General features: G+C 43.5%; 3 protein-coding genes across 5 annotated transcripts in view; 1 reads left to right on the top strand and 2 right to left on the bottom strand.

The window, feature by feature from the left end:
• Positions 1-755: 755 nt before the first annotated feature.
• LOC137378345 (E3 ubiquitin-protein ligase Itchy-like) lies at positions 756-124,248 on the bottom strand. Its single transcript, XM_068048607.1, has 24 exons — positions 124,092-124,248; positions 68,734-68,824; positions 67,241-67,382; positions 62,999-63,123; positions 60,194-60,331; positions 57,048-57,108; positions 53,932-54,107; positions 50,709-50,904; positions 47,774-47,869; positions 46,097-46,271; positions 43,126-43,186; positions 42,856-42,940; positions 38,265-38,393; positions 36,727-36,799; positions 36,430-36,501; positions 35,760-35,848; positions 32,515-32,674; positions 29,095-29,228; positions 23,091-23,231; positions 22,714-22,834; positions 20,801-20,905; positions 19,741-19,837; positions 10,218-10,290; positions 756-8,496 (listed from the first exon to the last, which is right to left on the bottom strand). The coding sequence occupies exons 2-24, from the start codon at positions 68,801-68,803 to the stop codon at positions 8,397-8,399; spliced, it is 2,619 nt and encodes an 872-aa protein (XP_067904708.1). The 5' UTR covers positions 68,804-68,824; positions 124,092-124,248; the 3' UTR covers positions 756-8,396.
• A 21,381-nt stretch (positions 124,249-145,629) lies between these two features.
• gss (glutathione synthetase) lies at positions 145,630-217,211 on the bottom strand. 3 transcript variants are annotated; one of them, XM_068048611.1, is made up of 13 exons: positions 217,107-217,211; positions 204,356-204,493; positions 192,760-192,905; positions 187,227-187,291; positions 181,765-181,891; positions 179,021-179,137; positions 175,708-175,788; positions 166,705-166,782; positions 166,004-166,073; positions 162,731-162,925; positions 159,671-159,752; positions 155,150-155,345; positions 145,630-150,766 (listed from the first exon to the last, which is right to left on the bottom strand). In XM_068048611.1, the coding sequence occupies exons 1-13, from the start codon at positions 217,149-217,151 to the stop codon at positions 150,643-150,645; spliced, it is 1,464 nt and encodes a 487-aa protein (XP_067904712.1). In that variant the 5' UTR covers positions 217,152-217,211; the 3' UTR covers positions 145,630-150,642. The 3 variants fall into 3 exon arrangements, with proteins under 3 accessions (XP_067904712.1, XP_067904711.1, XP_067904710.1); XM_068048610.1 differs by having other exon boundaries at positions 181,765-181,904; positions 187,216-187,291; XM_068048609.1 differs by having other exon boundaries at positions 187,161-187,291.
• Positions 217,212-262,907: 45,696 nt separating this feature from the next.
• Positions 262,908-288,358, top strand: part of samhd1 (SAM domain and HD domain 1) — a 44,134-nt gene continuing 18,683 nt past the window's right edge. The window contains exons 1-9 of the mRNA XM_068048612.1: positions 262,908-263,254; positions 265,589-265,655; positions 267,612-267,681; positions 268,062-268,222; positions 270,940-271,055; positions 277,489-277,559; positions 278,665-278,844; positions 284,138-284,238; positions 288,254-288,358. The exon at positions 288,254-288,358 is cut by the window's right edge and continues 4 nt beyond it. Coding sequence (XP_067904713.1) covers positions 263,065-263,254; positions 265,589-265,655; positions 267,612-267,681; positions 268,062-268,222; positions 270,940-271,055; positions 277,489-277,559; positions 278,665-278,844; positions 284,138-284,238; positions 288,254-288,358 — 1,061 coding nt within the window. The 5' untranslated portion in view covers positions 262,908-263,064. The remainder of the gene's footprint in view (positions 263,255-265,588; positions 265,656-267,611; positions 267,682-268,061; positions 268,223-270,939; positions 271,056-277,488; positions 277,560-278,664; positions 278,845-284,137; positions 284,239-288,253) is intronic.

A 288,358-nucleotide genomic window follows, 5' to 3' on the forward strand; every position in this document is an offset into this window, starting at 1 on the left:
TTAAATCCCTTGTAGGCCTCGCCACTTCCTATTTCTAACCATTTTCAGTCCTACAACCCTTCCCTCAGAACTCTGCTCCTCCATCTCTGCCCGTTTGTGCATCTTCCCTCCCTTGCCCCTCAATTGATGGATGTGCCTTTAGCTAACTAGACACTATGGTATGGAGGTCCCTAAACCTCTCCACCTCCTTTAAGGCCCACCTTAAAATCCATTTATGGCCACGCTTTTGATTGCCTTTCCTAATATCTCCTCCGTCAGCTTGGTGTTCAGTTTTTGTCCAATTGAGCCTCTGTTAAGGGCCTCGGGACATTATTCCATGTTAAAGGCACTATATAAATTCAAGTCATTGTTATTTATCAGTAAAAACAGTTGAGCTCAACTTTTCTGTTCTGATCTGCGCTTAGTATGCATGGAAATGGGACTAAAGAATTCATACTATTCAAAAGCATTGTAAAAGCTTTGACAAGAAAATTCCTACCTGGTTCCATTGAAGAACCAGCCAGCTCTCAACAAGCAACTTTGTGAGCAAGGATTGATTGTTGAATTGGACAAATCTCCGTTAAAGTCTCACTTGTAAATGCAACCACCTCCCTAGTGAAAACGGGGAGGAAATAGTACATTCAATGAAGTTAAATTTTACTGAGTTATGGAACTGGAAAGAAGATCTGTGCCTCACCAAAATAGCGCCAACACATTTGTCTTATAGAACCAGGGAAAGAATACTTAGACCCAAAAACAATCACACTCGGCAGCTGTTGTCTGTACAGTTTTAAAGAGCAGCTTTTTATTTTTTTTTTTACAATGTTAACTATTTTTTACATAGGTAAACAGGATAAGAAATTTGTGCCAAGGGGCCAGAATTACCTTAGTAGCCTTAACCCATTTCTGGAACAATCAAATTCAGCTTTACAAAAGGATTAAACACAGAAATATTAACATGATTTACAATCCTTAAGATATCATACAGTGGAAATTAGACGCAATATAGAAAGCCAAAAGTTCTGATGAGAAATTACCTGGATTCCTTTAAGTATGTTGCATCTTCAAGAAATGACATCCAAACCTCCTAGAGAATTTACTTGGTAACATTTCTAATGCCACTTATTTAAAATACTACATACATTTTATTTTAAATCAAATTAATATCAGTGCCTTTTATATAACATTGGGTAACTTACTTGGAAGGCACGAGTGAAAGAATGCTACGCAGCTATTATCCAATGGATTTCTGGGCGTTTGAAATGACATGACAATAGACCATATAGGCATAATGTCGCAATAGAATATATTTCCCCACAACAAAGTTGGACACGAAGGAAAATTTCAACAACATGCTGGGGACAAGCAGCACGGCACTCAACCAAGAGAGCTGGGCTGCCAATTTGTTTGGTTTCTGCATGCGAACTGTTTCCCAGTCTTAAGCTGCCTCCCTGAAGATGGGGGGCAGCAGGTAAAGTACTTGCTAGGGATGGTTGGCAAAGAGAAACAAGATTATCCTCTGCACCGACAAGAAGTGAGTTAAAGACTGCATTGGGGGAAGTTGCATACGTGCTCCAGACCATTAAAAATCAAGGTAAATTAAAGACGGGTAAGGAATAATTAGTTTTTTTTTAAAAGCACTGGCGTCTAAGAAAAAGTTGTCCTGTTCCTTTATACAGATACAAAATGTTTGGTTACAACACGCTATGAGTTAATACCATAAACTTCAATATCAACGCATTCACTGATAAGGTGACGGATGTTGGATTTTTACTTAGCACACCAACAAAAAGAATGGAGGAAGTATAAACAGCACAAAGCACAGTACAAATGTGGATGTACTGTGGATGGCCCATTGAGACAAGATCAGAAGTTTTCACCAATGTTCGGTAACTGGAATAGGACTGCACAAATTGGTGCAAGACGTCTGCTATAGATAAACAAATTTCCAAATTCTTTTTGATGCCATTTTGCCTAAATTTTCTGATTTTAGTACAGTGGGAATTATAGCGAGGGAGAAGGAAACAGGAAACACATCAGTTGCCTCCTTCCCATTCACCCACCTTCTGGGAAAGAAGAGAAAGATTAGCAAGCTTCAAAAAGTGAAAATCAGAAGTTTTAAAAAATGAAAGCCATTACCATTGGATAATTAGCTACGTCTCATCTTTATCTTGCCCAAAAATCACTTCAAATCATCATCAGATGTCAAAGCATCAAGCAGATAGGATGAGCATCTGGTTTCCTCTTAATATCACAGTGGATAAATTAATTGTACATAACTCTAAACAAAGTGCAGCGCCCATGGCTTCAGATTCCAGTTAGTTCCTGAACAAAGTAGTGTTTCTCTTCTTTTCTCCCCTCATGAATTGACACAAAGACTTACTGTAAACTCCAGATCCAGTACATTGCTGCTGTTGCCGTAAATTTTCACCCTTTCTCCTCTTGAAGATGTTGACTCCCAACAAAGTACAGTTCCACGCCCCTCCAGCACATTGCCCAACAGGGACCCAGTCCCCATCGATTTTCACACAAATGCACTTTCAGCAGCGCTTACTGGATAGCAATCACGTTTTAGCATCTTGGGGTGATTTTCCTTTTCCCTAGGGCCAGGGTACACAGGCCAGTTATAGCAGCACATGCGGTCACCCAGCTAAGGTCAGCAAACCCGGCACATACCAGGAGTCAAAAAGGCAGCATTCAGGTCTCTATGATTTAGTTACGTGCCGCCTTCACCAACTGAGTCATTGAGAGCTGTATCATCTATCTCTTTACAAATTGCCATTTGAGTTTATGGGAGTAAAAACTGCAATCACATGCATTTACAAGTCATTACCCTATTAGTTAGTAGGGGCAAAAGCATAAACATACTCCTTAAACGCAATATCATATGCCCATGTAGACAAACTCATTAAAATGGGAAAAAATATGCTTCAGGTGTGCCAGTTGAAAATGGATTACAATTTAATTAATTCTGATGGAATGTACAAAGTTTTTGCTGTGCTCGATTAAGGTATGAGTCAATAAAGCTGACGGAAACCTGCTTCCCCCGACTAACAAAACTGAAGAAGCCCAGCTCCACTCATAATCCCCAATATTCTAAGCTTTACGTGCATTGGGTACAGATTAAACAAGGAGTGGTAATATCGTCAGAAAGCAATTTTGCAGGAGGCATCTGGGAAATGAATCCTTTGTGGTCATAATTCAATTAGTTTCCTGCATTATCTCAGTCTTGGCTCTATTTAGAAAACAACATTTGTAAGGACTGGTTAGAGGAATTAAAATGGTGCAAATGGGTCTGAACCCCTAGTGACAATCAAGATCAATTAAAGTACTGCCTCTTACTGGCATAAAGTTTAAACCAAAACACAGCCTATTTCATGAACAGCATTTCAATAGCAACATCAGAACACCCTGCTCCACAATTCAAAAATATACAGATAAGCTGCAATGTCTTATAGTAAATTGATTATTGAGCCCTACAGGGTGAACACATATCAATAAATTATCCTATGGAAATGAATGGAATTTTATGCAGTCACCTGGTTAGGCTAAAAGAGGAAACACCTAGTTTTGATAACTGAAACTGCTTAGTTAACACAAGCAATAAATCGTCTACTCTTGAATTAAAGGTTTGGGGTTCAAGTCCCCACGGCATGAACTATTTGATTGTGCCTACCTGTGTGTTACATTATTGAGATTTAACATTCAGTTTGTGGCTGGTCAACAGAAAAAAATCATAAACAAGTATGGATGTTGCACTTTTCTTTCCAAAGGAAGCAGGGAGGAGAAGTGAGGAGGGAGACAGGCAAACAGGACTGGAACAAAGCCCTTTACCCTCTTGCTTCCGCTTGTTGATCAGATGGGCTCCAGAGGAATCTGCAGCCAAGACTGCTGTCCTCTGCTAAGTGGAGGAAACTGTATTTGTAACAAGTAGCTGGCAAGGGATAGAGGAAAAATAAAGTGGGAAGTGTTGGGTAACACAGCAAAAGTATTCAAAAAACTTCCTGCAATTGTTTAATTCACATTTAATGGGAGGTTAATATATATATTTTTTGTGTTGCAAGTATCCCAACCATTGTGACGCAGATTACACACGATTAAAGGGATTATTAAATGTTAATTAGAACTAAACTGGAACAAAACTGGCCTTAAAAGGGCTGTGCCATATTTAGTTACCCCAAAGAATTCCATCTCCTAACCCTAAAAATATTCTCTTTGCTAAAGGTCTCACATAAAAGCAAGCTGACTCGCACCTCATTAAAACAGATGCAAAGATGGAGTGCAAAACAAAACTTAAGAAACACTGCCACTAGACAGTCAGGTAGCAGTCGTGCACTGAAATCTATGCTCACCAAACCAAATAACTGAGAAATCTGTATGAGGGGAGACCCTGTTTGCTTGATACCAAGAGACTAAGAGCGAGACACCCCAAAACTAAGACAACTTTGATGCAGGTTAGGAAGGACAAAAACTTGAGGACCCTTACTGCAAGCCAGTCTTATCTATTCTTCCCACTTCCAGAACAGTAATAAGCTCTTTAATTTTCAATTTGTTTAAACAGGCCTCACAGTTTGTTTAAGCAGGCCTCACAGTTTGCCTAGCTTTAAAGATAAAAATGCTAACTCCAGGTGCTAACTCATGCTGGGGTATGGTTCCACAGGCCTCCAGTATCTTGACAAAGTGGCCATAATTTCTATACAAGTGAGATGGAGGAGATTCTGATCTTGTTTTCATCCAAAGTCCATGTGTGCATTTTATGGGATTTTAATGGATTAACGATCAGAAACTTGGACTGAATTTTCCATCCTTAGTATGGGGCCAGAGGCCAACTACTACATGTCAACATGGATCAACCATCCTGGAATTTCGCACTCTTCATACTTCATTAAACAGGAACGTGCATTTATCAAGAGAGCCACTGGGATGCTCAAACACCATGGTTAAAGCTGGAAACTCGATGATTACTTACAATTGCAAACTGAAGTCAAAACTTACTAAAATGTCAGGTTTTAACAAAAACCTTTGATGCGCTAGATACATAATTTATAACTATTGATAAATTGTGAAAATATATTACAGCTTAAGAATTGGTTTTGTTAAAAGTAAGACAACTGAACTTCCCCACTGCCTGCATCCCAATGTTTTCACATTGTCCTGGAAGTGCTGATTCTTGCTGCAGTAGCTCCACTAGCTTCAGTCCACACCCAAGCAGTTGCTTTACCTATCAGCTTAGACAGCAGGCGCCCAGGGACAATTCAAGTATGGAGTACATCAAAACAAAACGAGTCCCGTTCTCAATAAATCTCCACACACTTTCCAGCATGACTCTCAGGATACTATTCAAGAGCAGGAACCCAGGAGAATTTCCCCTTCTACCCCAGAGTTCTTAGGCAATTGCTAAATATAACTACTACCCCTCATTGAGATTAACAGCCAACACAAACCAGATATTACAGCCAGCAACATCTGGTTTGTGTGGTTCAGTGCTATACCACAATACCTTTGTATACAACCATTTGGAAGGTTTGGGTGGGGGGGGGGGGGGGGGGGGGGAGAAGAGAGCTGGCTGGTGGTGGAGAATGGAGGTAAGAGGGGGTTGAGCCCACTAAACTGTAGAAAGGGTATACACTATTTTAGAGTAGATGCTGATGGAGCAATTTAAATGCTGAATTCAAAGCAGGTGTTCATCCAAAAACTCAGGCCAGAGAGATTATAAATAGGTGGGAAGTAAACTGCACTCAGAATTTTCTTACTACTTTTAAATTGCAAAAGGCCAGATCTTCTCAAACTACAACAGTAGGCAAACTTAAAGAATCATTGGGAGTTGCATTCAACTTCTCAAACTAATGTGTACAAAAGCTCTCCCAACAATCAGGGAGGTCCATTCAGCTAACACTGGAGAAACTGATCGTCGCCTGGTGTATTCCTTCACACCACTGCCACGACATTATTTTCTCTTCCTTCTTTCCTCAATCCATCAAATGTATCCTGGGGTATAGTCCCATGGGCATCAAATGTCCTAAGCAGCAATGGATATGTGGGCCTAGATAGTGTGCATTTGCAGAAATTTCACCTGTGGGGGCATCACAGCCAAGCTTAATTTTATCCTCACTCAAACGCACATGCATAGACTTTTCAACAGGATTACACTATCAGAATGGCAATCAGAAACAGTAACCTTGGCTGAGGTCTTACCTTATATCCTTACTGGTCCCAGCTGAAATTATATAACCCAAGTTAGATTATAAATAGAATTTGGGAATACACATATAATCTGTATCCCAAAGAGCTGGAGATGATTCTGGGAATGTGTTATCCCAGCTAAGTTATAATTTTGTCCTCTTACACAGAAACTTAAAAACCATCTAAATGAAATTCACTTAAATCTTTTGTTAGGATTGTAATTGATGAACACTAGATGTTAGATGTTCTAAATTAGAATAGGGATGAGACACTAAAAATTGTGGGAGTGATAGGGGAACGTCAGTCGAATCAAAGTGTCTCCATACAAATTGTTCAGGGCCATCTTAAAGCTCATCCTCCAGGGATTGGGGTAGGCGGGTTTTAGAAAGTAGAAACTTTTTCACAAATGGATATATAATGCAAACATTTATGGGTAAAAGAGAATTATATACAAATGCTGTAGAGCTAGTCCTGGTCGTACAGATAACCTTGTGAGTACTTAGGCACTGAAAAGTTACCTGTGAACGTTACTATTGTTTGAGCATGATCTTTATTTATTTATTTTTTATTTAGAGATACAGCACTGAAACAGGCCCTTCGGCCCACCGAGTCTGTGCCGACCATCAACCACCCATTTATACTAATCCTACACTAATTCCATATTCCTACCACATCCCCACCTGTCCCTATATTTCCCTACCACCTACCTATACTAGGGGCAATTTATAATGGCCAATTTACCTATCAACCTCCAAGTCTTTGGCATGTGGGAGGAAACCGGGGCACCCGGAGGAAACCCACGCAGACACAGGGAGAACTTGCAAACTCCACACAGACAGTACCCAGAATTGAACCCGGGTCGCTGGAGCTGTGAGGCTGCGGTGCTAACCACTGCGCCCCCCCCCCCCTTTCAGAAACTTATACCTATCTCACTTACAAAGCGCTGTACACTGTTGATAGTTTAAAAACCCATAAACTAATGAGATACAAAATAAAAAAAGGTCAAGCCAATGCGGCCTGGAGTGCTACTTGCCCAAACTGAATGTGGGGATGTGTCACTTTAAAATGCCCTCATAGTTATCTGCAAAGTTGCACTAGCAAAAAAAGACAGCAAATGATAAAAGTTCAACCTCTAACCGAAGATGACATTATTATACAGCAGCCCTTCCTGAATCAGAGGTGTTAGCACACACACCACAAAAATATTTCCCAATCAAGCTCTATAAAACTAGAGCTATGATTGATCTATTTTTCTCATTCCTTTAAAAATATAGGGCAAAAGCCTCTGTTTTCTAGCTACCTTTTATACAGAGGAGGAAGATTCTATCTGGGATTATAAGCACTACTGGTACAAGGTGTTCTACAGAGACAGTTTTTAAAAAAATCAATAAAAGATGCAATGGTAGACATCTGTTCACCAAACAGTAGCCCGCACCTCGCTTTCAAGTATCAACAGTGCTGGAAAAAATGTTTCAATAGGAATTTGTCATATGGTAAGGGCTCCCTCAATCTTGCTGCGCTTGCTTAAAGTTTAAAACAAAAGAAACCTAAATTAATTTTAAAATGAAATATGAATACATCTTTTGGAAAAGATGGGGATTGAATGGCGGGGGGGTGGGGGTGGGAGAAGGACAGCACTGTAATGAGCCACAAGAACACTAAGAATGTGGTACAAGCAGAAAGTAAAAGGGAAAAAAAAAGGATTGGGGTGGGGGGGTGGTGGATATACACAATCTTGGTTTGTTTCTTAGCTCATCAATGGAACATGCGCCTGGTTAATTGACAAGTCAAGTTTTCCAGCTCTGTTTCAGCATCAATTGTAAGATGTTATTAATTCCAGGAAGCCATCTCCTGCCATCTTTTTAAACTATCGACAACCGACAATTGTATTCCGACAGGTAAGTGGGGATCAGCGTGGCTGCTCCTTCACATACAACACAAATGAACACACTACAGTTTTAAACTGTTTATCACAGCACATTAATTCTATTTAAACATGTACAATTTCTTCATTATATTAGGATCTTCAGCTTGTAAATACAGAGTGACAAAGCCAAGACAAAAGCTTTTCAGCTATTTCCCACAGGGTTTCCAACACAAATAGACTGTCCTGACATGTCTGGATAAACAGATGTCTACTGGAAAGTAAAGCACAAGAAATGAAATGCATTCCTCCTTTACATAACCCCTTAAATAACAGCACAATACTCTTTTCTGACAAGATCATACAGGAGTTACTCTTGCCCAAAACCTTCAGTTTCTTCGATTGCAAATAACAGCTTTTCCTTCAGTTGCTCAAAGCTCTTGTATGGTGGCAGGTCCAGACGATTAAAACTATAGGGAAAGATATATATTAAAAAAAAATCAGAACCATGACAGTATTACTAGAGATTCAGTTCAATTACTCATTAAGATACTCACCTGCCAGTGACTCCAGCTATAATTTACAGGTCAGGATTACAAAAGAGCTGGCTTTATTTTCTACAGAAGAATCCTCTTCCTTTCTTCCCCAAAGCTATTTTATTTCTGTTTCCTTGGGTTCAACTGCTCTCTGACACAAGCACCACTCCCTGACTTGCATTCAGATTTTTCTCCGAGACAGAGAGAAGCACCTTTCTGCTGTCCCACTCAGTCTGACTTACAGAAGAGAGTACACGAGAGATCATGAGTTTGTGTGCAAGAGGAAGCTTCTCAAGCTCACGATAGGTGTTCTCACACAACATTGCATCATTGATTATGTTTTGGGAAAGCAATTGTCAGACATTGCTCTTCCCTCTTTAATATTTGGAGTCAGTAGTTGCTATTCATGGGCATGTTGAACTCTGCTCTACAATAGAGACCCTCATTCTAAATGACTTACTTAAGTTACTTAACCAGGCAGCATGTTCATAGACTGACATTTCCCAGAATGTTTACAATATGGACTGCAGCAAATGCAGGAAGTACTGTGTGTCTACCATCAACTGCTCTCCTATAGTGTAAAAGCACCTGATCATTCAAGGACATTTGACATTCCTGGTGCTTGCTTCACAGGAATGAAGGCAAAATGGAGGAAAAGCACTAAGTAGGTATTATAATAAATTATTTCGCCCAAGACTTAAACTATACATACTCAAGGAATAGCGATAATCCAAGTAGCAAGTTTGACATAAATTAAATGGAAGGTTAAAAGGGCTCAAAACAAAAATTCCTATGGCGGCCTGGAATTTATCCCCAGTGACCATGACTGACCCAATAAAAATTGGAGTTAGATTGGAAACTGACTAATGTTGTTCTCAAGATTATAAAAGAGTTGGTTGTGTTTTCTACAAAAAATCTTTTCTTTTCTCCCTTTTATAAAATAGGAGACAAAACACTCATTAATCTTAAATAGACAAAATATTATGAGAAGCTTTGTATGTGAATTCGGGATAAATCCTTTACATCCAGGTGTTGAAGAAAATCTCTCCCTTGGGTTTTCCCACTTTGAAAGGAGGTGACTGAGAAGGACCACATTGAGCTGCACAAGATAACAAACAGTATAGAAGTAGTAAATCTAGACCGGTACTTCAAAATAAGCTACGACAGTACGACAACTGAATGCATGTTCAGACTAGTATATGGCAAATTTAGGACAGATGGCAACAAGTTCTTCTCATACAGAGTGGTGAGCACATGGAATGGCATTCCAGGAAGAGTAGTGGAGGCAAAAAAAAACCTGGAATCATTTAAGAAACAGTTGGGTGCAGTGATCAAGTAACGTCTTTCTGAAAGGATGAGGTCTGTATTCAGTTTGGGAAGCTGCTTTGGGCTGAAATGATTTCGTATCAGAAATGTTATAAAGATACAGCTGTAGGAAGTGGCAACAACAGTGGTTATGAGTAGGTCAGAGCAAAAAGAATTATATACTGCACTCATGAATGTTCTCCAAATCTGGAAAACAAATAAAAAGTGTTTCATTTGCCAATACTGAGCACAAATGCTTAAAGGTAAGAGGTTGGGCAATGCGAAGAACAGCATGTTGTATTTGTACCATCAAAAAAATGAAAGGTATTTTCTTAAAATGCTCAACTCACCAGGTATGGCTTCTTGGCAACCAGTTTTCCTTCCCTACTTTTTCAACGCAGAACTTCTGGGGACCATTGCTCCCTATATCAAAACACAAAGATTGCCAGTTGATACTTTACATTTCAGCGATTAACAAAAATAACTTGTATTTATATAGTGTCTTTAACATAACAAAACATCCCAAAGCACTTTACAAATGCTAACAAAAATTTGACACTGAACCACATAAGGAGATATTAGGCCAGATGTCCAAAGCCTTGAAGGAGTTTCTTAAAAGAGGAGAGAGTCAGAGAGGTTTAAGAATTCCAAAGCTTAGGGTCTTGTCAGCTGAAGGCACAGCTGCCAATGATGGAGCAATTAAAATTGGGAATGCTCAAGAGGCCAGAATTGGTGGAGCGCAGAGATCTTACGGGGTTGTAAGGCTGGGAGGAGATTATACAGATAGGGAGGGATGAGGCCATACGTGGATACGATAACAAGTATGAGAATTTTAAAATTGAGGCCTTGCTTAACCAGGAGCCAATGTAGGTCAGTTAGCACAGGGGAGATGGGTGAGCTGGACAGTACCATTAAGGATACAGATAGCAGAGTTGTGAATGACCTCAAGTTTGTGCAGGGTAGAATTAGGGAAGTCAGCTAGTGTGCGTTAGAACAGTCAAATCTAGAGGTAACAAAGGCATGGATTAAAGCAGTGACTGTTTACAGAATGTTTATAGAAAACAGAAAGCCAGATTTTAGAGAGTAAGAAAGCACAAAAACATTTTGTGCTTCCAAACTGTCCTCACTCAAGTGAGTCTCCCCAATTGACCAAGCTGGTTAAGATAGTACCAAAGCCAATTCTCAGGTTTGATCTCAATCTGTGTAAAGGTAACCAATTTAAGCTGGAGCAGCAACTGGACGCTACAACTGCTTTCAGCCTACATATAGTGTCAGCATGTGTTAAAAAAAAAAGTGTTTATTATCCAACAACTCATACTTGAAATGGGTATCAGGTAAGGATGATCCTGCTGAGACTCACCATCAAGGCCTAAAGATGAGAAACAACCACATAGGTTGACTGACTGGAGGACACTTGGCACCCAAGGAACTGCAGAATGGCAACTGAAATCAATGCCTTGAGGGGACAGCATGGGTAAGGTGATAAAATGGGTAGGAAAAAGAAAAAAAAAAATCTGTCGGTGGCCCCACTTTTCCACCACCTAAAATTCACATGCTCCATTTATCTGAAACCATTAAAGCAAGCAAAGCTGTCAAAGATTCTCTCCCTCCATGTTCCCTTGTGAAAGAAATTGATAGACAAGCTTGTGGAAATTAATCCAGAGGCAGTTACAATGTAATGAACAAAGACATGCAAATGAGGAAAGGCATGAAGCCAAAAGTTTAATGTCTGTGTCTGCTTTGGCACAACTTAAGAATAATTTGTGCTATTTAAGAACTAGCACACTGTGAATGCACATTTTACTGCTAGGGCACTCGACTGCTTTTCTCATTTGACAAATTTAATACTTGTTTTTTGAATAAAAGATGCAACATTGATAGTAACTCCTGAAGAAAACGCTCATTTTACAAACAAAATCTGTTCATGCAGCAAAAGTCACTTATATTGGTTACGATCTAAACAAGTCCTGTAAATTAGTTTTACAAGTCAGTATTTCAGTGCACAAACACTTAAAAAAAAAAAAAATTTGTACATGGGATGTGGGCATTGCTGGCAAGTCCAGCATTACTACCCATGCCTAATTCCCCTCAAGAAGGCAGTGGTGAGCCGCTTTCTTGACCTACTGCTGTTCATGTGGCCAAGGTAGCCCCACAGTGCTGTTAGGGAGATCCAGGATTTTAACTTAGCAATGATAAAGGAATGGCAAAATATTTCCAAGTCAGGATGGTGTGTGACTTGGAAGGGAATGTGGAACTGGTGGTATTCCCATGCGTTTGCTGCCCTTGACTTTCTATGGGGCAGAGACTGCAGGTTTGGGAGGTGCATTCAAAGAAACCTTGGCGAGTTGCCACAGTGCACCTTGTAGCTGATACATACTGAAGGTGCGGTGTGCCAGTGGTGGAGGAGTGAACGTTTAAGATGACAGATGAAGTCCCGAACAGGCTGCTTTGTCATGGATGGTGTTGAGCTTCAAGTATTGTTGGAGCTGCACTCATCAAGGAGAGTAACGTCATCACACAATTTGCTTCCCACAAAGATATCCTTAATGGAATTCATAATGGTTCTAAAGTTCAGAAGCAACATATTCATTGCAGAATTACTGACTGCTTATAAACACAATCTGATATATGCTTTTCCCTTAGTAAATATATTTTTAAAAAGGTTGATCAAAGATCACATTTTCTGCAAAATCTCAAAATGAGTTGATTAAAAGTAATTTATGACATATCAAAAAAGACATGCAATTCTTTCTTATATGATCATGACAGAGGACAAGAGCATTAGCCCCATCTATCTGTCTCATCACAGCATCAAACTGCTTAATTAAAAGCCTCCTGTCTGAATTTAAAATTGGTTAATTACAATTTTCGTTAAAACACTAAATTCCCAATTTGCTGTATTTACATTGTTTAATTTGAATTATTGGATAAACATTAACTGTGAGTTAAGGAAGCAAGGGGGATGACAAAGAACAGTACAGCACAGGAACAGGCCATTCGGCCCTCCAAACCTACACCGATCTTGATGCCTGCCTAAACTAAAACCTTCTGCACTTCCGGGGTCCGTATCCCTCTATTCCCATCCTATTCATGTATTTGTCAAGATGCCTCTTAAACGTCTCTATGGTACCTGCTTCCACCACCTCCCCCAGCAACAAGTTCCAGGCACTCACCATCCTCTGTGTAAAGAACTTGCCTCGCACATCCCCTCTAAATTTTGCCTCTCTCACCTTAAACCTATGTCCCCTAGTAACTGACTCTTCCACCCTGGGAAAAAGCTTCTGACTATCCACTCTGTCCATGCCGCTTATAACTTTGTAAGTCTCTATCATGTCGCCCCTCCACCTCCGTCGTTCCAGTGAAAACAATCCGAGTTTATCCAACCTCTCCTCATAGCTAATGCCCTCCAGACCAGGCAACATCCTGGTAAACCTCTTCTGTACCCTCTCCAAAGCCTCCACGTCCTTCTGGTAGTGTGGCGACCAGAATTGCATGCAATATTCTAAGTGTGGCCTAACTAAAGTTCTGTACAGCTGCAGCATGACTTGCCTATTTTTATACTCTATGCCCTGACCGATGAAGGCAAGCATGCCGTATGCTTTCTTGACTACCTTATCCACTGCGTTGCCACTTTCAGTGACCTGTGGACCTGTACGCCCAGATCTCTCTGCCTGTCAATAATCCTAAGGGTTCTGCCATTTACTGTATACTTCCCACCTGCATTAGACCTTCCAAAATGTATTACCTCACATTTGTCCGAATTAAACTCCATCTGCCATTTCTCCGCCCAAGTCTCCAACCGATCTATATCCTGCTGTATCCTCTGACAATCCTCATCACTGTCCGCAACTCTACCAACCTTTGTGTCGTCCGCAAACTTACTAATCAGACCAGCTACATTTTCCTCCAAATCATTTACATATACTACAAAGAGCAAAGGTCCCAGCACTGATCCCTGCGGAACACCTCTAGTCACATCCCTCCATTCAGAAAAACACCCTTCCACTGCTACCCTCTCTCTTCTATGACCGAGCCAGTTCTGTATCTACCTTGCCAGCTCCCCTCTGATCCCATGTGACTTCACCTTTTGTATCAGTCTGTCATGAGGGACCTTGTCAAAGGCTTTACTGAAGTCCATATAGATAACATCCACTGCCCTTCCTTCATCAATCATCTTTGTCACTTCCTCAAAAAACTCAATCAAATTAATGAGACACGACCTCCCCTTCACAAAACCATGCTGCCTCTCGCTAATAAGTCCATTTGTTTCCAAATGGGAGTAAATCCTGTCCCGAAGAATCCTCTCTAACAATTTCCGTACCACTGACGTAAGGCTCACCGGCCTATAATTTCCTGGATTATCCTTACTACCCTTCTTAAACAAAGGCACAACATTGGCTATTCTCCAGTCCTCTGGGACCTCACCTGTAGCCAATGAGGATGCAAAGATTTCTGTCAAGGCCCCAGCAAATTCTTCCCTTGCCTCCCTCAGTATTCTGGGGTAGATCCCATCAGGCCCTGGGGACTTATCTACCTTAATGCTTTGCAAGACACCCAACACCACCTCCTTTTTGATAATGAGATGACTGAGACTATCTACACTCCCTTCCCTAGGCTCATCATCCACCAAGTCCTTCTCCTTAGTGAATACTGATGCAAAGTACTCATTTAGTACCTCGCCCATTTCCTCTGGCTCCACACATAGATTCCCTTCTCTGTCCTTGAGTGGGCCAACCCTTTCCCTGGTTACCCTCTTGATCTTTATATATGTATAAAAAGCCTTGGGATTTTCCTTAATCCTGTTTGCCAATGATATCTCACAACCCCTTTTAGCCCTCCTGACTCCTTGCTTAAGTTCCTTCCTACTGTCTTTATATTCATCAAGGGATTAGTCTGTTCTAAGCCTTCCGGCCCTTACGAATGCTTCCTTTTTCTTTTTGACGAGGCTCACAATATCCCTCGTTATCCAAGGTTCCCGAAACTTGCCAAACTTATTCTTCTTCCTCACAGGAACATGCTGGTCCTGGATTCTAATCAACTGACGTTTGAAAGACTCCCACATGTCAGATGTTGATTTACCCTCAAACAGCTGCCCCCAATCTAAATTCTTCAGTTCCTGCCTAATATTGTTATAATTAGCCTTCCCCCAATTTAGCACCTTCACCCGAGGACTACTCTTCTCCTTATCCACAAGTACCTTAAAACTTATGGAATTATGGTCACTGTTCCCGAAATGCTCCCCTACTGAAACTTCGACCACCTGGCCGGGCTCATTCCCTAATACCAGATCCAGTACGGTCCCATCCCTAGTTGGACTATCTACGTATTGTTTCAAGAAGCCCTCCTGGATGCTCCTTACAAATTCTGCCCCATCCAAGCCCCTAGCACTGAGTGAGTCCCAGTCAATATAGGGGAAGTTAAAATCACCCACCACTACAACCCTGTCATCTTTACATCTTTCCAAAATCTGTCTACATATCTGCTCATCTACCTCCCGCAGGCTGTTGGGAGGCCTGTAGTAAACCCCCAACATCGTGACTGCACCCTTCCTATTCCTGAGCTCCACCCATATTGCCTTGCTGCATGACCCCTCCGAGGTGTCCTCCCGCAGTACAGATGTGATATTCTCCTTCACCAGTAATGCAACTCCCCCACCCCTTTTACATCCCCCTCTATCCCGCCTGAAGCTTCTAAATCCTGGAACATTTAGCTGCCAATCCTGTCCTTCCCTCAACGAAGTCTCTGTAATAGCAACATCATAGTTCCAAGTACTAATCCAAGCTCTAGGTTCATCTGCATTACCTGTTATACTTCTTGCATTGAAACAAATGCACTTCAGACCACCAGTCACGCTGTTCTCCGCAACATCTCCTTGCCTGTTCTTCCTCTTAGTCTTACTGGCCTTATTTACTAGTTCCCCTTCATTTATTTCACTTGCTGACCTACTGCTCTGGTTTGGTTCCCACCCCCCGCCACACTAGTTTAAACCCTCCTGAGTGACACGAACAAACCTTGCAGTTAGGATATTTGTGCCCCTCCAGTTTAGATGCAACCCGTCCTTTTTGTACAGGTCCCATCTGTCCCTGAAGAGATCCCAATGGCCCAGATAACAGAAATGTGGCCTAAAAATGTTGAGGAAGGGTGGCACAGTGGCGCAGTGGTTAGCACCGCAGCCTCACAGCTCCAGCGATCCGGGTTCAATTCTGGGTACTGCCTGTGTGGAGTTTGCAAGTTCTCCCTGTGTCTGCGTGGGTTTCCTCCCACATGCCAAAGACTTGCAGGTTGATAGGTAAATTGGCCATTAGCAATTGCCCCTAGTATAGGTAGGTGGTAGGGAAATATAGGGACAGGTGGGGAAGTGGTAGGAATATGGAATTAGTGTAGGATTAGTATAAATGGGTGGTTGATGGTCGGCACAGACTCGGTGGGCCGAAGGGCCTGTTTCAGTGCTGTATCTCTAAACTAAACTAAACTAAACATATCTGAAACCCTCCCTTCTACACCAGCTGTTCAGCCACGTGTTTAGCTGCACTATCTTTCTATTTCTAGCCTCACAGGCACGTGGCACAGGGAGTAATCCAGAGATTACAACCCTAGAGGTCCTGTTTTTTAACTTTCTACCTAACTCCCTAAACTCCCCCTGCAGGACCTCATAACTCTTCCTGCCTATGTCGTTGGTACCGATGTGTACCACAACCTCTGGCTGTTCACCCTCCCCCTTCAGAATGCCCCCTGTCCGTTCAGAGGCATCCTTGACCCTGGCACCAGGGAGGCAACATACCATGCTGGAGTCTCTTTCACATCCACAGAAGCGCCTATCTGTGCCCCTGACTATAGAGTCCCCTATAACTATTGCTCTTCTGCGCTTTGTCCCTCCCTGCTGAACAACAGTGCCAGCCGTGGTGCCACTGCTCTGGCTGCTGCTGTTTTCCCCTGATAGGCCATCCCCCCTCAACAGTATCCAAAACGGTATACTTGTTAGAGAGGGGGATAGCCACAGGGGATTCCTGCACTGACTGCCTGCCCCTTCTAGCGGTCACCCATCTATCTGCCTGCACCTTGGGTGTAACCACTTCTCTAAAACTCCTGTCTATGACACTTTCTGCCACTTGCATGCTCCTAAGTGCATCCAGTTGCCGCTCCAACTGATCCATGCGGTCTGTGAGGAGCTGCAACTGGGTACACTTCCTGCAGATGTAGTCGTCTGGAACGCTGGAAGCGTCACGGACCTCCCAGATCTCACAGGTGAAGCACTTTACCCCTCTAACTGACATTTCTAGCACTAGTTAGTTAATATAAAATAAATAAATACTTATTAAATCCTTACTAAATTGTTATAATTAACTATATGGAGTTTATTATGAACAAATTATGGAGTTTCGATTACTGCATCTTTAAAATTGTTCAACAGCCATTACACCAAGGTTCACCAAAGATTCCTTCGACTCACGTGAAATGTCCTTGCATTTATAGCTGTCAGTTTGTCCTCTAAGACGTATTGCGCACAAAACAACGAAAACTCCCAACTCAACAGTCTAGTCTTAGTAAAAACAACTTTATTTACAAAAGATAAATGTCAAAGCTCACAAATGAAGAACGTCTGGATAGCCACAGGCAGCCGTAAAATTGCACTCTACATTAGACTATACCTTTAGGAGAGTCCAAAAGAAAGACCCCCCCCCCATATGGAGCATAGTCAGAGATGGGAACACCTAACCTTACTGGAACAAAATCAGATTTTAAACCCACCTTAGTTCACAATTCACTCACGGACGATAAATATACCTAAAACATTCCAAAAAGTCAATAATGAAAATTTAGCAATGTAAGTAACAGCAAATTGGGGTCCAGGCCTGGGAAGCAGCCAGGATTTCTGAACAGATAATTATGGACCTTTTTAGATCTGTCCCCTCGCGCAGAGCCTGAGGGGAACACTGGTGGGTAAAAAGGGGTGGATGGGGTGAAGTTTCTGGCTGCTAGGGGCTGGTGGGCAGCAGGGATGTGCCCACAGTGGCACTATTGCCTATCTGACCCTAATGAGGTATCCTTCCTCAAAGTTTTCCACCATCAATGACTTGGGGGTCGTCATTGACCAGAAATTTAACTGGGCAATCCACATAAATTACTGGAGATACAAGAGCAGGTCAGAGGCTGGGTATTCTGCAGCAAGTGACTCATCTTCTGACTCCCTAAAGCCTTTCCACCAACTACAGGCATAAGTCGGGAGTGTAGTGGAATACTCCCCACTTGCCTGGAACAGTGCAGCTCCAACGACACTCTGGAACCATGCAGGACAAAGCAGCCCACTTGACCAGCACGCAATCCACCACCTTAAACATTCACTCCCTCCACCACTGGTGCAATATGGCTGCAGTGTGTACCATCTTCCACTGCAGCAACTCGACAATACGTTGGCACATCCTCCCAAACCCACAACTTCTGCTACCTAAAAGGACAAGCGAACAGGTGCACAGAAACACCACTAATGTTCCCATTAAGTTGAGCGCATGTACGGTGGCGCAGTAATTTGGAAGGTACCATGCAGGTCATTCACAATTTGTTTCCTGTAAGAAAACCACATGTAGGTGCATTGGAATAAACAGGTTGTGTACAAAGAAAAAGAGGAGACATTGAACACCACCATCTCCAATTCGCACATCATGCCAACTTGCAAGTATACCGCCATTCCTTCATCATTACCGAGTCAAAACCTTGGAACTTCCTACTGAACAGCACTGTGGGAGTACCTTCATCACACAGACTGCAGTGGTTGAAGAAGTTGGCTCACCTAACACTCAATAGAGCCAAAAGGGATTAGAATTAATTCTTGCAAATCACAAACTTGCCTAGCTGCTATGTTCCATCTGAACAGACCTAAGTTCACAAAGAACAGTGCAGCACAGGAACAAGCCATTCGGCCCTCCAAGCCTGCGCCGATCTTGATGCCTGCCTAAACTAACACCTTCTGCACTTCCGGGGCCCATATCCCTCTATTCCCTTCCTATTCATGTATTTGTCAAGATGTCTCTTAAACGTCGCTATCGTATCTGCTTCCACCACCTCCCCTGGCAGCAAGTTCCAGGCACTCACCACCCTCTGTGTAAAAAACTTGCCTCGCACATCCCCTCTAAACTTTGCCCCTCGCACCTTAAACCTATGTCCTCTAGTAACTGACTCTTCCACCACAGTTCCATAAAAAGTGCATTAACAGTAAAAAAAAAAGCATACTGCAATATGACTGAGTTTCACCTCTACATTGTGGGTTGCATATTAAGTTTAGATTTTATTCTCTCTAGTTAAGCAAATGGTACTTCCGAATTTGAGGCTGCCAAATGTTTCACAGTTAAAGAATATTAAAAAAATGAGTGATCAAAAAAAAAATAGGTCTGGTGTCACATATAGGCTAGTCTGGGTAAGGACGGCAGGTTTCTTCACTAAAGGACATTAATGAACCAGTCTGACTACTTCACGGTTACTTTTTTTTTTGCTATTCCATCACAGCCTAGCTGATATCATCCTCACTTGACAACCACTCAGATGCACTTTGATATACAGTGACCCTTGCTGAAATCAGAAGCTGGAAATCTGGCAGATTTTCCTACCCTCGGAAGCTGGGCCATTGAAGTTAATTGTAGGGCCCAGCTGCCGCTCCATATGAAGTCAGCTAACTTATCACAAGGGACCAAACATAGGCACATCAATGTTTACTCACAATCATTGGAGGAGCTCTCCACAATAACATTTTAAAACTAGATACCATGAACATCCCCTAAAATGGAAAATAAAAGATGGTGGCTGCAGGCCAAACAAGCAACCTGAATGAACAAATTCCTCTTTATTACATCCGCTCATTTGGTTTTGAACACTGCTTACCCATGAGATCAGCAAAACCACCAACTGGTAAACGGCATGTTCCTGTGACAAACTGCAGCAGACGCATTCGCTTCTCATTGTCCATTTCCTTCACAACCTAAGGAAGCGGTGTCATTGAGATGAGACAGATAATCACAATTCATTTGTGCAGTACACATGCTTCTTTACCAGAACTTGAAATTCACTCAAACCTCGCAGTTTGCTTTCTGTTGTTACAAAATATAAGGCTATTGGAAATTTATAAAACTTGCATTGACCAGTCTAATTATATATATATCAAAATATCAAGGTGTTGGAGAGAGTACTTAGTTTTACCAGGGACAAGGAAATTCAATTAGTTGGAGAAATTACAGAATCTGGGATTGCTCTCCTGAGAACAGGGAGGGCAGATTTCGTAAAGGTATTCAAAATTATGACGGGTTTGGATAGAGCTAACAGGGACAAATTACTTCCTTTGGCAACTGGGTTAAATCCAGTGTTCCTGGATTTACAATAATTGGCAAAAGAACTAGACGGGAAATTAGGAACAATTATTTCACACATGGTTACGATGATCTGGAATGCACTAGCTGAAAGGGTGGTAGAATCAAATTCCATATGAACCTTCAAAAGGCAACTGGACATGTACTTCAAGAGGGCTAGTTTGCAGGATTATGGGGAGAAAGCTAGGGTGTGGGACTACATTGGACAGCTCCTTCAAGAGCCAGCACAGGCACACAGGCTGACTGGCCTCCTTGTGTTCTGTAAGATTGTGTAAACACTGACAAGGCTGTGTTTATTTCCCATGCTTGGTTGGCCAGAGGATATTAACTCATGTAATATGGGGCTGGAGTTACATATAGGCTGCACCAAGTACCAGGTGGCAGTTCCCTTTTCTGAAGCACATGAGTGAACCAGTGAAGGCATCTCAAGGGAGACCATGCTGATACACTGCCTGACACTATGGCAGTGAGAGCATTTAGTTATTTTAAATAGAACTGTCCAGTTATAAGTTGTGAGACCTTCCTGTAGTAAGAACTCTTGAGCACAACATGTGAAGAATGCAGAGCCCTTTACATACCTGCCAAAACCAGACCACTTGTTTGCTGTTTCTGGTATAGTTACGATAAATTGCATTTCTCTGCCAATCATTCAAGTCTATCTCTTGCATTCCACAAAGTAGTACCTGTAAAAATTTGATCAGAATTAAGAAAGTCTTAACCCAAGGCCAAACAGTGGCAGAATACTGGCACCACCAGAAAAATGTCATTTTAGCAGCTACTGGCAATGCAGTTGATGCCCAGATGCTCATGGAACTGACCGTTGCTTTTAAAAGTGGATAAATATTTGAAAAATATCTGCAAAAAAGGTACGGAAGGAGGGCTGGGAAATTAAACCAATTGAGCAGCTCTTTCAGAGACTGGCACAATCTTGATGAGTTGAATGGCCTTCTACTGTGCTGTAAAATTCTTTGATTCTCAACAAAGAAATCCAGTACGACCCCATGGTTATGTTTAGTTTAGTTTAGAGATACAGCACTGAAACAGGCCCTTCGGCCCACCGAGTCTGTGCCGACCATCAACCACCCATTTATACTAATCCTACACTAATTCCATATTCCTACCACATCCCCACCTGTCCCTATATTCCCCTACCACCTACCTATACTAGGGGCAATGTATAATGGCCAATTTACCTATCAACCTGCAAGTCTTTGGCATGTGGGAGGAAACCGGAGCACCCGGAGGAAACCCACGCAGACACAGGGAGAACTTGCAAACTCCACACAGGCAGTACCCAGAATTGAACCCGGGTCGCTGGAGCTGTGAGGCTGCGGTGCTAACCACTGCGCCGCCCCAATGTCAAAAGGCCATCTCATTTGAGCAATCTTCAGAGCTGCTTCACATCACTTTCCACATGGGGGCAAAGGAATTCCTCCCCAAACACACAGACACAAATCACCCCCAATCACTTATCCCAGGAATCATCTTGTGGCACTGGCAGAAATGATATAAGGGGCACCTTGAAAGACAAATTCTAATATCAACATGAAGTCTTAAAAACAAGACTGTGTCTAAAACTGATTACATAGTTAAGAAATCTAAATGCTGGTATCCAGGTCCAGAATTGAAGTTCAGATCAAGCTGGCTCAGATGAAGTAAAAAGAGGGACTGTATTTATCAGAAATGGATTTGAAGAAAGAGATGATCAACATATTAAAATTCTGAAAAGCAACACAAATAACGTGGCACTTCTAAAATGCACTAAATATTCAAGAAATAAATGCAAATACAGATGAACACTGATCAGGATAAACATATTTCATTCCGCAAAATGAGTGTCCTGGAACATTTGTGAAATTGCCTTGAGGGTCAACATTAAACCAAAGATGGAAAATGACCACACACATTATTATATGGTGGACGCTGGCGATACACAGCCCTTTTTAAAAAATATACATTTGTGGGATGTGGACGTCGCAGGCTAGGTCAGCATTTGTTGCCCATCCTTAATTGACTTTGAACTGAGCGGCTTGCTAGGCCATTTCAGAGAGCATTTTAAGAGTCAACCACATTGCTGTGGCTCTGGAATCACCTGTAGGCCAGACCAGGTAAGGATGGCAGATTTCCTTCCCTAAAGAACATTAATGAACCGGATGGGTTTTTACAACAATCGACAATGGTTTCATGATCATTAGACTAGCTTTTAATTCCAGATTTATTAACTGAATTCAGATTCCACCACCTGCCATGGTGGGATTTGAATCCATGTCCCCAGAGCATTAGCCTGACTTTGGATTACTATTCCAGTGGCATTACCACTATGCCACTGCCTCCCTATTTGTAGTCCAATAGCCTTTACTTCTTCCACGCTTAATGGAATGCTCCTCTCCAATCCAGGAGAAGGATAGAAAACAATAAAGTGAATAACCACAGGTCACTGTATCACCATCTAGTTAAACACACAAATGAAACTAAAAGCACTCAACAATACCTCCAATTCTTTGGCATCGAATGACTGAAGATAGTGTAAAGGAAGCACTTCATTAAATCCTTCCAAGAATGCCTGCGTCTGTTCTTCAACACCTCTTGATAGTCTCCACTCAGCTACAAGCCTGTGCGGTTCAAACCATTTATATTAATGACTTCTTGAACCATTATCTGCTTCCAGCAAATTTACAATACAGAAAATACAAGGAATGAGTATTTTCTTTTTACAATCTACATTTAATCTGTAGCGTTAGCAAATCTCATTTAGATGGTTAGCAACTATAGTGTTGCATACTTGAGTTACTTGGAACATGATAAAATGAATTTCAATATGAAATGTTCAACTATAGCTAGCACTGGAAGATATTCAGTTCACCTTACCTAATATACTCCTCTTTGTTTTCCTCAGTCACCAGCTCATTGTTGCCGTCAGGTTTCAGTTCATGGGTTTGTATTTCACCTAAAATTTCCTTGTCAACTGAGAAATACATTTCGAGACCACATTCTTCTAGGTTGTTCTCCCTGGAAACAAGACATTTTTTTTCTATAAATAACGATTACAAAAACAAAACAAAGCCAAATGTAAGTCTAGTCCATTTTCAATGCAAACTGCTCAAAGTGAACTAATCAAACCCAACAAGTTAACTCAAATTAACTTTAGGGGAAGCAGTGGTGTAATGGTATTGTCACTGGACTAGTACCCCAGGGACCCAGAGTATTGCTCTGAGGACAAAAACAAAAAGTGCTGGAAATACTCAGCAGGTCTGGCAGCACATGTGGAGGAGAAGCAAAGTTAACGTTTCAGATCTGTGACCTTTCATCAGAACTCTTCGTTTTAGAACTGGCAAAGGTTAGAAAAGAATTAGGTTTTAAGCAAGTGAAGGTGATGGGGGTGGGGGAGAGAACAAAGAAGATGGTGTTTGATAAGGCAAGAGATTAAATAACCAAGCTGTCCTGGAACAAAGGCAAGGCGTGTCGTAATACTTGTGGTGAAAGACAAAGCATTAGTCCAAACAGACTGTTAACGGCGGAATAATGAGCAGCTCTGACTACATGAAAAGCAGGCACATGGTTCTGATGAAAGGGCACAGACCTGAAACATGAAATTTGCTTCTCTCTCGACAGATGCTGTCAGACCTGCTGAGTATTTACAGCACTTTTTGTTTTTGTTTCCGATTTCCAGCATCTGCAGTATTTTGCTTTTATATTATTGCTCTGAGGACATGGGTTCGAATCTGACCATGGCAGAAGGTGGAATTTGAATTCAATTAATAAATTTGGAATTAAAAGCTAGTCTAATGATGGCCATGAAGCCATTGTTGGTTGTTATAAAATCCCAACTGGTTCACGAATGTCCATTAGGGAAGGAAATTTGCTGTCCTTAAATGGTCTGGCCTACGTGTGACTCCAGACCCACAGCAATGTGATCTTAAATGCCCTACCTAGCAAGCCACTCAATAGTATCAAACTTTTATAAAGTCAATAAGGAATGAAACCAGATGGACCACCCGGCATCGACATAGGCACTGGAAATGACACTGGCAAACTCAGCCCTGTCGACCCTGCACCGTCCTCCTTACTAACATCTAGGGGCTTGTGCCAAAGTTGGGAGAGCTATCCCACAGATTGGTCAAGCAACAGCCATACTCACGGAACAATACCTTACAGACAATGTCCCAGCCACCGCCATCACCATCCCTGGGTATGTCCTGTCCCACCGGCAGGACAGACACAGCAGAGGTGACGGCATTGTGGTATACAGTTGACAGGGAGTTACCATGATGTCTCAAGGCATCAGGTCAAACATGGGAAAGGAAATCTCCTGCTGATTACCACCTACTGCCCCAGCTCAGCTGATGAATCAGTACTCCTCCATGTTGAACACCACTTGGAGGAAGCACAGAGTAGCAAGGGCACAGAATGTACTCTGGGCCGGAGACTTCAACGTCCATCGGTAGCACCACTACCGATCGAGCTGGCCGAGTCCTAATGGACATAGCTGCTAGACTGGGTCTGCGGCAGGTGATGAGGGAACCAACAAGAGGAAAAAAACATACCTGACCGCGTCCTCGCCAATCTGCCTGCCGCAAATGCATCTGTCCATGACAGTCCTTGTGGAGACGAAGTCCCGTCTTCACATTGAGAATACCTATCATGTTGTGTGGCACCACCACCGTGCTAAATGGGATAGATTTAGAACAAATCTAGTAATGCAAAACTGGGCATCCATGAGGTGTTGTGGGCCATCAGCAGCAGCACAATTGCAATCGACCACAATCTGTAACCTCACGGCCCGGCATATTCCCCACTCTAGCATTACCATCAAGCCGGGGATCAACCCTGGTTCAATGAAGAGTGCAGGAGGGCATGCCAGGAGCAGCACCAGGCATACCTCAAAATGAGGTGTCAACCTTGTGAAACTACAACCCAGGACTAATTGCATGCCAAACAGCGGAAGCAGCATGCAATAGACATGGCTAAGAAATCCCACACCCAACGGATCAGATCCAATCTCTGCAGTCCTGCTACATCCAGTCGTGTCTGGTGGTGGACAATTAAACAACTGACAGGAGGAGGTGGCTCCACAAATATCCCCATCCTCAATGATGGTGAAGCCCAGCACATTAGTACAAAAGATAAGGCTGAAGCATCTGCAACCAGCTTCAGTCAGAAGTGCCATGGATGATCCATCTCGGCCTCCTCCTGATGTCCCCAGCATCACAGATGCCAAACTTCAGCCAATTCAATTCGCTCTGCGTGATATCAAGAAACGACTGAAGGCACTGGATACTGCAAAGGCTATGCACCCTGACAACACTCCGGCAACAGTACTGAAGACCTGTGCTCCAGAACTAGCCGCGTCCCTAGCCAAGCTGTTCCAGTCAGCTACAACACTGGCATCTATCCGGCAATGTGGAAAACTGACCAGTTATGTCCTGTCCACAAAAGGCAGGATAAATCCAATCTGGCCAATTACCATCCCATCAGTCCACCCTCAATCATCAGTAAAGTGATGAAAGGTGTCGTCGACAGTGTTATCATGCGGCACTTGCTTAGCAATAACCTGCTCAGTGACGCTCAGTTTGGGTTCCGCCAGCGCCACTCAGCTCCTGACCTCATTACAGCCTTGGTTCAAACATGAACAAAAGAGCTGAACTCTAGAGGTGTCGTGAGAGTGACTGCCCTTGACATCAATGTAGCATTTGACTGAGCATGGCATCAAGGAGCGCTAGCAAAATTGGAGTCAATGGGAAACAGGAGGAAAACTCTCTGCTGGTTGGAGGCATACCTAGTGTAAAGGAAGATGGTTGTGGTTGTTGGAGGTCAATCATCTCAGCTCCAGGATATCACTGCAGGAGCTCCTCAGGGTAGTGTCCTCGGCCCAACCATCTTCAGCTGCTTCATCAATAACTTTCCTTCAATCATAAGGTCAGAAGTGGGGATGTTCGCTGATGATTGCACAATATTCAGCACCATTTGCGACTCCTCAGATATTAAAGCAGTCCGTGCAGAAATGCAGCAAGACCTGGACAACTTCCAGGCTTGGGCTGATAAGTGGCAAGTAACTTTCGCGTCACACAAGTGCCAGGCAAGGACCATCTCCAACAAGAGAATCTAACCATCGCCCCATGACATTCAATGGCATTATGATCACTGAATCCCCCACTATCAACACCCTGGGGATTACCATTGACTGGAAACTGAACTGGAGTAGCCATATCAATACTGTGGCTGCAAGAGCAGGTCAAAGGCTAGGAATCTGCAGTGAGTAACTCACTCCCTGACTCCACAAAGCTTGTCCACCACCTACAAGGCACAAGTCAGGAGTGTGATGGAATACTCTCCACTTGCCTGGATGGGTGCAGCTCCAACAACACTCAAGAAGCTCAACACCATCCAGGACAAAGTAGCCCGCTTGATTGGCACCCCATCCACAAACATTCACTCCCTTCACTACGGACGCACAGTAGCACCAGTGTGTACCATCTACAAAATGCACTGCAGCAATGCACAAAGGCTCCTTAGACAGCACCTTCCAAACCTGCGACCTCTACCACCTAGAAGGACATAGGCAGCGGTTGCATGGGAACACCACCACCTGCAAGTTCCCCGCCAAGCCACACACCATCCTGACTTGGAACTATATCGCTGTTCCTTCACTGCTGCTGGGACAAAATCCTGGAACTCCCTTCCTAAAAACACTGAGGGTGTACCTACCCCACAAGGACTGCAGCAGTTCGAGAAGAGAGCTCACCACCACCTTCTCAAGGGCAATTAGGGATGGGTAATAAATGTTGGCCTTGTCAGTGATGCCCATATCAACCGACGAACAAATAAAAAAAATATTCAGAACACTCAGCATGAAGGTGGCGGATAATATTGGTTGCAAGTTTCTGATCTTTACTAGAAGAGGTGAACATTACCATAGGATGGCGGGTGAAGAAAATATTGTGGTAAAAATTCTAGTTAAAATTAGAAGATAGATTTATAAAATAAACTTCCATTGTTTGGCAATACCCCTGCAGCCACATCAGTAATCAATGCAGTGTCTGCAGGGTAGGGGCAGAAGAACAGGGAAAACAAGGCTGGTATTCAGATTCTCCTTCTTTCCTATCACAAATACTGAGCATTCAACAACCCTGCTCAGACTTTACCAACTGGCTGAACACATCACCCAGTGAGGGGCAGTCAAAATCAAACAACAGTCCAAACTAATATCCTAAGCTCTAAGGGCAGCATATGAATGCATGTATTTTCAAAAAGAGAAATGCCAGGGCTGGAAAGAATATTCTTGCACTGCTAGCACTAGTGGCAGCATCTGGTAGAACCACGTTACTGCACAGTTAAGATGCAAAGTTCCTCCTGGTCTGCTGGTTCATGAACTTAACCTCAAACTCAGAAAAGCAGCACCTTGTGAACTACTATAGCTTTGTTTTGCCTGTCAATTGTGTAATGGGTAAGGTACAGTACTGAACCAAGAATTGTACCTCAACATTTCCCTATTCCAGTACCATAAAATGGGCCAGCTCTATCTGTGGCCTACTCCTCCTCTGCGGAACCAGGATTCTGGGGGAACAGAACTGCATTTTTCAAAAAGGGTAATCCTGGTCTGTTTCATCCTTTTCATCATCCATTTGAATGCATAAGACATCTTATTAAAAGTAAGCATTTGTGCCAAATAAATGCCCCCACTGACATGATGCTCCTTATCTGGCATTCTACATATTGCAACATTTTAAGAACTCCCAATATTTTTCTATAAAGCTGTGATCCAACAGGCCACCTAGAAAACCAACAAAAGGCAACTAACAGCTTCAATAGTCGGTCACCTTAAGAGTGGCCCTGATTTTTATCACAGATGGTCTGTGTAAGTTAAGCTGCAGGTAACTCAACATTCATTCACTTGTGTGGGAGGAAAAAAAATGCAAGTACATGAAAGACTGAAGAGGAAAGTCCAAGTGTTGTAGACAAGACTGGTGGTGCAGCTCCAGGGGGTTCGAGGCAATATTCCCTGTAAACTGTGCATGGTCACACAGCAACCCGGAAAGTACAACTCAGGCCACTTGCAACTTGCTCCCTTTAAGATACCATTTGTGCATGGCACACAAGATTTTAAAAGGTACCACACATTCACATCAACAGGCTGTGCATAACAAAAAGAATTGAGGGGACACTGGTTACAGGACCCTAGAAAACTTTGCATTTTTGCATTAAAATGATGTACTCTGGATTATTTTAAGCATGTTCTTCCTCACAATTGCAAAGTTTTAACCTAAATAGAAGTGACATCTGGATTTTCAACGGACCAATGAAACCATCACTTCCCCAAAAGTTACCTGAACAATTACTCTCCCGCCCCAGTTTAGAGGCACTCTACCTGTTCGCTGTCTACCCCTCATCACCAAATAGAGTTAAAAAAACCCAATAACCCAATGAATGGCCACAATCATCGTCAACAGCATCAGGAACACATTAAAGGGAGGTGAGCAGAGATCCATTCCATGAGCAGCTAGATTTGCTTAGGAACAAGACTGAGGATTGGGGTCCAGTATGCATTGATCATCAGCCCCCCCAAAAGAGCTGATAGTTGACATGATTTACAATATAAAACAAGGTGCCAGTGCAGGTAGCTGGACAGGAAACTTTTATGGTAAGTGATTTCAAAAAGGAAATATACAGCTTCCTCACATCTGCAGGGATTAAGCTTTATAAAGGATAAGGTATTATCTGAAAGGGATAATTTATTGGGCAGGATAAATGGGCCAACTGCTGTCTCCTGCCTGAAGCATGTTACTATTTTACATTACTGCTTTATTTTAATTTAGTTGCACAGTCAGTAATGGTAAAAGCTTGCAATCAACACCAAAAATATTAAAATACAAACCTTATCCAAATGAGGGAGTTGTAAAATTCTGGATCAATAGATTCCAAGTCTTTGGTTACTATTGGTTTGTTCAGCATACGTTTGTAAAATGGGAGAGAAAATCCAGTGTCAATGAATTTCCCATGAAACAGAGCCTGGTGTGAAAAAGAAAAGCAAAGCAAAATCTATTAATGATTTCTAGAAATTATCTCTCTTTCACACACACACAGTGTTCACTGCTCATAGGAGCAGAACTGATGGCTCTTGAACAGTTGACATTACACTGAAAGGCACAGCCACCATTAAAACACTGAGATTTGCAATAAATTTCTGCAATCAGTGCTCACTAGAGTGAGATGACAATAAGACAAACATAAAACAAGAGCTTGCAAATGCAAGCTGGTCTGTACCTGCAGTGTTGAGTATTTTAGTTATTATCAGGAAAGTCCTGATGCTTATGTCAAGTGTCAGAACTTAGCTGTGCACTGAAAATGTAAAAGAAAGTCCGCAATATTGTACACAATTCAATTTTTGTAGGTAAGTTATCCAATCTCATACTTTTATACATTTATACAAGTGTAGGGTTGTAGTCAAGATGCTAGAAGGCACCTGAACACCGATGACGTTTGGGGTAGTAGAAAAGACCAGAGAAGTTAGACTTGCTGCTGCTGTGCAATTCAAATGCAAGATAGAACACATACATAATTACTTTCAAAATGTCAGTCGACATCACTTGGTGAATGCCAATGCTCGAAATATGGAAATATAATCAACGCAATTTACAAGCCTGATAAACTTGAGAGAAACAGCAGGTAACTGGTTAAAGCGGATACTTAACCACATATAGCTCAGAAATAAGCCATTCGGCCTAACCAGCTCATGCACTTAAGCTTCCCTCAAGCTCCTCTCATCTTTCCTTATCCAACTTTATTAGCATAATCCTCTATTCCTTCTACCTCATATGCATCTATATTATTCACCTCCACCATCCCTGCAGTAGCTAGTTCCACAATTTCTCAATTCTCTGGGTAAAGAAATTTCTTCTGAATTTCATACTGGATTTCTTGGCGACCATCTTGTATTTATGGCCTCTAGTTTTACTCTTCCCCACAAGTGGAAACATTCTCTCTGCATCTACTCCACCAAAACCTTTCATAATCTCTATCAGATTCCACACCACCCCCAGCCTTCCCTTTTCAAGAGAAAAGAGACCCAGCCTGTTCACCTTTTTCCGCATTTCTGGTACAATTCTAGTAAATCATCTGCGCCTCTGTATCCTTTTTATAATATGGCAACCAGAATTGTGTACAGTTTTCTAAGTGTGGTCTATCAAAGTTCGATATAGGTTTAGAATAACTTCTCTATTTTTCAATTATATCCATCTAGAAATAAGCCCTCGTGCTTGGTTTTGTTTTAAAATGGCATTGTTAACCTACGTCACAACTTTGCTATTTGTGCATTTGTACTTAGCTTTGTTTCTCTACCCCATTTATATCCTCAATGTGACCAAGTCACTTTCCAAGTAATGTGACCTCCGTAATCTTAGCAAAATGTAACACCTCACACTTAATTGTTGAAATTATTGGCCAATTATATGCTCATTCTGCAAGTTTATTAAGCCTTCTTGTACTTTGTTACGGTCCTCCTCAGTGTTGACTATGCCTAATTTGGTGTCATCCACAAATTTAGAAATTGTGTTGATTCCAGATTCTAAATTGTTAATATACATTGTGAACAGTGATCCCAGTATTGATCCTTGTAGGATCCCACATTCCACCATGTGCCACTCTGAATAGCTACCCTTTACCCCTACGCTCTATCTTGAAACCAGCTAGCTATCCATTCTGCTATTTGTCACCCGACTCCATACACCGTGACCGTATTCATTTATCTATTATGCAGCACCTCATCGAAGACCTTTTGGAAATCTAGATAAATAGTCATTTGGTAGCACAGAACTTGAGTATTGCTGAAAACAGACATTTTGTCGAAGCTTTTCATCTTGCACTCAGGACAATTCGCAAGAATACCAATGTAAAGGAGAGCGCCAGATTTCTACTGCATGAGAACAAGGTGCTGATTGGTTGGCAAGTGGACTCTGATTGGTAGAGGCGTTGCCATGGCGAATGCACCAGTTTGTGATTGACAGTTAACTGCCAAGCTTTGTTTGAAATTTAAACCAGGAGCTTGACTCTGATTGGTCAAGGCATTGCCCTGAGGAATGAATGAACCAGTGAATGGTTGCCACTAATTTTGATTAGCTGAAACAGGTGCAATGTGTGTACATGTTCTTTCTGTCTACAAAGGTGCAATGTATGTATGTGCGTTTGCAGGTACAGGAAGCTACAGATATTAATACACAGGTCCCTGCTCTTTGCAGACGGAAAGAACATGTACACACATTGCGCTTGTTTCAGCTAATCAAAATAAGTGACAGCCATTCACTGGTTCATTCCTCAGGGCAATGCCTTGACAGAGTCAAGCTGCCTGGTTTAAATTTCAAACAAAGCTCGGCAGTTAACGGTCAGACACCATAAACTGGTGCATTCTCCACTGCAATGCCTCTACCAATCGGCACTCTCTTCTCATACAGTATAAATTTGTTGCTTTCTCTTACATTGGTATTCTTGTGATTTGTCCTGAGTGCAAGACGAAAAGCTTTGACAAAATGTCTCTGTTTTCAGCAATAAATCTAGATAAGTTATACCTACTGCATTAATCTTGTCTACTCTCTCTGTTACCTCTTCAAAGATTTCAATGAGATTGGTCAAATAAGACATTCACTTGTGAAATCCATGTGGACTATTATAATATTTTTGGTTTCACCTTTAGCAGCGATTCCATTATTTCTCCTACTGCAAATGTTAAGTTGACTGGTCTACAAATCCCTGGACATTCTAGCTCCCTTCTTAAAGACAGCTATTACATTACCTACCTACCAGTCCTCTGGCATTACACCTTTTTTAACCGAATTATTAAGTATGCGTAATCGTGCCTCTGCTATCTCTTCCCTTAATTCTTTTAAAATACCCAGATGTAAATCCATCTGGACCAGGGGTTTAATCCTCTGAATTTGATTAATTTAATATTTCAAATGTGGTTGTATCATTTCTAATCTCATCATGTCTGATGTCATCCCCACCTGATCTGTCTCCCTGGTAAATGCTGCAGCTAAGTAATTATTTACTATTCCTGCCATTTCACCATCGCTGCCTACAACGATCTACAGACTTGCAACTACTGTAAAACCTGCTTCCAAGGCTAAGTTTCTGGTTACCATCTCAGTATAGTTCTTAAGTGTCACACACTGTAACACATAAAACTAAATCAAAATCTAGTTAAATGTAAGGTTTATTTATCACCTAACCAGCTTTTTAAAAAACTGTATACAGAACTAAAAAGAGCAGTAATGTTAAGGCTCAAGTAACTCCTGTAACGTACCATGGCTATGAATCGACCTATGAACCGGAAGTACTTCAGATGGTCTGGGTTGATGTAAGATGCTGGGTTTATTTGCAAGCAATAATTTTCCTTCCCAGCATACTCAAAGAGGCAATACATGGGGTTCAAAACTTCATGGGAAAGTAGAAAGAACCATTCTCTATTAAAAAAATATGATTATTAGATAAACTGGTAGCAAGACTTCAGTCATTCTTAACATGCAATCTGACTCATTTTTAAAGCTACTCCACTTCCACATCGTCTGTGCTAGACCAAATAAAATTGATGTTTGATCAAGAAAGGTAGCAGTCCAGCTTCATTAAATGTTCCACAACAGCTGCCATGCATTCACTGCAAGGTTTCCAAACAATATTCTGTGCATGAGACCACACTTTCGTTCTCTTGACTTTAAGTTAACAGTATGACAGAATGCTTTAACTTGAACTGGGATCAGTTATTTGTACAGTCAGAACATTTGCTAATCAGTTCATTATTTTCAAAGAACCTGCATCTTGTCTAGAGTTCTCTTGCGCCCCTCATCAATTTTCTTCCTATTCCCTTTCACCTGAAAGTGTTGACTCCTTACTGAGGTAGAGTTCCATGGGCACATTATGATAACATGACCAAGTGGCTATTATTACTATGCAATACTGGACAGTGAAAGCTGACAGGCCATTTGGTGACAGAAGATATTACAGTAGTATCCATTTCTGTGCTACACAATGCTCAAACATGCATGCTCATCAAGGGTCATCGAACAGCAACAGTGTGGGAATCTTGGCTGATTTTCACTTTCTGAACTTCGGGATCAGCTAACCCAGCACAGACCAGGGATTGAACCGTGGATCTTTCTGGTCCAAATGGCTCAATTACTGATTATATAGCTTGATGAGCAGGAAGAATTTATTAATTTTATTTTCATGTTTGTGTGTCACAGCAATTGCCTCTCCCACCATTATGCCAACTACTAGGTAATCTTTTGTTGCAAGCAACACCTCACCTGTGACAACGTAGCTGAGATTGGGAACATGACTCTATAGGGTTGGGGCGATGAGGGACCAAAAAGGAATTCTAGTGCAGGCAGAGGGCATGGCTGAGGTACTACAATGAGTACTTTGCATCAGTCTTCATTAAAGAGGATGCTGCTAATTTAACAGTAAAGGAGGCAGATGCGAAAAAGAAAAAAAGGATAAAAGTTGGCAGCATACAAAATGGGATGCATCCTAGGTTGCTGAGGGAAGGGTGGGTGAAAATTGTGGAACTTCTGGCCACAATCTTCCTCTTAGATATGGGAGTGATGCCAGAGAATTGTAGAGTTGCCCATGTTACATCCCTGTAAAAAAAAAAGAGATAAACCTGGCAGCGATAGGCTAGTCAACCTAATGGCAGTAGTGGGGAAACAGAAACAAAAATCCAGGACAAAATCAATTGGCATTTGCAAAAATATAGGCTAAGAAATGAAAGACAGCACAGATTTGTTGAAGGCAAACCACATTTGACTAACTTGATCGAGTTCTTTGAAGAAGTAATGGACAGGGTTGATGAAAGCACAGCTGATGACGTGTTTATTGATGGCAAAGAACCACATGATAGACTTAACAAAATTAAAGCCAACGGGATTAAAGGGACAGTGATATGAAATTGGCTAAGGGACAGAAAGCAGAGAATTGTGGTGGAAGGTCACAGACCTAAAACATTAACTGTTTCTCTCTCCTCAGATGCTGCCAGACCTGCTGAGTATTCCAGCATTTGTTATTATTTCAGATGTTCAGCACCTGCAGTATTTTGCTTTTGTTTTGTTGAGCTGTAGTGAGCGGCTGTTTTTCAAACTGGAGGGTAGTATACACTGGTATCCTCCAGCGGTCGGTGTTGGGACCACTGCTCTTTCTGAAATATATTAATGACCTGAATTTGGGTATACAGGACATATTTTCAAAGTCTGCATATGATTCAAAACTCAAAAATTTAGCAAATAATGCAGAGGATAGTAACAGACTTCAGGAGGACATAGACTGGTAAAATGGGAAGACACTTCAGGGCGGCACAGTGGCGCAGTGGTTAGCAGCGCAGCCTCACAGCTCCAGCGACCCGGGTTCAATTCTGGGTACTGCCTGTGTGGAGTTTGCAAGTTCTCCGTGTGTCTGCGTGGGTTTTCTCCGGGTGCTCTGGTTTCCTCCCACAAGCCAAAAGACTTGCAGGTTGGTAGGTAAATTGGCCATTATAAATTGCCACTAGTATAGGTAGGTGGTAGGGAAATGTAGGGACAGGTGGGGATGTGGGAGGAATATGGGATTAGTGTAGGATTAGTATAAATGGGTGGTTGATGGTCGGCACAGTCTCGGTGGGCCAAAGGGCCTGTTTCAGTGCTGTATCTCTAAACTAAACTAAACTTGGCAGATAAAATTTAACACAGACAAGGGCAAAGTGATACATTTGGATAAGAACAAGGAGTGTGACTATGAACTAAATTACAATTTTAAAGAGAATGCAAGAACAGAGATAATTGGGGGTGTAACGTGCACAAATCTTTGACGATGGTAGGACCAGTTGATAATGCTGTTAAATAAGCATCTAGGATTCTTGGCTTTAATAATAAAAGAATTGAATTCAAAAGCAAGTTATTTTGCAACAAGCCAAATTAAGTTATGGTAAATCTTTTTAAAACACTGGTTAGGCCTTAGCTAGAGTATTATGTTTAATTCTGGGCACCACACTTTAGAAAGGATGTCAAGGCTTTAGAGAGGGTGCAGAAGAGATTTACTAGAATGGATGAAAGACTTCAGTTTATGTAGAGACTAGAGAACTGGGGCTGTTCTCCTTACAGGTTAAGGGGAGATTAGATAGAGGTGCTCAAAATCATGAAAGGTTTTGATTGTGTAAATAAAGAGAAACTATTTCAAGTGGCAGAAGGATCGATAACCACAGGATACAAATTTAAGGTGAGTGGCAAATTTACTCAGCGAGTTACAATGATTTGCATGAAAGGGTGGCAGAAGCACAAGCAATAACAACTTTCAAAAGGGAACTGGATAAATACTTTGGGGGGGTGGGGGACGTTGATGGGAACATTGGGGAAGAGGTGACTGCCACTAATTGTACAGCTCTTTCAAAGATTCTGCACAAGCACCATAGGCCAAACGGCCTCCTTCTATGCTACTTCATTCTATAGCTAGTAAATACTTTCTGCCACTAAGCACCATGATTGTTACTTTAAATCAGCTTGTTCACACAATGGAGATACTTGCCTTGCCACACCTCCATAATCTAAGCCTTCCTCTCCTGGAAAAATGATCCACAATCGTCTTCGCAAATCTTGAGGGTTGAAACTCATAATCTGAAACACAAGGTGGAAGTCAAGCTGAAAATACTTTTAGTTAGCCTGAGTAGGAATCATTATGGTAAAGGAGTTCAATAACATTCCTACAATGCTCTCTTAACTGCACTGAGTAACAACCAGGATAGGGTAGGATTTCCAGGTCAAGAAATCATAAAAGCAACTTTTGCAAACTCTTGGCAGTAAGTTTTTTGCAAGCTCAAGTTTTCTGAATTTAAATTCCAGCAAAGTATATTTATAAATGGGGGTTTCTCTTAATGAGCTTCATCTCCATTCCCAATGCTTCATTCATTTCTCCTCTCACTTCTATATATAAATAAAGATCTTCCATCTTTAGGTATCTCCCACACCACTGCCCTGTTAAAAGGGGAGATTCCCAAGAATTTGGGTCAACAATTTTAACGTTCAGCTGTCTGGCAGAGAGAGATTAAAAACTAAACGAAGATGAGTGAACTTGTAGCACTCATACCTAGATGAAGGGAGGGGGCATTGGCAGGGGCCGAGGATTAGATCATGTGCTTTCTACCTATTTGGATTAAGTTAGTCAGTTACATTTCTCCCTCCATCCCCAACAAAGTTACCTGCTGAAATGAGTCCTCAAATAAGGTTTTCCTTGTCACAGTTATCTTTATGTGCTGAGGCGCAGCCAGTTGCTAGAAAACAAAACAATCCATTATATAAATCAGTCAAATACCCATTCTTCCCAAAATACTCTCCTGGAACAGCCACAGGGGTTCTCTAGATCTAACCCTCAGAACCTTGGACAAATGATATTAAAAACCGTTTATACTTTTTGCCCAAATATCCTGCCAGCGTTTTGATGAACATATTGCAATAGATTGGGAGAACCCCACTGTACTGAATGAAATGTTGCTTACCTGACACCAGAACCTGAAATAAGAAACTTTGGATCTGAAATCACGCACATATGCTATGTTTGGACCATTTGATCTGAAAAACAAGGTTGAGAAGTGGGGGAAGAGCAGGAAGGAGAGAAGTAAATCATAGGTTGTACGGTTCAAAGTACAAGAAAGGTTTATTTGGATTACAGAGGAGACACTTCAAAACTTATCGATGCTTAACCTCCACCTACCAGTCACCTCTATTAAACAGCAGATTAACAAGCCACAGAACAGCCCTCCTCCATTACTGCCCTCAGAAGCCCTAACGCGAGGGCTGAAATTAAACAAGTAAAAACCAAGCTCCTAAATACAATTTTTGGAGAAAAACAATACTTAAAATTGTCTCTGCATAAAACAAAGTCATTGTTTCTGGTCAGTATCTAGGTGAGCACAAACATTTCAACTCAGAAGCAAGAGGCTGTGTGTGGACCAAAAGCGTGATGTCCCTTTAAAAGTAATTAGACAAATTACAATACATAAAGATTGCAACTATTTCCAAATTAGTACCATTGCAATGCAGCACAAAAACACAGCCTACAACTCCAAATCCTAGTAGGCAAATCAGAAGTTGCAAGCATTGTGCCTGAAAAAGGCATGCATGGCATTCAACATTCAAATATTATCACTCTAATGTATGAGGTTCGGAGGAGGAAGGAGGGGGGTTAGGTAACTTTTTGAATAGGTACAAAAGCAGGGTGCTGAAACATAGCCACAACTGAATCCCTACCACCTTTCCTATTAGCTCAGTCATGCATCTGATAAGCCTTGAGCAGTACATGTCTGCAAATGACAACCAAGGCAAGATTCACACTGAAATCTCAACCTGTAGCATATAGCTGCAGGGTACATAAAGGGTTCAGTTAACCCAAGTAAGCAACTCTTTAAAATTATACAAACATGTTCTTGACACTTTCTGTTCATTACATAAAGGACAATAATAATCTGTCAGTACTGACTACTCCCCAATGAGGAGTAGAATGGGCTTAATGCAAGATAAAATTCCCTCATCCCTAGCCCTTGCACATGCAGCATCAACGTCATAATTTCATTTGTCACTTTATATTTCCTTTTAGCCCCAAAGCGCCCAATTATGAGCACTTTTGCATTGTAGCCTTACACAAACTAAGAATTCTTGCATTTATACACCCCTTATCACATCAAATTATCTTGCTTATAACAAACTCTTTTATTTTGGAGTGCAGTGACTTACGGAGGCTAATGTGGCTGCCTTTTTACACTAACAGTGAAGTGTTGACCAGAACACCAGGAGAATTATTCATACTCATTTTCAAATACTGGCACAAGGTCCAATTGAGTTGGCAGATGAGACAGCAGCTTAAGGTCTCATCTGGAGGAGACTTTCATCCAGTAACAATCAGTGCTGGATTCGACAGAATTTTTATTCTATCCAGTCACCATCCACCATCACTTATTGCTGACAGTGTTCAACAGTCAACATTTCTTTCCCATTAGAAAAGTTATGCGTGATCAAATTCAAAACTTTAAAGACTTACAGTGCAGACTTTCCAGTGCGTGGGTCAATGTAGGTTGTTGTTCTTCTGTTATGATCCACAAAGTACGGAACACCATCAACTGTAAAGCGCATCTCCCATCCATCTGGCAAGGGCTTCTCATTGAGAGTGCTGCAGAAATGAGCAAACACACATGATCTGTGGAAGACTGCACGTTGAACATTGACAGTAGGCAACATCACAGACGTGCTGGTGCCGACCACCTTGAAACAAGGCTCGGCTTGCCGACATCAACATTTCCATTTTCATCACAATACAGCACAAATAGTAACAGACACTAAAACCGCAGTAGAGGATTTCATAGATGAAGACAAATCAAAATGTTTTCACTTGAAACCACAAATGCTGGAATCAAAATATAATTTTTGAAAAGTCACACAGATTACATAAAACAGACTGGCGTTAATACCCTCTTAGCTTTCATTTTATTATTTATAACATCTGTATGCCATCATCACAGGTTCCAGCTAGCTCTTCAACTCTTACCCTCACTCCTCTGGGTACTGGAATAACTGCAGTCTATTTAGCTAAATTTCAATCTGAAAGGTACAAGTCCAATTTCATTTTTAATAATTAAACGTTAAACACTAATTCAGCATTGGTTTAACTGACTTGTGTATGCATTATTTCATTATCCTCCACAACTCAAGTTACTGCCTCATGTTTATGATACTTCAAATGGTTTCAGTCCACAAATATGATCAACGCTGTTCCTTTCTTCACATACCAGAAAGTGAACAGTGTATTAAGAGTTCCTTTCATAACCCTTTCCCCAGTATGAATGCAATGAAGCCAAAGATTCAACCACAGGTTTGTCATTGTAGCAGAATTTATGAAGTACCTAAACAGAAACTGTTACAATTATAGATTACATACACAAGACATCCCCAAATTAAAGACAACTCATGATCTAAGTTCTGAGAGCATTTTATTTATGAACTATTTCTCACGCAGCACAGATAACAATGGACATACAAGACTGCAACTTAACATGGGAAATCTGAATGATGATTATAAACAGATGTAAATCTGAACATCTCAAATACTGCAGGTTTCATCTCACTTCTTCCCAATACTATTTCTCTTCCATTACCTACCAGTTTCCCCCCTTCTCTCCCAAATACATCAACTTCTTGCTAAGATATGGCACCATGGGCTAGCCAATTCCCAATATCTTTCAACATAATGACTGTTTATTTATATGCTTTGTATTTGGTTTCAGTGCTGTAATCAGTGTAATAGTGTAAAGAAAAACCATAAAAATATTAACGTCCTTATGTTAACACCACAGCTGTCCGTTCCACTGTCAATATATTGAGGATGTGGAACAGTTCGCTAGCATTGCACCTCGAGCCATCGACAGCCCATAAACACATACGGGAGGAGGAAATTAAACATTAAAATAGGCAAAGATATATCGGCCATCTCACTAATTGTCGTTTTGACTTTTGCCCTTAGCAAGATGCCCAATGACAAGAGTTCATTACCACCTTCAACCATAGCTGCCCCACCCATCGCCAAGCAGGGGGCTGGATGGAGGAATTCATTTGCAGGGGAAAACCTTTCAGATATGGCACCAGTTACCTTTCCTTTTCAAGAAGGACTGGATGTTATTTGCCAGTTCCAAACTGGTCCCTTTCAATTTAACCTTGGGGCCTTCTGGCAGCTTTGGAGGAGCTCTCCTGTTTTAGCTTTTTGTTATGAAAGTGCTTCTTTCTTTTAATTTTGTTTTGAGGATTCGTATTGTAGAATCATGGACATTGGTTTATTTGGAAAAACTGAAAAGACTCCATGGATGTTTTTTTTTAAACAAGAGTCACAGAGATCTTGTTTGAAAACAAACCTTTACGAGATATCACATGCCTTAATCTTACTAAACCACAGAAAGCTTGGTGACTTGGGGGAGATGTTTACAGAGAAGTGATGTGTCACAATTTACGAGGATCAGGAGTTAGTTTCGCTTCTGAGATGTTGTTTTGGTTCAGGGGTGTGGACTGTTGTTGAAAGCAGTTGGAGATCAACCTGCCAAGAGGGAAGCACCCAGCTTGCCTCCTTCCTCCTGTCTCTGTGAAATGCTGTATATCAAGTGTGTGGGAGCTAAAACCCCCGATGCAGAGTTTCTCCAGAGGAGCTCCTGGAAAGCTTGCTAGATTAATTCTCAATGACACCACCTGAAAAGAACTGCTTCATAAAAGATCCCAGTGACCCATCTAGGTGTACTCGGATGCCAGACTGTATACCATTTGGGGGCACAACGTATCTCATTCTTTTTCTTCAAGATTTAACAAGTATTTGGCCAAAGTATTTTTTTTTTTGTTTACTTCCGTAAAAGAGCTCTGCAGAGAAAAAGTGAGTGAATGAGTGAGAGTGAGAGCGCTAAGGTAAAAAGGGAACTTTCATATTTCAATCTGTGTTAATGCTTTGCTTCTTTAATGGATAAGTCTTGTTTTATAATAATCTGATAGTTTTGTTGTTTATTAAAGAGATCTGGTTGATGTATTTTATTCTGGGATAGAGTAGAGTATATACGATTGACCCCATCGGTGACTGGGCAAACATTTAAATATATGTTGTGACCTGTGGAGAAGTGGAACTAGAAAAGACAGTGCACTCCTCTCACCTCAGTCGTAACATTTTTCATTACTGTGCACATTTCCTGAAAGCTCAAGGGTCTGCTCAAAATGTCAAGGCACACATATCCATAATTTCTGGAAGCTTGTGTATAGAGTTCCATAGCATTTCTCAGGCTCAAGAAATAACTATTGCTTAATAGAGTGACTGGGCGTCTTGTTTCCTCACTCCCTCCCCTTTTGCTTCAAAGCACATTAAACTCCACTCAACACTGCTCTCCTTAAAGGTTAAGCAAGTCATTGTTTCTCTGGAGGTTGGCTTGACTTCTGGTCCTGATCAGTATATCAATGATTTCTTTCAAATAAGAATTTGTCTTCCAGAATGGCAAAAAGATTCAACCACTGAAATCAAAACAGAAAAAGTTGGAAATACACAGCATCTGTGGTTGAGCCCTGCTTCAGAAATGTAGGGGCTAGCCTGCAATGTTGCCCTTTGTTTTTTTGTTAATAGATGCTGACTGACCTGCTGCATTTCCCACATGTTTCTGCTGCCAGAACTGGTCTCCTTATTGAAGTATTTGACTAAAACATTCAAGGAATTCTTGGATTATCCCAGATACTTGAGCCAACGACAGTGCATCACTTCTGATCAAGAGGAGGACCTGCTTCACTGTGGTTCATACAGAGTAGCCAAGTCATCAAGCTAACTATTGTTTTGTAAAACATCTCAACTCCTTGCCTCAATGCTACCTAAACCTCTGTGTGTATGCTTCCCAACAGAGATTAAAAATTTTTCCACGCCCTACCTACCTTGGGGAGCTATGGTGAATTACAGTAACTACTACAGCCTCAGCTGGAAATCAGTAACTCAGTAGGGTCCAGGGGCTGAACTTGAAACCTTCTTGGTTTGTATGGCCAAGTAGCACATAAAGCAGTACATTTACTCAGCAAGTTACTGGGGCAGTTATAAACGATTCCTTTCTATTCAGTGGGTGGCAGTTTTGAAGCCCTCTAACTTTTTCTTTCAGGTTGACCGGAGATTTTAACACAGTTCACCTAGCCTATCCTATATAGCTGCAATGTTCTATCCATCATGATCAATCTTCCCTACCCATTCACAGCCATGTAATAATCCAGGAGGGGCAAAAAGAAGAGTTAAACCTCAGACCATTTAGGGGAAAAAATCTGGAAAATTCCTTTCTGATCTCTTTAAGCAATCAAAACTAATCCAAGAGATCACATCGACCCTGATTTATTATAGGGTACCTACCTCCTTTGAGGTGAACTTTGCGCTAGTCAGAAACAGGTCCAGCTGTCTACTGAAGGATTACAGCGAATCAACATTCACCACCACAAGCAGACAACCTCTTCCACAGGTCCACCATTCTCTGAATAAAGATCTGCCTAACCCGATTCAACTGGATGGGTTGCAGGGTAGATTGGGGAGGGGAGGGTGTTTTGGGGGGGGGGGGGGGGTGGGGGGAGATGGTGGGCGGGTGAATAACTGGGTCACATGAACACAATCCTCCCATTATTTTATAAACCTTGATGAAATTGTCTGAGTCTATACAGATCCAACTCTTTTTTGAGGTAATCAAGGTGTTTTAGACTGCGAGTTAAACTTGTGTTGTTGTTCCCTCATGCCCACATCCTTCCCTATACCTCAATACCCCCCGCTATGTGAGGAGACCAAGTATACCATATATTTAGTCCAATTTTTGGTATGGTTTACTGTTAGAGTACTTGGGTATTAAGCATTCACTGTTGACTGGTATTGAAATGCCAAAGTACTATATCATGCTGTTTTGTATTTGTTATGCTTCCACCCTAAATTTTGAACAAAGATTTTTTTTTTTTAAATATTCACCAGACCGCAAATCGCCTGTAAATTGTGAACCCAATGATTAGACTTTTTTGTACTCACGCTTTGGTATCCATCATACTGTATTTATTTAACTGTATACAATAGCCAGTATATTATAGTATTATTCAAATGCACTCACCCTTCGGTCCTAGGATCCTCCCACTGAGTGGTACGTGTTAAGTGGTTTACAAAATACATTCTACCATTGCTGTCTGTTCTCTTTTCTACAAGAATGACATGAAGATTTTTTTTTAATTAGTAAAATTGGTAGCATTCTGTGCTTTTTATGAATAGAAATAATCTCCAAAAAGCTTTAAACCTAACTGGGTCACATGCTGTGTTACTAATCAATGATTTGAAAAGCAATGCGCATAATTTTTCCATTTATGTATGCTTCAGCCTTACTTACCCCATCCAGTTGGCAATGGGCCAAGCGGGTCAAATTCTGCTGGCACCAGCTGCTCAGGATACTGAAAGTGAAAACATCAGCAATCAGGAATGTTTTTTAAAAATGTGGTTTATGCCAAGAAAGTAGCCACACACACCATTGAGTAAAAATGGCAAATGGAAGCTATTACAAGTGTGTCTTAACAGGTCACCTAGAACTGAACAACACTGTGCCTTAGATGCCAAACTGAGGGAATGGAGAAGGGGCAGATGGGTAAAAGTCCTGCAGGAGGACAACTCTAAGCAAGTCTCTTTTCCTTTGCAAAATGGTAAACTGGTCTGGCTACATGTAAATGAGTTGCTGATAAACCACATGCCTCCTCTACCTACCTCTGAAACATTAAAGTATTTTATTTGATTGTAATTCAAATGATTCAAACCAATTTCCTCTCACATGAAGTTAGTAATTTCAGTTGTGTTTTCTGAGGCGGCCCCGAGTCCTGAGTGGAATGACAGGTTTCCTCATAAGGAGGAAACAACATTTTAAATGCATAAAATGAGGTCACCCTGGTTTATTCCACCACGCCAACTACAGTGTTGCACCAGCACTTTGGGGGGTGGGGGGGGGGGGGGAGAGGAGGGTAAGAGAACAGACTGCCTACTAACCCCATTAGCTGAGGAAGACTATGTGTGGCATATTAAGACCCAAAGGGAAGGTGAGATAAAGACAAAATAAACTTAAAGTGGAATGGCCAATGCCCACGTTCATCTTCTTTGGCCTCCTTATTTCGAGAGACAATGGGTAAGCACCTGGAGGTGGTCAGTGGTGCGTGGAGCAGCGCCTGGAGTGGCTATAAAGGCCAATTCTAGAGTGACAGGCTCTTCCACAGGTGCTGCAGAAAAATTTGTTTGTCGGGGCTGTTACACAGTTGGCTCTCCCCTTGCGCCTCTGTCTTTTTTCCTGCCAACTGCTAAGTCTCTTCGACTTGCCACACTTTAGCCCCGCCTTTGCCTTTATGGCTGCCCGCCAGCTCTGGCGAACGCTGGCAACTGACTCCCACAACTTGTGATCAATGACACAGGATTTCATGTTGCGTTTGCAGACGTCTTTAAAGCGGAGACATGGACAGCCGGTGGGTCTGATACCAGTGGCGAGCTCGCTGTACAATGTGTCTTTGGCGATCCTGCCATCTTCCATGCGGCTCACATGGCCAAGCCATCTCAAGCGCCGCTGACTCAGTAGTGTGTATAAGCTGGGGATGTTGGCCGCATTGAGGACTTCTGTGTTGGAGATATGGTCCTGCCACCTGATGCCAAGTATTCTCCGGAGGCAGCGAAGATGGAATGAATTGAGACGTCGCTCTTGGCTGACATATGTTGGCCAGGCCTCGCTGCCATAGAGCAAGGTACTGAGGACACAGGCTTGATACACTCGGACTTTTGTGTTCCGTGTCAGTGCGCCATTTTCTCACACTCTCTTGGCCAGTCTGGACATAGCAGTGGAAGCCTTTCCCATGCGCTTGTTGATTTCTGCATCTACAGACAGGTTACTGGTGATAGTTGAGCCTAGGTAGGTGAACTCTTGAACCACTTCCAGAACGTAGTCGCCAATATTGATGGATGGAGCATTTCTGACGTCCTGCCCCCATGATGTTCGTTTTCTTGAGGCTGATGGTTAGGCCAAATTCATTGCAGGCAGCCGCAAACTTGTCGATGAGACTCTGCAGGCACTCTTCAGTGTGAGATGTTAAAACAGCATCGTCAGCAAAGAGGAGTTCCCTGATGAGGACTTTCCGTACTTTGGACTTCGCTATTAGACGGGTAAGGTTGAACAACCAGCCCCCTGATCTTGTGTGGAGGAAAATTCCTTCTTCAGAGAACTTGAATACATGTGAAAGCAGCAGGGAGAAGAAAATCCCAAAAAGTGTGGGTGCGAGAACACAGCCCTGTTTCACGCCACTCAGGACCGGAAAGGGGTCTGATGAGCCACCATGTTGAATTGTGCCTTTCATATTGTCATGGAATGAGCTTTGGTGGACATCCAATCTTTTCTAGTAGTCTGAAGAGGCCACTCTGCTGACGAGGTCAAAGGCCAATGCCCACGTTCATACTAACAGATTATAGGAACTGACTGATTTTATAATCTAAGTAGATCATAAGATCAAAGTTTCCATAAATGCAGATTAAGATCTTTGTTTTTCCATGTAAAAACAACTCATAGAAAAATAACGATGATAGTTTAGTTGTTGCTATCTTCAAGCACCAAAGTTAAATATCAGCTGCTTGAATAGTAAATTCTACAAGAATTGGACATCCAGATAAATTACTTATCCAGTTTGATCAAGGAACCAGAGTTTGTGGAGAAATGAATTAACACAATTGAATTTTAGTTGAGTTATGGAAAATGGAGCCTGACTTCCTCAAAACGCTTGCAGTTAATTGAGGTTCCACTAATTCAAACGCACAGTGGCGCAGTAGTTAGCACCGCAGCCTCACAGCTCCAGCGACCCGGGTTCAATTCTGGGTACTGCCTGTGTGGAGTTTGCAAGTTCTCCGTGTTTGCGTAGGTTTCCTCCGGGTGCTCCGGTTTCCTCCCACATGCCAAAGACTTGCAGGTTGATAGGTAAATTGGCCATTAAATATAAATTGCCCCTAGTATAGGTAGGTGGTATGGAAATATAGGGACAGGTGGGGATGTGGTAGGGAATATAGGATTAGTATAAATGGGTGGTTGATGGTCGGCACAGACTCGGTGGGCCGAAGGGCCTGTTTCAATGCTGTATCTCTAAACTAAATAAACACACATATACACAAGTAAAACAACAAAGTGAAAAAGTGTATTAGATATGCTAGGAAAATTAAAACAAGTGATTTGATTGAGGTGGGCACCTTCCTTCAACAGGTGCTAAAATCACAAAGCTGGTTTTCTATACACCGGATTTTCAGTTGTCCTCTTTAAAAAGGTACAAAAAGTAGCTCAGTAAGTTAATTACCGAATAAATAAATCTCTGGTTGAACTGCTGCATGGCTCCCTGAAGCTGATTTCTCTGCGACTGCCACTGCTCAAAATTCCTGACCGACTCTACCGTGGGCCGCTGCCATGTGGTCGTCCTGGTAATGTGGTCAACGTAGTAAATCCTGTGCCTCTCGTCAACCCTCCGCTCCCAGCTATCAGGAAAGAAGTGAAGAGGAAGTGATTAATGACAGTAACTCATTCCAGCAGCACTAAAGAATTGCTGAACAGCAAGCCCCATATTTCCAATTGTGAAGTACGTTTTAGTGGCAATAGTATTTCAATGGCTATTGTGTTGCTTGACATAGGCACTATGTATTGTGTGAAGTGAAATTAGCTCAAGCTAGCATATCCTGACAGTGACACATCATAGCAGTTAGCTGTTGGCCCTGCAGAGATAAGAGACATGCCTTCAAGTAAGTCAGCTGGTGGAGGAGAAATAGGATGAACAGCTCTCATCCAGGCAACCATGCTAATTTATAGTTAGGGATTAAAGCCACACACTGAAGCGCCGCCCTGGAAGGGCAGGCTTTACCTGTGGTCTAATGGAAGGATAATAAGCAGAGAAACCTCAGAAAGGTAGGGAATGATGCTTAATGTCTATATTGCTTTTGCTTGGAGTTTAAACGGAGCAATCTTCACAGAAGAGCTTAGTGGTTCGCGTTGAATGGTTTGGACTTTTAAGAATAGGACTGGAAAATATGGTTGACAGTGCTGCCATGCTTACTTCAATTCTCCTCAGTGTTTCAAAAATGTCACTTTAAAACACATTCCATAATGCATATCACAAGCAATTAGTGTATGATATAAACTAGTGTGGACACAGGCATGGTGGGCTGAATGGCCTCCTTCTGTGATGTATCATTCTATGAAGCAGGAGGTGTATAAAGAAATCAAAATCTATTTAAAAAAGCAATATTTGAGACTGCTGTATCTTGAACAACAATTATGAAAAATAACTGGTTACATGGCCTAGAATTAGCGAGCGGCATGGGGACTTTTATACTAGTTACAGACGAATATGCTCTAATAATTCAGAAATAAACATCACTAACAGAAATGATAAACCAGGCTGGTCCAATGGCTCAGAAGTAAAGTACTTTGCCTCTGAACCATACAGCTGAGGAAGGCCCCAGATTCAATCCCGGGACTATGTTGAGTTACCCATTATCAGCTAGGATGAGGAAAAGATACTGGTTTAGGCCACAACGCTGAGGGTTTAAAGGAAGGGAGAATCAGTATACTCATTAATCACTATACAGTGATCTCCCTTGGGGGAAAAGATTGAGTTGTACCTGACAAATTTTTTTCACCAGATTACTCATTTGAACACTCGTAGGTGTTACTGATGGGCTGATCAAACTGTATGCCTTACAGCCGAGGGACAGAAAAGTTATGAAAAATAAATGTATTATTTTATCTTAAGTTTGCACTTTCCATTGAAAGTTCTGCAAAGAAAACACTACCTAAAGGCTGAACAATTGTGCTTGAAGCATCTATATTGTAGAAGTCATCAGCAATTAATTCTTTTAGTCATTGCCATCACATTTTCTGCATCATTACCAGCTAGTAAAGAAAACTGATAGATCTGAAAAGTACTTAGTCAAGAACAGCACTTACTGATGAACATCCCAAGTCAACATATTATCTGACTTACCCTGGAGGCAACGGCTGTGGTCTTTCCCATGTTGTTCGTTTTTCAATATGATCTACAAAATACAATCTGCCGTGCTGATCCATCCGCTGCTCCCAGCTATTGAAAGGAAATAAAATATTGTTAAACTAACAGCGAGAAGCAGCACATGAACAAACATGTTAAATTTCTCTTCCCCCCACCCTCCGAACACCCCCAGTATCATTACAGGGGACTGCTGCCTGCATTTAAAGCACTGAAATGCCCTGTTGGATAGCCTTGTATGCGAGTTAAAGGTCTGCAAAGAAAACCCGACCGAGCCCGAATGCCGGACCCAGAAGTGCGACCTGACTTGAACCCGACACGTCGTCGGGTCCCACTGGGGGCCTTTACCCGTGTACTGATGTGGAGCCGTGGTACTAATGGCCATGGAGGGAAATTTTACACAAAATGTATTCCCTGCACCCAGTTAAAGGCAATTCTGAAGTATGAAGTCCAGGAATAAGACCAGTATTAAAAACTAGCTTTCTTCTTTGACCACATTTATAGTTGAGCGGCAATTCAGAACACAAAAGGTTTTCGCCTTGAATAAAGTTCATTTCTAAAGGAAAACCGAATGCTTCAGACCTACAAAATTGGAACGAATTACTGACCTGCATCAACATTTCCGGAGCAAAAAGAGATATTTCAATGTGCTGATTCATCTTAAAAAGAACTAATCATGACCTCTGTTGTGAAATTTCATAGTGATCAATAGTTTCTTTGACTTTTCAATGCTACTTATCCTTTAATGCAGGTATTGAGAGAAGTGTGAAGTGATACATTTTGGTAGGATGGATGAGGAGAGAGAATATGAACTAAATGGTACAATTTTAAAAAGAGATTGCAAGATCAGAGATCTGGGGGTGCATGTACACAAATCTTTGAAGGTGGCAGGACAAGTTGAGAAGGCTGTTAGTAAAGCATAGAATCGTTATAGCACAAAAGGCCATTCAACCCATTGTGTCCATGCTGGCCCTCCTAAGGAGCGATTCACGGACTGCCACTTCCCTCCCTGTCCCTACATCCCTATACATTTCTCCTCTTCAGATATTTAGAATATTTAGAAAATGTAGAAACATTTTAGCATATGGGATCCTTGGATTTATTAATAGAGGCATGGAGTATGAAAGCAAGAGGTTGCGCTAAATATTTATAAAACATTGGTTAGGGCCCAACTGGAGTACTGTGTCCAAGTCTAGACACCACACGTTAGAAAAGAATGTCAAGGCTTTGGAGAGGGTGCAGAGGAGATTTACTAGAATGCTACCAGAGATGAGGGTCTTTAGTTATGTGGGAAGACTGAAGAAGCAGGAGTTATTCTCCCTAGAGCAGAGAAGGTTAAGGGGAAATGAGATAGATGTGTTCAAAATTATGAATGGTTTTGATAAAAAAGGAGAAACTACTTCCAGTGGCAGAAGGGTCAGTAACCAGAAGACACAAATTTTAAAGTAGTTGGCAAAAGGAAATGTGACGAAAACTTTTTTTAAAAATAGTGAATTGTTATGACCTGGGATGCACTGCATGCAAGGGTTGTAGAAACAGTAGATTCAATAGTAACATTAAAGAATTGGATAAAAACTTGAAGGGAAAAAATGTGCTGGGCTACGGGGTATAACAGGGGAATGGGACTAATTGGACAGCTCTACCAAATAGCACAGGCATGATGGGCTGAATGGCCTCATTATGCACTGTATCATTCTATGCCGCTGCCCATACAACACTTATTGCACTTCAAAATGATGTGTTATGCATGAAATGTTTTAAAATTAGTAATGTGATAAGATACATTATAAATACAAGTCTTCTCACGTCACAAATATTTAAGAACTGCTGAGGGTAGGTGGGGCATGGGGGTGAATAGCCCACGCACAAGTAGATTTGGGATGCTGGAATTTAAGCTCTGAAAATTTGACTTAAGTTTACAAAAATCATAATTAAATACACTATGTGCTGTATGATTCATCTTAGTGAATACAATAAACAAACATGGATAAGACCAACACAAACATGAAATGCTGGAAATACTCAGCAGGTCTGGCAGCATCTGTGAAGAGAGAAGCAGAGTTAATGTTTCAGGTCAGTGACCCTTCATCAGAATGGATAAGACCAAAATGCTCCTGAGTGTATTCCCAATTATGTTCAGTAATTGCACCTAGCCAGAGTACCCATTTTGTTCCATCCTACAAAACTGCTTTCCTGCCACTAGTTATCACATTTAAAAACAGACCAACCTCACCCATGCAATGTGGACTGATACAAATGTCCACAAGTCCCTGTTTCTATACAGAGCCTTCAACATGAAATTCAACAACGCCATTTGCACACAACTCTTACGGCATGCAAGTGATTTCTGCTTAGATTTTCAACCATCAATATTTCCATTCGCTGGAGTTGTACATAAATAGAAACTACCTTTCAGAATCAATAAACGCTTCCAGATTAAATTTATCTAGGGGCAGTAAGAAGCAGAGGGATGGATCTCTCAAGGAGTAAATAAAAATAATCAGTACAGGTACCAATGGGGGCGAGCCTGGAAGAATGGAACTACCCCTATTAAATATTTATACACAGGTTAGAATTCTGATTTTTATTTTGCTCATCAAATTTAGTTTGTATTAAATATATTTGTACAAAATTGTATCGTAAATCAAAAGATCAAGAACCCGTTCAAATTGTCATCTTGGTTTGTCACATGAAGTACATGTTCAGTACACCTTGCTGCATGGAGATCATAAGAAACAAAAGCAACAATAAATCTACTTGGAGCTCAGATAATGGAAATACATCACCTTGGCAACTATAAATCTGACCTGGGCTGCTCTGTCAAACTATAAATCTTTCTCACAGTTGTACTGAGGTATTGTCTATTCTTTAAATATAATATTAAATGCATCATTTTTTTAAAAAGCAGCATTACCCAGGTGGCAGTGGACCCTTGTTCACTGTATTTAACCCGCGGTCACCAGGAGAAATGGATGCAGCTGGTGGTGCTGCGCCATTACTGGGTTTTGAATCTGGTTCACTTGTTACTACAGCTGCAGGCACAGTGTTGGTCGTAGATGGGATAGAAGAAGGGCCATTCTCCAAGGGAGCTGAATGTCCATTTTCACAGCCTGTTGGCAACAGGAGAGTCGAGAATTAGTAAGATTTGTGCAAGTGACAAATATTATACATCACCCAGTGGTGTATTTCATTGCTAGTCATTTCCTGATGAGTAAATCTTTGTTACAATTCTTAACAGCTTTTCATGGTTGGAAGTGCAAACAGACTCAACACTTCTGCAATCTCTTCCAGCTCTACATCGCAGCTCACACCCTTCGGTCCTCCAATTCTTAACTTCTCTGAATCCCCACTCTTCTGCTGCTCCAAAAAATGAAGCAGCTTCAAGTTGTCTCTAACCCTGTGGAGTTTGCTTCCTAATCGCCTCTGCCTTGTTACTACTCTCTCCACTTTCAAAAGTCTCAAAACCTAAATTTTCAACCTATATTGTATCTCTCACTATAGCGCTGTATTTATTTCTCCTTGGGGAGGCACACGACTTGATATAAAAGCATACTGTTTTCAAACTTAATATGATGACAAATGTTTTAAAAGCTGCCTGAATTCTAATCTGAAAAAGGAAAGAAACTGCAAATGCTGGAATTCAGAGATAAAAATATAAATTGGAAATACACTGAATGTTCTATCTACATATGAGGTGGTTGTAAAGGACAAGAAAAAAATCACTAAGATTAATTTATTAGGAAATTCTAAAGAATTTTACAGTTTGTTTTGCTCAAGAGTTCTGTCTTCTGGTTACTGAAAACTGTATATCTGCATTCTGGTAGCAGATCCACCAACAGGATGATAAACTACTAATTGGTAACTTCCATCCCAGTCTCCTTTACAGCAGTTTTCATGTAACCTAACTTCACATCATTTCTCTTAGCATGGTTCAATAAAGGAGGGCGCTTAATTGCTCATTTGAATGATGCACAAGCATTAGGTTTTGATCATAACGAAGGGCTTGAAGAATAGCTGGCACAGAGGGATGATAGCAGCCAAGTTAATTCAGCATTAAAAATCAGAGTTGCTGGTATGAAACACTATACAGGAAATCTGAAGTACATAACTACTTCAAAGATTAATTATTTCGTGTGTTCTAATGACAAAGAGGAACTGAACCACTAATCCTCAGCAATATAAATAATGCATAAGTTAGCAATGATGAATACTTTATAGAAATGGACCCCTCTGTCTTGATAGTTCCCTCTTCTCTTTTAAAACCCTTCTTAAAATTCACTTCTTAGATAAAGCTTTTGATCGCCCTTCCTAATATTTCCCCTACCTCACCCTGCCCACCCCCATCCCCAATGCCAGTGAAGTGCCATGGGATATTTTTCAGTGTTAAAAGCACTATATAAATGCATGTTGCTATAGTAGATAGTTTTCAGTGTGCCCATTTTACAAAACAATCCCATGCTTGAGGATAAGCCAGTTTTTAAAAAAGCCTTGGGTGAAAATTAAAATGGAGTGCAGGAATATTTATAATTTTTAAAAGCAGTTTTGTAAGTAATGATAAATGCACAACGGAGTAGACTGTTTAGAATCCTGAATATAAGTTAGGATTAGAAGCAATACTAGGAAGATGTCAAGTTTTAAACAAGCTGTAAAGTACTTTTCCCCTCCTGTGGCAACCAATATAAAAGGAGTATTCAAAAAATGATTGAAAATTAAAATTGAGATTTAAAAAAAAAGTAATTAGAAAATGTCAAAATGTAACTGTTTTAAGCAATTAAAAGTAACATTTCAGAATTTTAAGGAATATCAAATAGAGAAACATAAGCGGGTAACCTCTTGCATGCAAAAATGGGCCAGGAGTAAAAGTCACCCATCAGCTCTGCCTTCTGTTTCAGAATATGTCAACATTTCTTTAGCTGACAGGAACACAAAAGCTGCTCCTCAGTACAGCGCTATTAACTTTAGAAACAGACCGATTGATCAGCTGGGACACCTCAAATTGAACTCTGATGTTTATTTACTGTTATGTAGGATGGTATAATGCAAATAGTTCACCCCAACACTATTGTAGTAACACATAAAACATAATCAAACACTGATGAGGGAAAAACAACGACAGGAACATAAATTGGAAAGATTTAAATATTGATGGATTGATGGAAACTAACATTATAACCCCTTCCCGAAACAAACATAGAAACAGAATTAAATCATAAGTATTGCCTCGGGTTTAAAAGAAACATGCATTTAGATGCTGCAAAAAATTACTGAATGCACTTTGACAAGTTCTACACCATTATGTTCCCGAGATGGATGACGTGATTTTCTGTTCACATTTTGTCTACTGAAACTCCCTCTGGCTCGCCAAAGCAATGACACCAGAATAGCCATTCCCAAGCTTACTTCTAACTTGCGTTAAACATTTATTTCCGGTTCAAATAAATGGCAATTTTTTTTTCTAAACTGGAAACTATAGTAAAGGATATAGTATTAAACAGCTTGGGTTTAGGATGGTTTCCAGTTGCTCCTCCACTTTACATGAAGGTGGTGGGAGAATGGCTTGATGGCCAAAGCCAGAATTTTAAAAGTACAAATATTTTAAAAGTACAAATATTTTAAAGGCTTCCTACAGAGGCCAGAGGGTCAAAAATTGAAAGTATATATTTGTATATATTGCAATACAGTAGTACAAGCCCAAGCTCAACGGAGCTGAGGCCTGTAGGAAGGACTGTGAGGATGTCGGAGTATGACAACTAAGAGTCAGAAATAAAATTTAAACAAACATATTTTTAAAATATACCCAAGGCCAGAGGGTCTAAAACTAGAACAACTTGCATTTGTATAGCACCTTTAATGTATAAAATGTCTGAGACTTTTCATGGGAGCATAAGCAGACAAAAATTGAAAGAGCCAAAGGAGGAGACAGGAGACCAAAAACTTGGTTAAAGAGGTAGATTTTAAACAGCATCTTAAAAACGGAGCGGTGGACAGATGAAGAGGTTTGAGTGACCTCAATTCAAAATTACTTCAAGTGCTTAGGAACACCCCAAACTCATGAAAGGCACTACATCTTACAAATTCTGTTTTATGGCAGGAATGACCCTCTGTCCCCAAAGGGTCAATTCACTTCTGTGATGTACCTGCTATACTGGCAGGTCTGGATGGGATCGCAGGTGGAGGTCGTGAGGGTCTTGGAGGTCTCACTGGCTTTGACAATTTTGGAGAAGATGATGGAGTATTTCTGCCATTCATATTACATTCGTCAGCAGACCTTGTTTCCACTGAGCCGTCTTGAGAGATGGCATCTCCATTTGTACTAGAAGAGATCATACAGCTCTGATCAGAATTCGTGGCACATCAGTGGAATGAAATGGAACCCAACTGACATTTCCAATGCCAAACCTTCAAGAGCAATTAGATGTTGCAACTGAAGTGAAATAAAGGGAACTTTCTAAATCATCTGCATAATTAACATACCATCCGAGAGGGCCTTGTGAGAAGTTCTTCAAGAATGAGCAGAGGATGAGACAAGAATGCTCATCTTCTCTTTTTTTAATATACAATATTAGCTCTTACACCTTTTGTAATTCTTACAAGATCTGATTCCAATAGGGGATCACTTACATTCACAACAACTGTTACACTGATGGCTCTCAGTAATTAAAGTGATAGATACTTTTTCCAAGTTTGGGAAACAACTTTCAAATTAAGGTAAAAATTTGGAGGAAATACAGCTTTAAAAAAATATTGACAATACAATGCTTAACATGATGAGAAATTATTCTAATGACAGATCCATTATGAGATTAGTTTTAAAATCTAATGTTTATGACTCCTTATTTATGTAAATGCATTGGAAGTAGTTCAGAGAAAGTTTACAAGACTAACACCTGGAATGGGTGAGTTGTCTTATGAGGAAAGGTTGGACAGGCTAGGCTTATATCTGCTGGAGTTTAGAACAGTAAAAGGCGACTTGATTGAAACATAAAAGATTCTGAGGGGTCTTGACAGGGTGGATGCAGAAAGGATGTTTCCTCTTGTGGAAGATTCTAGAACTAGGGGTCACTGTTTAAAATTAAGGGGTCATCCATTTAAGACAAAGTTGAGGAGAATTATTTTCCCTGAGGGTTGAGTGTCTTTGGAACTCTTCCTCAAAAGGCAGTGGAAGCAGAATCTTTGAATATTTAAAGGCAGAGGTAGATAGATTCTTAATAAGCAAGGGTGTCATGCAGGCCCTCATCTGCCAAGAATGAAGCACATTAATTTCACCACATGGACATTAAACTTCAAATTGTTGCTGGGAAGAAAAGGCGGCCTATTACAAGGAATTGCTAGGCCTCTAGCCAGAAAGATGTTTTTGCATACCAACAGACAGCGTTGGAACAAAGGGACCAGTCCCTGCTCCCAATACAGAACGGAAGTGGTCAGACCAGTTTAGTCACATGACTAACTGGCTGTTGCAGAGTTTTGAACTGAGAGTTTTAAATTGGAGAAACAGTGTGTTTGAAGACAGAAAGCTCCTGGATTAAGAACATCTCTCGCCTGTCTGCTCCCATCTCTTTCTCACCAGCTTTGGAAACTGCTGAAGACACATGAACCCCAAGAGAGAAAAGTCTCCTACAGTGAACAAGGATTAAGAATAATACTGGGCCCCAACAAAAAGCAAGAATTACCTACAAGCAAGAACTACCTACAAGAGGACTCTACAGTGAGCTCGAAGCACAGTAACAAGAAGCTCTTCAGATATTTCCTCAAACCTCTCCACTTTATTTTTCTTCTGCTCTTTTCTGTCCCTATCTGCATGTATGTACCGTATATGCATGCTAGTGTGGGTGCGTCGTGCATCCGTAGGCGTTAACCGAATTAGAGTTTAAGGTTTAATAAATTTCACTTTTCTTCTTTAAACCTAAGAAAGCCTGCTTGTGCTCATTTCTTTGCCTTATAATTGAAAAGCCATGAACAAGGATTCACCAAGGGGGAGCTCAAAACACAGTATGTTTAAAATTAAACCCTGTTACAGTAAGACCAGGTGAAGGCTGAAAGGGACCCCTAGACACCTTTCTCACCTAGTCGTAACAAAGGGGTGGGGGGTGAAAGGTTACGGGATAGGCGGGAATGTGGAGTTGAGCTTACAATCAGGTCAGCCATGATTTTGTCGAGGGTCCGAGTGGCCTTCTCCTAATTCGTATGACCAATCCCCACATGCTTTTAATCTATTAGCTTCCTCTAGTTTCTCATCACAATAATTTTGGTGAAATCAAAATATGCCGCAAAAATTAATTTGTGCAAAACCACACTTTAACAGAACCAAAGAATGGAAAATAGGGCTGGTTGTATACAGTACTATAACCTCCAACTGGTAATGCAATGGCTACTCTAAGTGTCTGAAGACTTTATTTCTAATTTGTAATTCACAGTTTAACCCACCCCATTTATACCATTGGGTGGTTTCATCAGTAATGGCCATGACAGCATAAATATGGACAACATTAGTGACATCCTACCGCACCTGTCACTACCAGTTCAAGCAGGTATTAAGGCACATGAAAAATTTCTACATGCACCAAGCATACTTTTTTGTGCTTGGACTATTTTATACGAAAAACAGAGAAGTCAGGGTACTTAACACATTTTGATTGCCAGGATGAGAGCCAGTGGGAAGAAAGGGGATTTTTTTTTTTCTTTTGAATTGTGAAACCCCCATGAAGAATCAAGCTCCATAGTGCAGGTCATTAAGATTAAAATAGTAGAGAAGAAAATATAAGTCAAAAAGTTAGGTGACACCTAGCTTGGGTCTCAATAATCTGTACAGTGTCGGAGGGACAGAAGACAAGGAATGGGGATAGGTACTACAGGCAGACGACAGTCATGGTTTTTGACCACCAGAGATTGGCTTCCACCTTTAATTTTTAGTGTTGGGAAACTCAAAGCTGCTGCTTACTTTTGGAAACTCAGAGTAATTTAAGGTGGACTTTGTGAAATTGTACTATTTACTGAAGCAAACTAGAGCCAATTCTAACATAGATTTGCCAATTTTACTATAAAACTGGGTATAATTGAATGTCAGCAGCAGGTTTTACCGCTTCATTGGGATAGATACTAAACTATGATGAGGTTCCCTATTAAGGAATGGTTCACATACATAGGTTACTGTAATTTAACTTTAGGGCTCAGAGTCATCATTATGGCCTTTAAAACTGAATGTGATCTGTATGCTGTTGAAGAGAACAAAAGAACTCAGATAGCCAGGTCTTACCTTGATGGGTTTAATACACATGCCTCACTGCCACATCTGGAACTCTCATTTAGTGAGCTGCCTGAAAGAAATCAAAGAATACAATGAAGTTACGAGAACTGAGTTTGGCAGTGAAGTAATAGAAGGATGGATTCCAACCTCACTGTCCATGCCAGCTATCACACAGACACAAGTTACCTTTCCATCAGGAGATCACCACAAAGCTACTCCTTATACACCTCACACATCACTAGTTTCAAGAGGTTTTCAAATCACCTGGCTTCCCAATAGTTTGTGCATGTTCTGAGGCGACCAGGAAAAGGGCAGGCTGACAGAAAAATTAACTTCAAAAAAAATACACGGGTACATAAAAAGGGAAAACGTTTTCAGGTAGGCAGGAGTTTTATTTTCTTCATTTGGGAACAAAGTGATGAATGGGACAAATGTGGTGCATCTAGTGGTCTAAAAAAGTGTCCAGAAAATAGCTCTCATACACTCATTTAGCAGGTATTCAGCTCTCCGCAATTTGACCCCCTTGGCAGTCCATTCCACATTCACCACACCACATGAAGTGGTTAAATTTAAAACGTCTTTTCATCCTACCATCTACCTATTTTTGTCAGAAATAAATCTAGGCAGAAGCACATATGTAGTTATCCACGATATCATACTGAACTCTCTGACATTGAAAATGTTAAAGGAAACCTGTATTTTATTTTCAAACTAAAAACTTGAGTATTTTAAAGGGGACAGACATCATCTGGGCAATATTCCCTCCAAGATGAATGTGTGTGAGTGGTCACACAACAATCTGGAATGCACCAAGCTTTCAAATAAAAAGGCTACGCACAACTTCATCAGTTTTTTGGGAGAAATTTCTGGCATAATGTAAGTCATGACATATTAAATTGTAAAGTGTTCATGGACAAGAAAGTAGGGGTCAGGTGTTTGTAGATGCTCAGTACCAAGAAAACTTAAGAGGAAACATTGATTCTGGCTCTGCCTCATTGACACCCGAGTTATTGATTTTACAAAACACTTCAAAGTTTTTTAAAATTCATTCATGGGATGTGGGCATCACAGGAAAGGCCCAGCAATTATTGCCCATTATAATTGAGCTTGAGAAGGTGGTGGTGAATCACTTTCTTGAACACAATGGAGGGGCTTGCTAGGCCATTTCAGGGGACAGTTAAGAGTCAACCATATTGCTATGGGTCTGGAGTGAGATATAAGCCAGATTGGGTAGGTCGAAAAGACATTAGAACCAGCCGGATTTTTACGATAAAAAAATCCGGTAGTTACATGGCCACCATTACTTATACTAGCATTTTATTCCAGATTTAGTTTAACTGAATTTAAATTCCTCAGCAGCCGTGGTGGAATTTGAACGAGTCTTTGGTTCATTAGTCTGGGCCTTTGGATTACTGGTTCAGTAACATAACCACTATGCTACAGTTTCCTTTTACTGGAGTAACTGCCACAGATATTTGCATTTAAGGATATTTTAAATTATACATATTTGAAACACAGGGCTATGCTGCATTCACTTCCCAAATAAAGGACTGCATCTTTCCCTAGGATGCAGGCACACACACTGCTTTTTCTGATATCTGCAAAATAACTTGGATATTGGAATACAGAGTAAAATTTAAACATCTGCTAATCATACCAAATGGAGGTGTGGCAGACAATGAGGACGATACACAGAGGGTGGCGAGTGCCTGGAACTTGCTGCCAGGGGAGGTGGTGGAAGCAGATACGATAGCGACGTTTAAGAGACATCTTGACAAATACATGAATAGGAAGGGAATAGAGGGATATGGGCCCCGGAAGTGCAGAAGGCAGGCATCAAGATCGGCGCAGGCTTGGAGGGCCAAATGGCCTGTTCCTGTGCTGTACTGTTCTTTGTTCTTTGATACCAATCGACTGCAACAGGACATAGATAGGCTAGCAGAATGGGAAGACTAGTGGCAGTGGAATTTAATATAGAGAAGCATGAGGTGATGCATTTTGGTAGAAGGGATATGGAGAGGCAATAAAGAGTGTACATGGACAGATGGATCTGGGGATTCACGTGCATAGATCTTTGAAGGCGGTAAGACATTGTGAGAAGGTAGATGGCAAAACATATAAGGTCTTCGGCTTCATAAATAAAGGTATGAGTACAAAAGCAGGCAAGTTATGCTAAACCTGTATAAAGCCCTATTTAGGCCACAACCAGAGTATTGCATTCAGTTCTGGTCATCACACGCCAGGAAGGATGTGAGGGTCCTTGAGAGGGTGCAGAGGAGATTTACCAGATTGGTTCCAGGGATGAGGAACTTCAGTGACAAGGTTAGGTTGGAGAAGCTGGGGTTGTTCTCCTTGGACCAAAGGACAATGAGGGGAAAGGGGGGCATTTGATAGAAATGTACAAAGAAAAGTTGGTCCCATTAGCTGATGGTTCAAGGTCTAGGGGACACAGATATAAAGTTCTGGGCAAGAGATGCAGAGGGGATGTAAGGAAGAGATTTTTTATGCAGCGAGTGATAATCACCTGGAACGCGTTGCCTGCGTAGACAATGAATGATTTGAAAAAGAAATTGGATGGGCACTTGAGCGAAATAAACTTGCAGGGATACGGGGATAAAGCGGGGACTGTGACCGATTGGATTGCTCTACCAAGAGCCGGCATGAACCCAATGGGCCGAACAGCCTCTTTGTCCTGTAATGACTCCATAACTTTATCGCTTTGAACTTTGACAGCGGTCAATGATACAGAACGCTTTGTATTTGAATTACTTCTTTAAGTTCAGGAACACTCATTCTTCTGTCAGTGCATCACATAATTGCTAGCAACCTTCACAGTAACAGTTAGTCTGACCCCAGAGACAAATATTGCATCCACGTAAATACAGCTGGTCTTTTCAGACAGGCTATTTGAAAACAGTCTTTTTAACATTCCACTATAGCAATCCTACAATAGGACCAACTGCAATCAAGCGAGAAAGACTAACACTTGCCTTTATATTGTACCTTATCAAAGCTGTCAAAAGTCTCACATACAATGGTATAGACAAAGTAGTTTGAAAGGTTCAACCTTTGACCCATAATCAATTACATCATTGGAACATATTATCCACAGAACATGTATGTTGGTGAAATGGGATTCCAATTTTCTTACATACTTTTTGCAGCTGTAGTGTCACCATTAGTTAACACTTCTGGATCTACAGTTAACCCATCCAAGGACACAATAAGTTCACTGGCTCCGTCCAACATATCGCGTTCATTGGTGAGTGGTAACTTTATGACCACATCATCAACTGAAAAAAAGAATTTAGAAGCAAAATTTGAGTGAGGGACACCACACTGTGAACAATTCATTATTTGTTCTCTGCACGAGACCAACTGCACTAATGCATGTTATATAGGTCTGCCGTACCAGAGATGCAAAATGCTTCATACAATTAATCATTCAATTGGAATGTTATCATGCACAAACACACCATTGTTCACCATCAGATTCACTGCTGATTAAAAAAAGGGACCATAAAGACAGAAAAACAAATACAATAAAATGAATTCAAGGCTGTAACTAGATACTATACTTCAGGTAGCTGCTAAAAATGCTCAAATTTTACTCAGTTAGAAACACAAGAACAAGAAACAGGAGCTGGAGTAGGCCACATTGTCCTTCAAGCCTGCTCCAACATTCAACATGATCTTTTAACTCAACTCCACCTTCCTGCACTATCGCTAGATCCCTTAATTCCTTTAGTACCCAAAAATCTATCGACCTCTGTCTTGACTGAGTGTCCACAGCTCTCTAGGGTAGAGAATTATCAGGATTCACAAACATTTGAATGAAGAAATTTCATCTCATCTCTGTCCTAAATGGCTCCTTATTCTGAGACTGTGACCCCTGTGTTCTAGATGCCCCAGTAAGGGGAAACATTTTGACTGCTTTGTAATTATTCCCAGCCAGCCATTATTACGTGACTACAGGGATGCTATTGCAACTTTGGAAGGAAAGGCTAGGAGGAGCCTCTTAGTGATCCAAGTCTCTCCCCATTGTATAAAGAAAATTTAGTAGAATTTGGACTGAGGTGGGACCACAGCACATCACTTGCTTGGCTAGGAATGCACATTGCCAAGCTGGTAGCATGATTCCTGGAGCAGCAATTAAGAGAGTGTGAAGCTGCAGTCTGTTTAATATAGAGCTGCTCTGAGAACACAGGAAAAATCGCAGTGACTTTGTGGGTCTTGTGCTGGTAACAATCTTTTAAAAAGTCAGTAAAAATTCTGTTGAAGTTAATAATTTCTTCTATAAAAAGAGCACTTTGAACAAAGTGTACTCCTTGTATACAATCCTTCCCTTTTAACACTTTAGGGTGAATATTATGCAACAGATTCAGTAAATCTGGACTGACAGCAGCTGTCAACATAGAACAACCAAAACAGGAGACAAACACAAAGTTAGCAACATATAAAAGTAAAAAAATCAAAGCAATAATCTAATCTTAGGGTTCAGAGGATACCTGCCAAAAAGAATAGATCCAAGGGTAAATACACTGTGCAGTTTGACATTGAGCCAAACACAGCAGGGACGACGTAAAGTTCAATCGTTGAGCTGTGGTGAGACTGCTGGCACGAGTTGAATATAATATATAACATTTATAAAGCACCTTTAACATAGCAAAATATCCCAGGGCTCTGCACTGGACCATTATCAAACAAAATTTGACACCGAACCACATAAGGAGATATTGGAGCATGTAATCAAAGGCTTGGTCAAAAAGGTACGCTTTAAGGAGGGTTTAAAGGGGGAAGAGAATGAGAGAAGCAAAAAGGCATAGGGAGGGAATTCCTGGGATTCGGGCCCAGGCAGCTGAAGGCACTGCCACCAACAGTGGCTAGAGATGCTACAGTTGGCTTCAGCATCTCTGGGATGGGTGAGCCAACCAATAATCTTAACTCCTGATTCCTATTCGGCAATGTGTGTGTATGCATGGGTGTCTGGCAAAAACAGGCTTAGCTGCCTGAAACCATACAGGGGAAAATAGCTTGCTGACACATTCTAGACACTCATAGCTGAAGACTGGTCAATTGGGCAAGGTACTGGTAGGCTGTCAGCAACTATGGAATTGTCATTACCTACAGGGAGAAAGGAAAAAAATTAAATTAAGTTAGGGCATCTGAACCACAAGTAGATTGTAGTCATCCAATCAGTCCTACATATTTTTATTTTCTATTTAAGCCTATTTTGGAATGATTTTTTTAAAACTCCTAAATACATGTGGTAACTCAGCAACTGCCGAAGTAGGCTGGATGATAGCATGGTATCGTGGAGAAGGAGAAATTATGTATTAACATAAATAACATTTCAGAACACACAACAAAAAGTTTGAGCTTAAAAAAGAAACTTTTAAAGTAAGGATATGACACTACATGCATGAAGTGTGCCCAGTTACAAACAATGGGAATGTTGCATAGTAGGTAAAATGCAACCAACCACTGACGAAATAAGTCAAGTCCATTCTCATTTACAATGAATTTTCATTGTGAGGAATGGCAAAATATCCCATTCTTACTATTCATTATGGGGCCATATTACAAAAAAAAAATGCTCCAATTCTCATTTATGTAATATGAGGCTCAGAAATCCATCTTATTTACATTATGCAATTGATTCCAGAACACAATACGAATAGGCGCACCTGTGCAATCTTGTCCTCACGCAGTTTAAACTTGTGACATATTTCTTGGTTGTGCTCCATTCTCCAGCATCCCAGATAATGCCCAGTTGGTGTATTCCAGCTAGGCTCATCCTTCAGCCAGCAAAGGGCTGGGTAACAGAAGCAGCCTGTGTCATTTACATTACTGCTTGCAGCTTGGGGGGGGGAAAAAACTGCAAGGAAGTACTCTGTGCATCGGGTGGTGGCAGAGCTCTCCCATTTATGTAACAGTGCTGAAGAGCACAACAAACTCACATTTCATATTATTTGACTTCAATGTCTCACAGACATCCAGAGTGGCACATCCGAGGAGGACGTCCGATTTTAGCGTCTGATGGCTCCACACTCTGAAAGTGATCATGCTGAATGGTGTTACAATCCTGCGTGAATAAAAAGTGAAAAAAACAAGTTATTTGAAAAAAAACCAATAAACCTTCCGCTTTTATCAATTCTTTTGGGTACCTCAACTGAACGTGGGAATATGACTCATTTGTAGGCCTCTACCAATAGCAGTGCTCAAGGAATAAAGGAGGAGCCACATAGTTAAACTTTCCCCTAGGTTCCACTGGGAAATGCCACAGCCTCTGCTTAGTCCTTCCACAATTGGAGACAAACCAAGAACTGAGCAAAGCTGGACTTAAATTTATGGCACTCAGCCATTTTACACTGTTTTTAATCTGCCAGTTGTGCACCTAGGTTTACACAAAGCTGTACAGTGACAGCCAGTGATGGCTTAATATCAGTGCCACACAATAAGAATGGTCATAAGGACAATGTAACAAAGGTAGCCTATGAAACTATAGTCCAGCAAGAAACCAATATCTTCAGAAGAGATGGGAAGGGAGGAGAGGAGAGAAAATTGAGGGAATAAAAACTTAATTTGGGATTTGACAAAAAAAAAAATCTTTCCTTGCACCTCTTCAGCAGCTCATGTGTGGCATTAAACCCTACTAGAATGTTGCCAGGGCTCGAAAGTTGCAGCTATGAGGAAAGATTGGATAGGCTAGGGTTGTTTTCCTTAGAACAGAGGAGGCTGAGGGGTGACTTAATTTGGGTATACAAAATTATGAGGGGCGTAGACAGAGTAGACAGGAAGAATCTACAAGATCTACAAGAGAAGGGATGATACTGGACCTAATCCTAGGGAATGAAGCCGGACAAGTGGTAGAAGTGTCAGTGGTGCAGCATTTAGGGGATAGTGACCATAACTCCAAGATTTAAGGCAGTTTTGGAAAAGGACAAAGATGGACCGGAAATAAAAGTACTGAATTAGAGGAAGGCCGATTTCAGTATGATAAAACAGGATCTGGCCAAAGTGGACTGGGAGCAGCTACTTGTAGGAAAGTCTACATCAGACCAGTGGGAGTCATTCAAAAAGGAAAGAGTGAGAGTTCAGGGCCAATATGTTCCCGTAAAGGTGAAGGGTAGGACCAACAAGTCCAGGGAACCCTGGATATCAAGGGATATAGAGGATTAGATAAGGAAAAAGAGGTTTATGGCAGATTCAGAGCACTGAAAACAGCGGAGGCACTAGAGGAGTATAGAAAGTGTAGGGGGGGGTACTTAAAAAAAGCAATTAGTAGAGCAAAGAGGGGACATGAAAAAACACTGGCGGGTGAGATAAAGGAAAATACCAAGGCATTTTATAAGTATTTGAAGAGCAAGAGGATAACCAGGGAAAGAGTAGGGTCCATTAGGGACCAAAGTGACATCTGTGCATGGAGCCGGAGGATATAGGTGAGGTTTTAAATGATTACTTTTCATCTGTGTTCACTATGGGAAGGATGATGTAGGTGCAGAGATCAGGGAGGGGGACTGTGATAAACTTGAACAAATTAGCATTGAGAGGGAGGATATATTAGCAGATTTAACAGGCTTAAAAGTGGATAAACCCCCAAGCCCAGATGAGATGTATCCCAGGCTGTTATATGAGGCAAGGGAGGAGATAGCAGGTGCTCTGACACAAATTTTCAGATCCTTTCTGGCCACAGGAGAGGTACCAGAGGACTGGAGGACAGCGAATGTGGTACCATTATTCAAGAAGGGTAGCAGGGATAAACCAGGTAATTACAAGCCAGTGAGTCTAACATCAGTGGTAGGGAAATTATTGGAACAAATTCTGAGGAACAGGATTAATCGTCACTTAGAGAGGCAAGGATAGTCAGCATGGCTTTGCCAGGGGGAGATCGCATCCAAAAAATTTGATTGAATTGTTCGAGGAGGTGGCTAGGTGTGTAGATGAGGGTAAAGCAGTTGACGCAGTCTGCATGGAATTCAGTAAGGCTTTTGATAAGGTCCCGCATGGGAGATTGGTTAAGAACCCATGGGATCCTGGGCAATTTGGCATATTGGATTCAAAATTGGCTTAGTGGCAGGAGGCAGAGGGTGATGGTCGAGGGTTGTTTTCACGATTGGAAGCCTGTGACCAGTGGTGTACCGCTGGGATCGGTGCTGGGACCCTTGCTGTTTGTAGTGTACATTAATGATTTAGGTGTGAATAAAGGATGTATGATCAGTAAGTTCGCAGATGACATGAAAATTGGTGGTGACGTAAATAGTGAGGAGGAAAGCCTTAGATTACAGGACAACATAGATGGGTTGGTAAGACGGACGGAGCAGTGGCAAGTGGAATTTAATCCTGAGAAGTGTGAGGTGTTGCACTTTGGGAGGACTAACAAGGCGAGGGAATATACAATGGATGGTAGGACTCTAGGAAATAGAGGGTCAGAGGGACCTTGGTGTGCTTGTCCACAGATCACTGTAGGCAGCAGCTCAGGTAGATAAGGTGGTTAGGAAGTCCTATGGGATACTTGCCTTTATTAGCAGAGGTATAGAAGAGACGGTTGCCCACTTCCTTCTGGAATGTGACTTTGCAAAGCAGGTGTGGAAAGAGATGCAGTGGTTTTTGTCGAGGTTCATCCCAAGCAGCTCTGTAACACAGGAGTCTGTGCTCTACGGGCTGTTCCCAGGGACGCACACCGAGATAAACATCAACTGCTGCTGGAGGACTATCAATTTGGTGAAAGACGCCCTTTGGTCTGCCCGAAACTTGCTCGTCTTCCAGCGCAAAGAGTTGTCCACGATTAAATGTTGCAGACTGGCACATTCCAAGGTCCAGGACTACATGCTGAGGGACACACTAAAGCTTGGGGCAGCCGCAGCAAAGGCTCAATGGGGAAAGACCACTGTGTAAGGTCCCCCCACCAAGCTGAACTGAGGGGCTGGATCCATGGAAAACCCCTCGAACTGTATCCAGAAAATCTTTGTGTGCTGTAAAATGTATATGGGTAGGAAAAATGAAATGGAAGGGTGGTGAGGCAACTCATCGAACCTGTATTGAAGGAAATTGATCTCCTTTGCACTGTTTGTATTTTTTGACTTGGTGACGTTTGGAACTGTTTTGTAATTTTTTTTTTTTTTTTTTTTTACAGATTTTTATGAATAAAGTATATTTTGGAAATAAAAAAAAAGCGGAGGCATAGAATACAAGAGCAGGGAGGTTATGATGGAGCTGTGTAAAATGCTAGTTAGGCCACAGCTGGTGTACTGTGTATAGTTCTGGTCACCACACTATAGGAAGGATGTGACTGCATTGGAGAGGGTGCAGAGGGGATTCACCAGAATGTTGCCTGGGCTGGAGCATTTCAGCTATGAAGAGAGACTGAGGGTTGTTTTCCTTAGAGCAGAGAAGGCTGAGGGGGGCCTGACTGAAGTATACAAAATTATGAGGGGGAAATGATAGGTTAGATAGGAAGAAGCTTTTTCCCTTAGCGGAGGGGTCAATAACCCAGGGCGCATAGATTTAAGGTAAGGAGCAGGAGGTTTAGAGGGGATTTGAGGAATTTTTTTTCACCCAGATAGTGGTCGGAATCTGGAACGCACTGCCTGAAGGGGTGGTAGAGGCAGGAACCCTCACAACATTTAAGAAGTATTTACGAGCACTTGAAACGCCATGGCATACAAGGCCATGTGCTGGAAAATGGGATTATAACAGATAGGTGCTTGATGGCTGGCACAGACATGATGGGCCAAAGGGCCTCTGACTCTATGATCTGTTTCCCCTAGCAGAGAGGTCAATTACCAGGGAGAGGCAATAAATACCAGCATTGCCCATATCCCAAGAAAAGTATTTAAAAGATTTCAGTAGCCTTGCTAAAAATTTATGTCATCCATGATTGGGGAGGGGGAAGAGTTGGCAGCTCAGGTGCGACATTCCCTATGGTCAAACAGCCCACTTAAATGCTCACAAGATAGATAAAGTTTCAGGTGAATAGAAGTCACAGTATCTCACTTTGTGATCACCAAATTAATGAGGTCAATGACTTTTTTTTTGTATTCAAAAATCATAAATTACTGTGATTGAAAGTGACCATGTTTTTATTTTTGCTCTGAAGTTCTCAACACTAAAAAAACTGAGAGGCATCATCTGCATTCAACAGATTTCTTCCAGTTAGATACACAATGACAGCGTAAAAAGTGCCTGACTTCCCAACATACACTGTGACATGTTGTTTCCACTTGGGGTTGTGTGTGTTGATAACCTTCTCAGTTTTCTTCGATTGGCCATCGACTGCCACTTCCACATAGGGACTGGGCCCAAACCAGTTCTTCTTATTTTCTTTCAGCTTTGCACAAATAACTGACAAATAATGAAAGACAAACTTAGAGACAACAAATCTTTAAAAAGGAGTGCTATTACAGAACTGAAATACAATAATAATTTTACAATTGCATTTTTTTAAAAACATAACTAGCCAATTGCGATTATCACTAAACAACCCTACATGAAATCATCCAAATAGAAATTAATTGTAAAGTAATCAAGGACCAATTGGATTAAGTGTCCTGGCCAGCGTCTGTCACAACAGCTAGTACCAGCAAAATCGCATCCCAAGAAAACAACCACATTTGACAACAAGCACATGGAAGTGATTACAGGGTAGCAATGTCAGGGTGCAAGAATTTGTAAATGAGTCCTTCATGTAGATGGTTGAGATGGCACCTTTGATGACAGTACTGTCCTGTAGCTGATGTAGGCAGGAGTTTTATTTTCCACGTGGGCAGAACAAATAAAGAAACTAGGCATTCCTGCCTCTGAAGCCCCAATCCAGTTTCAAAAGTTACATATGAGATAGCAACAACTATAAAATCCTCTTTACTGAGATTATTCCTACTGACCTGGAAGGATACATTTTAAGAAATATGCTAATATACACCGAACATATTTATTTAAAAAATGTTATGACCTGATACAATAGGTGACAGCAAACTGGACAATAGCAGCTTTTGAAAGAAATAAAGTAAGCGAGCCCCACGCTCTTCATTTAACAGCTCTCTGAGTTCAGGAGAGACTGGAGAAGAGCCTGTGTGATGCCAATACTTAAAAAGAGCAATAAGCCAGAACCAGGAAATTACAGGCTCTGTAGGTTGACGACAGTCAAGGACAAATTGTCTCAAATTGGCTTTTGGAATATAAGACTGCATAGCAAGCTAAAGGCATAGTTAATGAAGTGAATACTTTAGAATCTGTGTAAATACAACACCTTATCTGCTTGCTATTAGTGACTATTCTGAATAATAGTCATTCAAACAGGAAAGTAGGGTATAGGCTGCTATTAACAAGCAATTGATATTGGGGGGAAAAGTAACAATGTGCTGGAAGACCAATGAATGGAGACCACAAAGCTTGGAATAAATGTTCAAACCTACAAATCCTTGTGTGTTAAGATTTCGATTGTGGCCATATCTCTGCAGGGAAACAGTTAAGTGCAGTTAGAAACTTCAATCTAGCAGAGGTGGAGTGGGGGAGGGGCGATGTAATATCTGACCCATGTGCAATTGCTAGCAGCAGTCTTAGTGACACTGGCAGAGGCCTGTCACAGGTTTCCCAGTTACAGCTGGTGCATTCTTGATCAAAAAGGGGAGAAAAACAAATACAAAAATTGGCACACCCCTTCACAATGAATAAACAAATGCTCTTCGAAACCCACCTTTTATTCCAAGTTGTGATTTTGTTGCATGGTTGCCTGCTGAACCAGAGCTTGTACCATTTGTGGCCATGGTTCGGGCTGCATGAGAAATCTAAAAAAGAAAATCAGCTAGGGTAAAAGCGCCTTTCAGAAAATAATGCGCACAATTATGGTATTAGCCTAGAATGGGTTTGTTCAATATAATTAGCATTACTGTACACTGACAGCACTGCGTGCATGTATATCGAGGGCAAATGGGCACTGCAAAACACAAACATCACCACAAACTATCATAAGTGCTGGAACAAAGATTCAAAATCCACTGAGTTGCCAATCTCAGCTTTGGGTAATCAAAGGGTGGGGAAAATCAACTCCAGAATCACGTCTGTGCCACTTTCACTCACCTTAATGAGGTCAGAGTAGAGACATTGAGGCTTGAAATAAGCCAGCCGCCTTGCCCAGCTTCTCAACTACAATTGATGGAGATCCCATGGTGAAAACAAAGGAAATTATACCCATAAATTACAACACTTTCTTGAAAGGGGCAGGAAATTTAAAAATTCCTGTGTAAGCAGGAGAAATACAAGTCAATTCCCACTATCCAGCATCCCTGGTACCAAGTGGTTCATATGGACCAATTCAGATAAACCACAGTAAAGCAAAGTACGAACATATGAACAAGGAGCTGGAGTCAACCACGCAGCCCTTCGAGCTTGCTCCGCCATTCAATAAGTTCATGGCTGAACTGATTACTCCACACTTCCACCTACCCCCAATAACCTTCCACCCCCTTGCTTATCAAGAATCTATCTACCTCTGCCTTAAAAATATTCAAAGACTCTGCTTCCACTGCCGTTTGAGGAAGAGACTTCCAAAGACTCATGACCCTCAGAGAAAAAAATTCTCTTCATCTCTGTCTTATATGGGCGACCCCTTATTTTAAATAGTGACCCCTAGTTCTAGATTCTCCCGTAAGGGGAAACATCCTTTCCACATCCACCCTGTCAAGACCCCTCAGGATCTTATATGTTTCAATCAAGTCGCCTCTTACTCTTCTAAATTCCAGCGGATACAAGCCTAGCCTGTCCAATCTTCCCTCGTAAGACAGCCCACCCATTCCAGGTATTGGTCTCATAAACCTTCTCTGTACTGCCTCCCATGCATTTACATCCTTCCTTAAATAAGGAGACCAGTACTGTGCACAGATGTGGTCTCACCAATGCCCTGTATAGTTGAAGCATAACCTCCCTGCCTTTGTATTCATTTCCCCTCACGATAAACGATAACAATCTATTAGTTTTCCTAATTATTTGCTGTACTAGTGATTCATGCACTAGGACACCCAGATCCCTCTGCATCTCAGAGCTCTGCAAGCTCTCACCATTTAGATAATATGCTTCATTTTTTTTCTTCCTGCCAAAATGGACAATTTCCCACTTTTCCACATTATGCTCGATTTGCCAGGTCTTTTCCCACTCACTTAACCTATCTATATCCCTTTGTAGCCCCCTTATGTCCTCTTCACAACTTACTTTCCTACCTATCTTTGCGTCATCAGCAAATTTAGCAACCATACCTTTGGTCCCTTCATCTAAGTCATTTATATCAATTGTAAAAAGTTGAGGCCCCAGCACAGATCCTTGTGGCACATCACTGGTTACATCTTGCCAACCAGAAAATGACTCATTTATGCCTACTCTCTGTTTCCTGTTAGCGAGCCAATCTTCGATCCATGCCAATATGTTACCCCCTACACCATGAGCTTTTATTTTCTGTAATAAGCTTTGATGTGGCACCATATCCTTTCCTTCTGGAAATCTAAGTACAATACATCCACCAGTCCCCCTTTATCCACAGCACATGTAACTCCCTCAAAGAACTCCAATAAATTGGTTAAACATGATTTCCATTTCACAAAGCCATGTTGACTCTGCCTGATTAACTTGAATTTTGCTAAGTGCCCTGCTATACAGTCTTTAATAATAGCTTCTAACATTTTCCCCAAGACAGATGTTAAGCTAACTGGCCTGCAGTTTCCTGCTTTTTGTCTCCCTCTCTTTTCGAATAAAGGAGTTACATTCGCTATTTTCCAATCTAACGGACCCTTTCCCGACTCTAGGGAATTTTGGAAAATTAAAACTAATGCATCAACTATCTCACTAGCCACTTCTTTTAAAACCCTAGGATGCAGTCCATCAGGACCCGGGGACTTGTCAGCCCACAGCTCCAACTATTTGTTCAGTACCACTTCCCTGGTGATTCTAATTTTCTTGAGTTCCTCCCTCCCTTCTATTTCCTGACTTACAGCTTATATTGGGATGTTACTTGTATCCTCAATAGCGAAAACCGATGCAAAATCTCTGTTCAATTCATCTGCCATCTCCTTATTATCCATTATTAATTCCCCAGTCTCACTTTCTAGCCACGTCTGATCCCATATCAGCTTCCCTGCTTCTACCCAATTCCTCCCAATTCCCTTCCTGATTCCAGCCCGAATCACCATATAGAGCCACTGCTGCCCACGCATACCTAACACCACACAGATCAACCTCCATTTGAGTTCGCAAGCACTGCTGCAGGAGTTCCATTTGTATATCCTTAAAAATTTTCATGATTTCATCAGCTAAAAACTGAGCTGAAATCTACAGCCCCCACCAGCCCAGTTTGGTCATACATTATGAAATTACTCAGAAAAACACCACTTCAGGACAGAGGCATAGACCTAAACCAGGTGATCCGTATCAATTGCAACACTTCAACAGGCTAGTGCTGAACCACAACTGGAAGCATCAGCAGAAAGGAACTCTAATCGCTTCTCTTCCATAAGGATCCTGTAATCAGTTACAGAGCAGAATGCAGAGTCAAACAGCTGAGGTCAGCAACACTGGTATACAAATTGAAACTTGACTGTAATTACTGAAAGTTTGAATATTCTCAAAGTAGACTGTGCAGGAAAGACCAAAAATAAAAAGTGCTGGAAATACTCAGCAGGCCTGGCAGCACCTGTGGAGAGAGAAGCAAAATTAACGTTTCAGTCTGTGACCTTTCATCAGAACTGGCAAAGGTTAGAAAAGAATTAGGTTTTAAGCAAGTGAAGGGGAGGGGGGTGGGGGAAGAGAACAAAGGAGAAGGTGCTTGATAGGGCAGCAGAGATTAAATAACAAAGCTGTCCTGGGACAAAGGCACAGCGTGTGTTAATGCTTGTGGTGAAAGACAAAGCATTAGCCCAGAGAGACTGTTAATAGCGGAATAATGAGCAGCTCTGATTACATGAAAAACAGGCACATGGTTAAAAAATAAATTAAAATAAGGCAAGTCATGCTCTAAAGTTATTGAGCTCAATGTTCAGTCCGCAAGGCTGTACAGTGCCTAATTGAAAGATCAGGTACTGCTCCTCGAGCTTCTGCTAATGTTCACTGGAACACCGGTGCAGGCCAAAGTCAGAAATGCTAGTATGAGAGCAGGGGGGAGTGTTGAAATGGCAAGCAAACAGAAGCTCCGGGTCATGTTTTCAGACTGAGTGGAGCTGTTCAGCAAAGCAGTCGTCCAATCTGCGTTTTGTCTCCCCAGTGTAGAGGAGACCGAACTGTGAACAGCAAAAACAGTATACCAAATTGAAAGACATACAAGTAAATCGCTGCTTCACCTAAAAGTAGCGTTTGGGACCTTGGATAGTGAGGAGAGAGGAGGTAAAAGGGCAGGTATTCCACCTCCTGCGATTGCATGAGAAGCTGCCGTAGGAAGGGGACGAGGTGCCGGGGGTAATGGAGGAGTGGACCAGGGTGTCGCGGAGGGAACGATCTCTTCAGAATGCTGACAAGGGAGGGGAAGGGAAGATGCGTTTGGTGGTAGCATCATGCTGGAGGCGGCGGAAATGGCAGAGGATAATCCTCTGGATGTGGAGGCTGGTGGGGTGGAACATGAGGACAAGAGGAACCCTGTCGCTGTTCTGGGAGGGAGGGGAAGGCATGAGGGCAGAAGTGCAGGAAATGGGCCGGACACGATTGAAGGCCCTGTCAACCACAGTGGGGGGGGAAATCCTCGGTTGAGTAAAAAGGAAGACATCTCAGAGGCGCTGCTGTGGAAGGTTGTATCATCAGAGCAGATGCGGCAGAGACGGAGAAACTGGGAGAATGGAATGGAGTCCATACAGGAGGCAGGGTGTGAAAAAGTGTAATTGGTAGCTGTGGGAGTCAGTGGGCTTATAATGAATATTAGTGGACAGCCTACAACCTGAGATGGAAACAGAGAAGTCGGAGAAGGGAAGTGTCAGAGATGGACCATGTAAAGGTGAGAGAAGGGTGGAAATTGGAATCAAAGTTGATAAAGTTTTGCAGTTCGGGGTGGGAGCAGGAAACGGCACCGATACAGTCATCAATGTACCGGAAAGAGAGTTGGGGCAGGGGGCCTGCGTAGGACTGGAACAAGGAATGTCCGACATATCCCACAAAAAGACAGGCATAACTAGGACCCATGCAGGTACCCATAGCAACACTTTTTACTTAAAGGAAGTGAGTGGAGTCGAAGGAGAAGCTGTTCAATGTGAGAGCAAGTTCAGTCAGGCAGAGGATGGTGGTGGTGGATGGGGACTGGTTAGGCCTCTGTTCAAGGAACATGAGGAGAGCCCTCAAACCGTCCTGGTGGGGGATGGAGGTGTAGAGAGATTGGACGTCAATAACAAAGAAAAGGCAGTTAGGGCCAGGAAACAGGAAATTGTGAAAATGACGTCGAGTGTCAGAAGAGTCACCGAAGTAGGTGGGAAGAGACTGGACCAGCAGGGAAAAGATAGAGTCAAGATAGGAAGAAATAAGTTCAGTGGGGCTGGAACAGGCTGAAACAAAAGGTCAGCAAGGACAGTCCTGTTTGTGGATTTTAGGAAGGAGGTAGATGATGGCTGTCCGGGATTACGAGACTATAAGGTTGGAAGCTGTAGATGGAAGATCTCCGGAGGAGATGAGGTCAGTGACAATCCTGTGAACAGTAGCTTGATGCTTGGTGGTGGGGTCATGGTCCAGGGGGATGTAGGAAGAAGTGTCTGAGAATTGGCGTTCAGCCTTTGCAAGGTAGAAGTCGGTCTGCCAGATAACAACAGCACCACCCTTGTCTGCAGGTTTGATCACGCTGTCGGGGTTAGATCTGAGAACACGGAGTGCAGCAAGTTTAGAGGGAGACAGGTTAGAGTGAGTGAGGGGAGCAGAGAAATTGAGACGGCCGACGTCTCTCTGACAGTTCTCAATTAAAAGATCAAGACTGGGTAAGAGGTCAGAGGGAGGGGTCAAGGTGGAGGGAGAATGCTGGAGGTGGATGATTGGGTCTGCTGGTCGGGGGGAGGACTTCAGGGCAAAGAAGTGAGCACGGAGGCGATGGCGACAGAAGAGCTCAACGTCATGCCGAGCGCAAAATTCATTCAGGTGGGGGCATAAGGGGATAAAAGAGTCTTTTGCTGAGCACAGATCATTCAGCACCAGAGAGGGGAGGGTCAGAGGGTATAGTGAATACACGGCAAGGGGTCAGATCAGAAGGGATGGGGTCAGAGGGAAGTGAAGGGGAAGGAGGATCTGGAGGGGGATTAGTCTCCATCAGCTGCTGGAGCTTGTGTTCCTTAACACCTGAAAAGGAAGAAAAAAAGTTTTTTGTTCATGCGTCGGATAAGACGAAGGATGAATTGAAACTGCGGTGTAGAACAGCTTTGAGATAACGTGAGACGGTGCTTCTGGAGAGAGAGAGGTCCAATGTTTACATGTGGCGGCGCATGGCACTGAGTGTGGATCTCAGAATGCAGCGAGAGCAGCAGTCCGAGGAATGTTGTATTTCTCGGAGATGCCTGCAATCCTGGGTGGATTCAAAACACGGAAGATGAAACTTCAGTTGGAATCCACGTGGAATAAGTTGGAGCTGGAGACAGTCACTGAGGAAAGAAATGCGGCTGTAAAAATGAGTTTTAGTAGCCACTTTATCAAACACCAGGAGGGAAATCAATGAAGGTGAACAAGGCAAAAGAGATAAACGAAAAGCCCGGAGAGACGAGCAGAACTTCAAGATAGGCATTCCTGGAAGAGAGGTATGCTGGAAAGAAAACTAGTTTAATAATCAACTTGTAAAAAAATAATTCAAGAACCTGTGGCTTCAAAGCAATGACAGGTCTGAACAAATTTATATTGAGACTCTAAGACAGTTAACACAAGTGTCCTTATTGTTATCAAAGCAATTTACTTTGTATTCTTCAGTAATCTCCTTAGTTGGTCATTGCGTGTTACCAAGAGACAGATGTTAAAGATGCCATCTTCACGAAGGCTGATTGCGAAGTTTAATTTTGCAGTCCTTATAATTATCTAAAATTTTAACTCAACTTTGTGCGTTTCTGAACTGAACATTAGCAGTTTTTACCCACAGAGGATGGGTACTGTTTGGGCTATTCGACAACAGACACCACAATGGAGACAGACACCAGCTGTTTATCAGCAAGTTATACAAGAACCTAATCACCTCCAAGTCGAACACCATCTGACATTGATTGCCTTTTCTTCATTGCTGCTGGGTTAAAATTCCTACCTAACAGCCCTGTGGAGTAACTTCACCATACAGACTACAGCAGTTCAAGACGACAACCCACCACCTTCAGGAGGGTAACCAGGGATGGATAATGCCAGCTTCGTCAGTGATGTTCACATCTCAACATTACACATTTTTAAAAACAATATACAGAATGTTTTCTATGCCAGAACTTTAGACATTTCATCCATATAGACAGTGTGCCTTGTAAAAAGATTTACAAACAAAAAAGGCAACCTTAAAACATGGTGCACTAAAAAACAAGAGATTTCACACTTTTAGTCTACAGAAACAATATTCGCAGATACTTGATCTGAATTAGTTATATCATACGGCCTCTAATGAGACCATATGGGTAGAACTTAAAACACAAAGGGGGCGATCACTTGGCTGGGAGTGTACTACAGGCCTCCAAACAGTCAGGCAGTGATAGAGGAGTAGATATGTAGGCAAATCTCAGAAAGGTGCAAAAATAATAGGGTAAAAATAGTAGGGGATCGCAACTTCCCCTATATTAGAGGGGATAGTATTAGTGCAAAAATCTTAAAGGGGGCGGAATTCTTCAAGCACATTTAGGAGAGCTTTCTGAGCCAGTAGGTAGAGAGTCATACAAGAGGAGGAGCAGTACTGGACTTAATCCTAGGGAATGAAGCCGGGTAAGTGGTAGAAGTGGCAGTGGGGGAGCATTTCGGGGATAGTGACCATAACTCTAAGATTTAAGGTTGTAATGGAAAAGGACACAGAGGAACCGGAGATAAAGATATTGAATTGGGGGAAGGCAGATTTCAATATGATAAAACAGGATCTGGCCAAAGTGTACTGGGAGCATTTTCTTATAGGAAAGGCTACATCAGACCAGTGGGAATCATTTAGAAAGAAAATTGTGAGGGTTCAGGTCAAGTATTTTCCCATAAATGTGAAGAGTAGGGTCAAGAAGTCCAGGGAACCTTGGATGTCAAGGGATATAGAGGATTGGATAAGGAGAAAAAAAAGGAGGCTTATGGCAGATTCAGAGTGCTGAAAACAGCGGAGGCCCGCGACGAGTATACAAAGTATAGGGGAAGAGAGGGCATGAAAAATCACTGGTAGATAAGATAAAGGAAAATCTCACAGCGTTTTATAAGTATGTTTGGGGCAAGAAGATAACCAGAGAAAAAGTGAGGCCCATTAGGGATCTAAGAGGCAACCTGTGTGCGGAGCCGGAGGACATAGGTGAGGTTTTGAACGATTACTTTTCATCTGTGTTCACTAAGGAGAGGGACGATGTAGGTGTAGTGATCAGGGAGTTTGACTGTGATATACTTGATAAAATTAGCATCATAAAGGTAGCCAAACCATGGCTTACAAGGGAAATTAGAGATAGCATTAGATCCAAGGAAGAGGCATATAAATTCACCAGAAAAAACAACAGACCAGAGGATTGGGAGCAGTTTAGAATTCAGCAAAGGAGGACCAAGGGATTGATTGAAAAGGGGAAGACCGAGTACGAGAACAAGCTTGCAGGGAACATAAAAACTGACTGTGTAAAAGTTTCTATAGGTATGTGAAGAGAAAAAGATTGCTGAAGACAAATGTAGATCCCTTACAGTCAGAAACAGGGGAATTTATTATGAAGGAACAAAGAAATGGCTGACCAACTAAATGCATACTTTGTTTCTGTCTTCACAAAGGAGGACACAGATATCATACCAGAAATGTTGGGGAACACAGGGCTTAGTGAGAAATAGGAACTGAAGGAAATCAGTATTAGTAAAGAAATTTGTGGGGGAAATTGATGGGACTGAAGGCCGATAAATCCCCAGGTATGCATCCCAGAGTACTTAAGGAAGTGGCACTAGAAATAGTGGATGCATTGGTGGTCATCTTCCAAGATTCTATAGATTCTGGAACAGTTCCTACAGATTGGAGGGTAGCTAATGTAACCCCACTATTTAAAAAGGGAGGTAGAGAGAAAACAGGGAATTATAGACCTGTCAGCCTGACGTCAGTAATGGGGAAAATTCTAGAGTCCATTATCAAAGATTTTATAGCAGAGCACTTGGAGAACAGTGGTGGAATCAGGCAGAGTGAGCATGGATTTACGAAAGGGAAATCATGCTCGACAAATCTACTAGAATTCTTCCAGGATGTAACTAGTAGAGTTAATGAGGGGGAGCCGGTGGATGTGGTTTATTTGGACTTTCAAAAGGCTTTCAACAAAGTCCCACATAAGAGATTAGCATGTAAAATTAAAGCGTATGGGATTGGGGGTAATGTATTGCGATGGATAGAAAATTGGTTGGCAGACAGGAAACAAAGAGTAGGAATAAATGGGTCTTTTTTCAAATGGCAGGCAGTGACTAGTGGGGTAGCACAGGGATCAGTGCTAGGACCCCAGCTATTCACAATAGAACATTAATGATTTAGATGAGGGAACTAAATGTAACATCTCCAAATTTGCAGATGACACAAAACTGAGTGGGAGGGGGAGTTGTGAGGAGGATGCAGAGAGGCTTCAGGGTGATTTGGACAAGTTGAGTGAGTGGGTTAATGCATGGCAGATGCAGTATAATGTGGATAAATGTGAGGTTATCCACTTTGGCAGCAAAAACAGGAAGGCAGATTATCTGAACGGCTATAAACTGAGAGAGGGGAATATGCAGTGAGACTTGGGAGTTCGCGTACAGTCGCTGAAGGTAAGCATGCAGGTCCAACAGGCAGTAAAAAAGGCAAATGGTATGTTGGCCTTCATAGCGAGAGGATTCGAGTACAGGAGCAGGGATGTCTTGCTGCAATTATACAGGGCCTTGGTGAGGCCACACCTGGAATATTGTGTGCAGTTTTGGTCTCCTTATCTGAGGAAGGATTTCCTTGCTATCGAGGGAGTGCAGCGAAGGTTTATCAGACTGATTCCTGGGATGGCGGAACTGACGTATGAGGGGAGATTGAGTCGGTTAGGATTATATTTGCAGAAGAGTGAGGGGGAATCTCATAGAAACCGACAAAATTCTAACAGGACTTGACAGGGTAGATGCAGGAAGGATGTTCCCCATGGTGGGGGAGTCCAAAACCAGGCGTCAAAGTCTAAGGATATGGGGTAAATTTTTCAGGACTGAGATGAGGAGAAATTTCTTCACCCAGAAAGTGGTGAGCCTGTGGAATTCGCTACCACAGAAAGCAGCTGAGGCCAAAACATTGTATGTTTTCAAGAAGGAGTTAGATATAGCTCTAGGATCTAAAGGGATCAAAGGGTATGGGGCGAAAGCAGGAATAGAATACTGAGCTGGATGATCAGCCATAATGAATAGCGGAGCTGGCTCAGGGGGCCGAATGGCCTACTCCTGCTCCTATTTTCTATGTTTCTATGTAAAGGAGGAAGTATTAGCTGTATTAGCGAGCTTAAAAGTGGATAAATCCCCAAGCCCAGATGAGATGCATCCCAGACTGCTATGTGAGGCAAGGGAGGAGATAGCGGGGGCTCTGACACAAATTTTCAGATCCTCTCTGGCCACAGAAGTACCAGAGGACTGGAGGATAGCGAATGTGGTACCATTATTCAAGAAGGGTAGCAGGGATAAACCAGGTAATTATAGGCCTGTGAGTCTAACGTCAGTGGTAGGGCAATTATTGGAAAAAATTCTGAGGGATAGGATTAATCCCTGCCTCTCCAAGTGGAGATTAATCAGGGATAGTCAGCATGACTTTGTCAGGGGGAGATCGTGTCAAACTAACTTGATTGAATTTTTCGAGGAGGTGACTAAATGTGTCGATGAGGGTAAAGCAATTGATGTCGTCTACACAGACTTCAGTAAGGCTTTTGATGTCTCGCATGGGTGACTGGTTAAGAAGGTAAGAGCCTATGGGATCCAGGGTAATTTGGCAAATTGGATTCAAAATTGCTTAGTGGAAGGAGGCAGAGGGTGATGGTAGAGGGTTGCGAATGGAGGTCTGTGACCAGTGGGGTACTGCGGGGATTGGTGCTGGAACCCTTACTGTTTGTAGTGTACATTAATGATTTAGACGTGAATATAGGATGTATGATCAGTGAGTTCGCAGACAACCAAAAAATTGGTGGTGTCGTAAATAGTAAGGAGGAAGGCCTTAGAATCTTTTTTTTTTCTTCTTCTTCGGCCTCCTTGTCTCGAGAGACAATAGGTAAGCGCCTGGAGGTGGTCAGTGGTTTGTGAAGCAGTGCCTGGAGTGGCTGTAAAAGCCAAATCTAGAGTAACAGACTTTTCCACAGGTGCTGCAGATAAAATTGGTTGTCGGGGCTGTTACACAGTTGGCTCTCCCCTTGAGCTTCTGTCTTTTTTCCTGCCAACTTCTAAGTCTCTTCGATTCGCCACACTTTAGCCCTGCCTTTATGGCTGCCCGCCAGCTCTGGCGATCACTGGCAACTGACTCCCACGACTTGTGATCAATGTCACAGGACTTCATGTCGCGTTTGCAGAAGTCTTTAAAGCGGAGACAAGGACGGCCGGTGGGTCTGATACCAGTGACGAGTTCGCTGTACAATGTGTCCTTGGGGATCCTGCCATCTTCCATGCGGCTCACATGGCCAAGCCATCTCAAGTGCCGCTGGCTCAGTAGGGTGTACATGCTAGGGATGTTGGCCGCCTTGAGGACTTCTGTGTTGGAGATACGGTCCTCCACCTGATGCCAAGGATTTTCCAGAGGCAGCTAAGATGGAATGAATTGAGACGTCACTCTTGGCTGACATACGTTGTCCAGGCCTCGCTGCTGTAGAGCAAGGTACTGAGAACACAGGCTTGATACACTCGGACGTTTGGGTTCCGTGTCAGTGCACCATTTTCCCACACTCTCTTGGCCAGCCTAGACATAGCAGTGGAAGCCTTTCCCATGCGCTTGTCGATTTCTGCATCGAGAGACAGGTTACTGGTGATAGTTGAGCCTAGGTCGGGGAACTCTTGAACCACTTCCAGAGCGTGGTCGCCAATATTGGATGGAGCATTTCCGACGTCCTGTCCCATGATGTTCATTTTCTTGAGGCTGATGGTTAGGCCAAATTCATTGCAGGCAGCCGCAATCCTGTCAATGAGTCTCTGCAGACGCTCTTCAGTGTGAGATGTTAATGCAGCATCGTCAGCAAAGAGGAGTTCCCTGATGAGGATTTTCTGTACTTTGGTCTTCGCTCTAAGACGGGCAAGGTTGAACAACCTGCCATCTGATCTTGTGTGGAGGAAAATTCCTTCTTCTGAAGACTTGAACGCATGTGAGAGCAGCAGGGAGAAGAAGATCCCAAACAGTGTAGGTGCGAGAACACAGCCCTGTTTCACGCCACTCAGGATAGAAAAGGGGTCTGTTGAGGCACCGCTCTGCTGAATTGTGCCTTTCATATTGTCATGGAATGAGGTGATGATACTTAGTAGCTTTGGTGGACATCCGATCTTTTCTAGTAGTCTGAAGAGAACACGTCTGCTGACGAGGTCAAAGGCTTTGGTGAGATCAATGAAAGCAACTTTGAGGGGCATCTGTTGTTCACAGCATTTCTCCTGTAGCTGGCGAAGGAAGAACAGCATGTCAATGGTGGATCTCTCTGCTCGAAAGCCACACTGTGCGTTAGGGTAGACACGCTCAGCCAGCTTCTGGAGCCTGTTTAAAGCGACTCGAGCAAAGACTTTCCCCACTATGCTGAGCAGGAGATTCAACGGTAGTTGCTGTAGTCGTAAATAGTGAGGAGGAAGGCCTTAGAATACAGGACAATATAGCTGGGCTGGTAAGATCGGCGGAGCTGTGACAAATGGAATTTAATCCTGAGAAGTGTGAGGTGATGCATTTTGGGAGGACTAACAAGGAAAGAGAATTTACAATGGATGGTAGGAGCCGAGAGAGTACAGAGGGTCAGAGGGACCTTGGGGTGCTTGTCCATAGATCACTGAAGGCAGCAGCACAAGTAGATAAGGTGGTTAGAAAGGCATATGGGATACTTGCCTTTATTAGCCAAGGCATAGAATATAAGAGCAGGGAGGTTATGATGGAGCTGTATAAAACACTAGTTAGGCCACAGCTGGAGTACTGTGTACAGTTCTGGTCACCACACTATAGGAAGGATGTGATTGCAATGGAGAGGGTGCAGAGGAGATTCACCGGGATGTTGCCTGGGCTGGAGCATTTCAGTTATGAAGAGAGAGACTGGATAGGCTGAGGTTGTTTTCCTCTGGAGCGGAGAAGGCTGAAGGTGGGACCTGATTGAGGTATACAAAATTATGAGGGGCATTGATAGGTTAGATAGGAAGAAACTTTTTCCCTTAGCGGAGGGGTCAATAACAAGGGTGCATAGATTTAAGGTAAGGGGCAGGAGGTTTAGAGGAGAGTTGAGGAAAAATATTTTCACCCAGAGGGTGGTTATAATCTGGAACACACTGCCTGAAGGGGTGGTAGAGGCAGGAACACTCACGACATTTAAGAAGTATTTAGATGAGCACTTGAAACGCCATAGCATACAAGACTATGGGCCAACTGCGGGGAACTGTGATTAGGTTTGGACGGGTGCTTGATGGTCGTCGCAGGCGCAGGCACGTTGGACCGAAGGGCCTGTTTCTGTGCTGTAAAACTCTATGACACACCAGTCTACCACTGGATGGCAAATGACTCAGTCTTTCCTGGATATTTCTCTCTTGGGACAAATCTTCTGAAGTGCTGGTTTCTTTGCAGGTAAATTATACTCCACCAAAAACTTTCAGCATAAGAGGTGTTTATAATCCAGCAGGGTCTGGATAGTGTAGATAGGGAGAATCTGTCCCCATTGGCAGAAGGATTGAGAACCAGAAGCCGAAGACACCAATTTAAGATGATTGGCAAAAGAAGCAATGGTGACAGGAGGAAAAACTTTTTTTTTATGCAAGTGTTTAGGATCTGGTATGCACTGCCTGAGAATGTGGTGGAGGAAGACTCAATCAAGGCCTCCAAAAGGGAATTGGATAATTATCTGGAGAAAAAAATTGCAGGGCTATGGGGAAAAGGCAGGGGAGTGGGACTAGGTGAGTTGCTCTTGCACAGAGCAGGCATGGACATAATGGGCCGAATGGCCTCCATCTGTGGTGTAACCATTCTACGATTCTATAAGGAGACAGTAGCTTATCAGAGTTGAATTAGGGCTGAAGCATCTTTCTATACATCCCTCAGGAATGTGATGTCCTAAGCAGCATTGTCAGTTGGCTCATTTTATGCAATGGAACCAATGCCAAAGGAATAAATGCATTAAAACCAAAATGCTTTAATGTTGTACCAACCCTTCCTGTGTGGCACTCTTAATGCATTACTTCAAGTTACTTAACAGGAGCGCTTCACTCTAAATCACAATTTTTCTCCAGATAGGTTTAGAATAACTGTATTTCTGGGTATTTTACACAGTTCCAAGTGGACACAATATGATAATGTCACCTTCCCATCATATGCTTTACTGAAATCCCAATGGGAACACTGTTAGACAAGGAGCCATGAGGTCGATGATTCATACGTAAATTTATAGACACTCTCAATCATTAGGTATGAAAATTTAAGGAAAGATTCCCCAACAAACCAGCACAAAAAAAAGTGACGACTTAATTTATTCCAGACTTTAAAGCACCCAATTTTCCTTACTGATGGTAATGTGGAACTGATGCTGACAAAGACAGAACCAAACAACATTTACAATAGACCACCTCATTTACTATAACCACTACACAAATGAAAACGCGATTAGAAATAAGAGACTCGCATTTATATAGCTCTTTTCACGACCACTGGATGTGCCAAAGCTCTAACAACCAATGAAGTACTTTTGAAGCGTAGTCATTGTTGGAATGTAGGAAACACAGCAGTTAATATGTGCACACCAACTCTGAAAAACAGCAATGTGATAATGACCAGATAATCTGTGTGTGTGATGTTGATTGAAGGATAAATAGTGGCCAAGAAACTGGAGATAACTCCCCTGCTCTTTTTCAAAATAGTGCCAAGAGGTCTTTATGTTCACCTAAGCAGGCAGATGGGGCCTTGGTTTAATGCCTCATCCGAAAGATGGCACCGCCAACAATGCAGCACTCGTTCAGTACTGTACAGGAGTGTTGGCATAGATTTTCATGCTCAAGGAGGTGGCCATTTTGGCCCAGCGAGTCTGCAACTGCTGTTTCGAAGAGTAATCCAGTTAGCCCCACTCCACCGTTCTTTTCCAATATGACTGCAATCTTTTCTCCTTTAAGTATTTATCCAATTTATTTAATTTTCTTTATAGGCCACCATTGAAACTACATCCACCATCCTATCAGGCAGCGCATTCCAAATCCTGCTCGCCGATGCTCAGTGTGGGTTCTGGGTTCCACCAGGACCACTCAGCTCCAGACCTCATTACATCTTGGGACAAACATGTACAGAAGAGCTGAATTCCGGGGGTGAGGCAAGAGTGACTGCCCTTGACATCAAGGTAGCATTTGACCGAGTGTGGCCTCAAGGAAGCCTAGTAAAAATTGAAGTAATCGGTGGGGGGTGGGGGAAGCTCTCCACTGATTGGAGTCATACCTAGTACAAAGGAAAATGGGTATGGTTGTTGGAAGCCAATCATCTCAGCCCCAGTACACTGTACAGGAATTCCTCGGGGTAGTGTGCTAGACCTAAACATCTTCAGCTGCTTCAATGATCTTTCCTCCCTCATAAGATTAGAAGTGGGAATGTTGGCTGATGATCGCACAGCGCTCAGTTTCATTCATAACTCCTTAGATACGCATGCAAGACCTGGACAACATTCAGGTTTGGCCTAATAAGTGGCAAGTAACAAACGTGGCACACAAGTGCTGGTTAATGACCATCTCCAACAATAGAAAATCTAACCATGTCCCTTTGACATTCAATGGCATTACCATCACTGAATCGCCCACCAATGTCCTGGGAGTTACCATTGGTCAGAAACTTAACCAGACCAACCATATCAATACTGTGGCTACAAGAGGAGGTCAGAGGCTGGGAATTCTGAGGCAAGTAACTGATCTCCTGACTCACCAAAGCCTCTCCACCATCTACAAGGCACAAGTCAGGAGTGTGATGGAATCATCTCCACTTGCCTGGATGAGTGCAGCTCCAACTATACTCAAGAAGCTCATCACCATCTAGGACAAAGCAGCCCGCTTGACTGGCGCCCCATCCACCACCTTAAATATTCACTCCCTCCACCATCAGTGCATAATGGTTGCAATATGAACCATTTCCTAGATGCACTGCAGCAGCTCGCCAAGGCTCCTTTGACAGCACCGTTCAAACCCGTGACCTCTGCCAACTACAAGGACAAAGGCAGCAGATACATGGGAATACCACCACCTGCAAGTTCCCCTCCAAGCGATACTCCATCCTGACTTGGAACTATATCACCCTCCTTCACTGTCACCGGAACTTCCTCCCTGACAGCATTGTGGATGTACCTACACCACACAAACTGCAACAGTTCAAGGCAGCGGCTCACCACCATCTTCTCAAGGGCAACTGTCCTTAATCTGCAGCATAATTTCTCCTATACTGAAAGAAACAGCTGTCAAAAGATGCAACAAAGCCAGCTTGATAGTTTTTTAAAAAAATAACCCTTTTAATTCTATTTTCCTCTCCCCCTTCCAACTCACAAACATAGAAAATAGGAGGAGTAGGCCATTCGGGTCTGCTCCGCCATTCAAAAAAGATCATGGCTGATTGTCTAATTCATTACCCTGTTCCCGCTTTCTCCCCATATCCCTTAATCCTTTTGTCATTAATATATCTGTCTCCTTCTTGTATATATTTAATGACTTGGCCTCCAATGCCTTCTGTGGCAGAGAATTCCACAGGTTCACTACCCACTGAGTGAAAGAAATTTCTCTTCATCTCAGTTCTAAATGGCATACCCTGTATCCTGAGACTGTGACCCCTGGTTCTGGACTCCCCAGTCATAGAGAACATCCTCCCTGCATCTAGCCTGTCTAGTCCTGTTAGAATTTTATAGGTTTCTATGAGATCCCCTCTCATTCTTCTAAATTCTAGTGAATATAGGCCTAGTTGACCCAATCTCTCCTCATACGTCAATCCTGCCATTCCAGGAATCAGCCTAGTAAATCTTCTTTGCACTCCCTCCATGGCAAGAACATCCTTCCTCAGATAAGACGACCAAAACTGCACACAATACTCCAGATGTGGTCTCACCAAGGCACTGTATAACTGCAGTAAGACATCCTTGCTCCTGTACTCAAACCAGCAGGCACTGACGCTTGCTGAAATGGTTACTAGTACCTTCCAGTAACTTGCCTTAGTGGTCATTCATTATGCATGAACCTGGACAGCAACATTGGCAAATTATTTGCCTGCAGGGACATTAGTTGAGTCGACTTCTGTGCTCACCCAACATCTTCACAGAAGCACTTTCTTAAGAGCTCACTGGGCAGTTAAATGAGTGGGAAGCCAGATAGATTTTATTTGCTCTGTACGGTTCAGCAACTCATTACATTAAAATTAATCTGCTGTGGAAAACTCCACATTCCACTTTGTAGTGGAATAGAGGACTCAGCCATTCGACTTGTGCATTTGTGCTTGTATGTTAAACTATACCTATATTGGTGCCCTAGTTGAAGCCCAGACATGTCCTCAAGCAGTTGATCACTCAGCATTCACTGTAAATACTTCATATCACACACTGTATTGCACCTCTGTGCTCTAATTTCCTTTTGAAAAATTGTTTTCTGTATCATTCCAGATAACTGTAGAATGGGAAATTACTGTGCAGCAAAAATAGACATCTGTGATTTATTTTTTCATTCATTCATGGGATGTGAGCTTCTCTGGCAAGGCCAGCATTTACTGGCCATCCCCCATTGCCCTTGAGAAGATGGTGGTGAACCACTACCTTGAACTGTTGCAGTCCGTGCTGTCGGTACACCAACAGTGCTCTTCGGTGGGGTCCACAATTTTAGAGTCTGATAATGTTCTGTCAAGGCTGTCACAAGAAGAGTTGCCAATTAGGGCAAGGTTTTGGGGGGAGGAGAAGAGGGGTATATCCAGCTGGAGTATTGAGTCCAATTCCAGACGCACTTTGGGAAGTAAGTGAACACTTGAGAGGGTACAGAAGAGATTTACTGGAATGGTTGCAATTATGATGGATTAAGTTATGTAGACAGATTGTTGAAGTTAGGTTGCTCTCCTTGGAGCAGATAAGGCTAAGAGGAGATTTGATAGAGCTGTTTAAAATGATCACTGCTTGCAATGCATCTAAGGGGAAGCTAGACAAACATACAAGGGAGAAGGGAATGGAAGGTTACAATAATAGATTTACATGAGGAATGATGGGAGAAAGCTCGAGTGCAGCATAAATGCTGGCATGGATTGGTTGGGCCAAATGCCTGTTTCTGCGCCTTAAATCCTGTGTAATCCTATGTAATGACTGAAGGGTCAACAATGAGAGAGTACAGATTTATGATAAGAAGCAGCGGCAACGTAAGGAAAAACTTTTTCATACGAGTGTTTGGGATTTGGAATGCACTACCCGATAGGGTGGTGGACACAGATTCAATGGTAGCCTTCAAAAGGGAATTTGATAAATACTTGAAGGAGAAAAAGTTGCAGGGATATAGGGAAACATTGGGGATTGCACTTCTAGATAACTGGATTGCTCTTTGAAAGAGCCCGCACAGACTCGATGGGCTAAATGGCCTCCTTCTGTGCTGTACTATTCTATGGTTCTATAAGTTCCAGAATTTTGACCCAGTGACACTGAAGGAGGTCAGGATGGTATGTGGCTTGGAGGGGAACTTACAAGTGTGATGTTCCCATGTGTCTGCTGCCCTTACCCTTCTAGGTGGTAGAGGTTACAGGTTTGGAAAGTGCTGCAGTGCATCTTGTAAACGGTACAGACTGCAACCATGGTGCGCTGGTGGTGGAGGGAGTGAAAAGTGGTGAATGGGACATCAAGTCCTGCTTTGCCCTGGATGATGATGAGTTTCTTCAGTGTAGTTGGCACTGCATTCATCCAGGCAAGTGGAGACCATTCCGTCACACCCCTGACTTGCGCCTCGTAGATGGTGGACATGTTTTGGGGAGTCAGGAAGTGATATACTCACCACAGAATTCCCAGCGTCTGATCTGCTCTTGTAGCCACAGTATTTATGCGACTGATCCAGTTAAGTGTCTGGTCAATGCTAAGCCTCAGGATGTTGATGGTTAAAGATTCAGAGGTGGCAAAGCCATTGAACATCAAAAGGGAGATAATTAGATTCTGCCTTGTTGGAAATGGTCATTGCCTGTCACTTGTGTGACATGAATGTTACTTGTCATTTATCAGCCCAAGCCTGAATGTTTTCCAGGTCTTGCTGCATGTGGGTAATGACTGCTTCAGTATCTGAGGAATTACAAATGGGACTGAATTCTGTGCAATCATCAGCTAACATCCCCACTTCTGACCTTATATTAGAGGAAAGGTCATTGATGAAGGAGCTGAAGATGGTTGGGTCAAGGACACTGCCCCTAGGAAATCCTGCAGCGATGTCCTGGGACTTAGATGATTGGCCTCCAACAACCACAACCATCTTCCTTTGTGCTAGATATAACTAACTAGTGGAGAGTTTTCCCCGATTCCCATGGACTTCAATTTTGCTAGAACTGCTTGATGCCACACACTGTCAAATACAAGGTATCACATGGAGTGAATCGAATTGCCTGGCATCTATGATGCCAGGGATCTCAGGAGGAGACCACGATAGATAACTACAAGCAGTACTAAATAGAAAGATCAAATCGTCAATTTCATTTTGACACGTACATATTAATATGCTTCACAAACTAGCCTCCAGATCCTTTCCTCCACACTTCAGTTCACAACACCGGAAGTTAATTAAACTTTTTTCTATTTGCTCTACCCACATTTGATGGTCAGAATGCAGAGGGTTCCCTCATTTTAATTATAAAGACTTTTGACTTTTGATGAAGGTGGCACAAGGTATTGCACTTTTTGACTGAAACACACTATCCATATCATATTTGAGATCCCCCACCCCCCCACTGCAACCTAACCATCTCCCAATCTGCTTCCGGAATACATAAAAGTAGGTCCATGAATATGCCCAGGGACCACCAGGTACCAGCATGCTTTAATGGTCGGAGGAGTGATGAACTGCCACCCTTAGATGAAGCAGAACCACAGCTATCAATCTTACAAGAGACTGGTAGAGAACTTAGCCTACATTTACATTTATTAAAGTGTACAGGAAGTGAATCACTAGAGTTTGCTTGTGGTTTGGAGAGTCAACTTACAATGATGCTTCGATACTGGATGCCAATATTTGCTTTCACATCAGTTTGAAGCCTTCTCACATAAATGGCACTTGGACATTTTACGGACGTCCCAGAAATATTGCACACCATCTGACACTGAACTAAAGACAGTCCACTATTTGCAGTTTGGGTTTGAAACCCCAATTATTGGGGGTTTTGCATCAAATTTGAGTGCAATTTGTATTTAGATCACTCACAAGCATCCCTGTTTACACATGAACTTTATCAGGCTGTGGTGGCTCCCATTCAGTGGCTGCTGCATTAATGCACCTCAGAAGATAATTAATGTAACGTTTGCTTCAGGCTGGACCTGCTTTAAAGCACTGAGCTAGCTGCTATGACAGAAGAGAAAGGAATGCTCAGTTCATCGCGTTAATTTACAACCCTGTAAATCAATTGTCAGTGGCTTGGTGCAAAAAAGAACGTCAATAGTTTTTTAAAAAATTGTTAGCTCCATCTATTAAATCAGCCAGGAGTAGCTGTTCCTGATTTTCTGTGTTCCATTAAAAACAAAAACTCCGCATGATTAAAAAACAAAAGTTGCCTGAATGTGAAAGCACTGTCGTTGTGTACTTTTCTTTGATGCAATAACTGTCCTTTCCGTCATTTGCAAACACATTCCACTGGCCTATTACTAAATATGAAAGTCTCGGTCTAGCAGACCACTTTTTGAATTTGGAACCTTAGGAAAGGCTCTCCCACAGAGCAGGAAGGTCCTAGGTTCAAGTCAGCTTAGCTTACAACGGCCTGCGGCAGCGGTGGGGAGGAGCTGCTAGTTAAGGAAATGCTGGCACATGGCTACAAAGGAAAGCAACAACGTTGGGTTTAAAAGGGAGGAAAATTGGATTCGGGCTCCCAATGTTAATCCAAAACCAGCAAACCCTGTCAGAAGTACATGTGTGAATGTCAAATGAGAACAGGTTCTGCTCTGATGTCCTTTACACAAGTCTGCCAACACTTACTCAAACATACATAATAGACAATTGGGCAAGGTACTGGAGGACAATTGCTATCCATGTAAAAATAATCTCCAACTCAGACAAAGCCTTCTTACAGATAATCAACAGTGTAGGTAATCACAGCTCCATGGTACTTCTTCCACAATTACATCTTACAGCTATGAATACTTCATACACTTATACAGTAATTTCAATTGAGGCATGAGAAAAAAACATTTGCTAAGTGCATCATGGGTGGGCATCTAAATAGTCTTTAAATCAACTGTACTTATAGAATAGCAAGGTCCTGAACATCAGCTCCCAGTCCCATGGCATTTTATTATATAAATGCTGCAAATAGACTATTCATGCTCAACAGATAGCCACCATAAATAAAAACAAAGTGCTGGAAATACTCAGATCAGGCAGCATCTGTGGAGAGAGAAGCAGAATTAACATTTCAGGTCTGTCTCCCTCCACAGATGCTGCCTGACTTGCTGAGTATTTCCAACACTTTCTTTTATTTCCGATTTCCAGCATCTACAGTATTTTGCTTTTATTTCAGCCACCATAAAAGGTGAGCCTGGATAACTAACAGTAAATGCAAACTGTACAAATATTTCATTTTAGTTGGTAACTCCCAAGTCTTTGACTCACCACTGTAACATACTGCCTGATGCAATACCATTCTCTTTCCCTTTAATAGATTAACCCAATATGCAGCATTGAAAATTCTCCATATTGAGAATATACTTTAGATGTAAATAGCAGAATCGCAGAATTCCATAAACTAATGGCTAAAATTAAAGGTTAGTATTTAGTGGATCATTTCCATACAGCCTCAGCAAATACCAGCTTGATGTTTGCCCTCAGGGACCACCAGAATAAAAATAGAATAATTTCAAAGTTAAACCACGCAGACTGGAAAAATACCAAGTAGTATTTTTCTGATCTGTAAATGTGCATCATATTTGCATATTGATAGGTATGCCCTTAGGCATTCATTATTAACAGCCACTAATATTTTTCTAAAGGCACTAGAATATTTAACATGCTCTTTAAATTACCCATTCTTCATACAATATGGCATTGCACTCATAATAAAACTGGATATTCACAATTACAACATAATTATAGACAAGGATAACCATTTGTTCCATCTTAGTTCATTCTTCAAGAAAGACCCAAGTTGCACCATCTAATTGTTTCCAGGGCTTTTGTTTCCGCTGCCGTACTATGAAGTCTATGCCACGTTAACTCACTGTATTGTCCGATTTCAAGTTTTAATTCTACCTATTACTGTGTCCCCCTGACCTACACTTGTTAACTTAAAATATTTCGTATTTATCTTCACCCCGGAAAGGAAAATTTGCATTATTGGAGGTAGCAAATTCCTTTTTTACTCCTGTCTCGAAGAAGTCTCTATCTCAGGAGTGACTTTCTGTTGCTTTTCATATTTCTGGGAGTTATGGAAACTCAGTAAAGTTTCTACTGATAGACTGCTAATTCAAAATCTAAATAGACCTGTTGTTATAGTCCTTGTTGAAAGATCTGTGTGACACCTACGGCTGCCGAAATACTGAGAACGACTATCCATTACAGACTGTTCATCAAACACACCTGGAGACTTCGAGTGGCATCTGACTATTCGACTCTGGGACAACTCACCGAGCCTGGAACATAACCTGCCAAGACTTGCAACCCAGTTGTTTTATTATTTCTGAGAAACAGCTCTAATTTAAAACATCATTTTAGAACCGGTTAACTGTTGGTTTTTTGAATGTGTGTGTGTGTGGGTGTGCATGAGGGATAGGAGGAATAAGAGTCTTTTCAGACAGATTTACCTCAGTACTGTTAAAGATTTAGTTTAATAAATAGTTAATTTGTTGTTGTTTGAAGGTAACTGGTTTGGTGTGTTTTATTCTGGGGGTTAATAAAGTGTTTAATTTTGCTCATTTCTGGTAGGTGGGAAACTTTAATAATATGCTGTGACCTGTGGAGTAATATGACTGAATCGACAGTGCATTATTCCCGCCTCAGATTTATATTGCAGTCTCCTCTACATTGGGGAGACCAAACGCAGACTGGGTGATCGCTTTGCGGAACACCTCCGCTCAGTCCGAAAGCATGACCCCGAGCTTCCAGTTGCTTGCCAATTCAACACTCCCCCCTGCTCTCATGCTCACATCTCTGTCCTGGGATTGCTGCTGTGTTCCAGTGAACATCAACGCAAGCTTGAGGAACAGCATCTCATTTACCGATTGGGCACACTACAGCCTGCCGGACTGAACATGAGTTCAATAATTTCAGAGCATAACAGGCCCCCCCATTTTACTTTTATTTTTAGTTATTTATTTCTTTTTTATATTTTTTTGCATTTATTTTTATTTCATCTTAGTTTGTTTAGTTTGCTTACCCACTTTCTTTTTTCATGTTTGTACTTGCGGCTGTTCAATTTTCAGTCCGTTAACACCCTATCTGTACTAATGCTTTGTCTTTCAACACACCATTAACATATTGTTTGCTTTTGCTCCATGACCTTCTGGTCAGCTATTCTGTGACCTTGTCCTATCTACAACTTCTCCTTGGTTATCTCTTGCCCCACCCCCACTTTACTTGCTTATGATCTTTCACATTTCTAATATTTGCCAGTTCTGAAGAAGGGTCACTGACCTGAAACGTTAACTCTGCTTCTCTCTCCACAGATGCTGCAAGACCTGAGTATTTCCAGCATTTCTTGTTTTTATGTCAGATTTATATTCTACTGTTTTAGCTGATTAGTTGAGCAGTCTCTTGGTTTGATGAACCAGATTTTGAATTGGACTCACCATTCCAAAACACATTTAGTTATAGTAATAGCACTGAAACTTTATATAAGAAATGTGATGAGTACACCATACTCAAGTAAGTTTGAGCAGAATTTTCTTCAGTATTAAAAAGGAGTTCTACATCAGATAATAAAACAAAGTGCTGGAAATACTCAGGTGGTCAGGCAGCATCTGTGGATAGAAAAGCAGAGTTAACATTTCAGGTCTGTGACCTATTCCCCCAGCTGATACTGCTTCAGATCTTATGAACAATTAGCAGAAAAAACTCTGTTGGGCCAAATTTGGTACTCGCATTAAACATGCAAGTTATCCTAAACAGAAACCTGCTTTCTACAAGGTTGCTTGATAAAGTTTCCAATTTTTACTGTACATAATAGTCATAAACTATGAAATGTGTTCATTTTTAGAATCAAAGCTTGTTGTGTACCAACTGCTGGCACACCACAAAAAGAGAAACCATGATACATGATGTATTCATCTGGCTTGTTACCAGCCAAAGTTTTTTGAGAAAAAAAATTAAGTTACAAATCATGCACTGTCATTTGTTTGTACTGTTTGCACATATAAGGCTAATGTTTGTTTGCTTAAGTTCACATGCAAAATAGTATTTCCACAAAGCAAACTGTGACAACTGCAATAAGACATAGATAGGCTAGTAGAATGGGCAAACAGGAATTTTAATACTGACAGAAGTGAGATGATGCATTTTGGCAGAAGGGATAGGGAGAGGCAATATATACTTAATGGCACAGTTCTAAAGAGTATGCAGAAAAAGAGGGATCTGGGGATGCAGGTGCATCGATCTTTGAAGGTAGCAGGACATATTGAGAGAGTGGTTAGTAAAGCATATGGATCTTAGGCTTCATAAATAGAGCCATCAAGTACAAAAGCAGGGAAGTTATGCTGAACCTTTAGAAAGCTCTGGTGAGGCCGCAACTGGAGTATTAAGTCAAGTTCTGGTCACCACACTTCAGGAAGGATGTGAAAGCCTTGAGAGTGTTCAGCGGAGATTTGCCAGGATGGTTCCAGGGATAGGGCAATTTTAGTTACAAGATTAGGTTGGAAACGCTGAGGTTGTTCTCCTTAGAATAAAGGAGATGAGGGGAGATTTAATAGAAATGTACAAGATTACGACAGGCTTTGATAAGTTGGACAAGGAAAAACTGTTCCCATTAACTAAGGGTACAAGGACGAGAGGACACAGATTGAAGATTTTGGGCAAGAGATGCGGAGCAATATGAGCAAGAAATTTTTTTATGCAAAGAACAAAGAACAGTGCAGCACAGGAACAGGCCAAGCCTGCGCCGATCATGATGCCTGTCTAAAGTAAAACCTTCTGCACTTCCGGGGTCCGTATCCCTCTATTCTCATCCTATTCATGTATTTGTCAAGATGCCTCTTAAACGTCGCTATTGTACCAGCTTCCACCACCTCCCCCAGCAGCAAGTTCCAGGCACTCACCACCCTCTGTGTAAAAAAAACTTGCCTCGCACATCCCCTCTAAACTTTGCCCCTCTCACCTTAAACCTATGCCCCCTAGTAACTGACTCTTCCACCCTGGAAAAAAGCTTCTGACTATCCACTCTGTCCATGCCGCTCATAACTTTGTAAACCTCTATCAGGTCGCCCCTCCACCTCAGTCGTTCCAGTGAAAATAATCTGCGTTTATCCAACCCCTCCTCATAGCTAATACCCTCCAGACCAGGCAACATCCTGGTAAACCTCTTCTGTACCCTCTCCAAAGCCTCCACATCCTTCTGGTAGTATGGCGACCAGAATTGTACGCAATATTCCAAGTGTGGCCTAACTAAGGTTCTGTACAGCTGCAGCATGACTTGCCAATTTTTATACTCTGTGCACCGACCGATGAAGGCAAGCATGCCGTATGCCTTCTTGACTACCTTATCCACCTGCATTGCCACTTTGTGATCTGTGGACCTGTACGCCCAGATCTCTCTGCCCGTCAATATTCCTAAGGGTTCTGCCATTTACTGTATACTTCCCACCCTGTATTAGACCTTCCAAAATGCATTACCTCACATTTGTCCAGATTAAGCTCCATCTGCCATTTCTTCACCCAAGTCTCCAACCGATCTATAACCTGCTGCATCCTCTGACAATCCTCATCACTATCCGCAACTCCACCAACCTTTGTGTCGTCTGCAAACTTACTAATCAGACCAGCTACATTTTCCTCCAAATCATTTATATATACTACAAACAGCAGAAGTCCCAGCACTGATCCCTGCAGAACACCACTAGTCACAGCCCTCCATTCAGAAAAGCACCCTTCCACTGCTACCCTCTGTCTTCTATGACCGAGCCAGTTTTTTTTTAAGAGATATAGCACTGAAACAGGCCCTTCGGCCCGAGTCTGTGCCGACCAACAACCACCCATTTGTACTAACCCTACAGTAATCCCATATTCCCTACCACCTACCTACACCAGGGGCAATTTACAATGGCCAATTTACCTATCAACCTGCAAGTCTTTGGCTGTGGGAGGAAACCGGAGCACCCGGCAAAAACCCATGCGGTCACAGGGAGAACTTGCAAACTCCACATAGGCAGTACCCAGAATCGAACCCAGGTCTCTGGAGCTGTGAGGCTGCGGTGCTAACCACTGCGCCATCTTGCCAGCTCCCCTCTGATCACGTGTGACTTCACCTATTGTACCAGTCTGCCATGAGGGACCTTGTCAAAGGCTTTACTTAAGTCCATGTAGACAACATCCACTACCCTTCCTTCATCAATCATCTTTGTCACTTCCTCAAAAAACTCAATCAAGTTAGTGAGACACGACCTCCCCTTCACAAAACCATGCTGTGCCTCACTAATAAGTCCATTTGTTTCCAAATGGGAGTAAATCCTGTCCCGAAGAATCCTCTCCAATAATTTCCCTACCACTGACGTAAGGCTCACCGGCCTATAATTTCCTGGATTATCCTTGCTACCCTTCTTAAACAAAGGAACAACATTGGCTATTCTCCAGTCCTCTGGACCTCACCCATAGCCAATGAGGATACAAAGATTTCTGTCAAGGCCCCAGCAATTTCCTCCCTTGCCTCTCTCAGTATTCTGGGGTAGATCCCATCAGGTCCTGGGGACTGAACTCTCTGCCCACAAGGGTGGTGGAAGTGGAGGCAATGACTTCAAAAGGAAACTGGATGGCCACTTGAAGGAAAGAGACTTGCAGGGCTACGGGGATTGAGCGGAACTGACTGAGTAGTTCCGTGGAGAGCCAGCATGGGCATGATGGGCTAAATGGCCTGCTAAAAGCCAAAAAGCTGGTTATGGTAGGATAAAGCTGGAGCCTATCTTTACTCAGTTTCACATTTATTGTACAGAGTAAAGGGATTACAAATATCTCGCTCCTCACTCAAAACCCTCCACCAGTCTCAGTAACTTTCTGCTTATAAGTGCTCAAGTAAGACCCCAATTAACACTCCACCTGCATATAATTAAACAATTGATACACAATTAACAGATCAACAGGCCTGCTTCTGTGCCTTAAACGACTCTCCTGGCATTTCTTCGTGGACAAAGATTTTGGGAAGGTTGTAGTCATTGGTTGCAGGCCGCTGGTGGCTAGTCAGGCCTATCTGTGACTGGCAGATTCTCCCACAGTGGGTGCAAGTGAAGGTGTCGTCACTGCTGGGAGCGATTGGATCGATCCTTCTCCTCCTTTTCTCTTTCATGCTGATCTTCGCTCAGTCTCAAAGGTGTCTGTAGCCCTCCTGATGTCGCATCTCCAAGCATCACAAGCTATGGCCTGTGCTTCCCACTGCTAATGGTCAATGTGACAGAGAGAGAGAGACTTCTTCAGGGAGTCCTTGAAACGTTTGTGTGGGGCCCCTCTGTTCCTTATACCAGTGGTCAGCTCTCCGTACAACATGATTTTGGGCAGGCAACTGTCATCCACCAGGGCAACGTGACCCGTCCAACGCAGTTGGCTTTGCAGGAGGATGGCCTTGATGCTGGTGATGTTGGCTGCTTTCAGGACTTCAATGTTTGTGATGCGGTCCTGCTAGCGGATCTTGAGAATGCTGCGGAGGCAGCGTTGATGGAAGGTGTACATGACGGCAGTATAGGACCCATGACTCAGCGCCATACAGAAGGGTGGCGAGGACTACGGCTTTGTACACTTTGAGAGTTTGGTCTGTGCTCTGAGGCTGTGGTTGCTCCACACTTGTTTGTAGAGTCTGCCGAATATACTGTTTGCTTTTGAAAGCCTATTGCCCACTTCCTCGTCTATGGTGGCATCAAACGAGATGATGCTCCCCTCATAAGTAAATTGCTTGACAGCATTCAGCTCGGTTCCCTCGATGACTATGCTTGGTGGTTTATATTCTTCTTGGGTTGCAGGCTGATGCAGGACTTCAGTTTTCTTTAAACTGATTTTTAGTCCGAAGAGTTTTGCCACCTCAGAAAAATGTGTTGTTATACGTCGCAGGTCTGACTGACTGTGGGTCAGGAGAGCGCAGTTATTGGCGAAAAGTTGTTCACGGATGAGTTTTTCTTGTGTCTTTGTGTGAGCTTGCAGACACCAGAGGTTGAAAAGGCCTATATCAGTCCGGAAGCATACGTAACTCCCTCCTAAAGGTGTTCTGTTGCCTGCTGCAGCATCATGCTGAAAAAGATTGTGAATAAGTTCAGGGCCAGCACATATCCCTGCTTCACGCCACTGGAGATTCGGAAGGGACTCAACAGGTCACTGTTTTGCTTGACTTGTCCTTTATATGACTCGATCATTCCAGGCCAGTCATTGCCTTCACAACTGGGAATTATATTAGCTCTTGTTCGGACTCCTATTAACGTGGCTTTGCTTACAGTCATGCCTCTTTTATCATCCTTACAAGGGGCATTGAAGAGGTCAGACTGCAATTGTTGCAGTAGTTAGTATCTGGCCGAACGAGCAATGCCTCCTGCAAAGTTTGACAGTCTGCTGCTGCGTTGGTAAATAAGTACGCACACTTGCATAGCCAAGTATCAAAGGCCAGATGACTCTAATGCAGACAAAGTTGTATTGAGCTTAATCTATGTAGTGTCATTTATTACTTCAGCCAATACACGACTGAAGTTACCTTGTTTATACTGGAAATAGAAAAGCAGGTCACAGAATGGATCCAACCAGCTAAATGTTGTCACCAGGGCATTGAGAAAGTTCATATGAGCATTTAAAATTATTTCACAATATTCACTTGAACTACAAAAAATATCCAAGAGTGCGGTTAAAGATTTTGTCCTTCCAGGCAGGATATGTGCCCAGGATACCATCTGGAAGATAAAGCTTTGGTGGTTACACACCACTGGTGTGAGCAACTTTGATGGTATGAATTGAACTTTGTGTATTTTTATCAACTGCAATGGAAAAAATTTATATTTAAACAAAGTTCACCAATTCAAAAGAGAAACAATATATTAACTGTGTGCCAAGACAACAATAAAGGACTTATGAACTCTCTCAGTTTAGCCATAAACCAGCACCAGTTTATAGGCAGGCCCCATGAGCAAGATCAATTCAAGTGCCCTCTGCTCACTAACCAAAGCATGGCTATTTCCATGTTTGGCCATGTAACTAACATCTGCACAATTTTGAAATCCAAGCATACACTTTACTCCCAAAAGGAAAAAAGGTAATGAGTAGTGGAGAGAGCCGAGAACTGAACCAAGTACGGAAACAGCATTTTCAATTAGAACTCTAGGAGAGTTCACAAAACTCAGAGTACCGAATGACGATAAAAAAAATAAAATGTTTCTCATGAGCGTTAAGAACAGGCCACTGTAAAAGACTAATGAAAAATATTCATTTGAAGTAGAGAAATAACTGGAATCATTGTAACTATTTTGACTAAAACTTTTTTTTTTTAATTTGTGCATGGGACGTGGGCGCTGCTGGCTAGGCCAACATTCATTGCCCATTCCTAATTGTCCTCGAGAAGATAGTGGTGAGCTGCCTTCTTGAACTGCTGCAGTCCTTGGCGTGTAGTTACACCCACAGTGGTGTTAGGAAAGAAATTCCAGGAATTCGACCCAGTGACAGTGAAGTAACGACGATATAGTTCCAAGTCAGGATGGCATGCGGCTTGGAGGGGAACTTGCAAGTGGTGGTGTTCCCATGCATCTGCTATCCTTGTCCTTCTAGTTGGTAAAGGTCGCGGGGTTGGAAGTTGCTGTCGAAGGAGCCTTGGTGAGTTGCTGCAGTGCATCTTCTAGATGGTACACACTGCTGCCACTGTACATCGGTTTTGAAGGGAGTGAATGTTGAAGGTGGTGGATGGGGTGCCTATCAAGCGGACTGCTTTGTCCTGGATGGTGTCGAGCTTCGAGTGTTGCTGGAACTGCACCCATCCAAGCAAGTGGAAAGTATTCCATCACACTCCAGACATGTGCCTTATAGATAGTGGACAGGCTTTGAGGAGACAGGTGGTGAGTTACTCACCGTAGAATTCCCAACCTCGGACTTGCTCTTGTAGCCACAGCATTTATGTGGCTGCTCCAGTTCAGTTTCTGGTCAATGGTAACCGCCAGGATGTTGACAGTGGGGGATTCAGCGATGGTAATATCGTTGAACATTAACGGGAGATGGTTAGATTCTCCCTTGCTTGAGATGGTCATTGCCTGGCACTTGAGTGGTGTGAATGTTACTTGCCACTTATCAGCCCAAGCCCGGATGCTGTCCAGGTCCTGCTGCATCTTGACATGGGCAGCTTCATTATCTGAGGAGTCTCGAATGGCGAACATTGTGCAATCATCAGCGCACATCCCCACTTCTGACATTATGATGGAGGGAAGGTCATTGATGAAGCAGCTGAATATGGTTGGGTCTAGGACACCACAATGAGGTACTCCTGCAGCGATGTCTTGGGACTGAGATGATTGACTTCCAACTACCACAACCATCTTCCTTTGTGCTAGCTATGACTTCAACCAGCAGAGAGTGTTTTCCCCAATTCCCATTGAATCCAGTTTTGCTAGGGCTCCTTGATGCCATACTCGGTCAAATGCCACCTTGATGTCATAGGCAGTCACTCTCACCTTACCAAAAACTGTCCAATATAAAACTTAAATATATACAATACAATATCTCCACACACACGCATATGCATGTAGCACAAAGAACTATTAAAAGTTTATTTCAGCGTCTTTCCCTCATAGCAGCAGGCAGATTATGTGCCAACTACTGAATTAACATAGCCATATATTTTTCAAATTAGATGGCAGTTTTTGATATTTTTTGGAAATGACTTTCCCAGATTAAGCAGAATTTTTTACAAAACAAAATCTACAATTTCATTTTGCAAATTGCAATTGATGTACTAATAAATTTACAAAATAGGTTCAAATAATTTATTTGCAAGTATACGTATCAGTAGAGAACAATATTTTCCTCACAGTCAGTATCAAATGCCAATTTGACAAAGTTGCTTTCACTAACCAAAAGATGTCCAAGCTAATGAAAATTGTTAACTTTCAATGAGGAATGTACTTCACAAATATTTATATTACTGTGCACAGTTTAGGAACACAGATGGAAAAGACCACTACAGGCGATCTGGTCAATCTAAAAGTTTATAAAGTACTATTGTTATTTTCTCCCTTGGCCCCACACTCTCTTTCACTGACACACAGACACCTTCCTTAATCACTTGCTCTGCCAAAAAGTTATCCTGTTTTAATTATTACAAAAAAAAGGCTTTGAATATGTAAACTAAAATTATTCATCTTGGAGGCAGACTGCTCGGCCCACCGAACTTAAAATTAATCCTCCAATGCAAAACTCAAGTATATGAACTATACTCAAACATTGTTACAGCCAAGGCGGGAGGAGTGCACTGTTAATTCAGTCCCAGTTCTCCACGGGTCAGAGCGTATCAATAAATTTTCCCTCCTACCAAAAAACAGCCAATTAAATACTCTATTTGTCCCCCCAGAATAAAGCACACCAACCAGTTTTCTTTAATCAACATTAACTATTTATTGTAAAAACAAGTCTTAACCTATAATGAGATAATGCCATATACGAAAAGCTCCTTATTTCCCTAGCCCTCATGCACACACTCATACATTCAACAAAAATGGTTAACCAGGGAAAAACAATTTTTGGTTTATGGCTGTTTCACAGGGATGAAAGGAATAATAAAATAACTTAGGTTGTCACGTTCTGGTAGGAAATTCTTCGGTTTGGTGAGGTGTCCCAGAGTCGAATAGTCCGATGCCACTCGAAGTCTCTCCAGGTGAGGTTGATAAACAGTCTGTGATGGGTAGGCATTTGTCATGCAGGCCCCCACCTGCCAAGAATGAGGCATATTAATTTTGTCCTATGAACATTGTTTTTAAACTTGCTGGGAAGGGAAGGCCTGTTAAAAGGGCTGCCAGACACTTAGCTAAAAAAAACATTTGCATACTGACAGATAGTGCTTGTGGAGACAATAGGACCATTCCCTGACACGTTCAACCCACAATGGATTTTGATCACCAGTCATTGAAGATGTAAGGAAGAGCATTACAGAGACTGCGAAGGTGATACAATCCACAAAAGACAGGACTGGTTAAACCAGCTGGGCACATGACTAACTGGCTGGTCCAGGGTGTTCTGACCTAGCCACAGCGTTTTTGATCTCAGAAAAGACTGTTTGCTCCTGTCTGCTCCCATCTCTTTCTCACAAACCTCTGGGCCCACTGAGGACACAAGAACTTCAAGAGAGAAAAGTCTCCTACAACGAACAAGAAGAATACTAGGCCCCAGCGAAAAGCAAGACCTACCTACAATCAAGTGAGCTCGAAGAACAGTAACCAAAACTATCTTCAGATATTGCCTCAAACTTTTCCACTTTATTTCTTCTGCTCTTTTCTGTCTCTATCTGCATGTGTGCATCATGTATGCCATGCTGAATTAGAGTTTAAGTTTAATAAAAGGTCAATCTTTTTTCTTTAAACCTAAGAAAACTGTTTGGCTGGTTTGTTTGCCTTAAAATTGGAAAGCAGTGAACAAGGATTCACTCAGGGGAGCTAAAAAAAAGTGTTTAAAATTAAACCTTGTTATGGTAAGACCAGGTGAAGGCTGAGAGGGAGCCTTAGACCCCTTTCTCACCTGGTCCTAACAGCGTTCAAGGCAATTTAACTGCAGCAGGCTTCACACAGGTCTTTCATCAGGGGCGTACCAACAGGTCTGCTTAGGTTTTACAGCAGCAGTCAAGCAGTAGATTTCTTCAGATTTCTTAAAACACTGGAGGCAACAGGAACCACACTTGTTGCAGGGATTCTTCAGAAACAAGGGAGCCTTTGAAATGCAGAGTTTCTTCTCAAGAGGGATGCAGGATTCCTTTACAGATTGGGGTAACACTTTTTTGGGTCTTCCTCTCTGATCTCCAGGCAGGTCAAAAACCAAATTTCAAATGTCTACTCATTGTCCAACTCACTGGCTTTTAAAGGGTCCAAAATGAAAGCAAACCTTCCTAAACAGGTCACATGTCCAGGCATAGTGTCTCCGTTGTCAAAGTGTTGTTCTGAGGAGGTCATACCCCTTGCTGGTTTCCATGAAATTGCCTACTTTCCTGTCCTTGGGTACTAGTTTCAAAGCACCCATAAAGTTCAGCTTTTGTTTTGAATTTCCTTTCAAAACATTGCAAAATTTTCAGCTATTTGCAGGTGCCTCAATGTCCACTGAAAAATCATCTCTCAGTTTTTTAAAAACATAGAATTATAAGTTCATACAAAAAACAAAAACCTTGTAACATTATAAGGTTTCAGTCTTGTAGGGAATATGGGAATGTTATTTGTAGATTGACAGGCAGTGTATGATAAAAGTGGGGTAATTGTAATAAAAACAAAATATTACGGATGCTGGAAATCTGAAATAAAAACAAAAAGTGCTGGAAATACTCAGCAGGTTTGGTAGCATCTGTGAAGAGTGAAATAGCTCTGTTCTGCCGGATCTGCTGAGTATTTCCAGCACTGTGTTTTTATTTGGGGTAATTGTTAATATTGGGCTCCCATCCTGAAGATTTGTTCCATTACTAATGTCAAAACTATTCAATCATCTAACAAAATTCAGCTATGTTATTCAGCAGAATCAGTGGCATCTCAAAAGCAGACCTGTTCGCTGTTACTGTAGCTCCTTGTTTGAGAAACAAAGCATGTTTACCTCTAATTACCAATTGCATTGCACTATTGATCAAGGAGTCAATTACTGCAGTAAGGAGGGATGATATCTTAGAAGGTTACTCAAACGAGGCCATATGGGTAGAACTTAAGAACAAAAAGGGGGCAATCACTTTGCTGGGAGTGTATAACAGACCTCCAAACAGTCAGGGAGAGATAGAGAAGTAGATATGTCGGCAAATCTCAGACAGTTAGAACAAGAATAGGGTAATAACAGCAGGGGATTTCAACTTCCCCAATATCAACTGGGATAGGCTTAGTGCAAATGGCTTAAAGGGGGCGGAATTCTTAAAGTGCATACAGAAGAGTTTTTAGAGCCAGCATGTAGAGAGTCCTGCAAGTGGAGGAGTGGTACTGGAGTTAATCCTAGGGAATGAAGCCGGACAAGTGGTAGAAATGTCAGTGGGGAGCATTTCGGGGATAGTGACCATAACTCTGTAAGATTTAAGTATGACCAATAAGTTCAGGGAACTCTGGATGTCAAGAGATAGAGGATTGGATAACGAAAAAAGGAAGCTTATGGCAGATTCAGAGGGCTGAAAACAGCGGAGGCACTAGAGGAGTATAGAAAGTGTAGGGGGGTACTTAAAGTAATTAGGAGAGCGAAGAGGGGACATGAAAAAACACTGGCGGGCAAGATAAAGGAAAATCCCAAGGCATTTTATAATGGCAACAGGATAACCAGGAAAAGGGTCCATTAAGGACCAAAGTGGCAATCCGTGTGTGGAGCCGGAGGACGTAGGTGAGGTTTTAAAATGATTACTTTTCATCGGTGTTCACTATGGAGAAGGACGATGTAGATGTAGAGATCAGGGAGGGGAGGTTGTGATATACTTGAACAAATTAGCATTGAAAGGGAGGAAGTATGAGCGGTTTTAGTGGGCTTGAAAGTGGATAAATCCCCAGGCCCAGATGAGATGTATCCCAGGCTGTTATGTGAGGCAAGGGAGGAGATTGCAGGGGTTCTGACAAAAATTTTCAAATCCTCTCTGGCCACAGGAGAGGTGCCAGAGGATTGGAGGACAGCGAATGTGGTACCATTATTCAAGAAGGGTAGTAGGGATAAACCAGGTAATTATAGGCCAGTGAGTCTAACATCAGTGGTAGGGAAACTACTGGAAAAAATTCTGAGGGACAGGTTTAATCTCTACTGGGAGAGGCAGGGATTAATGAAAAATAGTCAGCATGGCTTTTTTAAAAATTCATTCATGGGATGTGGGCGTCGCTGGCTCGGCCAGCATTTATAGCCCATCCCTAATTGCTCAAGGTGGTGGTGGTGAGCTGCCTTCTTGAACCGCTGCAGTCCATGTGGGGTAGGTACACCCACAGTGCTCTTAGGAAGAGAGTTCCAGGATTTTAACACAGCGACAGTGAAGGAATGGCGATATAGTTCCAAGTCAGGATGGTGTGTGACTTGGAGGGGAACTTGCAGGTGGTGCTGTTCCCATGCATTTGTTGCCCTTGTCCTTCTAGTTGGTAGAGATCGTGGGTTTGGAAGGTGCTGTCTAAGGAGCCTTGGTGCGTTGCTGCAGTGCATCTTGTAGGTGGTACACACTGCTGCCACTGTACGTTGGTGGTGAAGGGAGTGAATGTTGAAGGTGGTGGATGGGGTGCCAATCAAGCAGGCTGCTTTGCCCTGGATGGTGTTGAGCTACTTGAGTGTTGTTGGAGATGCACCCATCCAGGCAAGTGGAGAGTATTCCATCACACTCCTAACTTGAGCTGTGCAGATGGTGGACAGGCTTTGGGAAGTCAGGAGATGAGTTACTCGCTGTAGGACCAGCTCTTGTAGCCACGGTATTTATATGGCTACTCCAGTTCAGTTTCTGGTCAATGGTAGTCCCTAGGTTGTTGATCGTGGGGGATTCAGTGATGGTAATTCCATTGAATGTCATGGGGAGATGGTTAGATTCTCTCTTGTTGGAGATGGTCATTGCCTGGCACTTGTGTGGCGCGAATGTTACATGCCACCTATCAGCCCAAGCTTGGATATTGTCCAGGTCTTGCTGCATTTCTACATGGTCTGCTTCAGTATCTGAGGGGTTGTAAATGGTGCTGAACATTGTGCAACCATCAGGGAACATCCCCACTTCTGACCTCATGATTGAAGGAAGGTCATTGATGAAGCAGCTGAAGATGGTTGGGCCTAGGACACTACCCTGAGGAACTCCTGCAGTGATGTCCTGGAGCTCAGATGACTGACCTCCAACAACCACAACCATGTCAGGGGGAAATCATGTCTAACAAATTTGACCGAATTTTTCGAGGTAGTGACTAGGTGCGTAGATGAGGGTAAAGCAGTAGATGTAGTCTACATGGACTTCAGTAAGGCTTTTGATAAGGTCCCGCATGGGAGATTGGTCAAGGTGGTAAGAGCCCCATGGGATCCAGGGTAACTTGGATCCTAAATTGGCTTAGTGGCAGGAGGCAGAGGGTGATGGTCGAGGGCTGTTTTTGCGATTGGAAGCCTGTGACCAGTGGTGTACCGCAGGGATCGGTGCTGGGACCCTTGCTGTTTGTAGTGTACATTAATGATTTAGACGTGAATATAGGAGGAATGATCAGTAAATTCGCAGATGACACGAAGATTGGTGGTGTCCTAAATCATGAGGAGGAAAGCCTTTGCTTACAGGACGATATAGATGGGCAGAGCAGTGGCAAATGGAACTTAATCCTGAGAAGTGTGAGATGATGCATTTTGGGACGACTAACAAGGCAAGGGAATATACAAGGGATGGTAGGACCCTAGGAAGTACAAAGGGTCAGAGGGACTTTGGTGCAATTGTCCATAGATCACTGAAGGCAGCAGCACAGGTAGATAAGGTGATTAGGAAGGCATATGGGATACTTGCCTTTATTAGCCAAGGCTATAATATAAGAGCAGGCAGGTTATGATGGAGCTGCATAAAACGCTAGTTAGGCCACAGCTGGAGTACTGTGTACAGTTCTGGTCGCCACACTATAGGAAGGATGTGATTGCACTGGAGAAAGTGCACAGGAGATTCACCAGGATGTTGCCTGGGCTGAGCATTTCAGCTATAAAGAGAGACTGGATAGGCTAGGGTTGTTTTCCTTAGAGCAGAGAAGGCTGAAGGGGGGGGACCTGTTTGAGGTATACAAAATTATGAGGGACATAGATAGGAAGAAGCTTTTTCCCTTAGCAAAGGAGTTAATAAACAGGGGGCATAGATTTAAGTTAAGGGGCAGGAGGTTTAGAGGGGATTTGAGGAAAAATGTTTCACCCAGAGGGTGGTTGAATCTGGAACACACTGCCTGAAGGGGTGGTAGAGGCAGGAACCCTCAACATTTAAGAACTATTTAGATGAGCAATTGAAACACCACAGCATACAAGACTACGGGCCAAGTGCTGGAAAATGGAATTAGAATAGATAGGCTTGATGGCCAGCGCAGACACGGTGGGCCAAAGGGCCTGTTTTTGTGCTGTATAATTCTATGATGCTATGACTATGGCCCCTCCCTTACCTGTTTATATGTGTGAGAACTAAATGTATTTTTTTTTCAATGTACATGTAATATGTGCTCAGCTGTGCCAACTCCAGCACAGCATAAGTGGGCCAGTTTTATCAAGGAAGTAAAACAAAGTTTAGGATCTAATATCAAATGTGGCACTGCACTATAACTTGGCAACCCTCCTCCCTCGCTCTGCTCTAATCTTCCCTCCCAAAGAGGGCTTTTTGTAATTTATTACTACAATACTCATTTGTAATTCAAATTTAACACAGGTATCTTGGTGGCTCAACGGACAAATCCAATTCTTGGTGTGGTTCTCGAGCCATGCAGACCAGCAAGTTGATCATTTTGATCAAATGTTTGTTTTGGGTTAGGTGAATTCGGTCTCCATGACGATAGAATTGGTACAAAGAGATTCCATGCCCCTAAGCCAGGAGAAAAAAAATGATGATTTGAGGTTCCCACTTTTAACTGTCTCTGGCTGAACATAAATAGGAGCATTGGGCTCAATTCTTGAAACTCCCTGGAGTCAGGTAACCTGCTAATATTCACCATCTAGCACATTAAGGGTAGCCATTTGGGCAATATACCAGAAGGCTGTGTTTCCAGTTAAGTAGCCGTCAAATGCCTTCAGGATAAGGAAACAAGGATGCAAGTTACAATAACCCACAGTTTTATTAAATTACATATACAGTTATTCTGACTATGTTGTGGATTTCATAACATTTTCACCTGAGCAACAAGACAGCATATGTATCCATCATCAAAGATCATGAGTTCTGATTACTCGAGCTGACAGTCAAATTACATATGATCAGAAATTAGTGCACAGATATCAAGCTTAACTGATGGATAATCACCACAAGGATTTAGAGGAAACAGTGAAATGAGCAGCATATTTGTAGCTGTTTTCTCTATAGTGCATTAGAATGGGAAACTCAAAATTCCTGGGATATTTTTCCTGAAGCAATTGAGGATGAATCAGCTCAGGAAGTAAAGCTAGTGGGGCAGTTATTCTCCAAATGGGAGCTGCAACTGTTTTCTAAAATTATTAAGAAGAATTACTACTCAACAGGAGCAAGATCTGATCAAAACCCCCAGCCCTGAGGTACAACAATACAGCAGTACTCAGGTGCTCCGATGCGCCACATCAGAGTAGCAGGACACAGGGTTCAAACTCTCACTTCTACAGAGTTGCCATCTTAATTATGCCATCGGGGAGAATTAAGTAGAGATCAGGAATTAAGCTTTCGCAACAAAGAGAAATATTACACAGCAAGTCACTCCGTGCAGTTCTTTTCAACCTTTCAGCATTAGGTAAAGCAATGCTGAAACTGGACTGATGGCATAGCTTCAGTTAGAGAATTCCATTTGGCCATTATGTAGCAAGTCCAAAAAGAGGGCGCAGTTCTGGACTTGGTTTTAGGTAATGAAGCTGGGCAGGAGGCAGGAATGGTAGTGGGAGAGCATTTTGATGGTAGAGATCATAAATCAGTTAGTTTTAACATAACTATGGAAAAGGACAGAGATAGAACAGGAGTTACATTTCTAAATTGGGGTAAGGCCAATTTTACTAAGCTGAGAAGCAATTTAGAAAAAGTGGACTGGAAACAGCTTCCTAAAGGTAAATCAGTGTCAGGGCAGTGGGAAGCAAAGGGGAGATTCAAGGGGTTCAGAGTAAACATGTTCCCACAAAGTAAAAGGGTGGGACGGCCAAATCTAGAGCCGCTGGATGTCAAGCAACTTACAGGGTATAAGATAGGAAGGGAAAGCTTATGCCAGACACCGAGAACTCAATACTACAGAGAGCCAAGAGGAATATAGAAAGTGGAGAGCTGAAATCAAAAAGGAGATTAGGAAAGCAAAGAGAGGGCATGAAAGAATGTTGGCAAGTAAAATCAAGGAGAACCCAAAGATGTTTTATCAATACATTAAGAGTAAGGATAACGAAGAAAAAAGAGTAGGGCCAACAAAAGACCAAGAAGGTAACCGATGTGTGGAGGCGGAAGATGAGGATATGGTTCTTAATGAATACTTTGCACCTGTCTTCACAAAAGAGGGGGGTCGATGCAGACACTGTAGTAAAAAGGAGTGTGAAGCATTGGATGTGATAAACATAGGGAGAGGGTAAGTATCAAGGGAATTAGCATCCTTGAAAGTGGATAAATCTCTGGGGCCGGATGAAATGTACCCCAGGCTGTTCAAAGAAGCCAGGGAGCAAATAGCAAAACGTCTGGCCATCACGTTCCAATACTCACTGTATACATGTGTGGTGCCGGAGGACTGGAGGTCTGCTAACATTGAAACTTCGTTTAAAAAAGGATCGAGGGATAGACCGAATAATTACAGGCCAGTCAGTCTAACCTTGGTAGTGGGCAAATTATTGGAATCAATTCTGACAGCCAGGATAAACTGTCACTTAGAAAGGCATGCATTAATCAAGGATAGCCATATCTTAATAACGTGATTGAATTTTTTGAGGAAGTGACAAGGAGGATTGATGAGGGGATTGCAGTTGATGTGGACATACGGAATTCTTTCTTCTATTACCCAAGGCATTGAATATAAGAGGAGAGAGGTTATGCTGGAACGATATAAACTATTAGTTAGGCCACAACCTGTGTACTGTGTGCAGTTCTGGTCACATCATTACAGAAAGGATGTAATTGCACTAGAGAGGAGAATTACGAGAATATTGCCAGGACTGGAAAATTGCAGCTATGAGGAAAGACTGGATAGGCTGGAACAGAGGAGGCTGAGGGAAGATAAGATTAGAAAAATGAATGCGTGGCTCAAAGACTGGTGTGGTACAAGTGGGTTCTGGTTCGTGGGGCACTAGCATCAACACTGGGGAAAGTGGTGGCTGTACCGTTGGGACGGTCTACACCTGAAACATGCTGGAGCCGGTGTTCTAGCGAGCTGCATAACTAGGGAAGTAGAGAGGGGTTTAAACTAAAACATAGAAACATAGAAAAATAGGAGTAGGCCATTCGGCCCTTCAAGCCTGCTCCGCCAATCAATACGATCATGGCTGAGCATCCAAACTCAGTAACCTGTTCCTGCTTTCACCCCGTATCCCTTGATCCCATTCACCCTAAGAACTATATCTAAATCCTTCTTGAATATATTTAATGATTTGGACTCAACTGCTTTCCAAGGTAGAGAATTCCACAGGTTCACCACTCTCTGGGTGAAGAAATCTCAGTCCTAAATGGCTTACCCCTCATCCTTCGACCGTGACCCCTGGTCCTGGACTCCCCTGCCATCAGGAACATCCTTCCTGCACCTAGCCTGTCCAGTCCTGTTAGAATTTTGTAGGTTTCTATGAGATCGCCTCTCATTCTTCTAAACTCTGGTGAATAAAGGCCTAATCGACCCAATCTCTCTTCATACGTCAATCTTGCCATCCCAGCAATCAGTCTAGTGAGCCTTAGCTGCATTCCCTCCAGAGCAAGAACACCAAGGTCCCTCTGACCCTCTGTACTTCCTAGGGTCCTACCATCCATTGTATATTCCCTTGCCTTGTTAGTCCTTCCAAAATGCATCACCTCACACTTCTCAGGATTAAATTCTATTTGCCACTGCTCCGCCCATCTATATCGTCCTGTAATCGAAGGCTTTTCTCCTCACCATTTACGACACCACCAATTTTTGTGTCATCCACGAACTTACTGATCATACCTCCTATATTCACGTCTAAATCATACAAACAGTAAGGGTCCCTATATTCACATCTAAATCATACAAACAGTAAGGGTCCCAGCACCGATCCCTGCGGTACACCACTGGTCACATGCTTCCATTCGCAAAAACAACCCTTTACCATCACCCTCTGCCTTCTGCCACTAAGCCAATTCTGAATCCAAATTGCTAAATTACCCTGGATCCCATGGGCTTTACCTTCTTAACCAATCTCCCATGTGGGACCTCATCAAAAGCTTTACTGAAGTCCATGTAGACTACATCAACTGCCTTACCCTCATCTACACATCTTGTCACCTCCTTGAAAAATTCAATCAAGCTTGTTAGACAAGATCTCCCCCTGACAATGCCATGCTGACTATCGCTGATTAATCCCTGCCTCTCCAAGTGGAGATTAATCCTGTCCCTCAGAATTTTTTCCAATAGTTTCCCTAACACTGATGTCAGACTCATTGGCCTGTAAATTACCTGGTTTATCCTTGCTACCCTTCTTGAACATTGGTACCACAGTCACTGTTCTCCAGTCCTCTGGTACCTCTCCTGTGGCCAGAGAGGATCTGAAAATTTGTGTCAGAGCCCCTATCTCCTCCTTTGCCTCACATAACAGCCTCATCTGGGCCTGGGGATTTATCCACTTTTAAGCCCGTTAAATCCGCTAATACATCCTCCCTTTCAATGCTAATTTGTTCAAGTATATCACAGTCCCCCTCCCTGATCTCTACACCTACATCGTCCTTCTCCATACTGAACACAGATGAAAAGTAATCATTCAAAACGTCAACCAATGCCCTCCGGCTCCACACACAGATTGCCACTTTGGTGCTTAATGGGCCCTACTCTTGCCCTTAATATAGTTATAAAATGCCTTGGGATTTTCCTTTATTTTACTTGCCAGTGTTTTTTCATGTCCCCTCTTCGCTCTCCTAATTACTTTTTTTTTTTAAGTACCCCCCTACACTTTCTATATTCCTCTAGTGCCGCTGCTGTTTTCAGCGCTCTGAATCTGCCAAAAGCCTCCTTTTTTCTCCCCTTATCCAATCCTCTATATCCCTTGACATCTAGGGTTCCCTAGACTGCTGGTCCTACCCTTCACCTTTACGGGAACATGTTGGCCCTGAACTCTCTTTTTCCTTTTTGAATGACTCCTACTGGTCTGATATAGACTTTACTGCAAGTAGCTGCTCCCAGTTCACTTTGGCCAGATCCTGTTTTATCATTGAAAATTGGCCTTCCCCCAATTCAGAACTTTTATTTCAGATCCATCTTTGTCCTTTTCCATAACTACCTTAAATCTTAGAGTTACGGTCACTATCCACGAAATGCTCCCCCACTGACACTTCTACCACTTGTCCCGCTTCATTCCTTAAGATTAGGTCCAGTATCACCCCTTCCCTTGTAGAACTTTCTACGTGCTGGCTCTACTGGGCGTCACAGTGGCGCAGTGGTTAGCACCGCAGTCTCACAGCTCCAGCGACGCGGGTTCAATTCTGGGTACTGCCCGTATGGAGTTTGCAGTTCTCCCTGTGTCTGCGTGGGTTTTCGCCGGGTGCTCCGGTTTCCTCCCACCACCAAAAGACTTATAGGTTGATAGGTAAATTGGCCATTATAAATTGCCCCTAGTATAGGTAGGTGGTAGGAGAATATAGGGACAGGTGGGGATGTGGTACGAATATTGGATTAGTGTAGGATTAGTATAAATGGGTGGCTGATGGTCGGCACAGACACGGTGGGCCGAAGGGCCTGTTTCAGTGCTGTATCTCTAAATAAATAAAAAAGCTCTCCTAAATGCACTTTAAGAATTCCGCCCCCTTTAAGCCTTTTGCACTATTATCTCAGTTGATATTGGGGAAGTTGAAATCCCCTATTACCCTATAATTTTTACACCTCTGAGATTTGCCTACATACCTGCTCCTCTATTTCTCCCTTACTGTTTGGAGGCCTGTCGTACACTCCCAATAAAGTGATTGCCCCCTTTTTGTTTTTATGTTCTACCCATATGGCCTCATTTGAGCAGCCTTCTAAGATATCATCCCTCCTTACTGCAGTGATTGACTCCTTGACAACAGTGCAATGCCATCTCCTCTTTCACACCCACCCCATCACGCCTGAAGATTCTATACCCTGGAATATTGAGCTGCCAGTCCTGCCCTTCCCTCAACCAGGTCTCTGTGATAGCAACATCATATTTCCGTGTTAAAAATGCCCTCAATTCATCTTCCTTACTAGCAAGGCTCCTTGCGTTAAAATAGATGCAATCCAGCCTTGCATTGTTCGCATGTGCCTTAACAGGTCTATATTTGCTCTCTGCCTTCCAGACTGACTCAGCTTCTCTTCTATCTTTGACTGTGCATCACCCCTTACTGTACCTCCACTCTGTAGGGTTTCATTTGCAGACCCAGCAGGCCTTTAGTCAGAGGCAATTTGTAAAAGACTATACTTATTTGTAAGAGTACAGTGCAATGACATTTGAACTTAGAAGCATTCACAAGGCTTTTAAACCAGTCTCAACAGTCACTTAACCATTGCCACAAATATTGGCCTAGATCACAAGTTCAATTGAAATCCTAACACTTTTGATCCAAAACCCCAGGAATCCAGCTATCACTTAAATCTGCCTATCTCATTGCACCAAGGCTTTTAAGGGGAGGCAACAGTGATGGTAGGATCTTGCATCGCATCTCTGACCAGTTATCAACAGAGTAGCAGAGTCCCCACACATACACTGTCCCCATTTATCCCAAACAGCTGCCTATATCAGAAAAATGGTGCTAACCATGCCATTATCACAGACATCAATTATCCAGGCCATCTATTTCAGGCAGGTTCTGCAGCTGTTTCCTCCCCATAGGAAGAACAATCCTAAATTCCTTTCCTCCACAGCTAACTACCTCCTCAGGTCTTCCTCTCCCAGCATCCATCCACACCATAGATATTAAACGTGACAAACCAGCCCAAGACCTTAATTTTCAACTCTTGCTCATCGACCTGCTCCGAATTGCTTCCACAATCTTTCCCAGATCCACATCCTCCTCTCCTCTGACTCCGTGTAACAGCTTGACACCAGCCCAAGTTTGCTCCTACTTTATCAATTCTGCTCCCAAGTCAAGTCCCCATTTCACCTTTAATTTCTAATTTCTCCAGCTTCACCGAAAGCATTTTGGCGATGAACTCCACCACATGATCCCTTAACCCTACCCTCCTCTTCCTGGTCCTACGCTAGCTCACATCATCAATTTATACCTATTCTCCTGCACTATCCATATCCCTTCAAAATCACTCGCCACCCTCCTAAAAAGGCCCATGTGGGCTCTCTGCTCTGTCACACTGCTCTCTTGGCAAATGAGTCAGCAATATAAAATTCTGCGCTCAGCTCTTCCAACACTCTTTTTGCTCTCTTCAATCCAGCTGAAGTACTGAGATTGCTCTGGTCACAATCGGGTGCGAAAGCTTGCGGTTGCAATTGCAGCATGTTGTCCCATCTTGACCTCTCTGTTGCCATCAACTCCACTCTCCTGCACTACCTCCACACCATGGTCTGCCATGTGAACCAAATGTCTCATCCTCGGTCCCCTCATCATCTGTGTGTTACCTCCCAGCAACACCATCCAGAGCACAGGGTCAGCAATGATAACCGATTTTACTTCATCATCAATCTTTTATGACTGTTTAAGATTAAGTTGGGGAATTGCCAAACGTTCTTTTGGCAGAGCAATTCTCTGGTCCGACTACAACCTAAGAGCCTCGGTGACAACTCATCAGCCTCCCTGCTCAGGTTGAAAGACATTCCTACCTATCTCTTGCTGCCAAAATCTTAATCCAGACATCAACAATCTTCACAAACATCAGTTAATCCTGAACCTTTCCGCCCAAGTTCTCTTTCACACTGAATGTCTTGCACGGGCACTTATATCGTTGTAGCATGCCACAGCCCTCCAGTGCATCAATTTCAACGTCTTCACTATCAACTCTTGCTCCAACAATCTTTCCCAGACCAACATCCCCTGCTCCTCTGACTTTATATTACAACTTGTTCCCCCTCTCTGCTCCTTTTAGCAACTATGCCTTCACTCTTGTAACTCTCCCAGAACTACTATTCTTCCTTCAAAAACACTAACACTCAATTACCACCACACCCCCTACCCCACTTTAATCTGCACATTTCATTTCTGGAGCTTTCTTCTCCTCCTCATGATGTGCTAACACTGTTTGCATGAGGGACATTACATAAATGCAAATTATTGCAGAAAAGTTCCAGGACCCTTTATTCATTCAATTTGTAATTGAGAAAACTTTAAAGCCTTCAGCATAAACTGAAACTGTAACAAACAAAACATGTAAGTCACTTGCAGCATTTCTTTCGGCAGATGTAAAGAACTGGATGTGAATTCCAACAATAAACCTTTAGCTCTGGTGTGAGTCAAAGTGAATTATCAAGCAGTTTCTATTTCCATAACTGCCACACTACAGGTAATTAAGCTCCAAGCTTTTTGCCAAGCAGAAGTTTGTAATGTTCTGACGTCAACAATTTTTTTTGCAACCCAGATTCTTAGTAAGTGAGTCATAAACTAAGGAACATTGCCAAAATACTCCCATTACAACAGCAACAACTTGTATTTATATAGCACCTTTAACATAATAAAACATCTCAAGACACTTCACAGGAGCGTAATAAAGCAAAATTTGACACCCAGCCACCCAAGGAGATATTAGGGCAAATTCCTGGTCAAAGAGGCAACTTTTAAGGAGCCTTCATAGAGAGGTGGAGAGGTTTAGTGGGAGAATTGCAAGGCTTAGAGTGTTGGTAGCTGAAAACAGGTCTTTTAATACACTTAATATCTTTTTTTTTTAAAAGCTCCCTTGAAGCTACACATAAAAGTAGAAGTAAAACAGAGTCATGCTCCAAGATAAATCATTGCCTTTGGAAGAAAATTGAGGAAAGCAAGCTCTTGAACTAAGACAACAACTGATTTTATAAATCGGAGGATAACTTCAAAATTAGTTACATTTATATAGCACCTTTAACAACCTCAGGAGACCCCAAAGCATTTTAGAGCCAACGACGTACTTCTTTATAGTGTAGCTACTACTGCAATCTATGAAACGCAGCAGCCAATTTGCACACAGCAATGTCCTACAAACAGCAATGTGATGAGCAAATAATCGGTTTTACAATGTTGGTTGAGGAATAAATATTGGCCAGGACAACTTATGAAGTTTTTACTTTCAAGCACCTATTATTTTAGATCCTGCTTTCCAAAATTACTGCTCTTACAACAGATTTACAGCGACGTTTTATCTGGTAATCGTTGCAAGATAGTCAAAAGCTACAGATTGCAGATGTCACATTCACCTTTCCTCAGATAGTCCAAGAATAGTTCATATACCTCAGCTCGACTCTACAGCCCACACAACAGTTACAAGATACAATTTTACGCAGAACATTTTTCCTCCATATATGGAGTTGAAGTCCGCAATGTAAGCACATTTTCTGCAAACATTTTCAATAGCTCAACTGTGAAGAAATCTTGTGCATTCCAAAAAAATTGCCATGACAGCCCCACAACCTATAACACAGAGGTAATGTTCCCACATGTGCTAAGTACATGCAAAAGTCAATATCATCTTTGAAATAAAAATGCAAAGAGCAATTTTACCAAGATAACCACATTCTGAAGTATTCTAAAGAGTTTTGCATTAAACAAGTCTAATGGCAACACATCTCTAAATTGAGTTTTTGTTTTGTAACCTTGTACAACCAGAAACAGATCAAGGACCCACATTTATCTACGGTATAGTATTTATCCAAGGGTGCAGTGCAGTGGTGCTGAATGGCTACAGCATTTCCCTGCAGGGAGAATGAAAAATCAGAGAGGAAAGTCAAGTCACAATCAGTGGCCTGAGTGCTTCCTGGAGCCAGCTACTCTGGCACAATCTGCCCACTCTCTCAACAACAGAGGTCAAGATCATGTAGACTGCAAATAGGAGATAATGTACATGGAAAATTATTTAAATATTTAATAAAAGGTTAAAGACTCGACATTTTAAATACACAGATGAAGCGACAAGTGATATCCCAGAAAGGAAAATGGAAAACAGCAGCCCAACACCCCAATAGAGAAAGCTGACTCTGAAAGTGAAATTATTTTGCAGCACAGCTACTTATGCAATTCTCCACCCAAAGTCCACAATCAACTCTTCAATAAGTTACATTAAATAATGTTAAACAATTTCAGCTGCAATCTTATTCCAGTCACACTAAATTTTTCCACATGTTGCATCTGTGGTGTTACAGGATCACACGTTGAATGACATGCATATGAAGCAAGTATTTATTTTCACCCATGTGCATTAAATAATGGTAGTATGTCAGTTGAATGTAACCCTGGAAGTCTGGACAGACTGCTCTTCATCACAGCAGTCTGGTACAGTAGTGAGAGATTCCGCTTACCTGCAATAGCCAACTATAGACTTCAGTTATGGCGATAGATTGGAGAAGCTGGGGCTTCTGTAGAGAAGGTTGAGAGGAGATTTGATACAGGTGTTCAAAGTCATGAGGGATCTGGACAGTATACATAGGGAGAAACTGCTCCCATTAGGGGAAAGGTCAAGAACCAGAGGCAACACCAGGAAAAACGTTTGTACACAGGGAGTGGTTAGGCTCTGGAATGCACTGCCTGAGAGTGTGGTGGAGGAAGATTCAATCATGGCTTTCAAAAGGGAATCGGATAAATATGTGGAGAAATTTTGCAGGGCTATGGGGAAATGGCAGGGGAGTAGGACTGGCTGAGCAGCTCATTCAGAAAGCCAGCATGGACACAACAGGCCAAATGGCCACTTTTTGTGCTGTAACCATTCACATTTCTCTGCCTTCCCCCTGCCCCCAACTTCTATAATTGTAAATGTGAACATAAATAAAAAATTGTGTAAACAAGGATTAATTACCTCAGGCAGTCAAGAGTGTGTACGCATGTGCGCGAGTGGCGGGAGGGGGAGAAAAATATCTTTTCTCACAATAATCCAAACAAAAGTTTAGAGGGTTCTTCAAGTACATTACTGCATTTAAAATTAAATATCACACCTAGATAAAATCTATTTTGGAAGCTTGTAATGCAAGAAAAAATCTCATTTATAGGACACTTGTCACATTCTCAGGATGTTCCAAAGCCCTTCACAACTGAAGTGCAGTCACTGTCCATTAGTAGTCAAACTTGGCAGCCAAATTAGAAAGCAGCAAAGTCCTACAAGCAGCAATGAGATGAATGACCAGTTAATCTGTTTTGGTGAAAACAAATGCTGGCCATGACACGAGGAGAACTGCAAATGACCTATTTCTGCCAATCCTTACACAAAATTATCCAACTTTTAATTTGATAAAATTAAAATAATTCAAAATTAATGTAAGCAAAATAACAGTAATGAAGAAAATAATGGAACTAAAGAGTGACATATCCCCAGGACGAGATGTTTTCCAGGGTTTTAAAGGAAGTAGGTGAGAACATTACAGGTGCCTGAACTATAACCTTCCAAAGTTTTCTTGATTTACAAACTGTACTTTTAGACTGGAAAATTGTGCATGTCACTCCACTGTTTGAGAAAGGTGACAGAGGAAAACCAAGGAATTATAGACCAGTTAGCCTAACCTTGATTGTCAGGAAATTACTAGAATGTATATTTAAGGATAGGGTTGTTGAACACCTTGAAAATTTTCAGCTGATCAGAGAAAGACAGCATGGAGTTGTAGAGGGCAGATCATGCCATACAAACCTGCTTGAACTTTTGAAGCAACTAAAATAGTGGATAGGACAAGGTCTATGGATGTTATTTATGTGGACTTCCGGAAGGCATTTGCTAAAATCCCTCCTGAGAGACCATCAGCTAAATTTGAAGCTCACGGAATTGAAGACAAGTTATTGACCTGGTTAGGAAATTGGCTGAGCAGCATGGAGACAGAGAGTAGGCATAATGGACAGGCACTCTAACTGGCAGGATGTAGCTAGTGGTGTCCCACAAAGATCGGTTTTGGGGCCTCGACTATTGACGGCATTCATTAATGACTCAGATGATGGGATAGAAAGTTACATATCCAAGTTTTCCAACAACACAAAGATAGATGGCACTGTAAGCATTGTAACTGTGCACTTCCATCTGCAAAGAGATATTGATACATTAAGTGAAAGGGCAAAACGGATTTCAATGTAGAAAAATTAAATTGGACCTAAAAAAGGATAGACAGAGTATATTCTAAATGGTGAAAAGCTAGAAACAGTGATGGTCCAGGTACACAGATCATTAAAATGTCATGAACAAGTACAGAAAATAATCAAAAAGGCTGGTGGAATGCTGCCCTTCATATCTAGAGGAATACAATACAAGGGGATAGAAATCATGCTACTGATGCACAAAGCCCTGGTGAGTCTTCACCTGAAATACTGTAAGCAGTTCTGGGCACCACACCTTAGGAAGGATATACTGACCTTGGAGAGAGTGCAACATAGATTTAACAATGACACTTAAGACTCCAAAGGTTAAATCAAGAGTGACTGCACAAACGGGAATTTAGACGGTTATGGAGTGATTTGAACAAAATTTAAGATATTAACACAATAGGAGTAGGTAAAGAGAAACTATTTCCAATAAAATTGGGGAGTCTATAGGGTAGGGGGCATAATCTTAAAATCAGAGCCAGATCTTTCGGGAGTAAAATTAGGAGAAACTTCTACAAAGGCTGTTACAAGTTTGGAACTCTCTTCTGCAAATGGCAATTGATACTAGGTTAATTGCTAATTTTAAAATCCGAGATCAATAGGTTTTTGTTAACCAATAGCATTAAGGGATATGGGGCAAAGCTGGGTACAGGAGTTAGGTTGCAGATCAGACATGATCGCACAATGGCGGAACAGGCTTGAGGGTCTCAATGGCCTATTCGTGGTCTTATGACAAATGTTTTCTAACTTTTATGACTACATTTAAAGCACTTTACTATGAAAAAAACTCCCAGGCTTTGGGGGCAATTTTATTTAACTCCAGTCAGAAATGAAGTTTCCAATAGAAAATGGGATAAAGTGAGGTGGTTCAGCTCTTAATCGATAGTTCCAAAACTTTAGTAATGCTGGTTGATGACAATCTGCATTCAATATACATTAATTACATTAAAATATAATTCTGGTGCAGTCCACAAATTAGCTCCATTCATCATTCCTTCACATATGCACGTGAAGAGTTCCTGAAGCTCAATCAGTTCTGTAAAGAAACAATTTTAATGCTTTCTCTCATCAGCCCTTCTTCTAAAAGGAGTTCACTCAAAGCTTGCATATGGTCCCACAGGCACATGTGTAGGCCTCTGAAATCAGTGGGCAGCATCACAGCTGAGCTGTCCTTCACACACATCCATGCAAGCACATGCAGCAGAGAACCCTGAACATGATCTTAGCTAATTTTCGGGGCACGGAAGACCATAACATCTACCATCACCCTACACAGACTGAATACCAATGACCTTCTTGGTCTGCATGCACAGCTATTCACAGGATAAATCCAGAGTCATTAGGCAGCCAGAAGATGATTTAGGAACAATCACAAACCTTTCCTACAGGTCATGACTGCAAAATAAACTGAACTCCAATTTGAAGGAACCAGAGGCATTAAATGGCACTGACAAAGACACAATTCTCTGGAAGTGCAAGTTAACAGATAAAGTCATAAATATGACCCTTAGAATTGGTATTTTATAACGAGTGCACAAGAGTAAAGAAGTCATGATGAATTTATAAACAGCATTGGTTAGGTCACAAATAGAGTATTGTATGCAGTTTTAGGAACGCCATTAAAGAAAGCACATTTAAAGCCAGACAGCATAATGTAGATTCATCAGAACCATTTTAGCAAGGCAAACTGGTCGCAAAAGTAAAAGCCTTGGGATCCAAGGCAAAATGGCAACTTAGATCCAAAACTGGCTGAGAGACAGAAAGCAACGGGTAATAGTCGATAGGTGTTATTGTGACTGGAAAGGATAGACAGGGCTCATTAGTAGATCCTTTGCTTTTTATGGTATATATTAATGATTTGAACTTGGTATGATTAAGAAGTTTGCAGACGATACAAAAATTGGCTGCATGGCTGATAATGAAAAAGAAAACACTAGACTTCAAGATATCAATGGATCTGTCAGGTGGGCAGCACATTGGCAAATGGAGTTTAATTTGGAGAAGTGAGATAATGCATTTGGGGAAGGCCAACAAGGCAACAGAATACACAAGAATTAGTAGAATACTGAGAAGCACAGAGGAACAGAGGAACAGAGGGACCTGGAATGCATGTCCACAAATCCCTGAGGGCAGCTGGGCAGGTTGATAAGGTGGTCAAGAAGGCATACAGTATACTTATGTTTTATGCCTCGGTTTATAAAGATAAGAGCATGGAGGTTATGCTGGAACTGTAGAAAACACTAGTTAGGCCACAGCTGCAGTACTGCATGCAGTTCTGGTCACTGCACTATAGGAAAGATGTGATTGCACGGGAGAGGGTACAGAGGAAACTTACAAGGACGTTGCCTGAACTGGAGAATTTAATTATGAAAAAAGATTGGATAGGCTAAGGCTGCTTTCTTTGGAACAGAGAAGGCTGAGGAGAGACCTAATTGAAGTGTATAAAATGATGAGGGGGTCTGAAGAGTGGATAGGAAGGACCTATTCCCCTTGGTTGAGGAGTCCATAACCGGGGGCATTAATTTAGGCTAAGACGTAGGATGTTTAGAAAGGTTTTGAGGGAAAATTATTTTACCCAGAGGGTGGTGAGGATCTGGAACTCACTGCCTGGAAGGGTGGTAGAGACAGAAATCCTCGCATTTAAAAAGTACTTGGATATGTACTTGAAGTGCAGTAACCTATAAGGCTATGGACCAAGAACCAGAAAGTGGGATTAGCAGAATGGCTACTTGTCGACTGATGCGGATACTATGGGTCAAAAAACTTCCTTCCGTGCTGTAAATTTCCGCGATTCTATGAATGACAAGACTGTATTTTAATAATATAGGAAATGCATCATGACATTCTAGATCACATACACAAACACACATCCATAACAGAACTGTAGTTCATATAAGAGGCTGATTCTTCTCTTTGGCCCCAAGACAGCTGCAAAACAAAACAAAAATGCCCCAGAGAACTGCACCTCATGATAGTTGAAGCATAATACACAATAAGCCTGTGTCCTCAGTACTTTGCTCTACGGCGAGGCCTGGACAACGTATGTCAGCCAAGAGCGACGTCTCAATTCATTCCATCTTCACTGCCTCCGGAGAATCCTTGGCATCAGGTGGCAGGACCGTATCTCCAACACAGAAGTCCTCGAGGCGGCCAACATCCCCAGCTTATACACACTACTGAGTCAGCGGCGCTTGAGATGGCTTGGCCATGTGAGCCGCATGGAAGATGGCAGGATCCCCAAGGACACATTGTACAGCGAGCTCGCCACTGGTAGCAGACCCACCGGCCGTCCATGTCTCCGTTTTAAAGACATCTGCAAATGCGACATGAAGTCCTGTGGCATTGATCACAAGTCGTGGGAGTCAGTTGCCAGCGATCGCCAGAGCTGGCGGGCGGCCATAAAGGCAGGGCTGAAGTGTGGCGAATCGAAGAGACTTAGCAGTTGGCAGGAAAAAAGACAGAAGCGCAAGGGGAGAGCCAACTGTGTAACAGCCCCAACAACCAATTTTTTCTGCAGCACCTGTGGAAGAGCCTGTCACTCTAGTATTGGCCTTTATAGCCACTCCAGGCGCTGCTCCACAAACCACTGACCACCTCCAAGCGCTTACTCATTGTCTCCCGAGACAAGGAGGCCAAAGAAGAAAAGAATACACATAGAATAAAGTTCAAAGAATGTAATCCATTTTGAAATTAATATTCCTACCTCTCTCAAGTTTTGCATTTGTACTTTGTGATTTTATTGAAACGCTGTTATTCCACATACTGTAGCTATTAGAAAACATACGAATATATTCTCAAGGTAGTTACATATCTCAATCAGATAACGTACAACTGTTTGAGCTTTGCTCATAAGAGTGTGTGGCAATCTGAATTCCTCAATATGTCAGTTTTGTGGTTAAAGTTAAGCCAACATACTTTAAAGTCCAATACACTTGTTGAGAGGAACTGGCCAAATCATCTTTAACATTGCTCGCAATGTTATGTAGCCCAAACAAAAGAAAAGCTTGGATGAGAATCTATAACTCTTTCCCTTGGGACTGCACTTTAGCATGGTGGGAAGACTTGCGTTCTATGACCCCAATAGCTTTGCTGGCGGGAGTGTAACTCAAGAGTAGGGCCACCAAAGCCATACAAGGTGATAAGTGGAAGCCGGTCGTAAGGCAGTGCCCTGGTCCTCCTGACAGGCTACTGAGTCAGGTCAACAACCTGTTACTGTAAAAGTGCCTTATCGTTACAGATAAAATCCAGAGGCAAACAAGTCTGTTACAGTGCTGCAAATAAAAACATCAACTGGGAAAAACCACAATCAGCTGGATGCAAGTCAGGTAACACTCTGATCAGTCAAATACCTTGCCCTGGACAGACAACAGTAGAAAAAATGGGTCACCTCATGTCACTAGGCAAAGGAGACTATCAAACTAAACTATCATTGCATGGGTATTAGTTGGAGCTCTGTAGTTTTAGATTGTAGAAAAAAATTCAAAACGACTTTGCACATTCACACACACTTACTTAGTTTCACACAGAATATAAATATACCGATTTAATTGATTTAACAACCAAAAAAATTATAATTATCCTTAAACAATGGACATCAGCAGTGTGGCACGTATTTAGTCAGTCATTTACAGCACAGAAGGACTCGGTTCATCGAGTTCATATTTGTTGCGGTCTTAAAAGAACAAGATACTTGTTCTTTGTTGATACTGCACATTAATGTAAAGATACTTTCTAAATATAAAAGCATTATGTCTACTTGGATGCACTGTTAAAAAGTATGTTCCACAGCAATCGGATGGAAGGTGTGGATTCATGGTTTCTACTCCGATATGAAGGGTCAAATGTTGAGAGTTTAACAACTCAACAGCTAAATTAAAAAATATAGTCTTACATGAGACAGTAACTACAAATTCAAGAACCAATGAAGCCAGAATAAAAATAAAAGATAATGAATCAAGACAGTTTGGGAAAACAGTATCAATAGAATTAAGCATTTTGTCTTTTGGACGAGATGCTAAATTGGTAGTCCTGTTTACATGATCAGGTGGATACAAAAGATCCCAAGGCACTACTGGAAAACAGTAGGTGAGCTCTGTGTCTTAGCCAACAGTTATCCCTCAAAATGGCACCACAAAAACAAACCACCTTATTTATCTCATTTGCTATTCGTGGAACCTTGTAAATTGAGTGCATATTTGTCTAAAAACCAGTGACTACATTTCAAAAGCTATTCATTGGCTATGACGTATTTTGGGACACCACAACAGGTGTTACATAAATGCAGGTTATCTCTTTCCTACTGTAAAGCAAAACTAAATTACATCAGTAAGGCTAACATGTAAATACATGTTGAGCTCCAGTTGCTAGTCTAAAGCAGAAATAGTAACCTTGTACGACGTAGGTTCATTCTGTGCCAGGTCAGCACATTTCTATGGCAATTCTGTTTACAGCAAAATGTAAATATACATTGAAAGTTAATAAATTTTGTATGAAAGCATCAGTTTGCCACTACAACTTGTATTTTATTTATTGCCTTTATAATGATAAAAATTCCAATACTTTACAGGAGCATAATCTGATTTAAAAAACTGACATTAATTACTGTACTGTACATGGTAAAGCACTTGGATTAGTACCAAAAGGTTTTTCTGATACCTTTCACCATCCAAGATCAGCGTTCCCACAAGTCTCAAAAAGGCCACTGAATAATACATCAGATTGTTCAAAGCCCCTCCAGCATTGAGGTTTGAACCTTAACCTATCCAATAAAACTGGGGAGGACTCGATGCAACTATCGGCTTAAAACTGTCGTAATAAAAAGTCTCATGGGGGGGCAGTCTGGGACTTGTGATGTGGATCCAAGTCCTTACAAACCGACCTTTAAACTTGGTACCAACACGAGACAGGGCGTTAAGAGTCCATCCCTCCAAATGAAGGGTCTTAAAAAGTTTTACGCGCCTGGCCTAAAACTTTCCCACATTTGTTTATGGGCATCTACAAGAGAATTAAATAGACCACCGGTATAGCTCATCACCAGTTAGCTGGCGATTTAAACCTCTAAATACACAGGAAACTTTCTCAACAGACGGGGACCGGGTAACCGGAGCAGCCACGGGCAGCGGGGTGGGGGGGGGGGGGGCGGGGGGAGCTGCTCTCCCCGCCATTAGACAACGAGCCCCTGGGAGCAAGATCCAATCGCCCCCCACACAAACAAACAAATAAACATTGAGTTTATCCTGTCATAAATAATAAATAAATACCTGAAGATTTCTTACTGACGGTGTAAAGCGCGAGCCCCGCTGAGTTTTGAGGTGAGGGTGGCTCGATGACACAGGCCGCTCACAATCACAGCCACAACCGAGCACTTTCCTCCTCCACCGCCGCCGCCATCTTGCAGCGTCTGTTCACGTGACACGCTCCCCTTCCTTCCCCCCGAGACCCGCCCTGGCCCCGCGCTATTGGCCCGCCCAACGCCATGGAAACTGACTGTCCCTCAACGGCACGCTGATTGGTTCGCGCGCACGTCAATCAAAGCGGTGGTGTAGCGAAAGGTGGCGTGTCGCCGGTAACCTCACGTATGTGGGCACCTGCGACCAAGTCCCTTACACCTCTCTCAGTTAGTAAGTTAGGATGATCAGTTCTAGAGTCATAGAGCTTTACAACATATAAACGGCTCTTCGGCCCAACGCGCCTGCGCCGACCATCAAGCATCCGTCCTAACTAATCCCATTTCCCAGCACTTGGCCCGTAGCCTTGTGTGTTGTGGCATTTCAAATATTCATCTAAATACTTCTTGATTGTCTTGAGCGTTCCTGTCTCTACCACCTCTTCAGGTACTGTGTTCCAGATTCCAACCACCCTCTGGGTGGAAAAAATTCTCCTCAACTTCCCTCTAAAGTCCTGCCTCTTACCTTAACTCTATGCCCCCTAGTTATTGACCCTTCTGCTAAGGGAAAAAAGTTTCTTCCTATTAATGCCCCTCATAATTTTGTATACCTCAATCAGGTCCCCTCTCAGCCTCCTCTGCTCCAAGGAAAACAACCCCAGCCTATCCAGTCTGTCTTCATAGCATTCACCTGCTACGCCACGTCATCACTGAGGGTGGAAATATTTGTGTTGCCACCTCCTTTTGTTGTTACTTGTCCACTACCATTCCTGATTGGATGTAGCAGGACTGCAGAACTTTGACCTGATCTGTTGATGGTGGAATTGTTTAGCTCTGTCTATAGCATGCTGATTCCACTGATTAGCATGCATGTAGTATTGTGTTGTAGCTTCACCAGGTTGGCACATCATTTTATAGTATGCCTGGTACTGTTGGCATGCTCTTCTATTGTGGTAGACCATTCGCTCTTCAAGTATGTCCAAGCTGTAAATGATTTTGTTGTCTTCTGTGGGTCCTCTCATGACTGAAGAGTCCGATGTTGGATCGGCATGGACATGCAAGAACTGGCAGTTCCTATATATTATATTGTTCATATTGTTGTCAGTGCTTGGGGAAACTTCTGGAGATGCGCCACCTCTGGCCTTCTATGGGCATGTTAGAAGTTACAAGTTTGTCACAGATGGTGCTCAAAACATGCTGAACCAGATGTCAGCGCTTGCCTCCATATGGGTCAATCAGTGCAGTGTTTTTCCCAAGAGAGGTGTCTGCAATGCAGAGGTTTGTAAGGCTCTATTTTTGGGGTGTTCTTATATCATTTGAACTGAGCACCTTGCTGTCGTTTGCCCTTAGTTGAATTTTCTGGAGGGTGGACTCCATACTGTTCAGCCCAGCATGATGGAAGACCTCGTTGTTTGTAATTTTGTGCTGCCATCAAATTCTCAAGATGGACCTAAGGTGTTTTTGGTGGAAGCGTTCCAGAGTTTTGATGTGGTGCCTATAGCAGACCCAGGATTCTGTCCCATCCAGCAGGATGGTTAGGACAATGGCCTGGTAGAGTTTGATTTTAGTCTTCAGCTTATTGAATCAGGATTGGTCCCCTTGCTTGATAATAGTAGAATGATTTTTTTTTTTAATTATTCGTTCATGGGATGTGGGCGCCATTGGCAAAGCCAGCATTTATTGCCCTTGAACTGAGCGGCTTGCTCAGCCATTTCAGAGGGCATTTAAGAGTCAACCACATTGCTGTGGATCTGGAGTCACATGTAGGCCAGACCAGGTAAGGACAGCAGATTTCCTTTTCTAAAGGACACTAGTGAACCAAATGGGTCTTTACAACAATTGACAATGGTTTCATGGTCACCATTAGACTAGCTTTTTTTTAAATTCCAGATTTATTAATTTAATTCAAATCTGCTGTGGTGGGACTCAAACCCATGTCCCCAGAGCACTAGCCTGGGCCTCTGCCAGGCCATAAGGTGACATATTGTGGTGTACAATTTTGCTGCTGCTGATGGGCACAGTGCCTCCTGGATATTCCGTTTTGAGCGACTACATCTGTTCTAAATCTATACCAGTGGCAAAAGTTTTGCGTGGGGGCCACATTACAATTTTTGTCCTACACAGGGGGCTGGTGAGAGAATTTTAGAAAGATAAAGGCATTAAAAATTTATCTTACTATTAAAACAACAATGAACGTACATTTTTATGAGGAAACTTTAAATGAGAAGACTAATTGAAGTGCTTGCATAAGGGCAGCATAGTGGTCAACACCGCAGCCTCACTGCTCCAGCGACCCGGGTTCGGTTCTGGGTACTGCCTGTGCGGTGTTTGCAAGTTTTCTGTGTGACCACATGGGTTTCTGCTGGGTGCTCCAGTTTCCTCCCACAGCCAAAGACTTGGAGGTTGATAGGTAAATTGCCCTAGGGACAATTTATAATGGCCAATTTACCTATCAACCTGCAAGTCTTTGGCTGTGGGAGAAAACCGGAGCGCCCGGCGAAAACCCACGCGGTCACAGGGAGAACTTGCAAACTCCACACAGGCAGGACCCAGAATCAAACCCGGGTCGCTGGAGCTGTGAGGCTGCAGTGCTAACCACTGCGCCGTGACACAGATTTCACATTTTAAGACTTTCACTATTACTAAAAAAAAGCACATTAACGAAACAGTATTTAGTAGGTAGCTAACACACCAAATTACAGATATCTCCCATTAATACACTTCACAAACCCACACTGTATTTATATGTTACACACGAAAAGGTTTCCTTGCAGTTAAAAGTTCCAAACTCCTCCCAGTTGCAAAAGATTGGATCCACCAGTGTCCTTTTCAAAACCATTCACCGCTTCGCTCACTTTTCCCGAGCATATTTGACTGGTCTTCTATTAATAAGACAAGCTCTGGCGACCCTGTTGATCTTTTCTCCTCTGCAAACCTCAACTTTCGAATCAGGTTCAAATCTGAGCAGCCATTTTGCTGTATCGGTGATCTGAGTGAGAGCAGTTGTTTCTCTCTCTCTCTCTTTAGGCTGTGCAGCTCTGTTTGCTGGTCCCTTTCAGCCTCCAGTCCAAGGAATGCCTGTTGAACTTATCCAGCTCAAAAGTCAATAGTTGTTTGCCTTTTACAATTCTCAGAGTCCATAAGTCTGACCATAGCAAAACAAGAATCATAGAAAGTTTAAGGCACAGAAAGAGGCCACTTGGCCCATCGTGTCTGTGCTGGCCGAAAACGATTAACCCATTCTAATCCCACCTTCCAACATTTGGTCCGTAGCCCTGCAGATTACGGCACTTGAGGTGCATATTCAGACTCCTTTTGAATGAGTTAAGGGTCTCTGCCTCAACTACCCTTTCAGGCAGTGAGTTCCAGACCCCCCCCCCCCACCCTCTAGGTGAAAAAGATTTTCTTCATCTCCCCTCTAATTTTTCTACCAATCACTTTAAATCTATGGCATTAGTCACTGACCTCTCTGCTAAGGTGAGTAGAGCCTTCACCTCCACTCTATCCAGGCCCCTCAAAATTTTGTACATTTCAATCAGATCTCCCCTCAGCCTTATTTGTTCCAAGCCTATCCAATCTTTCCTCATAGCTGCATTTTCCCAGTCTTGGCAACATCCTCGTAAATGTCTGTCTACCTTTTCTAGTGCAATCACATCCTTTCTGTAATGAGGTGACCAGAACTGCACACAGTACTCAAGTTGTGGCCTAACCAATGAGTTATACAGTTCCAGCATAACCTCCCTGCTCTTATATTCTATACCTCGGTTAATAAAGGAAAGGATTCCATATGCCTTCTTAACCACCTTATCGACTTGTCCTGCTACCTTCAGAGATCTGTGGACATTCACTCCAAGGTCCCTCACTTACTCTACACTTCTTCGTATATTCCCATTAATCATGAATTCCTTTGCCTTGTTTGACCTCCCCAAATGCATCACCTCACACTTCTCCAAGTTAAATTCCATAAATTCTGCCCATCTGACCAGACCATCAATATCTTCCTGCAGCCTACAGTTATCCTCCTCGCTATCAACCACACAGCCAATCTTTGTGTCGTCTGCAAACTTCTTGATCATGCCCCCTACATTTACGCCCAAATCGTTAATATATACCACAAAAAGCAGGGGACCCAGTACTGAGCCCTGTGGAACGCCACTGGAAACAGCCCTCCAGTCGCTAAAACACCCGTCAACAATTACCCTTTGTTTCCTGCCACTGAGCCAATGTTGCAGCCATCTTGCTGCATTTCCCTGGATCCCATGGGATTTTATTTTTTTTAACCATTCTGCCATGTGGGACCTTGTCAAAAGCCTTGCTAAAATCCATGTAGACCACATCAACAGGCCTACCCTCATCTATTGTCCTTGTTACTTCTTCAAAAAATTCGATCAAGTTGGTCAAACAAGATTTTCCCTTAACAAATCAATGCTCACTATCCTTGATTAATTTGTGCCTTTATAAGTGACAGTTTATCCTGTCTCTCAGAATAGATTCCAATAATTTGCCCACTACTGAATTTAGATTGACTGGCCTGTAATTATTCGGTCTATCCTTCACTCCCCTTTTAAACAGAGGTACAATGTTAGCAGTTCTCCAATCCTCCAGCACTCACTGAGGACTGGAAAATGATGGTCAGACCCTCTGCTATTTCCTCTCTCACTTCTTTAAACAGCCTAGGATACATTTAATCTGGCCCTGGTGATTTATCAACTTTCAAGGTTGCTAATCCCATTAATACTTCCTCTCTCCCGATGTTTATCACATCTAATATTCACACTCTTCCTCCTTAACTACAATATCTGCATCGTCCCCCTCTTTTGTGAAGACAGATACAAAGTGTTCATTAAGAACCATACCAACGTCGATGGCCCCGACACATCAGTTACCTTTTTGGTCTTTTATGGGCCCTACTCTCTCCTTAGTTATCCTCTTACTCTTAATGTATTGATAAAACATTTTTGGGTTCACCTTAATTTTACTTGCCAATATTCTTTCATGCCGTCTCTTTGCCTTCCTAATTTCCTTTATGATTTCACCCCTCCACTTTCTATACTCCTCTTGGCTTTCTGTTGTATTAAGTTCTCGGTGTCGGACATAAGCTTTCCTTTTCCACCTTATCTTACCCTGTAGGCTCCTTGCCATCCATGGGACACTAGATTTGGCCGTCTTACCCTTTTTCTTTCTGGGAACATGTTTACTCTGAATCTCCCCTTTGAATGCCTCCCACTGTTCTGATACTGATTTACCTTCAAGTAGCTGCTTCCAGTCTATTTTCACTAAATCACTCCTCAGTTTAGTAAAATTAGCCTTGCCCCAATTGAGAACTCTTACTCCTGTTCTATCTCTGTCCTTTTCCATAATTATGTCAAAACTGACTAAATTATGATCATCTTCTTCTTCTTTGGCCTCCTTGTCTCGAGAGACAATGGGTAAGCGCCTGGAGGTGGTCAGTGGTTTGTGAAGCAGCGCCTGGAGTGGTTATAAAAGCCAATTCTAGAGTGACAGACTCTTCTACAGGCGCTGCAGATAAAATTGGTTGTTGGGGCTGTTACACAGTTGGCTCTCTCCTTGCGCTTCTGTCTTTATTCCTGCAAACAGCTACGTCCCTTCGACTCACCACACTTCAGCCCCACCTTTATGGCTGTCCGCCAGCTCTGGCGTTCACTGACAACTGACTCACACGACTTGTGGTCAATGTCACAGGACGTCATGTCACGTTTGCAGACGTCTTTAAAGCGGAGACATGGACGGCCGGTGGGTCTGATACCAGTGACGAGTTCGCTGTACAATGTGTCATTGGGGATCCTGCCATCTTCCATGCAGCTCACATGGCCAAGCCATCTCAGGCGCCGCTGACTCAGTAGGGTGTATATGCTGTGGATGTTGGCCGCCTCGAGGACTTTTACATTGGAGATACGGTCCTGCCACCTGATGCCAAGGATTCTCCCGAGGCAGCGATGATGGAATGAATTGAGATGTCGCTCTTGGCTGACATACATTGTCCAGGCCTCGCTGCCGTAGAGCAAGGTACTGAGGACACAGGCTTGATATACTCGGACTTTTGTGTTTCGTGTCAGTGCGCCATTTTCCCACACTCTCTTGGCCAGTCTGGACATAGCAGTGGAAGCCTTACCCATGCTCTTGTCGATTTCTGCATCGAGAGACAGGTTACTGGTGATAGTTGAGCCTAGGTAGGTGAATTCCTGAACCACTTCCAGAGTGTGGTTGCCGATATTGATGGATGGAGCATTTCTGACTCCTGTCCCATGATGTTCATTTTCTTGAGTCTGATGGTTAGGCCAAATTCATTGCAGGCAGCCACAATCCTGTCGATGAGTCTCTGCGGACACTCTTCAGTGTGGGATGTTAATGCAGCATCGTCAGCAAAGAGGAGTTCCCTGATGAGGACTTTCCATACTTTGGTCTTCGCTCTAAGATGGGCAAGGTTGAACAACCTGCCATCTGATCTTGTGTGGAGGAAAATTTCTTCTTCTGAAGACTTGAACGCATGTGAGAGCAGCAGGGAGAAGAAGATCCCAAACAGTGTAGGTACGAGAACACAGCCCTGTTTCACACCACTCAGGATAGGAAAGGGGTCTGATGAGGCTGAATTCTATGCTGAATTGTGCCTTTCATATTGTCATGGAATGAGGTGATGATACTTAGTAGCTTTGGTGACATCCGATCTTTGCTAGTAGTCTGAAGAGACCACGTCTGCTGATGAGGTCAAAGGCTTTGGTGAGATCTATGAAAGCAATGTAGAAGGGCATCTGTTGTTTGTGGCATTTCTCCTGTAGCTGGCGAAGGGAGACAAGCATGTCAATGGTGGATCTCTCTGCTCGAAAGCCACACTGTGCCTCAGGGCAGACACGCTCAGCCAGCTTCTGGAGCCTGTTTAAAACGACTCGAGCAAAGAATTTCCCCACTATGCTGAGCAGGGAGATTCCACGGTAGTTGTTGCAGTCACTGCGGTCACCCTTGTTCTTGTAGAGGCATTGCGCATGTCCTGTGGTACTGCTCCATCATCCCAGCACAGGCAAAGCAGTTCATGGAGTGCTGAGAATATAGCAGGCTTGGCACTCTTGATTATTTCAGGGGTAATGCCGTCCTTCCCAAGGGCTTTTCCACTGGCTACAGAATCAATGGCATCGCTGAGTTCCAATTTTGTTGGCTGTTCATCCAGCTCATCCATGACTGGCAGAGATTGGGCTGCATTGAGGGCGGTCTCAGTGACAACATTTTCCCTGGAGTACAGTTCTAGGTAGTGCTCCACCCAACAGTCCATTTGCTTGCGTTGGTCAGTGATTGTGTCCCCGATTTAGACTTTGGGTGGGGGGGGGGGGGTGCGATCTTCTTGATGGTTGGCCCAAAAGCTCTCTTAATGCCATCATACATTCCTCTGATGTTTCTGATGTCGGAGGCCAGCTGAATACGACTGCATAGGTGTTGCCGGTAATCATTTGCACAGCGCCTGGCTATTCTTTGTGCAGCGCTTGTGGCTACTTTAAGTGCTACGGATGTTAACTTGTTGGGGGCTTTCTTGTAGCTCAACAATGCAATGCGCTTAGCGGCTGTGACAGGTTCCAGCTCTTCAAAGTGTGATTGAAACCAGTCTGCATTCTGCTTCTCACATTTGCCATAGGTGTCATTGCTGAGTCATAGATGGCGTCTCTGATGTGGGCCTACTTGGTTTCTATCACCTGTAGGAGTGTTTTGAAGGGCTTTTTCAAGTGAATTTAGAAACTTAAGTAACAGCTGTGGATAACAAATTCTGTTGGTGTTGATGCACGGGCAGCCCTTCTGCTTGGAGTGATGTAGCTTCTTTGGTTTGAGTCTAACTTTGCTGCACACCAGGGAGTGGTCGGTGTCGCAGTTCGCACTGTGGAAGCTGTATGTGATTTGGACACTGTTTACAGAGGCTCACCTTGTGACGATGAGGTCCAGCTGGTGCCAACGACGTGATCTTGGGTGCCTCCATGAAACCTGGTGGCAGGGTTTAGTATGAAAGAACGAGTTGGTGATGCAGAGGTTGTGATAGGTACACAACCCCAGCAGTCTCTGTTTATTCTCATTCATCCTTCCAATGCCATAGCACCCGAGGCAGGAGGACCATGAGTCATGGTCGGCCCCAACCCTGGCGTTAAAGTTCCCCAGCAGGAACAAATGCTCGGTGTTGGGGATGCTACTAATGATGTTATGGAGTTCCTCGTAGAACTGGTCTTTAACTTCAGGTGGGGAGCAGAGTGTTGGAGCATAGATGCTGAGTAGGTGTACTGGACCAGAGGCGCTGGGCAGTTGGATGGACAGTATGCATTCCGAGCCATTTGAAGGTGGCTCTGACATGCTGAGGAAAGAGTTTCTGATGGCAAAGCCCACTCCATGCTATCTTGGTTCTTCAGGATCCCTACCCTGCCAGTAGTCTTGCTCTGTTAGAGATTCGCTCGCAGGGAGGCGTTGTCTCCTGAAGTGCTGCAATGTCCACATTGAGTCTACTGAGCTTGTTGTTAATGATGGCGGTCTTCCGAGAATCGTTGATTTGTGTAAGGTCTTCCGACAGGCCAGGACACATAGTTCTGATATTCCAGCTTGCAAAACGAAGGGCTGGTACCTTCTTTCCTTTTTTTGTCGTGCTGTTTGGTGCGGTGTTACAGTCCACTTGTCGGGCAATGACCCTGAGCTCCAAGCACCCATTGAAGCAGGTGGACTGTGGCAGGACAGAACCTTACTGACTAGGGGCTGCCCAGTTTGAGGCGGGCGGTAGCTGTCCAATGAGATGCGATGACCTCTCCCACCGACAAAGGCAATCCGTGGTGCCCAATCGCTACGCCTGTTGGGCTGGACCTATAACCCGTAACTGCTGCCTTCTGTGTTGTTTTGGTCGCTGTGAGGCGACTATGGAGTAACCTCTCCATGGCGCATGCCTGGGCGGATGTATGGAGGTTGTGAGTTGCCCAAACGTCAAAACCCCCCTCTCAGCCTTCCTAGTGGGGTCCAAAGGAGTGCAGAGCATGACGTTTGGCACCGGTATGGCTGCAGGAACTGCCGGAAACATGCCAAAGGTGACACATGACCGCCTTCAAGATTCCACTCCGGATTTTCTGTTAGGCTTTTCTCCCTTAGCCTTGGTCTCTCTCTCTCGAGACCCCCACAAGGCAGTGGGGTTGTTAGCTCCTATCCCTGAGCAGTGGCCCTAACAAGTAAGCTGTGTGATTCCATGGAGGGAGAGGTGCAGGGGGAGGGGGTGGGGGGAAGGGATGCGGGGGTTGTGAGGGGGAGCTGGGAGGCGGGGGTGAATGGGGGGAGGGGAGGGGGTGCGAGGGGGAGGGGAGGGGGTGCGAGGGGATGTGGGGGGAAGGGAGTGCGGGGGGAGGGGGTGCGGGGGTGAGCTGGGAAGGGGGTGCTGAATTATGATCACTCTCACCTAAATGCTCTCCCACTGCCACCCCTTCCACCTGCCCTTCTTCATTTCCTAAAACTAAGTCTAAAACTGTACCCTTTCTTTTTTGACCAGGATGTACCAAGTCCAACAAGAGTTCTCCTGAATGCTCCGCAAGAATTCTGCTCCCTCAATTCCTTTCATGCTAAAACTATCCCAGTTAATATTGGGGCGTTTAAAATTCCCTACTATTACTGCCCTAATGTTCTTGTACTTCTCAGAGATTTGCCTAGATATCTGCTCTTCTATCTCCCTCTGACTGTTTGGGCGTCCAAAGTACACTCCCAGCAGTGTGATTGCCCTTTATTTGTTCCTTAGCTCAATCCATATGGCCTCATTTGATGAACCTTCCAACATATCATCCCTCCTCACAGCTGTAATAGTTTCCTTGACCAACATTGCCACTCCCCCTCCTTTCTTATACCCGTCCCTATTGCGTCTGAAAACCCTGTAACCAGGAACGTTGAGCTGCCATTCCTGTCCCTCCTTAAGCCATGTTTCTGTAATAGCTATGATATCATACTGCCACCTGTCTGTGCCCTCAGCTCATCTGCTTTATTTGCTGTACTCCGTGCATTGAAATAGATACCATTGAGCACTGCCAAACTCTTTTTTCCATTTTCTAACCCTTGTTTCCTGTCTTCCAGATTCATCCATTAATTTTCTGCCTTCCATTTTCATTTCTGATTTTGTCCCAACTGTCTATACCCTCAGATCCCCATCCCCCTGCCAAACTAGTTTAAACTCTCCCCAACAGCACTAGCAAAACGTCCCGCAAGAAACTCAGTCCCGGCTCTGTTCAGGTGCAACTCGTCCGACCTGTACAGGTCCCATCTCCCCCAGAGCTGGTCCCAATGTCCCAGGAATCTAAAGCCCTCCCTCCTGCACCATATTTCCAGCCACGTATTCATCTGTCTTCTCCTTCTATTTCTGTACTCACTTGCTTGTGGCACTGGGAATAATCCGGAGATTACTACTTTTGAAGTCCTGCTTGCTAATTTCTTCCCTAGCTCCCTAAATTCTGATTGCAAGACCACATCCCTCTTTCTACCTATGTCGTTGGTTCCAATGTGGACCATGACTGCTGGCTGTTCACCTCCGGCCCTCCCCTCGCCCACCCCCTTCAGGATGCTCTGAAGCCGGTCAGTGACATCCTTGACCCTGGCACCAGGGAGGCAACACAGCATCCTGGATTCACGTCTGCGGCCACAGAAACGGCTGTCTGTTCCCCTGACTATTGAATCGCCTATCACTATGGCTCTTCTAGTCTCTCTGTACCCCACCGCACCCCCCCTCCCCCAACCCCATGCAGCTGAGCCACCTGTGCTACTACCTGGACCTTTCTTTGTTTGCAGGTGTTAAAAATTGGAACTCGAATCTGCATTTTTGGAGCCTCTGGCTCTGTTTACAATCTGGGAGTCTGGGAAAGCGAAACCCATTGTCCTTTAAGTATTACAACCTTGCATCCTGCTCTCAGAAGTGTCTTTGATCTGGGTTCCTTGTTCTCATGGTAACCAAGATCCTTGTCTCTGGGCAGAGTTTACACTGCATTAAAGTTCAAAGTTTTTAAAACATAACCATACCACAAAGTCCAGCATTCATAACACATGCACGAATCAAACATTTTACTTAAGAATCTATACCACAGTAACAGGCTAATCACCCCATCAGGTCCATGCTTACATTCCACCTATATTTACCTCTTCCTACCCTGACATTATCTTTTAGTGGGACAAAGAACTACATTTATGTAGGGCCTTTCACAACCTTACAACCCACAGGCAATGAGATACCTTTTGAAATAAAAACAGCAAAGGCTAGAAATATTCAGCAAGTCTGGCAGCATCCGCAGAGAGAAACAGAGTTAACATTTCAGATCGGTGATGCGTCGTCTGCTGAGTATTTCCAGCATTTTCTGTTTTTATTTCTGATTTCCAGCATCAGATTTACCGGAATGGTTCCAGGGATGAGGGATTTCAGCACAAGGTTAGGTTGGAAAAGTAGGGTTTGTTCCCCTTGCAGCAATGGAGATTAAGGAAGATTTGATGAAGGTGTACAAGATTATGACAGTGTCATGCAGGCACCCGCCACGAGTGAGGCACATTAATTTTGCCACGAGCATTGATTTTCTAAACTATTACTGGAGTAAAGAAAGAACTTGTTTTTAAAAAAAAAAACACCAGACCCTTGACTGGAAATACATTTGCATAGTAACAGATAGTACTTGAAAAGGACAAAGGGGCCACTCCCTGCTCCAATTTAATCCACAATGGACTTTTGATTACCAGACGTTGAAGGTGGAGAAGCTAGCATTCCAGGTTGACTGCTAAGCTGCTCCCAATACACAGAAGGGACCTGGTCAAACCAGTCTGTCACCTGACCACCTTCTGGCCAACTAGGGAAGTTTTTTTAAATTGGAGAAACAGGGTTCGAAGACAGAAAAGCTGTTTTCTCCTGGACTGCAAAGGCCTCTCGTAGCTGGCTCGGTGCAGCCTCTCCAGTCTGCTTCCATCTCTTTTTCACAGAGCTGAAGACCCATTGAAGACACATGAACCCCAAGAGAGAAAAGTCTCCTCCAGTAAACAATGTTTACGAAGAATACTGGGCCCCAACGAAAAGCAAGATCTACCGACAATCCAGGAGTCTACAGCGAGCTCGAAGCACAGTAACAAACCACCTTCATAGATTGCCTCAAACTTTTTCACTTTATTTTTCTTCTGCTCTTTTCTGTCACTATTTCTATGTGTGTATTGTGTTTGCATGCTAGCGTGGGCACGTCGTGTAGCCATCGGTGTTAACCGAATTAGAGTTTAAGTTTAAATAAATTTCACTTTTCTTCTTTAAAGCTAAGAAAGCCTGTTTGTGCTCATTTCTTTGCCTTACAATTGGAAAGCTGTGAACAAGGATTCACCAAGGGGGAGCTAAAAACACGGTGTGTTTAAAAATTAAATCTTGTTACAGTAAGACCAGGTGAAGGCTGAAAGAGACCCCGAGACACCTTTCTCACCTGGTTGTAACAACAGGCTTAGTAAGGTAGGCAAAGAAAAGCTGTTCTTATTAGCTGATCGTACAAGGACTAAGGGGACACAGATTTAAGGTTTTGGGCAAGAGATGCAGGCGGGATGTAAGGAAGAATTTCTTTACACAGCGAATGGTAATGACCTGGAACTCGCTGCCCACGAGGGTGGTGAAAGTGGAGATATTGATGATTTCAAAAGGAAATTGAATGGACACTTTAGGGAAATAAACCTGCAGGGCTACGTGACAGAGCAGGGGGTGGGGAGTGGGGAGTGGGGAGTGGGGTGGTGCTGACTGGGTTGCTGTAGAGAGCTGGCATGGTCTCCAAGGGCTGAATGGCCTCCTGTGTCATAATGATTCTATGACTCTTATATTATTTTGCTTTCATATAAGTAGTTATTGAAGTTAGTTACTGTTGTAGGAAACATAGCAGCCAATTTACACACTGCAAGATCCCACAAATAGCAATGAGACAATGACCAGATAATTTTTTTTTTTAAAGTTGTTGGTTGAGGAATAAATGTTGGGCAGAACATCGGGAATTCCTGCTTCAAGTCAGTGCCATTGAATCTTTAACTTCCATCTAAGAAAGCAAATGTCTCATCCAAATATTGGCACCTCCAACAGTGCAGCACACCCTCAGTACTTCACAAAAGCATCAGCCTAACATTGGCTTGAACCCAACCTTCTGACTCAGAGGTGAAAGTGCTACCACCGGAGCCACGGTTGACACTTAACTATTTTGTATAGCATTTTGCACTTGTTACCTCTAGACTTGACTATTCGCTGATTTTAATTGCTCCACCATTGGTGGCCGTGCCTTCAGTTGCCTCAGCCCCAAGACCTGAAATAATCTCTCAATCCTGTCTGTGTCTCCATCTTGCTTTCCTCCTTTAAGACAGTCCTTAAAACCGAACTCTTTGACCAAGCTTTAGGGCATTTGACCTAATATCTCCTTTTGTGGCTGTGTCATACTTTGTTTTACAATGCTCCTGAAAAGGCACTATAGAAATAAAAATAGTTGTTGTTGGAGTATTCTCTGTACATCAACATTGCAGACCTACTTCATACAAGCAAAAACAGATGTCGGTCTCAATTTATAATTTGACGGAACCAGTTATTTGATGGTCATAGTAGACGGACGGCCTTTCTAATCAACTCATAATTTGCAGTAACGACGAAATAAACAGCACACAGCACAACAGAGGTACTTAAAGTCCAGAAACTGTTCACACTACTCATATCAGTTTGCTGCTGTCATGCATGTGGGCCAGCATTCATTAAATCAGCATTACACCAAAGAAACATTTATGCTTTATCAAACTTTTTAACAAACAAAACCACAACCACACAAAATTGTAAGTTGTGATAGGTGGGCTTTATAAATAGAAGCACAGAGTAGAAAGCAAGGAAGTTATGCGAATCCTTTATAAATCACCGGTCAGCCCTCAGCTGGAATATTGTGCCCAATTCTAGGCACCGCACTTTACGTAAGATGTCCAGACCTTGGAGTGGCAGCAGAGGCAAATTTCTTTTATTCTTGCATGGGATATGAGCGTCGCTAGCAAGGCCAGCATTTCTTGCCCATCCTCTACTGCCCTTGACAACTGATTGGCTTGCTCGGCCATTTCAGAGGGCAGTTAAGAGTCAACCACATTGCTCTGGGTCTGGAGTTACATGTGGGCCAGACCAGGTAAGGATGGCAGACTTCCTTCCTAGAATAGTACCAAGGATGAGGGTCTTCAGTTATGTGGAGCAACTAGAGAAGCTGGATTTTTCTGCTTTGAAAGTTAAGAGGATATTTAATAAATATTTGAAATCATAAAAGGCTTTGGTACAGTAAAAATGGTTTTCATTGGCAGAAAGGTGAGTAACAGAAGACACTGACTCAAGGTAATTGGCAAAAGAGGCACAGGTGAGGAGAATTTCTTTCACACAGCAATTGGTTAAGATCTGGAGTGCACTGCCTAAAAGGGTGGTGGAAGCAGGTTCAATGATAACTTCCAAAAAGGAATTGGAAAAATAGTCAAAGGGGAAAAATCTTCAAGGCTATGGGGAAAGAGCAGGGGAGTGGGACTAACTGGATAGTTCTTTCAAAGAGCCAGCACTGGCACAATGGGCTGAATGGTCTCCTTCTGTGCTGTATGATTCTATGACACAGAATTTCACATTGATGAGGACAATTCACTCCCTTTAAGACCTTTTGAAGCAAATGAGGCTACTTTGCTTATTTTAAAATCAAAAATAAACCAACACAAATTTCAGAATGACAGGAATATAGCCCAGTTGAACAGATTCAAGTCAAAATTGATGCATTGCAAAGTTAAAACCAAAGCAGAATACTACATACTCAGCAGGTCAGGCAGCACGTGTGGAGAGAAAATCAGAGTTAATGCTTTAGGTCAATGCCCTCCCATCTCCAAACTGCTAAAGATTTAACAGTTTATAAGTACAGATACAGTGAAAATGGGGCAGTTGGGGTAGGAAAGAAATAAAGGGGAAGGTCTGTGATAGGGTGGAAGGCAGGATTGATAAAATGATGGTGCAAGGCAAAGCATTTGGTAATGGGACAAGAAACAAGATGGATCCAGGAGAGCAGTAAATGATTAAGGCAGAACCATCATCTGCCCTCTGAGAAAACATGAGTAGTGGTTATGATCTTAAAGTTGTTGAACTCATTGTGGAAGCTGGAAGGCTATAAAGTGCCCAATCAAAAATGCTGTTCCTCAAGCTTTCATTGATCTTTGTTGGAACAGCGTACGAGACCGAACACTGCAAACTCAGCGGCTATTGCTTAGGCTTCATCTGGGTGTCTCATGTTCAGAAACCCCAAGGAATCCACCAAATAGATCTATTTGCCTGAAATGGAGAACATTCCTTCCCCCACCTCTCTCCGGGACACACCTTGTTCAGCCCAGGCGATTTAGGTGCCAGGTGACAACAGCCAAAGCTTGGGGCCTCCAAGTGTTCATAAAGTTATTGTTTAAAATGATGTAATTTACCAGCATACAATGCAGGTAATCAATCCATTGCTTATTCAGCTAAGACTATGCTACAAATGAGGCATTGGCTTGAGGGGTCATTGGAGCTTGTGATGAAATATAGGTACAATAGGCTTAATTAGGTAGAAGTTAGATATAATGAATATATTATACCTTTTAGAATTAAAGAAATTATCAGTTTTCAAGGTTCATTGAAATTCCCTTTAAGGGCAAAGTTAAAAAACATGAACATCCTTGTTACAATGGAATGTGTAGCAGAAATGCCTTTTAAGGTAAATGATTTACGGACATGATTAATATCATCCACTAATTAGGATTATAGTTATGATGTTGACAGGCTAACTTAAAGGGATGGTGCGAGGTACCATCAAAGTTGATCAGAGTGGAATGTTACCTACAAAAAACAGATGCCACATAAATGCAATTTAACCCAGAAAGGAAAAAAAAAGTTACTGCACAAATTTAATTAAAAATCTTTTAAGTATAAAACACATTTATAAAGCTAAGTTTTAGTATTACTATAAAACACTACAAACATTTTGATCAGATAAAAGCTCACTGCTTCATGAGAAGGGAATTCTCAGCAGATAATTAATTGGGAATAAGTAGCTAATGATATTAACCATAATTGGGAGTAAGTGATGATATTCCCATATATGGTTAACAAAAGTGGGAAAAACATGCATAAAAAGGTAACACCTACATTCCAAAAGATGAGTTAATAGATTAGAAACAGTATAAACGTGAACGTTTTGAATCAAGAAATCAGTGGTATTGAAAATTCTCATCAATACTACTCATCCTATGGCAAGAATGCCTGACTGCTTGACAAGAGAACTCTACTCTTCACTGAGAGTGTTTTGGCTTGTTAGTAAGGAGGCTTGCTCAGGGCATTTAAGGTAACAGTTTACTTTGAATTTTGATAGATATTCTAAGATAGTTTGCTGTAACATTGTCAAAGTTGAACTTTTGGATTCTATTTTAGAGATAAGATTATGTTTTACCTCTTTTGGTAATCTTTGATATTGTAAGTATACTTATCCACTTAAAAGTAAATTGCATGTTAAATTCTTTAATAGATATATAAAAGTTAATAAATCGTCTCAGGTAGCATTCAGTATACAACTACAAGAACCCCCTCTCCATGTCTCTAAGTGGAGAGATACGTATTGGAGTTCTCAGACCCTTATAATATCTGGGATATTTATGACAGCCATAATTATTTTTTTAAAAATAGGCTATCTGAAAGATGGTAATATTCTCTATGAGTTTTCTTTCTTTGAGGAAGAGCTAGTTCAATTCTTTGGACCCAAAATAAGTGCCTATAAGAGTTTTTCTGGCTTGAACTTAATTAAGGGAGATTCATGGAGATGTACTCCTGATTTGGTTTAGTCCCTATAAGGGGTTAAAGTCATAAATCTATCCCTAAAAGTTTCAACGAGCAGACTGGCTGAACTGTCATGAATATTGTCAAATACTGTGAACATCTTCAGTTATCAGGTTTAACAGAGTTGATTCTGTTCTAATCCGTCATCATCAGGAAAGTTATCTTAGACACGACTCGAAGAGACATTTAATTTTCAAGAAAGACAAGAAAATATTAATACGTATTTTAGGGTTTGCCCCATTATAGTCCTTTGCTGAAAGAAGGCATATGCCTTAAGCTGATAAATGTGGTGCGATTTGCTACTTCAAAGGACCAATCTAGCAATGCTTGGGGATCCACTCAGAAATCTAAATCTAGAGAGTAAAGGGGCTGTATTGGTATTGGCCATTTGCTCCCTCTCCTCTCCTTAGTTCATGAATTCTTGCTGAGGTAATATCCCATAGTTGCCAGATCATTCACCACTTTGCACAAGTATCCATTCTTCATGCATGATCTGAACAATTGATTAATTGCAAGGAGCATTACAACCAAGGTCAATCCCTTCCTTACCCATTGTTCCATATTTACTTAAATGGATAGCAACTGAAAATTGGATCCCTATCTGAGGTGAATACCTACCACCTGTCAGGATTAATGAACTCAGTACAGACCAGGTACTGAAGTTCAAATATTCTTGCTCTACGTCTGTAGCATCAGGCAATGCCCCTATTCAGAGGCGTTGGGAGGTTTTTACATTGTAAAATTATCCCATTGGAAAGTTCAAAATTTTCCTCTTTACTGAGTTTGTGATGATTAAGTTGAAATAAATGGCCCTGGAGAAATAAGCTCAAATTGAAAGTTTGTTTTCTCTTTCATTTTCAGGATATGGGAGCCAATGCCAAGGCTGGCATTTATTGTCCATTCAATACAGCCCTTGAGATGGTGACGAGCTTTCTTCTTAACTGCTGTAGTCCATGTGCTGAAGGTGCTCCCACAGTGCTGTTGAGTAGGGAGTTCCAGGACATTATGTCCAAGTCACATTCATACCACACAAGTACCAGGCAATGACCGTCTCCCTTTGACATACAAGGGCATTATGAACACTGAATCCCCCACTATCAACATCCTGGGGGTTACCATGGACCAGAAACTGGAGTAGTCATAAAAATACTGTGGCTACAAGAACACGTCAGATTAGGAATTCTGTAGCGAGTATCTCACCTCCTGACTCCCCAATGCCTATCCACTATTTACACGGCACAAGTCAGGTGTGTGATGGAATACTCTCCACTTGCGTGGTTGGGTGCAGCTCCATCAACACTCAAGAAACTCAACACCATCCAGGACAAAGCAGCCCGCTTGATTGGCACCCCATCCACAAACAATCACTCCTTTGACTACCGACACACAGTGGCAGCAGTGTGTACCATCTACAAGATGCACTGCAGCAATGCACCAAGTCTCCTTAGACAGCACCTTCCAAACCCACAACCTCTACCACCTAGAAGGACAAGGGCAGCTGAATCATGGGAACATCACCACCTGCAAGTTCACCTCCAAGTCACACGCCATCCTGACTTAGAAATAAATCGCCATTCCTTCACTGTCGCTGGGTCAAAATCCTGCAACTCCCTTCCTAACAGCACTAAGTGTATCTACCCCAAATGGACTGTAGCGGTTCAAGAAGGCAGCTCACCACCACCTCCTCGAGGGCAATTAGGGATGGGCAATAAATGCTGGCCTCGCCAGCAATGCCCACATCCCAGGAACGAATAACAAGTCAGGATGGTGTGAGATTTGTAGGTGATGGTGTTTCAATGAATTGGTTGCCTTTGTCCTAATCGTAGAGGTCATAAGTTTGAGGTGGTGCCAAAGAAGCCTTGACAACTTGCTGCAGTGCATCCTGTAGCTAGTAGAAACTCCAGATTTTATGGGTGCAGGTAGGATTGGAAGTTTAGTTTAGTGGATGAAATAGAAATCGGTTTAGGCCATTCAGCCCCAAGTCTGTTCTCAATGAGATTATGGCCAATCTGTATCTCAACTCCATGCACCTGCCTTGGCTCCATATCCTTTTATTCCCTTGTCTCGCAAAATAAATCAATAAATCTTAAATTTGAAATTATTATTTGAGCTAGCATCAACTGTTTTTTTTGCTACAGTATTCCACACTTCTACCCTTTACGAACATACGAATTAGGAGTAGGCCACTCGACCCTGCTCCGCCAGTGAGTTCACGGCTGCACTGATTTCTCCAAATTATCACCTACCCCCAATAACCATTCGCCCCCTTGCTTATCAAGTCTATCTACCTGTGCCTTAAACATATTAAAAGACTCAATTTCTTTGCTTTCCTCACGCACTCCAACCTGTTTCCCTCTAAACCTGCTGCACTACATTCTCTCAGGTCCAACCCTAACATTATCAAATAAAAGCAAAATACTGCGGATGCTGGAAATCTGAAACAAAAACAAGAAATGCTGGAATCACTCAGCAGGTCTGGCAGCATCTGTGGAAAGAGAAGCAGAGTTAACGTTTCGGGTCAGTGACCCTTCTTCGGAACTGACAAATATTAGAAAAGTCACAGATTATAAACAAGTGAGGTGGGGGTGGGGCAAGAGATAACAAAGGAGAAGGTGCAGATTGGACCAGGCCACATAGCTGACCAAAAGGTCACGGAGAAAAGGCAAACAATATGTTAATGGTGTGTTGAAAGACAAAGCATTAGTACAGATTAGGTGTGAATACACTGAATATTGAACAGCAGCAAGTGCAAACCTGAAGAAAAACAACCTGAAAAAAACAGTGGGTAAGCAAACTGAACAAACTAAGATGAAATGAAATAAATGCAAAAAAAGATTGTAAAAAATGTAAAAAGGAATGTAAAAAAAAGGAAGAAAAAAATAACTAAAAATGAAAGTAAAATGGGGGGCTGTCATGCTCTGAAATTATTGAACTCAATGTTCAGTCCGGCAGGCTGTAGTGTGCCTAATCGGTAGATGAGATGCTGCTCCTCGAGCTTGCGTTGATGTTCACTGGAACACTGCAGCAATCCCAGGACAGAGATGTGAGCATGAGAGCAGGGGGAGTGTTGAAATGGCAAGCAACCGGAAGCTCAGGGTCCTGCTTGCGGACTGAGCGGAGATGTTCCGCAAAGCGGTCACCCAGTCTGCGCTTGGTCTCCCCAATGTAGAGGAGACCACACTGTGAGCAGCGAATACAGTATACTACATTGAAAGAAGTACAAGTAAATCGCTGCTTCACCTGAAAGGAGTGTTTGGGGCCTGGGATAGTGAGGAGAGAGGAGGTAAATGGGCAGGTATTACACCTCCTGCGATTGCAGGGGAAGGTGCCCTGGGACGGGGACGAGGTGGTGGGGGTAACGGAGGAGTGGACCAGGGTGTTGCGGAGGGAACGATCCCTTCGGAATGCTGACAGGGGAGGGAGGGGAAGATGCGACTGGTAGTGGCATCACGCTGGAGGTGGCGAAAATGGCGGAGGATGATCCTTTGGATATGGAGGCTGGTGGGATGAAAAGTGAGGACAAGGGGAACCCTGTCACGGTTCTGGGAGGGAGGGGAAGGGGTGAGGGTAGAGGTGCGGGGAATGGGTCGAACACGGTTGAGGGCCGTCAACCACAGTGGGGGGAAATCCTCGGTTGAGGAAAAAGGTCATATTAGAAGCACCTAACATTATCAAACCTGCTGACAAGGGTGGTGCTGTTGTCTGGCGAACCAATCCCTATCTAGCAGAGGATGGATTGTGCAAAGACGTTTCCTAACGTCTCTCCTGAATCGACCTACTGATTTGATTACATTCCCTTGTCGTAGACTCTCCAACTCACAAAAAAAGTTTCTATCTACCCTCCCAATTCCTTTGAAAATCCTAAAACCTCAAATCACTATTTAACCATCGAGATTTCAGGGAATACAATCCCATTTTATGTAATCTCTCCTCATAAATGCCAGAGAAGCAGACTGTTTTGTTTTGGATGGCGTTGAACTTTTTTGTGGAGGGGCTTTGGGGAGTCAGGAGGTGAACCACTCTCCACTTAATACCCAGCTTTTGACCTGCTCTAATAACCATGGCATTACTCCAGTTGAGTTTCTGGTCAATGACAACATCCCATGCTGTTGATGGTTTGGTTGTCAGCAAATTAAAAGGGTAATAATTTTGTAGATTAGTAAAGGCAAGACTGAGCCCACTACTGCAACAGGTCCTCTATCCTTCATCTCAAATGTTGGAATTTTCCAAATGTACTTTGAACTCTGATCAGTTTCCGACAATACAATGCAATGACGTGATATGGAGCTTCGACTGAATGTTGCTTCCTAAAATGTTGATGTAACATCTGTTTTGTTTATCCTTAATATAAAAACTGGAATTAGGCAGTGCCCACTCAATTCAGACAAACAAAATTTGTCAAATATTCAGATGGAAAGCTCATAATAGGTTAGTGCTGCGGTTCATTGTGCTGGGACTGTGTGCTGCTTTCCTTTGACTTCTGGTGACCCAATGTGCTCATCAGAAATTAGAAAAAGAGCTAAACGCACTTCACCGATGACTTAGCAAAACACAAAACCGATGGCAAATATTGTAAATCAATTGTATATTTATTAATAGGTCTAGAACAATTTTTCATGTACAAAATATCCAACATATTTTTGATTGAGAATCTGAAACAGTGCAGCCCACCCCTCTATTCCCCCTCCACCCTGGCAGATTTCCACTTTGATGGTCAAAGGCAGTATCTAGTCATACCTACTTTATATGGCAGAGAGCAAGTTTGATCAGAATTGCTATTAGTTTCATATGTGAAAGTTCAGACAGAGCAGATTTCCATAGGTATCGCCCCACGAACGTGGATTTTTGGAAGGGGGGGGGGGGGGGGACACGCGGGGAAAGACGGTGGTGGACAGGAATTTGGATGGGAAAAAAATGGAACAGTACTATTTTAATCTCACTTATTGGCAGAAGATCAGCAATGCAGCAGCAAAATATTTGTAGCATTGCCATAGAAACATGTAAAGATAAATATTGAAGTCTACAACTATATCCACACTCAATTTTTCATCCCAGAAGTGCAGTATACAACAGGGAACAGCAGTCAGAACCTAGCACATATATACAGTGCAAAAAAGAACTTGCATTTATATAGCATCTTTCACTACATCAAGATGTTCCAATGTGATTTACACCAAATAAGTACTTTGTGAAGTGTACTCGCTGTTGCAACACAAGATATATTGCATTAAAACCTTATATAAAAAAAAACAATAATCAACTTTAACAGAGATTAGGAATGGCCGAATTGCGTGGAGGCACACATTTTAAACTCCCCTCTTTTCATCCATTTTCTCTTTCTCCACCACACATCAACCTTGGCAGAGACAACTGCCACATTATTCTGAGATTGACAATCAAGCTCGACAGTAACCCAAGATGACTCTACGTGAAGTACACAGCTGATATAAAAATTCATCAGAACCCACGCCTCGAAGTGCTTCTCAGAAACATCTGGAAGTGCTTCACAAATAAGTTGAAGTGCAGTGATTATCATCTAGGCAAATGGAGCAGATATTTTTCACACAGCAAGATTACACAAGGTGAACAGCCAGTTCATTTATTTCAGTGGTACTGGGTGAGGGAGGGCAGCTGACCAGGACAGAAGTGAACCACTCATGCCTTCTTCGAGTAGTGCCATAGGATCATTAATGTCCGCTACAACAATATCTGCATCCAACGTCTCATCTAAAAAACGACACCCATCCAAATCCGGTGATGAGGGAAGTGCTGCACTGACACAGTGAGACGCTGGATTACATGTTAAGAATAATGGAGTGACACTTGCACCAAAAATCTTCACTCAGATGAAATGTGGTATGCTCCAGCAGTCTAGGTCGCACAGGCCAATTTTCTATACTCTTGAATCATTGCGGAGGTATGGTTCCACAGGCATCGGATAACCTCCAGAATCTCAGCCAGTTGGGCAATATTCAATGTGAACCTCGACAGCAAGTGTCCGGAGGTTATTAAACAGGTGCAGTCAGCATAGCTTTGCCTTATCCTACCCAAACACCTATTACCATGTACCTCTTGGCAGGGGTTACTACAGAGCCATCAGTTTAGACCCTGGCCAGCTTTGCCTTCCGAGGCCAACGCTAGTGACCCTATCACCGTCCCAGCTGAGATCAGCAAACTTGACACTGACCTGCTGTCCAAGGCTCACCACCTCACTTCATTAAAAACTGCTGAGCTGTATGTTATTTTTTGATGAGGTTAACAGGAAAAGTTGTCTGCCACTCCGCCCCCTAAGCCCCGCTCCACCACCACCTCCAAGCTCAGGGGGAAGACACGCGGCTGCCAGAATGTAATCAGCAGCCAGAAATTCAATTTAACCCCATCAGCCTGCTGCCTTCCTGTGGAGGAAAGACAAGTGAAGCCTGGAAGTAGGTGATTCCACTCAGCGTTACACTTGTATTCAGAAGAGAACTGAATCAGTGCAGTTGTGAAATTGCAATAAACCATAATGACTGAAATTGGTGTCAAAAGAGAAGGTTGGGTTGGGGGGGGGGGGTGGTGACCTGACAGAGGTCCAAGATAATCAAGGGGTTCGATAAGGTAGATGTGGAGAAAATGTTTCTACTTGTGGGGTAGACCAAAACTGGAGGCCATAAATCTAAGAGTAACGAATAAATCCAAAAAGGAATTCAGGAGAAACTTCTTTAGCGCAAGAATATAGGAATGCGGAACTCACTACCACATGGAGTAGCTAAGGAAAATAGTAGAGAAGCATTTAAGAGGAAGCTAGATAAACGCAAGACAGAAGCGGGTTAAGCTGCTAGGGTGAGATGAAGAGGGATGGCAGAAGGCTCATGTGAAACATAAATAGGGCATAGACACGTTACTTACATCAAATGGCCCATTTCTGTACTGTATACCCAATATATGCAGGTAAACTTAAATTGTACACAGGACTTTGGTCCGAAATAGTGTAACCACATGGGCAGGCCACAGCTCAAGGAAGGATTAAATCATTTATGGCTCACATACCTATTATAAAATTCGTCCTCCAAACATATGCGCATACACTAAAGAAATCAACCACGTTTGCTAATAGCTCAGTTAGTAATGGCAGTATGTAACTGAATATTACAAACAAGATCACATGTTTGACAGCTGCTGTGTGCTAGATTAGCTAATGTTGCCGCAAGTTTCTACTCAAATGATCACAGGTCAAAAGCGTTTGTACATGCCATGAGAGATTAGGTTTTGCTTTCTAATGCAATGTGCTATATGGTGCAATAGCCTGGCTACTTGAGTCAAGTAGAGGGCTGTTGGTGCCATACAACCAAACCCCAGCCTGTCTATGACTTCAGGAGAAGAGGAAACTGCATTAAAAAATTATTTCCATAAACAATTTTAAAGTGGTTGCAGGCACAGAGAGACTTGGGATTCAACATACATATCTTTGAAGGTGGTAGGACAAGTTCAGAAGGATGGTTGATTAAAAAAACCCACAGAATCCTTAGCTTATAAGCAGAGGCCTAGACTAAGGAAGTTATGCTAAATCTTTATAAATCATGAATTTGGCCTCAGCTGGAGTATGGTGTCCAATTCTGGGCATCACACTTTTGGAAGGGTGTCAAGGTCTTGGGGAGGATGCACAGGAGATTTATTAGAATGGTACCAGAAATGAGGCACTTCAGTTACGAGGGGTTGCCAATGTTCTTCTTGGAGCTGGGAAGGTTAAGGGGAGATTTAATAGAGGTACTCAGAACTATGAGGGGTTTAGAGAGATAAAATAAACAGAAACTGTTTCCATTGGCAGGAGTGAAAGTGATCAGAGGTAAAAGACTTAAAGCAATTGGCAAAGAACCGGAAGGGAGATTAGGAGAATTTCTTTTATGCAGCGAGCTGTTACGATCTGAAATGTACTGCCTAAAAATGTGGTGGAAGCAGATTCAGTAGTAACTTTCCATAAGGGAACTGGATACATTTGTGAAGAGGAAACAAATGCAGGGCTAAGGGAAAAGAGCAGGGGGAGTGAGACTAATTGCATAGCTCTTCTAAAGAGCTAGCATAGGTACGATGGGATGAATGGGTTCCTTCTGTGCTTGATGCTATGAATTGGCTATACTGAAAATGCTTAATAATTTGCAGCCAAGATTAATTTCAAGACTGCATGGTTACACACTGGCAGCTTCTGCATTTCACTCAGTTTCGATGCCGAATAACAGGAATCCAGAGGTGAAGAGCACCAGTCAGCAGTAGAGCTGCATACAAACAAACTGACTATTGCTCAAGCCAATTATAGGGTATCCAAGTAATTACCATGTCTTTACAGAATTAACAGGGTAACCGTTGAAAAATTTTTTAAGTGTGAAGAACAACAGACTTTACTTTCATTATATCATGTCATTACCAGAAGTCATGACTAGCTGGACTTTAGTCTTTCGTCTAGAAGTTACTACGGCTTGCTTCTTTTCACTGCTGTGGATCTCCCTTTCTTGTTCCCTTCAGTAGCTTTGCTCCTTCTAACCATTTTCAAGCCTTTATGTATCACTCAGCATAGTGGGTGCATATAATAGAGACTTCAGAATTCTACAGCTGACTGAACCTCAGCACTGTGTTAGTGGGAAGGAAACTTTCACGTCTACAGCTGGATGCACAATTTCCAAAGAGCAATTTTATGCAACTTAAAACACCATATGTAAAAACAAAAGTCAACCTTAATTCAGTTGCTTAATTCAGATTATCTAATAATACACTTTTTAAGCAATGTGCTCCCACTTTAAGATGCTATTCTCTTCATTTAACTTAAATTGGCTAATTTTAGTTGCTTTTGAGTGGGGGGAAAACTTTGAATAATCAGTTTTAGACAGAACTACCCAGGCTGTATAAATGGTGAGCCTCAAGGATTAGGGATTTACTGAAAAATAAACCAGTTTGCAGGTAGGTTACATAATATAGTGGAGCTGTCAGCCTGATGTAGCTGTGTACCCAATAGGTCAACAAGGTGCATGATCTTCTCTAGTGAGCAGCCACTAGTAGAACTGATGTAAATGAGAAATGTCTAAGATCAAGTCAAATGCAGGTTGGACAACAGAACATTGGCACACCGTCAGCCAGCTATTTCTCCCACAGAAATTAAGCGAGAGAGAGATCGGAAAGAGACACTGCTGAATCACCCGCTCACAATTTGCTTTAACGCCCAACCCACTCCCCTCTTTGGGGCAAAGATATCCCAAGTGAATCATGGAAAGCCCAACAATGCACAGGGGGAAGGAGATGACCTTTTGATTTGTTACTCTGCCCAAATAATTAATTATTTTGTTTTTATCTGACACTGACAACCCGTAAACAACGAGAGATGCTTTATTCTCAGTCTTGATTCTCTTGGTCCTTTTTGCCCAAAACCGGGAAGTGATGTACCCTTCACTAAATCTTTGGTCTTGAATACCCTCCCCCCACCCCCCCATCTAGCTCATGCAAGGGAATGTGGGGGGTGGGGGGGTGGGGGCTGGAGTTCCTGTTCAACCTCTGCAATTTTAATGCAGCATACTGTACACACTTCTGGGGGCGTACAATTTAGGGGATCTGTAGTTCAGGTAAGATAGGGTGTGTCCAGAACTGCCACCCCAGCAGACACTCCTCCATCCGCAAACTCAATGCTCTTTGTGCGAAGCAGGTGTCCAGGGCTTTCATTCATGACCATTTTCTGACACTTCCTACAAAATAGAAGCACAAAATGGGAGTTAACAGGGGAAATAAAAATAGCACAAATCATACATAACACACAAAGTAGAGTCTCATGATCACGTATTCTATTTTCCTTCTCATCTCCCCAATTCCCTCCCTTCCTCTGAAGGTGCTAACTCCTTTGGTTGGACTGAGTGGCAGATATACTCCTCTTTCCCTCCTCCCAAAACCGTGCCCTAACTGGCAACGCTTCTTGTGACAGCCTTGACAGAACATTACCAGGCTCGTCAATTATGGAGCCCAGTCTTATACTTACCTGAAGTGCACACGCATGCACATGTAGGGATTCTCAAAGCAGTAACCCTGTTCGATTTGCCTCTTCCCAAAAGTCTTTCTGCAACTCCCTGTATTCAGACACAAGACAGATCTGCCATGGGGCAAAGCTGAGGAGAGATGGGGCTACATATGGCCCCCGGGATGTAACGAGTACCACTGCAACCCAATAAACCATTCGCACCATACTGTGCTTTTTGTACAAACCTGAACAAAGCACTGTAGCGTTTCTGCTTGCTCTTACTGATCGGGAGCTGAATGTTAAGAGGTTTGTTAAACATTTGAATCAATAGCAGACAGAACATTTCAATCTCTTTTCATTTGCACTCCAGACTGGCAGAAATACGTTAAAATTTTTTTAAAAAGCACATGTTACTGCTGTGACTCCTCACCCTGCCATCGGTCACAAAAAACCCTACACAACAGACCTTTGAAATTCCTTTTCTATTCTTTTTCTTTTGGGCCTCCTTATCTCGAGAGACAATGGATACGCGCCTGGAGGTGGTCAGTGGTTTGTGAAGCAGCGCCTGGAGTGGCTATAAAGGCCAATTCTGGAGTGACAGGCTCTTCCACAGGTGCTGCAGAGAAATTTGTTTGTTGGGGCTGTTGCACAGTTGGCTCTCCCCTTGCGCCTCTGTCTTTTTTCCTGCCAACTACTAAGTCTCTTCGACTCGCCACAATTTAGCCCTGTCTTTATGGCTGCCCGCCAGCTCTGCCGAATGCTGGCAACTGACTCCCACGACTTGTGATCAATGTCACACGATTTCATGTCGCGTTTGCAGACGTCTTTATAACGGAGACATGGACGGCCGGTGGGTCTGATACCAGTGGCGAGCTCGCTGTACAATGTGTCTTTGGGGATCCTGCCATCTTCCATGCGGCTCACATGGCCAAGCCATCTCAAGCGCTGCTGACTCAGTAGTGTGTATAAGCTGGGGGTGTTGGCTGCTTCAAGGACTTCTGTGTTGGAGATATAGTCCTGCCACCTGATGCCAAGTATTCTCCGAAGGCAGCGAAGATGGAATGAATTGAGACGTCGCTCTTGGCTCTTTTCTATATACATACCTTAATACCTACATTTAAACATCTACTTTTAAAATGGGCAGGTACTTATACTGGCCGGAAAGCGAAGACCATTTATTAACCACTTGCATTAACGTCAATTTCAAAGTGGCTGGTTATAAACAGAACACATAAGATGCTATATAGTGCAGAAATAGTTGTTTACTCACTAGTTTGCACCTCGTTAAGGTATACTGAAGCAAGAAAAATCATAAGTAAAATAGCCCTTCTTGACACAAAAGGGAATTGGACTTTACTTAAACCCTTCTAAGCACCAAGTGGTGTGGAGTTATAGTTTATACTAAATTCAGACTGCAGTAGCAAACTGCAATTAATAAATCTGGAATTAAAAGCTAGTCTAATGATGGCCATGAAACCATTGTCGATTGTTGTAAAAACCCATCTGGTTCACTAATGTCCTTTAGGGAAGGAAATCTGCTGTCCTTACCTGGTTTGGCCTACATGTGACTCCAGACCCACAGCAATGTGGCTAACTCTCTTACACGCCCTCTGAAATGGCCTAGCAAGCCACTCAGTTGTACCTAACCGCTAACCGAAGTCAATAAAAAGGAATGAAACCGGACGGACCACTGGGTCAAAATCCTGGAACTCCCTTCCTAACAGCACTGTGGGTGTACCTACCCCAAATGGACTGCAGCGGTTCAAGAAGGCAGCTCACCACCACCTTCTCAAGGGAAGTTAGGGATGGGCAATAAATGCTGGCCTAGCTAGTGACGCCCACATCCCATGAATGAATTTTTTTTTTAAAAACAGGATTTTGACAGTGGTCTACAGGATAGAGGTAGTGCTGTAACAGTACTCATCAGACCAGCTGTTGGGACAGCTTGTTCTAATTCGTCTGATTACTTTAAACACTGGAACTCACACACATCAGTTACAACTACAACAGAATCAAGTCTTCTTTCAGATATTACAATTCACAATTCCAGTATTGAATACTTGGGTGTTTATTGGGCTCACAATTCAATGAGCACTCAAGTAATACCACACTGCACAATCTAGTATGAGTAAAAGTACATCACACTCCACACAGTGGTTCACTTACCACTCATTACTAATCCTATCACTGATCTCTACATTTCATGCGCAATACCACTAAAACACGGAACAAAGATACATAAGTGACATTAGAATAACATGGAGACAGCAAGATGCATACAGCTCTTAGGGTTATATGACCCGCTTCATTTTATTACCATAAACTCCAGCAACCAGATCAACATCTCCCAGACCACAGAATGAATGAGTGCATTTTACACATTCGAATAGCTCCTCATCCTTGCCGTGGACTTTTTAAAAATTAATTCATGGGATGTGGGCATCGTTGGCAAGGCCAGCATTTATTGCCCATTCCTAATTGCCCTAGAGAAGTTAGCGGTAAGCTGCCTTCTTGAACTACTGCAGTTCATCTGGTACGGGTACAGCCACAGTGCTGTTAGGGAGGGCGTTCCAGGATTTTGACCCAGTGAGTGGAGGAACAGCAACATATTTCCAAGTCAGGATGGTGTGTGACTTGGAGGGGAAGTTGCAGGTGGTGGTGTTCCCAAGCATCTGCTGCCTTTGTTCTTTTAGGTGGTAGAGGTTGTGGGTTTGGAAGGTGCTGTTGAAAGAAACTTTGCGAGTTGCTGCAGTGCATCTTGTAGATAAGGGAGTAAATGTAACCTGCTTACACAATGCATCCCATGCTCAGCTGAAAGCAGTTTTAACTCATTGTGTATTATTTCCACCAACAGCCCAGGATATCAAGGTATGCAGCTCATTCCCATACCAACCATTGGGCATAACATGTAAATTATGTTAACATGAAGCTACTATAATTGGTGGGGATTGTACATGCTTTCCTCATTCTTGAGGTTGGTGTCCCTAAGAAAACTTAGTACATTCCAGTCTCTGCACAAATGATCAGGCCCCCAAAATTACCCGAGCCCACTATCACATCACCAAGCCATGTTCTTTGCCTGGTTATCATCTTCACAGAAAGTGACAAAACCAACTACTTTCTTTGTAGCTCCTGAACAGTATGCCCAGAGTCTGCTGTCTTTCTCAGCAGAATCAGCCTCATCACTTCCCCCTCTTGTTCTAGTTCAGGGATCCTTTCCTAAGTTGTTCTCAATGTCCATCCATTAACGAACATACATGCACAGAGCCCCCCCAGAATAGAGTGATCCAGGTACAATTATTAGGTTAATATAGTGCACACTGAATTTAATAAAAATCCCACATAGCAGACTAGAATTGGTGTCAGCACTCCTGGGGTTAAAGTTAGTCAAAATTTCCACTACGTCCATATTTGTGGATATTGATGGAGAGCAGGAAATGACTGACTCCTTCCTTGCAGAAGTGAGGACATTTTGGGGGGAGAATTCCTCCGGATGTTGTGCCTTTTAGAAATTCTTTATTTATGAGTTAGCTAGAAATATGGAGATAGAGAACCCGCTGTTTATGATGTCACCAATACATAGTGAGAGAATTCTTTATCCTTAGTGAGATAGGATTCTGCTTGGCTGCACTGGTGGAAAGGTCTGTCTATACTCAAAAGACTTTCACTTGACAAGGTTCTGGATGTCTGCTCACCCCTGTGAAACAATGCCACCGAGTCCAAGAAAGAACCTCAAACATTTTAAAGCACTTCATAATTATTTTGAAAAGCAGTGAGTGTGCTTATGTAGGCCACCATACTTAACACAGCAAGAACCCACAACAGGACTACGATGAATGACCATTGTAATGTTGGCCGTGACAGAGAACTCCCTGCTTGTCTTTAAACATGTGACGCACTGGGAACAGACCTATCTGAAGGCTGGTGCCTTCTGCAATACAACACTCAACTGCATTAGGACCTGGGGCTCTAGTCTTGGGAAAGGAGCTTGGTGACAGTGTGACCAACTGAGTCAGTACCTTCAGCAGAAAATGGGAGTGAGGACGGAGGGGGTGGGCGGAAGGGGGGAGGGTGAGAAAGGAGACAGCGTAATTAAGAGATCAAGATCTTTTCTTACCTAATGCTAATGTAGACTCCAAACACTCCCAACTCAACCACACACTCTGACAATTTCAAAGGCGTTCCTGGATGCAGTAAGTAATTCTTTATTGTCTGTGGCTTGATCCTGTCCATCAGGATATAGGCTGATCTCTTTGGTCCATCTTTAATGTTCCCAAGGAGCTGCTTGAGCTCTTCTCCAAAAATGTTGTTTCCTGACAGCAACACAAACAGCGAGAATTAAACACACATACTAACATCTGCCAACTAATGGCTTCATTCTTTGAAAAGGCCAACATGCATTTAGCTGCCTTTTGCCATATCATAAACATAGGAGCAGGAGTAGGCCATTCAATATAATCATGATCATCCATTTCAATGCCTTTTTCCCCACATTATCCTCATATCTCCTTATGTCATTTGTATTTTGAAATCTGTCAGTCTGCGTTTTAAACATACTCAATGACTGAGCTTCCACAGCCCTCTGGGGTAGAGAATTCCAAAGATTCACAACCCTCTGAGTAAAGAAATTTCTCCTCATCTCTGTCCTAAGTGGCTTCCCCCTTATTTTGAAATTCTGTCCCCTGGTTCTAGACTCCCCAACAGGGAAAAGATCCTATCCACACCCACCCTGTCATGCCCTGTAAGAATTTTGTAAGTTTCAATGAGATCACCTCTCATTCTTCGAAACTCTAGAGAATACAGGTCCAGTTTCTGCAATCTCTCTTCATAGGACAGTCCTGCCATCCTGGGAACAAGTCTGGTGAACCTTCGTTGCATTCCCTCTATGGCAATAATATCCTTCCTAAGGTAAGGGGACCAAAACTGCACACAGTACTCCAGGTGTGGTCTAACCAAGGTTCTATACAATTGAAGCAAGACTTCACTACTCCTGTACTCAAATCCTCTTGCGATGAAGACTAACCATTAGCCTTCCTAATTGCTTGCTGCACCTGCATGTTAGCTTTCAGTACCTTATAGACAAGGACACCCAGCTCCCTTTGCACAGCTACACTTTCTAATTGCTTACCATTTAAGAAATACTCTGCACATCTATTCCTCCTACCAAAGTGGATAACTTCACATTTTTCCACATTATGTTCCATCTGCCACATTCTTGTCCACTCACTAAGTCTGTCCAAATCCCCTTGAAGCCACTTTGCATCTTCCTCACAACACACATTCCCACCTTGTTTTCAGTCATCTGCGAACCTGGAAATATTACATTTGGTCCCCACATCCAAATCATTGATATATATTGTGAACAGCTGGGGCCCAAGCACTAATCCCTGTGGTACCCCACTAGTCACAGCCTGCCAATGCAATAATGACCCGTTTGTTCCTACTCTCTGCTTTCTGCCTGTTAACCAATCCTTAATCCATGCCAATATAATTCCTCCTATCCTGTGTGCTTTAATTTTGCTAACCAATCTCCTGTGAGGGACTTTATCAAAAGCCTTCTGAAAATCCAAATATACACTGCAGGATGTTTCACAGAGGTAGGTGAGAAATGAATGTAGAAGAATTTGGGGTGGTAACCGAAGGCATGGCTGGAGAGATAGGGTCAGAGTGCAATCTACCTCTGATCATGCCCTAGCTGGCTGCAGGCTTTACCTGTCCTAATGCAGCTGGCACATCTCCTATATTCGCATCTGCAAACATATGATCATACTGGGTGTAGTCCAAAAATCCGTTCTTGGTCCCCTTCTATTCCTGATCTCCATGCTGTCAAAACCCAATTTCACTTCGTCACTGCCACCACCATGTTTACTTTATTTCATTTTTTAAAATTTTTTATTTTATTTAGAGATACAGCACTGAAACAGGCCCTTCGGCCCACCGAGTCTGTGCCGACCATCAACCACCCATTTATACTAACCCTACACTAATCGCATATTCCTACCACATCCCCACCTGTCCCTATGTTCCCCTACCACCTACCTACACTAGGGGCAATTTATAATGGCCAATTTACCTATCAACCTGCAAGTCTTTTTGATGGTGGGAGAAAACCGGAGCACCCGGCGAAAACCCACGCAGACACAGGGAGAACTTGCAAACTCCACACAGGCAGTGCCCAGATTTGAACCCGGGTCGCTGGAGCTGTGAGGCTGCGGTGCTAACCACTGCGCCGCCCAACCTTACTGCTCAACCAATAGCAAGTCCTGGATCAACAAGAATTTCCATTCAATATAACAGTGGCAAGAATAAAACCATCCTTGTTCACCTCTGGCCAAAGGCTTTGTAATCAACATCTGACTCCCAGACACTGCCCCAGACGAATAATTTGCAACTTCAGTGTGAACCCTGAGCTGAGCTTCAAATCCCACATCCATGCACTAAATTCCCATTCCTCCAGTGTTCATCGACCTTCAAGGGCTCTGTGTCCTCATTACGCACCAAATTTGAAGCTCCTCGTGCTTATGTACAAACATTTCCGTAGTCTCAACCCTCTTGGCTCTATAGCCTCGACCAGTCCTACGTTCCTGGACACATTCTTCACTTTTCCAATACTGGTTATCTCTTGCATCCTTTTTCTTAAATGGTGAGAGGTTGGGAAGCGTTGATGTTCACTTCATCAGTGTCTGGGAGTCAGATGTTGATTACAAAGCCTTTGGCCAGAGGTGAACAAGGATGGTTTTAGTCTTGCCGCTGTTATATTGAATGGAAATTCTTGTTCCTCCAGGACTTGCTGTTGGCTGAGCAGTAAGGTAAACCTGGGTGTCCTTGTTCATTAGTCACGAAAAGCTAGTATGCAGGTGCAGCAAGCAATTAAGAAGGCAAATGGTATGTTGGCCTTCATTGCAAGGGGATTTGAGTACAGGAATAAAGATGTATTGCTTCAATTGTACAAAACACTGGTGAGACTGCACCTGGAATATTGTGCACAGTTTTGGTCTCCTTATCCAATGAAGGATATACTTGCTATAGAGGGAGTGCCACGGAGATTCACCAGACTAATCAATGGGATGGTGGGATTGTCTTATGAGGAGAGATTGCAGAAACTGGGCCTGTATTCTCTAGAGCTTCGAAGAATGAGAGGTGATCTCATTGAAACACAAAATTCTTACAGGGCGTGATAGGGTAGATGCGGATAGGATGTTTCCTCTGGCTGGTGAGTCTAGAACTAGGGGAATTTCTTGACTTAGAGGGTGGTGAATCTGTGGAATTCTCTACCCCAGAGGGCTGTGGAAGCTCATTCATTGAGCATGTTCAAGACAAAAATCGATAGATTTCTGAATACTAACGACATCAAGGGATATGGGGATAGTGGGGGAAAATGGCATAGAGGTAGATGATCAGCCATGATGTGTTTGAATGGCAGAGCAGGCTCGACAGGCCGAATAGTCTACTCCTGCTCCTATTTCTTATGATCCTCTGTTCTCTTCATCTCACTTTCAGCAACAAGGAGTTGCGTCTTGGCCCACAATGTGGAACTCTTTCCAGAGATCTCATCCTCGCTACCACTCTGCCTTCCTTCAAAAGGCTTCAGCCACCATTATTGCTGCTTTCACCACCACTTGCTACCTATTATTTTCACCTCTGCAAAGCATCTTAGGATGATGCCCAGAATTCTGCCACCTGTATCGTAACTCACATCAAGTCCTATTCACTCATCGTCCTTGTGCTCATTGATCTGCACTGGCTTCCAGTCCGGCAACACCTCCATTTTAAAATCCTCACCCTGGTTTTCAAAGCCCTCTATGGTCTTGACCCTCCCCATCTCCGTAATCTCTTCCAGCCCCACAACCCTACGAAATATCTGTGCTCGCTACTCCAATTCTGACCTTGAGCATGTCTCTCATTTTCATCTCTCTAATATTGACAGCTGTGCTATTAGCACCTTAGGCCCCAAGCTCTGGAATTGGCTCCCTAAACCTCTCCACCCCTCTCCTTTTGTAAGGCACACTTTCATATCTACCTGTCAGATCTGTCTTAGTGTGGCTGGTTATGAAATCTTGCTTTATAATTGCTCCTGTGCAGTGCTTTAGGACATTTTAATATTAAAGGTGTATATAAATGCAAATTGTTTTATTACTTTAATGGTGCAAGCTATTGTTGAGTGAGCTTTTGAAAGCAGAGAGAGAGGTAGAAAGGCAAAGAGGTTTAGGGAAATAGTATGAGATTTTAAGGCAAGCTGTTGGGCTAAAGGTAAAGAGGCCATGGGATCCATTAGGTCCACCCGAGCGGGTAGTGACTTTGGTTTAACGTCTCAACTGAAAGTCGGCAATTCCAGCCGTGCAGCAATCCCTCTGCACTGCACCAGAGAGCAGGTTTGGAGTTTGTGCTCCAATCCCTGCAGTGGGACTTAAACCACAACCTTCTGACTTAGACGCGAAAGTGCTGACTCACTGAGCCACAGCTAAGAGCTTGTAAACAAAAGTAATGAAGCTTTTCTGACACTTCCCACTCGCAGGGCGGTGGTGGAAAATTGGACAGGCTCTGTTATGTGCGTATTATCCAGTCAGGTGCCTATTTAGACCCAAGTGCAAGCGGATATTTTGCCCTCCAATTTAAAATCAGAGCACGTCAACCTTACCTCCTCCTTCCCTCTGTGGTTTCAGCACAAAGCTTTCGGGATCTTCCATTGCCTTATTTATCATTTCATCACCCTCAGGACCCTGTCACCAGAGAAAATCCTAGTTAAACTATTAACCATTTGAGGTGCAAGGTCATTGCTAACTTGTGGGTAAATTTTCCTCCATTTGCTATTGAGAAAACCCCAGTTTTATCTTCACACTTACTGCTCAGGTGAATAGATCAACTTGCAGCTCCAATTTTCCCCTCTCCCCGATCCTGTAATTTTCTCCTTCCTCCTGAAGCACTTGCTCAGGTTGGAGTTGGGTTTCATGTGCACGGACAGAGTGCCAGTACCTGCACTCGTGAATGTCTCTTCTCCCCTTCTTTTCCTGCCCTCAAATTCTACCGGTAGCATCAACTCCTTTTTTGGGGTCCATAGATTTCCTCAGGTACCCTTACTCGAGTAGCTACTTATACAATGAGCCCAGATTGCGTTTAGCAAGCTGTTCGACGAAGCGACATCACTATGGAGTCTGTTCTCATACTCGCTAGAATACATGCACGAGTCGAACACAAGGCAATAGCAACAAGCCTACTGTTTGTCAATTGAGACTCAGTGCCTCACCGCTGACTGTGGCAGATGATTTGAAGCTTGGACTTTCGTGCTGTGCATAGGTGAGGTTTGCATTCCCTCGAGTATAAAAGATTGAGTAATATAAGATAGATGTTTACCCTATCAAATCATTTAATTGTATTAGATACAGAGAAACTATTTCCTCTGGCAGGGGAGTCCAGAACGAGGAGGCATAACCTTAAAAATTAGAGCCAGGCCGTTCAGGGATGATGTCAGGTAGCACTTCTTCAAGTAAAGAGTGGTGGAAATCTGGAACTCCCCATTCACCCCCAAAAAGCTGTTGAAACTGGGGGTCAATTGAAAATTTCAAACAGATCGCTAGATTTTTGAGTGGGATTGGGTATTAAAGGAAACAAAAACAATACAAGTAGATGGAGTTAAGATACCAATCATCCATGATCGAACTGAATGGCAGCAGAACAAGCTTGAGGGGCTGAGAGGCCTATTCCTGTTCCTATACATGAGACAGCTAGACAATGCCTTAACCAGCACTGTAAAATGCTAATGTAGATAAGTCATGCACCAATTCCTACTCTTTTTCCTTTATTCGTTCATGGGATGTGGGCGTCACTGGCTAGGCCAACATTTATTGCCCATCTCGAACTGCCCTCGAGAAGGTGGTGGTGAGCCGTCTTCTTGAACCGCTGCAGTCGTTGGGGTGTAGGTACACCAACAGTGCTGTTAGGAAGGGAGTTGCAGGATTTTGACCCAATGACAGTGAAGGAATGGCGATATACTTCCAAGTCAGGATGGTGCGTGGCTTGGAGGGGAACCTGCAGGCGGTGATTTTTTAAGTTTTAGTTTTTAGAGATACAACCCTGAAACAGGCCCTTCGGCCCACCGAGTCTGTGCCGACCATCAACCACCCACTTACACCAATCCTACACTAATCCCATATTCCTACCACATCCCCACCTGTCCCTATATTTCCCTACCTATACTTTTTCTTTGGGCCTCCTTATCTCGAGAGACAATGGATACGCGCCTGGAGGTGGTCAGTGGTTTGTGAAGCAGCGCCTGGAGTGGCTAGAAAGGCCAATTCTAGAGTGACAGGCTCTTCCAAAGGTGCTGCAGAGAAATTTGTTTGTCGGGGCTGTTGCACAGTTGGCTCTCCCCTTGCGCCTCTGTCTTTTTTCCTGCCAACTACTAAGTCTCTTCGACTCGCCACATTTTAGCCCTGTCTTTATGGCTGCCCGCCAGCTCTGACGAACACTGGCAACTGATTCCCACGACTTGTGATCAATGTCACAGGATTTCATGTCGCGTTTGCAGACGTCTTTAAAGCGGAGACATGGACGGCCGGTGGGTCTGATACCAGTGGCGAGCTCGCTGTACAATGTGTCTTTGGGGATCCTGCCATCTTCCATGCAGCTCCATACTAGGGGCAATTTATAATGGCCAATTTACCTATCAACCTGCAAGTCTTTGGCATGTGGGAGGAAACCGGAGCACCCGGAGAAAACCCACGCAGACACAGGGAGAACTTGCAAACTCCACACAGGCAGTACCCAGAATTGAACCCGGGTCGCTGGAGCTGTGAGGCTGCAGTGCTAACCACTGCACCGCCACAGTGTTCCCATGCATCAGTTGCCCTGGTCTTTCTAGGTGGTAGAGATCGCGGGTTTGGAAGGTGCTGTCGTAGAAGCCCGGGTGAGTTGCTGCAGTGCATCTTGTACACACAGCTGCCACTGTGCGTCAGTGGTGGAGGGAGTGAATGTTGAAGGTGGTGGATGGGGTGCCAATCAAGCGGGCTGCTTTGTCCTGGATGGTGTCAAGCTTCTGGAGTGTTGTTGGAGCTAGACCCATCCAGGCAAGTGGAGAGTATTCCATCACACTCCTGACTTGTGCCTTGTAGATGGTGGACAGGCATCGGGGAGTCAAAAGATGAGTTACTCACCGCAGAAATCCCAGCCTCTGACCTCTTTCAGCTACGGTATTTATGTGGTTGGTCCAGTTCAGTTTGTGGTCAATGGCAAGCCTTAAGATGTTGATAGTGGGGGATTCAGCGACAGTAATGCCATTGAAAATCAAAGGGAGATGGTCATTGCCTGGCACTTGTGTGGCGCGAATGTTACTTGCCACTTAACAATTATATTAATATAACCTCTCTTACAATGCACTCAGGATAACATTTCCATGTCAGATTGACAGGCATAATTCAGCGTTACTGCACTGATCAGAACTTTCCCTCACATAGTCTACTTCAAACTGAGCGGGAGCTGCTGCAGTGAATGCAAAAACTAAAAGTCAATGGTCCTGATTCATTCTATTTGGCTATATTTATATAGTAAAGTTATGGCTGCAAAACATCATTCTTTAACCATATACCAAACACCAGTAGGTGGCAGCATTTAACCATCTGTGTAACCAGTCACAAGTAGCTTCCTTCCCACTCCCAGAAAGAGAAATCATGCTTTTGCAGCTGCAAAGAGTGCCTTTCTTTACCTCATCGATGCTGTACAGGCCTGCGAAAGTAGCACGGATGCGTTCAGCAGATTTCAGACACTCGGTTAAGTACTTCTCTACCACTCCGCTGCGTGCCAACTCCTGTTGAATTTTCTTGGTTCCCACGAGGTGTGTGGCAATATCCGGGCATTTAATTGCTTTGGAACGCTCAATCAACAACCGTGCATCCCAGCACTGAGACAAAGAAGGGAAAAATAAATTAAACGGATACATTGTGCTTTGCTAAGGGACAGTCGATATTACCACTAATCCTGTGCAAGACATGTGCTACCTGTTCACAAACATCCCTTCCTTTGTCTCTGTTAACATTTCCATTCCAATCTTGCCACAACAAAAAAAAATGCCAAATCTGGCCACAAGGTGGTTCAGTTGACCAAATTTTCACAAGATTACTGTATACTCAAGGATTAGGTTGGCATTTGTTCCCTCTTACTTCTACATACAGACCACCACCAAGCTGCTCTCATAACTGCACTTAGTTGCTTCTTAAATAATTTGAGGATTTTGCTTCCGCCATTCTGCGTGGAAGTTTCCATCGGGTTTTGATTACTCTGCATGAAGTCGAACCTCCTGATATCGGACCTAAATTTACCCATTTCTAATCTGAATGTGTCCCCTTGTCCAACTCTGTTTAATTTAGGTATTATTCCAGATTAACTACTTTCACACCATCGTATAAACTTTTCCAAGCTTTCTCGTCAATCTTAGTCTTGAAAGCTCCAATTGTTCCCAGAATTCACAGCCTTCGGGGGGGGGGGGGGGGGGGGGGGGGGGGGGGGTGAATTCCAGGTTTCTACTACTAATTGAGAGTAAGATCTTTCAGACAGGAGCCAACGCGGACACGATGGGCTGAATGGACCCCTTCGGTGCTGTATTTTGTTCTATGTTCTATTTCCCTGCTCAATAGCCTAACGCTAATTCAGACACTGAACTTGGGTTGTACCAAGAGAACTTATCCTTTGTAAATGGTTCGGTCAACTTGCCCATTTTGCCACATCAACTGAAACAATCCAGCTGAAGGCTTTGGTCACAAGTGGTCCCACTGACCAGTTTATTTTTACATGATTACAATATACACAAGGATGAGGGAGGCCATTATATCAGTATTTCCTCTAACTTGTTTCCAAATTACTCCAATGCCTAGCCCCTCCCTACCTGTTAATCTCCTCCAGACCAACATCTCTCCAAGATCTCTGTGCTTCTCCAATTCTTGCGCATCTCTGATTTTAATTGCTCCACCACTAGTGGCCGTTACTTCTACTGCCTGTGCCCTAGGCACTGGAATTCCTTCCCTAAACCTCTCCACCTATTTAGCTCTCTTTCCTCCTTTAAGACTCTCCTTAAAACTTACCTCTTTGACCAAGGTTGCCTGCCCTAATTTCTCCTTATGTGGCTCGGTGTCAAGTTTTGTTTGATAAACGCTCCTGTGAAGCGCCTTGGGTTGTTTTATCATACTAAAGGCACTATCTAAATGCAGGCTGTTGTTGACGACTTAGAAGCTGTTTGCCTTGGTTTGACATGTTGACTATGAAGCCTAACAAGACTTTCAGGTTCCTTTCATCTCCATCCATAGCTGTTTCATTGTCAGTCAAGTTCACATGACCACAATTTTCCTACACTTCTCTGCACTGAACCTAATCTGCCTTTATTCAGCCCAGTCACATATTGGATTTAGCTCATTCAGTAATTTCATTGCTGCCCCATTTGAGTCTATCATCATCTGCAGACTTAAGCAATTTGCACCGAGTTTCAGAATTCAAGTCTTTGACGTTAATTAAAAAATGCAATGGTCCCAATTCTGAGTACTGGGGCTTCACCACTCAGTACTTCCACTATCCCCTTAACCCTCACCCTCTCATTAGGGAGGGTGAAAATAGTCTTTGGCTGTGGCGTAAACAAGCGATAGCTAATCTGAATCCCGTTTTACTTCAATGGGAACATTCATTGGGTACAGCGTAAAGCGGGTTATGACCAGAAGACCAACTTTAACCTGCTAACCAGTTTTCTACTTTTCAGCCAATTTCTTATCCATACCAAAGTTTTGCTGTGCCCTCACGGCTTTGGGCATCGCGACTATCTTTCTCGGTGGAACCTTCTCAAAGGTCTTTTGAAAGTCTAAGTCCGCACTGTAGGGTTTACCAGAGCCAACTTGGGTTGCCGCTTTTGAAAGGCATAAAGGATTGGTCAGATGGCATCTTTCTTAGCTAAAGTTACTGTTAACTAGATTGCTGTACATTTAATCCTCAAGCTTATTCCCCATAGTTTAGTCCATTAATGGAACTGAAGCAAGGCAAACGGGTCTGCTGTTACCAGTGCCTATTTGTTTCCCCGAGGACGCACGGGGCCTCATCCAAAGAACGGCACCTTCAATAGCGCAGCACTCAGTCAGCGTCAGCCTAGATTTTATGCTGAAGTCTCCAGATCGCAGCTTGAACCCGGAGTTTTCGGACCCAGACGAGTGAGTGCTACCAACTGAGCCATGGTTAAGACCTGTCTGACAAGGTCCAAGTCCTCATTCAACATGTCCTCAGCCCAGGAGTTTAAACAAGTGCATCGCTGCTTTAACAAACAATACGAAAATCAGTGGAGCATGGCTGCCAAAATCTCCTGGAGTCAAAGATAATTTTTGAAGTTATTTTATTGTATAGCTTTGCCATCTCGCCATGGGGCTCTCCATTATATTCCATATTTTAACCTAACTGGCAAAAGAACGAGAAACAAGATGAGAAACGTTTTACACTCAACAAGCCGCTGTGATCTGGAATGCACTGCCTGAAAGGGGGCTGGAGGCAGATTCAGTAGTAACTTTCAAAAGAGAACGGAACAAATACCAGGGATATGGGGAAGGTGCAGGGGAATGGATGAATTGGATAGCTCTTTCAAAGAGCCGGCTTAGGCACGATGGGTTAAATGGCCTCCTTCTGCGCAGTTATTATTCTCAGATATCATTTCCCAATCAAAAGAGCTTCCAAGCCTCCACAGCATTGTCGAAATGGTCACTTTTGCACTCGTGTCAAAAATCGCCAGCACGCCCTAATGAATGTGACATTTGACCAAAGTCTAAAAAGGCAGCCCCCATCTCCCCCCCCACTGGCTCAGTGTATTTATTCAGTGACTATCTGTGCCTTATAAACCAAGAAAGTCCCACCTTTGAACTCCAGTCTGTGCACAGTTAGTTGACCTTAACCAAGGTGTTACTATTGACCTCGCTGGTGAGCAAAAGGAAGAAAACAAAAGGAATTAGACACCAACCTCTTCATGGTGGTAATCCTCTGGACTGTATCCGGTGCGAAAGTAAGCAACTGCAATTTCACATCCATCTCTAAACATTAACACAGCATGGACAGTCATTAGTGCTACTTTAATCCTTAATTTTCAGGTCAGCACAGGGTCAGACACTAGCACCTTCTAGAAATCATATCCAGTCCTGTAAATTGTGACAAACCAAATCCAACGAAGGGGGCCATTGTTTTATGCAGAGAGAAAACTAAAACGCTGAAAGTGAGTATATGTTCCATACAGAGATCCAACCGTAAATAGGTATTAAAAGTAAAGTCAATTATTTTGTTAAGGCATTCCTTTCAGACCTGGGCGGCGCAGTGGTTAGCACCGCAGCCTCACAGCTCCAGGGACCCGGGTTCAATTCTGGGTACTGCAAGTTCTCCCTGTGACCATGTGGGTTTTCACCGGGTGCTCCGGTTTCCTCCCACAGCCAAAGACTTGCAGGTGATAGGTAAATTGGCTGTAGTAAATTGCCCCTAGTGTAGGTAGGTGGTAGGGAATATGGGATTACTGTAGGGTTAGTATAAATGGGTGGTTGTTGGTCGGCACAGACTCGGTGGGCCGAAGGGCCTATTTCAGTGCTGTATCTCTAAATAAAATAAACAGTTTATTTGAGTCAACTGGACTAAATCATTTACATCACAGCGAGGAAAGGTCAAAAAAAAACTCACATAAAAAGTCTTTTTTGGTCATCCAAATTCCCCCTCTCATTTATCTCCAGAATCTGTCTCCTTACTACACGAATATTTCTGTATAAGATAAAGCAAAATGAATGAAACAATTAGTCAACTGTCTTAGAACTGAAATAGTGGTAGAAAAACAGACACTTTAAAAACGCCAAATATCAATGGAAATGATAAAGGAATCATATTGTAAAAGGCTAATTTTGCATTCTCTTCTTTTCCCCACATTATTTTCCACACATTTGTTTCTCTGTCTCACTCCCTCTGCCATTCCTTAGCGTACAGAACGGGCTAGTGCCGAGCCCTCAGGTCTCAGTGCACTGTCAGCTGATGGCTAGGAAGGGTGCAATGCACAGTATAAAATGGGCCACAGGCTCTTGACATCTTTTGTTTAACAAAATAACATAGGGTCCTGGAATGCAAAAATCTGAAAAGGATTAAAAAGGCAGTTTATAAACAATCCTGAAGTGGAAATTGGGAAAGCATTCAGCAACTCAACTTCAGAACAAACTACTGGTCTCTTTATTTTGTATAAATACTACAGGAACTGGCTCTGCCATGCCCGATATTATCGGTAATTTCCACATTAGCAGATGCACACATAGCTATCACTGGCTTCAACAGACGAAGGCAGCACAAGTCAACACTCCAACCTGCAGTCCTTATTGCACCAACAAGATAAATAGAAACACGGTCAGTCCTGCTTCCCTCAATCAGTAATCTATGTTCTCTGGTGGATAAGATATGCTACAGGTGATTAGAAATTCACATAAGCATTTTCTGCTGATTATGCCAGTGAACGAAATGGCAGGAGAGTATAACAGGAATGCCTACTCCATTTATTAAAAAAAAGGACAAAACTATATTACATAGAATTGTACAGCACAGAAACAGGCCATTCTGCCCAGCTTGTCTGTGCCAGTGTTTATGCTCCACATGAGCCTCCTCCCACCCTACTTCACCTAACCTCATCAACATACCCTTCGATTTCTTTCTTCCAGGCTTTCCTTTAAATGCAGTGGTGATTCTAACAGTGGTGCCAATGTTATACATGCCCATAAAGAAACTGAACCTACATTATTAATGGGTTGGATTTTGTGGAAGTTAACGACAGCAAAACTGTCAGCATTAGCTGTCATTACTGAAACGGACAGTTCGTGCGTGCACAGAACACAGAAATCCAGAAAGCCCATCATGTCAAATGCTTTACGCACCAGTTTCTCAACCTGCCCTAGCACCTTTTTGCACAATTATCCCCAAGGCTGCCTGTTCCAGCACCCAATTTAGAATTCTAATGTTTATTTTATATTGTCTATTCTCATCTTCCTACCAAAATGTATCACTTCATACTTCTGTGCATTAAATTTCATCTGTCACTTGTCCTCCCATTGCACCAGCCTCTTGAAGTCAATCACAATCCTCCTCAAAGTTCACAATACTTCCAAGTTTTGTGTCATCTACAAGTTTTGAAATTGTGCCCTGCACAATCCAGTCTAAATCAATAATACAGATCAAGAAAAGCAGGGGTCTGAGTATTTACCCCTGGGAAAACCCCTCTGTATACCTTCCTCCTGTCCAAAAATGCATTCACACTCCTCTCTGATTCCTGTCAATCAGACAATCTTTTATAAATGCTGCTACTGTTCCCTTTTATTCCATGGGCTCTAACTATGCTGACAAAGCGGTTATGTGGCACTGTATCAAATGCCTTTGGGAAACCATGTACACCACATCAACAGCATTACCCGCATCAGCCCTCTGCTACCTCATCAAAAAACTCCAGCAAGTCAGTTAAACATATTTTGTCCTTAACAAATCCATGCTGGCTTTCCTTTATGAATCCACACTTGTCCAAGTGAGTTAATTTTGCCCCAAATTATTATATTTATTTAGAGATACAGCACTGAAACAGGCCCTTCGGCCCACCGAGTCTGTGCCGACCAATCACCCATTTATACTAATCCTACATTAATCCCATATTCCCTACCACATCCCCACCATTCTCCTACCACCTACCTACACTAGGGGGAAATTTACAATGGCCAATTTACCTATCAACCTGCAAGTCTTTGGCTGTGGGAGGAAACCGGAGCACCCGGCAGATACCCACACGTTCACAGGGAGAACTCGCAAACTCCGCACAGGCAGTACCCAGAACTGAACCCAGGTCGCTGGAGCTGTCAGGCTGCGCTGCTAACCACTGCGCCGCCATTCTAAAAGCTTTCCTACCACCGAGGTTAAACTGACTGGCCTGTAGTTGCTGGGCTTATCCTTGCACCCTTTTTTGAACAAGGGTTTAACATTTGCAATTCTCCAGTCCTCTGGCACTACCCCTGTATTTGAGGAGGATTGGAAGGTTACGGCCAGTGCCTCTGCTATTTACACCCTTACTCAACTCTAGGTACAGCCATCCTATCCAATACTTCCTCCTTAATAATTTTTAGCTCATCCAGTGTCTCAACTACCTCCTCTTTCACCACGTCTTGGCAGCATCTTCTTCCTTGGTAAAGACAGATGTAAAGTATTCACTCAGTATCTCAGCCATGCCCCCGCCTCCCCTTTTAGGTCCGTAATCGACCCCATTCTCCATTTACCACCCTTTTACTATTTATATACCTACAGAAAACTTTATGTTAGCTGCCAGTCTCTTCTCATACTCTCTCTTTGCTTTTATTTGTTTTTTCACTACCCTGCTGAACATTCTATATGCAGCCTGGTTCTCAATTGTATTATCCACCTGACATCTGTCATGTGCACCCTTTTTCAGCTTCATCTTACTCGATCTCTTTCATCATCCAGGGAGCTCTGGATTTGTTTGCCCGACCTTTCCCCCTTGGGGGAATGCACCTTGACTCTACCTGAACTGTCTCCTCTTTAAGGGCAGCCCATTGTTTCATTATAGTTTTGCTTGCCAATCTGATTCCAACTGACCTGGAATAGATCCATCCTCACCCCATTGAAGCTGGTCCTCCCCCAATTAACTATTTTTACTCTGGAGGTTAATAATTTTACTTAACTCTTTATCTAAAAACCTTAGCTTTTAAATTTACAGAACTCTTTAGTGTTACTATACCTTGCTATTTAATTTTAAGTTATCAAATTGTCCTTAGTTGTATGCTAATCAATTGATCTAGTCTTACACTAAAGTTGATTAACTTAAATAAAATTAAAATTCAAAAGCTTACCAGTGTGCTCACCACGATTCCTTGTCCTGTTAAGTCACCTCACAATATGTTCTGCCCCTCGTTCCCACTGCTGCTGGTTCTGCACTGTTTTTAAAAGTCTCCTCTTCTCCCACCGTACTTTGCAGCTCTGCTGCTGGTGTTTCTTGCGCTTTTTTCAAAAAAATAAAGGCTCTTCTTTCCCCCTGTACTTCCCTGATTTCCTACATTCCTCATTGAACCAGGGTTAGTTCCCTGGATTGATGGTAATGTTAGAGTGGGGGATATGTCAGGCCACGACGTTACAGACTGTGGTTGAATACAATTTTGCTGAAGCCATTGAACCATAACTCCTCATGGATGCCCAGTTTTGAGCTGCCAGATATGTTCTGAATCTATCCCATTTAGCATGCTGGTAGTGCCAAACAAAGCTGGTGTGGCTTTCGTGCAGAGAGACCGACTATTGACATGCTGTTCTCCCTTCGTCAGATACAGGAGAAATGCCGTGAACAACAGATGCCCCTCTACATTGCTTTCATTGATCTCACCAAAGCCTTTGACCTCGTCAGCAGACGTGGTCTCTTCAGACTACTAGAAAAGATCGGATGTCCACCAAAGCTACTAAGTATCATCACCTCATTCCATGACAATATGAAAGGCACAATTCAACATGGTGGCTCCTCATCAGAGCCCTTTCCTATCCTGAGTGGTGTGAAACAGGGCTGTGTTCTCGCACCCACACTTTTTGGGATTTTCTTCTCCCTGCTGCTTTCACATGCGTTCAAATCCTCTGAAGAAGGAATTTTCCTCCACACAAGATCAGGGGGCAGGTTGTTCAACCTTGCCCGTCTAAGAGCGAAGTCCAAAGTACGGAAAGTCCTCATCAGAGAACTCCTCTTTGCTGACGATGCTGCTTTAACATCTCACACTGAAGAATGCCTGCAGAGTCTCATCGACAGGTTTGCGTCTGCCTGCAATGAATTTGGCCTAACCATCAGCCTCAAGAAAACGAACATCATGGGGCAGGATGTCAGAAATGCTCCATCCATCAATATTGGCGACCACGCTCTGGAAGTGGTTCAAGAGTTCACCTACCTAGGCTCAACTATCACCAGTAACCTGTCTCTAGATGCAGAAATCAACAAGCGCATGGGTAAGGCTTCCACTGCTATGTTCAGACTGGCCAAGAGAGTGTGGGAAAATGGCGCACTGACACGGAACACAAAAGTCCGAGTGTATCAGGCCTGTGTCCTCAGTACCTTGCTCTACGGCAGCGAGGCCTGGACAACGTATGCCAGCCAAGAGCGACGTCTCAATTCATTCCATCTTCGCTGCCTTCGGAGAATACTTGGCATCAGGTGGCAGGACTATATCTCCAACACAGAAGTCCTTGAAGCGGCCAACATCCCCAGCTTATACACACTACTGAGTCAGCGGCGCTTGAGATGGCTTGGCCATGTGAGCCGCATGGAAGATGGCAGGATCCCCAAAGACACATTGTACAGCGAGCTCGCCACTGGTATCAGACCCACCGGCCGTCCATGTCTCCGTTATAAAGACGTCTGCAAACGCGACATGAAATCGTGTGACATTGATCACAAGTCGTGGGAGTCAGTTGCCAGCATTCGCCAGAGCTGGCGGGCAGCCATAAAGACAGGGCTAAATTGTGGCGAGTCGAAGAGACTTAGTAGTTGGCAGGAAAAAAGACAGAGGCGCAAGGGGAGAGCCAACTGTGCAACAGCCCCAACAAACAAATTTCTCTGCAGCACCTGTGGAAGAGCCTGTCACTCCAGAATTGGCCTTTATAGCCACTCCAGGCGCTGCTTCACAAACCACTGACCACCTCCAGGCGCGTATCCATTGTCTCTCGAGATAAGGAGGCCCAAAAGAAGTGCCAAACAACACGATCGAGGGTGTCCTCACTGTGAAAATGGGACTTTGTCTCCACAAGGACTGTATGGTGGTCACTCCTACTAATACAGTCATCAGTGACAGATGCATCAGTGACAGGTAGATTGGTGAGAATCAGGTCAATTAGTTTTTTTCCCTCTTTGGTTCTCTCACCACCTGCCGCAGGCCCAGTCTGGCAGATAGCTCCTTCAGGACTCAGCCGGCTTGGTCACTGTTGGTGCTACTGTGCCTCTCTTGGTGATGGACATTCAAGAACCCCCACCCAGAGTACATTCTGTGTCTTTGCTACATTCAGTGCTTCCTCCAAGTGGTGACCAACATGGAGGAGAACTGATTCATCAGCTGAGGGAGAGCAGTAGGTGGCAATCAGCAGGAAATTTCTTTGCCCATGTTTGACCTGATGCCTTGAGACTTCATGAGGTCCAGAGTCAGTATTGAGCACTCCCAGGGCTACTCTCTCTCAAGTATATACCACTGTGCCACCACCTCTGGTGGGTCTGTCCTGCTGGTGAAACAGGATATACCCAGGAATGGTAATGAAGGAGTCTGGGGCATAGGCTGTAAAGTATGACTCGGTGAGTATGATGATGTCAGGCTACTGTTTAATTAGTCTGTGGGACAAGCTCTCCCAGTTTTGGCACAAGTCCCCAGATGTCAGTGAGGAGGACTTTGAAGGGCAGGGTGTGCCTTTTTCGTTTCTGGTGCCTAGGTCGATGCCGGATGGTCCGTCCAGTTTTGACTTTTCTGTAGCAGATCGATAGAGTTGAGTGGCAGTTAAGAGTCAACCACCATTGCTGAGGGTCTGGAATAACGTGTAGGCCAGACTGGGCAAGAGCAGATTTTCTCCACTGAAGGACTTTAGTAAACCAGGGGTTTTTACGACAAAACTGTAGTTTCAAGGTCGGCATTACTGAGACTAGCTTTTTACTCCAGAATTTTTAAAATTAATTAATTGCTGCCATGGTGGGATTTGAACTTGTGTTTGGAGCACGAGTCCAAGCCTTCTGATTACTAGTCCATTAAAATTACCACCATGCTACCACTCCCGCAAGTGATCAGGAACATGATAGATGGAATACAATGTTGTGAATTGTGAAGTTATCCACTTTGGATAATTTTTTGAATTAAAAAAAAACTTTTTTGAATGATGAGGGACTGGGAAATGTTTGCATTGAAAGAGACTTGGGTGTCTTGTACATGACTCTCAGTTAGCCTGCAGGTACAGCAAGCAATTAGGAAGGCAAATAGCATGTCAGCTTTTGTTACAAAGGGATTGGAGTATAAGAATAAAGACGACTTACCACAATTATACAGGGTCTTGGTAAGGTTACACCTGCATGCAGTTTTGGTCTCCTTACCCAAGGAAGGACACACTAGCCCCAGAGCGTGTGCAACAATAGTTCACTAGACTGAGATGAGGGGATTGCCCTAGGAGGAGAGATTGAGTACACTAGGCCTATATTCCTTGGTGTTTGAAACAATGAGAGATAATCTAATTGAAACATATAAAATTCTTAAGGGACTCAACAGGGTAGATGCTGAGAAAATGTTTCCCCTAGCTGGGAAATCTAGAGCATGGGTCACAGTCTCAGAATAAGGGATCAGCCATTTAGGATTGAGATGAAGAGAAATTTCTTCACTCAGAGGGTTGTGAATCTTTGGAATTCTCTACTCCAGAGAAATGTGCATGCTCAGACGTTGAGTATATTCAAGACAGAGGTCGATAGATTTTTGGGTGCTAAGGGAATTAAAGGATACTGGGATAGTGCAGAAGATGGAGTTGAGGTAGGCAATCAGCCACCATCTTACTGAATGACACCAACAGGCTTGAAGAGCCAAATGGACGACTCCAGCTCCTATTTCTTCTATTCTTATGTCTGTGAGAATACTCTAATATGATTGGCTGCTCACCCTGCTTGCTGACATTATTGCTGCCAGGAGATCCCCTCGACTTGGCACTAGCTTTAGACTGTCAGGAAATGAGAAATCCATGACACAGAGATTGCTAAATCTTTGTGGACAGATTGAGATGAGTGCTGCTGACCTCAAAATCAGGGCCATAGTGTCTCATCATGTCCTCTTGTCTCAAAGTGTTCCACAACCAACTGATTTGCTTTGCAGTGTAGTCACTGTTGAGGTGTAGACCAACATGGCAATCAATTACACACAAAGTCCCAGAAACAGCAAATGACAGTTCATCTTTGTTTCTCTGGTTCTGATAAGGGTGGAATGGAGGCCAGATAAGTGGCAGAACTACCTGCTACTCTTAAAACAATGCCACCTTGTGGCCACTGAAACAGGCAGATTTTTTGTTTTTTGTGTTAATTCTTGGGATATATGAGTGTCAATGGCAAAGTCAGCTTTTACTGCCCATCCCTAGTTATCCTCGAGAAGGTGGTGGTGGTGAGCACTCTTCTTGAACCACTGCTGGTCCATGTTGTGAAGATACCCCAGCAGCACTGTCAGATAAGGAGCTCCAGGATTTTAACCCAGTGACAATGCTTCATCTAAAAGATGGCAGCTCCAACACTGCAGTACTCCCTCAATACTATGCTGAGGTTCTTAGCTAGATCATGCTGCTCTAGTCTGGAGTGGGACTTAAACCCCGGACTGGAGGTCAGTGTCACCAGCTAAGCCAACCAGAATTAAGGAGATGAGTGAGAGACGGGGAAGGGTATTAATCCATATAACTATGACAGCAGCCCTGCCACCCCATCCATTTGAACCAGACAGTCTAGGTTTTGACCAGGCTCTTGGCAAATTCCCAAGACATAACCAGGAGAGTCAGGGATTTAAAATGAAAACCCATTTTCTTTCACAAACTACTTGTGATAAGGAGACAATAATACTAGACTGTAATCCCCTTTTTTGTAAAATAAAAGTGAATTTTTATTATTGCCAAAGAAAATCTTAGAATTTAAACCCCACTCTGTTGTTCTGCCAATCTCAGAAGCTGCCAATAATGCTTAGCAAGAGAAACTAAAAATTCATTACACAGGACATACGTCACAGCAACAGGTCACCTGAACCCAACCAGTCCATGCTGGCATTAATGCTCCACTTGAGCCTCCTCCCATCTTTCTACATCTAAATCCATCATGGTATCCCTCTATTCCCATCTTCCTCATATGCTTGTCTAGCTTCCCCTTAAATGCATCCATACTATTCACCTCAACAACTCCCTGTGGCAGTGAGTTCTCATCACTCTTTGAGTAAAGAAGTTTCTTCTGAATTCCCTATTGGATTTCTTGGCGACTATCTCATATCGATGGCTTCTAGTTATGCTCTTCCCCACAAAAAGGAACATTCTCTATGTATTCACTCTATCAAAACCTTTCAAAATTTTAAAGACCTCTATTAGGTCATCTCTCAGCCTTCTTTCATCAATAGAAAAAAAAAGAGACCCAGCCTGTCAATCCTTTTCTGATATGTATACTCACATATTTCTAGTATTATACTTGTAAATCTTCTCTGCACCCTTTCCTGTGTCTCTATATCCTTTTTACAATATGGCCACCAGAACTGGACACAGTACTAAATGTGGTCTAACCAAGGTTAGATACAGGTTTAGGATAACTTCCCTGCTTTTCAATTCTCTACTGACAATGATTTAGTGGCACACATAATCCTTTGACTTGTCAGCAGACTGCTCTGGTGACCAGGGGTGGCAAGATTTCACTACATTTCTCCTGATCAGTATTTCTAGAGAAATCAAAAAAGCATTTTAAATAGTTTGAGAGCTCACTGGAAACAGTGAATAAAGGAAAGGTTCCTGCTCTGCTTCTGAAGTCACTGAATTTACAGTGACTGTAGTAAATCTGCCCCTATGAAGTTCCCACAGCTATTGCATTGCAAATGTGGTCAGATATTCAATTAAACTGAACAAAAGCCTTGCTAAGCTACGCCAGTTGACACATACTTATTCCACAGCTCCATTTCCAAGCAGCGTTGGTCAAAGATATTCCTTGAAACTTTTTCAACAAGAAAGAGAACCACTGCCCTAGATAAAAATAAACACAGAAAGGTACAGCATAAGTTAGCATCGCACAATGTGTAACAATCAATTCACTTAAAAATTTTTTGATGAACAGAATGTCTTTAGTCTGAAACGATGGTCTAAAGAAACTAAACCAAATATGCCGACTAGGTCCCTGGCTTATGGTGACCAAATTCAGTTGTTATTACATGGGCTGCCCGGACTTTTGCTCATGCTTTGGGAATTGTTTTGCATGATTCATTTTTTTTTTTGCATAAAATGCAAAAAAAAAACCGGACTGTACCTAGAATATACAAAGCAGCTGTAACTAAGTACCACTGGATTACGGAAATGACATTTTTGTTCTACTTGATTTAAACCACCTTGTGGGGTTTAACATTCCATCCATCTTGCTGCAATTCAGTAAATATACCATCCACTCCCAAAAATAATTAAAACTGAAGGGAAAAGGTTTTCTTTCTTTTGGGCCTCCTTATCTCGAGAGACAATGGATACGCGCCTGGAGGTGGTCAGTGATTTGTGAAGCAGCACCTGGAGTGGCTATAAAGGCCAATTCTGGAGTGACAGGCTCTTCCACAGGTGCTGCAGAGAAATTTGTTTGTTGGGGCTGTTGCACAGTTGGCTCTCCCCTTGCGCCTCTGTCTTTTTTCCTGCCAACTACTAAGTCTCTTCGACTCGCCACAATTTAGCCCTGTCTTTATGGCTGCCCGCCAGCTCTGGCGAATGCTGGCAACTGACTCCCACGACTTGTGATCAATGTCACACGATTTCATGTCGCGTTTGCAGACGTCTTTATAACGGAGACATGGACGGCCGGTGGGTCTGATACCAGTGGCGAGCTCGCTGTACAATGTGTCTTTGGGGATCCTGCCATCTTCCATGCGGCTCACATGGCCAAGCCATCTCAAGCGCCGCTGACTCAGTAGTGTGTATAAGCTGGGGATGTTGGCCGCTTCAAGGACTTCTGTGTTGGAGATATAGTCCTGCCACCTGATGCCAAGTATTCTCCGAAGGCAGCGAAGATGGAATGAATTGAGACGTCGCTCTTGGCTGGCATACGTTGTCCAGGCCTCGCTGCCATAGAGCAAGGTACTGAGGACACAGGCCTGATACACTCGGACTTTTGTGTTCCGTGTCAGTGCGCCATTTTCCCACACTCTCTTGGCCAGTCTGAACATAGCAGTGGAAGCCTTACCCATGCGCTTGTTGATTTCTGCATCTAGAGACAGGTTACTGGTGATAGTTGAGCCTAGGTAGGTGAACTCTTGAACCACTTCCAGAGCGTGGTCGCCAATATTGATGGATGGAGCATTTCTGACATCCTGCCCCATGATGTTCGTTTTCTTGAGGCTGATGGTTAGGCCAAATTCATTGCAGGCAGACGCAAACCTGTCGATGAGACTCTGCAGGCATTCTTCAGTGTGAGATGTTAAAGCAGCATCGTCAGCAAAGAGGAGTTCTCTGATGAGGACTTTCCGTACTTTGGACTTCGCTCTTAGACGGGCAAGGTTGAACAACCTGCCCCCTGATCTTGTGTGGAGGAAAATTCCTTCTTCAGAGGATTTGAACGCATGTGAAAGCAGCAGGGAGAAGAAAATCCCAAATAGTGTGGGTGCGAGAACACAGCCCTGTTTCACACCACTCAGGATAGGAAAGGGCTCTGATGAGGAGCCACCATGTTGAATTGTGCCTTTCATATTGTCATGGAATGAGGTGATGATACTTAGTAGCTTTGGTGGACATCCGATCTTTTCTAGTAGTCTGAAGAGACCACGTCTGCTGACGAGGTCAAAGGCTTTGGTGAGATCAATGAAAGCAATGTAGAGGGGCATCTGTTGTTCACGGCATTTCTCCTGTATCTGACGAAGGGAGAACAGCATGTCAATAGTCGATCTCTCTGCACGAAAGCCACACTGTGCCTCAGGGTAGACGCGCTCGGCCAGCTTCTGGAGCCTGTTCAGAGCGACTCGAGCAAAGACTTTCCCCACTATGCTGAGCAGGGAGATTCCACGGTAGTTGTTGCAGTCACCGCGGTCACCTTTGTTTTTATAGAGGGTGATGATGTTGGCATCGCGCATGTCTTAACTATTCAAGATTAACAGTTTGTGGGGTCAACTGTTGTTTCCTGTCCTGTTGAAATTGGACAAATGGATAAAATGCCAAAATAAACCTTAAATACTTTCAACACTTTTGCTCTCTCAATTGCTGAGTTTGCAGCGAGCATGAAACGGAGTTCTGCAACCAGCAAGCCCCAGGTTCGATTCGTGGCAAGTTTGCTGATCTCAGCCAGAGTGGAGTTTAGGGAACTAAAATGTGATCTCAGCCTCTCATACAGAAAGGGGGAAAAAAAAGAAATTCAGCTAGGGTTCCCACTCCTGATTACAAACTAGTGATATTGTTGGACACGTAAAACAAAATAAAGGCTTGCATTTATAGATCACCTTTCATGACATCAGGACATCCCAAAGCACTTCACATCCGATGAACACCTTCTGAAGTGTAGTCACTACTTGCACTTACATAGCGCCTTTAACAGAACAAAATGTTCCTAGACGCTTTACAAGCATGAACAAAAAGTCTGACGCCAAGCCCCTATTGTAACGTAGAAGATGGCAGCCAATTTGTACAAAGCAAGCTCCCACAAAAGCAATATGATAATAGCCCGATCATCTGTTTTAGTAATATTAGTTGAGGGATAATTATTGGCCTGGACTTCCTTGCTCTTCTTCGAAATATTGCCATGGGATCTTGTCTACCCGAGAGGGCATACAGGGTCTCTGGTGAGCAACTCATCTGAAAGATGGTACCTCAGACAGTGCAGCACTCCCTCAGTACTGCATTGCAGCATCAGCCAAATGCTCAAGTCACTGTAGTGGGACTTGAACCCATGACCTGTTGACTCAGACGTGAACGTGCTACTCACTGAGCCACGCCTGGCATCTCTGCTCTCATCCTAAAATCTGGCTTGACTGTAACAGCTCCCATGACTGAATGGTCTCACGATACAATGCCTAGGTTGACACAAGGAATGGCTACTGGGCAAGGCACCAAAGGCCAGCAATACTCATGGAACCACACTCAAGCAAGAGGCAAAGCTTTGAGGAGAAAATTAGAACCAATGTATATTTGAAAAACACAGGTACCCAACACAAATTTACTGCTTCTAGACTTGACATTCTCGGTCCTCCACCCATCCCACAATACCAGCCTGGCCTCAAATTTGAATGCAACTTACTCTGATGACCCATACATATGCCAGGCTTTTGCAATTCCTTCCACAATGCCTTTTGCTGCATTGTTATTTAGGATCTTAGCTGCTTCATCAGGTTTTCCCCAGAAGTTCAGTACATACCTGCATGAGACGCAAGAGAAAAAGCAACATAAATGTCCACTGCTTCGTTATTCAAAAACTAGGTAACACTTAAATAGTATAATTTTAAAGGCCAAACAAGACCTGGGGTTGGGGGGGGGGGGGGGGTGGGTCACGTACACAAATCTTTGAAAGGACAAGTTGATAAGGCTGTCAGAATACTGTGTTTTATAAATAGAGGACTGAAGTACAAAAAGGAAGGAGCTTATAATAAACTTTCATAAATCACTGGTTAGCCCTCAGTTGTGGTATTGTGTCCAATTCAAACTACATTTGAGGAAGGACGCAAGGTCTTGGAGACGATGCAGATGAGACTTACTAGAATGGTGCCAGGGACAACTGACTTCAGTTATGTGCAGAGACTGGAGAAGTTCAGACTGAAGAGCAGAAAAGGTTAAGGGGAGATCAATAGTGTTCAAAATTATGAGCAGTTTTAACAAGAACAGACTGGGAGAAACTGTTTCCACTGGCAGGAGGCAACAGATTAAGATAATTGGCAAAAGAACCAAGGGAGAAATTAGGGGAAATTGTTTTTAATACAGCGAGTTGATGATCAGGAATGCACAACCTGAAAGGTCAGTGGGAGAAGATTCAATAATAACTTTCAAAAAGGGAATTGGATAAATAATTGAAAAGGAAACATTTGCAGGACTATGGGGAAAGGGTCGAGAATTGGAACTAATTGATTGGCTCTTTCAAAGAGCCAGCACAGGTACGATGGCTGAATGGTTTCCTATGCTTTATAATTCTAAATGAGTTCCAACAAAATTTATAAATTTAACGAATTATTTGATGTCGTGGAGCACTGTTCTTATGTTTAGATACTAAAGTTCAATTATATTTAACCCAATTTGTCCATTTTAGGCCAATGCTCAATTACTCTCTGGGGAAATCAAGTTGACACATCCGAAGGTCCATTTAAAACTAGCTGGTACAGAAATTTTCTGTAGGTTGGCGCCTGCTTGTAAATCCCTAGCTCCTTTGGAGAAAGGCGAGATTATCAAGGTTGAAAAGTACCAGCAGAAAATGACTTTTGCCCACCAATTTTTATTAAAAGACTATGACTTTTATGCATCATTACAAATGACATTTCAGACTATTAACGTAGGCACTGAATATCGACACTTGCACCAGGTGCAAGTACATACTTGGTATCCGTGTCAAAATGTGGCACTGTCAAACGGAACCCTGTGCAGTACAATGGTTGCATACCAAATGACACCCTTGCATGTACTAACACATCTTCTATCATATGACTCATAGCATGTTAGAAAAAGCATCATTATATACAAATACTAGAGGATTACACTATGTAATGGGTCAAAAACTTGTATCAGGCTAAGATGTAGTTGTACCTAGCTTAATCTGCCCCTATTTAAGGCCACAATTTTGAATTCTGTAAAATGCCAAATCCTGAGATCAGAGCCTAATGGCTGCCTAGCGAGTGAAGTTTGCAACTTGCCAGGTCCTCACCACAAAGAGAGACAACATTATTGAAAATAATTATCTGCCGTTCCATATAACACTCTCACACAATTGGTCCATCAATATCTGAACCAATGTTTTGTCTGAACAGTGATGAATTTTAGCAGAATATGCCCTATTATGACTTAGAACTACAGATACAGGGAACCCTTGCCTATGTGTGTACTGTACAAATGGTTCATGGTGGTAATAAGCCGATTTAAATGGATCGTTTGTTGCATGTCCATCATCTTTCCTAGATGGAAGGATGCCAACCAATCCAATTAGCCTGCCAACAGAAAAGCCCCCCGGGTTCAATCCCTGATCTTTGAAGGTTCAGCGAGAGAGCAATAAAAGCCACACGTCACCTCTTTTTCCTGGAGATGGGGAATGGGAGAGTCGGGGGGTGGAGAAATTGCTGTTGATTGTTATCCTTTGTCCAATCCCACCCAACCCAACACTCCCCCTTCTTTTTCAACAGTGCACGTGTGAAACTTCGTTGAAAACAGACTCAGATTTGGGGACGATAGCACAATGACTCCCATGGTTAATATTTACCATCTTGGCTGACACATGGAGAGCAGGTAAGGTACCATAGGCCTTCCAGTACCTTTGCAAAGCTTAACTGAGCAAGAGGCAGTGCCTTTAGAGGAGGAGAAACTATTAAAAGGCATAAAACAACAACGAAATATTCCACAAGTGCTGTCAGACTATAGGATGACAATGGAGCCCAGTTCCCTCCCTACTTGTCATCCACATGCTTTTGGTACAGGTGGCTGATGAATAACCATCAGGGGCAGGAACCCTGGCCAAGTTTACTTTCTGAAACCCAAGGCCACTGAGGCGAACACGAGAGAGACTGGGAATCGATCTGCAATTCCAGTCTGCACAGCTTGAGCCCTGAGACGTCACTTCAGAGCTATTGGAGAGCCAACTATCATACTATATATAACACATGCAAGCACAAAAATAAGCGTGAATACAGAAATTGTACAGCACAGAAACAGGCCATTCATTCCTACTGGTCAATCCTGGTATTTATGCTCCAAGTGAGCCTCCTACCACCGCAGACGACTATTTGTGCCTATACACAAAGAAAAGATCAATTTCAATTAAGCTATCAAAATCCTTAGTTCAGTTCTTACCGATGTACATCTGGAACCCGGTCAGCCAGCCCTGCGAAACTAGCGGCAATGGTGTTAATTTCTATCTGTTTCAAGGAAATGCTGCCATCCTGTTTTTTCTCAAACATGTAGTCAGATCTGTTTACACCTAAAGTAATTGGCTGAACAAGGAAGAGAGGTGGGGGGGGGGGGGGGGGGGGGGGGGAAGAGGGAGGAGGAGGAGAAAATACTTCTTAGTTGATTTAAACAAAAGCAAGTGGAGCACTTTTAACATAAAATGCTCCCTTTTTTAACTTCCGCATGCACAGATTTTAAGAAAGTATCCAATCCTTTAAGATTTTGCTGAAGTTCTGCATTTTATCGCCATGACCTTATTAATCTTATCCACTCCCTTTTCACAGAGGTCACTCATAGTGGCTGTTGTGCTGTCTCTCATCCAGAGGCATTGATGACAATTATACTACTCTTACCGGTGCTTAAATCACCCAACTCAACACAGACTAGGATCAAACCTGAACTGCATCGACAACAACAACGTGAATTTATGTAGTGCCTTTAACATAGTAAAACATCCTGGTGGCTCAGCTGGTGCATTAACCATCTGAACTGCCAGGGAGAACTTTTTTTTTTAAATCATACCCAGGTTAGAAAATGCATATTAGGCGAGGATAAAATACAATGCCACTCATGCTTGAATGTCTTGTGGGCACAATTTCTTCAAGACTCCCAAATGAACAATGGCCACCTGGGCAAAATGAGAGAGAAGTGCCCAGTCCCCAAGCAAGGATTCTACATTTTCACAAGAAATGAGGGGAAAATGAATATTTAGTTGACCATTCAGTCCCTCAAGCTTTTTCCACCAGCTAGTCCAACTTTTTCGCGCGAGGGGCCACAGTACAATTTTTGCCCTACATAGGGGGCCGGTGAACAAATTCTAGAAAGATAAAGGCTTTGTAAATTTTTCTTACTATTAATCAAAACAACAAAAATGTGCATTCTTGTGAACAAGCTTTAACTGAAAAGATTAATTTATTAACTTACTTTCTCAGCACTATGTTAAACACTGATTTAGTGAGATACCTGGCATTGTTTTTGCTCACATAAGTAGTCAATATCTACCCGCTACGATGTAGCGAAGCGGAGCATTCGGATAGATGTCCATCCATCAGGAGCGATCTCTCCCCTCTGTGTTCCCTTCTCTTCTCCTCCTCCTATGTCCTGCTCCCGTGTTCCCCTGTCCCCTCCCCCTTCCGTGTGCCCGTCTCCTCCCGCCCCGCTAGGGCCCCTCTCTCCATCCCTCTGCTTCTCTTCTCCCAGCCACTCCCCGTGTGTGTGCGTCTCATTCTCCATCCACCACCACCCCCATCGCTCTCTCTGCTCCCTAGGCCGGTGCTGGTTTAAAGGGCTGCCTGACACACTCTCTCTGTGCGCTCCCTCAGTGCCACACCGCCCTGCACCTCTGGCGGTGTGCTGGCAAATTCCTGCTCTCCCGTTGGCCTCTCTCTCGCTCCCTCCTTCCCCCCCGAAGCAGCCACTCCCATTCACTCGCTCACTCCTTGAACTGCCTGAAAACATCAGGGAAGTCCGATCCCACCAATCAGCGTTCATCCCACATGGGCAGCCCGCTGACAGTCAGTAACCAATCACAGACAGGCATCCACCGCCCGTCAGATGCAGGTCCCACATACGCGCTCCGCCTGACTGTTAAGAGCACAGTCAACCAAAGGAAAGCTATTGGACAGACCCAGAGATCCTACCATCGATCAAAGCCATGCCATGTACTTGGATTTTCAGAAGGCATTTGACAAGATGCCACATAAAAGGTTATTGTACAAAGTAGGAGCTCATGATGTAGGGGCCAACATATTAGCATGGATAGAAGATTGGCTGGCTGGCAGAAAATAGAGAATATGCATAAATGAGTCATTTTCTGATTGGCAGAATGTGATGAGTGGAGTCTTGCAGGGGTCTGTGCTGGGGCCTCAACTTTTTACAATTTATATCAATGACTTAGCTGAGGGGAGGGATGGCATGGTAGCTAAATTTGCAGATGACACAAAGATAGGTTGGAAAGTATGTTGTGAAGAGGACATAAGGAAGTTGCAGACCGATAGATAGGTTGAGTGAGTGGGCAAAAATTTGGCATATGCAGTATAATGTGAGAACATGTGAAATTGTTCACTTTGGCAGGAAGAATAAACAAGCAGACTATTACTTAAACGGAGAACGACTGCAGAATTCCGAGGTGCAGAGTGATCAAAGTGTTCTGGTGCATGAGTTACAAAAAGTTAGTATGCAGGTACAGCAAGTTATAAAGGCAGCTAATGGAATGCTATCCTTTATTATGAGAAGAACTGAAAATAAAAGGATGCTATGCCTCAGTTATACAAGGCATGGGTGAAACCACATCTCAAATACTGTGTGCAGTTTTGGTCTCATTTAAGGAAGGTTGTAAATGCGGGTGGTTCAGAGGAAGTTTACTAGATTGATACCTGGGTTGTCTTATGAGGAAAGGTTGGACAGACTGGGCTTGTTTTCACTGGAGTTTAAAAGAGTGAGGGGAGATTTGATTGAAGTATAGAAGATCCTGAATGGTCTTGACAAGGTGGATGTGGAAAGGATGTTTCCTCTTGTGGGTGAGTCCAGAACTAGGGGGCACTGTTTTAAAATTGGGGGTCACCCTTTTAGGACAGAGATAAGGAGATTTTTTTTCTCAGAGGGTTGTGTGACTTTGAAACTCTGCCTTCAGAAGGTGGTGGAGGTCATTGAATATTTTTAAGGCAGAAGTAGATAGATTCTTGTTGGGCAAAGGGAATCAAAGGTTATCGACGGTTAATGGGAGTGTGGAATTCGAGACACAAACAGATCGGCCAAGATCTTATTGAATGGCGGAACAGGCTTCAGGGGCCGAATGGCCTACTTCTGCTCCTACTTTGTATGTTCATATGAGCAGCCCGCTGTCAGTCACACAGGATTGGCAGGCTGGTTAATCTGTACCTCAACTCCATTTATCCACCTTTGTTCCATATGCCTTGATATACTTATCCAATAAAAATATATTGATCTAAGTCTTGAAAATTTCAATTGACCCAGTACCGACATATTGGGAGTCCCTCATTTCCATTACTGTTTGTATGAAAAGGTGCTTCCCGATTTCATACCTAACTAGCCTAATGCTAATTCTAGCAGTATACCATCTTGTTTTGTATTCCCCCATCAGAGGAAAGTTTCTCTGCATCCATCCAGTTGAAACCCTACCCTATTTTAAACACCTCAATTAAACACTCGTTCACGTGTACTTTTATCCTTTCTTGTGCATTAGTTCAAAGGCAAATTGGAAATCAGCACGTGCTGAGTGTTTTCTGGTTGTGTGCTTTATTTCCTTGGTTACAGAGTGGTGGTAGATGCTTGTATACACGAGATACATTTACCTGTATTATGGGAGCGTATGCAAGGTGTTTTCTACTCAAATGAGTGCACATGGCTGAAGTGGTGTCATTGTATCAGTAATATGAAGACCAAAACCATGCTAATTTCCATCAAAATCCGATAAACTGCAGGATGGGAGCAGGGAGCAGCACTGTCAGTTTATAAACAGATGCTTAAATTCATGGCAGTTCATGCTACTTGCATTCATTTAAAGGCCAAAATTATCAGCAAGCCCTATATTCAAGGAAAGGCATTTGCCTGCCCATGCTGAAACTGAATTACTCAGTTGCACCCAAATGTAAATTTTCAGCGAGAGCAAGTGTGCAACAAATAAGGTGGCTGGAAGGGGAGAGAGAAGGGCAAAATAAAGGTTCCTTCATGGCCAAGCCCATAATGGTGCAACGCGTAACTAAGCCATACAGAGAAGCTGGTCCCAAGTTCAGTCCCTGGCCTGTAACTCAACCAGGTGATGGTAGCCAGGGCTGTGATCAGGATACTACAAACTGGTCTCAATGTCTCCTGGGCCAATAGGTGAGAACGACCTGCTCCAGAAGTGCAATGCTTCGACACATGAAAGAAAACGCACACACATACAAATCGAAAGATGATAGGGGACCACGTTCGATGGTGTTGCCCTCCACAGCTGAACAGCCTGCTGACATGTTAATTGGCCCGCATGGGTGAAGCCTTGGAGGACTCAGTGCACTTGTGGTCACTTTGGGCCCAAGAAAGACAGATCAAAACATTTTCTAGATGGTGAAAAGCTAGGAACTGACGAGCAGCAGCAGGGAGATTTAGGGGCCCCAAAGTAGAGAAGTCACAAAGCTAGTGGACAGGTACAAAATAAAATTTAGATGGAATGTCAGCCTTTATCTAAAGGGGGCTGGAATACAAAAGCAGAAGTAGTTCGGATACTCAACCCTTTCTAGTGTAATGAGCTCAGTTCTGGACACTGTGCCTCAGGAAGGATAACACTGGCCTTGTAGTGGGTGCAGCACAGAATGATACCTAGACTAAAACAGTTTTGAGGCAAGATTACACGAACACAGCTTGTATCCAAAGAATAAAGATGATCAAGGGGTGATCTAATTAAGGCATTTATGACAGGGTAGATAAAGAACTATTTCCTCTTGTGGGAGAGTCCAGAACGGCAGGGGGGTGGGGTGGGGTGCAGGGGGCATAACCTTAAAATTAGAGCTGGGCCATTCAGAAGTGATTTCGGGAAGCACTTCTTCACGCAAAGGGTGGTGGAAATCTGAAACTCTTTTCCCATCTTCCACCACCCACCTCGCCACCCCACCCAAAAAAAAATTTGTTGTCGTCGCTGGGGGTCAATTGAAAATTTCAAATCCGAAATTGATAGATTTGTCAGATAAAGGTTGCAGAACCATAAAGAGTAGATGGAGCTAATACACAGATCAGTCATGATTTAATTGAGTGGCAGAACAGACTTGAGAGGCTGAATGGCCTTCAGTTCCTTCCTATACCAGTGTATCAATGAGCGGTAACAGAATAGACTGATCCCTTCCCACACTGCTCGAGTTAACTGCTCAGGTTAAGGTTGACCAACAATCCATATCGCAGGACATCACGGCCAAGGGTTGGAATGTTCCATATCCTCAGCCAAGGGAGATAAATGTGGAGATGGCAGGGAAACGGAGAAGAAATCCCATTTAGAAAAGTACACAGCAGCTTCAAGACATGTTTAATCTGGTGCCAATAAGATTACATTTAGAGCCAATATGCTTTATTGTCGTGCCAGTACACTCTTTGCCTGATAACTCTCAACTCCCACTTAGATTTTTCCTAATACTGCCAGCGATAATGTTATGATACAACTCAAAAGTTCTTTCTACGCATGACCCAAGTGTAGGTCAAATTCTATGAATTACATTGCTGAAAATTTCCCACAGTTGAAGGCGACTTCACATTCGCTGATACGTTTTTTAAAAAAAAATCAAAAATCTTGATGAAAATAGATCACTTACTTTGAGAAGGTTCAATTCCTCCTCTCCCCCCTTTAGGATAAAATAAGATCGCTACCTGGGTAATACCTTCTTTGAGCACCTGCTGGTAGATTTTGAAGAGGCGAGCTGTAAATTCATCCACTTCTACAGTGCTGAAAGAGATAGCAAGGAAATCTTATATGACAAGATTGCATCAAAGCCTTAACGTTCTCTGCAGCACAACAAGAACAGAGACACATTAATACTCTCCTTATAATGGCTGGACTGCACTGTCAAAAGCTAGGCTAAACCAACATAAATCTTTAAGATAAAAGCAAAATACTGCAGATGGTGGAAATCTGAAATAAAAACAAGAAATGCTGGAAATACTCAGCAGGTCTGGCAGCATCTGTGGAGAGAGAAGCAGTGTTAACGTTTCAGGTCAGTGACCCTTCTTCAGAACTGGCAAATAATAGAAATGTGAAAGGTTATAAGCAAGTAAAGTGGGGGTGGGGCAAGAGATAACAAAGGAGGTGTAGATAGGACAAAGTCGCAGAATAGCTGACCAGAATGTCATGGAGCAAAGGCAAACAATATGTTAATGGTGTCTTGAAAGACAAAGCATTAGATATGGTGTTAACGGACTGAAAACTGAACAGCCTCAAGTACAAACATGAAAAAAAAAGTGGGTAAGCAAACTGAACAAACTAAGATGAAAAAAAAACAAACACAAACACCCAACCAAAAAATAAATATATAAAAAATAACTAAAAATAAAAGTAAAATGGGGGGCCCGTCATGCTCTGAAATTATTGAACTCAATGTTCAGTCCGGCAGGCTGTAGTGTGCCTAATCGGTAAACGAGATGCTGTTCCTTGAGCTTGCGCTGGTGTTCACTGGAACACTGCAGCAATCCCAGGACAAAGATGTGAGCACGAGAGCAGGGGGGAGTGTTGAAATGGCAAGCAACCGGAAGCTCGGGGTCCTGCTTGCGGACTGAGCCGAGCTGTTCCGCAATGCGGTCACCCAGTCTGCGCTTGGTCTCCCCAATGTAGAGGAGATCACATTGTGAGCAGCGAATACAGTATACTATATTGAAAGTAGTACAAGTAAATCGCTGATTCACCTGAAAGGAGTGTTTGGGGCCCAGGATAGTGAGGAGAGGAGGTAAATAGACAGATATTACACCTCCTGAGATTGCAGGGGAAGGTGCCATGGGAAGGGGACGAGGTGGTGGGGGTAATTGAGGAGTGGGCCAGGGTGTCGTGGAGGGAACGATCCCTTCGGACTGCTGAGAGGGGAAGATGTGTTTGCTCGTGGCATCACGCTGGAGGTGGCGGAAATGGCGGAGGATGATCCTTTGGATGTGGAGGCTGATGGGGTGGAAAGTGAGAACAAGGGGAACCCTGTCGTGGTTCTGGGAGGGAGGGGAAGGGGTGAGGATCGAGGTGCGGGAAATGGGACGGACACGGTTGAGGGCCCTGTCAACCACAGTACGGGGAGGGAATTCTCGTTTGAGGAACAAGGAAGACATATCTGAAGCGCTGTCATGGAAGATAGCATCATCAGAGCAGATGCGTCGGAGATGGAGAAACTGGGAGAATGGAATGGAGTCCTTACAGGAGGCAGGGTGTGACGTGTAGTCGAGGTAGCTGTGAGAGTCAGTGGGCTTATAATGAATATTAGTAGACAGCCTATCTCCAGAGATGGAGACAGAGAAGTCGAGGAAGGGAAGGGAAGTGTCAGAGATGGACCATGTAAAGGTGAGAGAAGGGTGGAAATTAGAAGCAAAGTTGATAAAGGTTTCCAGTTCGGGGCGGGAGCAGGAAACGGCACTGATATCGTCATCAATGTACTGGAGAAAGAGTTGGGGGAGGGGGCCTGAGTAGGACTGGAACAAAGAATGCTCGACATATCCCACAAAAAGACAGGCATAACTAGGACCCATGCGGGTACCCATAGCAACACCTTTTACTTGAAGGAAGTGAGTGGAGTTGAAGGAGAAGTTGTTCAATGTGAGAACAAGTTCAGCCAGGCGGAGGAGGGTGGTGATGGATGGGGACTGGTTGGGCGTCTGTTCAAGGAAGAAGCAAATAGCCCTCAAACCGTCCTGGTGGGGGATGGAGGTGTAGAGAGATTGGACGTCCATAGTGAAGAGGTGGTGGTTGGGGCCAGGAAACTGGAAATTGTAAAAACGATGTAGGGTGTCAGGAGAGTCACGGATGTAGGTGGGAAGAGACTGGACCAGGGGAGAAAAGATACAGTCAAGATAGGAAGAAATAAGTTCAGTGGGGCAGGAGCAAGCTGACAAAATGGGTCTGCTGGGACAGTCTTGTTTGTGGATTTTGGGAAGGAGGCAGAAGCGGGCTGTCCGGGGTTGTGGGACTATGAGGTTGGAAGCTGTAGAGGGAAGATGTCCAGAGGAGAGGAGGTCAGTGACAGTCTTGTGGACAGTAGCTTGATATTTGGTGGTGGGGTCATGAGGGAGGTAGGATGAAGTGTCTGAGGGTTGACGCTGAGCCACTGCAAGGTAGCGGTCGGTACGCCATACAACAACAGCATCACCTTTGTCTACAGGTTTGAGGATCATGTTTAGTTTAGCGATACAGCACTAAAACAGGCCCTTCGGTCCACCGAGTCTGTGCCGACCATCAACCACCCATTTATACTAATCCTACACTAATTCCATATTCCTACCACATCCCCACCTGTCCCTATATTTCCCTACCACCTACCTATACTAGGGGCAATTTATAATGGCCAATTTACCTACCAACCTGCAAGTCTTTTGGCTGTGGGAGGAAACCGGAGCACCCGGAGGAAACCCACACAGACACAGGGAGAACTTGCAAACTCCACACAGACAGTACCCAGAATTGAACCCGGGTCGCTGGAGCTGTGAGGCTGCGGTGCTAACCACTGCGCCGCTCATGTCGGGGTTAGACCTGAGAGAACGGAGTGCCTCAAGTTCAGAGGGGGACAGGTTAGTGTGAGTGAGGGCGGCAGAGAAAGTGAGATGATTAATGTGTCGCCGACAGTTTTCAATGAAAAGATCAAGAGCGGGTAAGAAGCCAGAGGGAGGAGTCCAGGTGGAGGGAGAATGCTGGAGGCGGGTGAATGGGTCTACTGATTGGGGGGAGGACTCCTGGTCAAAGAGGTGAGCCCGGAGGCGGAGGCAAAGGAAGAAGAGCTCAACGTCATGCCGAGCGCGAAATACATTGAGGTGGGGGCGTAAGGGGATAAAACTGAGACCTTTGCTGAGTACAGCATATATCTTTTTTTAAATATTTATTTATTTTGGGGTTTTTTTGCGTTTATTTTATTTCATCTTAGTTTGTTCAGTTTGCTTACCCACTTTTTTTTTATGTTTGTACTTGCGGCTGTTCAATTTTCAGTCTGTTAACACCCTATCTGTACTAATGCTTTGTCTTTCAACACACCATTAACATATTCTTTGCCTTTGCTCCATGACCTTCTGGTCAGCTATTCTGTGACCTTGTCCCAACTACACCTCCTCCTGTGTTATCTCTTGCCCCACCCCCACTTTACTTGCTTTTCTAATATTTCCCAATTCTGAAGAAGGGTCACTGACCTGAAACGTTAACTCTGCTTCTCTCTCCACAGATGCTGCCAGGCCTGCTGAGCATTTCTTGCTTTTATTTCAGATTTCCAGCATCCGTAGTATTTTGCTTTAATTTACTGGAAGTCACCTGTCTTCAGATAAATATCCAACAGGAGCTTTTTGACTTGGGGGGGGGGGGGGGGGGGGGGGGGGGGGAGGGGAGAGATGTTTACAGAAAAGTGACAGATTAAGATTTACAGGGGTCAGATGACTTGACTCTTGAGATACTGTTTTTGGTTTCAGTTTGGACAGTGTGTTTGGGGTGTGAACTAGAGGCCTGCTATCCGACCCGAACCAGACGACATGTGTCGGGTTCAGGTCCGGTCAGGCCCATCTTCCGGGGCCGGCTTTCGGGCTCGGGTAGGGCTGGGCCTAGTCAGGTCGGACACACACGGTAAGTGCTCTGCCAGTCAGTACTGAAATTTTTAAAAACTCACCTGAGCTGGGAGTCCGGGACGAAACGAAGTCTGCGCAGTACGCGATGGCGTCACTATGACGGGCTCGGGTCGGGCTCGGGGTTGGGTCGGGTACTTTTTCCCTAACCTAAAGCAGGCCTCTAGTGTGAACTGATTTGAAGGCAGTTGGAGAAAACCAGCTAAGAGAGCAGTCACCATCAACACCCTCTTCCATCTCTTTGAGAACGTCCTGAGAATTAAGTACAAGAAATAGAGAAACCGATGCTGCATTTCTCCTGAAAAGCCTGCCAAACTGAAAAGAACTGTTCTAGAAAGATCCCAATGACAGCCGTCTACACGTATTTGGTACACCAAACCAAAAAGGGACAACTGACATCTTTCCATATCTTCTCTTTTTTTCTTCAAGAACTAGCAAGTATTTGGCCCAAGCAATTTTTTTTTTCGTAACAGAGCTCTAAAGAGAAAATCTCTATTTTTCGGTTAACCAGTTGTGTGTGTGCGCGTGTGTAAAAGGGTCTAAGGTAAAAGGGAACTTTAATATTTCAATCTGTGCATTAATGCTTTGCTTCATTACTGACTAAATCTCGTTTTATAATAAGCTTATAACTTTGTTGTTTATTAATGAAACCCGGTTGGTGTATATTATCCTGGGATAAAAATAGAGTCTATGATTGACCGTATCAGTAACTGGGTAAACATTTAAATATATGTTGTGACTTGTGGAGAAGTGGAACAGAAAAACAGTGCACTCCTCCCGCCTTGACTGTAACAGTGTCGCGGTAATGTCGCTGGTCTAGTAATCTAGAAGCTCAGGCTAGTGCTCTGGGAACACTGGTTCAAATCCCACCACGGCAGCTGGTGGAATTTAAATTTAATTAATTAATTGATTGAATTAATAAAAAAAATCTGAAATTGAAAGCTAGTCTTAGTAATGGTGCTATGAAACCATCAGTTGTCGCAAAAACCTATCTGCTTCAATAATGTCTTTTCAGGAAGGGAATCGGCTGTCCATACCTGGTCTGGCCTACATGTGACTCCAGACCCACAGCAATGTGGTTGACTCTTAACTGCCCTCTGAAGTGCCCTCAGTTGTCACGAGTAATTAGGGATGGGCAACAAATGCTGGCCTTGTCAGTGACACCCAAACCACATGAAAGAATTTTTTAAAATTCCCAAACTGAACTGAACTTACAATAACGTAAACCACTTGGTAAATAAACCAGTAACGGTGGTTGGTAAGTAAACCAGTGAAGCTGCACTCCTTCAGAGGGCAATTTCTTCCTGCTACACTGCGATGCTGTTTGGTCAGAAGATTTTGCAGTTTGGTATGTGTTCGGCCATTTCAGCTAGCAGTTCAATCACCGAGCACTTGCAAGATCGTTTGTGACTGCAACAAAGTGTGATGCCCACAGATGCTAAAAATTGTCTTGAGGAGGGGTTGAGACAAAGTTGTGGGGGGGGGGAGAAAAACAGGGCATACGGAACGAATTTACACTTTCCAATCCACACCAATAAGCTGCAATCCAAAAAGAGCAGACTATCCAACTTAATAAGGACAGACTTGATCTTTGTACAATTACACATGATATCCTAGGCATCTTACCTTGCTAGCGCTTTGGTTAGAAATTCAGAGTCCTGGCTTATTTTGTCAACCAGTATGTTGAAATCTTGCTGGACCTCAAACGCCTGCATAAACAGTTTCTTCGGTACTGGTGATGGGAACAGACTAAACGGTGCATAGCTGGTCGTCTTTTTTTAATTAAAAAAAGAAAAAAACATTGAAGACAGATTCCACTCACAGTCTGAGACACCAATCAATTGTCAGCATTAAGTAGATATCACCAAATAAAGCAGAGAGAATCAGCTAACAGAACAGCAGAAATGCTGAAAATCTGAAATAAAAATTGAAAATGCTGAAACCACAAGGCCATTCCTTCAAAGTCTGTGATAGGAAATGGTTAATGTACTGGGTGTGGACCCAGTCCTGATGGAGGGACTGTACCTAAATGTTAACTTTATTTATGTAGCAAAACATCCCAAGGCACTTCGTAGGCATGTAATCCTGGAATGATGGCACAATAGCATTGTTACTGGACTAGTAACTCAGCACATCTAGACTAATGCTTTTTTAAAAAAAATTGTTTGGGGGATGTGGGCGTCGCTGGCAAGGCCAGCATTTATTGCCCATCCCTAATTGCACTTGAGAAGGTGATGGTCAGCTGCCTTCTTGAACTGCTGCAGTCCCTGGGGTGCAGGTACACCAACAGTGCTGTTAGAAAACGAGCTCCAGGATTTTGACCCAGCGACAGTGAAGAAACAGTGATATAGTTCCAAGCCAGGATGGGGTGTGGCTTGGAGGAGAACTTGCCGCTGGTGGTGTTCCCATGCACCTGCTGCCCTTGTCCTTCTAGGTGGTAGAGGTTGCAGGTTTGGAAGGTGCTGTCAAAAAACCCTTGGTGTGTTGCTACAATGCATCTTGTAGACAGTACACACAGTTGCCACTGTGCTGAATGGTGTCAAGCTTCTTAAGTGTTGTGGGAGCTGCACCCTCCAGGCAAATGGAGAATATTCCATCACACTCCTGACTTATGCCTTGTAGATGGTAGACAGGTATTGGGGTAACAGGAGGTGGGTTACTCACAGCACATTTCCCAGCTTCTGACCTGCTCTAGTAGTCACAGCATTTAAGCGGCTGGTCCAGTTCAGTTTCTGGTCAACGGTAATCCCCGGGATGTTGATAGTGGGGGATACAGCGATGGTAATGCCATTGAATGACAAGTGGAGATGGTTAGATTCTCTGTTGCTTGGGATGGTACTTGAGCGGTGCAAATTTTACTTGCCGCCTATCAGCCCAAGCTGGGATGTTGTCCAGGTCTTGCTGCATCTGGACTTGGGCTGCTTCAGTATTTGAGGAGTCGCAAATGGTACTGAACATTGTGCAATCATTAGCAAACATCCCCACTTCTGACCTTATGATGGAGGGAAGGTCATTGATGAAGCAACTGAAGATAGTTGGGCCTAGGACACTATCCGGAAGAACTCCTGCAGTGATATCCTGGGAGCAAGATGATTGACCTCCAACAATCACAACCATCTTCCTTTGTGCAAGGTATAACTCCCCCGATTCCCATTGATTCCAGTTTTGCTAGGGCTCCTTGATGCCATACTCGAGTCAACTGCTGCCTTAATTTCAAGGGCAGTCACTCTCACGTCACTTCAAGTTCATGTTTGGACCAAAGCTGTAATGAGGTCAGAAGCTGAGTGGCCCTGGCGAAACCCAAACTAAGCATCAGTGAGCAAGTTATTGCTGAGCAAGTGCCGCTTGATAGCACTGTCAACAACCCCTTCCATCATTTTGCTGATAATTGAGAGTAAACTGCTAGGATGGTAATTGGCCAGGTTGGATTTGTCCTGATTTTTGTGCACAGCATGTACCTGGGCAATTTTCCACATTGCCGGGCAGATGCCAGTGTTGTAGTTGTACTGGAACAGCTTAGCTAGGGAGGCAGCTAGTTCTGGAGCACAAGTCTTCAGTACTACTGTCAGAATGTAGTCAGGGACCATAGCCTTTGCAGTATCCAGTACCTTCAGCCATTTCTTGATATCATGTGGAGTGAATTGGATTGCCTGAAGACTGGCATCTGTGAAACTGGGGATCTCAGAAGGAGGCCGAGATGGATCATCCAGTCGGTGCTTCTGGCTGAAGATGGATGCAAATGCTTCAGCCTTGTCTTTTGCACTGATGTGCTGGACCCCCCCATCATTGAGGATGGGGATGTTTGTGGAGCCTCTTCCTCCTGTCAGTTGTTCAATTGTCCACCACCATTCACGACTGGATGCGGCAGGTCTGTAGAGCTTAGGTCTGATCCTTAGGTTGTGGGATCATTTAGCTCTGTTTATTGCATGCTGCTTCCACTGTTTGGCATGCAAGTAGCCCTATGTTGTATTCACCAGGTTGACACCTCATTTTGAGGTATGCCTGGTGCTGCTCCTGGCATGCCCTCCTGCACTCTTCATTGAACCAGGGGTTGGTCTTCTGGCTTGATGGTAATGGTAGAGTGGGGGATATGCTGGGCCATGAGGTTAGATTGTGGTTGAATACAATTATGCTGCTGATGGCCCACAGCGCCTATGGATGCCCAGTCTTGAGTTGCTGGATCTGTTCGAAATCTATCCCATTTGGCAAGATGGCAGTGCTACACAACACAATGGTGGGTACCTTCAATGTGAAGACGGGACTTTGTCTCCACAAGAACTGTGCGATGGTCACTCCCACAAATACTGTCGTGGACAGATGCATCTGTGACGGGTAGATTGGTGAGGACGAGATCAGTAGGTTTTTCCCTCTTGTTGGTTCCCTCACCACTTACCGCAGACCCAGTCTAGCAGCTATGTCCATTAGGACTCGGCCAGCTCGGTCAGTAGTGGTGCTGTGGAGCCACTCTTGATGATGGACATTGAAGTCCCCCACCCAGAGTACATTTTGTGCCCTTGCTACCCTCAGAAGTGCTTCTTCCAATTAGTGTTCAACATGGAGGAGTACTGATTCAGCAGTCGGGGGTGGGGGAGGGTGGTGGTGGGTGGTAATCAGCAGGAGGTTTCCTTGCCCATGTTTGACCTGATGCCATAAGACTTCATGGGGTCCGGAGTCAATGTTGAGGACTCCCAGGGCAACTCCCTCCCGACTATATACCACTGTGCCACCACCTCTGCTGGGTTTGTCCTGCGGGTGGGACAGGACATACCCTGGAATGGTGATGCTGGTGTCTAGGAGATTGTCTGTAAGTTATGCTGTGAGTTTGACGACGCCAGGCTGTTGCTTGATTAGTCTGTGGGACAGCTCTCCCAACTTTGGCACAAGCCCCCAGATGTTAATGAGGAGGCTGGACAGGGTTAGGGTTTGCTGTTGTCGTTTCTGTTGCAGAGGTTGCTATCAGGTGGTCTGTCCGGTTTCATTCATTTTCTTAGACTTTGTAGCGGTTTGATACAACTGAGTGGCTTACTGGGCCATTTGAGAGAGAAGTTAAGAATCAACCGCATTGCTGTGGGTCAGGAGTCACATTTAGGCCAGACCAGGTAAGGACAGCAGATTTCCTTCCCTAAAGGACATTAGTGAACCAGATGAGTTTTTACAACAATTGACAATGGTTTCATGATAACCACTAGACTAGCATTTTTAATTCCAGATTTATTAATTGAATTCAAATTCCATCTTCTGCCGTGGAGCTCCGGGTTACTAGTCTAGTGACATTACCACGACGCCACCGCCTCCCCCATGTTCTGGAGACATGAGTTCAAATCCTAGCATGGCAGCCGGGTGAATTTAAATTCAATTAATTAATAAATATGGAATAAAATTCTAGTCTCACTAGTAATAATAAAACCACTAGATTGTCGCAAAAACCCTAACGTACTTCGAGGAGGAAATCTGCCGTCGTTACATGGTCTGGCCTACATGTGACTCCAGACCCACACCAACATGGTTGACGCTTAACTGCCCTCTCAATTGGGCTAGCAAGCCACTCAATTCAAGGGCAATTAGGGATGGGCAATAAATGCTGGTCTTGCCAGCAACAAGGACGAATAAAAAAAATTTTCTAAAAAAAACACCGAGTCAGAGGAAGTGACCGATGAACATATGACCAAATACTTGGGGGGGGGGGGGAGAAGACAGAGAGCTGAATTAGTATGGGAGGAATTCCAGAGCTAAAGGGTCCAAACAGCTGAAGGCATGGTCAGCAATGGTGAGGCAAAGAAAATGGGGGTGGCGCAAAAGGCCAGAATTGGGGGAATGCAGATTTCTTGGAGGCTTGGAGCTGGAGGAGGAGAAAAATAGGAAGAGGTTTGGGATTTGAACATTATAAGAATTTTAAAATCAAAGTGCTTGGGGATGGAAGCCAGTGAGAGTTGGCGAGTACAAGGGTGAAGGGTGGAACAGCCTTTATTTTTATGTTTTGGGTAAAGAGCCTGTTAGAACTGGATGTAATGTCAACAATGCTAATCTGCCCTTTCTCTTTATAGATCTGTTGTGTGTTAGTCAATCTCTGCTTATAGTTCTTGAGTAAGAGTGTCCTTGATCCAAGTAATGGGAGTCAAGAGTCAAACACCTCCCTTCAAAAGGAGGACAGAATGTAGGAGAAGGTTCTGTTACGCAACTGACAGAAACAGCTGTCACTAGTCTCATGACAATAATTAGGTCGCAGCGTAATTGTCAGCATTGGATGTAACACAACACGTTTTAACCACAGTGCAGACTATTCTCTCGCACTATAAGTGGACAGAATCTCAGGGCTGAGCCAACACGGTCTCGAAGAAGTGAGACCACGCGTGTTCAAGGTAAAAATTAACTGTCCCATTAAATTATATTAAAATTAACATGCTCACTCTGTTAACACAAGAGGTTTATTTTAATTTGTTCTCTTGATATGGGCATCACTGAAAAGGCTAACATTTATTACCTGTCCCAGAAACGGTGGTGTGCCACCTTCTTAAACCTGTGGTTTGAAGTGGTTTTGCTACAACTGAGTGGATTGCTAGGCCATTTCAAAGAGTCAATCACATTGGCGTGGGATTGGAGTCAAATCTAGGCCAGACTAGGTAAGGACATAAAGTTTCCTTTCCTGAAGGACACTCGTGAACTGGTTGGGTTTTTAATGAACGTCCGACAGCTTCACGGTCGCTCTCATTGACACCAACTTTGCAAACTGCATTCAAATCCCCAAATTGTTATGGTGGGACTTGAACTCATGTTCAATTATTAGTCCGTGCCTCTGAATTATTAATCCAGTCACATAACCATTTGGAAAATAAACCGATAAAGGTGGTTAGTAAATAAATCAGTGAGGGTTTCTTCCTTCATCCTCTAGTGGAGGTCACTTTGGCGCAGGATCAATACACTGACCGTACACTTCAGACTATCTGGTATGCGGGCTTCAACACATTCTAATCAATCCTCCAACAAAGGGAGGCATAAATTCGCCAGTAGTGGAACCAGGGGCACAGGGATCTAAGTGCATCAAATTCTGGTCCATTATCTCCATTAACAAACTTTCAGTTTAATTAAATAGAATTGTTCGTTGCATAACCAGCACTTTTCCATCACCCACTCCTTTCGAAAGGCTGGAGTTCAGTTCCATGGGCACTCGGCAATATCCAATAACTCAGCCGATCAGTCACTCCCGAGTTGCAAGTCTAGACAGCAAATTATTGGCAGACTGTCTGATATGGAGGAGGGAGGGACTGTAACAGCCCCCACATAGTCTTTATCCAACAGTACACACATGCACTTTGCTGCAAAGGTCAGGAACAGGAACAGAGGCTTATTTTCCCCCTCCTCCGCACACAATCCAGGGTCCCGGCAGTCATTTTCAGCTTCCTTTCTGCTGCCCAAGCCTGGGACTTCAGGATTATGTACAAATTTCACTGCAGTGGCAAAGTGATCAGTCATGAACTACGAGAAGTCAGCGAACTGTGAATGGTCAAAAGGAGTGTGAAGTTCAGCCTTGAGGTACAGTTCTGAACAGGTGATTCAGGGTCAGGTTCTCCAGAGCAACACTGTAAGCCTCTCATCAATAAGCCTCTTGCAGCGACAGGCAAGTAGCCTGCAAGAACAGGAGTGTGGTGGCAGTGGGACAGTCTATAGCTAGGGGCATCATAGAATGATATAGCAGAGAAAGAGGCCATTCAACCTATCATGATTTTGCTGCATCATTCTATGATATAGACAGTTTTTTATGTCATTATGACCAAAGTCTCAAATGGTACATTTCCTCCCTAGTATTGCAATTAAGGACAGACTTCCCAATGCCACAGAAAAAGCAGACGAGGCCTCTGATTAACGGCTCATCCGAAAGAAGGCGCACTTTCAACAGCGTAACACTCCCTCGGTACTGCAGTTAAATGCTAGTCCAGATAATGCAATAATTTTCTGCTTCAAAGGACTAAATTTCTCCGACACTGTTCCTCCTTTCGTCAAAGCTGAAACGTCAGGACCTGAATCCTGGCCCAGAGCTTTTCACATCTTCAGACCAGGCCTGAACCCATGATATTGAATACATAGCACAGAAACAGGCCATTCGGCCTGACCAGTTTATGCTCCATTCAAGCCTCCTCCCATCCTTTTTCTTCTAATATCAGCTTAACCCTCAATTCCCTTCTACCTCACGTGCTTCCCTAGCTTCCTCTTGAATGCATCTACACCATTCTCTTTAACTACTTCCTGTGGCAGCAAGTTGCACATTCTTACCACTCTCTGGGTCTCCATCAGTATCACCTTACATTGATAGCCTCCAGTATGTTCTTCCCCACAAGTGGGAAAATTGGCTGTCCACCCTATCAAAACTTTATATAATTTTAAAGACCTCTATTAGGTAACAGCTCAGCCATCTCTTTTTAAGAAAAAAAATCCCCAGTCTATTCATCTTTCCCTGAGAAGTAGAACCATGCAGTTCTGGTATCATCCTTGTAAATCTTCTTTGCACCCTCTGCAGTGCCTTTACATCCTTTCTATAATATAGCAATCAAAAGCGAGATTCTACAGGCACAGTGTAGGCATATCCCCATAAAGATAAAGGGTGGTACGGCTAAATCTAGAGCCCCCCTGGTTATCTCGAGGCTTACAGGGCAAATTAAAGCAGAAAAAGAAAGCTTATGATGATCACAAAAATCTTAATACTTTAGAAAGCCTAGAGAAGTATAGAAAGTGCAGGGGTGAAGTAAAAAAGGAAATTAGAAAAACAAAAGAGACAGCATGAAAAACTATTAGCAGGTAAAATCAAGGAAAACCCTAAAATGTTTTATCAGTACATTAAGAGCAAAAGGATAACTAAGGGAAAGGGTAGGGCCTATCAGAGATGTACAAGGGAACTTATGCATATATGCAGAAGATGTGGGCAGGGTTCTTAAAGAGTTTTTTGCCTCTGTCTTCACAAAGGAGAGGGATGATGCAGACATTGCAGTAAAAGAGGTGTGAAATATTAGATACAATTAGCATAATGAGAGAGGAAGTACTAGAAGGTCTGACATTCTTGAAAGTAGATAAATCGCCAGGGCCGGATGGATTGCATCCCAGGTTATTAAAGGAAGCCAGGGAGGAAATAGCTGATGCGCTGAGGATCATCTTCAAATCCTCACAGGATTTGGGCGAGATGCCAGAGGATTGCAGGTCTGCAAACGTAACACCATTGTTTAAAAAGGGTGTGAGGGATAGGCCAAATAAACATAGGCCGGTCAGTCTGACCTCACTGGTGGATAAATTATTAGAATCAATTCTGAGGGACAGGATAAACTTGTTAAGGGAAGATGACGTCTTACTAACCTAACTGAATTCTTTGAGGAAGTAACGAGGAGGATTGATGAGGGTAGTGCAGTGGATGAGGTCTACATGGATTTTAGTAAGGCATCTGACAAGGACCTGCATGGCAGACTAGTCAGTAAAATCAAAGCCCATGGGATACAGGGGAATGTGGCAGGTTGGATCCAAAATTGGCTCAGTGAGAGGAAACAAAGGGTTGTGGTCGACAGATATTTTTGCGAATGGAAAGCCGTTTCCAGTGGCATTCCACAGGGCTCAGTGTTGGGTCCCTTGCTGTTTGTGGTATATATTAAATGATTTGGACGTAAATGTGGGAGGCATGATCGGGAAATTTGCTGATGACACAAAAATTGGCTGTGTAGTGAATAGTGAAGAGGATAGCTGTGGACTCCAGAATGATATCAATAGTTTGGTTGAGTGGGTGGAAATGTGGCAAATGGAATTCAATCTGGAGAAGTGTGAGGTAATGCATTTGGGGAAGGCACATAAAGCGAGGGAATACACAATAAAGGGGAGGATATTGAGAGAAATAGAAGTGATAGACCTTGGAGTGCATGTCCACAGGTCCCTGAAGGTGGCAGGACAGGTAGATAGAGTGAAGGCATATGGAACGGTTTCCTTTATTGGCTGAGGTATAGAATACAAAAGCAGGGATGCGATGCTAGAACTGTATAAAATGCTGGTTAGGCCACAGCTGGAGTATTACGTACAGTTCTGGTCACCACATTACAGGAAGGACATAATTGCTCTGGACAGAGTACAAAAGAGATTTACAAGAATGTTGCCAGGGCTTGAAAATTGCAGCTATGAAGAAAGAATGGATAGGCTAGGGGTGTTTTCCCTAGAACAGAGGAGGCTGAGGGGTGACTTAATTGAGGCGTACAAAATTATGAGGGGCCTAGATAGAGTAGACAGGAAGGACCTATTTCCCCTAGCGGAGAGGTCAATTACCAGGCAACACAGATTTAAGGTGATTGGTAGAAGGATTAGAGGGGACATGAGGAAAACCTTTTTCACCCAGAGGGGGGTGGGTGTCTGGAATTCACTGCCAGGAACAGTGGTGGAGGCAGAAACTCTCAATTCTTTTAAAAGGTACCTGGACCTGCACCTGAAGTGCAGTAACCTGCAAGGCTATGGACCAGGTGCTGGAAGGTGGAATTAGATTGGGCGGCTAGTTTTTTTGGCTGGCATGGACACGACGAGCTGAATGGCTATTCGGTGCCGTAATTTTTCTATGGTTCTATGTACACAACACTTCGATGACCTTTGACTTAAGAGTTGAGAGTGCTACCAGCGAGCCAAAGCTAACAACTAGATCAAGCAGTCTCCGCCCTGTCAAAATTATGCAAGCGTGCATGGCTTGGGAGAGGCAAACCACATAATGGGTAGGTTCATGTTCAGTGAGTGGACTACTGGAGATATGGGTCGTGGTTCTCTTGTAACGAGTAGCTCAGCTGAACAGACAAGATCAAGTTGGCTGGTCTCAAACAGGAAGGCATTTGGGTTACCACCAATTTTTATTCTGCACCTGCTCATCTAAGTCTGCACATGAACATCAGGCAACGATATAATGAGGTACGGCTCTGACCACCTTGGTCACTGCATGGGTTTACATGAAAAGTGGCCACTTGAATAAAAAACATAAGTGCTCTGGGAACTGTACTGGGAAGGACTTAATCCCCTTTTCCATTAATAGGCACTATGTGTAAAATATAACAGATTGAATTATTTGTAATGGGTGTGATACATCCCCTTGGCCCAACCATCTTCAGCAATTTCATCAATGACTTTTCCTCCATTATCAGGCCAGAAGTGGGGATGTTTGCTGATGATTATTATACCGTGTTCAGTTCCATTTGCCACCGCTCAGATATTGAAGCAGTCCGTGTCTGTGTGCAACAAGACCTGGACAACATTCAGGCTTGGGCTGATAAATGGAAAGTAACATTCACACCACCAAAATGCCAGGCAATGACCATCTCCAATGAGAGAGAATCTAACCATCTCCCTTTGACATTCTACGTCATTACCATCACTGAATTCCCCCACCATCAACATCCTGGAGATCACCGCTGACCAGAAGCTTAACTCAACCAGCTACATAAATACTGTGGCTAAAACAGCAAGTCAGAGGCTGGGTATTCTGTAGTGTGTAACTTGCCTTCTGCCTCCCCAAAGCCTGCCCACCATCCATAAGGCATAAGTCAGGAATATGATGGAATATTCCCCTCTTGCCTGGATTCGTGCCACTGTGACAACACTCAAGAAGCTCAACACCATCCAAGACAAAGGAGCTGCCTGATTGGCACCCCACCACCAGCGCACCATGGCAGCAGTGCGTACGATCCAAAAGATGCATTGCAGCAACTCACCAGGCCTCCTTCAACAGCACCTTCCAAACCCACAACTTCTTCCACCTAGGACAAGGGCAGTAGATGCATAGGAACACCACCACCTGCAAATTCCCCTCTAGGCCACACACCATCCTGACTTGGAACTATATTGCCATTCCTTTACCTTTGCTGGGTCAAAATCCTGGAACTCCCTCCTTAACAGCACTGTGGGTGTACCTGCAACACACAGTCTACAGTGGTTCAAGAAGGCTGCTCACCACCACCTTCTCAAGGGCAATAAATGCTGGCCTCATCAGAGATGCCCACATCCCATGAAAAAATAAAAAAAGACAAGATGAAAGCAGTAACAGTGCAAGGGTAAACAAATAATAGAAGAACACAGTATTTCGGTGATGCGCAAGGTACTTGACGAGGAATTAAAACTGAAGGGAAAGATTTCAATGGGAAGAAGTGAAAGGCCTTGCAATGACTGTTTTTTTTTTGTTTTAAATTGTCAAAACAGATTTACAGATAAGCAGTGAGTGGGGATTGGATGTCTTCACCAGGTAGCTTTGGAAACATGGCTTCAAATTTTATATAGCAGGTTTGTGGCCAATATATGAACAAGTGTGTTTTTTTATAGCTTAGCTGGTTCAGGGTTGGGTCCTGCTTTTATTGCACGAAAATTAAATTGTGACAGCGGGTTCAGCTGTGCTCAGTGGCTGTGCATGTGTGGAGCAGCAGCATTACTATGTGGCTGCCCAGTGGGTGGGTGTAATGCAAATAAAGCAGGGAGCTGCTCAGGAGCTGAACTCATGACTTGGTGAATGGCTGAACTTCCATTCACAGTGAAACTGCATCGCTTCCCTCGCTATGTTAGCTTGATATGGGTCTCAGAGAACCAACTGCACAACATTATAACAAAAAAATGCAAGAAAAAGCATTTTGATAAACAGCAATATGTACTCCAAAAATGTTAAAATGAATAAAAAGGGTTGGTGTAGACAGACAATAGGTCACAAGTTCAATTCCCCACTTCAGAGGCTTTGGCACAAAATCCAAGACACACAATGCAGTACTGAGGGGATGCTGCCTTTTAGACGAGACATTAAACCGAGGCCCCAACTGCTCTCGCACACAGCCATAAAGGTCCCATGGCACTATTTTCAAGGACAGCAGGGGAGTTCCCCCCAGTGTCCTGGGAAATCCATCAACCAACTTCACTAAAATAAAAAATTATCTGGCCATTATCACATCACTGTGCGAAATTGGTTGCCGCACTTCTTACATTACAAAAGTAACTACATTTCAAAAAAAAAACTTCATTGGCTGTAAAGTGCTTTGGAACTTCCTGGGTTTGTGAATGGCGTTACAAAAATGCAAGTTCTTTCTTGAGGGAGAGTTGGGAGTTCAGAGACAGTAGGAGGACGGACAAGCCAAAGAGAAAAATAAGAATTTAAGTTTGAGACTAATTATCTTGCGTGCAGCTATGAGAAGTGTAATATTAGAGGAAGTGTGTGCATCCAAATAAAAAGATGCTCAAAAGAATTAACCTCAGAGCTAGCCGGTTCCTCTTTTGTCCTCATGAGGACTCCATGAAGAAGAGCAGCATCTTTCGCAGACGTAGTCAGCTGCTGGATAAGACTATTGTTGTTCAGGACTTCATCTGCAGCAACTGGAGGCAAAAGAACCTGCCAGAAAAAAAAAATGCAACAATATCACAGCAATATTAGAATCATCCAATGTATTTTTTCTTCCAATCTTGCCCACTCTACTCCTCCTCTCAAACTCTTGCCTGCAATTTGTACCCCCTCTGTCTCCTCACAATGACACAGGAGAGTCACTGTGAGCATAAGGACGGTGGGAGGCATCTAATGCACTTCTGCTAATATTGGCCACCGACATGCATTTGTTAATGTGAGGACTGTGTACAGGAGCTACCCAATATCATGTTCTACAAAGGCAACCCTATGTTGTACACAGGACATCAAGCTCTACTGAAATTGAAACCTGTGGGTAACAGCATGAGAGGCAAGAGGGACTAAAAGTTCTTACAAACCACTCGGTAAGCAATACGTCACATGTCCCAATATAAGCACACTAAACATATAAAATAAACACAAAATTTCACCCACTCAGTATCAAGGAATTCTTCAGCAATGAAAGGCATTTGCTAAACCATTCTGCTTCCAATATGGACAGCATCCTTGAGGTCTGAGACAGATGTGGTTGTTTTGTTTGTCCACTTTTTCCCTCTCGGTGAAACAGTCCAGCATCATAGAAACTTACAGCACAGAATGAGGCTATTTGTCCCATCATGGCTGCATTGGCTTTTTGAAAGAGTTATCATGTTTGGTCCCACATGAAAGGGAAAAAAGGGGGAGGGGTGGTAGTATTAATTAAGGAGAGCATTGCAGTGCTGCAGAAAAAGGATGTTCCAGAGGGGTTGAGGACAGAAACAATTTGGCTAGAGTTAAGGAACAAAAAAGGTGCAGTTACATTGCTCGGTGTTGTCTATAGGCCACCAGCTAGTGGGAAGGATGTAGAGGAACAAATTTGCAAGGAAATGACAGGTGCAAAAATTATAGGGTAGTTATAATGGGGGACTTTAATTATCCAAATATAGACTGGTATAATTGTAGTGTAACGAGCAGTGAGGGGCAAGAGTTCCTAGAGTGTGTTCAGGAAAATTTTCTACAACAGTATGTTGCTAGTCCAACAAGAAAGGAGGCACTGCCAGACCTGGTTCTTGGGAATGAGGTGGACCAACTGGATCAAGTATCAGTAGGAGAGCATTTAGGGGATAGTGATCATTGTATCATAAGGTTTAGGCTGACTAATGAAAAGGACAAAAAGCAATCCAGGGTAAGAATAATTAACTGGGGGAAGGCCAACTTCAATGGGGTAAGAATGGAGCCGGGCGAATAAATTGGGAGTCAAAAGCTGGCAGGAAAACCGGTAGATGAACAATGGGCTACCTTCAAAGAGGAGATAGTTCGGGCACAGTCAAGCTATGTTCCCTCGAAGCGGAAAAGTAGAGCAAACAAATCCAGAGCTCTCTGGATGACAAAAGAGGTAGAGATTAAGATAAAGAAGAAAAACTGTGCTAATGACAGATGCCAGGTGGAAAATACTATTGAGAAGCAGGCTGAATATAGAAGGTCCAGAGGGGAAGTGAAAAAGCAAATAAGAGAAGCAAAGAGAGGGCATGAGAAGAGACTGGCAGCTGGCATTAATGGAAATCCCAAGTTTTCGATAGGCATATAAATAGTCAAAGGGTGGTAAGAGGAGGAGTGGGGCCGATTAGAGACCAGACAGGGGATTTGTCTTTACCAAGGAAGATGACGCAATCCAGGCAATGTTGAAAGAGGAGATAATTCAGACGCTAGAGGGGTTTAAAATTGGTAAAGAGGAAGAATTAGATAGGCTGTCTGTACTTAAAGTGGATAAAATACCAGGGTCAGATGAGATGCATCCACGGATACTGAGGGAAATGAGGGTGGAAATCGCAGAGGCACTGGCCATAATTTTTCAGTCTTCCTTAGACTTGGGGTTGTGCCAGAGGACTGGAGAATTGCAAACACTATACCCTTGTTCAAAAAATGGTGTAAAGATAAGTCTAGCAACTACAGGCCAGTCAATTTAACGTCAGTGGTGGAAAAGCTTCTAGAAAAAATTATTCAGGACAAAATCAATAGTCACATGGACAAATGTGAGTTAATTAAGGAACGCCAGCATGGATTCCATAAAGGAAAATCATGTTTAACTAACTTGCTGGAGTTTTATTTGAGGAGGTAATAGAGAGGATTGATGAGGGCAATGCTGTTGATATGGCGTACATGGATTTTCAAAAGGCATTTGAACAGTGCCACACAACAGACTTGTGAGCAAACATGTAGCTCATGGAATAAAAGGGACAGTTGTAACATGGATATGAAATTGGCTGAGTGACAGGAAACAAAGAGTAGCGGTTAATGGATGTTTTCCAGGCTGGAGGAAGGTTTGTAGTGGAGTTCCCCAGGGATGTGTGTTGGGACCCTTGCTTTTCCTGATATATATTAAAGACCTAGACCTTGGTGTACAGGGCACAGTTGCAAAGTCTGCAGATGATACGAAACTTGGAAGCATTGTGAACTGTGAGGAAGAAAGTGTAGAACTTCAAAATGACACTGACAAGTTAATGGAATGGGCAGACAGGTGGCAGATGAAGCTCAATGCAGAAAAATGGGAGGCGATTCATTTTGGTAGGAAGCACATGGAGAGACAATATAGAATAAAGTGCACAATTCTAAAGGGGGTGCAGGAGCAGAGGGATCTGGGTGTATATGTGCATAGGTCATTAAAGGTGGCAAAACAGGTTGAGAGATTTGTTAATAAAGCATACAGTATCCTGGGCTTTATTAATAGGGGCACAGAGCACAAGAGCATGGCAGTTATGTTGAACTTGTAAAATACATTAGTTCAGCCTCTGCTGGAGTACTGCATCCAATTCTGGGCGCCGCACTTGAGGAAAGACATGAGGACATTGGAGAGAGTACAGAAGAGATTCACAAGAATGGTTCCAGGGATGAGGAATTTCAGTTATGAAGATAGATTGGAGAAGTTAGGACTGTTTTCCTTGGAGAAGGCCGAGAGGTTGTTTGATAGAGGTATTCAAAATCATGAGGGGTCTGGACAGAGTAAATAGAGAGAAACTGTTCCCACTCGTGAAAGGATCGGGAACGAGAGGGCGCAGATTTAAAGTAAAAGCAAAATTTGGTAAGAGAAGCAAAAGTGGCATGAGGCAAAACGTTTTCACGCAGCAAGTGGTTCAGGTCTGGAATGCGCTGCCTGACAGTGTGGTGGAGGCAGGTTCAAATGAACCATTCAAAAGAGAACTAGACAGTTAAATGAAAAGGAAGAATGTGCAGGGTTATGGGGAGAAAGCAGGGGAATGGGACTGAGGGAAATTCTCTTCCAGAGAGCCAGTGCAGACACGATGGGTCAAAGGCCTCCTTCTGCGCTCTAACAATTCCATGACTCTTAACTGCCCTCTGAAATGGCCCAGCAAACCAATCAGTTCAAGGGCAATTAGGGATGGACAATAAATGCTGGCCTAACCAGTGACACCCACATTCTACGAACAAATAGAAAAAGCTTTTTTTGTTTGTCTACATAAACAAAATGTTTTACTTCGGTACACATTTCCTCTCAACTTCTCCCATTGTAGAACCATAGAATAACTACAGCACAGAAGGAGGCCATTCAGCCCATCATGTCTGTGCCAGCCGAAAAAACTAGCCACCCAATCTAATCCCACCTTCCAGCACCAGATCCAAACTTTGCAGGTTACAGCACTTCGGGTGCATGTCCCAGGTACCTTTTAAAACAATTAAGGGTTTCTACCTCCACCACCATTCCTGGCAGCGAATTCCAGACACCCACCAGCCTCTGGGTTAGAAAGTTTTTCCTCATGTCCTCTACAATCATTTTACCAATCACCTTAAATCTGTGTCCCCTGGTAACTGACCTCCCCGCCAGGGGAAACAGGTCCTCCCTGCCTACTCTATCTTGGCCGCTCGTAATTTTGTACGCTAAAATTAAGTCTCCCCCTCAGTTCCAGGGAAAACAATCTTAACCTAGCCAATCTTTCCTCATAGCTGCAACTTTCAAGCCCGGCAACATTCTTGTAAATCTCCTCTGTACTCTCTCCAGAGCAATCAAGTCCTTTCTGTAATGTGGTGAACTGAATGCAATACAATGTGGCCTAACCAGCATTTTATACAGTTCCAGCATTAAAGATTCCTTTTTCCACATCTGTAACGAAAGCTCTATCTGCAAACTGTCTCACTTTAAATTACCTTGCTAGAAGCACAGAGCTACAACGCATCAAGGTTATAGAAGAGGAACTGCAACATTTTTGTTCTGAAGCAGTGCCGCAGGGTCCAGTTTTGGAAACACTACTGCTCCTAATTTACTTATATGACTGGGATTCATAGAATTCAACGTTACAGATAACATCAAACTCAGGAGCAGCAGTGAGATCAGAAGAGTTTGCTCAGAAATTGCATAAAAACATGCAGAAGTTTCAACAACTTGCAATTATAAAGCACCTTAAAAATATCTGGGTGTTTCACAGGAGTATGTTCTCACAAAATTTGGCATACAAGGAGATTTTTTTTTTTTTTAATTCATTCATGGGATGTGGGCATCGCAGGCCAGGCCAGCATTTATTGCCTATCCCTAATTGCCCTTGAGAAGGTGGTGGTGAGCTGCAGTCCATGTGGGGTAGGTACACCCACAGTGCTGTTAGGAATGGAGTTCCAGGATTTTGAACCAGCGACACTGAAGGAACGACAATAATGTTCCAAGTCAGGATGGTGTGTGACTTGGAGGGGAACTTGCAGGTGGTGGTGGTCCCATGCTTTTGCTGCCCTTGTCCTTCTAGTTGGTAGAGGTCGCGGGTTTGGAAGGTGCTGTCTAAGGAGCCTTGGTGAGTTTCTGCAGTGCATCTTGTAGATGGTACACACTGCTGCCACTGTGCGTCGGTGGTGGAGGGAGTGAATGTTTGTAGATGGGGTGCCAATCAAGTGGGCTGCTTTGTCCTGGATGGTGTTGAGCTTCTTGAGTGTTGTTAGAATACTCTCCAGGCAAGTGGAGAGTATTCCATCACACTCCTGACTTGTGCCTCGTAGATGGCGTACAGGCTCTGGGGCGTCAGGAGGTGAGTTACTCGCCGCAGGATTCCTAGCCTCTGACCTGCTCTTGTAGCCACGGTATTTATATGGCTACTCCAGTTCAGTTTCAGGTCAATGGTAGCCCCTAGGATGTTGATAGTGGGGGATTCAGTGATGGTAATGCCATTGAATGTCAAGGGGCGATGGTTCGATTCTCTCTTGTTGGAGATGGTCATTGCCTGGCACGTGTGGCGCGAATGTTATTTGCCACTTATCAGCCCAAGCCGGGATATTGCCCAGGTCTTGCTACATTTCTACACAGACTGCTTCAGTATCTGAGGAGTTGCGAATGGTGCTGAACATTGCACAATCAGCGAACATCCCCACTTCTGACCTTATGATGGAAGGAAGGTCATTGATGAAGCAGCTGAAGATGGTTGGGCCCAGGACACTACCCTGAGGAACTCCTGCAGTGATGTCCTGAAGCTCAGATGATTGACCTCCAACAAACACAACCATCTTCCTTTGCGCGAGGTATAACTCCAGCCAGCAGAGGGTTTTCCCCCTGATTCCCATTGACCTCAGTTTTGCTAGGGCTCCTTGATGCCATACTTGGTCAAATGCTGCCTTGATGTCAAGGGCAGTCACTCTCACCTCACCTCTTGAGTTCAGCTCTTTTGTCCATGTTTGAACCAAGGCTGTAATGAGGTCAGGAGCTGAGCAGCCCTGGTGGAACCCAAACTGAGCGTCACTGAGCAGGTTATCGCGAAGCAATTGCCGCTTGATGGCACTGTTGATGACACCTTCATCACTTTACTGATGATTCAGAGTAGACTGATGGGGCGGTAATTGGCCGGGTTGGATTTGTCTTGTGTTTTTTGTGTACAGGACATACTGGGCAATTTTCCACATTGCAGGGTAGATGCCAGTATTGTAGCTGTACTGGAACAGCTTGACTAGGGGTGCGGCAAGTTCTGGAGCACAGGTCTTCAGTACTATTGCCGGAATATTGTCAGGGCCCATAGCCTTTGCAGTATCCAGTGCCTTCAATCGTTTCTTGATATCACGCAGAGTGAATCGAATTGGCTGAAGTCTGGCATCTGTGATGCTGGGGACTTCAGGAGGAGGCCGAAATGGATCATCAACTCAGCACTTCTGGCCGGTGACCAAAAACTTGGTCAAAAAGGTAGATTTTAAGGAAAGTCTTTCTGGAAGAGAAAGAAGTAAAGAGGCAGAGAGGTTAAGGCAAGGAATTCCAGAGTTTAAGACCCAGGCAGCTGAAGGCATGGCTACCAATGGTGGAGCAATGAAAATCAGGGATGCGCAAGAGGCTGAAATTAGAGGAGCAAAGAGATCTCAGAGCGCTGGAGGAGGTTACATTAATAGGGAGGTAGGAAGCCGCGGAGGCATTTGAACATAAAGATGAATTTTAAAATTTAGGCGTTGCCAGGCTAGAAGCCAGTGCATGTATGTGAGCACAGGATGATGGGTGAACAGGGCTAGGTGCAAATTAGGATACAGGCAGCAGAGTTTTGAATGAACTCAAGTTTACATAGATTTGACGATCTAACCCAACCACTCCATGCAAACAGTCCTAATCACATTTATCCACCCCCTTCCTATATCACTTCACCCACCTATCCAATCTAATCTTGAATGCAGACATGTTTTGGCCTAAATCACAAACCCTGGGAGCTCCACAGCCTAACAACTCACTGTTTAAAACAGTCTGTCTTCCTCACTGTTCTTACATTGAATGTATGGCCCCTCAGGGTGGCGCAGTGGTGAGCACCACAGCCTCACAGCTCCAGCGACCCGGGTTCTGTTCTGGGTACTGCCTGTGCGGAGTTTGCAAGTTCTCCCTGTGACCGCATGGGTTTCTGCCGGGTGCTCCGGTTTCCTCCCACAGCCAAAGACTTGCAGGTTGATAGGTAAATTGGCCATTATCAATTGCCCCGAGTGTAGGTAGGTAGTAGGAGAATTGAGGGAAGGTGGGGATGTGGTAGGGGATATGGGATTAATGTAGGATTCGGATAAATGGGTGGTTGATGGTCAGCATGGACTCGGTGGGCCGAAGGGCCTGTTTCAGTGCTGTATCTCTCTAGTCTATGACTCATTGCAGAACTGGATGAGATATAGTGGGCTGAACAATGGATGCTGAAATTTATTACAGGCAAGTATGCAGTGCCATAAATAGGAACCAAAAATAGACAGCATAAGTACTCCATAAGTGGTGTTAAAATACTTACTGATGAAACGGAAAGATGCCTAGGAACCATAATGGACTTGATACTAAACATGTCCAACCACTGCAAATCACTAAGACAGTAAGTTGAACTACATAATTAAAACAGTAACCATTAAAGGAATAAAATAAAAGCAAAGTACTGCAGATGCTCGAAATCTGAAATAAAAACAAGAAACGCTGGAAATACTCAGCAGGTCCGGCAGCATCTGTGCAGAGAGAAGTAGAGTTAACGTTTCAGGTAAGAGACCCTTCTTCAGAACTGACAAATATTAGAAATGTAAAAGGTTATAAGCAAGCGGTGTGGGGCAAGAGATAACAAAGGTGGTGTTGATAGGACAGGTCACAGAGAATGACTGACTAGAAGGTGATGGAACAAAGGCGAATGGTATGTTAATGGTGTGCTGAAAGACAAAGTGTTAGTGCAGAGAGGGTGTGAATAACTGTAAAGCATAGAGCACTCCAAGCACACCATAAAAAAACACATTAAAAACAGAACAGTGGGTAAGCACAGTGGAAACAAACTAAAACTGAAAAACCTAAAATAAAATAACCAAATAAAGGGAAAAGAAAAAAAGAATAACTAAGCATAAAATGAGGGGCCTGTCATGCTCTGAAATTATTGAACTCAACGTTCAGTAATGCTGTAGTGTGCCTAATTGGTGCTGTTCCTCGAGCTTGCGTTGATGTTCATTGGAACACTGCAGCAATCTCAGGACAGAGATGCGAACATCAGAGCAGGGGGGTGTGTTCAAATGGCCAGCAACCGGAAGCTCGGGGTCATGCTTACGGACTGAGTGGAAGTGTTCCGCAAAGCGGTCACCCAATCTGCATTGATAGACTGTATTGGTGCCGTTTCCTGCTCCCGTCCGGAACCAGAAAACTTTATTAACTTTGCTTCTAATTTCCACCCTTCTCTCACTTTCATGTGGTCCATCGCCGACACTTCCCTTCCTCGACTTCTCTGTCTCCATCTCTGGGGATAGGCTGTCTACGAATATTCATTATAAGCCCACCGACTCCCACAGCTACCTCGACTACACTTCTTCACACCCTGTCTCCTATAAAGGACTCCATTCCATTCTCCCAGTTTCTCCGTCTCCGACGTATTTGCTCTGAAGATGCTACCTTCCACAACAGTGCTTCCGCTATGTCTTCCTTTTTCCTCAACCGAGGATTCCCCCCCACTGTGGTTGACAGGGCCCTCAACTTTGTCCGACCCATTTCCCGCACCTCTACCCTCACCCCTTCCCCTCCCTCCCAGAACCGCGACAGGGTTCCCCTTGTCCTCACTTTCCACCCCATCAGCCTCCATATCCAAAGGATCATCTTCTGCCATTTCCTCCACCTCCAGCGTGATGCCACTACCAAACGCATCTTCCCCGCCCTTCCCCTGTCAGCATTCCGAAGGGATCGTTCCCTCCGCGACACCCTCGATCATCCTCCATTACCCCACCACCTTGTCCCCTTCCCCTGCAATCGCAGGAGGTATAATACCTGCCCATTTACCTCCTCTCTCCTCACTATCCAAGGCCCCAAACACTTCTTTCAGGTGAAGCAGCGATTTACTTGTACTTCTTTCAATGTAGTATACTGTATTCGCTGCTCACAATGTGGTCTCCTCTACATTGGGGAGACCAAATGCAGACTGGGTGACTGCTTTGCAGAACATCTCCGCTCAGTCCGTAAGCATGAGCCCAAGCTTCAGGTTGCTGGCCATTTCAACAACCTCCCCCCACCCCCCTCCTCCCGCTCACATCTCTGTCCTGGGATTGCTGCAGTGTTCCAACAAACATCAAAGCAAGCTCGAGGAACAGCTCCTCATTTACCGAATAGGCACGCTACAGCCTGCCGGACTGAACATTGAGTTCAATAATTTTAGAGCATGACGGGTCCCCCTTTTTATTTGGTTATTTTATTTTAGGTTTTTCAGTTTGTTTCCACTGTGCTTACCCATGGTTTTGTTTTTTTTAATGTGTTTTTATGTTTGTGCTTGGAGTGCTCTGTGCTTTACAGGCATTCAGACTCTCTCTGTACTAACGCTTTGTCTTTCAGCACACCATTAACATACCGTTCCGCTTTGTTCCATCACCTTCTGGTCAGTTATTCTCTGTGACCCCATCCTATCAACACCTTCACCTATGTTATCTCTTGCCCCACCCCACTTGCTTAAAACCTTTTACATTTCTAATATTTGTCAGTTCTGAAGAAGGGTCTTTGACCTGAAACGTTAACTCTTCTTCTCTCTGCACAGATGCTGCCAGTCCTGCTGAGTATTTCCAGCATTTCTTGTAACCATTAAAGGAAGTAGTGATTAAATCTTACAGCCCCTCCTGTCAGACTGCAGCTTGAATTGGCTTTGCCACCTCTGGTTGAAATATTACTGATGGTTTCATCACACCATCTCCAGTTTACAACCACTCACCTATTCGATCAGCCTTCCCTTCCATTTCCAAAACTTTTCTAACAAAAATATTCAAAGAAAATGAAAAAACTTTTTTATAACACTGTAAAGTTTTTTTCTACTGGGTCACACACAGCAGGAGATTATACTTCAATTCCACCATGCTTCATGGCAGCTGTGGAGGACTGTCAACCCTATCTTGAACACTGCAGCCACTTACAGACTCAAATTATAAAGCACAGAAAGTGGTCATTTTATTAAAGCTGTGCCAGCTCTTTGTAAGAGCTGTCCCCCAATTAGTCCAGCTCCCCACCCCTTTCCCCAAAGCCCTGAAAATGTTTCCTTTCCAAATCAAGATTCAATTCCCTTTCAAAGTCACTGTTGAATCTGCTTACATCACTCCTTTGTGCATGCCCGATAACCACTCACCATTTAAAGACTTGTCTCAACTCCATCTATCAAATATTTTTGATCATCGTGACAGCCAATTTGTGCACAGCAAGCTCCCACAAACAGCAATGTGATAATGACCAGATCATCTATTTTCGTGATGTTGGTTGAGGGATAAATACTGGCCAGGACACCAAGAAGAACTCCTTGATCATCTTTAAAATTGTGCTGTTGTATTTTTCCTGCTTCGTGAAGGGTAAAATGGGCCTTGGTTTAATGTCTCTTCCAAAAGATGGCACCTCCGGTAGTGCAGCACTCCCTCGGTAATGCACTGGAACGTCAGCCGAGTTTATGTGCTCAAGTCTCTGGAGTGTGACTTGAACTGGGGCGGCACAGTGGTTAGCACCGCAGCCTCACAGCTCCAGTGACCCGGGTTCAATTCTGGGTACTGCCTGTGTGGAGTTTGCAAGTTCTCTCTGTGCTTGCGTGGGTTTCCTCCAGGTGCTCCGGTTTCCTCCCACATACCAAAGACTTGCAGGTTGATAGGTAAATTGGCCATTAGCAATTGCCCCTAGTATAGGTAGGTGGTAGGGAAATATAGGGACAGGTGGGGATGTGGTAGGAATATGGAATTAGTATAAATGGGTGGTTGATGGTCGGCACAGACTCGGTGGGCTGAAGGGCCTGTTTCAGTGCTGTATCTCTAAACTAAACTCTCAGGCAAGAGAGTACTACTGTGATGCACCTTTGTGAAGTATTCAAAATTATGAGGTTTTGATAGAAACAATTTCTCCCTATCTATTCTACTAGGAGAGTCATTAATCAGAGGAGATAGATTTAAGACTTGCAAAATGACTGGGGCAGGGGTGGATTTGAGATAATTCTTTATGTGGTGAGTGGTGATCAGGCATGCACTGCCTAAAGGAGTGATGTAAGCAGATCCAACAGTGAAAGAGAATTGAATCTAGACTTGGAAAGGAAACATTTTCAGGGCTATGGGGAAAAGGGGTGGGGAGCTGAACTAATTGGGGGACAGCTCTTACAAACAGCTGACGCAGCCTCGATAAAATGTCCGCTTTCTGTTCTGTATGAATTGAGTCTGTACGTGCCTGCAGTGTTCAAGATAGGGTTGACAGCCCTCCACAACTACCATGGAACATGTAGGAATTGAAGTATAATATCCCACACAGTGCTGTGTGCAACTCAGTAGAAAAAACATTACACCGTTACAAAAAGTTTTTACATTTTCTTTGAACATCTGCAGGAGTTCGAGGTCATGGAAGTATTTTTTTTGTCAGAAAGAAACAAGGGAACCAACCGAAGTGTGGGAGGCATTATAGAACTCCAATACTGATTCTTAGTGTCAGAAGTGGGGCGGCACAGTGGCGAGCACTGCAGCCTCACAGCTCCAGCAACCCAGGTTCAGTTCTGGGTACTGCCTGGGCGGAGTTTGCAAGTTCTCTCTGTGACCGCGTGGGTTTCTGCCGGATGCTACGGTTTCCTCCCACAGCCAAAGACTTGCAGGTTGATAGGTAAATTATAAACTGCCCCTAGTGTAGGTAGATGGGGATGTGGTAGGGAATATGGGATTAATGTAGGATTGGTATAAATGGGTGGTTGTTGGTCGGCACAGACTCGGTGGGCCAAAGGGCCTGTTTCAGTGCTGTATCTCTCTCATGACTCTAAGACTGAATGATGGAGAAAGACAGACCTTTGCTTCTCTGGCACCTCCTTCATAAAGTCAATTTTAGAGAGGCAAAGTAAGGGTAGAGCAGAGGCATTTGACCCAAACTATTAACTGAAATTAAGTTACATCAATAAAGCTTGGAGGCCACATGTTCAACCTTTAAAAAATAAGTACATTTAGAATTATTAGGAAACTATTCTTCAACATGTGGAATAAAATTCCAGACAGAGAAGGGGGTGAAAAGGAACCTGGAATCCTTAAAGAATTTGATGATGCAATATAGAAGGGGGGGGGGGGGAGGGGAGGGGAGGGTTGTCAAGGTCTCTCGAGATGGATAATCTCATTGTTACTTGAACAGGAACCGTCAAGGACGTACAAGCTGAACTACTAGTTATGTTTAAAATTCAAGTGAAAGGGAAAAAAATCAAAGTGAAGGAAAAAAATTCATTCAGGAAACAAAATTAACGGAATTATTGCAGCCAAAGGCCAGATTATTTTTGAATGAACTACAGCCACAGCACTTTACACTCCAGGAAGCAGCGACAATGCAGGCTGGTGAACTGACTGGATTGCAGGCCAAGCGGCAGCAAGTCCTCCCAGTCAGCAGGCCCTGTGCAAAGGTCAGCCTTCATTTCCTCTGCGATAAGTTCTCCTCGACCCAAGGAAAGAGACACAATCCCGCTGGATCTTCTCCATTCAGACTTTCTCAAATTTGCATTTCACTGTATAAAATGCGATCAGCAATCCCTGCACAACAGAGACATTGAGGCAGCGTTTGAGCCCTCTCACTATTCCCTGCAACTTGAAAAATAGATTTTTTTTTTAACCATTAATTTTACAGCTCAAAACTTCATTACACGTTTAAAATAATGTACATTAGTCGCTCTTTTGAGGGAAGGGAGAAAGACTTGAGAAGTGTTACCTCGCTGTCCACCTTTTTAGGCAGACTGGGCAGCCTCCCGTACATCTTCTCCCGCCAGCGGCTCCAATGCACTCGCTACATTCGCAACACCTGCGATACTTTCCCCGGAATGATTGGCAGCTCCTCCAGCCACTCACAGCTCGCAGTCCCGCCCACGCGCGCGCGGAGGGCGGGGGGGGGGTGTGTGTGAGGGGCGCACGCGCGGCTGCGCCCCGGTTACCATGGAGACAGTGTTGCGCAAAAAAAAAATGAAGACCAGCATGTGATCCCCTCACCGCGATTGAGCGACAGCGCCTTCTCGGGTCAAGCTGAGATGCACAGGTGGAACCAATGGGTCTTTTGAGTCTGTCATGGGATGTGGGCATCGCTGGCAAGACAAGGGCGGCAGAGTGACGCAGTGACCAGCACCGCAGCCTCACAGCGCCAGTGGCCTGGGTTTGGTTCTGGGTACTGCCTGCGTGTAGTTTGCAAGTTCTCCCTGGGTTTCCTCCGGGTGCTCCGGTTTCCTCATGCCAAAAGACTTGCGGGTTGATAGGTAAATTGGCCATTGTAAAAAATTGCCCCTGGTGTAGGTAGTGTAGAAGAATTGAGGGAAGGTGGGGATGTGAGAGGGAAAAATGGGATTAATGTAGGATTAGTATAAATGGGTGGTAGATGGTCAGCATGGACTCAGTGGACTGAAGGGCCTGTTTCAGTGCTGTATCTCACTCTATGACAAGCATTTGTTGCCCGTTCCCAATTCCCCTTGACAACTGACTGGCTTGCTAGGCCATTTCAGAGGGCAGTTAAGAGTCCACCACAATGCTGTGGGTCTGGAGTCACATATAGGCCAGACCAGGTAAGGACAGCAGATTTCCTTCCCTAAAAGGACATTAGTTAACCAGATGGGATTTTTTACAACAATTGGTGATAGCTTTACCCTTACTAAGATTAGCTTGCAATTCCAGATTTATTTATTAACTAATTGAGTTTAAATTCCATCAGCTGCCATTGTGGGATTTGAACCCATGTTCCCACAGCATTAGACTGGGCCTCTTGATTACAAGGTCAATAACGCAGCAACTGCGCCACCATACGAACATATGAATTAGGAGCAGGAATGGGCCACTCAGCCCTTGGAGCCTGTACCGCCATTCAATAAATTTATGGTTGAACTGATTACTCCACATTCTCCCCCCCCCCCCCTCCCCCGCCCCCCATCTGGCAGACTAGAAGCTGTGGGTTGGGAGGGAAGCTGTAGGAATAGTGGGAACAGATAGTAGTAGTGTTTGTCCTTCGTAGTCAAAGATGACCATGACATCAACTCGAGTGCGTTGAGTTAAGTTTCAGGTGCCGTGCATTCCAAGGTCACAGATCAGTCTAATTTGAGCAGGAAAAGCTCTTTTGTATATCAGAAGGTAGTATAGTGATAATGTTACTGGATTAGTAAACTAGCGAGCCTGACTAATGCTCTAGAGATATGAGTTCAAATCCCACCACAGCAGCTGGGGAAATTTAAGCTCAATTAATTAATAAATCTGAAATAAAATGTTAGTCTTATTAATAATAATCATGAAACTACTGGATGGTTATAAAACCCATCTGGTGGTTCACTAATGCTTTTCAGGGGAAGGAAACTGCTGTCCTTACCTAGTCTGGCCTACATGTGACTCCAGACCCACAACAATGTTGTTGCCTCTGAACCACCCTCTGAACCACCCTCTGAAACAGCCTTGATAGCTGCTCAGGTCAAGGGTAATTAGGGATAGACAATAAATACTGGCCTTGCCAATGATGCTCATCCCAAGAACAAATAAAAAAAAACAGTGTGATTCTTGACAACGCAGCCAGCGGGGACAACATCTGACTGGCCAACCTGCGCACATGCACAAACGGGCTCCTGCTCTCTGCGTGTGCGCTGCGTTCTGCCTTGTCAGGTCCGGTTGGTGCATGCGCGGATGACGTCATCACGTAAATTGCCAGAACTGGTACACACATGCCCAGATGACATCATCGCATAACGCAGGAGGGAGCGCAAGCGGGGAGAGAGCAGGGAGCAGGGGAGGGAGCAGGGAGCAGGGGAGGGAGCGGCCGAAGACCTTGCTGGTGGCGGGTGCGCTCTCTTCCTGCCCCGCCCCACCCCCCCCCCCCCCCCCTGCCCACTCTCTCCGGAAATTCCACCCCCCTCCCCTCGATCTCTCTGGCCATTCTCCCCACCCCCCCCACACCCCCCACCCGCGCTTTCTGGCCATTCTCACCCCACCCGCTGTCTCCGACCATTCCCCAGCCAGCCGATCTCTCCGGCCATGTGTTTACATTGCCTTTGTGTGATTATTTGAGCAGCGCCATCTTTAGTCCTGGCAGCTGCCTGAACGTCGCTGACTGTGACGTTTTAGTTGAACAGGCTGCATATGCCAGTGCAGCGCCACCTACTGGCTGTGTTGTCAGCAAATGCAGCCATTAAAAAAAAACATGGATTGTTGGTGTGAAGAGGTGCTTGTGGCTCTGGACTTGCAGAGCTCATGTTTCCTGTTGGCCAGTGAGACTCTGTCCTGATCATAGGAGGTGGTGCCTTTGCTGATGAGACTGTACCACGTCCTCCCATGTCTCAGGGGTGATGTTGAAATTCTTCAGGGTGCCCTTGAAGTGGTCATTCTGGTCTCCATCACTCAAATCACTGAAAGTGCTTTTGATCTCCCTAAATCCCACTGCCTGTCTGTAAAAACTTGAGAAAGAGACTCATGAGTAGGCCATACAGCCCCTCAAGCCTGCTCTGCCTTTCAAATGGATGATCCATCTGTGACTCCTCCTGAGGTCGCCAGCATCACAGATGCCAGTCTTCAGCCAATTCTATTCACTCCACGTGATATCAAGAAACGGCTGAAGGCACTGCAAAGGCTATGGGCCCTGACAACATTCCAGCAATAGTATTGAAGACTTGTACTCCAGAACTGACCACACCTTGAGCCAAGCTGTTCCAGTACAGCTACATTAGCATCTACCCCATGTTATATATTGTTATACTATCTGTAAAATGTTAGGAACTAGTTGTTATGTGCAAGTGTTCCAGTGGGGGGGCCACATTCACAGCTGCACTGGGGAGTCATGTTATATGTAACACAAAGACCAGTTGAATCAGGTTCTACAGCAGACAGCATGGTGCTGTAATAAAGAGACTGACTCCAGTCTTACCAAATTTAAAGTGTGATTCTTTCCAACATCTGGGAACTAGAAAAACAACATAAAGATGAAACATGGTGGCAGAGAGTGTCTGAGTAAACCTAGAACATTTTTAAAAGCATTAGATTGAGAAAATTGACCCAAATTAGTGCCAGAGAGAGAAAGAAAAACTGAGTGACTCATGCGAAAACAGGAAACAAAATGTCATCCGGGACAGGAATGAATGCACAGCTACAGCCCATAATGTATTGGGAAGCAGATGATGTCAGAGACATTTGAGAAGTTTAAACAAAAGTGCAATTTGGCATTCAGTAGCTTCCTAAAAGGCACTAGTGAAGTGGAGAGGGTCAGTTATATCCTTCTGTGGGCTAGAGATAAAGGATTAAATTTATTTAATAGATGGGACCCAAGCGAGAGGACAGCAGAAACCCAGACAAAATTTTTGAAAGATTCAGCACCCATCTCCAGCCAAAATCAAATCATCGGATATATCGATATGAATTTCAAGGCCTCAGACCAGGTGAGCCTATTGACAATTTTGTAGCAAGATTGAGAAACGCAGCCAGAAAACGTAAATTTAAGGACACAGATGGAAGGCTGATAGATCAGCTCATTTGGGGTTCTGCACATCCTGAAGTACAGAAAGCTCTAAATCGGACAGGACAAGCTCACAATATTGCAGGTTATAGACACTGCCAGAGCACATGAAGCCACAAACAGACAGATGAAGACGGACTTCCCAAATGGCTAGCCTTCAGTTAAGCCAAGAGAGAGGCAGCGGGCAGCGGGGTTGATGCAGTGAAACAACAACTAAAGAGTGTCCATCAGACAGAGAGAAAGACGTGCAGGAGCTGTGGACAACCACATGAATTGACAAATAAAAGGAAATGTCCCGCATATGGATCAATCTGCAGAGCATGCAGAAAGACCAATCACTGGGAAAATGTGCACACAAGCAAGAATGTGGTAGACGAGTCATCAGAGCCAGAGTAACAGGGCGAAGGAATAGGGAAAGAAACCAAAACATCCATACCCTGGAAGATGACGATGGGCTTGAGAACATGATAGACATAGGAACCACAGAATTGCATGAAAATGTCTGGATGTGACAGTTCCCAGAGAAAAGAAATTCACACAACCATTCAGATCAGGAAGAGACTGAGAAATAAGCCCACAATGATAAATCTGAAGGTGAAGATTGATACTGGAGCACAAGTAACATCATCCTGCTCAGACTATACCAGAAAATCTTCCCTGAAAATTTGAAGAAAAATGGTTATCCAAGAAAAGTGCTCTGAAACCAAACAATGTCATGCTAATAGCATACGGGGAAAACAAATTCAATAGCTATGAACAACCCAAATCAGAGAGACACACAAAGGAAAAGAGGTTAACTATGTTCTACGTTACAGAAACAGATAGTCCAACTATCCTGGGGTTGAGCACTTGTGAAGAGCTGCAGATTATCTCAGTAAACCATGAGGTGAAGGAGGCGACACTGAGGGTTGGAGATAGTACACCCGTTGAAACGCGCCCTCTGATCAGAAGCAAAGACGATCTGGTACAAATGTACCCAGAGTGTTTTGATGAGATGGATGCTTCGAGGATTTTGAGTAACACATCACTATTGACCCAGTGATGAAACCAGTGATTCATCCCCCACGTAAAGTACCAGTAGAATTAAAAGGGAATGCATTGTGAAAGTGATAGAAGGCCAGTTCTTCGGAATGGTGTACACATCTGATGGAGTCAAGCCGATCCCTGACAAAATCTCAGCCATGTCGGAGATGGAAGCCCCAAGAGATAAAGAGAGAGTTGAGAAGATTCCTTGGTTTGATACATGAGCTCCTTTATCCCGCACATGTTGGAACACACAGCAAACCTGCAGGAGCTGATGAAAGAAGAAGTCACAAGATAGGAGATTCAACAAATTCAAAAAAGGTAGTATGCAAGGATATAAGAAGTCTGTTATACTACAACAGAAAGAAACCTATCACCCTGCAAGTAGATGCTTCCACAAAAGGACAGGGAGCAGCCCCGGTACAAGAGGGAAAGCCATTCGCATTTGCTTCCAAAGCTCTAACATCAACTGAGACAACATATGCCAACATAGAGAGCTTTTGGCAGTTGAGTACGGATGCTGCTTTACTTAGATTTGTCTTGTAGATCTGCTCCAGTGGACGATGATCACGCTCCACTGTGAACTTCCTCCCATACAGATATGTGTGGAACTTCTCACATCCGTACTCAACTGCTAAAAGCTCTCTATGTTGGCATATGTTGTCTCAGCTGATGTTAGAGCTTTGGAAGCAAATGCAAATGGCTTTCCCCACTATCAACATCCTGGGGGTTACCATTGACCAGAAACTGAACTGGAGTAGCCATATAAATACCGTGGCTACAAGAGCAGGTCAGAGGCTAGGAATCCTGCGGCGAGTAACTCATCTCCTGACTCCCCAAAGCCTGTCCACAAGGCACAAGTCAGGAGTGTGATGGAATACTCTCCACTTGCCTGGATGAGCGCAGCTCCAACAACACTCAAGAAGCTCGACACCATCCAGGACAAAGCAGCCCACTTGATTGGCATCCCATCCACCACCTTAAACATTCACTCCTTCCACCACTGACGCACATTGGCACCAGTGTGTACCATCTGCAAGATGCACTGCAGCAACTCTCCAAGGCTTCTTCGACAGCACCTTCCAAACCTGCAACCTAGAAGGACAAGGGCAGCAAATGCATGGGAACACCACCACCTGCAAGTTCCCCTCCAAGCCACACACCATCCTGATTTGGAACTATATCGTCATTCCTTCACTGTCGCTGGGTCAAAATCCTGGATTTCCCTCCCTAACAGCACTACGGATGTACTTACACTGCATGGACTGCAGCGGTTCAAGAAGGCGACTCACTGCCACCTTCGCAAGGGCAATTGGGGATGGGCAATAAATGCTGGCCTAGCCAGCAATGCCCACTTCTTGTGAAAGAATTTTTAAAAAATGGTCGATCTTGGATCTCGACTCCACTTTCCTGCCCAATCCCCATACCCATTTCGAGTCCAAGAATCAATCCATATCCGCCTTGAATATAAATGACTGAGCATTCACAACCCTCTGGGTAGAGAATTCCAAAGACTCACACCCCTCTGAAGAAATTCCTTCTCATCACAGTCCTAAATTATCACCGCCTTATTCGAAGACTGTGCCCCCGTTCTTGACTCTCCAGTCAGGGGAAACAACCTCTCAGCATCTATCCTGTCGAGCCCACTCATATCTTTATACATATTAATACATTTTACATCTCATTCTTCAAAATCTAGTGTATCAGTTCATCTACTCAACCTCTCATTATGGGACAACCCTCTCATCCTGGCAATCAATGTAGTTAATGTTGTGTCTCAGTTGGTAGCAAACCTGCTGCTAAGTGATAAGGTTATGGGTTCAAGCTCCACTGCAGGACTTGAGCATAACAATCTAGCTTGCCAGTCCATTGCAATACTGAGGGAGTTCTGCACTGTCTTTTTGGATGGAACGTTAGACCAAGACCCTGTCTGTCCTCTCAGGTGGATGTAAAAAATCCTGTGGCACTATTTTGAAGAAGACTAGGGGAGTTATCTCCGGTTTCTTGGCTAATATTTATCCCTCTGTCAACATCACAGAAACAGATTATCTGGTCATTAACACCTTGCTGATGGTGGGAGTTTGCTGTGGGAAAATTGGCTGACGTGTTCCTACATTCCAACAGTGATTACGCTTCAAATGTACTTCACTGACTGTAAGGTGTCCAATGGTTGTGAAAGACACTATACAAATGCAAGTCTTTATTTTTTGCAGCACTGCCTCCAAGACAAGTATGTCTTTCCTTAGATTAAAGGAGACCAAAACTGTGCACAGTACTCCAAGTGTGATCTCACCAAAGCCCTGTGCAATCATAACATTTTCTTACTCTTGTACTCTAACCCCCTTGAAATAAAAGCCAACATGCCATTTGCTTTCTTAATTGCTTGCTGTACCTGCATGTTAACTTTGTGTTCCTTGTACGAGAACACGCAGTTCTGTCTGAACATCGACATTTAGAAGTTTCTCACCATTTAAAAATTCTGATTTTCTACCCTTCCTATCAAAGTGAATGACCTCACATTTCTCCACATTATATTCCATATGCCACCTTATTGACCACTCACTTTGTTAGAGAAATCTCCAAGCCTGTTTGTGAAGAAGACACTGAGACTAGGATGCTTTGGAGGAGATTGTTTATTGCTTGTCACAGAGCTTACTTCTGCTCTCCAAACATCACCAGCCAGTGCTTATCATGTTCCATTTCCAATTTCATCTGAGCCTATTTCATAGACGGTTTACTTAACAGCAAAGGTATATCACTGGATACGACATCTGTACTAATAAAATGGTTTACCCCTGCTATTTTACATGGAATTACCACTCTTTAGTGATTTCAACGTGTTGTCATCCCCAAACCTGAAACAGGTAGAATTGTCATATTCTTTGACCTTATTTCAGCCTTCCTTACTTAAAGAATCCATGTAGCACCTTAACCAGTTCACTCCACATACTGTGGATGTACACCCACTGTCTAGTACTGCGCAATTGAACGAATCTGCAACTAGGACACTCATTAGCGGACTGAAGCTTCTCGTGACCAGTACAATTCCTTCTGATTGATCAGTAGCATCAGCCTTGCCTTCCGAACCTTCCATGTCATGTGTCATCTCAAAAACCCTGTTATTCCTTTTTGGACAATGCAACGGATAATGATACTTAGAGTCACATTAGAAACACCTGTTGACCACCCCTTGGTTATTCCTGGGGTTCATCCTTCTACCATAATTACCCAATTTCTGCTCTCTGTTATAGCTGCCAAAAGGTCTCTATCCTCATTCATTTTATACTGACGCTTGGGCCCCATATTTGAACAGCCTCAAAATGCTGCTAGCATTGTATCCTCCACCGTCGGTGTCACCGCAAAAAACCCATCTGCACCATGAAAGCGGCCGGAAAGGAATGTTTTCCTAAAAAACATTTTAGGGAGTCTGACATCTGATCAAACAGCATATCTTTTTCATTGAATCTTACTCTGGTTAATACCAAGAGCCTATCCATGTTCGATTTCCAACCATTTGAAGGCAAGTACTGATCTAGAAATTTCCAGCAGAATTGCTCCAACCTTGCATATAGTCAGTTAAACTCCATAATATATTCTTCTATGGAAGAACCATCCATTTTTCTAAATTTATCAAAATCCAACCACGCCTCATAGGCACTCAATAAGTCATCTTTCATATAAATCTTATCCATAAATTTCAAGAGTTTGTCCAAACCTTCCTCATTGTCCAAATGATGAGCCTCTAGCTCCGAGAACACTTTGCCCCTGATCTTGCTTCTGGCGGGAAGTGAAAGTGGCCATTCCTTGTTTCCTTTTAGGTAAAGGCATAACCCCTGTCCATATACCAACTCCATTCTTCCATTGATCGTAAAGTTCGGCTTCATAAAACAGCAGTGAAAAATCATATCCCAACACCTTACACTTGCTTTCAGTCATCTTTCTTCAAAAAAAACTCCAAATACATCTTTCTCCATTTTGAATCTCCTGTCGGAAAACAAATCTTAGTCTCCAATCTTCACTTTCAGGCAACCATCTTCTGCTACCAAAGTTAGAGAAATCACCAAGCCTGTTGGTAAAAAAGACAATGAGACTAGGATGCTTTGGTGTAGATTGTTTATTGCTTGTCACAGAGCTTACTTCTACTCTCCAAGCAACTCCACCAGCCAGTGCTGGCTGGCTCTTCTTTACATATACAAACTTGAATACAATTAACTACTTAACACCCAACACCTATTCACCCTATTATCTTGAACTACCAACTATTTATCATCCATTAACAGAACTTCAGACCCTAACACACTTAACCTGTTTATATCCCTTTGCAGCCTCTTTATATCACAGAATCACAGAATAATACAGTGCAGAAGAGGCCCTTCGGCCCATCGAGTCTGCACCGATGCATTAAAACACCTGACCTGTCTACCTAATCCCATTTGCCAGCACTTGGCCCATAGCCTTGAATGTTATGACGTGCCAAGTGCTCATCCAGGTACTTTTTAAAGGATGTGAGGCAACCTGCCTCTACCACCCTCCCAGGCAGGGCATTCCAGACCGTCACCACCCTCTGGGTAAAAAAGTTCTTCCTCAAATCCCTCTTAAACTTAAACCTCCCGCCCCTCACCTTAAACTTGCGACCCCTCGTAACTGACCCTTCAGGTCACCCCTCAGTCTTCTCTGCTCCAGTGAAAACAACCCAAGCCTATCCAACCTCTCTTCATAGCTTAAATGTTCCATCCCAGGCAACATCCTGGTGAATCGCCTCTGCACCCCCTCCAATGCAATCACATCCTTCCTATAATGTGGCGACCAGAATTGCACACAGTACTCCAGCTGTGGCCTTACCAAAGTTCTGTACATCTCCACATGACCTCCCTGCTTTTGTAATCTATGCCTCGATTGATAAAGGCAAGTGTCCCATATGCCTTTTTCACCACCCTATTAACCTACCCTTCTGCCTTCAGAGATCTATGGACAAACACACCAAGGTCCCTTTGTTCCTCGGAACTTCCCAGTGTCAGGCCATTCATTGAATACTTCCGTGTCACATTACTCCTTCCAAAGTGTATCACCTCACACTGGGCGGCACAGTGGCGCAGTGGTTAGCACCGCAGCCTCACAGCTCCAGCGACCCGGGTTCAATTCTGGGTACTGCCTGTGTGGAGTTTGCAAGTTCTCCCTGTATCTGCGTGGGTTTTCTCTGGGCGCTCCGGTTTCCTCCCACAAGCCAAAAGACTTTCAGGTTGGTAGGTAAATTGGCCATTATAAATTGCTCCTAGTATAGGTAGGTGGTAGGGAAATATAGGAACAGGTGGGGATGTGGTAGGAATATGGGATTAGTGTAGGATTAGTATAAAATGGGTGGTTGATGGTCGGCACAGACTTGGTGGGCCGAAGGGCCTGTTTCAGTGCTGTATCTCTAAACTTTTCAGTGTTAAATTCCATCTGCCACTTTTCTGCCCATTTGACCATCTTCCTGTAACCTAAGACACTCCACCTCACTGTTAACCACTCGGCCAATTTTTGTGTCATCCACGAACTTACTGATCCTACCCCCCACATAGTCATCTATGTCGTTTATATAAATGACAAACAAAAGGGGACCCAGCACAGATCCCTGTGGTACGCCACTGGACACTGGCTTCCAGTCACTAAAACAGCCATCTGTCATTACTCTCTGTCTCCTACAGCTAAGCCAATTTTGAATCCACCTTATCAAGTTACCTCGTATCCCATGTGCATTTGCTTCCTTGATAAGTCTCCCATGTGGGACCTTGTCAAAGGCTTTGCTGAAATCCATGTAAACTACATCAACTGCACTACCCTCATCTACACACCTGGTCACATGCTCAAAAAATTCAATCAAATTTGTTAGGCATGACCTCCCTCTGACAAAGCCATGTTGACTATTCCTAATCAAATTTTGCCTCTCCAAGTGGTGATAGATTCTCTCCTTCAGAATTTTCTCCAATAGTTTCCCTACCACTGATGTGAGATTCACTGGTCTGTAGTTCCCTGGCTTATCTCTACAACCTTTCTGAAATAGTGGGACCACATTAGCGGTTCTCCAGTCCTCTGGCACCTCCCCCGTGGCCAGAGAGGAATTAAAAATTAAGGTCAGAGCCTCTGCAATCTCCACCCTCGCCTCCCACAGCATCTTGGGACACAAATAATCCGGACCTGGAGATTTGTCTACTTTTCAGCCTTCCAAAACCTCCAATACCTTGTCACACCCTATGACAATTTGCTCAAGAACCTCACAGTCTCTCACTCTAAGTTCCATATCTACATCCTCTTTCTCTTGGGTGAAGACAGATGTGAAGTATTCGTTCAACACCCTACCAATGTCCTCTGGCTCCTTCCACAAATTTCCCCCTTGGTCCCTAATGGGTCCTACTCTTTCCCTGGTTATCCTCTTCCCATTGATATACTTATAGAATATCTTGGGATTTTCCCTACTTTTGCCAGCCAGAGCTTTCTCATATCCCCCTTTGCTCTCCTAATTGCTTTCTTGAGCTCCATCCTACACTTTCTGTACTCCACTAATGCTTCCATTGATTTGCTCTTCTTGTATTTCCTAAAAGCCTCTCTTTTCCTTATCGTACCCTGAATGTTTCTGGTCATCCATGGTTCTCTGGGCTTGTTGCTCCTACCTATTACCCTCCCCATTTCCTTTTTGAATGCCCCCCACTACTCTTCTGTAGATTTCCCGACAAGTAACTCTTTCCAGTCTACCTCGGCCAGATCCTGCCTTATTTTACTAAAATTCACTCTCCCCCAATCCAAAACCTTTTTTTGCAACTTGTCTATTTTATTCTCCATAACAAGCTTAAATTGTACCATGTTATGGTCACTATCACCAAAATGCCCCCCCACCAACATATCAACCACCTGTACGGCTTCATTCCCCAGAATTAGGTCCAGCACTGCACCCTCCCTTGTTGGATCCTCTACATATTGAGCTAAAAAGTACTCCTGTATACATTTTAAGGACTCCACTCCATCTAAGCCCTTAACACGATGACTATCTCAATTAATGTTGGGAAAGTTGAAATCACCTAATATAATCACCCTATTATTTTTACACACCTCTGCAAATTGCGCACATATTTGCTCCTCAATTTCCCGCTGACTATCTGGGGGTCTATAATAAACACCTAGCAATGTGGCTGTCCCTTTTTTATTCCTAAACTCTACCCATAAAGCTTCATTTGATGCCCCCTCCAAGAAATCATCTCTCCTTACTGCAGTAACTGACTCCTTAACTAATATTGCAATGCCCCCTCCTCTTTTACCCCCTCCTCTGTCTCGCCTGAAGATTCTATATCCCGGGATATTGAGCTGCCAATCCTGCCCCTTCCTCAACCATGTCTCCGTGATGGCTACTATATCACAATTCCACGTGTCAATCATTGCCCTTAACTCATCCGTTTTACCTGCAATACTCCTGGCATTAAAGTAGAGGCCTTCCATCCTGGTCTTACTCCCTTGAAACTTACTTCTGCTGTATTCCCTCTGACTTTGTTCGCTTTCCTGTGTTTAGCTGTCCTCCTCACAGCTTACTAACTCACTTAGCTTTGTATCATCAGCAAACTTGGCTATCTTACTCTTGGTTCCTTCATCTAAGCCATTAATAAAGACTGTAAATAGCTGAGGTCCGTGTACCGATACTTGTGGCACTCCACTAGTTATAACCTGCCAACTTGAAAATGACCCCGTTTATCCCTATTTACTGTTTTCTGTTAACCAATCCTCGAATCATGCTATAATAAAAGTGAAATACTGCGGATGCTAGAAATATGAAATAAAAACAGAAAATGCTGGAAATACTCAGCAGGTCTGGCAGCATCTGTGGAAAGAGAAACAGAGTTAACATTTCAGGTCGATGATCTTTCATCAGAACTCTATCCATGCTAATATATTACCCACAACTCCATGAGCCCTTATCTTTTGTAATAACCTTTTATGCGGCATCTTGTCAAATGACATTTGTTGGTTCCCCTTTATCTACCTGACTAGTTACGCTCTCAAAAAGTCTAATAAATTTGTCAAACACGATTTCCCTTTCATAAAACCATGTTGACTCTGCCTAATCATATTTTGATTTTCTAAGTGCCCTGTTACCACCTCCTTAATAATGGATTCCAGCATTTTCCTGACGACTGATGTGAGGCTAACTGGCTCTAGTTCCCTGTTTTCTATCTTCCTCTTTTCTTCAATAGCATTGTTACATTTGCTATCTCTCAATGCACTGAGACTGTTCCAGAATCGAGACGTTTTTGGGAGATCACAACCAATGCATCCACTATCTCTGTAACTACCTCTTTCAGATGCTTTGGATGTAGGCCATTAGGACCAAGGGATTGTCAGCTTCTCAATTTCTCTTTCCATAGCTGCTTCCTGCTGATGTGTATTCTTGCAGTATTATGCTTTTATTTATAATTTTATAGACGGACACGCACAAAAAGAGAAATAGACATTTCTCCAAAAATAAACTTGGTTTTGCTACGTTTCATCTCAACGTCTTTGGACTGTGAAAAATAAAAGAGCCATGCTTTGCTTCTAATCTGCTTAGTGATTCTGTAGCCACCCCCCCCCACCCCCAATCCCCCACTACCCTGCTAGAAAGTACATGCATGGATAACACGTCTAGAGATAACAGGATTGGACTGATGCCTTTCTTGGCTGAATTGTCCACTAACACTTACTGTCTGGACTCAGAAATAAAGTATGGCCACTGACCTGGGCAATGGGTTGTTAATACAATTGGAGCCATACCACAGCAGGTGTCAGATAAAAAAGGGACTAAAAAGGTGGTTTTTTAAAAATAGGTAAGTTGCTGCAAATGACATGACTATTCTGGAGCCTGAAATGTAAATTTAAGAGTTTTAATATTTGATGATTCATTACTTTCTGATTTCTGATTTCAGCCAGAGCAGTAGGTAAGGGAGATTCGGAAAATGCTGGAAATACTCAGTAAGTCAGGCAACATCTGTGGAGAGAGAAACAGAGTTAACGCTTCAGGTCAATGACCTTTTGTCACAACTGATCATCTCTCTCCATAAACACTGCCAGGCCTACTGAGTATTTCCTGCATTTTCTGTTTTTATTTCAGATTTCCAGCATCCACAGTAATTTGCTTTTGTAATGGAGCTTCAGTTTGTCTCAAAATTTTGGGTAAGGATGGAAGAAATTGGCTCGGGATTCCTTCAAAGGGGAGAGGACAAGAAATGATATAAAATGTAAATTCAATAGATTTTGGGGTACTATGGGAATTAAGGGTTATGGGGATAGTGCGGGAAGGTAGAGTTGAGGTAGAAGATCAGTTATTATCTTGTTGAATGGAAGAGCAGATTCGAAGGGGCCAAATGTCCTACTACAGTTCCTATTTCTTATGTTCTTATGAGTCTGGGGCTGAAAATCTTTGACCCTTTGCAGATGGCCCCACTGTAAGACTGTTGGGAGTGTGGTGGAAGAGCCACAAATTAGGCTGTGACCCAGATACACTGGATATCAACTTTGCTCTCAAATCTCCTGTGGAAGTTCTGGTCCTTTCATAGGTCCAGCAGATCCCTGGTTGCCAGTAGACCCAATGAAAGGCATTCAAGAGTGGCAGTTGCAGGGCCCACATTGGGAGTCCAGGCTGGGACTGTGGCCGGGGCACCAAAAAGAAAAAGGTAGCAATTTTTTTTAGTTATTTATCTGTGATCCTTTAGGAAGCAATATTTGTTTTTTTCCGAGATTGATCGGGTGGTGGAGGGAAAAGGTCTGGCAGCCGAGCATCAAACCGGGTCACTGCTCCACCACAATTTGTGGCTATTTCACTAAGGTGGGCACTCAAGATGCACCCCTGGCAGCCTGGGCACTGGCGATGACCTCCCCTTGACTCCACAAACTTTATCAACCTTATCAACTCAGTGGCCGGGGTCCTTGGCAAACGCTATCCCAGCAGAATTACCGGGATTGCAACCCACAAATGTTCAGGGCCACTGTGCCAACATTTTAGAATGTGAAATGTCTTGTTTCAGCATCTGCCTGTCACACTATCCTCCTGCCACTTGATAGTGCTGTTGTGTGAGGTCAGCCTCAAACTTATTTCCCATCCAATCTTTGGGTGTTTTTAATGCCAATTATTTGGATGCTTTTAACTTGGTTTTCAGGTTTTTTTTAAAAACCTGTGTTTTGGGGTACCAAGGACACCCCTACTTACTTAACCCATTGGTTGCAAATTGCTTTGAGATGTCCTGAGTTGTGAAAGGCATTATGTAAATGCAAAACTTTTTGCTCAATTCTCATGTCAAGCTCTCCCATCTTGTTGCCTTTCATTGGTTGCAGTCGGCTGACCTGGAGCCTAACACTTGGGCCTATCTGTGCAATCTGTTTCTAGTGCTGGTATGGTCTCCTTCCACACTGAGCTTTATATCCTCATTGATCACGATTAGCACTTACAAGCTGGGGCTCTACACCCTCTCCTTATGACCCCTGAACCCACAGACCTATGACCTTAGATCCCCTGAAACCCACTCCTAGTGACCTCACAATTCTTGCCATTCCATTTTAACTGCAATGTACATTGGTACACCAAAACATTTTGGTGTATACAGCCCGAGGGGTTCACCATGGCAGGTGGACCTTACACAGTGGTCTTTCCTCATTGAGACTTTGCGGCGGCTGCCCCAAGCTTTAGTGCGTCACTCAGCACGTAGTCCTGGATCTTGGAATGTGCCAGTCTGCAACACTCGGTCGTGGACAATTCTTTGCTCTGGAAGACCAGCAAGTTTTGGCAGACCAAAGTGCTGTGTTTATAGTTTTTAGTTTTTTTTAAATTGTGCTGCACATTGGTGTGGATGCCGAAACTAAATCTGGCATGGAGGGACCGCTTGCTTGGTCATAGCGACAGCAACATAACTTTGAGCAATATCATGGGAGATCGCTATTTATATATTGAGTTCTGATGAACAGTCACAGACCTGAAACGTTAATTCTGTTTATCTTGCCACAGAAACTGCCAGACCTGCTGAGTACTTCCAGCACTTTCTGTTTTCATATTATATATTGGAAGTATTGTGCCTGGGCATTTTCTGTTTTATGCCACTTACTTCCTGTAACTGTCTCTTCGTCACACTTCTGTTCTGTTATCTGTCACAACATTTTGCTCATGCTTTTCTGCCACAATTTTCTGCTTAACATTCTGATCCTTGTTTTCCTCCATGCCCTCGCCCCTCCCTATCTCTGTAACATCCTCAAGGGCCACAACCTTCCGAGATCTCAGCATATTTGCAATTCTGCTCATTTCTGCATCCTCGATTTTGATTGCACCATCATTGGTGGCCGTGTTTTCAGCTGCCTAAGCCATAAACACTGGAATTCCCTCCCTAAACTTCTCCACCTCTCAAATTCTCTCTCTTTAAGACTTTCCTTAACATCTACCTCTTTGACCGAGCTTCTCGTAACCTATCCCAATATTTCCTTATGTGGCTCCATATCAAATGATGTTTGAGAACACTCCTGCGAAGCACCATTGGATGTTTCACTATCTTAAAGGCTCTCCATTCCTTACTTCTTGGGTTCTGCAGATTTTGATCTATATGGTAGGTGGCAATGTTGCCTGCTTATCTTTCAGTATTCCCACCTCCAGCTATTCAGCTCAGGTGATGCTGTGAAAATTACTTTCAGATTGCTCAAGTCTTGAACATAATCTTTTTTAAAATTAATGTATTTTTTTAAGATTTGAGACTTCAAAAAATTTGGCAACACCATTGTTCCCACCACTGCTGGGCGCCGCTGGTGGGCCATGATCCCCAATATTATGCTTCAATGGCTGCCTTTGACCCTTTCCTGCTGCTTGTTCTAAGCCACGACGGACCACCTCTTCAGCCTCTCTTCATCCCTTCTCTCCCTTTTATCCCCAGCGCTTCCCCTGTCTCACCTCGATCGCCTTCTCTCCCTATCACTTCCCCTGCCCACCCTCAATCCCTGTCCCTTTTCAGACTAACCTGAAAGCCAGTTTCCTAAAATAAAAACAAGAAATGCTGGAACCACTTCTTCGGAAGGGTCACTGACCCGAAACGTTAACTCTGCTTCGCTTTCCACAGATGCTGCCAGACCTGCTGAGTGGTTCCAGCATTTCTCGTTTTTATTTCAGATTTCCAGCATCCGCAGTATTTTGCTTTTATATTAGCCAGTTTCCTAACTCTTGTTGGAAACCAGGTTATCTTATTAACTCATTTGTTGCAGTATTAAAGCTCCTCAACCCTGTATCCTCCTCTTCGTCTCTCTCCCCAACACTTCCCTGCCCCTAACTATAACAGTATAAGCAGGTGTCAAGAAGTTTTGGCCGCCTCTCATTGCTGCAGGCTCTGGGCTTTGGTTTTCAGGCCTAGCCACTTCCCACTTCCTACCTCCCCCATTCCGCCATCCCAACTTGTACTTTCTGTTCACTCAGATGTTTTTTAAAAGGGTTTATACTGCCTTCTTCTATCCGAGTGATACAGACAGATAGACTTGCATTGATATAGTGCCTTTCATGACCCCAGGATGTCGCCAAGCACTTTAAAGTCAATGAAATACTTTTGAATTGTTGTTACGTTGTAATGTAGGAAACTCAACTGCCAATTTGGGCACAGCAAACTTCCACAATCACCAGATGATCTGTTTTTGTGATGTTTATTGAGGGATATTGGGCGGCACAGTGGCGCAGTGGTTAGCACCGCAGCCTCACAACTCCAGCGACCCGGGTTCAGTTCTGGGTACTGCCTGTGCGGAGTTTGCAAGTTTTCCCTGTGACCGTGTGGGTTTCTGCCGGGTCCTCCGCTTTCCTTCCACAGCCAAAGACTTGCTGGTTGATAGGTAAATTGGCCATTGTAAATTGCCCCTAGTGTAGGTAGGTGGTAGGAGAATGGTGGGGATGTGGTAGGGAATATGGGACTAATGTAGGATTAGTATAAATGGGTGGTTGATGGTTGGCACAGACTCGGTGGGCCGAAGGGCCTGTTTCAGTGCTCTATCATAAAATAAATGTTGGCCAAGACAATGGGGATAACTCCCCTCTTCTTCTTCAAGATAGGGAGCCATGGTATCCTTTAAGTCTACCTTAGAGGGCAGACAGAGCCTCGGTTTAATATCTCATCTGAAAGACAGCACCTCCCCAGTGCAGCACTCCCTTGTATATTGTCTGATTTGTGCTTGGCACTGAAGAGTCAGCCTTGATTTGTGTGCTCTCGTCCTGAAGTGAAACTTGAACTCAGAGGTGAGAGTGCAATGGCTGACAAGGTGCACCTTAAAGAAAGAAAGAGAGGTTTAAGAAGGACATTCCAGAGCTCAGGGTCTAGACAGATGAAGGCACAGCCACCAATGGTGGAATGATTAAAATTGGAAATGCGCAAGTGTCTATGATTAGAGGAGCATTACAATACAGAAGAAGACTGGAGAGGCAAAGATTATTTTCTTCTAACTAAACAGAAAATCTGAATCTAACAAAAATAAAGATCAGCTGTGGGATGTGCTAAGCTCCCTCTTACATGTGGCAGAAGGGTTCACAACTTCAAATGTAAATCACTTCTAACAGTCAATAGATAGCCTGGAAGATCTCAAGTTAATGAGGCATGGATACCGAGACATGCCAGACTGTACGTATCCTTACTTCTCCGTCTTTAAATTTAACAAGGAGTCTTTCAGAGGAACTGATAAGACATGCGATATTTATGTTGTACTAATGTTGTACTAATTCCTGTGTGCTGAACTTTATGTTGGCCATCTCATCGCTGGTAAGAAATGTTCTTTTCTCATTAGCTGTCTTGGTTTTAGTTGGTTTTGATTTCCAGCATTCAGTTTAACTACTGACTACATTTTGTACGACTGCCTTAAGCTGAATCGCCAGGCACACATCAGGCAAGTTATAGGGCATTTTCTCTGTAGCACAAATCGGGGATTGAATCCTGGTCTGTATGCCTCACTAAAAAGGAAAAAAGAATAGATACAATGCTTCTTAAAACCTTGGGACATCCCAAACCATTTTAGAGCCAATGAAATACTTTTGAAAGTGTAATCACTTTTTTCCCCTCAAAAATATACTTTATTCATAAAAATCTGTAAAAAAAATGCATGACAAAACAATTCAAAACAGCACCAAATTGACTTTCCAAAAAGTGCAAAGGAAATCAGTTTTCTTCAATACAGGAGTAAGTTGCCTCACAACCCTTCCATTCCATTTTACATGCCATGTACATTTTACAGCAAACCCATATCTGGTGTATACAGCTGAGGGGTTTCCCATTGGTCCAGCCCCTAAGTTCACTATGGCGGGAGGACCTTACACTGTGGTCTTTCCCCATTGAGCCTTTGCAGTGGCGGCCCCAAGCTTTGGTGTGTCCCTCAGCACGTAGTCCTGGACCTTGGAATGTGCCAGTCTGCAACATTCGGTTCGCGCTGTTTGCACTGGAAGACCAGCAAGTTTCGGGCAGACCAAAGAGCGTCTTTCACCGATTTGATGGTCCTCCAGCAGCAGTTGATGTTTGTCTCGGTGTGCGTCCCTGGGAACAGCCCATAGAGCACAGATTCCTGTGTTACAGAGGTGCTTGGGATGAACCTTGACAAAACCACTGCATCTCTTTCCACACCTGCTTTGCAAAGACACATTCCAGAAGGAGGTGGGCAACTGTCTCTTCCCCACCACAGCCACCTCAAGGGCAGCATGCGGAGGGGGTGCTTCCCACACCAGTTGTCCTTGCTAGTCCCAGTCCTCGGGTATGTTTCTGCATACCCATAGTGTACACAAGCTGTTTCACATTCGTTGGGCTCAGAAACTCCTCCTGGTTACTCATGTAGTCACTCTTGTAATGGAGGGAAATGCAGAAGCCCATTGCACACAGCAAGGTCCCACAGACAGTAATGACATAAGGTCCAGACAACCTCTTTTAGTGATGTTTGTTAAGGGATAGTTTATTGGTTGAGTCACCATGGAGAACTTCCCTGCTGTTCAAAATAGTGCCAGTGGATCATTAATGTGCAGTTCAGAGGGAAAACATGGCCTTGTTTTAATATCTCAACTGAAGTGCAGCACCTCTGACAGTGCTGCACTCCCTCGATACTGCACTGAAGTGTCAGCATGGATTATGTCTCCGGATTGGAGCTTCAATCCAGTACATTTCCCAGCTGGCCTCTGGGAGGTCCAGTCTAAGGCTTTTTTATGCCTCTACCTTTGTCTTCAGATTGTCACAAAGACCCAGAAAGGCCCCAGCATTTCTCATCGAAGATATATTTTCAAAATATGAACTTTTAAGTGAATTGTTTATTGTCCATGCCATTGCACATGGATAGCTTGGGATATAGGACAAGGAATAGAACAGTTTGAAAGACAATGGGGCATGTGGAGGGGAATCAATCATTCATGAGAGAAATGTAACAGAGGGCTAGGAAATAGTAGCTGCACTGGGAAATGCAGACCTAATCAACAATATCCAGGCTTGGGCTGATAAGTGGCAAGTAACATTCGTGCCACACAAGTGCCAGGCAATGACCATCTCCAACAAAAGAGAATCTAACCATCTCCCCTTGACATTCAATGGCATTACGATTGCAGAGTCCCCCACTATCAAAATCCTCGGGGTTACCAATGACCAGAAATTGAACTGGAACAGCCATATAAATACCATGGCTACAAGAGCAGGTCAGAGGCTAGGAATCCTGTGGCGAGTAACCTACCTCCTGACTCCAAAAAGCCTGTCCAATGTCTACAAGGCATAAGTCAGGAGTGTGATGGAATACTCTCCACTTGCCTGGATGGGTGCAGCTCCAACAACACTCAAGAAGCTCGACACCATCCAGGACAAAGCAGCCCGCTTGATTGGCACCCCATCCACAAACATTCACTCCCTCCACCACCAACGCACAGTGGCAGCAGTGTGTACCATCTACAAGATGCACTGCAGCAAAGCACAAAAGTTCCTTAGACAGCATCTTCCAAACCCGCGACCTCTACCACCTAGAAGGACAAGGGCAGCTGATGCATGGGAACACCACCACCTGCAAGTTCCCCTCCAAGTCACACACCATCCTGACTTGGGACTATATTGCCATTCCTTCACTGTCGCTAGGTCAAAATCCTGGAAATCCCTCCCTAACAGCACTGTGGGTGTACCTACCCCAGATGGACTGCAGTGGTTCAAGAAGGCAGTCTACCACCCCCTTCTCGAGGGCAATTAAGGATGGGCTATAAATGCCAGCCTAGCCAGCGATACCCACATCCCATGAACGAATAAAAAAAATCAAAGCAGAAATGGAACGGGTTGGAGTAACTTCGAAGCCTGGTTGAGGGCAGGGGGAGAGTCATTCCTAGGATTGAGAATGGGAGCAGCGGTGTTCCTGGAACTGAGGACAGGAGCTGTGCTCTCTCTGCTGGCACCAGAATTGGAGAAAACTTGGTGTTGAGGCTGAGCACGGATGTATTCCTGGGCTTGAGACTAGGAGTAACAACAACAATAACTTGCAATTATATAGCGCCTTTAACGTAGTAAAATGTCCCATGGTGCTTCACAAAACCATAAATGAAACAACATTTGACTCCGGGCCATGTAAGGATATATTAGGATAAGCAACAAAAAGTTGGTCAAAGAGGTTTTAACGAGCAGCTTAAAGGAGGAGGGAGAGGCTGAGAGGTTTAGGGAAGGAATTCCAGAGTTTATGGCGCAGCCGTCAATGGTGAGGTGATGATTAACAGGGATTTGCAAAGTACCAGAATTGAAGGAAAATGGAGATCTTGGAACATTGTAGGGCTCGAGGTGTTCCAGGGAATGAAGACCAAGAGGAGGCCTTCTTGGGAATAAGGCCAGGATCAAAGGCATTCCTAGGGCCAAGGCTGACACTCAGATATTTGACAGGGTTGATTTCAGTACAACATCACAGAATCACAGAATCATTACAGCACAGAAGAAGGCCATTCGGCCCATCATGTTCACACCGGGTCTCTGAAAGAGCAACTCCCTCAGTTCCATTTCCCCGCCTTCTCCCCATAACCCTGCACATTCTTCCTTTTTATATAACTGTCTAATTCCATTTTGAATGCTTCAATTGAGCCTGCCTCCACCACACTCTCAGGCAGTGCATTCCAGACCTTAACTACTGGCCGTGTGAAAAAGTTTTTCCTCGTGTCACTTTTGCTTTTCTTACCAAATACTTTAAATCTGTGCCCTCTTGTCCTCGATCCTTTCATGAGTGGGAACAGTTTCTCTCTACCTACTCTGTCCAGACCCTTCATGATTTTGAATACCTCTATCAAATCACCTCTCAGCCTTCTCTTCTCCAAGGAAAACAGTCCTAACTTCATAATATATATCTTCATAACTGAAATTCTTCATCCTTGGAACCATTCTCGTGAATCTTTTCTTTACTCTCTCCAATGCCCTCACGTCTTTCCTCAAGTGCAGTGCCCTGAATTGGATGCATTATTCCAGCTGAGGCTGAACTAGTGTCTTGTACAAGTTCAACATAGCTGCCTTGCTCTTGTACTCCATGTCTCTATTAATAAAGCCTAGGATATTGTATGCTTTATTAACCGCTCTCTCAATCTGTCCTGCCACCTTCAATGATCTATGCACATATACACCCAGGTCCCTCTGCTCCTGCACCCCCTTTAGAATTGTACCCTTTATTCTATATTGTCTCTCCATGTTCTTCCTACCAAAATGAATCACTTCACGTTTCTCTGCATTGAACTTCATCTGCCACCTGTCTGCCCATTCCACCAATTTGTCTATATCCTTTTGAAGTTCTACACCATCCTCCTCACAGTTCACAATGCCTCCAAGTTTTGTTTCATCTGCAAGGTCATTAATATATCAGGAAAAGCAAGGGTCCCCAACACTGATTCCTGGGGAATTCCACTACAAACCACTACCGAACGCATCTTCCCCTACCTTCCCCTGTCAGCATTCCGAAGGGATTGTTCCCTCCGTGACACCCTCGTCCATCCTCCAATACCCCCACCACCTCATCCCCTTCCCACAGCATCTTCCTCTGCAATCGCAGGTGGTGTAATACCTGCCCGTTTACCTCCTCTCTCCTCACTATCCAAGGCCCCAAACACTCCTTTCAGGTGAAGCAGCGATTTATTTGTACTTCTTTCAATGTAGTATACTGTATTCGCTGCTCACAGTGTGGTCTCCTCTACATTGGGGAGACCAAATGCAGACTGGGTGACCGCTTTGCAGAACACCTCCACTCAGTCCGTAAGCATGACCCTGAGCTTCCGGTTGCTGGCCATTTCAACACTGCGCCCCTCCTGCTCTCACGTTCACATCTCTGTCCTGGGATTGCTGCAGTGTTCCAGTGAACATCAATGCAAGCTCGAGGAACAACATCTCATTTACCCATTAGGCACACTACAGCCTGCCGGACTGAACATAGAGTTCAATAATTTCAGAATGTGACGGGCCCCTCCCCCCTTTTTATGTTTAGTTATTTTTTATTTGGTTATTTTCTTTTCTTTTAAGTTTGGTTAGTATGTTTCTACTGTGCCTACCCACTGTTTCTGTTTTTTTTCAAAAAGATTTTAATGTTTGTTATTGGAGTGCTTTGTGTTTTACAGTAAATTCACACCCTCTCTGCACTAATGCTTTGTCTTTCAGCACACCATTAACATACCATTTGCCTTTGCTCCATGACCTTCTGGTCACTTATTCTCTGTGGCCCTCTGTCCTATCAACACCTTGCCTTTTGTTATCTCTTGCCCCACCCCCACTTTACTTGCTTAAAACCTTTTACATTTCTAACATTTGCCAGTTCTGATGAAGGGTCACTGACCTGAAACGTTAACTCAGCTCTCTCCACAGATGCTGCCAGACCTGCTGAGTATTTCCAGCATTTCTTGTTTTTATTTCAGATTTCCAGCATCTGCAGTATTTTGCTTTTATTTTACTGATCCCTGGGGAACTCACTACAAACCTTCCTCCAGCCCGAAAAACAACCATTAACCACTATTCTTTGTTTCCTGTCACACAGCCAATTTTGTATCCATGTTGCTACCGTCCCTTTTATTCCATGAGCTATAAGTTTGCTCACAAGTCTGTTATGTGGCACTGTATCAAATGCCTTTTGAAAGTCCATGTACACCACTTCAGCAGCATTACCCTCATCAATCCTCTCTGTTACCTCCTGAAAAATCTCCAGCAAGTTAGTTAAACATGATTTTCCCTTAAGAAAATCCATGCTGCCTTTTCTTAATTAACTCGCATTTGTGACTATTGATTTTGTCCTGAATTATTTTTTCTATAAGTTTCCCCACCACCGAACTTAAATTGACTGGCCTGTAGTTGCTGGGCTTATCTTTACACCCTTTTTGAACAATTTGCAATTCTGGCACCACCCCAAGTCTAAGGAAAACTGAAATATTCTGGCAGTGCCTCTGTGATTTCCACCCTCACTTCCCGCAGTATCCTTGGATGCATCTCATGTGGCCCTTGTGCTTTATGCACTTTAGGAATATACAGCCAATCTAATAATTAATCTCATCAATTTTAAGCTCCTCTAGTGTTTGACTTATCTCCTCTTTCAACATTGCCTGGGTTGCATCTTCTTCCTTGATAAAGACAGATGCAAAGTATTCATTTAATACCTCAGCTATGCCCTTTGCCTCCAAGTGTAAATCCCTTTTCTGCTCCCTAATCGGCCCCACTCCTCTTTTTACCACCCTTTGACTATTTATATGCCTGTAGAAAACTTTGGGATTTCCTTTAATGCTAGCTGCCAGTCTCTTTTCATGCTCTCTCTTTGCTTCTATTATACGTTTTTTCACTTCCCCTTTGGACCTTCTATATTCAGCCTGGTTCTTAATTGTATTTTCTACCTCGCATCTGTCAGAAGTACACTTTTTCTTCTATATCTTAATCTCTACCTCTTTTGTCATCCAGGGAGCTCTGGATTTGTTTGCCCTACTTTTCCCCTTCGAGGGAACATACCTTGACTGTGCCCGAACTATCTCTTCTTTGAAGGTAGCCCATTGTTCATCTACCGGTTTTTCTGCCAGCTTTTGACTCCAATTTATTAGCCCGGCTCCATTCTTACCCCATTGAAGTTGGCCTTCCCACAGTTAATTATTCTTACCCTGGATTTCTCTTTGTCCTTTTCCATAGTCAACCTAAACCTTATGATACAATAATCACTATCCCCTAAATGCTCTCCTACTGATACTTGATCCACTTGGCCCATCTCATTCCCAAGAACCAGGTCCAGCAGTGCCTCCTTTTTGTTAGACTGGCAACAGACTGTTGTAGAAAATTTTCCTGAACACATTCAAGGAACTCTTGCCCCTCACTGCTCTTTACACTACTATTATCCCAGTCTACATTTGGATAATTTAAGTCCCCCATTATAACTACCGTATAATTTTTGCACCTGTCATTTCCTTGCAAATTTGTTCCTCCACGTCCTTCCCACTAGCTGGTGGCCTATAGACAAAACCGAACAATGTAACTGCACCTTTTTTGTTCCTTAACTCTAGCCAAATTGATTCTGTCCTCAACTCCTCTGGGACATCCTTTTTCTCCAGCACTGCAATGCTCTCCTTAATCAATACCGCCACCCCTCCCCCTTTTTTCCTTTTCCTATTTTTCCTGAACACCTTGTACCCAGGAATATTTACACCCAGTCCCGTCCTTCTTTGAGCCAGGTCTCTGTTATAGCCAAAACATCATATTTCCACATGGCAATTTGCACGTATACCTCACCAGTCTTATTAATCACACTCCGTACATTCACATAGATGCACATTAACCCTAATTCAGACTTTATTACTTTCTCCCTTACTCTGACCCCACCGAATAACATACAATTCCCTTCTCTCATGCTATCTATCTCCCCCAATATTCTGTGCACTTTGGTATTCCTCTCTAATATTTGCTCCTGCTTCCCACACCCCCGACAAGTAACCAGTTTTGCTTCCCGAATCTGAGCTCTCTCTTAGATTCCCACCCCCCTGACAATCTGGAGCATGGTTAAACTATTGTATATATCAAGCTTTTATTTATACAAATTGTTTTTCCTGTCCAAACCTATCTCATTTGAATAAAATAATGCTTTACTCTGTTGTATTGCCTCTATCGAATAATAAAAAAATCACAACTACACTCACCCATCCAAAAAATACCTTCATAATTTTTATTTTTTATTTTATTTTTTTTATTTTATTTTTTATTTAGAGATACAGCACTGAAACAGGCCCTTCGGCCCACCGAGTCTGTGCCAACCATCAACCACCCATTTATACTTCTTCTTTGGCCTCCTTATCTCGAGAGACAATGGATAAGCACCTGGAGGTGGTCAGTGGTGTGTGGAGCAGTGCCTGGAGTGGCTATAAAGGCCAATTCTAGAGTGACAGGCTCTTCCACAGGTGCTGCAGAGAAATTTGTTTGTTGGGGCTGTTACACAGTTGGCTCTCCCCTTGCGCCTCTGTCTTTTTTCCTGCCAACTACTAAGTCTCTTCGACTCGCCACACTTTAGACCCGCCTTTATGGCTGCCTGCCATTTATACTAATCCTACATTAATCCCATATTCCTACCACATCCCCACCTTCCCTCAATTCCCATACCACATACCTATACTCGGGGCAATTTACAATGGCCAATTTACCTATCAACCTGCAAGTCTTTTGGCATAAAGCAAAACATAAATGAAGATGCTGGAAATCTGAAACAAAAATAGAAAATACTGGAAACACTCAATAGGTCAGATAGCATTCTGTAGGGAGATGAGACCAGCTAACCTTTCACTCAAGAATGTGCCTGTTCTGTTTACAGGTGCTGACGTACCTGCCGAAACATTCCAGCACTTTTATTTCTGAAAATAGATCCCTGGTTTCAAGTGCTGTTGATCCTTTGCATTGTCAGACACTGGAGGTGTCGTCCCTTCTCACCATCCAAGGCCCCAAACACTCCTTCCAAGTGAAGCAGCAATTTACTTATACTTCTTTCAATTTAGTATACTGTATTTGCTGCTAACAATGCGGTCTCCTCTACATTGGGGAGACTAAACGCAGACTGGCTGACCGTTTTGCAGAAGACCTCCGTTCAGTCCGCAAGCACAATCCTGAGCTTCCTGTCACTTGTCATTTTAGTTCTCCACCTTGCTCCCACTCTGACCTTTCTGTCCTTGTCCTGCTACAGTGTTCCTATGAAGCTCAATACAAGCTCGAGGAACAGCACCTCCTCTTTTGGCTGAGCACTTTACGGCCTTCCAGACTCAACATCGAGTTCAATAATTTTAGATCATTTTTTTCTTTTTTTGTGTTTTTTGCAGATTCGCTTTCCCCCCGACCCCACACCGCAAACCCCACCCCACCCCCCACCACCCACCTGTTTCTTTCTTAATCCCTTTACTCTCTGTTCAGACGGCCACTATCCTGCTTTTTACACCTCGTCCAGACACACCTTTTGTTTCTTTACTTGTCCCATTACCACTCCCCTTGGCTTTGTACCATGAAACTTTCTGTCATTTACTCTCTCATGCCCTCCACCCTATCACAGACCTTCGCTTTTGATCTTCTTTCCTCCGCCCACCTCCAGCTCCCCACCTTCACTTGCTCAAAACCTATTACACTTCTAACTTTTGCCAGTTCTGATGAAAATTCACAGACCTGAAACGTTAACCCTGTTTCTCCCTCTACAAATGCTACCTAACCTGCTAAGTATTTCCGGCATTTTCAGCTTTTGTTTCAGTTCTTGCCTAGTCTTGCTATCGACCATGAAAGAAATTCCCCTGCTCCTCATGCAAAACATGACTTTTCTGTCAGACGCAGAAGGAAGGCGGGTTTAGTGTGTTTGTGGGAATTTTAGCCGCAGAGTACTTGCATGGCATGGCCCTGTTGAGTCATAGACTCATAGAATCTTAAAGCATCGAAGGCCATTTGGCCCCTCATGTCTGTGCAGGCTCTTTGAAAGAGCTGTCTAACTTAGTCCCACACCTCCAATTTCTCCACATAGCCCTCTTTGAGTACATGTCCAATTGCCTTTTGTAATTTCCGAAGGAATCTGCTTTGACCACCCTTTCAGGTAGTGCAGTCCAGATTGTAACAACCCTCAGTGTGAAAAAATTCTCTTCATTTCTTTTGGTATTTTAGAGTCATAGAGTCATAGAGTTATACAGCACAGAAACAGGCCCATCAGCCCATTGTGTCTGTGCCGGCCATCAAGCAACTAACTATTCTAGTCCCATTTTCCAGCACTTGGCCCGTAGCCTTGTATGCTATGGCATTTCAAGTGCTCATCTAAATATATCTTAACTGTTGTGAGGGTTCCTGCCTCTACCACCCCTTCAGGCAGTGTATTCCAGATTCCAACCACCCTCTGGGTGAAAATTTTTTTCCTCAAATCCCCTCTAAACCTCCTGCCCCTTACCTTAAATCTATGCCCCCTGGTTATTGACACCTCTGCTAAGGGAAAAAGTTTCTTCCTACCTAGCCTATCAATGCCCCTCATAATTTTGTACACCTCTATCATGTCCCCCCTCATCCTTCTCTGCCCTAAGGAAAACAACCCTCGCTTTTTCATTCTCTCTTCATAGCTGAAATGCTCCAGCCCAGGCAACATCCTGGTGAATATCCCCTGCACCCCCTCCAGTGCAATCACATCCTTCCTTTAGTGTGGCGCCCAGAACTGTACACAGTACTCCAGCTGTGGCCTAGCTAGCGTTTTATACAGCTCCATCATAACCTCCCTGCTCTTATATTCTATGCCTCGACTAATAAAGGCAAGTATCCCATATGCCTTCCTAACCACCGTATCTACCTGTGCTGCTGCCTTCAGTGATCTATGGGCAAGTACACCAAGGCCCCTCTGACCCTCTGTACTTCCTAGGGTCCTACCATCCATTGTATATTCCCTTGCCTTGTTAGTCCTCCCAAAATGCATTACCTCACACTTCTCAGGATTAAATACCATTTGCCACAGCTCCGCCCATCTTACCAGCCCATCTATATCGTCCTGTAATCTAAGGCTTTCCTCCTCACTATTTACAACACCACTAATTTTCATGTCATCTGCGAACTTACTGATCATACCTCCTATATTCACGTCTAAATCATTAATGTACACTACAAACAGCAAGGGTCCCAGCACCGATCCCTGTGGTACACCGATGGTCACAGGCATCCTCTCACAAAAACAAACCTCGACCATTACCCTCTGTTTCCTGCCACTAAACCAATTTTGGATCCAATTTGCCAAATTGCCCTGGATCCCATGGGCTCTTACCTTCTTAACCAATCTCCCATGTGGGACCTTATCAAAAGCCTTACTGAAGTCCATGTAGTCTACATCAACTGCTTTACCCTCATCTACACATCTTGTCACTTCCTTGAAAAATTCAATCAAGTTAGTTAGATATATTCTCCCCCTGACAAAGCCGTGCTGACTATCCTTGATTATTCCCTGCCTCTCCAAGTGGAGATTAATCCTGCCCCTCAGAATTTTTTCCAATAGTTTACCAACCACTGATTTTAGACTCACTGGCCTGGTCTATCCCTGTTACCCTTCTTGAATAATGGTACCACATTCACTGTCCTCCAGTCCTCTGGTACCTCTCCCGTGGACAGAGAAGATTTGAAACTTTGTGTCAAAGCCCCTGCTATCTCCTCCCTTGCCTCACATAACAACCTGGGCTACATCTCATCTGGGCCTGGGGATTTATCCACTTTTAAGCCCGCTAAAACAGCTAATACTTCCTCCCTTTCAATGTTAATATGTTCAAGTATATAGCAATCCCCGTCCCTGATCTCTACACCTACATCGTCGTTCTCCACAGTGAAAACAGATGAAAAATAATCATTTAAAACCTCACCTATGCCCTCCGGCTCCACACACAGATTGCCACTTTGGTCCCTAATGGGCCCCACTCTTTCTCTGGTTATCCTCTTGCACTTAATATACTTATAAAACGCCTTAGGATTTTCCTTTATCTTGCCCGCCAATGTTTTTTCATGTCCCCTCTTCACTTTCTTAATTACTTTTTTAAGGACCCCCCTACACTTTCTATACTCCTCTAGTGCCTCCACTGTTTTCAGCGCTCTGAATCTGCCATAAGCCTCCTTTTTTTTCCTGATCCAATCCTCTATATCCCTTGACATCCAGGGTTCCCTGGACTTGTTGGTCCTACCCTTCAACTTAACGGGTACATGATGGCTCTGAATCCTCACTATTTCCTCTTTGAATGACTCCCACTGGCCTAATGTAGACTTTCCTACAAGTAGCTGCTCCACTTTGGCCAGATCCTGTTTTATCAAATTGAAATCGGCCTTCCCCAGTTCAGTACCTTTATTTCTGGCCCGTCTTTGTCCTTTTCCACAACTACCTTAAATCTTACAGAGTTATGGTCACTATCCCTGAAATGCACCCCCACTGACACTTCTACCACTTGTCCAGCTTCATTCCCTAGGATTAGGTCCAGTACTGCCCCTTCTCTTGTAGGACTTTCTAGGTACTGGCTCAAAAAGCTCTCGTGTATGCATTTTAAGAATTCCTCCCCCTTTAAGCCTTTTGCACTAAGACTATCTCAGTTGATATTAGGTAAGTTGAAATTCCCTACTATTATTACCCTATTATTTTTACACCTCTCTGAGATTTGCCTATATATCTGTTCCTCTATCTCTCCCTGACTTTTTGGAGGCCTGTAGTACACGCCCAGCCAAGTGATTGCCCCCTTTTTGTTCTTAAGTTCTACCCATATGGCCTCATTTGAGGAACCTTCTAAGATATCATCCCTCCTTACTGCAGTAATTGACTCCTTGATCAACAGTGCTATGCCACCTCTTCTTTTATCCCCTCCCCTATCACGCCTCAAGATTCTATACCTTGGAATATTGAGTTGCCAGTCCTGCCCCTCCCTCAGCCATGTCTCTTTGATAGCAATAATATCATAAGCCCATGTGCTAATCAATGCTCTCAATTCACCTGCCTTATTAGTAAGACTCCTTGCATTAAAGTAAATGCAATCTAGCCTTGCATTTTTCACTTGTGCCTTAACAGGTCTATATTTGCTCTGCCTTCTTCACCACCCTGTCTACCTGTGTTGCCACTTTCAGGGAACTATGTACTTGCACCCCAAGGTCTCTCTGCTCAACAACACTCCCCAGGGCCCTGCCATTCATTGTATATGTCCTACCCTGGTTTAACTTCTCAAAATGCATCACTTCACACTTGTCTGCATTAAATTCCATTTGCCAATCCCTTGCCCACTTTCCCAGTTGATCTATATCCTGTTGGAACCTTAGACAACCTTCTTCACTGTGCACTATACCACCAATTTTGGTGTCATCTGCAAACTTACTAATCATGCCCCCTACATTCACATCCAAGTCATTAATATATATGACAAACAACAGAGGGCCCAACACCGATCCCTGCGGCAGACCACTGGTCACCAGCCTCCAATCTGAAAAACAACCCTCCACTACCACCCTCTGCCTCCTATCACCAAGCCAATTTTGTATCCAATTTGCTAGCTCATCCTGGATCCCATGTGTTCGAACCTTCTGGACCAGCCTACCATGCGGAACCTTGTCAAAGGCCTTGCTAAAGTCCATGTAGACAACGTCCATTGCCCTGCCCTCATCAATCGTCTTGGTCACCTCCTCGAAAAACTCAATCAAATTCGTGAGACATGATTTCCTACGCACAAAGCCATGCTGACTATCCCTAATCAGACCATGCCTTTCCAAATGCATATAAATCCTGTCTCTCAGAATCCCTTCCAATAACTTTCCCACCACTGATGTAAGGCTCACTGGTCTATAGTTCCCTGGCTTATCCCTGCTGCCCTTCTTGAATAAAGGCACAACATTAGCTATCCTCCAGTCTTCCGGTACCTCACCCGTGGCTAAAGATGATACAAACATCTCTGCGGCACCCCCAATTTTAATTGCTCCACCATTGGTGACCGTGCCTATATGATTGCCTGGGCCCTAATCTCTGTAATTCCCTCCCTACACATCTCCACCTTGCTTTCCTCCTTTAAGATACTCCTTAAAACCAACCTCATTGACCAAGCTTTTGGTCATCTGACCTAATATGTCCTTTTGTGGCTCAATGTCATATTTTGTTTTATAATGATCCCGTGAAACGCCTTGGGATGTTTTATTCCGTTGAATAGCTATATAAATATAGATTGCTGTTACCTCAATGCCAATTTCTGTCTGATTATGTTCCTGCATTGTTTGTTGTTTTTGTATTCTGCTCCCCTTGAGTGTCTTGATTCAGGAAAACTGACACAGTTTAAATCAGAAGGTGATAGGGAGAGACCGGGGAGGCCCAGCGTAAAGATAACACAAGCCTTGCTTGTGGGACTTGGAGGAGCACTCATTAATGTCAATCGGGCCCTTTCTGCATATTTATCAGCTTGGGACTGGGGTCCCACATACCGGCTCACCTCACCTCAGAACAGCAAAAATAAGGCTTGCACTTATATAGTACCTTTCACAAGCTTGGGAAGTACTTTTGAAGTATTGTCACCGTTGTAATGTATGAAACAGAGCAGCCATTTTGCGCACAGCAAGATCCCACAAACAGCAATGCTATAAATGACCAGGTAATCTCTTTTGCTGATGCAGATTGAGGGATAAATATTGACCAGGACGAAATTCACTGCTCTTCTTCAAAGTAGCAGCAATGCCGAGAGGGCAGACACAGTTTAACACCTCGTCTGAAAGACAGCACTTCCAACAGTGCAGTACTGCACTGCCAGGCAATGAAGGCTGCTCATTTTTGTTCCACGAGGTCACATATTTCAGCATCATTTTTGTCAAACCATTCCTGGTGATGACGATGCTTGCACCCAGTGGTCTGGACACAGAAGTCTAGTACATCTGACTTTATTTGTTCCCACCGTTCTGAAATTGAGTTGGATGTGTGAAGATTTTCCAAATTGGTTGTGAGCCGCACTTGGAATTCCTCTCTTCGGTCGGGCTGCTTTAGGGCTGAGACATTGATCTTCTTCCTCTTGGACCTTTGGGTCTTGCGATGCCCTGGTGCTAGGTGGATCACTGATCAAACAAGTCGATGATCTGTCCAGCAGGCATCAGTTCCCTGCATGGATCGAGTGATACAGACATCACTTAGATCTTTGACTCGCACAATGACATAATCAGGAGGTGACAGTGCTTTGATTTAGGATGCCTCCATGTGGTTTTGTATTTGTCCTTCTGCTGGAAGAAGGTGTTTGTTATAATGAGGCCATGCTGAGTACACTTTGTCAGCAGGAGGACACCATTTACATTGGCTTTTCCCACCCGGTTTTTCCCAATGGTTCCTCTCCAGACATTAGAGTCACGGCGAACCCTGGCATTAAAGTCTCCCAGAAGGATGATCTTCTCTTCTTTTGGGATGGCAGTGAGGACATCATCAAGGTCAGAATAGAACTTTTCCTTAACATCTTCATTGGAGTCAAGGGTCAGGGCATAAGCGCTGATGACGGTGGCATATTGTTTATGGCTGAGCTGTAGGTGAAGTGTCATGGAGCCTTTCATTTATGCAGTTGAGGAGTTCTGGCAATGCATCCAAGATCCTATTCCGGATGGCAAAACCAACTATGTGAACACAAGGGTCACTGTGAGCCTTTCCTTTCCAGTAGAAGATGGATCCCCCTGCTTGTTCCTTCAGCTGCCCCTCCCCAGGAAGGTGGGTCTCACTGAGGGCGGTGATGTTGATTTGGATTCTTGATAGCTCACGTAATACGATTGCAGTTATTTTTGGATGGGTACTCTTGTGATTATCCATGAGTGTTCTGACATTCCAAGTTGCAACACTTAAAGTTTTCTTTCTTTGACCACGAAGATTGTGATCCCACAGGGTGTGTTCCCCAGCCAGGAAAAAGTGGGACAGCTTTTTTTTAGGGACCCTTTTCTAGCCCCCTCCCCATTTGGGGTGAGCAGAGGATATCCTGAAGAGGACCGCTCAGTCACAGATGCTTCTGCCCAAAGACACCTCTGTTCCAACATAGAGGTCCTACGACCTTCATGCATCTGTCCCGTGTGCAGATTCTTGACTAGGGACTCCCAGGTTCACAGCCCTCTCCCTGTCACCAATTCTCTATCACCACAGGACTTGGCAAATGGACCCTGGTAGAAGCTGCGCGTGACTTTGTTTAATGTGGGGACCTTGGGGCACCGTCATTGTCCACACGATCTTGACGGATTGGTGGTCAGATTTCAGTGAAGCGTTGAACCACGATGACTGGGACCACCTTGCCATTGCAGCCTTCTTCCACGACACATAAGAGTGCTAGAGAAATTCCATCAGCAATGCCTCTGCCACATCCTCCGGATTCAATGGGAGGACCGTCGAACAAACACCAGTGTCCTTCTTGAAGCCAGATCCACAAGTATGCAGGCAAAACTCCTGCAAAACCAATTGTGATGGACTGGACACTGTATCTGGCTGGCCAAAAACCATCTCCCCCACCAGGTCCTGTTTTCTCAACTCTCAAATGGCCAGCATTCCAGGGGAGGACAAAGAAAATGCTTCAAACTAACTTTGAAGCTCTCTTTGAGGTGTGGCAGCCTTGACATTGATGACTTGGAGGAGCTTGCTACCAATCGTTCAAAATGGCTGATGACACAAAAATTGGCTGTGTAGTTGATAGTGAAGAGGATAGCTGTACACCCCAGAATGATATCAATGGTTTGGTTGAGTGGGTGGAAAGGTGGCAAATGGAATTCAGTCCGGAGAAGTGTGAGGTAATGCATTTGGGGAGGGCAAACAAGGGAATACACAATAAACGGGAGGATATTGAGAGCAGTAGAGAAAGTGAGAGACCTTGGAGTGCATGTCCACAGGTCCCTGAAGGTGATAGGACAGGTAGATAGAGTGGTGAAGAAGGCATATGAAATGTTTTCCATTATTGGCCGAGGTATAGAATTCAAAAGCAGGGATGTAATGCTGGAACTGTATAAAATGATGGTTAGGCCACAGCTGGAGTATTGTGTACAATTCTGGTCACCACATTACAGGAAGGATATAATTGCTCTGGAGAGAGTACAGAGGAGATTTACAAGAATGTTGCCAGGGCTTGACAGTTGCAGCTATGAGGAAAGATTGGATAGGCTAGGATTGATTTATTTATTTTTATTTATTTAGAGATACAGCACTGAAACAGGCCCTTTGGCCCACCGAGTCTGTGCCGACCAACAACCACCCATTTATACTAACCCTACAGTAATCCCATATTCCCTATCACCTCCCTACACTAGGGGCAATTTACAACAGCCAATTTACCTATCACCTGCAAGTCTTTGGATGTGGGAGGAAACCGGAGCACCCGGCGAAAACCCACGCAGACACAGGGAGAACTTGCAAACTCCACACAGGCAGTACCCAGAATCGAACCCGGGTCCCTGGAGCTGTGAGGCTGCGGTGCTAACCACTGCGCCACAGTGGAGGCTGAGGGGTGCCTTAATTGAGGCGTTCAAAATTATGAAGGGCCTAGATAGAGTAGACAGGAAGGACCTGTTTCCCCTAGTGGAGAGGTAAATTACCAGGGGGCACAGATTTAAGGTGATTGGTAGAAGGATTAGAGGGGACATGAGGAAAAACCTTTTTCATCCAGAGGGTGGTGGGTGCCTGGAATTCACTGCCAGGAACAGTGGTGGAGGTAGAAAACCTCAACTCAGTTAAAAGGTACCTGGACCTGCACCTGAAGTGCTGTAACCTGCAAGGCTATGGACCAGGTGCGGGAAGGTCGGATTAGATTGGGCAGCTAGATTTTTCGGCTGGCACAGACATGATGGGCTGAATGGCCTCCTTCTGTCCCGTAATTTTTCTATGGTTTTTATGGTGACAACTTGTTCATCAAGCTACATCATGCTTTAAGTCAAAATGTCTTAATGATGAGGCAGAGCAGTGGCAGACAAGGAAGGAAAGTGAAGCAATTCCTGCAATCCGGATCCCACTACCTCATGGAATGTCCTGCCCCATGTGCCCAAAGATCTGTGGGTCGAGAATCAGCCTGTTCAGCCACTTGAAGACCCATGGCGGAAACTAGTGACCTTGGGTAGATGTCATCCTCGAATCAAGGGACAGCCAACGACGGCGACTGCACTGGAGTGTCAGCCTAGATCTTGGTGCTTAGAACCTTGAACCCGCAACTTTCTGAGTCAGAGGCAAGAGTGCTATCCCCGAGCCACAGCTGATACATCTAAGCAGGTTAACAGCGGGAAGGCAGTGGGATCAGACAAGGTAAGTTGTTCCCTAATTTAAACTGCACCCCACCCCAGTCCCCTGCCCCTTCCCAGTTTTCACCAGACAGGGAGTGAAAATTGGGGTCATATATCCAGTAAATACTAAACGGTAAGAGATAGATTTTAATAGAGTAAATAAGTGGTGTAGGGGCAGAAATTCCTGCATTTTGGTTTCTTACCAGGAGCGATTCAAATGCACATTAAGAAGAACAAATGTAAGTGGGGCAGATCTATTGCTCAGCCTCCCCGTGCCTCAGCCTACCCATACAAGGAGCTGAGTATGCAGCACAAGCGAAGAGTTGAACACCTCAAACCCTTTGTGTTCACAAATGAAATAACCTGCTCTTGTACTGACACTCTTACAATGTGTATTCTGTGATCCAAGTGTCCTTGAGCTGGCTGCTGATGAATATGTTGCTAAATCTGGCAACTGTGTGCTGGCTCCCACAGCTACACTCCTAATTCGAATTCTGGCTTCACTTATCTCTGCGACAGACTCACAGACACAACTTCTCACAGGTCTTTGAATCTGTTACCATGACAAAGGAGCTGGATTTAACAGTGTCGAAAACTTGGAGCTGGCTCACAGACGCTGGTCTCCCAGAATCCAAACTGTAACAGTTTCAGTGTGATTGTGGTAAATGTAAATTGTACTTTGATTTCAGCCTCACATAAGCCTCAGCAACAAAACTAAAACATGGCCTTGCCCCTCCCTAACACTGTAACCTCCTCCAGCCCTACAGCTCACTGAGATCTCTGTGGTCCTCCACTTCTGGCCTCGTGCATATCCCCAATTTTAATCACCCCACAGCCTTCAGCTGCCTTGGCCCTAAACTCTGGAATTCCCTCCCTAAACCTCTCCACTTCTCCACCTCTCACCTTTCCTTTAAAATGCTCCTTAAAACATACTTCTTTGACTCAGCTTTTGGTCACCTGTCCTAATATTTCCTATGTGGCTCAGTGTCAAACTTTGTTTGATAACGCTCCTGTAATGCACCTTGGGATGTTTTATTATATTAAAGCTGCTGTACAAATGTTGTTGCTGTTGGAACGTCCTAAGGTTGCAAAAGGCGCTATATAAGTGCAAGTTCTTTCTTTCTTGATACAAGGACTAGGGGACACAGATTTGAGATGCAGGGAGATGTGAGGAAGAACTTTATTACGCAGCAAGTGGTAATGACCTGGAACACGCTGCCTATGAGGGTGGTGGAAGTGGAGACGATGAATGATTTCAAAAAGAAATAGGATAGGCACTTGAGGGAAATAAACTTGCAGGGCTACAGGGATAGAGTGGGGGAATGGGAATGACCTGATTGCTCTACAGTGAGCCAGCATGGGGTTGATTATAACTCTCCAATCGCGAGTGGATGAGTGTTTGGGTGGAGGTCAAAAGTAAAAATTGGGAAGCTTGTTCCCAATCCACTTCTTTATGCATTTGCTGCCATTTTTATGGTGGCGGGTTGCATAGCATACATATGTTCGAACTTGGAGAGATGAGATACTTCTCTGCAATATTTCATTAATAAAAATCTGGAATTAAAAGATAGTCTAATGGTGACCATGAAACCATTGTCAATGTTGTAAAAACCCATCTCTAAACCCGTTCACTAATGTCCTTTAGGGAAGGAAATCTGCCGTCCTTACCTGGTCTGACCTACTTGTGACCCACAGCAATGTGGTTGACTCTTAAATGTCCTCTGAAATGGGCTAGCAAGCCACTCAGTTCAAGGGCAATAAATGCTGACCTAGCCGGCGATGCCCACATCCCATGGACGAATTTAAAAAAAATCACCAGTCAAATATCTTCTTATGTGGCATGGTGTCAAAGTTTGTTTGATAACGCTCCTATGAAGCACCTTGGGATGATTTACTACATTAGAGGCGCAATATAAAGGCAAATAGAAAATACTGCAAATGCTGGAAAAGTGAAACAGAAAATGCTGTAAATACTTAGCAGGAATTCAGCATCTGTGGAGAGGGAAACAGAGTAAATATTTCAGGTCGATGACATTTTGTCAGAACTGGATATAACTGTTGTTGCTGCTATAATATTGAAATCAGGCTCCTGCAGTGCAGTAGCCCGATTTAAAGCTAACTTCTGCAGGCCAGGTTTCCCAATGTTCAGGAAATCCAGCAGCGAAATTGGAGCAGCTGGATAAGCAGGTTCGTGGTTTTTAGAGCACTGCTCGAGGGTCAGGGGGAGCAAAGCTTCTGCTTCCCTTTGGCCAATTGCATCCTCTTCTCGCTGCCATGATCTGTGGCTGCCCCCCATTCCCTTCCTCCAACCAATCCCCATTTTGAGCCTCTGCTGGGTTCTGACCTCCCCCCACCCCTTCCCCACTCAAACCCCCAGCCCCACTATTGACTGACCCCCATCCCCCTCCAACCCCTGGTCTTTCCTTCTCTCCCATGACATTGCAAGCCCTACCCCTCACCGCGCCCCACCAAGACCCGATCTCGCCCAATTGCCAGAGACCGTCCCCTGTGGTCCCTGGCCACAACCACGTCTCGTTGACCTTCCTGCCCAGCTGCCAACCAGCCCGTCAATGTGACTCACTGCCGGAGAGAAAACAAAGAAATAAAATGATAATGAGCCCCTGCTGTTAAGTTCATCAGGGCTTCCTTGTCCCCGTGCTTTCCAGTTTTCAGGTCTTCTGCCTCACCCGTACTGCACTCTGTAACTATCATGACCTCTGTGTGTGTGCATAATTGTTCCTCAGCAGCCACTGAAAAGTCATATTCTCAACATAAATCCTGATTGATTTTTTTCCCCTCCCTATGCCTACTGTACAGGATCCAGTTGCAGCATGTAGGAGAAACACCACAGGCTGTACTCTCAAAATGGAGTTTCTGGTTAAGGATTTCCTCCAGAGTCAATAGGAGGGAAATCAAAAGAGGCGAAAACGAATTAAAAATAAAGACTAGTATAAACAAAACATTCCTCGCCAGTGTTAGAGGATCAGCTGAGGGACACCAGGTGGGAGATAGCTGGTTAGTGGGATATAAGTATGTTTGGTCTTATTTGGACCGCTGTACGACCCTTTGTTAGAGGGAGATTGAGAAGCTCAGGAGTAAAAGTGTGATCTTGACATGCCTGGATCCTGATGCTTCATTAACTTCGAGGTTTTCAGGGGCACTGGCCTGGTTCAGGTGATTGACTGTAAAAGAAGTGAACTCCCCCAAGTCAGTTAATAAAATGGATAGGCGTTTTATTTTGAAAATCTAACAATATACAAGGATGTTCAGCATAATTCTATGCACTACTTACTTTTACACCTCTTCTCCCACTTCCTTCTTTTCCTGTAGATTTCTTTACTGAGCATCTGTGGAAAGTAGGGTTGCCAACTCTGGCTGGACATATTCCTGAAGGTTTCATCACATAATCGCCCTCCTTCAACCACAATGCATCCCCTCCCCCACCGCCTGACTCCCATCCGTAGATCACCTGACATGTACATCCTCATAACGAGCCGTCTTCCCGCAGCCAATCAGATAGCCAATAGACTCTTTATTACCTGATTGGAGAATTCTTGACTATCAGTCAAACAGTTTTTTTTTAGTTTTTAGAGATACAGCACTGAAACAGGCCCTTCGGCCCACCGAGTCTGTGCCGACCATCAACCACCCATTTATACTAATCCTACACTAATTTCATATTCCTACCACATCCCCACCTGTCCCTATATTTCCCTACCACCTACCTATACTAGGGGCAATTTATAATGGCCAATTAACCTATCAACCAGCAAATCTTTGGCATGTGGGAGGAAACCGGAGCACCCGGAGGAAACCCACGCAGACACAGGGAGAACTTGCAAACTCCACACAGGCAGTACCCAGAATTGAACCCGGGTCGCTGGAGCTGTGAGGCTGCGGTGCTAACCACTGCGCCACTGTGCCGCCCTTTTCCCCCATGACTGCCTGCCCCATCTCCAAGAACTCATCAACAAAAGTGTTTAAAGAAAAGCACGTTTTTGAATGGAAGAAAGAAAGGACTTGCATTTATATAGTGCCTTTCACAATCTCAGGACATCCCAAAGTGCAAATTGGCTGCCGCGTTTCCTATATTTCAACAATGACAACCCAACAACACCAATAACAACTTATATATTAAGTAGCGCCTTTAACATAACAAAATGCCCCAAGGCACTTCACAGGAGCACTATAAAGCAAAATTAGACTTCAAAAGTACTTAATTGGCTGTAAAGTGCTTTGAGTCGTCCTGAGGTTATGAAACGCATTATGTTAATGCAAGTCTTTCTTATCTGCTACTTTATCCATCGCTACTCTCACATGCTTGCCCTCTACTTGCTCTGAGGTCAGATTGCAGCACATAGTGGCAGTCGCTTGTTATCTCCGATCATAATAACCAGGGTTTGAGTTTGGTGTTTGGGGGAGGGGCTGTTCTGCTCACTGGGAAGTTTTAGAATCTGTATCTAGAACACATGGGAGAGCAAGACAAGAACGTCGTCAAGAGAAACAGCTGCAGCCACATACCCTACATGGACTACAGCGGTTCAAGAAGGCGGCTCACCACCACCTTCCCAAGGGCAATTAGGGATGGGCAATAAATGCTGTCCTGGTCAGTAATGCCCACATCCCATGAATGAATGAAAAAAAGCACCCAACGAGAGCTTACACTGCTTGTACTTGGAGCTGTACATTTAAACAAACACACTAGTCAAATGCTGGGGTGTCTTGGCATTGGTGAACAGGTTAGTGGTGTGCAGGTGTTGCTTGATGGCACTATTGCTAATTCCTATCATTCTTTTTTTTCTTTTTTTTGGGCCTCCTTATCTCGAGAGACAATGGATACGCGCCTGGAGGTGGTCAGTGGTTTGTGAAGCAGCACCTGGAGTGGCTATAAAGGCCAATTCTAGAGTGACAGGCTCTTCCACAGGTGCTGCAGAGAAATTTGTTTGTCGGGGTTGTTGCACAGTTGGCTCTCCCCTTGCGCCTCTGTCTTTTTTCCTGCCAACTACTAAGTCTCTTCGACTCGCCACATTTTAGCCCCGTCAATTCCTATCATCACACTACTGATGAATGGCAGGAGGTTTACAGGGCAACCTTAATGTGACGAGGTTAGAGATCTGCATGTCTTTCCACAGTAACAAGTAGTCATAATAGCACTGGAGGAGTTAGGCTGTGAGTGTGGCTGACTCTGGTATATGTGTCTGTTGGATCCCATCAGTTATAAAGAGAGACGAAGTCCGACCGTAACTTTTAGAAACTTTGTTGCAGTATATGGTTGTTACATTGCAAGGATACAAAAGGAACAAAAAGCAAAACAAAAGAACATGCCAAAAGAACAAAACAAAAGAAGAAAACAAAAGAACATGTGCTCACTACAGCAAGCCTTTCTTATAGTTATTCAAACAAAACTAGTAACCACCCCCCCACCCCCCGCCTTCTTGCTTCTGAGTGGTTTGCAGACTTCTATTATCAGTGCATGATTGGTTCATTCGTCCCAGCATTTTATTCTTGCATCTTATTTCAGTAGTTTCACATCCCCCCTCCTTGAACTGTGAGGCTGATTATTACACAATAGGCTACTATTAAGCTATCTGCAGCAGACCTGTTAGCTTCTGCTTGTTATTTTTTATAAATTGGTTCCACAACTCCAGTTAGTTTGTTAGCTGATTAGCTTACTTTTGATCTGTCCCCACAGTGTCTTTGGCACCTCTTACCCAGGAGTCTACAGTTACTTTACTGGACTAGTAATCTAGGGGCCTGGACTAATAATCCATAGAACGTGAGTTCAAATTCCCCCAGGGCTGTTTACAAAAATCTTCACATAAAAAGCTGGTATCAGCTGTTGAGTTGTCATGAAGACTAGTTCATTAAAGAATGAAATTTGAACTTGGGCATATTAGTGCCAATAGTTATCTGAACTCAGGAGTGTTAGTGCTGTGTACTATCTGTTCTCTGAGAGGTGATGCCTGCATCGTTAGTTGTGGCTCAGTTGGTAGCACCCTTGCATTCTGAGTCCAAAGGTCATGATGCAAGTAAAACTCCAGAGGCTCGAGCACAACAATCCCGTGCTGTTCTGAGAGAGTGCTGCACTGTCGGACGTGCTGTTTTCTGGATGAGACGTTAAACCAAGGCCCCACCTGCTTTTTCAGGTGGACTTAAAAGATCCCATGGTGCTATTTTGAAGAAGAGCAGGGAAGACCTCTTGGTGTCCTGACCAATGTGTATCAGTCAACCAACATCACTAAAACAGATTATCTGGTCATTATCACATTGCTGTTTGTGGGAGCTTGCTGTGCACAAATTGGCTGCTGTGATTCCTACTGGAGACTGCACTTCAAAAGTACTTCATTAGCTGTAAAAAGCACTTTGGATGTCCTAAGATTGTGAAAGGCACTATATAAATGTAAGCTCGAAGAACAGCATCTCATCACCGATTAGGCACACTACAGCCTGCCGGACTGAACATTGAGTTCAATAATTTCAGAACATGACAACCCTCCATTTTACTTTCATTTTTAGTTATTTTTTCTTTTTTTCTTTTTTACATTTTTTACAATTTTTTTTTTTGCATTTATTTCGTTTCATCTTAGTTTGTTCAGTTTGCTTACCCACTGTTTTTTTTCAGGTTTGCACTTGCTGCTGTTCAATCTTCAGTCCGTTAACACCCTATCTGTACTAACGCTTTGTCTTTCAACACACCATTAACATATTGTTTGCCTTTGCTCCATGACCTTTTGGTCAGCTATGTGGTCTTGTCCAATCTACACCTTCTCCTTTGTTATCTCTTGCCCCACCCCCACCTCACTTGTTTATAACCTGTGACATTTCTAATATTTTTCAGTTCCGATGAAGGGTCACTGACCCGAAACGATAACTCTGCTTCTCTGTCCACAGATGCTGCCAGACCTGCTGAGTGATTCCAGCATTCCTTGTTTTTATTTCAGATTTCCAGCATCTGCAGTATTTTGCTTTTATATAAATGTAAGCCTTCTTTTCTTTATACTGACCTCTCCTTATCTCTGTAATCCCCTCCAGCCCTACAACGCACCGAGCTCTCTGTGCTCCTCCAATTCAGGCCTCTTGAGCAGCCCCGATTTTTATCACTCCACCAGTGGCGGCCTGGCTTTCAACTACCCTAAGCTCTGGAATTCCCTCCCTAAACATTTCTGCCTCTCTCCCTCTCTCTGCTCCTTTAGGACACTGGTTAAAACTTACCACACGTCCTAATATCTCCCTATCTGGCTTGATGTCAAATTTTGTTTGAATTTGCTCCTGTGAAGATCCTTGGGACGTTTGTTGTTGTCAAACAGTGTTTAAATGTGTCATTACATGCCTCCAGCCTGACTGCACTGACTGAGTCAAGTTACACATTCCATTCAAAGCACAGTTATTTATTTTTAGTTGTCACTGTGGCTACTCAGTGTATCCTTATAGGTTATTTTAGAAAAGTCTATTGGTTCTTACTACTCGCACTTTCAGTTCTCCCAAACAACAACTTGCATTTATATAGCACCTTTCAAATTGGAAAACATTTCAAAGTGCTTCACAGGAGCGCAATCAGACAAAAATCAACGTGAGCCAAAGAAGGCTATATTAAGTGAGGGTGACTAAAATCTTAGCAGAGTAGTTGGAAATATTTTTAAGCTATTTTTTCCTACATCACAAGTGCCAGCTAGCAGCATCAAACTGAAAGGGTTTGCACTCAATCACTGCATAACAGTCAATCTTCCTGGATTGGGGTATGGATCTGGTGCCTTAAACATCCTGCCACAGCAGTGCCCCTCCCTGTAACCCTGCTATATAATGTTACCTCCTGCCACTGCAGAGAGCCACAACTGGCTGGTGCCCTGGGAACAATGGGAATCAGGATGTGGAGCAGCAGACTGGGATTTGGAGAGTCAGGTGGAGAGAGGTGAATATGTGGAAAAACTAGAGAATTAAGTTATGTGGCGAGACTAGAGAAGCTGGGATTGTTCTCCTTAGGGCAGAAAAGGCTATGAGAAGATTTAATAGAGGTGTTCAAAATTATGACGGTTTTGATAGAGTAAATAAGGAGAAACTGTTTCCATTGTCAGGAGGTTTAGTAACCAGAGGACACAGATTTAAGGTAACTGGAAAAAAAATACAGGGAAGATGCGGAGAATTTTTTTTAATGCTGAGTTCAGCACACAACTCTAGGCTGACACTCCAGTACAGAACTGAGGGAATGCTGCATTGTCAGAAGTGCTGTCTTTTGGATAAGACATTAAATCGAGGCCCCGTCTGCCCTCTCAGGTCGACGTAAAAGATCTCATGGCACTATTTTGAAGAAGAATGGGGGTGGGGGCTATCCCAGTGTCCTGGCCAATATTTATCCCTCAATCAACATCACAAAAACAGATGATCTGGGCATTAGCACACTATTGTTTGTGGGAGCTTGATATGTGTAAATTGGCTGCTGCATTTCCTGCATTACAACAGTGACTGTCATGTATTTATTTGTGTTATCTTAGGCAGCACAATGAGGTACATGGATTCCAGTTTCTTGAAGATCTCTAGAAGGTATATTAACAGCTAAAACTAGTACATACAATACAGAGCAAACTATATACAGAACCTTTGTCCAGGGTGTTGCAGAGCAGAGTGACTATGGCTTCTAGTCACATGATTACATCCTGATAATTAGCTTATTAGCATACTGAGTTCTTAAAGGGATATCATTCTTAAAGCGATCACACAAGAGTGACTACACTTCAGAAGTACTTCAATTGGATGTCAAGTACTTTGGGAAGTTCTGAGGTTGCGACAGGTGCTATATAAATGCAAGTCTTTCTTTTCTATGATCTGGAATGCACTGCCTGAAAGGGTGATGGAAGAGATTCAGCACCAGCTTTCAAAAGGAAATTGAGTAAATTCTTGAAGGGGGAAAAATTTGCTGGGATATGGGGTAAGAGTGGGAGCAGGGCAGAGTGGGTCTAATTGGATGGATAGGATGGGCAGTGTTGCATGCAGCAGACTCATGCAACAAATATTTATTTTGATTCACTGACTCCTGGTCTGCTTGTAATTTCTGCGTTCTGGAGGAGTCTGTGATTCGTGTCTACATGGAATGTGTGAAGTTGCAGGCCCTGTTTCACGGCTTGAAGGAGCTGCTTCTTACTTTTGGCTGCACTTTAGTCCCACTCTCCTGATCTTTGGCTACCCAGTACGGAGGGGAGTGGGCTGATCGTGGGACCTCCTCGTGGGACAGCTCATAGGTCTGACCAAGGTGGCCGTCAACAGGTCCAGGCAGCAGGTGGTTGAGCTGGTCGTTTGATCCGACTATCTGCCTCTCTTGAAATGAAAGTCCCGTAAATACTCAGCAGGTCTAGCAGCATCTGTGGAGAGAGAAACAGAGTTAACGTTTCAGGTCTGTGACCCTGCTTGCCCGCCTCCCTTCCCCAGTTTCATCCTGGAGATGAAGCACGGTTTCGGGCTTGAGGCATTGCGCGACTGGGTGGGCACCGGAGGCACTGGAGTGCTTCACCCCCTCCCTAGGAATGAAATTTTAATATGATGTGTTAAAAGTTTCCTTTCAACTTTTGTTACAGTTTATTAGCATTGGACCTTTAAGAAGAGGGCAACTATTGCCTCGCTTAATTGATAAATACCTGCAATTTGGTTGAATCTAAAAGAAGTAGACATAACGGGCTGAATGGCCTCCTCCTCCGCAATGTAATTCTATAAGGTGCACTGCGCCTTTAAATGGGGGTGGGCTGAGGGTTTGATTGACAGCGGTAATGGATACATTGAAGCAATGAGCAGCGCAGGGCGAGCCGCTTCCGGGTTTGTCCTGTCAATCAGCGAGCAGAGAGAGCGAGAGAGAGAGAGAGAGGCAGGCAGGCAGGCAGGCAGGCAGCTAGCTAGCTAGCTAGCTAGCTATCAGCGCAGTGGCGCCGATATCCCAGAGGCTGAGCTGGAGCCGAGCTGCAGCAACTTCACAACCGGAGTTGCCCAGCAGCAACGCGGAGAGGAAGATGAGCCAGAGCGAAAGCCGAAAGCGGCCGAGATCGGCGAGCCCTGCTCGGGCAGACAGTCGCAACGTGACCCCGGAGAAGAGAGTTTCCGTGGTCAGGTTAAAATCCAATTACCGGGACTGGGATGTGGAGGAAGTCTGCTGCTTCCTGCGGACGCATGGCTTTGAAAAGTTCGAGCAGTTGTTCAGAGGCAAGTATCGAATCATAAGAGTGATGCAACATAGCAAGAGGCCATTCGGCCCATTGTGCCTGTGCCGGCTCTCTGAAAGAGCTAACCAGTTAGACCCATTGCCTTGCTCTTCGTTCTGCCAATTCACTCCCTACACATGCATAAAGCAAACTGTACACAGGAAGAGGGACACAGTTCCTTTGAGAATTACCTCGTCCCATTGATATTTCATTTTGGTCAATTAAACCCATCCAAAGCATGGGTTGTGTTCTATTAATATTTAATAAATCTTGTTCCAGAAGTGCCCCTGCAAAGTGGGCAACAGATCCTCCTGCCTCATTCTTGGAGAACTGAATAATAATTATTTCTTCCCCAGTGGTCCACATCTGCAATCTGATTCGGATGTGGCTTGTTTAATATTAGCAACATATTGAATGTACTCTGTGTTGTGCACTCCTTACTTGGGCATCACCATTCTGTGACACATTGGCGATGCTTCCCACACTGAGCTCTTGTGGTGTGGGGGTGGGAAAGAGGAGGGGGGGGGAGGTCAGTTGGAAACCCTGTTTACGCATATTATTGGGATCTTTGCCGAAATTACAGCTGTGCGGAGGGGAATGTGGTGAGGAAATTCACCCCAAAGCCACACCTGCAGCTGTGCAATCTGCGGTGAGAAGGGTGCCTCTTACAAATATTAACTATACTTTGATTGAATTTCATGTTAGACTTGAGAGGGAGAACAGATAGTGACAAACCATGTTTTATGTAAATTTAAAAAGAAACAAATGTCGAAGGAACGAGACATTAATAGCCCATAGTACACTGGACTGAACTGTTAATTGGTAAGCAAACATGAAAATGATGGCAAGTACTTGGTATGAGCAAACCCAGTACATACTGTACCTATAAAAGGTAAAAACTCTATTGTGAGTTAAGCAACTGTGGTCAAGCTAAGAGACTGCCTTGAGCTAATAGAAGAGGCTTACACAAATTCTGTTAATGGGTAAACCTGCAAACAAACAATGGGAAGTATTCACAGAGATATTGGGTACAATAAAGCAGTATGTACCTGTAAAAGGTAAGCGACTGTTAGCAAATGAAGTTACAAGATGGCCTCAAGCTGCTGGCCCAAATGCAAGGAAAAGTAGACTGGGTGAGCTAGAAAAATTTAACCAAGGGATAGAAGGTAAGTAATGAAGTGGGGGTGAAAAAGAATATAGAAAAAGAAACCCACCACAAGTTTTTAATCAATGTATGAAGAGAAAATGAGGGGTTAAAGGAAATGCAGACCCATTAAAGGCGGATGAAGGTGAGACTATAATGGATGATAAGGAAATGGCAGACTTGTTAACTGGGCATTTTTGTACCACAGTGGAGGAAGAGGCCAAAATAGCAGTGGTACCTAACAATAAGTCAAGGGGCCAAACACAGAAAATGCTGGAAATACTGGAGAAAGAAAAACAGATGCTACCTGGCCTGCTGAGTATTTCCAGAATTTTCTGTGTTTGTTTCAGACTTCCAGCATCTGCAGTATTTCATTTTTGTATAAATCAAGGGAAAGAGTTTAGTGGATTTAATGTAAGCTTTAAAAAAAAAGGTAATGAGGTAAACAATAAATATAGACAAATTTTCCCATGCCAGAATATTAACACAAGTGGTTGAGAAAATTGTAGATGCATTAGTCATAATTTTCCAATGTACAACAGATTGAGGGATTGTGCATTGTAAACTTCCACAGTGCTCATATTGCTTCAGAAGATGACTAATATCCGCATATTATAAACTCATTTCATGTCTGTTGTGTCGCACTCCAGCAGTCATACTCCCTACTCTTGTTTGGCTGAGATAAAAACCAATCTCAACTTCTGAGCTGTCAGGAGTGCGGGATAAGCTACCAGATGACATTGCGTATTTTGCAATGAAGTTCCCATTTTTTTGAGTTATCATTCTGTCGGCTGAAGGAAGCTAACCACTGCACCTTTACCTGCAGTCTCTGTGCAGTGAGTGCAATTTCCCTCAGTGATATTACTCTTGAAGTGGAAGCTGGCATTTCCACGGGGTTTCTGAATTTCTTAATATTTGTAAATGATTTGAAAACCGGTTGGAAGATGAATTCAAACTTTGAAGGGAAAGATTTACTCAATTGCTTTCAGTTCCGATTTTAGAAAAAATTACCGGTTAATGTTTACAGTGTAATCTTCCGCCCTTTCTCAATATTTTGCCCTGAATGCCCTTGTTTCCTCTTGGTAACTTAGTAGAATCTGTTTGTGGCCCTTGGTAGGGAATGATGGATAGGAAAGAATAAGTTTCACCGAATACTACTTCATGTTTCACTTTCGTGTCCTCATTCTCTAGATGAAAAGCTATCTGGCATCGCCCTGCCCTTTCTGTCAGAATCTGTTTTGGAACAGCTAGGAGTGAGGTAAGTGTAGCAATGGTGTAGTAACTCTGAGCTCTGGACACTGTGATTATCTGTATGTAAGGATTGTTTAATCAAAGACAGCAACAGGTATTTCCCCAAATCACAAACAATGGGCAGAAAGTTAGAATTCTCGTGTTTGTGTTCACATGCGTATGCAGAGTTTGGTTTGCAAGTTGAGTATTTTGTGATCTAAAGGTTTAACTTGTTCTGTAAGTACAATAGCCATTTTCTTTTCCTTCTTCCTCTGCTTCTCCCATGCGCTCCCACCAGGCCCCCGCAATCCCTGGATAAAATCATAAAAGGCTATGCGTCAGCTTTGCTCAGTTGGTAGCACTCTTAACTAAAAGACAGAAGTTTGGATTCTGGCACCCGCTCAAAACTTGAGATCGTAATCTAGGTCGACACTTCAGTCTTGTGCTTAGAGTACTGTATTGTTGGTGGTACCTTTCGGATGGTAATGTTAGACCAACGTGCTCTTTGTTCTACTGGTTCAGCTCGATATTAAAGTTTTAGGGCATTATGTCAAGAGGAAAAAGGATTCTACTGCTTGTCCTGGCCAATGTTTACATTGAAAACATCACTGGTCAACATTTATACTCGAAAGAAAACTAATGGACCATTCATATCAAAGCTATTGATGCATGTAGAAATTACAACACTGGTACAGGTCATTTGGTGCAAACAGTCCATGTTTAGCCTCCACACAAACAGGAGGCCTAATTCCATGTGTCTGCTCATTTCCCATATCCCTGTGTCCCTCTTTCCTTCAGCCACCTATCTAACTACTCTTAACGATTGACGTGGTCTCTGCTGCAATCACTAAATGCTTCAGAACCCTCTGCATAAAGAAGAAATAATATTTTATATGCTCATTGTTAAATCTCTTTCATTTAAATTAGCTTCCATTTACAGGATCCTGGACCTAGAGTACAAAGTCAAGTAAGTTATAATGAACCTTTAAAACACTGGTTCGAATTCAGCTGGAGTATTGTGTCCTGTTCTGGGCACCACACTTTAGGAAGGCTGTGAAGGCATTAGAGAGGGTGCAGAAAAGATTCATGAGAATGGTTCCAGAGATGAGGAACTTCAGTTAGGTGGACAGAATGGAGAAGCTGGGGCTGTTCTCCTTGGAGAAGAGAAGATTTGGTGGATCATGAGGGGTCTGCACAGAGGATATGGGAGTAACTATTCTATGTTTCTATCCTTATCCCCTCAAACATGGTAAACAATGTTTCTACCGGTGCTTTGCCATTCCTTCATGCTTCATGACATTAAACATCCTTATCAAATCACGATATAAAAACAGTCCCAGTTTCACAAGTCTTTCTTCTATTTACATTCCCTAATACCAGGGAGCTTCCTAGTGGCTGGCAGATTAACTGACTTGTGTTACTTCATCCCCAAAATTGAATTCATTATGGGGTTTGAGCTGTTTCAGTATGTGCTGTTTATTAATTGTGTTTATTTAATTGTAGTTGATCAGAGACTGTCTCCTATTTCCCCATTATGTTTGGGAAAATTTATAAAAGTGAAGCTGATATTTGGGAAGGGAATGGGAGTTGAGGGAGAGTCCTTGTGCCCATTATCTTTTTCCATCCGGGGTGTATTTCAACCCACTTTGGAACAGGCTTGAGAGGCTGAATGGCCTACTCCTGTCCCTATGAAAGGCTAGGAGTGCAGTGTTGTGATGCAGTGCAATATCCAGTCTCTTGTAGCTGAGATGTTTTGTAATGCGGTGAGCATGGATTTCACTCCCTAGGTTCCTGTCACTGGAGCAGTACTATTTTGAGGGCTAGGATGAAGGAAGGGGCAAGCCGAGTGAATTGGTGGCCATTGTAATCAATTGCAAATAATATCTTGTGGGACAGATTTTGCTACAGATCAGCTTCTCCTCCTTTGTAAGCGAAGACTGCTTATGAGATGACCTTTTGAAGTTTTTCTGTGCTTTCTTTCCAGTACTCTTGGCGAACGATTAAAGCTGATCAGCTGTATTGATGCACTCTGGCAGAAACCTATTGATGTGAAGGTAGGAGGATGCAGTTGAAGGGGAGATTGAATAGTCTCTGGGCATCAGTTGTCTATTGCTTTGAGTGGCTCTTAAGAATGTTGACAGTTTGGAGTAGGTTGTCATTTGGAAAATGATGGAATGGGAGGTGGAGATGAGTGAATAGACTGTTTTATTGTACAGTTATAACCTTGAAGAACTGATTTCTGTGCTGGTGGCTTGATGTAACTCAATGTTCTGTTGTTGTACTCTGATGCAAAAGCATGTGTTCTAATAATTTCACCATCGTGTGGCTGCAAATTACAAATTAATTAATTGAGATCATCTGTGTGTGGGACATAATGCACAAGTTCCCACTTGTAACCCTGTCATATAATGTGAGATTTTCAATTTTTCTTTAGGTTTTCAATGATCCAATCCACGGACACATTGAGATGCATCCACTCCTCGTCCGGATCATTGACACACCGCAGTTCCAGCGGCTTCGCTTCATCAAGCAGCTCGGTGGGACGTATTTTGTGTATCCTGGGGCTTCCCACAACCGATTTGAACATTCCATAGGGTAAGGACCTGGGAAGGAATTGCGGATATTAAATTTGGAAGCAGATTGTGGTCATTTCGTACAAATTTTATCCCCCAGCGATTCTTCCTCCAGCGCAGGGTTCACCGTCCCACAATTGTTGGTGGCCCTCCAGTTCCTTGCACCTCAGTAGTCATTCGCCAAGTGAGCCCAGGTGATAAAGGTGGGCTTCTAGACTGTGGGAGCATTGCTGCCAAATCCTCGCCCAGTGTTCACCTGTGCGTTTGCAACAGAGGTTACTGAAAAGTGATCAGGCCAAAGGACACTGAATCGAATTGCACTGGCTTCCTGTATTTTGTGTGAGATATGCTAACTGAACTCTGAACAGGAATTGAGCATGAAATCTTCCTTTCTGTGTTGCTCAGTGCTATCCATTATGTGCTGGTTTTAGTTTCAAAAGATCTGCATTAACTGAAAATATATTGTCTGACTTCCACTCAATGACCCATTCTTATTGGAATGGGACTGATGTTCACTGACCTGACTGAATTGTGTAGCAGGCTGCATTAGGGTTAAGTTTGGTGCAGTGTTGAGAGAAGGCAAGGAACAGAGTGAGATGAACTTTTGACCTGGCTCAGTGATGTCTACAAAGCATTTCCGGACTTTGGATTATCAATGGACTTTTATTGAGCGGAGGATTGTTGATTAGCTCCAGCAATCTGAGTTGTTCCATAGCATTTCCTTTTGGACTTTAAGGTTCATTTAGTCGTTGGGTAAAATTTGTTCATTCTCTTGTCAGGCCACTGAGTATAGGACCATGTCTTGGAGCTCTAACCTCTCCACTGAGGCTTGATAGTGATTCAAGATATAACATGTTGCTTGAAACGGTAATAAAAATATGCCTTTTGCCATAATGTCATGGGGCTTACAGTATATTATAGACTGATTTGGTGCTCAAACACACACACAGACTCGACTATTCCAGTGCCCTCCAGGCTGGCCTCCCATCTCCACCCTCCGTAAACTTCAGCTGGTCCAAAACTCTGCTACTTGTATCTTATCTCAGACCATGTCCTGTTCATCCTTTACCCCTGTGGTTGCTGACCTACATTGACACCTGGTCTGGCAATATGGCAATTTTATAATTCTCATCCCCGCGCACCCCCCACCCCACACCCCCAACCATGACCTCCTTCCCCCTCACTATCTCTGTAACCTCTTCCAGCCCTATAACCCTTTGAGAACTCTGCATTTCTCCAATTCTGACCTCTTGTGCATCCCTGAATAGCATTGCTCCACCATTGGCCTTCAGCTGCCGAGGCCCAAAGCTCTGGAATTGCCTCCCTAAACCTCTCCACCCCCTTTCCTCCTTTTAAGATGTTCCCTATAGCCTACCTGTCTGACCATGCTTTTGCTCACCTGTCCAGTATCTCCTTATGTGGGTCAGTGTCACATTTTGTCTGATTTTTGCTGCTGTGAGGCGTTTTTGGCCTTTTTACAACACTATAGACGGTATATGAATGCAAGTTGTTATTGCGCACTTATTTTTTGATGGGGTATACTAAAATGAGTGAGACAATCACTATTCCACAATTGTGGGAATTTCTAATAATTTGTTTAAATATATACATAAATCTATTAAATATATAAATGCTTACTCCAAAGAATACAAATTTAGGACTATTTTGAGCTTGTTGAGGCTGCATAAGTATAGTTGAACCAGGCGTGGAAACTGAAATCGTGGCAATGAGAGGTTTGTATGTAGATGATTTAAATCGTATTGTGTTAACTCGGCATAGTGGAGCACTCTCGCCTCTGAGCCTGAAGGTTGTGGGTTCGTGTCTCACTCTAGAGGTTTGAGCTTGTAATCCAGGCTGGCACACTGGAATGTTCTAGAAAGGTAGTGGAAGCTGATTCCATAAATTATTTGAAAAGGGAGTTGGACAGGAATTTGAGGAACTTGCAGAGTTCCGAACAAAAAGTGGGACTAAGCACAACTGCCAGGCACAATAGACCGAATGACCACCTTCTCTGATTCTGTGACTCCAGTGCAGTGCTGAGGGAGTGCTACAGTGTGGCTGTCTTTTGGCAAGACATTAAACCAAGGATCCACCCAAGAGGCATGAGTTCCCCTGCCAAATTGCTGTGTTCAGCTGTCGGCCAAATAAGTCAGTTATTCATTTCATTGCTGTTTATGGGATCTTGCCATGTGCAAATTGGTTGCTGCATTTCCTACATTGCAACACTGAAAATTCTTCAAATGTAATTCTTCAGCTGTGAAGTGATTTGGGACAAGGCGAGTATATGGAAAGCTTGATTATAAATGCAAGTTCTTTCTTACCAAAATCTTGCATTTGGACTGAGGTTTGGTGTTTTGATTCCCCTGGATTAAAACTCTGCAGTTCTGTAAAGATAGAACCAGGCCTATACTATAAGGGCTTTACAAACATGTACATATAACTGTCAGGTCAGATGTAATAATGATTCACCGGTAAATAGCAGCTCTCAATGATATGTTACTGATCTGCCCTCCAGGCTGACTATAGTGGGCAATGCACAAGCATTCAGTAGTTGCACTTGGGATGATGTCAATTGTATACCTTATTTATAACAGACTGGGTGTAGAAAAACTGGAGCAGTCTATAACTACATGATTTTCATAAGGAAAATCTATGGATATTTACTGTATTAAAAACCCTAATGACATTTGATGTACCAAGAAGTTTGCATCCTTGTTAAATTCTTTTCTTGCCCTGCAGTGTGGGATACCTGGCAGGCCAGTTGGTTAAAGCTCTAGCTGAGCGGCAGCCGGAACTGCGGATTAACCATCGCGACATGCTGTGTGTGCAGATTGCAGGACTTTGCCATGATCTGGGTGAGTGAACAAATCGGTATGAGCTGGTAGAGCAGAATCCTCCATGTGTGTGTTTTTTAGGCAAGATTTATAACATTTATTTGCTTCAAGACTCTTGTTCAAAATGAACTGGGATGAAAATTTCTTATCCAAAGTGCCCAGTGGGTGAAGGCATCACCAAATCTAACAGTAAGTTGTACAAATCGAAAGGTTCCAGGTTCAATTCCTAGACTCCCTTAACAAGGGTAGCAGTTGGAGACTTCCGTATTCCTGGACAAACTTCATCCTTGGTTTGTGACTGATTTCCATTGACTACTGGCAGAAAGCTCGCATGGCAAGTCAGGGTAGGATGGGGCTCAGTTGTGATGCTGTCTATTGCCAAGTTCCCGCCAGCACTGACAGTAAGTCTCATACATGAAAAATGGCCACTTGTGTGATCTTATTGTAGGTCTGCTGGTTCCTTCAGTATCCCAGTAGAAATTAGTAGCTTTGAGAAATGAAGAGGGAAGAAGGGACGTAGAATCAAATCACTGTCCATACCTATTAACAGTGAAACTAAGTTTATATCCTTTACTGAAATGACTGCTTACGATTGCGTGGTTTTGTGGAGCATTGTGAAATGCTGATTAGTGGGACAGCCTTGGCCTGTTGAGACACAAGGTACGGTTTTATATTGGGACAGACTTCAAGGTTAGCAAAATATAACATTGTTAACCTTTAACACTATCCCCCTCCCTCACCAGTTGGACTGTCCTTCCAGCCTACCCTTGGCGTCTATCTCACTTCATGACAGAAAATTCAGTGCCTGTTGCAAAAAGAATTCAAGTAGTCGACTCCTAGTTTTTGTACAGTGTCACTTAAAATGTCAGTGGTGATATGACCCTTCCATGCATGTGTTCTATGTGAGTTGCAGAAACTCAAAATAAGAGAAGCAACTGATGCTTTAATGCTGTTCCATCTCCTTTTGGTTTTGATGAACATTTGGATTACAACATGACTGCCGATGCCCCCACTGCTGCATTGGAGGGCAGCAATGGCAACCTGATGGTTTCTAATGTTTCTCTCCTTCACCATTACTCCTCACCTCTCCCTGTGATTCATCCAGTACAACCCCCCCCCCCCCACCAACTCAAGCCCACCACTAACTATATCCTCTGAGATATGCATTGCTATGTTGGTGCTTGAAAAGTTTGGATAGGTAAAGTTAAACTTGAGGTCATCCAAAACTCTGTTACCTGTGTTCTTACTCACACCAAGTCCTGTTCATTTATCACCTCTGTGCTCCTTTTGAGTTATAATGAAACCTAGGTACAGGATTTGGCATGGGAAGAAAGTGCCCGAAATACTCAGCAGGTCTGGCAGCATCTGTATAGAGAGGAACAGAGTTAATGTCTCCGATCAGTGACCCTGACCTGCTGGGTATTTCTAGCACTTTCTGTTTTTATTTCAGATTTCCAGCATCTGCAGTATATTGCTTTTATTTTACTGCCAATTAAAGTACCTGCCTATTATTTCTATTCTGTCTCCTTTCACTGGGGAAAGCGGTGGCATTGTGGTAATGTCATTGGACTAGTAATCCAGAGGCTTAGGCTAATACTCTGGGGACATGCGTTCGAATTTGAATTCAATTAATAAAATTTGGAATTAAAAAGCTAATCCATGGTCGGATTGTTGTAAAAACCCATCTGGTTCACTAATGCCCTTTAGGGAAGGAAATCTGCTGTCCTTACCTGGTCTGGCCTACATGTGACTCCAGACCCACAGCAATGTGGTTGACTCTTAAATGCCCTCTGAAATGGCCGAGCAAGCCACTCCATTCAAGGGCAATTAGGGATGGGCAACAAATGCTGGTCTTGCAAGTGACACCCACATCCCATGAACGAATTAAAAAAAAACTCAGCCAGTTTCCTAATTTGTCTTTAATTCCATGAGCTTCAACTTTAGTTAATAGTGATGACAAAGTCCAAATAAATAACATCCATAGACATTAACCTGTCTGAATTTTTTTTAAAGGGTTGATTAAAGTAGCAATCAGGTTCGTTAGGCATGACCTACCCTTTACAACTCCATGCTGTCTTTCTCTGATCAGCTAAAAATGTTCAAGGTGTTCAGTCACCCTATCCATAAGTATAGATTCTAGTAATTTCCTGACAACAGATGTTAGGCTAACTCCTCTATAATTCCATGGTTTTTCTCTGTCACCTTCCTTTAAATAGCAGAATGAAATATGCAGTTTTCTAATCCGAAGGAATGGTTCCTGAATGAAGAGAACTTTGGAAGATTATAGTTTGGGTATCTGCAATATTCTCACCCACTTCTTTTAAAACCCTGGGATGGAAACCATCTGGGGATTTAGAACTCTTTAGTGCCATCTACTGTAAATACTCAAAGTTATTATTCCACATGTCCACCATTTCTGTTGACAATATCAGGGCGGTTCCTGATTAAGAAACAGCTCTATTTTAAACGCTCTCATCCTTGTTTTCATATCTCTTCATGACCTTTCCTTATCTCTGTAATCTCCAGCCTGACAATCCTGAGATCTCTGCCTTCTTGAGACTCCTGATTTTAATAGCTCCACCACAGGTGATCATGCCTTCAGCTGCCAAGACTGTAAGCTCTGTAATTCCCTCCTGAAACCTCTCTGCTCTCTGCCTCTCCTCAAAACCTACCTCTGACCAAGCTTTTGGTGATCTGCCTTATGCTATACCTTGTGTGTTTTATTATGTTAAAAGCGCTATATAAATACAAGTTGTTAATGCAGTGGATGTAGTTGATAACGGATTTTCAAAAATTTGATAAGGTGCTACGAAGATTTAGGACAAAGGTAATGATGTGTGGAATTTAGGGGAATGTGATCATGTGGGTAGAGAGAGAATTGGGCTAGCAGAAAGCAATGAGTGGAGGTGAGGGGAAATTTCTCATTGGAAAGATGCGGTGAGTTTATTTTTAAAAAAAAAATCTAAACGCAAATGATCTGGATTTGGGAACTGAAAGCCATTTTGAACTTGGATTTCAAGTTGGGGGATTTGGCAAGTTGTGATAACGGCTGTGGAAGATTACAGGAGGAGTTAATAGACAAGCAGGAAAGGTGACCGATATGCTGTTCAATGTAGAAAAATATGAATGTCTTAGAACTAAGGAATAGGGAAAGGAAATTCACCTTAAATGGTAAGATTTTAAATGCAACTGCAAAGCAGAGACACTTGGCATGCAGATAGACAGGTCCTTAACAAGACTGAACAAGGAAATGAGGCCATAAAATGGCAAACTGGGTCTTTCGATTTATGTTGAGATGGTTCAGGGAGGGCACTAATTCAAAATTATATAGTGGCAGTTAGAAAAAATAGCTTTGCACAGAAGTTGGAGTTCTGTGCTACAAACTGTTGAAGCAAAACCCATGAATTGTTTGAAAAGGAAATGACTTGGTGACTTGAAAAAGGGGAAGATTAGAAGATGTGGGAGGCAAGTAGGAGAATGAGATTAGAGTAGATGGCTCAGGAGGATGCTGCAGCACAGACTACATAGGTCTCCGGCCTGCTTCTGCGCACTAGCATTGTATTTTCTCCATGCCATTGTATCAGATGCCGTTATGCCTTGAAACCAACAAAGTCCAACAATTTGCATTTATATAGCAACTTTTAAGGTGGTAAAACGTCCCAAGGTGCTATACAGGAGTGTTGCCGAAGAAAATTTGAGAGTTGTCCCAATTTCTTCCTATCTGGTTAAGTGATTAAAATCTTGGTCAAAGAAGTAGGCCTTAAGGAGGGGGCGAGAGAGAGCAGATTTGAGGGGGAATTCCAGCGACAGCTGAAAGCTCGGCCGCTTCTGGCGGAGCGAATAAAATTGGGGATTTGCAGAGATCTTTGAGGGCTGTGGCATGGGAGGGGCTAGGCCATGGAAGAATTGGAAAATAAGGATGAGAATTTTAAAATCCAGTGGAGCCAATGTCGGTCAGTGAGCAAAGTGGGTGATGGGTGAACAGGAGTTGGTGTGAGTTAGGATACAGGCAGCAGATTCTTGGATGAGAAACCTTACGTGGGTAGGGTGGTGGTGCAGAGCTGAGCGGGAGTGGCAGAAATCAAACAAACAGAGGAGAAAAACTCACACATCATAGTCAGCAGAGTGTGGAGTGGCGCATGTAACTTATAGGTCACTATTTAGTTTATTGGTTAGAGTTTCAGTGCTTTTAGTGTTAAACAGTTAAAAAATAGCCTTAAAACTTAAACAAAAAAGTTTGGAAAAAAAAACCTTAGCTCACATGGCAGGACAGTTGCTGCTCGTCACATGCCCATCCTGTGCCATGTGGAAAGTCCAGAACACTGCTCTGGCAAACCATATATTCAGGAAGTACTACCAACTGCTCAAACACAATTTCTGAGCTGGAGGTGGGGCTGGCATCACTACAGTATGTACGGAAAGCTGAGTGCTTTGTGGATAGCAAGTTTCAGCAGGTGATTGCCCCACAGCTGCAGAGACTTCAGGTGTGGGTGACCAACAGGTAGACTGAGTAGCTGGCAGACAGTGCGGGAATCCCCTGGGGATTTGATAGCCAGGCAATTGAATTGTTTCTGCAATTGCAGACATGAGTCCTGAATGGCATGTTGCCTCCCTGGTGCCATGGTAAAGGATTTCACTTGAGTGGATGCAGGACATTCTGCAAGAGGGAAAAGGGACAGCCAGAAGTCGTGGTCCATTTTGGAATCAGTGTCCTAGATGGGAAAAGTAGGAGGGCTGGCAGTAGTGATCAGGAGTGGGACTTGAACCCAGAACCTTGTGACTCGAAGGCAAGTCACTGAGCCATAGCTGACAGAGTAGAGGAGAGTCGAGATGAATAGAAAACCAGGAGGCACTAACCATAATAGAACAAAGAACAGGATAAAACGAGTAGGAATTAGATGGAGGGCAAAAAAGTGAAGTCTTTTAGCATTGTGTTGGATTACATGCATGCAGATGACCTGGACTTGGACATAGGGAGTACAATTTCAAAGTTTGTGGACGATACATAACTTGGCAGTGTAGTAATTAGGGAGCAGGATACTAGTCGACTTCAGGAGGACAAAGACAGACTTGTGAAATAGGCAGGCACATGACAGATGATTGTGTGTAAGTATGAAGTAATGTACTTTGGGGAAACAAATGGGTACAGGCAGCATGATCTAAATGGTACTTTTTTGAAGGGTGTGCAGGAGCAGAGACATGGGGATGGATAGTCACACAGCTTTGGTAGAGCAAGTTGACAAGGGAGTTGAGAAAGCAGCACTCCCTCAGTACTGCAGATTTTTCAGCGTAGATTTTTATGCTCAAGTCCTGCAGTGGGCCTTGAACTCATAACTTGTGACTCCGAAATGAGTCACTGAGCCACAGTTGACAAGCATGGACACTTAGCTTTGTAAGTTGCAGCATTGAATGCAAAAACCAACAAGTTGTGTCATATTTTTACAAATCTCTGTTTAGCCTCAGCTGCATTATTGTGTACAATTCTGGGCATCTATTTTTAGGTAGGATGGCAAGGCCTTGGAGAGGGTATGGAGGAAGTTTACAAAGATACTACTAGGGATGAGGGACTTTAGAGAGATTGGAGAAGCTGGAATCGTTTTTCGTTAAGCAGAGACAAAATAATGGTGTTAAAAATTGAGGGGTTTTGATCGAACGAGCAGGGAGAAACCATTTTCACCAGCAAGTGGATCATAGATTTAAAAGAAACTAGAGCATAAATAATTTTTATAGAGAATTGTTACAATCTGGAATGCAATGCCTGAAAGGGCGATGGAATCTGATTCCATGCAAACCTTCTAAAGGCATTTGGACGTGTACTTGAAGAGAGTTAATTTGGGACTAAATTGGACAGCTCCTTCAAGGAGACGGCACTGGTATGATGGGCTAAATGTGTACCGAAAGTTTCTGTGATTCTAAGGTGGGAGGCCACTGTGCCAGTGGAGCATTTGGATAGTCAAGTCCAGATGTAACTGGGATGGATGAGGGTCCACACACTTTATAAGTCGACGGAAATACATACATTTTGACAGACGTTTGATAAAGCTGCAATGCATTGTACGTACACTAAAGAATTACATCATGCAGTGAGATTACGTTGGTGTGAATTTCTTTGGAAGATGTGCATGTATCTAGGATGAGTTTTTTAAAAAATCAAGGTGTTGCTGCACAGGGAGCCAGTGTAGGTCAGCGAGCACAGAGGTGATAGGTAAATGGAGCTGCCGCTCAAAAACCTGGCTCGATGACTCCATGGAGTGTGAAAAGTGAGTGTTGGAGCAGTTGAAAAAGTGAGGTTCAAACCACTCCGAAATGTCAACATTCCTACATAGCTAGGACTAAATCAGCATAAAAGTTTAAACCAAGATGATGCACCAGAATATTGACTTCTAAAGTCAGACTAAATAACTTTTTAAACAGCCATACAGTAGGTTTAACACTTTACTTTTCATTTTGTCAGGTCATGGGCCGTTTTCGCACCTGTTTGATGGGAAATTTATCCCTATTGCTCGAAAAGGTTTGAAATGGAAGGTAATGTTACCTGTAGAGTCTGAGTGATGCTGAGTGTTACAAGAGATGATGCAGTGAACAGGATGTCATCTAAACAGGGGAATATTTTCTATGTTCAGTGGAAATTGGATTACAGACTCCCAGGAGAATGTATATTGTGGTGGCTCTCCTGTCACTTCTGGTTCTGGTACTTGCTTCATGTCCTTTGACACTGAGGCAATGAAAATCTCCCATGTTCCTGCTGTAAGTGGCCTTGACCCAGTTCCTAGAGAATGTGGGCCAACAGCAAAAAGGTGCCTCTATTTTTGTGCTGCATTTGCACATTCACCACTTGTAGACAGGCTAGAGAGATGGATCGTATGGGAGCTGGAAGCTCTCTCACTACATCCTCTTGAAAGTTTGGTACAGTTTACACCATCCACGCTTATCCTGGGCAGCCGCTGATTTCAGGCAAATGGTGCTCATCATTACCCTAAGCAGTCAATTACTAAGGTGCTGCTGATAACCTATTAAGTGAGCCACTTATTTTGGGCAGTTCAGTAAGTTCTTTGTAGCTTGATACAGATTTATTGAGCTCAGTTAATTTTAGGCAAAGTCTGGTTTAAAAACTTTAACTCGTCATCTGTTTGCTTGCTTCTGTGTCCGCATGTAAGTGTCACTTTAACAGTTCAGCCATCTCCCTTTTTTTTTTTTGTACTCCTTCTTCTAGCCTAAAGTTGTCTGATCATCAGCATTGTACAGCCTTTGATTTTACAGCACAGTCATTCAGCCCAACTGGTCTATGTCAGTGCTTATGCTCCACATGAACCTCCTCGCGCCCCCTTTGTCTAACCAGAACCGTGTACCTTCTATTCTTTATGCTATTTGCCTCAACTACTCCTTGTGGTAGTGAGTTTCACATTCTAACCAGGGAATGAAGTTTCTCCCGAAATGCCTGCTGGATTTATTAGTGACTACCTTATGGCCTCTAGTTGAGAATCCCCAAAGTGTTTTACCTGAAAATGGGGAGGGGGTTCGATGTAAATATATATACCCTAATTATGGGTGTGTGACACTGTAGATTTCATTTGTTGTTCACCTGCTTAGAATGATGACTTGATCTTTCTTTCTTTCATCTTGAATATAGCACGAAGATGCTTCATTGTCTATGTTTGAGCACTTGATCCAATCCAATGGGCTGGAAGGTGATCTGATGAACCATGGCTTAGTGTTAGCAGATGACCTTGTATTTATCAAGGAGCAGATCAGAGGCCCAATAACTGAGGCAAGGAGCAATGGAGAGGGCTGCAGTACAAGGGGCTCAGTGGTAAGTGACTCCCATTGAACCAAGGGGAAGGGAGGAGGAATGGTAAGTGAAAGGTAACTGGTTTTAAAAATAGAAATTAGAACCTCTACTGTAGTTTTTGTTCTGTACAGCCAATGATGGTGCCATAGATTTCATTTAAAATAGAGGCGGAACAGCCCGAATGATGAATACAGTTCATGGAACTGAGCTGTGTGGAATTGGAAAGGCACGGTTCAATTCTTGCTCTGTGCTGAGCTGGTTGATTTGATTGCTGAACCACCCGCATGTTGATTTACATTTAAGTGGGTGAGGTTTGTGCAGAACCGCTCCCACTCTCTCATCCGAGGCAGCTAATGTTGCACTAGTGCAACATGTACCACAAGTGCAGCGGCTGAAAGGATGCAGTTTTAATTTTGGAATTGTCCTGCTAGATGAGGTGCTCAGCAAGCTGGAGAACCTCGCTTTCCACTTCTATGTCGCCATCCAGTCCATTGGCACTCTATTCTTCCACACTGTCGGGCGACGAAGACTTTATTTGGCCCAGAGCTGGGGGTTTAAAATTTGAGTTTTCCTTGTCCTAGGTAGGCTGCCAACCAAGACTGATGAGCCCCAACTGTCCAGAGCAGGTTTAGAGGCACTGGGCTCTTGCCTTCATACCTCTGCTCACTGTTCTAAACTGGGATTGGCGCGTGAAGCCAGGTAGTAAGATTAGGAGAGGCTACTTGAGATGCTGACTGTCTGTGACATTTTTGTGGATGAAGAGCATCTCGACTCTTTACCATCCTGGTCCTTCCTATCCCTTTTGAGTTAGCAGATCAATAATGAAGGGATACAGTAGTGTTAAGCTTGTTACTGAACCATTAATCCAAAGAATGATGGTTCAAATCCCACAATGGCAGGTTGAAAGTTTGAATTCAGCTTTAAATAAAAAAAAAATCTGGATCACAAATGGCAATAGAAAAACAATGAAGCAGTCAGAATGTCAGTAAAAACCCAACTGGTTCATGAATGTCCTTTCAGAGTAGGAAACCTATCATCCTTAGCTGGTCTGGCGCTACGTGTTAGAGGCCTGCTGTAGGTCGGGAAAAAGAACCCGACCCGAACCCGACTGAACCACAGCGGGCCTGAACCCGAGTCCCTCTGATTTTTGCCCCGAGCCCGACCCGACCCGAACCTGCCACTATTCGACCCGACCTGAGCCTGACCCGACCATCCCTTTACTTGTGTTCCTGACATCGAACCTGTAAGAAGCTGCAGCACATGCACGAGATGTCAATGACATCACTCGCGCACTGCGCAGACTCCGTTTTTTGTCCCAGACTCCCAGTTCAAGTAAGTTGTTTTTTTATTTTTAATATTTACCAGCAGAGGACTTACTGTGTGTGTCTGGCCGGCCCGACCCCAACCTGACGCATGTCGTTGGGTCTCGTCGGATTCGGGTCGGGTAGCAGGCCTCTACGATGTGTGACTCCAGTGCCACATGAACATGTTTTGTTTCTTAAGTGACCTAGCATGCAAATTGGTTTTATCAAGGGGCAGCGCCAGGCATACCTAAAAATGAAGTGTCAGCCTGGTGAAGTTACAACACAGGACGACTTGCATGCCAAACAGCGGAGGCAGCATGCAATAGACAGGGCTAAGCGATCCCACAACCAATGGATCAGATCTAAGCTCTACAGTCCTGCCACACCCAGTTGAGTGGTGGTGGTCAATTAAACAACTGACAGGAGAAGGAGGCTCCACAAATATCCCCATCCTCGATGATGGGTGAGCCCAGCACATCCTTGCAAAAGACAAGGCTAAAGCATTTGCATCCATTTTCAGCCAGAGGTGCTGAGTGGATGATCCATCTCTGCCTCCTCTTGAAGTCCCCAACATCACAGATGCCAGTCTTCAGCCAATCCAACTCACGCCACCTGATATCAAGAAATGACTGAAGGCACTGGATACTGCAAAGGCTGTGGGCTCTGACAACATTCTGGCAATAGTACTGAAGACTTGTGCTCCAGAACTAGCCACATCCCTAGCCAAACTGTTCCAAAACAGCTACAACACTGGTATCTACCCGTCAACGTGGAAAATTGCTCAGGTATGTGCTGTGCACAAAAAGCAGGACAAATCCAACCTGGCCAATTACCGCCCCATCAGTCTACTCCCAATCATCAGCAAAGTGATGGAAGGGGTCATTGACAGTGCTATCCAGCGGCGCTTGCTCAGCAATAACCTCACTGATGCTCCGTTTGATTTCTGTCAGGGCCATTCAGTACCTGGCCTCGTTACAGCCTTGGTCCAGACATGGACAAAAAGAGCTGAACTCCAGAGAGGTGAGTGCGACTGCCTTTGACATCAAGGCAGCATTTGACCGAGTATGGCATCAAGGAGACCTAGCAAAGTTGGAGTCGATGGGAATCCAGGGGAAAAATCTCTGCTGGTTGGAGTTGTACCTAGCATAAAGGAAGATGGTTTGTGGTTGTTGGAGGTCAATCTTCAGTACCAGGACATCATAGCAGGAGTTCCTGAGGGTAGTGTCCTAGGTCCAACCATCTTCAGCTAATTCATCAATGACCTTCCACCATCATAAGGTCAGAGTGGGGATGTTTGCTGATTATTGCACAATGTTCACCATTTGCATCTCCTCAGATACTGAAGCAGTCCATGTCCATATGCAGCAAGACCTGGACAACATCCAGGCTTGGGCTGATAAGTGGTAAGTAGCATTAGTGCCACACAAGTTCCAGGTAATGACCATCTCCAACAAGAGAGAATATAGCCACTTCCCTTTAATGTTCAATGGCATAGCCATTGCTGAAACCCCACTGTCAACATCCTGCGGCTTACCATTGACCAGAAACTGAACTGGACCAGCCACATAAATGCTGTTGCTACCAAGAGCAGGTCTGAGGCTGAGAATTTTGCAGCGAGTAACTCACCTCCTATTTCCCCAAAGCCTGTCCACCATCTACAAGTCAGGAGTGTGATGGAATGCTCTCGACTTGCTTGGATGGGTGTATCTCCAACAACAGTCCAAAAGATTGACACCATCCAGGACAAAGCAGCCCGCTTGATTGGCACCCCACCCACCACCTTCAACATTCACTCCCTCCAGCCCCACGCACAGTGGCAGCAGTTTGTACCATCTACAAGATGCACTGCAGCAACTCACCAAGGTTCCTTCACACCTTCCAAACTCTCAACCTCTACCACCTAGAAGGACAAGGGCAGCAGATGCATGGGAACACCACCACCTGCAAGTTCCCCTCCAAACCACACGCTATCCTGACTTAGAACTATATCGCCGTTCCTTCACTGTCGCTGGGTTAAAATCCTGGAACTCCCTTCCTAACAGCACTGTGGGTGTACCTGCACCCCAAGGACTGCAACGGTTCAAGAAGGCAACTCGCCACTACCACCTTCAAGTGCAATTAGGCATGGGTAATAAATGCTGGCCTAGCCAGTGACGCCCACATCACCTGACTGAATGTTTGTTTTTTTAAAAGAACACTCACTCCAGGGAATCAAGAAGTTGGCCCACTACCATCATTTCAGGGCATCCGGGGCTGGCTTTGACACTAACGCCCACAAACCGCAAATTAATGTTTGTTTGTTTTTCAACAAAAACGTTAATGGGTGCCATGGTTGGCTTCTGCACCTCTGGGCTCCGAAGTAGAAAGGTTCCAGTCCCTGTTTGATATCTGACTCTTGGTTGAAAGTATGCCTGCGTGATGTTGGGTCAAAATACAAACAGGCTTCAGTCTGATACTCTCCACAGTTCAGTAGTCTGCTGGTGCTTGTTGTCAAGGCTTTTACATGTACGCTGGTTACTTTGGGCTGAATTTTATGCTGCCCCAGCGGGTCGGATGATGGCGTGGGGGCAGCATAAAATTGAGCGGGAGGCTCTGGGAGGCTACCCGCCCCGCTCCCGCCTCCGGTGAACTTTACGGTGGTCGGGCGGGGGGAGGAAACGGCTGGCCAGCCCACCCGAGGCCAATCAAGGCCCTGAAGTGGCCACTTGAGGGCCCTCACCCGCCTCCACGGGTATTTTACCCATGGCAAGCGGGCATGCTGGGGCTATGAAAGGCTGCCCAGCAAAAGGTTTTCCGTGCCCTTGGGGGGGGGGGGGAGGGAGGGGGTGGTGGTGGTGGGGGCCTTGTCAGTTGGGCGCAGGGTACCTGATTGAGGGCCATCCCTGCCTCCCAACCTACCCCCGGGACCCAAGACGCTCTCTTTTTTTTTTTTTCCCCCCCCCCCCAAAACGACCACTCCAGCCTCACCAGGGCATGACTGATTTCCTCCTGGTGAGGCATGCCCAACTTACCCAATTTCTAAGATCCATGGCTTTGGCTGCACTGCAGTCCCAGCAGTGGCCACGGCTCCCAGTGGCGCTGCTGGGACCAAGAGCTGCTGGCCCACTGATTGGCCGGCAACTCACTGAGGCGGGACCTCCTCCCTCAAGTGGGTGGAAGTCCCGCCCCGGGACAATTAAAGCCTGGGGATCCGTAAAATACAGGACGGATCTCTGAGCTAGGCGGAAGCGGGTTCGCCACCGACTTTTGCATCAGTGGCGAATTCCCATCCGCCTAGGGTAAAATCCAGCCCATTGAGAGGCCAGTGTTTGGGGATTGTCCTCCAACGTATATCTCCACTGTTAAAAGAAGGGGTGTAGGGGAAGAAACCAAAGGTCTTTCCAGCCAATGATGTACTTTTGAAATGTAATTGTTGTAATGTAGGAAAGGTGGCAGTCAATTTGCACACAGCAAGCTCCCACAAACAGCAGTGATAATGACCAGATAATTTGTTTTTTTGTGTTGGTTGAAGGATAAATATTGGCCAGGATATGATTCTATAACTCCCCTCTCTCCTTTGAAATAGTGCCATGGGATCCACGAGAGGACAGACAGGGCTTCTCTTTAATGTCTTATCTTAAAGACAGCACCTCCACCAGTGCTGCACACACTCAGTACTGCACTGGAATGTTAGCCTTGGTTTTCTTTTTGTGTGTGCTCAAATCCTGGAGTGGGACTTGAACCCACAAACTTCTGACTGAGAGCATTCCCATGGCTGATGCTTAACTGGTAAACTTGGGAAGTGCTGGAGGTTAGTTTGTTTGAGGGATAATGGAGCAGCTGTTGACAATCTGCTAGGTGAAATGCTGTGCCACATCCTGACCCATCTCATTTCAGCTACACTTGTTGTACATTGTGTGGAGATTGAAGGAAGAGGGAAAGAGCAAGAAGAGACCAAGTGATGTTTCTCAATGTTCACTCTGTCCTGTGAGCTGCTTTTTATAGCTAACTCTGGTATCTTGCCTTTTCAGTGGCCATACAAAGGCCGGCCCAAAGAGAAGGGCTATCTGTACGAAATAGTTGCCAATAAAAGAAATGGGATTGATGTTGATAAGTGGGATTACTTTGCGAGGTAAGTCTGGTGTCTCAGTCTCTTTGATCGATTGATGAATGTTCTTTAATCCATGTCTCTTTTCAGCAGGAGCTCACCAGGTTCATTTATAAAGTTAATTTAACAGAAGTGTGAAAGTTTCTGGGTGCTAGTACTCCGTGTGTAAGAAGCAGATCCATATATTAATACTTCTGTTCTCAATTTATCTCTCCTGCTCCTGCAGGTGTTGATTCTCTCACTAGCATGTTGTTTTCATTGGCACTGGTAGTCCTCTGGTGTCTCTTGCAAATTAGGGATTCAACCTATGCAAATGTTGGCAGACTGTTTGAACATACAGGGCATCACAGTTCAGCTTGACGCTGAACTCACTGGCTAGGTGTCTTGATGCACTTCCCACCAGCTGGAGAGCCAGGAAGGGAGATCCTTGTCTGAGATCAGCTAATTGAGCATGAACTGGTGATCCAACCTGTGACCACTTGGTTTGTGTGGCTTACACAAGGCCACTGAGATTTTTTTTTTGGAATCTTGTTTATCAGCACCCTTTCGCACAGCTCCTTTCGTAACACAGTTTCTTGGTGTAATATCAGAGCTTAGAGTTACAGGATGAATAAGATTACATAAACTTGGTTTTTATTCCTTTGAGTCTAGAAAGTTGAGAGGTGATCCAAGCAAGGTGTTCAAAATGATAAAGGGATCTAGTAGAGGTGATACAGAAAAACTGTTTCCTCTGGTGAGGGAGTTTATAGGAACAAGAGTAGACCATTCCTCCCCTCTATACTGCTCCAACATTCAATGGCTAATCTGTATCTTAGCTCCGTTAATCTACCTTGGCTCCATATCTTTTTATACTCTTGGCTAACCATAATCTATTGATCACTGATTTACAATTATTAATTGAGCTAGCATCTTTTGCTTTTTGAGAGTTCCACATTTCTACCACCCTTTGTGTGAAGAAGTGTTTTCTAACCTCTCTCCTGGATGGCCTGGCTTTTTAAGGTTATGTCCCCTTGTCTTGGACCCGCCTACCAGTGGAAAAAGTTTCTCTGTCTACCTAACAGTTCCTTTCAAAATCCTAAAAACTTCAATCAAATCATCCCTTAACCTTCCATATTCCACAGAATTTATGTAATCTTTCTTCATAACCGAACCTTTGGAGCCCTGATAACATTCTGGTGAATCTTCGATACAATCATTCTGAGGCCAGTATATCCTTTGTAAGGATTGGTACCTCGAATGGTACACAGTGCTCCAGATGTCGTCTAACCACGGCTTTGTACAGCTGTAGCAAAACTTCCCCCACCCCTTTTATATTATAGCTGTCTAGTTATAATGGTGAGCATTCCATTAGCCCGTTTTTTTTTTCCGGTACCTATCTACTACATTTTAGTGATCCCTAAATATTTTTGGACATCGCTTCTCACCATTAAAAAAACAAAAACTCTGATCTACCCTTTTTGGTCCATTTTTACCTATGTTGAACTTCATCTGTCACTTTATCAATATCTCTTTGTAATTTTATGCTGCTGTCTATATTACTTACTATGCCATTTATCTTTGTCATTGGCACACGTGGATGTATAACTCTCTGTTGCCTTACTCAAGTCATTAATAAATATAGTGAATATTTGAGGCCCCGGCACAGATCCTTGTTGGACACCACTAGTCAATTCCTCCCAATTTGAGTTCATACCTATGATCTCTACAGTCTGTCTTCTAATGCCTAACCAGGCCAATAATGTGCTATCAAATTCAGCTTTAACTTTAGCTGAAAATCTCTCTTATGTGGAACTTATTGAATGCCTTCTGGGAATCATTACATCTACATACTTGGACATCCCCTTGTCTACTGCTTTAGTTACTTCCTCAAAATATTGAAGGTTGTTAGAAATGACTTACCCTTTTCAAATCCATGTTGGTGTTCTCTAATCAGCTTAACTTTCTCTAAGCGCTCAGTTACTCAGGCTTTAATTATAGATTTCAGTAACTCCCCATTACACAGTTCTATCATTCTTGGGTTTTTCTCTTTCTTAAATCATAGAAAGTGAAGCACATGGAGGTCATTTGGCCTGTCATGCCTGTGCTTGCTCTCTGGGGGCGGGGGGAAAAACAGTCATGCTTAGTCCCACATCTGACAAGTTTGGTACAACCCTGTACATTCCTCATCTTCAAGTAACTGACCAACTCCCTTTTTATGGAATCAGATTCTAGCACCTCTTCACCTCAAACGATCCAGATCCTGACAACTGAGTGGAAAAAACATACTCTTCGTCTCCCCTGTAGGTCATTTGTTAGTGATTTTTGAATCCATATGACCTCTGGTTATTGACCACCTCGTCAGAGGGAGTAATTTTTCTCTATCTACTCTCAAAACCCCTCACCATCTTGAAAACCTCCGAGTTAAAACTTAACCTTCTCTGTTCCAAGGAGAACAGTCCCAACTTTTCCAGCCTCTCCTCATAACTGAAGTCCCTCATCCCTGTTATCATCCTGATAAACTTCCTCTGTAACCCTTCTAAGTCCTTTTACATCTTCTTTAAAATGTGCCCAGAATTTTCCAGAATACTTCAGCTGAGGTCTAACCAGTGATTTATAAAGCTCTAGCATGATCTGATTTTTGCTTTTAGTTATTCCTGTATTTATAAACCCAAGCAAGCCATATGCTTTTTTTTTAACCACCTCATCTTGCCCTGCCACCTTTTAAAAGTGTATATGGGTACGATAATCTCTCTGCTCATCGACGCATTTCAAAATGGTGCCATTTATAATATACTGTCTTTCCATATTAGCCCTCCCATAGTACATCACTTCATAGTTCTCTGCATTGAACTGCACCTGCCCTGTTACTGCCCATTTCACTGATCTGTCCGTAATCAGAAGCCTATAACTGTCTTCATGATTTAGTACTCTGCCAAGTTTCTTAACATTTGCAAACTTTACAATGCTGCTCCCTGCACCTGAGCCTAGGTCATTTATAAAAATTTGAAAAGATAAATGGACCCAAAACCCATTGAGCAACACCACTGCAAATCACCTTCCAGGCTGAAAACATCCATCCACTGCCATCTTTTGCTTCCCGTCACTGAGCCAATTTTGTACCCATTATCGTCACTTTCCCCTTAATTCCACGGGCTTCCATCTTCTTAAGCCTGCTTTGTGTTAATTGCCTTCCAAAAGTCCACATATACAACATCTACTGCACTACCTTGATCAACCTTCAGTTATCTCATCAAAGAACTCCGGTCAAGTTAAGCATGATTTGCCTTTCACAAATCCATGCTGGCTCTCCTTGATTAACTCAATGAAAGTTTATTTCATCCCTGATAGTTTCCAATAACTTCTCCACCCTTTCTTGAATAGTAGTATAATGTTAGAAACTCACCAGTCCTCCTGCATTACTCCTGTATCCAATGAGCTTTGAAAGGTTGTGACCAATCCCTCTGCTATTGCTACCTTTTTTCCTTCTTTCAACAACTTGGGATACATTCCATCTGGACCAGGTGACTTAACCAACTGTCAGTAATGCTAATCTACTGAGTAACATCTTCTCTATCTATTACTAACCTATCCATAATTTCCTTGTCCCCCTTTTGTGTAACATTCACATCATATTTGCTTCCTTTTACAAAGACTGATGCAAAGCACTCACTTGATACTTTGGCTATGTCCTCTGCCTCTACATGAAGATTTTCCTTTGGATTCTTAATCTGCCCCAAATTTTTCCTAGCTAACTGCTTACACGTTTTATACCTTTATAAAATTATGGAATTAAATAATGGAGTTACAATTGTAATTTTCCAATATAAAGGGACATTTCTTGAATTGAGGAATCCAGAGCAAGGGAGCATAAAATTATTAGACCTAGGGAATTTAGGAACCACTTTCCTCTACCGGAAAGCTTATTTGCAATTTTAAAGTACAAGCCATTGACCAGTCTGTTCTTTTGGGGATCGTGTAGTGATTCAGCAGCATGTGTCGCCACAATAATTAAGATGACGTGAAGGCTGGGAATGACAGTGTCTTGTCTTGTTTTCTGAAGGGACTGCCACCACCTGGGAATCCGGAACAATTTTGACTTTGCACGTTTCCTCAAGTTTGCTCGAGTTTGTGAAGTTGGCAAAAAGAAGCATATTTGTACTCGAGA

Source organism: Heterodontus francisci, chromosome 16 (assembly GCF_036365525.1).
Source record: "Heterodontus francisci isolate sHetFra1 chromosome 16, sHetFra1.hap1, whole genome shotgun sequence".
Lineage (NCBI taxonomy): Eukaryota > Metazoa > Chordata > Chondrichthyes > Heterodontiformes > Heterodontidae > Heterodontus > Heterodontus francisci.

Coding starts and splice junctions, on each gene's coding strand:
- LOC137378345 (XM_068048607.1), bottom strand. CDS start 68,803: ATGGCCACAAATGGTACAAGCTCTGGTTCAGCAGGCAACCATGCAACA. Junction 63,124..67,240: donor TGGAAACAACATGTCACAGT/GTATGTTGGGAA, acceptor TTATTCACGCAG/GATTGTAACACCATTCAGCA. Junction 46,272..47,773: donor CCACAGCCGTTGCCTCCAGG/GTAAGTCAGATA, acceptor CTTTCCTGATAG/CTGGGAGCGGAGGGTTGACG.
- gss (XM_068048609.1), bottom strand. CDS start 217,151: ATGTACGGGAGGCTGCCCAGTCTGCCTAAAAAGGTGGACAGCGAG. Junction 175,789..179,020: donor CATATGTATGGGTCATCAGA/GTAAGTTGCATT, acceptor ATTTTTATCTAG/GGCAGTGGTTCTCTTTCTTG. Junction 166,783..175,707: donor GAAATGGAGCTGTGGAATAA/GTATGTGTCAAC, acceptor TATCTTATACAG/AAATATTCGTGTAGTAAGGA.